Genomic DNA, 288,358 nt, shown 5'->3' on the forward strand with positions numbered 1-288,358 from the left:
GCCTCTCCTTCCTTTTTTGCCATACTTGGTTTTGGCAACCTATTTTGTTGACACACACACACATATACATGTATACACACACACATAGACATACACACACATATATACATATACATATACATATACATATACATATACACACATATATATCCACATTATATATGTGTATGTGCATGTATTTGTTTGTTTGTTTTTCACTATCTCCTCTTTCACTCCAACTGCTATTTCTACTATTCACCCTCTTGATAGTTTAGCTCTCATTGTAGATGTTAAGGGTTATGGTTTGGCCTTCTTATTAGGGCTCAATCTTTCAGTGGTTCAAGAGTAACATTCATGGTTGTCTCTATTCCGAAAGAAGCTCAACTTCTAGCCGGTCAGTTTTATAGTTAATTTTTTAGGACTATTTTGATATCTAACCTGTCTATCTTAAATGAGTGGTACTAGATATGAATAGTCAATGCTTCTTAATCTCTTGAATAAATTAGCAGGGAGTGGGTTGGTCGGATTAGTAAGGATTGATTTTTACCTTTCGATGCTTGATCTTCGATAAGAGGAGAATGATAGTATTTTCAAAGATATTTTGTGATAGAATGAGTGAGTTGATAGATCCAACCCTTTTTTTTCCTTCACATGTTCAACTTGTTCTTGTCAAGGCTTTAGATTCTGGGCATCTTTCATAATTTTTTTATTTTTAAGAACCATCTATTGTCAAGGGTAGTTATCAGATTTACCAAGAAAACTAGTTTTCACCCATTTAGTTATTAGTGTGTGTTTTTAAGTCTTTCTAGCTTGAATTTGTTCAGTCCTTTCTCCCTAAAATATTACTTTTGTTGGCCTGCTCATGGAAGCATGTGCTTTGGGGTTTTGTGTGGTATTTGTGACTTTTATATTCACTTTTAGTAGTATCTATTATTGTTCTAGCATATCCTTTTAGTCACATCCTCAATATCATTTCTTTTTTACTTGAAGCATCTATCTATCTATCTATCTATCTATCTATCTATCTATCTATCTATCTATCTATCTATCTATCTATATATATATATATATATATATATATATATATATATATACACATATACATATATATATATATATATACATATACATATATATGTATATGTGTATATATATATATACATATATATACATATATATATATATATATATATACATATATATACATATATATACATATATATATATATATATATATATACATATATATACATATATATATGTATATATATGTATATATATACATATGTATATATATGTATATATATATACACATATACATATATATGTATATGTGTATATATATATATACATATACATATATATATATGTATATATATATATATATATAGATACATATATATATATATATATATACATATATATATATAGATACATATATGTATATATATATATATAGATACATATATATATACATATATAGATACATATATATATATATATACATATATATATATATATACATATATATATATACATATATGTATCTATATATATATATATATATATATATATATATATATATATATATATATATATATATATGTATATATATATATAAGTATATTTTATTATTTTCATCTATTTTTTCTTTTATTTATTTTCCCTTATCATTATTTTTTTCATTAGTGGGCTTGCTATTTTTCTTAAGCCTCTAGCTCCCATGGGCTCTTTTTCCTCTATATTACCTCTCATAGATTCTTGATCGTGGACTCTATTCTCTTGTAGTTGTTCATCTCTACTAATTTCTGCCTACATTCCAAGTTTCACAATTTAAAAAGATGAAAGATAGATTGTACCTTACAAAGGGAATAATGCTCTTGTCGATGTCTGTCAAAATCTTTTTCATGGAAGAAGAGGTTTCTAAGTGTGATGCAAACAACTCTTGGCTAAGATCAAGGTTAGAAATCCCTATATAACATCATGAGAATGTTAATAACCAAGTCCTTAAAACTACTTATTTCAGCTACCCACAATGATTCCCTTTGTAAGGTAAAATCTATCTTTCATCTTTTTAAATTGTGAAACTTGGAATGTAGGCAGAAATTAGTAGAGATGAACAACTACAAGAGAATAGAGTCCACGATCAAGAATCTATGAGAGGTAATATAGAGGAAAAAGAGCCCATGGGAGCTAGAGGCTTAAGAAAAATAACAAGCCCACTAATGAAAAAAATAATGATAAGGGAAAATAAACAAAAGAAAAAATAGATGAAAATAATAATATAATAATATAATAATATATATATATATATATATATATATATATATATATATATATATATATATATATATATATATATATATATATATATATATATATATATATATATATATATATATATATATATATATAGATGATGCTTCAAGTAAAAAATAAATGCTATTGAGGATGTGACTAAAAGGATATGCTAGAACAATAATAGATACTACTAAAAGTGAATATAAAAGTCACAAATACCACACAAAACCCCAAAGCACATGCTTCCATGAGCAAGCCAACAAAAGTAATATTTTAGGGAGAAAGGACTGAACAAATTCAAACTAGAAAGACTTAAAAACACAAACTAATAACTAAATGGGTGAAAACTAGTTTTCTTGGTAAATCTGATAACTACCCTTGACAATAGATGGTTCTTAAAAATAAAAAAATTATGAAAGATGCCCAGAATCTAAAGCCTTGACAAGAACAAGTTGAACATGTGAAAGCAAAAAAAGGGTTGGATCTCTCAACCCACTCATTCTATCACAAAATATCTTTGAAAATACTATCATTCTCCTCCTATCGAAGATCAAGCATCGAAAGGTAAAAATCAATCCTTACTAATCCAACCAACCCACTCCCTGCTAATTTATTCAAGAGATTAAGAAGCATTGACCAGTCATATCCAATACCACTCATTTAAGATAGACAGGTATATTTAAGATACAATGATACCACTCATTTAAGATACAATGCTATATTTTGGTCTTAGGGTATATCTAGATGTTGTACTGTATGAGATATGCTCTAGCCTCAGAAGATCTCTTTATGTGACTGGGGTATTGCCATTTTTATTTATGTATATTTTATATGAACATTTGTCTCGAACAAGACTAAAGGTTTCTTCTCCATTTTTTCCTATAAGGACCTGTCTTGAACAGAGCCATTTTAAATGTTATTATAATTAATTATGCCAAAGGCATTTCCCTATATGGAATGGACAGGTTGAATTTTTCATCCAATGGTTCAAAGTTCTTATTAAGGATTAAGGCATCAATGACCATGGAATACATCCAGGGCATTTGTTTCTATTGCCGATACTTTATTCTTGTAAATGTGTTCCCCACTAGAAAGGTGTCCACCTACATCAATTTGTAGGCTTTTAGAGATTAAAAAATTGTGAGATGGAAAAAAAGACTGGACATTTTTGATGTAATGCAACACATTAATGACACATAGAATTCTTAATCAAATGTCCAAAAAAAGGACAAGGACATGATAGGTTGGATCATTTTTGTGAATGAAATGCCTAATAAATCAATGGTTTGGAGAGAAAATGGGCAGCTAGGATATGGTCTTCACTGAACTTTTCAATAACAACCAATCATTAATTTGAAACTTGCAGGTGTTAACCCTCATATAAGGATTGTAAATTGAACAGATAGAATTGTAGACCAGCTCATTAGCTCTACAACTTCAAATTGTTGATTTAGTTGTCTGGTTATGCACAGACTTCGATCATATTTGAGCTTACAAATATGAAAATATGTTTTGATGGCTTAGCCAATGCTACTTTAGGGGAAGCTAAATCTCAGATGCGGAGCATCTTAGATGATTTGACACAATTGACCAATAATTCTCTGGCAATGTTGCAAAATTATGGCAAATATGAAGATACATTTTCTTATCCTATGTTTTTTGATGGGTTTCTCCAAGGGATCAAAGGCCTCTACTAGCTAACTTTAGTTACTAGAAATGCAACGGGAGCCCTCTGTTTCACATTTTGATGGCCAAAATTGGTTTCCCATCACAAACAACCATTTTAAAGCCATCGTTTCAGTGAAATGATTGTTAGAGTTAAATTTAAATGGACATTAACCTTTCTGTAGCTTTGATAACAATACAATTATAAATGCAAACATGAATTTAATGATGATAAATTTATTAAATTGTATGAAATAATGATATTATTTAGATTTAGTTTTTTAGAGTTTGTCATTTAGTGTTTGCTTTAACATCAATTAACTTTAGTTCAATTTATAATTTTTTATAAATATTTTATCTAACTTTAAAGAAGCAATCAATTATGATATTAATTTTTAGATTACAGAGTATCATTTATTTATATATTAATTTAATTTATAAATTTTATTAAAAGTAATTAACTATAAGATTAAATTATTTTTTATATACAAAAAAATTATTACACTCCTGACATGTTATATTTTTAATAATAATAATAATTTATAATTATTTATAAATATAGATAAAAATTTAAACTATTTTTAATTCTATACACACACACACACACATGCTTGCATTTCTAGTCATGTTGTCGTTTCATTTCTCGATTCTCGTTTTTGGTAGCATAGTGGGTAACAATATAGAAGCTAATGTGATTGGTGAACTATGGTTGTAAGGATTTTACAACAACTCAAGAAGTAGTGAATGCAACCCCTCTGATTGGCGAAAGATGGTTTTGGGGACCGATACCAGATAAGTTATATGGATGAAAAAGAGGATTTGCAACGAGACCATGGAGGTGAGAAAATCAAAGATAATGCTGATGGTTGTTTGTGATGGTATGGATAAGATGATTGTTATTGAGGTTGCACAACTGATAGGCATTTTGACTCTCCAAACAACCACAAGAAGTTTTTTTTTCTTCTTTTTTAGTGATTTTAGTTGTTTAAATATTCTTCTTTGGGAAAGCTTTTACTGGACCAATGCCAACATCTCTTTCTACCCATCATATGAGGACTACAAATTACATTTTATAATGGACATTATTTTATCTCATCACCTTTTTTTTGGTAGGGAGTGGCCTCCATGTGGCTAACAATTAGTTATTGTAGAGAAAATATTCTACAGTTCGAAGGTTAGCAAACACATTCATTACATGTAATATTTATACTCTTTTGATGTCATTCTTACAAGCCTCAAAAATAGTTAATATTTATCCTCCATAGTCATTGTTTATTTATTTATCTATGTGCTCAATTTGTGCTCTATTGTTTAGGCATCCATGTAATTAATGGCATTGTACCCCCTATTTATATAATATTTAAATATTTTTTTCAGTGGAATATGGTTAGTGTGAGATTATCATATTTGAGGGAATATTGAGAAAGTTTCCAGAGTTGCAAATTTACATCAACTAGTTTTGGCACTCTAATAAATATAATATTTACTTATAATAAAAATATAATTGTATTATATATTATGTAAATATTATTCAATTGTAATTATTTTAATGATATGTATTGTGTAAAATTTGAGAAAATAAAGTGTGTCTTTATATACACACACAAGTATATAATGCTATGTTAACAATATCATATGTGTGTGTGAGATAATAGATATTATAAATAATATTTTATATATAATAAAATATTTTTATAATTTAATAAATAATACATAGATATGCATATTAAATATCTCATATTTCATTATTTTTCTTATCATACATAAAATGTTTATAATAGTTATAAACAAAGTACTCACAATCAAATTTAATGCATAATAGACATACTATATTTCACTAGATCTATTTAAGAGTTGTTAACATGGAACATGGTAAAATATAACCTATCATATTACACTACAACTCATTTTACATTCCTAAGATTTGTGAACATGGCTCACAATCAAACGTGACCTATAATTGGTGTAAAAAATGACCCCACATTGGTAAACAATAAAAAGAGGTATATATAGAGTGGGGAAGAGTGAAAGAGAATGAGGTAAGGAGATAGCAATAGAGAGGAAGATGGATATGGAGGAGAGGGGTGCATAGAGAAGTAAAAAAGTTAGATAAGGAGAGCGGAGTAGATAATGAGATAGGGATAAAGAGAGATGGCATAGTTTTGTAGATAGAGTGGGAAGAGAAAATTTAATAAGGACAAACAAACAAAAAGAAGATACATATGGATAAGGAGATGTATGTTGAGGGCAACACATAAAGAGACAAATAGAGAGGAGAGAGGGATGGTTATATATGACAGATAATTACAAAAGGAAACAATGTGAGGATAGATCAAAATGTTAGGATATATATAAATAATTTTTTATACCTGTTTGGAGTACCTATTGCACACTAAGATGCTATTGCTAGTATAATCAATATGACTAGTGCCTTTTACCATTAAAAAAATCTTTCAAGAATTGACAAAACAGTCAAAAGATTCTACAAAATAAAATAATTGGAAAACAAATAAAAAATACTATCGCGCGCCAAATCCTGAGCCATGGTTCTCTTTCACTTTTTCGTCTACGGCACAATTCAATTCCCGAAGAAACGTATGCGATGCAATCTCGGCGTTTTCCTGTACAGAAAATAAGGATGGCCGTTTTTGAAGTAGTTGATCCCAACACGCAGAATAATGTGCAACTCAATTTTGCGGGTCAGAAATGCGCGCTTAAGTAGGAGATGAGAGAACGCAAGGGAAGGGTTAGCATTGTTAAAATTGGGCTCCTTTTCGCACCATTTCCATTTCCATTTCCAATTCAACTACAATCATGGCTGCTCTTGTCGTGCCGTCTTCCATGCAAATCTCAATTACAGTTGCTGGCAATAGAAATGTGAAATGGATGAGTAGCTTTAATCGACAAATTTTGAAATCGAAATCGCGAAAGGCGTTTAAGACAAGGGCAAGCTTTGAGGATGTCAAATTTTCAACGGCCAAAGTAGTGACAATTCGATATTCTGATCTTGCGGTACGCTGATCACATTTTGCAATTGACATAGAGCTATAGCTTGGCGTCAATCTTTTTAATATGTTTGTTTATATCGGTCTTTTAAATTCTGAATTTGTAGGTTTCGTTGTAAGTGGTTTGTTGTAATTATCGTGGTCTTTAAGTACGATTAATGACGTCCTCATGCTTGCTTGATAATAACTTGAATCTTACGGCGGGTATCACTTTTCAAGTGACGATTTACGTTTCTGCTTGGTGAATTTTAGTCGAGGTTTCTTGATTTTTCTTTTATAGATTTGTTGTTTTTTAAGGTCATTTCTCTTAATTCCGGAATACAAAATTCCTCATATAGTCGCAAAAATTTACGCTTGAAATCTCCCATTAGGGAATTGATCAGCGAGTCTCCTCTGAACACTATTGTCATTAATTGCTATAATACTATCCTTGGGCAAAATCATGGCGAGTTAATGCGCCGGTATACATGCAGGATCCTATCCGCAGGTCACAAAGATTATAATATACGCAATTATCGGTATCCAACTATCTTCCACATCTCTACTAGACTCCTGGGTGGCCTTATTGCTGCGTGGGGACTTGAATTCTGCATAACATTACCATTAGGCTCTCTGTGGAGGTAATACCGGCTTACAACTTAGTGAAAGTAAAAGCTGAGGCTGCAATGAGGTGGTGGATATTTATTCCTCCTGCCGCTTCGTGTGATTCCCAAATCAAAGGGTTTGCCTTCGCTAACCAGTGCTTCCTAATGGAAGATCTCTCTGTATTTAAGCTTTAAATTTACCAGAGATTGGCGATTGTGTCATGCCACCTCTAAAGTTTTCAAATTGTGGCTCACAACACAAATATTTTCAAAAGATTCATATAATGTTTTGTAAGAATGGTAGGCAGCCGAAAACATGTACACTCCAAAGCATGAAAACTGGATTTATCATATAGCAGACAGGAACATTGGAGATCATGGCACTGCAAATCGGACAATTGTCATGATCCCTTTTATATTAGATCCAGGGAGAAGGCATCCAACCTATCTTCATTTGTCATAGTGTAAACGCTAGTACAAGGGGAGTAAAAAAGAATAATATTTTAAGTCGGCCCAATCACTTTATTATCCTTAGGGCAATTAATTATGACTGTGATCTTAATTAATATTAAAAAAAATAAATTATTACACTTCATTCAACTAGAAGTTAGAACGTTTGAATGTAATCTAAAAGTATTTTTAAATACTTGGAATAAAGAAATAAAATAATCAAGGATGCCCCGAGCTTCTCAGATGGTGGATGGGTTCTTGAGTCCCTGATTTTTCAAGCCACAAGTACAATTTTTTCAAAATGTTATTACAATTTTGAATAAATTGTAATTCAAACAAAAACTTTTGGATGTATGCAAAGTATTTTAAAATATTTAGGAAGGAAAAAATAAAATATTCAAGATTATCCTAAGCTTTTCAGATGGGGGATGTGTTTTTGTGTCCCCATTTTTCAAGGCACAACTACACTTTTTTGAAAATGTAATTACAGTTTAATCATAATGTAATTCAAACAAGCAATTTTTGATGTAATCTAAGAGTATTTTTAAATACTTGGATAGAACAAATAAAATAGTCAAGGTTACCCCAAGCTTTGGAGATGGGGGGCAGGTTTTTGTGTCCCTGGTTTTTCAAGTTAAATTCTGGGACAGTTGAGGATGCTATAGGAAAATTTTAAATTTATCTGAAAATATGAATATATACATTATAGAACCTTGTAACATTTGTGTTCAATTGAAACATTAATTCAAATTTTCAGACATTAATAGTAATACAAAATATTATATTCAAAGTGCTTTTAAAATTCGAAGTCAATATGCATGTGATATTAAAAAATAACATATGAGGTATAAACTTAGAACAAAATGTCCAAAGGCTATATTGCTGCCATATAGTTTACATACATTTACAATATGAAAGTATCAAAATCAAAATATAAACAATAATGTACACTGCTGCCCCTTATCTGTATCTCTCAAAACCACATCAAAATCAGAGTCCTCCTCTGAGTCAAAAGAATTTTAATGACAGCAATTATAAGGGAGAAAACAATGTAGACAGGCAGGTAGGACAGTCTACTATGCAAGGGAGATTGTCATAGACAAGAAGGATAGATAGGAAGATAGAAGAGCAGATAACAAGAAAAGGCACAGCAGTGCGGTGGAGGCAAGAACAGTTTGAGGGTGCTCATAAAGCAGAAGGCAGTCCTTTACGATATGCACGGTCAAGTGACAGCTGGTCAAATTTTAAGATAAACATTCCTATGAAGTAAGAAGAGTGGATAGACCTTGAGGAATGGCAATGAAAAATCAAGGTTTTTTTGTAGAATAGAATGTATGAATCCTAAATGAGAGGTAGATATGCATGACAAGGGGGATTCCATGATATACCTATAGAATTTGAAATGCTAGTTGTGAACTGATGTTTTAGTCTAACATATCAAATACTTACGCATTGAAAAATTACAACATAAACTAGAACCATTGAGCATTCAACATAGTAACTTACTCAATAGTAAAGATAAATCATAGATACAAAATATCGAATTGCCAATTACTAAAAGAATTTCAAATTATCAGCAAATAGAACATTTTGATTTCTATTAGTTCACTTCTATCGAAATTCAAAAATATCATAAAGATGATTACAATGAGTAGTATGATATGATTTATATCAAAACAAGTACAAAATTAATTTTTAAAATGTAGTGGAGGGGGGCTTCTAATCATCCCCCAAGGCAAACTCTTCATCATTGAAACTACTGGACTCAAGATCTACCAAAGGAACACCAACCAACCCTCTAGCTGCTACAGTCTTGTCCTCATCAATCTGAGATGGCTCCTCTGGCTCTGCATCCCATCGTGTTGCTGGCCTCTTCTTGTACATGTGTATCCTATGGTCCATGCTACACAAGACGTTGTGTACAACCACTAGCTTCTTTGCTCTCCTAGAGGAAAGTTTATTCCTCTGAATAGAGTGGATGAAGCTATAAGTAGACCAATTCCTCTCAGCATCCAAAGAGCTAGAAACCTGAGATAGCAGTTGAATGGCGAGTGTGGTAATCTTTGACCTCTATAATCCATGACATTTCCACCACAAAATTAGATGCTTTTGTGCCATAGTTCTAATATCAATCTTTGCCGTATCCAAGTAACTTGTAAGTGTGGCAAATTCTGTCCACTCAGAATACTTGAAAATAGCAAAATTTCAACATGAATCAGAACCATTGAACATTAAATGAAGTAACATACCCAATAGTAAAACTAAATAGTAATCGCAGAATATCAAATTACCAATTACTTGTAAGTGTGGCAAATTCCATACAACTAGATTGAATCTCGCTAGTAGTATCAATATCATACATCTCACCAATGCACTTGAAGAACCCTTCATTCATTTCATCATTCTAAAGTGGTGCAACTCTACTAGGCCTAGCCATGTATCACTTAGGATTCAATGCATAAGCAATCATGTGCAAAGGAGTGTTTCACTTGTTCCATCTACGTTGAATGTGTTCATTATAAAATGCTAAAGTGGGGTCCTTCTCTCACACAACAACCCTCATTTGGTCAAGCATAGAACCAATGCACTCATACACCTCTCAAAGGGTAGGTGAATGTTCTTCACCATATCTGATCACCTAGATAACAGAGTAATGATGGATCCTATCTATTTTGCATCACTCCAAATTCGATCACTCTTTGCTATCTCCTTTATGCTCTTCCTGTGCTCTATCTTGACCACAACCCACTGATTCCATTCTTGCATCATCATCATCAGTTGTAGTGGCTTTTGCAACTCAAACATTCTCTCTCTCTAAGAGAATGTAATACAATGCATATCTAGTCTCAACTGCTTTCAAGAGCTCCTCAGTGAAGCTCCTAAAGAATGCATATGAAGTGTGGTGGTTGCAGATAAACATCTGCACATCTCTTACATCATTGATCGCTCCTCTAATTCAGTCAATCTTCCCCACGTCCTTGAGTGCATTGTTCATGGCATGCAAACTACATGGAGTCCACCAAATATGTCTATAGGCTGCCTTAATAAGCTTCCCTACAACTTTGTACACATTTGCTACATCTATAATTACTTGGAGCACATTTTGTGGCCCAACCCCCTCAATAGCCTCCGTAGGAACCTGAAACTGGAAATCAGCATCTTTGCAATGCTTTGAACAATCAACTGCCCTAAAAAAGTATAGGTCCTTTGTGTATGTAACCATGATGTTGATAAGTGGACGATACCTAATGTCTGTCCACCGATCCATAACTATGCTGCACAGACTTTATCCAACATGCCTTCATCTTCTCTATCAAAATATTGATCTCGTTGTACTGATTATCCAAGATTGTGGTCCTCAATTTGTGCTTCCCTAGTGGTACTAATGATGCCCCCCTCGCCACCATGGACATCATCTTTTTATAATAAGGAAGTCGAGCTACATGGAATGGTATGCCATTGGGAAAGAAGAAATTACCAATGGAATCCTCTATTTGATCCTTCATGTGCACATTAAACAAATTAGCTATGAGGTTACTTGTACTTCTTGCCTTGCATTTCCCCTTGTTTCTGCCCTCCTCCGCTGAACTCTAAATGTACAAAGGTCTTGAATACAACTTTGACATCTTTCCTTCTCTCTAATGCATGACATAGGTAGAAGTATGTCATTGCGCTTGTAATTGCCGAATTGCCTGAATCAGTTGCCTAGTAGACAAAGTAGTAGGCACTAGAATTAGAGCATCACCATTAATACCCCAAAGCTTGCTTATCTCAATTTTGTATTGACATTTGTAGCTTCCATAAAAAAATTACGTGCACTCACACTATGTCTGGTCCAAAAGAGTAAGTGTACATTAACTCTAGTTGTGCTCTCAAGCCATTCTGTAACACATAAATTGATTCCATTTTCTTGTGCCACCATTTGTTGGCGTTGGGGTTGTTGCTCCCATTGCAAATTGTTTGAGAGAAGTCTTTGGATCAAAAGGACCCCTAGCAAAACTTGTCAAAAGTTGAGAGGGGAATCTATAAAAGGTGGTCCACTAGCAACATAACTAGATTGGGCTTCTAGATCAGCCCCATGGTCACTTGTCTTATGCTGAGGTCCACACTCTGATAGACTAACACTCTCAGAATGACTTCCATCTCATCTCCATTGATATAATGACTATGAGAGGCTATTTTAACTGTACATTTCACCAAATGAAAAATTTTCAGCCTAATTACTAATCTAAAAAATAATTTTTTCTTTTATAAAGATACTAGTTTCAGCCTAGGCCCTAATCTAGAAATTCAAGTAACAAAAAACAAGTTACAAAATTGAAAACACAAGATAAACAACAAAAATGAAAACACTGTCAACAAGAAACAATGAAAAAGAGACAACAATGCATTTAACATTTCAAAAGATGTAATATCCCCATTTTAGCAGTTGACCAAGTGTGTGTGTGTGTTAGCCTTGTTCTACATGGTCCCGAGGGCTAACAAAGGGTTTAATGGGATCCTGGAGTGTTTTGACCTAGTCATTTCCAGTTTGGGCCAAAACGAAGTTGATTTACTCAGTTTCAGGCATACTTACTATTTTTAGTAAGTCGGCAGGACACGGTGCAGGTCAATTTTGGTGATTGGATTCGATACTCCTCGGTGAGAGCTTTCCGATGAGCTATCACTCGCATTATTCGGAATCCGATTGCTAATACATTTTAATGCCTGAAGTTTTATTAAAGTAACGTCTAATTTAATTGTAAAATATTAAAGTGTTACTTTAATATTTATTTTTTGGTGATGTGTACCCAAGGGAGACATAAGGGGTGTTTTAATATATGTTTTATATATTACACATCTTTTATCCCACATTGCCCATATGAGTTGAGCGGACCCTTGGAAATAGAATAAAAGGAAGCATTTGTGGCTTCATTAGACAGGTTGAATATGAGAAGAAATTGGTGTGTGAGTTGCAGCTCCGTTCTTGGCATTTGAAGATGTTTATCCTCTCTTGTAACATTCTAGACGTCATTCCCTTGGGGTTTGGCCTTTGGAATTCTTTGTTATCGGTTTCATTATCAGGCAGTTTAGTTGCATTTCCGGCTACAGGCAGATTTGGTATTTTGCTCATATCTTCTTCACTACTTGCTCGACGCTTATGCCGCTTTGAGGGAATGATATTACGAAGGTAGTGGGCTGATTGAAGGACAAAGTACTATAGCAGCAAGTTCGAAAGCATGGGCTGGAGTATTATGTCAATAATGCTGAAATAATTAGTGAATTGATAAATCTGCCATGTATTTGGTTTTTATGAATTCTGAAAATAACATTTTATTGGCAGCAGTTCATTTCCACTTTGCATATTATTGTAGTTTCTTTCTTGTTTATGTTGTATGATACCAATTCCATGCACAAAACACAACAAACAAATAAACGTTTGATTTCTGGAGTTATAAGGGGTTTAAAACATTAAACGGAGAAATAAGAGGTTGAATGCAAACTGTTTGACATAATTCCTTTCAGCAATTTGGTTTAGTTTTTGGGACATTCAGGGGTGCCCATTACAGTGGTATCAGAGCTATAAGTCCTGCCATCCTGTGGAGGTCTTATAGGGAATTTGGAACAGCGGGATAGAGGAAAAGTGTTTGACGAAATGTCAAAACACTAAAATCAGAAATAAGAAAAAAAACACAGGCTAAGCATTGAGCATGCGTCAGGGGCCTTATAATTTTTGCGATACCAGAGCAAGACAAAATAGGATTTCAGACTTGCAAAGCAAACAGTCTAGTACATCTGTGCAGGGGGACATTGAATCCAGCCATACAGACACAGAGGAGATATTCTTTGATCCGGGCAACAATATGGGTGATCGAGATGACAGGAATATAGGATTAGGCGGAGGCGGGAATGCCGGTCCAGATCAGGGAGACGTAATGTTCAGACAATTACTGGATACATTAGAGCAGGGGCAGCAGGAGTAGAATAGGCGAATGGACATGATGTTGCAGCTCATGGCTAGACAGATGGGTGTCAATATTAATCTAGGTGATGCCAACAACAGAAACAATAACAATGAGGGAAACAATAACCATGGAGGCCAAGGCAACAACAATGGTCCTGAGAATAACATTAATGGTAATAATGGACATGGCAACAATGGGAATGAGGCTGATAACTTTAGACACGTTGCACGCCCAGCGCGGATTGCGAGCTCGAGACCTCTTCTACCCACTTTCCCACCCAGAGATCCGGTTCAACCAGTAAACGAACCGCAGATTACCGAGTTACAGGATCAGTTTAGGAGGGACTGGGAGGCTAGTGGACCGGAGTTTCAGGCAGATATTTCTCTTAGAGATTATATGGACTTGAGGATGAGACACATGCCTAAAGCAGGAGGGAGGAATCAAAACTTTGAGCTGAGGAAGAAAGCTGGAAAACTTTCTTTACCTTATTATGATGCTTCAGGGAAGATGACTGCACGAGCTTGGGTGCAGAAGGTAGATACATACTTGCAGCTAAATCCTATGCCTGAGGAGGAGGCTATCAAGTATGCGGCTATGCACTTGGATGGCGTTGCACATGAATGGTGGCATCATGGCATGGTGACTTTGGGGCATAATCAGATTACATCCTATGAGGAATTCACCGAAACATTGATTGAGAGATTTGACACTAAGGATCCCGAGTTACATTTCAAGGAGCTAGCACAGTTAAAACAGTCAGGTTCTGTGGATGCTTACATTGTCGAGTTTCAACGCTTGTCTGTACTTGTTACAGATATCTCTCCTAGGAGATTGGTGGTCTTATTTTGTGATGGTCTTGCTGATCCATTACGAGGTTGGGTGAAGGGACATGATCCACTCACCTTAGCTGAAGCAACTAAAAAGGCACGAGATTTAGCCCCTTCGGTATACAAAGGAAAAAACCATTCAACAGATTCTTCCTACCGCAAGGACAAAGACAAAAAACCGTTTCAGAAAGAGTATAGCAAACCCAAAGAAGGATCAAAAGGACTAGACAATGAAACCTTGAATGAACTTCAAAAGAAGAAGCTGTGCTTCCATTGTAGAGAGCCTTGGGATTTATCTCATAAATGTTCTCTCAAGGCTAAGGCAAATCAAATGGAGTATTTTTCAGCAGAAGAGTTAGAGTCAGAAGGGGAGGATCAGCACTCCGATTCAGATGAGAGTAACACTATAGAGGAGAGCAACATTCCTAAGGATGATAGATCGTTGGGGGCCCAAAAGGCAATCACATTTAAGGTCAGGGGTACTATCCAGGGGCAGAAAGTGATATCTCTTATTGACACTGGGGCTACACATAACTTCATCAACAATCTCTCTTGCCTCCATTTTGAATGTTTGATCCATGAAAGATCCCTGATGGATCTCTACTGCAAATCTGCTGTAGATTTATTTTATTTTTGTTTTTTCCTGTTTATTAATGTTTTCTTGTAGAACTAGACGGAAATGCAGAAGAGTTTGTTTGTTTTTGTGTTTTTGATGATTATTCCACATAGAAATGAGAAGTAACAAATGGCAAGAAAAGAGTCTGAAAATAAATAACAATATGCAGTAAAGTCAGAGTTGATACAAATCGTACCAGGCAGATCTCTGAATTAAAGAGCCAAATAAAAAATTCAGTACATTTCCTCTAACAATGACGCCACAACTGGCTGATGAAAACGGCTGATAAGATGCAAGATTCTGCTGCTGAGTAACCGATTTTTCTATGTATCTAAGTGTTGCAAATGACAAAGTACCGCTGCAAGAAATGGCAGTGTACAGCTGCTAGAATTCACCTCCCATACGCCAAAGAACATGCCCAACAAAACAAACTGTAGGCCCAAGCTGAAGTGGCGTCTACCTTCCTCCTGAATACTGTTGAAACTACTGACAAACCAATACCCAATGCTGCTGAGGGTTACGTCCCAGCCAACAATTACCCTGGGGTTTGCGTCCCAGAATGCAAATCGCTCAAGCAGAGCAAATCTGAAAAGAAGTGTTTGAGAAAAATATGCATAATCATGAGAAATGGCGCCCATCTCCTTATAACCCCTTGCAAAGCAATTCGAACCCTAAAGTGACCCCCAATTGGCGTTGGCTATAAAAATGAATTAAATCTTATTTTAAAGTGACCATGTCACTAGAAAATGACCTTTTCCACCATAGTAATAAATCCGCTCACCGAATTGCCCTGAGACCAAAGAGGAAGATTTAGAGAATTTCAAGACCTTTCCAACGAGCTATCATAACATGGGATACGCATTCAAATGAGGCCAAAATTCTCTTATTACTCCAAAATGGCTATTAACTTAGCCTTATTTAAATATTAAACGCCAATGAACTGCCGAACTGACATCACAAACCATAAAATCATCCTGTCACCTGTCTGTGACTGAAGTCGGAAATCAAGGATCCATTGACAGTCTCATCCCTAAAATCTAGGGATGCTCCTAAAATTTAGGAAACAAGTCCTATCCCTCTGAAACTGAACCCAAAGGGTCATCTCATGGAAACCCAGCCCTGGGCATGATCATACCTCCTAAAAGTATGAATGAACCCCATAAATGTAGGAACTGCCTCCTAAAAACAAGGAACGTCACCCAACTGATCAATATCCACCAGAAAACCAAGTCCCCAACATTGAATAACCATACTGGGTCTCTATCCAACTCTGTCAGCCTACAAGACCCCATAATAAGCTGACTCACATGTCTCTGTTAGACTGAGCTAGAGTGGGGACATGACAGTCCTCCCCTCTCGGAGATGCTTGCCCACAAGCAACTGTAATGCAGGATGCTGTAAAATGCTCTCACCCTCCCAGGTGGCATCCTCTATGGGAAGATCTCTCCATCGAACCAAATGCTTTCGAATCACCCAGCTTCTCAGCCGCCGTTCCCTCACCTCAAGAATCTCATCAGGGACCAAAATCAATTTACCTTCCTCATCCATAGGAGGTAATTCGGGTGAAACTATAATATGCTGTCCAAGGGCCTTTTTCAGGCAAGATACATGAAATACATTATGAACTTTGCTGCCATGTGGTAACTCAACCTCATATGCAACCTCTCCCACTCGCCTGAGTATCCTGTATGGACCATAAAAACGTGGTTTGAGCTTCTCAGCTCTCCCCCTTTTTAGAGTGCTCTGTCGATATGGTTGTAAACGCAGAAAGACCATATCATCCACCTCAAATGCCCTCTCAATCCTGTGCCTGCCAGCGTACATTTTTTGCTGATTTTGGGCCTGCTGCAAATTCTCCCTAAGAGATCTCATGACATCCTGGTTCTCTTGTAACCAATCCTGAGCCAAGGGAACTCTACTGTCACCAAATGCCAAATCAGTGAAAGATAATGCTTCATATCCATGGAGAGCTTTGAAAGGTGTCATGCCAACGGACATATGATGCGTAGTATTATAACAATACTCGCCCAAATGCAGCCAATGCACCCATGCTTTTTGTTGCCCTGACACATAGTTACGCAAATATCCCTCAACCCATTTGTTAACTATTTCTGTCTGCCCATCCATTTGAGGGTGGTAACTAGTACTAGGTGTTAACAAAGTACCAGCTAGTGTAAAAAGTTCCTGCCAGAAGGAACTCATGAATCTGCTGTCCCTATCAGTCACAATGGTCTTGGGAAGACCATGAAGTCTGAACACCTCCTTGAAGAACAACTCAGCCACCTGCGATGCTGTAAAATCTAATGCAATGGGAAAGAAGTGGGCATACTTCGTTAGCCTATCCACAACAACATAGATGCAATCTTTCCCCTGAACCCGAGGAAGACCTGTAATGAAATCCATGGAGATCCCTGTCCACTTCTGTTCTGGTATAGGAAAGGGCTGCAATAATCCCGCTGGGTAGGTATGCTCCGACTTGTTCTACTGACAAGTCATACACTCACGAACATGGTGTAAAACATCATCTTTGAGACCCTTCCAAGAGAATCTCTCACGTACCGCCCTGTAAGTCTTACCATATTCTGGGTGTCTGGCTGTAGGAATATCATGGAGACCATGCAAAATTTGTTCCTTCAACTGAGAACCCGGAACAAGGTAAACCCTGTCTTTATAGTAGATAATATCATCTACCACACTGTATCTGTCATCCACTATCAATCCCTCCATAATCTCACACATCCATAGAGTCCCATCCTTCTTCTTAACAAGCACTATAGAAGAAACAAAGGAGCTGGAACTAGGTCGAATGAAACCCATGTCCAATAGCTCATGAATAGCCTTTTCAATTTTATCCTTATAGGCTCTAGGATGACGGTATGGGGTAGTAATCACTGGCTTCGCTCCATCCTCCAACTCTATACCATGCTCAAACCCTCTATCTGGTGGCACTCCAGGAGGTATATCACCAAACACTCTACTGTGATGATCCATCACTGACTGAATGTCCACATGAAATACACGACCATCCTGAGATATGGGTGTTTTGGATTTAACCAAACAGTGTGTAGCCCAAAGCACATCATTATGCCTAAGGATGGTCTCCATCCTGCGAGAAGTCACCTCCTTGGGTCCACCATCTGACGCTGCCCTCAAAATCACCTTCTGCCCGCCAGAAAGAAACTCTAACTGCATACGGTGGTGATCAATAATGTAACGCCCAATACCCTGTAACCACTGCATGCCCAAAACCACATCATAATCTTCTATGGGAAGCACATAGAAGTCATCAATCAAAGTATAATCTCCCATCTGAATACTAAGCTGTGGAATCCACTTGGTACAACCCAAAATGGCACCATTAGCCACCTTCACTCCAAAACCACCAAACTCCTCGTACTGTAAGCCACGCCTCTCAACTAATTTTTGATCAATAAAGTTATGCGTAGCACCTGTGTCTACCAAACTGGTGATCCGCTTACCCTTAAGTGTACCTTTCAACCGGAAGGCATGAAACTTAGGATAACTGGACAGGGTAGCCATAGCTACTTTAGCTGATGCCACAGGCTTAGCGGTGTCTAACTCCAACTGTGTCGGAAAATGCTCAACATCCTCTGTATTATCCTCAATATCAGTATCAGGAACCTCCTCATCTCCTAACTCAGAAGTCACCTCAATCAAATGAACCTTTCCTTTACCCATGCAACGGTGTCCTGGTTCCCATGGTTCTTTGCAGGAAAAACACAACTTTTTCCTCCTCAATTCATTCCTCGTCTCTTGATTCATCCAAGGAGTTTTAGATGAGGTCCCTCCTTTGTTCTGTGTCGTATTGGCCTTCTGTGCAGGCCGTGAATCTCTAAATAGTTTCTTATTTGCCTGATAAGAAGTGGGAACAGTATCCAATCTCAATGTCACATCAATAGCCTCCTTAAGAGTAGCTGGTTGGAAAGCACGTACCAATCCTTTTAGTCTATCCTGCAAACCCTCAATGAACAACATCACACTACGTTTCTGGGGCATATCCGGTACCATAACTGCAATATGCTGGAACTCATTAATATAGGCTTCTGCATGACTAGTTTGTTTAAGGTGAGCCAACTCCCTGTAATAAAGTTCTGTAGCCTTACGGTCAAATCGTGCAATGAGTCGCTCGGTGAACTCAGCATAGGAGTGAACTAAGGCGTGATCCTGGGTGACCAATCCATGGTGCCACCAATCATAGGCAATCCCCTCTAAATGCAACACAGCAAACTGAATAGCCTCACGCTCAGGCATGGGCCTCAATGAAAGGTATATGTCCAGCTTGTGGACCCAAGCTCGTGCACTAGTGTCTTCTGAGCCATTATATGGGGCCAATGTAATCTTCCCAGTAGCTCTATTGAGGTCATAATTCTGCTGCTGTTGTGGTAGTCTATTACCACGATCTCGCTTGAACCTGGTTGTATCTCTATGCTGTGCACAATACTGGGGAAGAGGGAAGACGTCCCTAACCTCAGGAGGTAGAGCTCTCCACTCAGCTGTGGCCGTCAAAACTGACTCCTGAAACCTCACTTCTGGTGGTTCCACCTGCGCTGGCCGTTCACCTGGTATGAATTGGGGAAGTAATGGCCTATTCGTAGTAGGTGTACGATGGCGATGCCTCCTACTGGAATGAAGGGAGCTCCCAACTGAAGAATGGGATTGATGGCTGCGCTGACTACCAGCCACTGAAACTGATCTACTTTGCCTGCCTCTGTGTCCACCCATCTCCAAACGCTCCAAGGTATCCTGTAACCTGTCTAGAGCCTGAGCGATCTTGGGCTGAGTAGTGAATAGGGTCTGCACCATCTCTCTTTCTTCTGCCTCTGTAGGCATGCCGTCGCCAGCAGCACCCTGTGCCTCACCCATAGCTGGTATTTGTGCGTCTCTGGTAGCCTCTGCTTGCCACTGGTTTCTCCTGCGCTCGTAGAATCTGTGTATTTCTCCACCAGGATGCATAGATTTGTATTCAATCCACCAACTAGTGACTACCCAGATGCTCAAATGATTTATCAAAAACTTTTATCCACTACCCAGATGCCAAAATCTGTTGTGACAATTTCTCACAAACCCTACAGGCTGGCAGGATGTAAGCTCTGATACCACTGAAAGATCCCTGATGGATCTCTACTGCAAATCTGCTGTAGATTTATTTTATTTTTGTTTTTTCCTGTTTATTAATGTTTTCTTGTAGAACTAGACGGAAATGCAGAAGAGTTTGTTTGTTTTTGTGTTTTTGATGATTATTCCACATAGAAATGAGAAGTAACAAATGGCAAGAAAAGAGTCTGAAAATAAATAACAATATGCAGTAAAGTTAGAGTTGATACAAATCGTACCAGGCAGATCTCTGAATTAAAGAGCCAAATAAAAAATCCAGTACATTTCCTCTAACAATGACGCCACAACTGGCTGATGAAAATGGCTAATAAGATGCAAGATTCTGCTGCTGAGTAACCGATTTTTCTATGTATCCAAGTGCTGCAAATGACAAAGTACGGCTACAAGAAATGGTAGTGTATGGCTGCTAGAATTCACCTCCCATACGCCAAAGAACATGCCCAACAAAACAAACTGTAGGCCCAAGTTGAAGTGGCGTCTACCTTCCTCCTGAATATTGTTGAAACTACTGACAAACCAATACCCAATGCTGCTGAGGGTTACGTCCCAGCCAGCAATTACCCTGGGGTTTGCGTCCCAGAATGCAAATCACTCAAGCAGAGCAAATCTGAAAAGAAGTGTTTGAAAAATATGCATAATCATGAGAAATGGCGCCCATCTCCTTATAACCCCTTGCAAAGCAATTCGAACCCTAAAGTGACCCCCAATTGGCGTTGGCTATAAAAATGAATTAAATCTTATTTTAAAGTGACCATATCACTAGAAAATGACCTTTTCCACCATAGTAATAAATCCGCTCACCGAATTGCCCTGAGACCAAAGAGGAAGATTTAGAGAATTTCAAGACCTTTCCAACGAGCTATCATAACATGGGATACGTATCCGAATGAGGCCAAAATTCTCTTATTACTCCAAAATGGCTATTAACTTAGCCTTATTTAAATATTAAACGCTAACTTAGGAAATATTAAAAATATAACCCAAATAGCCATAAACTGCCAAACTGACATCACAAACCATAAAATCATCCTGTCACCTGTCTGTGACTGAAGTCGGAAATCAAGGATCCACTGGCAGTGTCATCCCTAAAATCTAGGGATGCTCCTAAAATTTAGGAAACAAGCCCTATCCCTCTGAAACTGAACCCAAAGGGTCATCTCATGGAAACCCAGTGCTGGGCATGATCATACCTCCTAAAAAGTAGGAATGAACCCCATAAATGTAGGAACTGCCTCCTAAAAACAAGAAATGTCACCCAACTGATCAATACCCACCAGAAAACCAAGTCCCCAACACTGAATAACCATACTGGGTCTCTATCCAACTCTGTCAGCCTACAAGACCCCATAATAAGCTAACTTACATGTCTCTATTAGACTGAGCTAGAGTGGGGACATGACAATCCAACAGACCTCCTTTGCAGGTAATAACTTCTATTTCATCATCCTCCTCTGCCACTTCCAAGAATGAATGTTTGGAGGATGCAACATGATCAATGGGCACATTCACTTTGCTCTTTGTAGATGGAGATTTGTCAAAACTTGTTTTTGATTTGCTCACTAAATGATTAGCAACCTCTTGTTCTTTTATGCATCCGGCTAATTGTGCATCGCTCAACCTTTTTCCATCTTTACTTCCCTTACACAATGCTATTCCTTTACCAAAAGGGCCCATAAAATGAGCTTTGACTAGAGAATATGAGCTGTTGAATGGTTTACTATGACATATATTGCATCTCCAAATATATGACCCACCTCCTGAAACCTGTGATAATCTTGTGGTGTGTCTCCATAATGGAGATGCCGCATCAATATTGAAGTTATCACTTCGTTCTTGCCCTGCTGTTGAACTTTGACTATTAGTAGTGGCCGTTCTTTCACAATAGAAACTATAAATCTAATAAGAAAATAGAAAAAAATAACTTAGAAATGTTTAAAAAAACTTACTCCTTTATTTCTTTACAAAAAAAAAAAAAACAAAATTTCTTGAAATAATTCTCCTAAAACTTGAAAAATTCATGAAGAACTAAAAAAATTCACTAAAAAAACTCATGAAATGGATTGAATGCTTACCTTAGATGCTTATTTGTCCTTTGTGGAAGCTCAATAGACACCCTAGGAATGATCTTCTTCAAAACTAATGACCTTGCTTTTAAAGTTTCACAATGGAGACCAAATGATAAGAGAGCCCAGCTGAAAACAAAATGGGAAGAATGGGCAATGAATGGCCTCTTTTAGGGCCATTTTAGGGTTTTAAGGCAAATAGAAGGAAAAAGAAAAAAAAAGAAACAATTTAAAACACGTTTTTTAAGTCACTTAAGTGATTGGGTGGTGGAAACATCTAGATGCTCACGGAATGCGCCTGGATGCTCTCCGGAGCACCTCGCGTGCATCCACAAGTGACACCAATGCTTCCTGGAAGCATCTGCCACGCCTCCTCCTGCATTGAAGCATCCTCCCGCATTCGCATCCACACCCCTCTCCTCAGCAGACGCATCAGTAACTAAGCTTTTACATGTCACTGCATATAAAGTTCAACTTGGTGGACCTTTTGATGTCATTACATCAAAAGGTTTTCAAAAGTGGACCTTTTTGATGTCATTGCATTAAAAGGTAAGTTTTTATGTCTTTGCATCCACAATGTGAGATGTAAATTAAAATGTGCATTCCCCTCCAAAAGGTGCGATTTTGACCACTTGCACATTTTAAAACATGTCATTGACACAAAAAGGTCTGATTTGCCTTGTTTGCACATTTTAAAACATGCTATGCACCCAAAAAGGTCTGATTTTAACTAGAAACATGTTTTAAAATGTGTATTGCCCTTCAAAAAGTCCAATTTTGAAGAAATACATGTCATTGCCTTCCAAGAACCCGATTTTGATCATTAAGGGAGATTTTCTTGATGGATTTGCATGGAATTTTCTCCATTGAAGGCATTTTTGCTTGGTAATGAGTTTTCTTGCATCAAGAATGGATTTAACATGCTGAAAATTGTTTTTGAGAGCTCAAACCTAGGACACGTTTTTGAAGAAAAGTTCAAAAAACACCATTCTTGATCAACATTTTTGCCCCAATATGAATCGATTTGGTCTTATTTGCTGATTACATTGCATGTTGGTGCATATTTTGATGTTTAAACACCAAATCGATTTGATCTTTCATCTTGGTGAAAAATGTTTTTCACCAAAAACTTGCCAAGCATGAACATTTAAAAAAACGTTGGATTTTGGAGCATTTTTAGGGCATGTTTTGGCATGTTTTAACAAGAACTCCTTGTTTGCTGCCCTCTCCCATTTGAATTTGCAAAGTTGGAAAAAGTCTTAGCATTTTTGAAGATGTTTTCAACATTGGAGCATCTTTCTCCTTCATTTTTTACACTTAATCTTCATGTAAGTGGACATCTTCTTTCTTGCTATTTAATTTGTGCTTATCTTGCTGATTTTATGCACATAATTGCTTAATGATTGCCACTTGTTGAAATCTATGCCATGGAAAGTGTATTTTTCCTTTAAAAATGAAGAATTTGTTCATTTCCATGTTTTTGGTTCTTTCCCAAGTTCCAATTTTGAATTTGTGTGTTGAAGTGCTTTGCATCTTGGCATGTTTGAGTCATTTTCCAAAGGTACGTTTTTCTTTTCTGTTTTTGTGCTTTTGTGCTTGTTTGCCGATTTTCTCCGCTTTGGATAAGTCACAAGTTCTTTCCGAAGAACTTGTTGTTTCACTTCATGCGAAAGCATCATCACGTTCCACATTCCCTTTCCATGCCACAACATCGCACATCTCATTTGACAAGTGCGATTACATGTTTTCCATCTCATTCACCATCCTTACATACATGTAATCTCATTTTCCGCTCCCATTTTCACTCATCTCACTTTTTGCATCCATTCGCACGACACAATTACACGAAATGCCTTATGTGTAGTCACATCCAAAAGGTCCGATTTTGATTAAAAATCACTTTTTGAAAAGTAAAAAGCATGTCATTTTCATCTTTCATGTATTTTGACTTTATTTTTTTTACCAAAGGTGACTATAAAGCTTGTTTTCCCTCTTCCATTTTTCATTTCCATCTCTCCATATGCATTTGTGCCTCCATGAGCAAATACATGTTTCTGTAATGAACCATTTTTGGAACATTAGAATTCATAACCTTACTGTGTATAATTTTCTCCTTTTTCTCCTAGATTACGACTGGTTTCCTTTATTTCCCTTTATATTTCTCCTTCTTATCATATATCCCTCCATATTATATTCCTCTGTATATATATAGTTTTCATTTCTAAGAGTCGCGTCTTTTTATAATATTAATTATATTATATTAATAATAATAATAATATATTGTAACATTAATTATTATTAATATATTAGTAATTGTAATATTAATATAATTATTATTAATAATAATTATATTGTAACATATATCATTTTATTAATATATCAACTGTATAAATTATATTATGATATTATAATATTTTATATTAATAGTGTTTCTATATTAAATCATATTTTAATCATTATAATATAATTATTTATTATATTGGATTATTATTTAATTAATTTCATAATTCCATATTGCTATTATAATGCAAGGATATTATTATATAATATTACATATTAAATATTATTACTTTAATATTTTTATTAATATCACTTTATGTATAATACTTATTTATTATTTAATTTATATATTAGAGTGGGGACATCACAGTCCTCCCCTCTCGAATTTGCTTGCCCTCAAGCAAAATCTTTCACACACAAACTTTGTCATAGACATAACACACATTTGCATTCAAGGACAAGAGAGATTTATAAAAAACACGAAGTAGACACAATGCAGACAGATGAAGGCACGAAGCAAACATGACGAAGACACATCATACATAACCTTGATTAGATCCTAAAATTAACAATGCGCAATGACTATACTTCTTCATTAGGCTTATGAACCTTGCAACCACAAAATAAGCATCAATACATGCATGTAAATATATATAAACTTCAAAGAAATTTGAATGATAATAAGTTAATCCAAGCCAGTTCCATACTAAGCCCAAGAGTGGAACTTTGGCCCCCTTGGCCCCGGTGGTAGGTGTTAGGCATCCACACGAGGTGGTCTACTTAGTGGATTGCTTGTTTGGCTAGAAAGGTTCTTGTGAAAAGGAGCCATTACTATCTTTCCCTTAACTAGCACTACAATAGGGTGTCCTAACCGCTCTCTCTTGATTGCAGATTCCATAGGAAAGTTGGTAGGGTGCCCTTAATATCTTCCCCTTAACTAGTACTACAATAGGGTGTTCTCCCCTGATTGCAGACTCCATAGGAAAGTGGTAGGGTTTCCTTACTATCTTCCCCTTAACTAGTACTGCAATAGGGTATCATAGCAGCTCTTTCCTAATTGTAGACTCCATAGGAAGGATAGATGCCCTTATAGTCTTTCCCTTAACTAGTACTACAATAAGGTGTCTTAACAGACCTCCCTTAATTGCAGACTCCATAGGAAAGTTAAATGTGGCCTTTCCGTTAACTAGTACTACAATAAGGTGTCTTAACAGACCTCCCTTAATTGCAGACTCCATAGGAAAGTTATATATAGTAGGGTTTCTATATAGTCTTTCCCTTAATTAGTACTACAATAAGGCGTCTTATAGACCTTCCTTGGTTGTAAAATCCATAGGAAAGCTACTTGAAATTCCTAAATCATTTCTCAAGTAATCAATTTTACACCTTTATGATTAGATTAATTAAGGAAACTTACAATTTCATATTTTAACTATGGTTGAACTTCCTCGAAGCTCCATTGGCTTCCCTCTTTGTTCATTGACTGAATGTTATTGATGTTCCCTTGATCATATCTCATCTTCTTCTAAAGACAATAGTGAAAAAAGATCTTCAATGTTTGTCTCACTCGTTTCTTGTAATGTCCCCACTTCTGAGGACAATTTTACCTTTCAAGTCGGGTTTCACAGTGCTCTAGGAAGACCCTCCGGGTCCCTTAGAATGATCCTCGATTAGTTTGCCATCATCCTTCAAAGACCTATGAGACTACATGCACTACATTTCTCTTTAATAAATTCATATTAAATATAAATCAATAATTTTTCTACATTCTAAATGATTTACATTCATTATTTCTATTCACCTCTATTGTGAATCCTAGTCATAATTCTAATGACCTTAAGAATTCTTAAATTTAAATTTATATAAAATAGATCAATAATACATTCATTATCATATTTATTCATTGCTACTACAAACCCTAATTGATATCATTAATAATTTTGACATTGTAATCTATGTAAATTATGAATCATAGAACTAATCTAAACTTCCTCTTATTATGTAATAGTCATAATACTATTACAAAATAACTAAATACAATTAAATGTTCTTACCTCTAAATATTCATGGTATAACTAATAATAACAAAATATTACTTTACATAATTAAATTTCCTGTACTATATTTTACATACTTACCTACACTATTATTCTACATACTTACCTAGCCCACTATGATATATGGTTTGTACCTTGACGTGGCCAATGTCTCTTTATGCAATTCCCATGTACTTTGATTAGGAAGCCACTCACATCTCATTGCCTTCGTCCATGTAGAATTCGTACACTATGGTGGTGTTATCCTTCTTGCATTAGGTTTGAATCCCTTCGATGTGCTTGTTTCCTCTTTAATTAATGATCTGAATTGCCAGTATTTTACGTTCAAGGCTTTGAATCTCCAAGTGTTGGATATCACTTAACTTGGTACTTTATTACTAATCTTCAATATGCATCAGGAGTCAACTATAAGGGTCTGTGGCCTATATTGGTCATTGAGGGATATGTGTTATTCTTATCCTACCCTCTTTGCCAATTGTGTCTTTTCAATGACTTTGGTGGTTTTATGGAGGTTTATTTACGCTCTCCGAACTATGCACATCTGTGCATCCATGGTGAATGACGACTATTCACGTGCTTGTCCTTGGTCTTATCTCCTCCATTTTCCTCCTTATTTGGTCCATGCTTCTTCATTGTTATTGCTACAGTAATTTGTCAGAGATGTAATCAATTCCATCTCTTCCTTATTCGCAATGAACATATAACATTTGATTGGATTTCTTTCCCGATCTCTTTTTTCAACTATAGTATGTTTTGAGCTTCCAACTTACAAAGAAAATCCTTGAGTTAGTTTGTATTGTATGCTATACCATAGTCTCCTCTTCGATTGATTTGCATAAACCATTCTTCACAGGTTGGCAGGATTTCTACTCTGATACCATTTGTAATGAACCATTTTTGGAACATTAGAATTCATAACCTTACTGTGTATAATTTTCTCCTTTTTCTCCTAGATTACGACTGGTGTCCTTTATTTCCCTTTATATTTCTCCTTCTTATCATATATCCCTCCATATTATATTCCTCTATGTATATATAGTTTTCATTTCTAAGAGTTGCGTCTTTTTATAATATTAATTATATTATATTAATAATAATAATATATTGTAACATTAATTATTATTAATATATTAGTAATTGTAATATTAATATAATTATTATTAACAATAATTATATTGTAACACATCATTTTATTAATATATCAACTGTATAAATTATATTATGATATTATAATATTTTATATTAATAGTGTTTCTATATTAAATCATATTTTAATCATTATAATATAATTATTTAATTAATTTCATAATTCCATAGTGCTATTATAATGCAAGGATATTATTATATAATATTACATATAAAATATTATTATTTTAGTATTTTTATTAATATCACTTTATGTATAATACTTATTTATTATTTAATTTATATATTAGAGTGGGGACATCACAGTTTCCGCATCTTTCCATGCTTTCCATCTCATCCTCCATTTTCACTTGCATGTAAAGTGCATCTATCATCCGCATTCGCATCTCATCTCACCTTTCATCTCCCATTACATGTTGCACTTACATGTACTCATTTTATCATGTAATAATGCCTTGAAAACCCTAAGTCACGTTTGAAAATCAACAATCTTTATTTGTATGTATGCCTATGCATTCCATCTTCACACATTCTCATTTCATTCCATCATCTATTTTCCACCTTCGTAAAACTTCATTCCGCATTCCATTCATTTCATTTTCATCCATTGCATATGCATATGATTTCTTTTTTAGATCATTTCATTGGATCTTCAAAGTCTCTAATTTGTTTTCAAATCTTTGTTGCTGATCACAAATCAACCCGTATGGTGATTCCATCTTGTAAAGTTTCTGCAAATTCTTTAACTGAATCAAACTTAGACTATACCTCCTTGTACTTGCTGTAGATAAACTTCAAAGTTCTATTTTGAATGAATTTAGAAATATAAATCTGGAAATGTCTTTTTCTTTTGCAAGTTGTATTTGGGCAGTATTGACTAAGAAGCAGACTTTATTGTTTCTTGTGTGCTCTTAGACTTCAATCATACCCTTAATAAATATAGAGATCAAGCGACATGTCCTTACAAAGGACATGTCGTTTCCAAAGTCTACTTTGACTCATCCCTTGAAGTCGACGACTTTCCATGTAACAACAAGTTTAATCCTAAACTAAAACAAAGGAGTTTAGTTAGTTCTAAACTAGTACTCAAGGATAGGCGCCAATATCCTTAAGAGAATAATGTAATGACTTTAGATCAATATATACCATGCAAGATCAGATCAGACCGATCTGTTATCGGATCAACATGATTGCAAGTTACAAAATTAACACTCCCTCTTAACTTGATAATCATACTGAGAGATATCATATCTAGCAACATCAATAAAGATGAACAAGCAAGAATTGATACTCTATATCTTTCTGAATCTTCTTAGCATTTGGTACCATTGAACACATGATACAATGTCATATTACTAAACCTGTGATAGTGATAGCAGTATTGCAAAGAATACAATATACAGGATAAATCCAGAGAATAATTAAATTCTTCATTTATCCAAGTTGTGACTCATAGATACTGGTATTCCTATATCACAACATGATCCTGAGTTAAGATCTACCAGAACACAGGATAAACTCCGGAGAATAATAAAATTCTTCCTTTATCCAAATTGTGACTTATAGACATAGCAATGTCTACATCACAATGTCTACATCACAATGTGATCTTGAACTCATCTAAATCTTACAGTAGAACTCTACTGTTTAGCACATTATCTAAGAGATCGTCATCTCTCATAATGTCTTTTATACAAGTGTTCATTATCTTGGAGACCATCACCTCTTAAATAATGAATACAAATGGTGGAGCCCATAACAGTCAATATTTTGACAATTAAATTATTTTATTAATAATTTAAATAATACAAATGAATTACAATTCAACCATACCAAGTCTTTTCCTGAATTGATTTATCTTCACTCTAGAGAGAGGTTTGGTGAGAATATCTACTATTTGATCTGCAGTGCAAATGTATTCTAATTTTACAGTATTCCTGTCTATCATCTCTTACATAATGGTAAGGAATTTCGATATGCTTGGACTTGTCATGAAAAATTGGCTTCACAGAAAGCTTGACGAAACTCTGATTATCACAATGAATAATCGTAGAATTCATGGCTTGCCCAAATAATCCCACAAGTAACTTTCTAACCCAAACTGCTTCCTGAGAGGCTATTGCTGCTACAATGTATTCGGCTTCCGTGGAACTTTGTGCTATTGAAGGTTGCTTTCTGCATATCCAAGATATTATTGCTAAGCCTAAGCTAAAACATCATCCTGAAGTACTTTTCCTGTCTTTAACATTTCCACCCTAATCTGAGTCAGTGAATCCATGTAAATCTAAGTCAACTTTCTCATATTTGAGCCCAAGATTAAGAGTGCCTTGTAAGTATCTCATAATGTGTTTGACTGCAATTAGGTGAATCTCCTTTGGCTCACACATAAACTGACTTAAGGCATTAATAGCATAGCAAATATCAGGTCTTGTATTTACCAAGTACATAAGGGACCCAATCATCTATCTGTAGAGAGTAGAATCTATGGAAGGTGATTTTGTTGCTGCTTCTTTAAGTTTATGTAGATTAGTCTCCATTGGAGAAGGCATAGACTTGCAATTCCACATTCCAAATCTCTTCAAAATATCTGATGTATATTTCCCTTGATTAAGTATAATGCTATTAGAATTCTGCCGTACTTCCTGTCCTAGGAAGTAATGAAGGAGTCCCAAGTCTTTCATCTCGAATTCTCTAATTAGATCTTTCTTGCATTGATCTATGAGATGATCATCACCGGTTATTAGTAAATATCAACATACAAAATTAGAATTACCATATTATCTTTATCCCTTTTATAATATAAATTTGGATTGGCTTCATTTTTGGAGAATCCTAAGCTGGTGAGATACTTATCAATTTTTTCATACCAAGCCCTTGGAGCCTGCTTAAGCCCATAAAGAGCTTTCTTGAGCCTGCAAACAAAAACGTTAGGATCATGAGTTTCAAATCCTTCAAGTTGCTCCAAATATACTTCTTCTGTAATCTTTCCATTTAGGAATGCTGTTTTTACATCCATCCGATGTACTTTCCATCCCTTCGATGCTGCAATGGCTAGGAATGCTCTTACAGAGGTATATCTAGCAACATGAGCAAAAATTTCTTCATAATCAATCCCTTCTTTTTGAGAGAATCCTTTGGCTACAAATCCGGCTTTATATTTTTTAATGCTATCGTTAGCAACATGCTTGATTTTAAATATCCACTTGGAAGAAACAATAGATTTTCCTTTAGGTCTTGGGACAATTTCCCAAATATCATTCTTCATAATAGATTGGTATTCTTCTGTCATAGCTTCTTTCCAATTTGTATGTTTAATAGCATCTAGAGTATTGGTTGGTTCTGATTTGGACAAATCATTCACGTTTGCTGTATAACTAGAAAATCTTTTGGGTCTTTTGCTTTCTCTGACTGTTCCTAGAAGGTGCAGTAAAGTCTTGTGCTTCCTCGACTATTTTAATCGCCCAAAGTGGTCTTTTCTTTGAATTTTGAGTTTCTCGAAGATTAAGGTTTTGGACTTCATCTTCAATTTCTTCCATGTTCTCCCTCTGAACTCAGACTCAGTATTTCTTTCAGAACTAGGTAAAGGAGAGGGTTCTTCAGAACTTAGGGCTCTTTTGAATGCTAGATCTTCTTAAAAAATTACATCCCTACTAAGTTCAATATTTTTCTGTCTAGGTATGAAAATCCTATATGCTTTAGATGTTTCACTATACTATACAAAAATACTTTTCCTCCCAGAGTGTTCTAACTTAGTTCTCTTTTCTTTTGGAACATGGATATATACAGGGCACCAAAAAATCCTAAGATGACTTATATTGGGTTTAACCTTAGTAAAGATCTCTTCAGGAGTTTTATCTCTAAGGTAGGAGTGAGGGCTTCTGTTTTGAATATAGAGAACAGTACAAAAGGCTTCTGCCTAAAGTTAATATTCTAGATTTTGATCAAATATCATAGCTCTAGCAGTTTCTATAATTGTTCTATTCTTTCTTTCTGCTACCTCATTTTGTTCTGGATTATAAGGAACAGTATACTCCCTTTTAATTCCTGTTTCTTTACAAAACTTTTTAAACAAATCTGAGGTGTATTCCCTTCCATTATTAGTTCTAAGAGTTATAATTTTATGTCCTGATAAGTTTTCAGTTAATGATTTAAATTCTTTAAATCTCTTTAGGATTTCTTCCGATTCTTTGCATTTTAAGAAGTAAATCCAAGTTTTCCTAGAGAAATCATCTATGAACATAATATAGTACTAGAATCCTCCAAGAGAAGGAACAAACATAGGTCCACATAAATCTGAATGGATTAATTCCAAAACATTGTTGGTTTTTCTAGTGCTATCATGAAATGGACTTTTGGTGTTCTTACCTAGAGCGCACCCTTTGCATATGCTTGAGTGGTCTTTATTTAGTTTAGGTAAACTAGTAACCATCTTCTCCATAGTTGATAAGGTTTTGAAATTTAGATGCCCTAACCTTCTATGCCATATTTCATTTACGTCTGCAGCTTCATGAATTAAGGTTTGAATAGGTCGACTAGGTTTTGAATTTCATTCATACAAATAACCTTTTCTTTGACCAATCAATGTTGCTTTCTCAATTGATGAGTTCTTAGCCTAGGTTATTAATTTACCGTCCATGAATGCAACATTATGTCCATCTTCAAGTGCTGTAACCGAGATTAGATTTCTTTTTATTCTTGGTACATAGAGTACTCCTTTGAGAAGAAGAGAATTTCTTGATTTTAGTTTCAAGGTGCAATTCCCAATTCCTTCGATAGAATGTGCTGAATTATCACCGATGGTGACTTTGCCATTAACTTCTTCTGATATAGAGTCTAGTCCTTCTTTGTATCCTGTAATATGTCTAGATGATCCACTAGTAATCACCCATGCTTTACTTGAGACTTATTTGATAATGACGAATACAATACACGATTCTTAGGATCGTAGTTATCTTCTTCCCTGGTAACATTTGTACAGTTCACTTGTTTAGAATTCTCAGGGCAATTAGATTTGTAGTGTCCAAACTTTTCACATCTGAAGCACTTTATTTTGGATAGATCTTTCTTAGATTTGTCATTCTTTTGATTTTCGCTTTTCTTCTTGAAATGTTTCTTCTTGCCTTTATAGGAGTTTGTATTAAGAACATGAAGTTCTTCATCTTTTGTTTTCAATTTCCCTCATTTCTTTAGTTTTCTAGGTTCTTCCCGAAGACAATCTCCCTTAAGTCTATTGAAGTCAGGAAGTTTACCTCTAGCACTTACTCCTTGTGCAAAAGTTTCCCATGAATTTGGTAATCCATCTATAGCCATCAATGTTAGTTCTGTGTCACTGATGATGGTTGCTATACTTGCAAGTTCATCTCTTAGTCTAGAAACCCTTACGAAGTAAGAATTTATCGATTCTCCCTTCTTTATTTGTATGTGATTTAGTTGCCTTTTTAGTGCGAGAACTCTAGTTGCATTGTTAACCTTATATGCATTTAGTAGTGCATTCATCATAGCAAATGCTGTTTGATGTTTTGTTAGCATAGGTACAATATCATTTTTCACTCCATCTAATATGATCTGAATAGCTTTCCTATTTCCTTTAATCCAGAAGGATTTATGAGGTTCACCTGTAGGTTGTTTGAATGCTGATTCAACAAATTGTTTTACATCATTTTCTTCAACAATTATCATGATTCTGAATTTTCAGGCATCAAAGTGTTCTTCCCCATCAAACCTGTCTTCAAGGCTGATTGTGTATGCCATTGAAGATGGGAGAATGATGTTAGATATATATAAGGTCTATTACTTAATTTGCAGAGCCTAGGTTCAATTACTAGAACTCTAATACCATGTAAAGTTTCTGCAAATTCTTTAACTGAATCAAACTTATATTATACCTCCTTGTACTTGCTATAGATAAACTTCAAAGTTCTATCTTGAATGAATTTAGAAATATAAATATGGAAATGTCTTTTTCTTCTGCAAGTTGTATTTGGGCAGTATTGACTAAGGAGCAGACTATTGTTTCTTGTGTGCTCTTAGACTTCAGTCAGACCCTTCATAAATATAGAGATCAAGGGACATGTCCTTTCCAAAGTCTACTTTGACTCATCCCTTGAAGTCATCAACTTTCCATGTAATAACAAGTTTAATCCTAAACTAAAACAAAGGAGTTTAGTTAGATCTAAACTAGTACTCAAGGATAGGCGCCGATATCCTTAAGAGAATAATGTAATGACTTTAGATCAATATATATCATGCAAGACTAGATCAAACCGATCTGTTATCAGATCAACATGATTGCAAGTTACAGAATTAACACATCTGATGATGTATTTGTGTTTTGGGATTTTTGTATTGCAATACAAGCATAAGAAATATCCTCACCATCAAAATCCAAAGGCAAAATGAAATATCAATATGATAAAGAGTTGGCTCATGCAACTCCCTCATCAGTTATATCTATTCTGGATAACATGATGGACACGAAGATTGGTCATGTGGATGTGGCTCATTTTTTGCAAAGAGTTGAAACTCCAGTTGGCCATGAAATGAAGTGTATTAAAAGAAGTAACATTCACTTGGTGTCCACATTTCCTATGGCATCCATAGAACTTGATTTCGTTCTCGAATGTGCACGACGTTTTACTCCAAAGACGAAGACTATCAAAGATGCTGACGACAATGTTATCATTAGCCTTGATCCTGAGGTCATTGAACAATTCTTCAAGGTTCCACATAAATCAGAATGTGCAGATTTAACCAAGGAATCATCTTTGGCATGCTGGAATGGGCAAAAGGGTGATTATCAGAAGTTTGTCAACCTTTACTAGTTAGACAATAAAAGGAACAACTTCTCCAGATGGCCAAAGACCGTTCATCGGTCTAACTTTAAACAAGAATATAAGAATCTCATCATCCTTCTCAGCAGAATTTGCGGTCTCAAAGATTCTATTGATTTTGAATCATGGATGTATAAGTTCATCTTTCAAATAATGGGAAACAAAAAACATATTTCTTGGGGAGAGCTCATTAGCACTACACTTTGTTAGTAGATAGGCAACGTGGGAACTTCAGTGCCCTTCTACATGAACTCTTACCTTGTTTACATTGCTGCTTGCCATGGGATTTTTCTCTGGTCTCTCAACCAAGGGAGATCGTCTTCAGGTTCCCATTTGGGATTACTATGACCAAATCACTTTGGCAAATAATAAATTTTATTATAGAAGAGTCCAAGATGCTTTCTTTGGACATTTTCGATGCTTGTTCAATAAACAATTATCTGTCAAAAGAGTATCTAATGCAATATGGGAAAGGGTTGGGAAAGGGTTAGCCAATTTGGCTGTATTTTTATTCAGTTTCCAACTTTCACATACTTAAGAGTTGGATATTTCAAAGGTGAGCCGTATACCTTACTTAGGTATGTTATAGATTGAATCATCTTGATGGAGTTAGCTAGACAACTCATGGATGTGTAGAGTGATCAGCATGCTATGCATAGGCCTGGTTTCGACATTACTTCAGCTAAACCTTTGGCTATTGACAACTATTCGATCATTTTTGTACCTAAAGCAAAGAACATGGAATTAGAGTTACAGTTGATCACCTTGAAGAAGTTCAAGGCTAGATTTGACTTTGATTACTAAGAGATGAATTTTCAAATGAAAAGAGCTTACACTCATGTTCATCGCATCGAGGACATTTGGATTGATATGAGGACAAAGCTTGACATCATGAAGATGGACTACTGCAGATTAACCCTGCAACAGATAATCGATCTTAACATGTTGGAGATACCTTCAGATTTCCAAGTTGAAGATGATGGCAACATCCTTGATCCAGAATTTCATCAAGCTGGCTTTGAGAAGAAGTGCCCTTTTCCTATTTAGTGGCAACAAAAGGAAGGTACATCTATCATGGATAGATTTCAATCCATTTTAGTGAACAACAATAAATGGTTGAAAAATAAAGGCCTTAAAAGAGTAAATCCTAAGATGGGCTTGGATTGTGGAAGTTTTGGTCCTCTCGGCAGGAAGTCACAACTGGAAATCATAGGGAAAGATGGTGCCTCATCCTCTGAAGCTAAGGGTTCTTTCAAATTCAAATTGAAGGGTGGAAAAGCAGCCAAATTATCTCAAATCTCTAAACCAATTCAAGAATAATAGGAAGAATTAGAAGAAGAGCTGGAGACAGCATTAGATAAAGAAGTTTCAGACGAAGAAGGGGAAGTCATGATCATATCTCCCCCAAATCCTGCACAAGCTTGTGCACCGCCTATACATGAAGAGTCTTATTTGCATGAAGTAGATGATGATGTGGATTCATTTTCCACTGTTTTCACTCCTATTCTAGTCTCGAAAGTCAATATAATGGCTTTTCCTATTTCTTCTGCCGCTCCTCGTATTCCTGCAAATGAACAATATGAATATCTAACAAATGTGTTTGAGGATTTTCCAACTCTTACCAGTGGTCAAGTTTCCCAACTTGATACGTCTTTGACAGATTTTGAGCTTTTTATGACAAAATCTTCTCAACATGTTCCTATGCCTTCAGCTGTGTAGACTGAATCTTGTTTTGTTACAATGGAAATACAATCAAGATCAATGCTAATGGTCTCCACCGTATTTGCTTCTATGAATGAAGGTTTGAGCTTGCCTGCATGGTTGAGCAAAATAACAAAGAAAAGGAGAAAAGTGGTTGTTCCTTTGAACAATCTCCTTGTTAAGAAGACCAAATCCAAATATTTGAAAGATAAGATTATTTCAAGGATTTTGGTTGATGCAGATAAAACCAAGTTTGTTGAAGTTGCTGAGCTCTTGTGGACAAACCTGTTGAAGAACTTACTCGTTCTGATTACAAGTTTACTAAGGTTGAAATCGGGAAGCAATCACGTTTGAGTTGTTTGCAAGATGCTCAAGATGCATTGGCTAATGTATCAAAGAGCAATCACGAGCTACGGGAGAAGAAAAATCAATTGAAACAGGAGGTCTCTCGTCTAAACGAGGTCATTCGGCAACAATCTTCTCAGAGTATTGTTGTTATGTTGCAAACATTTAAGGAGAGAAAGCTGATTGAAGCTACCAAGTCTTGGATACAGGAATCATTTCTAAAGAAGTTCGAGCCATCACAGAGACATTTGCAGTTCTTAGGCACGTCAAAGAGATGAATGAAATGGAATGAAACTTAATTTCTTCTTTGAATCAAGAAGCGGATAACTTGAAGGAAATCCGCGATGATTGGGATGAAATGGTCAAATTTGATTTGGATGCCTTAGTTTCATGTGACATTTTTCCGTCATGTGAAATGTTCTTCAGATTTCAAGGGCTCATTGGTTACAAAGAGGAAACATTGAGGAAGCTGATCACAAAGTTGCAGGTGGCCTTTGGATATTGTCAAGCAGTTGAAACAAGTGTTACTTGTGATTTGGAACAGATGGGATGCCATGTTATTGATGAATCTGGTAATCTCATTGCAGTAGAAAGAGTAAACTTAGAATATACAATCAGGATCAATGCTGATGTAGATTTTGAAGACTTTGGTTTGCACACAATGAACAAGTTTGTCTTGTATAAATCCTTGACAAAATAGTTGTTAGATACTACGACAACAAATTCCAAAGTTGTGCAATCCGTGTATGCAAATGCAATGAGAGTAAAAGTCATAACAAAGACCATGAAAATTGCTGATCTTCCCACATTGCGTGACATCATTGTCAAATTCAAGGCACTAAGAAACAATCTGTTGTTTTTGTTTTTATTTCATGTTAGTAGTTGAAAAAGGATGCATTACATGAAAAAGTGTAATTACATGTAATGCGAGTTACACGTATGTAAAAAGATGTAATGCGAGTTACACGTATGTAAAAAGATGTAATGCGAGTTGTACGTGCAGTTGCATGTAATCCAATAATTTCTCTTTTAGTTAGACTAGGTCAAAGTTGGTCGAGTTGCTCCCACTTTTTCCTCCACCTTTTTCTCAACTCCTATGCCTATATAAAGGAGTGCCCCCTCATTGTAAAAAGTATCTTTTGTTTTATGCAAGAAAGCTTTGCCACATTTGTGCAAGCATAACTTTGATTGTGCAGTACAAATTTGGGAGAAAAGTGAATAAAAGAAGTAATTGGATTTGATGCTTTGACTGAAAGCAATTGTGATGGAGCAAATTAGAAGCTTTGGTTGTAATTTGTGCCTATTTTCTTGACTCATGTTATTATTGTGTGTTCAATAAAAGAGTATAGTGATTTAAGAAGCAATCGGAACCAAAGCTTTGACTGGGAGCGGTTGTGGAAATATATAGTTAGAACCTTTGTCTGTAGCTTATACTTCTTTCTTAATTCGCAAAATAGTTAAGTTATTCTTACTTTTAGGAGTCTTTGTGCCCTAATTGTAAAGCTTTTCCATATAGAAGTACGACTGGACTTACAGCCAAACCAGTGCATTTTCAGCTAGCCTTTGAGTTAGTGAAGGTTTATCGGTATCACTATTTCCAACTCTTGATAGAAGTGTAGTTAGAGATTCACCCTGCCCATTACTCGCTCCACGAGTAAGTGGATTCTTTCTTGAAAGATAAGAAGAAAGAATTTTGGTAACACCTATTTTATAAAATCTCTCGACTTCTTGCTTACCTTGAGTTGATCCAAGGAACGGTGAGAAGGGGGAGCCTTCCCTTTAAGGTAGGAGATACTTTGTCTCACACACTGTGGCTGGTCATCCTATTTTGGGACTGGATTTTTACCCAAAATTGTCAGTTGCAAAATATCCACCCAACATGTCACAACAACTAGAGACTCGGATCCATGAGAGGCGGTTAAGCACATTTCACAAATCCATTGGTCTATGCTGAATGACACCTTCACCTAGAGGGGACGTAATTCCCAACCTGCCAAATTTTGTTTTTAAAACCCTATCTCATGCTTGATGAATATTCTCAATGAAGGTTTAAAATATTCTTCTTCTTCTTCTTCTTGCTCATCTTTCACTTGTGATCATTTCTTACACTCCTCCAATCACTCTTTGCACTCCTTGCCACTGTTCTCTCTCAGTTGTAGCGAACAAGCTGAAATCCAAATGTGAGGAAAGAATGAAGTGTGGAGGGGCTTATCAAGGCTTGGAGTGGCCAAAACGGGCCCTACCTTCCTTTTGTGTTCAAATAGAATTCTCTTATAAAATTTAAGCTTAAAAAATTCAAAACTTTGCACTTTTTTTTATGTTGATGTTGGCCGACAATCGGGGACATCTAGATATCCCCATATCCCAGCGGTTGGGCATTGCGGGATGGGGGTGGTGGGGAGACTTGGGAATGCCAAGTCCCCATCTTGGGTGCATGGGGGTTTGGTGGTTGAAAAATGGGGCCAAATGTCATGCACAACTTCATCTTGTATCTGCATCTAGAAACTACCTCTTCTGTTGTATTCCCCCATAAAAGATAGCCTTGGAGAGTATGAGTCATGTAATATTTGTAGGTGAAGTGTTATGCTGCTGCAATTGGTTCAAAGTGTTGGGTTGTTGGTTGAAGCAGTGTACTGCTATTGTATTGTAACTGTTGTTTCAGTAGTGCGAAGTACTGTTCTTTTGGAGTGTGGGTTTTCTCTCCAGAAGTTTTCCCCATGATATATTGTGTGTTATATCATATAATCTTTGTGCATGTGATTATCTCCTTGTGAATGTGTTTTTTAATTTTGTAATAGTTAAGATTTGTAAAGAAAAATTGCATATGATCTCCCCCACTTGATTAGTGTTGGGAAGTGTTTTCTGCACCTTACCTTCCTTTTAATGCCTCCCAAGTCTTATAATAAGAATCCTCATTTTACTTGACAACAATGAAAATATGAATTTTTTAGTTACAAGAGTTTTGTGCTAGTGATGTGGGTGTTCAAAAGGAGTGTAAAATAACATAACATGACAACTTTAGTTTGTTAAGCTTGAAATTGAATGTCCTTGTCTACTTGTAATTTGACTTTGGTGCACAAATTAAACATATATTAATCTGTTTTATTTCTTTAAACAGCTCTGGACTATGGACAATAGGAAATTTACTTTGTGATTAATAATCTTTTCCTGTGAAATGACTATACAGTTGTATTTAGATTATATTATTTGTGTTTCAATTGCCTAGTTTTACTGCCTAGCCATGTTTCTGAGTGTTTTGTTACTTTTCAGAACCTTAAGATTTTTTCACCCTAGCACATACCTATTATTACCGAATCTACTTTTAAGTTTGACTGCCTGCCCTTGGTTACTTGTGGACATTAATATCATTTCGATCTTCATTTTCTGTACTAAATTTCAGACATAGTCAATTATATGTGATGCTTTGGGTAATACAAATATACATAAGAATGATATAATGTATTCATCATTTATTTTGATAACAGCCTATTATATTTTCACTGATCCTTAGTCAACATTAATGTTCTCACCCATCGTCATATCCACTCATTTTTTGTCCTCTTAGATGGAGAAGTGAATTAACGATGTTTTCAACTGTTTTATACAGGAAACAAGTGCTGATTTTTCTGAAGAACTGGAGGCTGGCTTTGGACCAAATGGATTGGGCATCATCGCCATTTCCGAAGTATGAATAATCAGTTTTGATTTGTATTTCATAATTAGATTTAAAATTGAATGCTGCATCAATTGCTTTCTAAATTCAGTAGCCTTATTATAAATTCACTTGAATATTCACATACAGTATTGTAGTCTTTACAAGGTGAGATTGTGGGAAGATCAGTTTTCCCTAGGGATGCACCCTCTGGAATATTGATGCATTATCGGAAAGAGGTTCATCTGGAGATGGGAGGTTGTGTTAGGGCCTTCTGCCTTGTCCCAGACTGCCCCTGTGTGTTAATTTCTAAAAACTATTGGGAATGCCTACAGGATGCCTTCTCTAAATAGGAAATGTCTCCTGGAATGCACTCCACTGGGAAACCCCAGGGGCATGCGAGGCCATCTCAAAAGTCCCTGTGATGTCTTGGTAACATCGCTGAAATTGATGAACTGTGAGAAGGAACTGAGGAATTTCAATTGTGATGTTGTTTGGTTGAATATGCTTTTTGTATTTCTTGAAAACATTCTTTATTAATGGCAGATGCTTACACACACACTGAAATTGCCAAACTTATAATTTTTTCTGTCAAACCCAGAAGCCTTTCTCAGTGTACCTGTGCCCCACTGTCCCAGAAACTCAGAAACACTGAAACAAACTGTGTATGAGATTTATTGATTTATATTTTATGCAGCCATGTTCAGAAAACCCCTCTCATAATTTTTGAAGAGTGGAATCATTAAATCTTTAATCCTGTAGATTTTGTTTGTTAGCACATAGAATAAACTATTTATCCTGCTATGCCATATAATTGAAAAACAAATATAGGCTTCACTATTATGAAAATCTGTTCAGAGCAGAAACTAAGGGACACCAACAATGTATTGAGTAGAGTGCATATTACTTGGAACAATGCACTACCAGATTGGATCTTGTCTGTATACTGAAATTTAGTCTATAAATTCACACTTTGAAAAGACTATTCTTGGCCACTTGTAGATATTATTATTTTATTATAATAATTTCTGAATCAAAAGAGTATATTAAACTTTGCTGGAAACTAAATATTAATTAGAAAACTGAATTGAGACATTCAAAGGCCATGCGCCTGAAACTTATAATTGCCTGATAAGAAATTACCTTGATCTGTTTGCCATATCAGAATGCACCAGTATTTTGAGGAGATCAACTGCAGTCCCCCTGTCTGCATCTGCCTTATACGCAAAGACATTCTACCCATTCTACTTTTTCCTTGAAAGATCAGTTCATAGAGTTATAGAGAATTTCAATTACATATATAGTGCAAGTTTGCACTATGATGTGATGGGAAGTTTTATTGGCATGGTCATGTACCCACCATTTAAGTTTCTGTGCAGGCAGCCACTAAGAAGCTTTATCTGGCCAATCAGATCAAGGGTGTTGTAATATGGGCAATAAGGTTACTGTTTGTGTAATAGTCATTGTCAAAGTAGTTGGCTAATCATCATTCTAGTTAGTGACCTGTTTACAGCTAGCTTATGTTAAGTTAGGCTACTTTATGTTTTTGTCTCACCTGATATCATTGTCAAGAGCATTGTATATGATGAATCTTGTTATTTCTAAAGTTAGTTTAGAATTCGATAAATTAAGTTTTCCTTCTTTTAGAAAACAAGACGTAGAATATGGATGATGAAAGAGCAAACATACATGGGAGTGTAAGGAATCATTTTATCTCACTGTCTTTTTGAGAAGAGCTTATTGAAGAGTTTATTGTTGGAGTTTACTGATGTAACATTGTCATTCTGCTTTATTTTCCTTTGCATATATATATATATATATATTTATTTATAACATTCAGTAGTTTGTATGGTGATCTGCTTTGATATAATCCAAGGACTTTTTCTAAGTACATTGAGTTCCTGTTTATATAGCATGGCAGGAGAGTCCATGTATTTTCTAACAAATCTGTTGTTTGAAATATAGCAATTCCTCTCCCATTCCCTGCATAATATTAAAAAGTGGTTTTGGCTTTTGGTAAATTAGTCCAGGTATATATTGAAAGAATGTGCTATGTTATCAAGCAAACCACCTAAGTAGTCCTTTAACAAATGTTTGTAACCTTTACAAATAATTTAATTATAATACTTATAATATTTTAGCTATAAATGATGACCAGTAAAAAAAGTACATGGTATTTATAACCTTTTATGTACTCTTCTGATTACCTCATGTTGTTATTATTGTCAAACAAATTGGAATTGTTATTGAACTGTAGATTTTTGCTCTATAATGTGTGATTCTGTATGCACTGGTCAACCTATTTCCTTTTTCCAGCCAGATGTTACTTTTAAGCTCATTATGAACATGATATTTTTGTTCTTTAAAGCTCTGTATCTCTTTTGATGCATGCAGGTTCCAAAATATTCTAAACTACGGAAAAATCTACTCCAGCTTTCTCATAGGTGTGTGTCCACATGTCAAAAAAAGATTTGTTAATTCTGTTTCGTCAAAAGTAGAAGTGCAACCCCAGGAAAAAATAATGAGACCAGAAGGAGACATAGAGAGAAATTTATATCTGGAAAATTGAAGTATAAGGAAAGACAACTAGATTCTCAATTTTGTCTCTTTAGCTTGAAAATCATGATGACTTTTTCATGTATTTTAATCAGGTTAGCAACACTTCCAGATGATGCAAAAAAGAATCTTGAAGATCCAGATAGTAGGTATCATTTTTGACCACATTGTTTTGACATCAACGCAATGCATACTTTTTTGATTTTTTATATATTTGGCACATACTCAGTTGCATCCAAGGAAGTTATATAATATAATTTTGTTATTTTAGAACATTAAGGAGACAAAGGTTCCTATATTTGGTCAGGGTTGGTTGTGTATGAATTTAAAAATTATTCAATTTGAAGGAAGAGTCACATTGATGGGATTATATGTAATTAATTCTCCCGTGATTATCTCCACGTTGTAAATTCTCCCTTTTATGCTTGGCCTAGCACACTAAAAAATTCTAGTTTACATGTATAGCTCACCAACTGCATCTGAGTTGGACTGAATACTGTCTCCTTGCACATTTACAGCTCACCAGTTATACAAAAGTTAACTAATCGATGTGTCTATGCATGCTCAATTCAAGGGCAGTTCATATCAACTTAATTTGTAATGTCGCATTTTGAGGATTAGTTGGAGATGAATCATTTAGCCTATTTAATTCCCGTAGGCTAATGTTGGTTTAAATCAGCGAGAAAATTAATTATTTAAGTTGTCCAATATAGCAAATTTTATGGATAACTTCAATTATTTTTAAAAAGCGGCTTACATGAATTAAAAAGGGAAATATCGAAAATCACTTTAACAAGGGTGCTTGAATGAAATATTTTAAGCAGAAATCTGAAAAGCCCTTTGGGAACATTCTAAGGAAAGTATAAACAGAGGAATTGGGAGATTATTTGCTCACACTTGCTCATTTTCTCTATTTAGAAGCAAACCCTAGGAGGGAAACCCTAAGAGAAATCAATTTCGACAGTCAAAAATCTACCCTAGCTGGTTGCAGGTGGAGTCTTTCTGCTTTCATGCAAGGATTTAAATTGATTGAAGATTCAATCTGTGCAGTCTTGCAAGAAAGATTGTCAGGTTGTATGTGAAGATCTAAGGAGAGACTTGGATTTCATTTTAGGAAGATTGCTGACTAATAGCTGGTGTACGAATTGTTCTATGTGGATGATTGAATTCATAATATTTACCTAAATCTTGATGGATGTGGAGATTGGAGTAAATCTGGGTGTGAGGATTGAAGATTGTGAGGCGACTAGAACTTCAGACAATAGGCATTTTTCTATCCTTGTTAGCATGAGTTTCAGTGTGCTGGTCAAGTGCCTAAGTTACTTTTTTGGCATGAGTATATTCTTCAGCTACCCACATCCCAAGAAAGAATAAAATTGAGCCATTTAGGGAGTGATAGAGGTTTTAATGACAGACCTATTTAGCCGCCAAGGGGCAGAGGATCAAAGCACAGGTGTTAAGGAATGTGGTGTGAGGCTTCCATGGATGTTTGGAAGCAAAATAATATCATTTCTTGAGGTTGATTGCTTGCATTTCTTACTCAGAAATTTATGATTGTAATTCTGCACTAAAGAGGTTAGCAAACTGTCATTCTGTAACTGTTCTGGATAGCTAATGAAATCTCGCTACGATATTTGCAATTTGTGTGAACGGGCAATTGCATTAATGGTTGTATGTTGAAGCTACATATTAATTGAAGGATGCAAGTGTGGACAGACCATTATACTGTTATTGTGAACTAGTATCAAAAAAATTCTAGTGTGCATATTAATGTAGCATAGTAAATTGTAGCTCTTTACAATTTCACAATTAATTTGGAGCCACTTTGGTGGTTGTGCATAATGCTTGCTTATTTTATGTCTGATTGTGTTTAGTTTCAATAAGGTTTCAGTTAACTTGGTGGATTCCCCTATTCATGACCTTTTTCCTAGCCGAATTGCTAGTATTAGGGTGCATAAAACTTGATTGAAATTTTTGATTGAAATTTTTGACTTGGCAAAACCTGACAACTTAAAAAATACTTCAATTTAAAAAAAAAACATGTTCTGTCAAATTTCATATATTAAATGCATCAAATGAGTATTAAAAAACGCAAGGAAATGCTCTGTTAGATTTAATTCCTGAATATCTATGGATTACAAAATTGTATCAGTGTGAAGCTGGAACAATATCTAGCTATGAGGTGACAACTATTAATAATTTATGATGATTGTCTTTGGAAAACATCATCTCTAAGAAGCGATTTAATGAAGGATAAGGCAGTGACATCTCATTAAGGAGCAGCGATTTTATAACCAAGAGAAGGGCAATTTATGAGAGTTTAGAGGGAAAGACTCACTGATTTTCCTAGAATATCAGAATTAAAGAAAATAAACTTGGTATTGAACCAAAGAAAATTCATGATAAAAGTACATTTTGCCTAGATTTTGATGGGAATTCCCAATCAAGTTTGTTTTAGTAGAAGAATGTTCATTTAGATGCAACTTCATGCAACCTTTCAGATCTCCATCTCATTTTGTACTTCAATTTTGTGAGCTACTGCAATTTCTCTTTTGTTTTTGCAAGGTAGCTACGAGGGAGGGAAGGGTGAATTGAGATTCACTCATTGGAGCAATTTAGAAGATTGAAACATGGATGGTATGCGAATCCTTAATCATAATGCCAACAAAAATGGATGCTACAAGACAAAGCTCACAAACTTAAAAAGGAAGAAGTTCAAGGTCATTTTATTAGACAAAGATTCAAATATCAAATTTTGCCACCAAAGAATTGATCAAGTCTATGAGATAAGGATCCTGAGGTGGATCCCACTAGTCTTCAACCAATCAGAAGGCTCCAAATACATGTGTTTGAAACTTTGAACCATAGTATTGAGAATTGTGGCGATTCATGTGATTCAGCGGTTCGATTCAAGTTAGGCGATTTTTTGTGAATTGGTGAATCAAATTGACGATTTCTTGGCATGAATCACCATGAATCACATGAATCGGCATGAATCGCCATCAATCGGCTGGAAAAATTGGTCAACCTAATTGGGCAACTTAAAAACTGTAATGTCCCCTTTTAGGGTCTATTATTATAGATGATTATTTAATAAATAAAAAATATTCATAATGGTCATTTTACTTGTCAAATGATATTATTCATCGGATTTGGGATCAAAGGGTATAAATGTTAATGAGATTGCCTAGATACCATCTAAGGACTCCCTCAAAGTTTACAGGTCCAAGTTTGCTTCACAAAGATTTAGGGATCGGTGACCCCTACCCTCTATTGGATAGACCTTCAGAAGGATTTATACAAGCCCACCCTTAATAACATGATACACTTTTTATTACAGAATAACAATATTGGAGATATTCCCATTTAATAATTATTTATGATAATAATTTAGAAAAACCAATTTTATTCTTAATAATGATATGAACGATAATACTAATCCGCTATTAATAGATTTTTAAGAAATTATCCTATTTAATAATTTATAATATTGTGAAATACCCTTCAATAATTATTTATATCCATATTAAATAGGATTTAATTATATTTTTAATATTCACTTAAGTATACTTATATGTGTAGGTTTCCTTACATACTTAGCAATATAAATATGGAAATAAAATATAGTGGTCCCTACATTCCACTATGTGGTTCTCTTGCAAAGTAGAAGGGATAATTTGATCTCTTTTAATAATATAATTTCAGATTTTTTACTTACTCAATATGGTATTAGTTGACCCAAATGTGCTGCTCCTTTATAAAATGTGATTTTCCTATCTCGTTTTAAGGGGATATTTAATGTGTTACCCACCCTTGTGCTTTGGTAACTTTCCACGTGCAGTGTTAATGGGTGAGATTTTCCCCTTTCAATTATATAACTTTTATTTTCGTTTTACCTTTTCGGTATTTGCCTCTTGGTGGGTGCTTTATATACTATGACCGAACATTGATTTATATCTTAATATAGCATGGTTTTGTCGTTTGATATAGTAAATGGCCGACATGCCATTTTTATTAAATTTGATTAAATTATGTTTTCTAGTTTAGTTAGTATAGCTTATTTAAGTAGGATTGTTTATATAATCATTAATAATGAAATGATATAATTTTATATTCAATTTTGATAAACAAAATGTCTAATTATGACATACATATTTATATATCTATATCTATATCTATTATATTGATTTATTTATATATTATTACTGATATTAGTTAATATTCAATTAGCTAATCCACTATCGAGGGGATATTACAGTCCTACCTGCCTGAAATTGCTTGTCCTCAAGCAATTACAATTTCAATTTAATATGTTGGATCATTGACCAAATGTTAAATTCTTGTCAATGTCCTTTCAATTTTCAAGATTGATTTCAACAATATATATTTGAGTAAAAAGGTAAATTGATATGTGTATATATCAAATGATATGAGTGATTCAATTAGAGGGGTTATAGGATTTGGTGATTGTCTCATATAGAATGACATATTGTGGGTCATTAAATAGATTATATAATGTTTAGGGTGGTGAGTCACCCACAACATAATTTGATTTATGACCATGATTGAAGGGTGAATCTATGATGGATCGAAAGATATAGTATGATTGATCTTTATAGTTTCAATATATTTTCCTTGATTATTCATTTAATGAAATAGATAGGATAGCATATTGAGCTCAATTCCTTTTTGTTTCATAGATTACCTCTTTAAGAGGATGAAGATTTCAATGTCGCAGGGTGCTAGATACCTATCTACGAGTAGGCTCCCTCAAGGCATTAGGATTGCATGTTCGTACCCATCTTGGATTCTTTCCTCAAGGATTTTGGAATCATGTTCTTACCCATCTTGGACCTTTTCCTCAAGGCATTCAAAACCACGTCCTCACCCATTTTGGAATCTTTCCCCAAGGTATTGGAACCCATGTCCTTACCCATCTTGGGATCTACCTATCTCGAGTGGATTTACTTTGTCTCTCCCATCTTGACAACAAATCACTTGTATTCATGAACTTATATTCATCATTTTCCTAATCATTTTTTCAAACTTCTTTATCAGTTGTGTTCAATAGTTTGAAATGTTTATAACTGTATTAACGCTACAAGATGGCAAGATCATGCTCTGATACCACTGTAATATCCCCTTTCAGGGTCCATTATTATAGATGATTATTTAATAAATAAAAAATATTCATAATGGTCATTTTACTTGTCAAATGATATTATTCATTGGATTTGGGATTGAAGGGTATAAATGTTAATGAGGTTGCATAGGTACCTTCTAAGGACTTCCTTAAAGCTTAAATGTCCAAGTTCGCTTCACAAAGATTTACGAGTCGGTGACGCCTACCCTCTATTTGATAGACCCTTAGATTGGATTTATACAAGCTCCCCCTTGATAACATAATACACTTCTTATTATAGATTAAATAACAATATTGGAGATATTCCCATTAATAATTAATAATAATAATAATTTAGAAAAACCAATTTTATTCTTAATAATGGTATGAAAGATAATACTAATCCACTATTAATAGATTTTTAAGAAATGCTCCTATTTAATAATTTTTAATATTGTGAAATACCCTTCAATAAGTATTTATATCCATATATATTGTTAATATTCACTTAAGTATAGTTATATGTGTAGGTTTCCTTACATACTTAGCAATATAAAATGTAAATATGAAATATAGTGGTCCCTCCATTCTACTATGTTGTTCTCTTGCAAAGTAGAAGGGATAATTTGATCTCTTTTAATAATATAATTTCAGATTTTTTACTTACTCAATATGATATTGGTTGACCCAAATGCGCAGCTCCTTTTTAAAATATGATTTTCCTATCTCGTTTTATGGGGTTATTTAATGTGTTACGGACCCTTGTGCTTTGGTAACTTTCCACGTGCAATGTTAATGGGTGACATTTTCCTCTTTCAATTTATTTAACTTTTATTTTCGTTTTACCTTTTCGGTATTTGCCCTTTTGTGGGTGCTTTCTATACTATGACCGAACATTGATTTATATCTTAATATAACGTGGTTGTGACATTTGATATAGGTAATGGTCTATGTGCCATTTTTATTAAAATTTGATTAAGTTATGTTTGCTAGTTTAGTTAGTATATTATTTAAGTACGATTGTTTATATAATTATTAATAATGAAATGATATAATTTTATATTCAATATTAATAAACATAATATCTAATTAGGACACACACACACACACATATATTATATTGATTTATTTATATATTATTACTGATATTATTTAATATTCAATTAGCTAATCCACTATCAGAGGGGATATTACAGTCCCACCCTCCCAAAATTGCTTGTCCTCAAGCAATCACAATTTCAATTTAATATGTTTATTATTGACCAAATCTTAAATTCTTGTTAATTCCCTTCCAATTTTCAAGCTTGATTTCAACAATATATATTTGAGTAAAAAGGTAAATTGATCTGTGTATATATCAAATGATATGAGTGATTCAAATTAGAGGGGTTATAGGATTTGGTGATTGTATCATATAGAATGACATATTATGGGTCATTAAATAGATTTCATAATGTTTAGGGTGGTGAGTCACCCAGAAGATAATTTGATTTATGACCATGATTGAAGGGAAAATCTATGATGGATTGAAAGATATAGTATGATTGATCTTTATAGTTTCGATATATTTTCCTTGATTATTCATTTAATGAAATAGATAGGTTACCATATTGAGCTCATTTCTTTTTTGTTTCATAGATTACCTCTTTAAGGGGATGACGATTTCAATGTTGTAGGGTGCTAGATACCTATCTACGAGTAGGCTTCCTCAAGGCATTAGGACTGCATGTTCGTAACTATCGTGGACTCTTTCCTCAAGGATTTTGGATCATGTTCTTGCCCATCTTGGACCTTTTCCTCAAGGCATTCAAAACCATGTCCTCACCCATTTTGGAATCTTTCTCCTAGGTATTGGAACCCATGTCCTTACCCATCTTGGGATCTACCTGTCTTGGGTGGATTCACTTTGTCTTTCCCATCTTGACAATAAATCACTTGTATTCATGAACTTATATTCATCATTTCTTAATCATTTTTTCAAACTTCTCTATCACTTGTGTTCAATAGTTTGAAATGTTTATAATTGCATTAACCCTACAAGATGGCAAGATCATGCTCTAATACCATTTTAATGTTCCCTTTCAGGGTCCATTATTATAGATGATTATTTAATAAATAAAAAATATTCATAATGGTCATTTTACTTGTCAAATGATATTATTCATTGGATTTGGGATCGAAGGGTATAAATGTTAATGAGGTTGCCTAGATACCTTCTAAGGACCTCCTCAAAGCTTACAGGTACAAGTTCGCTTCACAAAGATTTACGGATCGGTGACCCTTACCCTTTATTGGATACTCTTAGATTGGATTTCTACAAGGTCCCCATTGATAACATAATATACTTCTTATGCAGATTAAATAACAATATTGGAGATATTCCCATTTAATAATTATTTATAATAATAATAATTTAGAAAAACAAATTTTATTGTTAATAATGGTATGAAAGATAATACTGATCCACTATTAATAGATTTTTAAGAAATGATCTTATTTATTAATTTGTAATACTGTGAAATACCCTTCAATAATTATTTATATCCATATTAAATAGGATTTAATTATATTGTTAATATTCACTTAAGTATAGTTATGTGTAGGTTTCCTTACATACTCAGCAATATAAAATGTAGATATAAAATATAGTGGTCCCTACATTCCATTATGTGATTCTCTTGCAATGTAGAAGGGATAATTTGATCTCTTTTAATAATATAATTTCAGATTTTTTACTTACTCAATATGATATTGGTTGACCCAAATGTGTTGCTCCTTTTTTAGAATACGATTTTCATATCTCCTTTTAAGGGGGTATTTAATGTGTTACCTACCCTTGTGCTTTGGTAACTTTCCACGTGCAGTGTTAATGGGTGAGATTTTCCCCTTTCAATTTATGTAACTTTTATTTTCGTTTTATGTTTTCGGTGTTCGCTCGTTGGTGGGTGCTTTCTATACTATGACCAAACATTGATTTATATATTACTATAACATGGTTGTGTCGTTTAATATGGGGAATGGTCGCTGTGCCATTTTTATTAAATTTGATTAAATTATGTTTGCTAGTTTAGTTAGTATAGCTTATTTAAGTAGAATTGTTTATATAATTATTAATAATGAAATGATACAATTTTATATTCAATATTGAGAAACATAATGTCTAATTATGACATATATATATATATATATCTATATCTATTATATTGATTTATTTATATATTATTACTGATATTATTTAATATTCAATTAGCTATTCCACTATGAGAGGGGATATTACAAAAACATAAAAAAAATACATCTTTTTTAATGATTTTTTCACATTTCTCTTTCTTATAACTCTAAAAGGTCTTATATTTGTTTAGTATGACAAAAAGAGAGAAAAAGTGAGAGGTAGACTTGAGCTAGAGCTAGAGCAGATAGACTTGTCTTTTCATTTTGTTTGCAGATGAATATATGTTTCATGGATCTTCATCTTATATACATTTATGATTTGATGTAATTGGTTTTATGGATCTTCATCTTAAATACATTTATGATTTGACGACATTTATAATTCTATATATCTATCTCGTGACTCGTTATGACCATATGATTTCTATTTACTTAAGCTAAAATTTATATTTTACATATGTGATGGATTTCTCATTTATGTTCCTTGTTTATGTATGTTAGATTCTATTTGATGATGTTATAGTGTGTTTAAGTTATATTCAATAAAGGGTGCATGAAATAAGTTTTAAATTATTAAAATCTCTAATTTTCAAGGTTCTTTTAAATTTGTCGAGTCATAGCTGTGTCAATTCCGATTCATGGCCGATTAACGATTTGATTCTGATCCAATTCTGATTCTAGTTACGTTGGTTTGAACACATTCCATCGTCTTATGCCAAGTGTATCTTTACCTTGTCTATTTTCTCATTGGGTCTCAAAAGCATTGCAATTTTCTTATCAAAGCCCACAAAGTGGTTCCTTCACCTAATTGGATGATAGTGTGACAACCCTAATTAGGGTGTGTTATGGATCAATCTTGGCCCTTGGCCCTTCAACGTGAATCTATCTTGGCCTTTCATTTTGATTGAGCAACTATTAAAGGCCAAGGCCTCCTCATTTGTGACTCATGAGATTAGTGACAAGGATAGATTAGTTTTGAAGGTAGAGTAGGAAGAGACTTGTTGAAATTGTTTCCATAATGCTATCAAAGTTATTGTTGATTCATTGTTGGCCTCCATGGTGGATTACTTGTGTTGCTTTGGAGCATTGCATGGTTTCTTGAATTCCTCATGTAGATTAGATTTCATGCTAAATGGAAGTGGAAATAGACGAATGGAAGATATTGTTGAGTAACATGATTAGTGGTAGAGCTAGTGTCCATAGCTTTTGGAACTTGCTGATTGTAAGTAATATTATAAGGTTAGTTTGGGCCTAAATTGCAAGTGTTTAACTTCTATTGGAAATGTTCATTTGTATTGTGCCTTCATAGGGTATTTGACTGAGTATTGGCAATGTGAAAATCATTCTCACATCTGTAGAAGATAGCACCCTCCTATGCCTATTTGATATATCGAATCAAGGATTGGCTAGGGGCTCAACACACCACAAACATTTTCTTACATTCTTAGAGTCAGGTGATATTTCTAAACCTTTTCTCTTTATAGTTTTCTTAGTTGGAAGTGATTATAGAAGTTGAAAGAGTTGATATCTCTTCATTGAACAACATAAGTTGCTTTGTGATAACCTACATATCACATTGTAAAACTATGTGAAAGTCCACAATAAGAAGAAACCCTGAGGTTGTCTCATTTGGTCACACTATCCATCTCTGTTGTTTATTATTTGAGAATCCTTTTTTAAGAGAGTCGGAAATTTGGTATTTAGTCTTGGAATATTAAGTCTTCGATTCTAAGTCTTCGAAAATAGAAACTACTTAATAAAGAGTCACTAAGATGACAATTAAAGAAACATTATAATATTCTAATAAAATCCTTTCTATACTTGTTGAATGAAAACTTTACAAGCCTCTCATGTGGAGCCAAATTATAGTCCAGATTTTAGAATTTCAACAAAATGTATCTAACTAGTGATGGCACTTGGAGACTTTGCTGACCAATTGAGGGAAGGCTTCTTTGCACTCATAGAGATCATGAGTACCATATGCTTACTGAAAATTGTTAACGGGGAATCCACCATGTAAAGTGATCAGGTATGATGGATCGATTCCACCTATTTGTTCTTCCAAAGGTTAAATGTGAAGGACATATGTCCACGATGGCCTGTTTTTCAGATTAACAATACAATCTATTGTCTCTAGCTTATGTAAATGAATTTTATTGTTCTAATTTATGCTAAATCCTTGCCCACTTTATTTGGCTATGCAAGAAAATTAGATATACATAGAATTGAAAATTTGTGACATAGGGCATGCTTGTGAAAGAGACATGCATTTTATTTCATCATGTTTTCATTACCAAAATTACCTATCTTTCTTGGCTAAGTTCTTTTGAAAATCTAATCTGTATATTTGTTTTCAGGTATTCTTTTGGCTGGAGTCATGGGAAAGAGAAATTGGAGTCTGGTCAACCAGGTAAGAGAAAATATTTCTAAGTCAAATACTTGTTGTATAAAGCATGTGAAAAATGAGAGAATTAATCAATTGTAAAAAATGGATATCAATAGATAAAAAGGGCTATGTTGACTTACAAGAATGCATCCTTTCTGGTTCATGATAGTGGGTATGTGACCAGGTTTAGATTTGGGCATTGGTTTAGATTGGGGATTAAAAATTTAGATGTTCAGGTTTGATGGTATGTGCTTTACAACTCTAAAAGGGAAAATAATTTACCAAACTAAACACTTATGAATCTGCAAGTTTTTGAAATTATATATGATAGCACGAAGGTCATAAATTATGTTTCCTTATATTGAATTATTTTTAGTAGAGTCAAGTAATACACTCATTGAATGTGCTGGTTCCCAAAATCGTAGATTGGAATCCTAAGAGTCTTGCCAACTCGATGCTTGGATATCCAATTGATTATGGCCAACTTGATTGGATTGATCGATGCGATCCAAATCCCCTACGTTTCTGGCTCTGCAAAACCAAGGCGGGTGTACCTAATCCTGAACAAAACACTTAAGCCCAAGATGCTTATAGCAGATTGATTAGAATGCAAATGTAGTAAACGTTTCCAAAACGACAAGAATTACAGAAAACTTTAAATTTGCAAATTACGAATTAAGAATAATGAATATATGAGTGTTTTAAATAAAAGTAATTATTATAGATGATTGCAACAAATGAATATATTAATTTTTCAAAGGAAAGATATGAAATAATTGCTAGCGTATGGATCGCAAATTATGAATAATACAAAGACCAGTGCCGAAGGGCGATAGAGTCAATATTATAAGTTTAAAATGTACAACTTTATAAAATTCTATGCACATCAATTATAAACAATTTAGTAACCAAGATGCAGCAGATCAAATATATGGATGCAATTTTAAAATAGTCTACAATGTATTTTAACTCCTATGGTAGGGAGACAAACTAGACATAGATTCAAAAACAATTAAATATTTCTCAATATCTATGATGTTCGATCTTAAAATGCTATAATTGCTCATGTTCACTTATCTATCATATAAATTATTTATAAAATTTAAAATAATAATTATAAAGGACGAAACTATATAATATTTTAACTCTAAAGCTTCATGCAAATAAAAAAAATAAATATTTCTTACTGATCATGCCGGAAATAAAATTGCATTGGAGACACTCACGGATAATCCATCCTATGCAGTTTGACTCCAGAATCGCATTTAAATTTATTCAATAATCCAGCCTCCATGAGCTTAGTTCAAAAATTCATTATCTCCACCAATAAGAAAATAATATATTAAGTGTGCAATGTTAACTTATGTAAAATTTTAGGAATTGTATATATCTGAATGGTATCGTTTATCTCCTATTTGTAAATATATAGTCACTCGGTTAGTGCCAACCGATGTGACTTTTCCAAACTAATCTCACAGCTACCATCAAACATAACTTATTTGGGCCAACAATTCCAAACTACTGCCTTAAGTAAACCATGGATTATAAATATAAATATTAATAAATCTTCAGGAAAGATAGTTTGGATAAATTTGCTTTCTCCAAATTGGCGAGTGTTAACTCCGAATGCAAACCCATTTTGATCGTTCTATTTCTCAGGTTATAGATGACGATGTGGTTCACAATTCGATTCCATATTCGAGGGCCTCCAGGCAAACCCGTATATGTCTCCAAATCCTTCATCGTGCAGATTAAATAGGCAATCGCATATTGCAGAATAGCCAACAAAGTCTCCTGATATATTTTACATGCTCCAGACATTTCGAGACCATTCTCATATATTTGCAACACCGGTATAAAAATGGGCACGCCATTGCATGGTGCAAGTAGTGTTGGGGATATATTGCTTTCGAATTTTGTCCTCTATTATAGGGATGCATAGAACGCTGATTCAATCATTCTGCCTTCAAAAAAATGATCATCACGTGCTAGCAGTATTCATACTCTAAGTCTGAACGAGGCTCTTCCAACCTGCAACAAATACGCAATAACATTAGATGCTAATAGTAAGATATTGTTTGGGGAAAGAAAACCCACGAAGTCCTGTAGTTTCTTCCAGAACATATATACGCTTTTCCAATGCTTCCGAGGCTCTCAACGTTTCATCTCTATGCATTTTTCACTGCCATTTCAATGTGATTCTGACTTATAGATTTGGCACAATTTGTATCAGCAACATACAGGTATCATCAATAATGTTACCATGGAGTCCTCTTCTATGAACCCAAACATTCAACTTCCGGTGATTGAACCTCATCAGCGGGTACCATGCCATTTGCAAAAGAAAATCTTTAATTGGACTCCTCCTTCATCTGGGTTTTGACGCATAGTTCTGAAAAACATTTAACTGATCACTATAGAAAGGTTCCAAAATAACATCTCTGTCTTATTTCAGTCTGAACATGATACGTCTGAATCAAACATGAAGGCAAGAGAATACTTATTTTCCAGGCCTCAGCACAATATACTTTTGCCCAGATAATAGGCAGTTGCTGGTGTGTGGTCTTTGACGTCATCATCAGTATGGTGTGTTGTCTCAAGTTATATTACTGAATGCTTATCAGTTGCCACATTTCAGTTCAACAACTATTTATTCTATTTTCAATTCAATAAACATCATTACCTCCCGTCAACTGGAACTTGGTATTGCTGAAAGAAGTCATCTTTGATATAGTCTCTGCATGGATGTATGTTTGAGAAGAGAGATGCACATTCAGAACTCCTCTATACAGATCCTATTGCATTAGAATGAACTATTTATTCAAATCTTTGCAGACCATTTCCATAGTGTCAACATAAAACTCTGAGTTGGGAGGGATGATTCCAATTTTGTACATCCATGTCTCCCTCCATAGCTGATGTTGTTTGTAAATTATCCTTGGCACTGTTGACTATCACTTGCGAAGTCATTGTCTTATACTTACTGATTGATCCTTATCTCTGAAACTATTATTGTTTTAAAATAAATATACAATGTATATTCCCCTCATTGTACATACATACAACTGCTGCTTCTATAATGGTCAATCTCTGTTCACTGCTCTGTTCACTCTTAAGTCTTATTACACCAGTATTATCACTTCATTTAATTTAATCATGGACTCCAATATATATACAAGTATCCCCTGGTCATAACTCTTTGAACAATCTGAACCTGCAACCCTGATACTAATTTCTCAATGGGTAAAAGTGAATGATATATATATTTACATTGCTATCTTGTTATGATCAAAACGCTTCCTTGTTCCTGAATATTATCCAGTCATAATCAGTTCATGTCTTGAATATGTTTCCAGGTTCAACAAATTTCCTGAACAATAGTTCCAATATGCACAATACAACTGAAACTGAATAATTGTAAGTATGGCACACTTGAAGATGAGGATTACACTTGGTGAATATGAAAATTCTCCCCTTGGCTTGGCATTTTGGACTCAAAATTTTGCAAAAGTTTAGAGTTCCATCAGGATGCATAGGGAGGTTACACTTTTGTCAAAAGTGACCCGAAAATGTATTACTTGACATCCATGAAGACATAAACCTCTTTGCTTGAAATAAGAGACACATTCCAATCATAGAAATATAAATAACACATGAGAGTTATATGGTAAATCTTCCAGCCTCTTTGCTTGAAATAGGAGATACATTTCCATCATAGAAATATAAATGACACATGAAAATTATGTGGCAAATCTTCCATCAAATAGTGTGCTTTCTCCTACCACAAAGCTAGTATCATTCGGTGTAAGGGGGTGGAATTTTATACACCTCGGGACAGTTGTTTTCAATAGACTAATGCTGGTTCCATCGGGGCCCACACCCATGACATAATTTGAATATCATTTTTAAAAGTACTTGACATTTAGGCGAGAGAATGCCAAGGCTTAACCCCTATCTGTTTATAACATACAAATTTTGGAATCAGAAAAACTCAGGAGCCTAACTAAAAACTAAACAAAATTGAAGGAAATAATCTACACAAACCATTTTGGTGCCAACTAAACTAATCGAACAAAAGAGTTTTATCAGTCCCCTAAGTTGCACTAATTACCCTTAAGTGCAACTTAGGGGAATGCACTTAAACTCACAATGCAAGATGGGTCCCGACTACAAGGCCATGTTAGGTACCCATGTACGATATGCAAAGCAATGCATCAAATGCAATCTCTCATAAAGCGGAAAAATAAAACCTCGTGGAAAAACCGTCACCCAAAAAGTGAGATGAAAACACACAAGATGCATGGATGAATGAAGTACTCAAGAACCCCCCCAAAGAACTACATACATCATGTATATACAAAGAATGACCCCCCATAGGAAGGATGATAGGAGACATGATATCCCCTCATAATGAAGAAGCTTCAATGTCAATGAAGTGTACCTTTAAACAAAAGAGAATCCAATGCCTACAAGCAACATGTCTCCCCTTAGGAAGAAATAAATACATCAAATAATGAAGAAGCCAATCTGTGTGAAAATGGAAGGAGGAAGGAAGTCTCCAAGTATGTAACTCTAATTGAAAAGATCTCTCCAAACACGAAGATTCCATCACACCATCAAGCTGACCTATGAGATGTGACAAACCAAGTGAAGTGGAAGAGTTAGGAAGTCCAATCTCCAAAGAAGGTGAAGAAGTATCTCCAACTATGATGCTATCATTGAAGAGTAGAGAAATCCCCTCAAGCTTGAATCTCAAATCTGCAGTATGAGATTTAACAAATAAAGCTGAAATGCCATTCAACTAGTTATCCCACATTGCAAGATTTGAAGCTCTATGATTATCTTTCTAAATATTTGAACCCATGTCTGAAGAAGCAGGTGGTGGAGGAGTAGGATTATCAACATTTGCCGTAAGATCACAATGATTCAAGTGTCCAAAGTTCTTCCCACTTACAAAATTCACTCTTGGTAAAGGAGTGAGTACATCATGAATATAATCATCATTATCAACAAAATGTGAAAAAGAATACAAGTGTAATGCATGAACAACAACGCCCATAGCTATGACATCTCTAATCTCCATGTCCCTAATGTAGACATTATCAGGAGTGAACTCAACAATTTTACCTTGTGTCCCATGAATCATTCGGTAAATGGAAAGGAGATTAGTGGTCAAGGATGGTACGCAAAGAACATCATTAAATGTCCCCTCTCCTATAGGAATCAAACCTTTCCCACAAACCTTCATGTATGTGTTTCTACTCATCAATATATGAGGAGAAGTACAAGGCTCAATAGAAGAAAACATATCCATAGAAGATGCCATATGATGTGATGCACCTGAATCAAGAAGCCATTTACCTTGCTCAAGTTGTGTGGAAGCAATGAGTGCTTGCCCTTTACCTTTATCTTTGGATGATGATGTAGATATAGAAGTAGAAGTTGCCATATTGGTAGGAGTAGACACCGACGAGGGCAACTTGATATTTTCTTTAGATGAATGTGAGTGAGCTCATCAATCTTCTTATGGAAACATTTATGCTCATCTCTTCTTAGCTTTTTACAATATGCACATTTATCTCTCTTTCTTCTAGTTGATTCCTCTCTTGAAGAGGACTTGGATTTAAGCTTATATTGTGAAGGAAAATCTTCACCTTGTCATGTTGCTTAGGATCCTTGTGTTGCTTCTTGCCTTTTCCCTTAGAAGCCTTTGGAATAAAGTCATTTGCAACCAATGCTTGATGCTTTGAAGGCTTCAGTTGACCCATGTGTGCTAACTTTATTTGTTCCCTTGTGAGTTGAGCTGCAAATTCATTAGGAGAAGGAATTTTGTATACACGACTGAGAGCATCCATAGAAGCATAGAATGTAGAAACAAAGATTGAATATTCCGGACCTAGCTTGGAAAAAATAGATAATATCAATTGTTCATCTTTAGTAATGCCTCAAATAGAAATTCCAATGTAATAGAGTTGAACTTAGAGAAAATGTGTTGAATACTGTCAAAACCATAAGGATTTAAACCTATGAGCTCATTCTCCAATCTGAATTTTTTTATTCTATTAGGTTTACCAAAGATTCCTTCCAATGTTGTCCGAGCATCATGAGGATGTGTGCAAGATGCAATGTGATATAGCAAATGATGAGAGATCAACCAAGTGCCTTATCCCTTTGATCAAACAATTTTCTCCTTTTTGCAACATTTGTAGTTGGTTCTAGATCCTGTCTAAGAATCACTCTAAGGATTCTAGTACTCAACACTTTTAGAAACAACTTCTTTCCATTCATGATAGTTATATGGATGGTGTGAGCACTGGGACCTTTGAAAAGTCCATCATGAAATCAAATGATGAATGGAAACAACTAATGACTCCTTCAAATCAATAATGCAAATCGGAAAACTAAAATCCAAGGATTAACCAAATGCAAATAGCTCAAAAATGACTGATTTATGAAAGTGACATGTCCACTCCAATTCATCGAAAATTGTTTGTAGATTTGGAAACTAGACAAAAAGTCGTGCATTTAAAAAAAAACTTGCACCTGCAAATGTTACCATATGGTGCCCAAACGGAGTTTTGGAAGTTGCCAAATGCAGGATTAGAGAGGAACAATCATGAAAATATGCAAATTGAGATTAATCTAGGCACCAAAGTCCAAAACCATTTCCACTACGAGAAGAAATTTTAGGAAATTCTACCCCAAAAAAAAAAAATTGCTTGAAAAAAGGATAAAAAATGAGCAAGATATGCGGGTTTGTTGGCTAAATATTTTGTACGTCATTGATTATGACTTACAAAATTGTGACTTGTGGCAACATTTCATGAGATTTCTCTCTCCTCTCAGTAATAGGGGAGGCTTGCAATGTCCCCACTATTAGGGTTAGTTTGAGAGAAGTAATACGTGCAAAATAATGGTTAGAATCATCACAATAACAAAACCATTTATATTAATCTACCCTCCAATTTAACCGCAATCTTATGGACGTCTTCAGATCGGGTTTCCTAGCTCATAGCTACTTTGCCGTGTTCCCAAGAGTGCACCCCTTAAGCTTCTTCTTGGACGGGACATCCTCTATCCAAGGCCAATCACATATGCATATGTTGACATCATCAGAATATTTTGGCACATGGATATTATCCATTGATTCTCGACCATGGTGGTCAGATGGAGATCTTAACTTCTTACATACCCCATGCTTGGAGTCTCATTAATCTCCATGGCGTTAATCCCATGAGCTAACACAATATTATCCACAAGTATGATTCATTAATATAAATAAATTCATAAACATAGTTAAACAAATATAATCCATAAACATACCTTTCTTACCTTATTCTTTTCTTGGTCCATGTGGCTCTATCCTTAGTCAACCCTTCAATGAATTATTCCTTCTAAATTATCTCAACTCTATATTTACTTTCTAAAATTCTTCCTTCTCTAATTATAAGGAAAGGATAAAATATACCTTTTTGTTTCTTCTTTTTCAAGAGTCACCACCTTTCATAATACAAATCCTTTGAAAAGTCACAACACTTCATAGTTTTAATCATTTCAAAAGAAGTTGCAACACTTCATAACTAAAATCCTTTGGAAAAGTCCCAATACTATATAATTACAATGTTTTTGAAGAGTCGCAACTATTCATAATTATAACCCTTTCGAAGGTTCACATCCTTTCAATATCATTGATACCCTTAAAAAAGTCACTTCCTTATTTTCTTCAAAAGACTTTCCTCTTCCATTTTTCTTTTTTGAGCTCTTATTGTCTCCTCTTCTTTTTTCCTCTCTCTAAAATAAACCCTCCTCCCTTTTATATCTTAATTTTAAAGAGTCATGTCTATTTGTTAAGCATTTGTTGAGCATCTATATTCACCTGAGGCAAAAAAAAAGACCAAAGACTATTCAGAACATAAAAAAAATAAAGAGAAGATGTGAAAGTTCACCAAAAATCGAGTATTTGTAGTGTGAGAAGAAAAACTCTTACTAACAAACAATTGGGGATAATCTTGACAGAGAACCTTCAAAAGAACACAAAGACATGACTACAAGAAGAACAATTCGGAGATAATGAATTGTTTTCATGATGCCTCATCAATGCGTTAAAACAAAGAGGATGCGCCTACGAATCCATGAGAAAATTGTGTAGGGTTGCTTGGACAACTGGGTTTGAAGTTAGATTGCAAAAGCAAAGACTCCAATGGTGAAGGGTATGCAAATTCAACTCAGTGATGATGTTAGCAACTTGCCTGATTAATTTTGATAATTGTATGGCAATCATAGCAAAAAAGCTTCCAACACTTGGATGAAAGTGCAAATGGGTGTCAATTATAGGATAGAAAACTTGCAACTATTGCAAAAAAAAGGGCAACTTAGATGGTACTATTTGGGTTGTTGATTGGACCTTCTAGTTGATGACGTGGCAGCTATGATATGTTGGGTTGGCTATACAGACTTGGCAAAGCTGACTGTGCACTTGTAAAATGATTTGTCGCTTGAACCACCCGCTTAAGGCCAAGAAAAGGCCATGGGCTACATAGCTGGATTGACTGCACAAAATTTGAGAAATTCTAGTGAGTGTCCGTGAAGGCAGATTCATTGTCATGTCACTATGGGATGATGGTTGAAGTTGAGTGGTTAGATAGACCGGTTGATCAAATGAGCCATAGAGGACAGATGTGTGCTAGAAGGGCTGCATGATGTGCAAATATCATGGGCTACATTGTAGATGTTGGATCAGACTAGAGCAGATGAATGATAGATGATGCTTGGAGTCAATGCAGTGTGGATTGGAGACAAGCCAAATTGGGGTTTTTGTAGTATTGTGTGTAGGGTAGGCTGCATAGACGGGCTAGCCGGAAGGTGTCAGTCCTTGTGGCAGAGAGGGGTGCTAATGGATGGGCCTTGTGGAGCTAGGCAGTCAGCGTTGAATGGCATTTTCTTGCTCGTGCTCGTTCAATGCGTGATTGAACTAATTGGATGGCTTGGTGGGTGAAAGGTCTGCAAGTTTAGAAATAGTAGCGCTATTGAGTGTAGGGTGGATAGGTTGCACGTTGTTGTATGAGCAGATAGGATTACACTTGGAGCAATGATGACAGTGTGTGATGATTGTCACGTTCTCTTGCTGGAGGGACTGCTTTGTTATGGCATGAGCAGATGGGTTGCGTTGGGAAGAGGGGCACTGCCATGTATGATTTGCTATGAAAGTATGATACAAGCTGAGGGATTGGCGGTTGAAATTAGAATAGATCAGGCAGATTTGTTCGCTTGAGGCAGATTGAAGAGGCGTTGGTGGGTTTTGATTGGCAAGGATCGCGATCTGCTTGAGTGTGCAGAGGAGGCAGAGAAAGGCCACTTGGGCGGCGATGTATCTAGCTGTGGGCGTAGTGAGATTAATTCCACATTTAGCGAGATATTGTAGTCTTATTTGTTTTTATAACAAAGCCTCCAATAGTCAAATAAAGCACCAAATGAATGTGTGATTTGTTGTCGCAAAGAATATTCTCCAGTGGACCTTGACCTGTGCAATTTAGATTTGATTGCAAGCTGTCGTATTTTGACAAATAAACTCGGAAATAGGGTCCAACACCGAACAATAGTTTGTCATAGAATAATATAAAATTGCAAAAATAAATTGAAAAATTGCAGAAAAATAAATTATTATTATTTTTTTGAAAAATTGTACCATAGGGGCAGATGGGATTGTATGACTTGGTTTGCCAATTGTTTTTGACTTCTGCCAAATATAGGTGTGTTTACAGCTGATTTCAACTGAAACAACATCCAAGACGCAATGGTGATGTCCAAATTGTCAAATTCTGCACCTACAATCGAATCAAGCCAAGATTACACTTCTTGAGAAGAGGTCTTCACACCTCGAGAGCTTTGATACCATGGTAAAATTGCTTTGGAACCATGTTAGAGTTTTAGGTGACTCTACAACACTCCCAAAATCAAATGAAAAACCGATATAACTTCCACAAGGTATTGACAAGACAATTGCATTAAGATGCAAGAATGATATTATTGATAATGAACATCTATGAATTACATGGACATTATTGATTGAGTCCAATAGGTTGATTAAAATGTCATAATAGGCCTTATATAGGAAAGGTGATAAGAGACAATGATAAGGAGAAGATTTAACCTATCACCTACACAAGGTGGATCATTCTCCATTATGCAATGAAGTATGTGCAATGATGAGGATGATAATGTGATATGTGCATTAAAGGTGGAATGACATGACAACTATCACCACCTAGAGTGGAATTGTCCTATACCATGTGCTTAATTGAGGTGCAAACTCGTAGGTGTCTTAATGAGAAACTACTACGCAATGCTTTATCCCAAGTAAGCTTAAGTAAAGTGTAATAAAAAATTATTTAATTACACCAACAATTCTCATAACAGCTTCTTGTAAATTGTTTAATGAAATGCCTATGCACTGAGGCTTGTTGAAGTGGCAATATTTTGGCATAAAGAATTTGGACAATAAAATATAGTGAGATCAAAGTAGAGTATCTTGCTAGCCAGTGGGAATATGGCAGCCAAAGGGTCCATGCAGGTACTATTTTAGAAGTAGGGAAAACCACATCCATCAAATGAAAGAGAAACAAGCTATAATGCATTTCCAACAGATTTAGATTTTGATCATAGTTGAAAAACTTGAATTTGATAACTACTCACCAAGGCATGAACAAAAAATTCGGTGGATAAAAGTTTTAAATTGGCAAATTTGTTATTATACTGATTCACCACCCCTCTCAATATAGTAGTGTGCTCTTTAGGTTACACCAATTGCAATTTAAGATGTTAAATTGTATCAATAATTACATCATTAATCTTCAATAGCAAATGAATACCTCCATCACTACAATCATGGCCTTCGTCATATGCAGGTTCTGTACTAGAGCTAGAAGGATGCAGTGCAATGTCGTGCACATTGTTATCGTTGTTTGCTTTATAAAACAAAAATAGTCAATTTATGTTTGAAATTAACATCAAATAGATATTTGCTCATGTATACAATTTGAAATATTTTTCATTTGGCCTTTTTACCTGCATGTGAGGTTTGGCCACGGAATTCTTGGCGTAGGTGTTCAACAATGACTTTATAGCCTTGCTTGAATTTTTTTGTCTTCTTCCGTGGGCGCTACACTAAATTCGAAGCCTTGCATTTTTGGCTTAATATCATCAATTTTGCATGTATTGTTTGATTAAACAAAATTGTTTGCAATATCATATAAGAATTCTGATTCAAAATTTCATTTACTGCTACTTACAAGTCATGTGTAAAGGTTCATATAACCACCGGAGCCAAGTTTGTGTTGGCCATGCTTTTCTAGTCTGGCCTTTGTTGCCTTTGATGTGTCCTACAGTCTATGAAAAGTTTGAAATATGTTAGATTATATAAATATAAAGATCACTAGTTATTGCATAATTACATTCTACTTAATACTATCACATACCTTTTTTTTGTATTTGGTAGTGCAATTTCTCTATCTTTTTGTGCTTTCTCATTTGCATAAACGATGATTTCCTTCCACTCCTGTGGAATCGTAGGAAGATGCTTGTACTTTGGATTGATCACTAGAGTCCTGTATTGGTCCCTCACATACTTTAGATGTTTGCAAGCTATTTCAAGAACTTTGGCAGTGTCAAAAATGTTACTTCCAAAGAGCTCCTCTAATGATTTTATGAGCTTATTTTTTATTTGTCATTTTGATAATTCCACCTTTTAAGAAAAAACAAAATTGTTAGATAAAAAAATTAATTGAAGCTACGTACCTTTTACATATGGTGGGCTCGAATAGCTTCAATGTCACATCGTAAAGAATATCATAAAAAACATCGTTTCCCGCAAAAACATCACGGGTTATTAGTCTAAAATGAGTTATGAATAAGTAAACTACAATTAGACTATAAATAATAATAATTTTAAAATACTTGGAAGCTTAGGTACTTTTGATAGAATCATATCTTCTTCTGTCAATAACAATGATGCCTGAAATGATCCCGTATTAACAACACGGCCTGATCTAGGAAATGATGGTAAATTACCACTAGTACTAGTCTTTGTTCTAGCCTCAAGAGGTGTATCTCTTATTGCACAAAATTAATCCATGACTATGAAATGCACCCAAGAAAGTACAAATCAAACCATAATTAACAAAACAAAATATAGCAAAACAAGGATTTACCAGCTCTAGTCGGTGCATACATGGATGTTTGCATGCTCCTTGTTGTCGACATTGCAGTTTGCAATATTGGTGTGTTGCTCCTTGAAAGAGGCGTTTGCACTTTATCGTGACTTGAAGAATACATTGTTAGCACAAACATTTGCAATGGATATAGATCAAATGGGGCATTAGAAGCCTCCTAAACATAAGTTGAGTCAAGAATGCTTTCAAAAGGCTAAATGAATGATTAAAGGTCAAGTGAAAGGTTTTGTGTAATCCTAGATCATAGAGCTCTTCATCTATTTGTTGCACAATTCCTTTTAATCAAACTAGAATAATTTTCATTTCATAAAATCATCAAAGTCCAATCTAGTTTGTGAATGATTCAAATTGAAAATTCCTTGTAACTTGTTAGCTTTATCAAAGTCCCTTAAGGACTATTTACCTGAATGAACTGTGCTAGTACCCTCATTGTGTCCAACAGGTTGTTGAGGTCTCAAAAATTCCTGTAGGAAGAACACATACATATTTTAGCTCATGATCCATAAAAGAGTATAAAATATAAACCTTTATTGAACTTTTGTTACAGCTAAAGATTCATTACTGCTTATTTTTGGACAGCATGCTCTTTGTTACAATTCACCTTTCCTCGCTCGTATCTCCTCATTTGGATTTGGTTTGATGAAAAGACCAAGAATTTCTGTGTTAATTTTTTTATGCTTTAATTTTTTTATGCTCTTTCTGACCATGTTTATGGGTTAGCGGTATATGCGATGTCATCATCGCATAATACTTGTCGCCTCCGTATCAACAACTAATTGCTTTGTTGTTATTTGTGCTCTTTCTTTTCACTAAACATCAATTTGTGATAGAAATATCAGTAAAACTATCTAAGTAACTCTAAAACCCTAAAGAAAAGAACATAATAATATAGCATTTTTCTTCTATCCACACTAAGGTTTATCTTCGCCAAACAAAGGGTGGGAGGAACATCCCTGTGTTTGTCATGTGATGGATCCATGTTGTCTTGTGACAAAGATTAAATATAAAAACATCAAGGAAATGAAAGCAATAGACTTAGGAAAAAAACTTATCAATAAAATGGTATATGGTATATTGGATTCATTAATTGGAGGTTGGTTTAAATTTTATATAGTACTTACGAGTTCCATGATAGTAACTTTGTTTGTATCTATGCGATTCAAATTGTAATCTATTAGCAGGTCTTCCCCTGCACTTATTGATTTTATTGCACATACAAAAACACGATTTCCCTCATGCGCCTCGAATATGCAATTGGGTTACTTATTAGGTGACTTGGGTTGCGTACTATTTATGAAACTTGCAATATTTCCTATTTCTTTTGGCCTTCTGTCATTATACATAGTGAGTCTTTTACTTTGATCATTTTCTTTCCATTTTATATAATTTGTTGACTGTGCATACCTACTCATACTTTTTTTATATCGAACAATTCACATCCAATTATTGTTATTGTAATAAGGTCTTACATACTCTACCAATTCAACAACATTGTTATAACCAACCTTCATGCCATCCATGGAAAATAGGCCCAAACAATGTAATGACCATGGAGCTATGCGATATATCCTCTCGTTAACACAAAAATTAGTGTTTATTAGAGGTAGTTCTTGGGGTACCCATCCTATCTGAAGATGTGTGTACTTTAAGGGAACCTTGATGTTACCTTTGGTCTCATCATCATAAGAACATGATCCTCCTTCAGAAAGGAAAAATTGCATGCGTTTATTGATTTTTCTTCTAATCTTTTGACCTCTAGTTGATCTCCCTAATTTAGACCTACTACATGTCTCACTTTCGTTTTCTAATCCCGCATTTCCCTCACTCATGGAAGGCATATGTGACAAATACCAATTTGGTGGTACTTGTAGTCCATCAAATGAGAGATATAGTTGGTAAGGAGCGAGATATTTTTCTAAATGAGGGTAATGTTGATGATGTCAGCCCTAAAGTTGATGTTGAGGGAAATATTGTTAAATCATGAGCAAGTTAATACCTTATTATTAAACCATGATGAGCATAAAGAGAAAGAAAACAAATAATAAATTGTTTCTATAGGGTGTATTGACTTGTACCTGTCTGTCCATGTCACTGTGGAGGATCCTCCTCAAAGGGTTTAAACTTCCGGCATATGTAAATTATATAATTTAAGTTAGCTAAAAATTACATAGTAGAGAACATGAACAATATGCATTTATCATAAGCTTTATATATTTATTAATTTGTTACCTCTATTTTATTTATGCTAGCTATGCAAGATTGTCAACAAAAGGGGTGACAATGTCTGTAGTCATTTACCTATTTCCACAAAGGATGACAACCACACAAAATATATACTACTTGTAATTAGCACCAACAATTGAGTATCATAACCAATACATTGGTAATTTGTTAAACAATAAATACATTAAATATATGAGTAATATTAGAAACATGTATATCACAAATCGCCTATGTTGTAATCATTAGAATTGAACTCAATGAATTAATTATACCATGCCATTAGAGTTTAACACATAATAAATTAATTATGAAACATAAAGTCAAACAAATCTCTATGAATAAATCAATATTAATTATATATAGATATACTAATCACATACCTCATACATTTCATTCATATCATTGATCATCTTGTTCATCCATCTCATCATCATGACTATCATCATCACGGTCATCATCATTTTCGGATATGTTTTTCCAAACCTAATTTTCTGCATTCTGACTAGAGCGATTGGAGAAATAGTGGAGTCAAAAGATATTTGATACTGAGTGCGGGTCTATATGACTGTATGAACTCTAAACTAGTGAAATTTGATTCCAAACTTATGCTTTGAACTTGTTAGCTCGAACCATTGAACTTGAACTTTGAACATGAACTTTGAACTTGAATTGCACTTTGCACTTGTACTTTTGAACCAATGAACTTGTAGTGTTGAATTTGTGAATGTTGAACCATGAACATTCAAACTTTGAACTTTGAACTTGAACTATGAGGTTTGAGGTTCAAGTTCAATTACCCTCTTTAATGCTTCTCCTTTTCAATGCTTTACAAAAATATCATTAGCCTGAAACCATTATAATGTGCTGAAAGAAATTGAGAAAATTCCTTCATGGAGCTCAGTTTTAAAAATTTAAAAGTTGGGTGCCAAGGGCAGGGTAGCAATCACCATCATCATAGCGATCATCGCCAGCATCGGCAACATCATAATTATCATCATCACCGTAATTGCAAGCATCTGCAATATCATCATCATCATCATCATCATCATCACCGTCATCACCACCACCACCATCATCATCATCTTCATCATCAACTCACTGTCGTTTGTGATCATCATCCACTTCGTCTTCTACATCTTTAGTACCTTCTTCTTCCATCACATTATACTTTACTGGACTTCCTCTTGGATCATGTCCAACAACAAATGACCAACCCGGTTTATGTGGAACGTCAAAGTAAAACACTTGCTCATATTCGCTTGGAAGAATAGAGGGCTCATCTCCAACTGGCTCAAATAACCTTGTATTAATCATTGTAAATCCATTATCATGTTTAATAATAGTTCTATCAGGATTGTTTTGATTCAGTTATAACTTCTACCATTTGATGACGAATAGACCTAATTTGAAGGAATTAAAGTCACACTCAAGTATAGCATCCAAAATGCCATAGTATTGATTTCCAGATTGTTGTAGATGCATGTCATTTCTAGATGAAATATTGGTGATCTCGAAGACTGCAGTTATCCTAGAATTACAAGTTTTCTTCGTGTTGTCCAACTTTTTTATGCGAAATTTATGGCCATGGTAGTACATAGCATTGTGGTGCTTGACCTGCAATTTTTCAAACATGTGAAAATTATTCACATCGTGAGTTGATATTAAACATATGGGTCATGATTAATAAATGTATACATATCTTTCTACCTTTGAAACCATATGCTAGATCAATTACCATTGGCGTAACATTGGAATTTCCATTCCGATGAGCTTCTTTAACCAATGAAGCAATAACTTCCCATGTTAATGAGCGACCATTTTGTTGAGGTTGTTCAATCCATATCATCATCCAATCAAGATTGTTTGCAATAAACAAATGTAGTGCATCCCACTCTCAGCCAACTGTGTAAAAAAAAAGAATACTTAGAAACAAGTTGTACTGAAAATTTGGTTTTCCCACGTGCAAGGGACATTCATCCTGATGCAAAGGTCTCTACACTGGAGCTCAACTCAAGGAAATAGACATTTAAGGAGACTCAACATTGGATAAGCGCTACAAAGATAGATTAGACACAATATACTACTCTGTCATGACCCCACATTTGTATATTCAAATATGAATAATCCAAAATGTAAATATTTAATCTACTTAAATAATTCTCCTACCCAACAATATTAATCAACATAATACAACGATCAATAAACAATAATTAGCATACCACTCATAATAATAGAAGAACAATATTTAATAAATAACATAAAATAAAATCATTATCTAAAATTGGAATTTGGTCACCATATCCTAAGAAGACCAATTACCATATTAACTAATCCATGCTAACAAATATGAACCACTAAGATTAGAGTGAACATATCATAGGTGACATTGATTGGTGGGCCCAATATTTGATATTTAGTAAGAAAAATTGGGGGTGGTTAAAAGGGCATTGCATATGTTTTATGAAGAGAAGAAACATGTTGCACATTACGAAGTCTATTGTACACTCCGCGAATGTGATGAGAGAATCACTTTTTGAAGACACTGGAGCATGAGACCACACCCTATACACCGCTGATAGTTCCCTAAGCATCAACGTGACAAGAAGACAAGGATGGTCAAACCTCATGGAAAATGAAGCCCATGTGCATACTTAAAATAGGAAGCACAACTGAAAGGAAGAACCCTATAAAGTTTTAAGTATCGGGTCCCACACACACCCAATAAAGGTAGGTAAGAATATTTCAAGTTATTAATAATCTAACCAAATATTGGTAGATGTTGGCCTAATAATTATGTAATAAATATTTATCGTAAGTTTCTTTATTCTAATGGGATAATGAACATAGATATACGTTATATTTATATTATAACATAATGAGTTATATATATATATATATATATATATATATATATATCAATGACCAAAAGGAATGAGAGAAATAATGAATGTAATATTAAGATCCATGCGTGTCTTGGTGGAGGACATTCGTTATGAATGTCATATTATGATCCAAGTGCACTTGGTGGAGAATGATCCAATTAGGTGGAGGGCATTTATTTTGAATATCATGGAGTGATCCGAGTACGACTTGGTGGAGGGCATTCGTTGTGAATGACATGAAATGATCCAAGTATGACTTGGTGGAGAACATTCGTTATGAATGCTAATTACTTAAATTTAGTCAACTTATTAAGGATATGAAATATTTGATTAGATTTTTTATGAAATTACCAATTTCTTTGCAGCCATTATGGACCCAAACTAACCCTAACAGCGGGGACATTACATACTCCCTATTATGACAAGAAACCATACTGAACCAATCTCTAAATCCAAACACATAAATATGAAACATGCACTTAAGGATGGTTGTGAGGATCTAATGGCTCACTAGTGTTCAAATGACCTCTGGCTTGCATGAGACTTAAGAAGCTTACAAATGGTGTTAATTGGACCCATATAACATGAACCGAACGTCTCTTCAACTTTCTTAAGCCATGTAGGCATGTTAGCTTCTTAGAGACCTGGTGTAGGAGCACCCAAGCACATGAAGAATAGGCGATTCATTGTCAAGAATTCAAATTTGTTTACAATGTTATGTGGTTTATTAATTCATATGTAATAGTATTCCTTTGGATCAAGTTGTAAGACTTTGTAAGCCAAAGTTGTCAAATGTCTCTCTCATGTCCTATTTGGTCTAATTGTTTAAAAGTTGCAAAATAACTCTCAAAAGGGTGACAAGCATGTAAATTGTATTAAATAATCCTTTTGGATGTGTTATAGGTCTTAGGATGTGGTCATAAAGCCTAAAAATGCAAAAAGGCTAGAAAAGATGAAAAGTTGTTATTTTTGAAACAATAGATTGTAACATGACTACTCTTAGTTGTTTATTATACTTACTCTTATCTTTGTTTTTCTATTTCTTAATAAAAACATATCTAAATTTTTAAGTATGCTTAAATCTCTGCTCTTTCTTGAGGAGTTTGGTCTTTCATTAAACTATGAAATGTTCTTCTACCTTATATTGTAATTGTAAATTGAAACTATTGGAATTTAGAATAATGATGTTAGAGAAGCATGAAGCTTGCAAGCGAGTAAGGGCAGCTAGTAAGAGTTTAAAAGTCATTAACAGAAAATAGTTTTTGTAGTCAGAACTTGAAAATGAAGAGTTAAAGGATGGTTTACTAATGAAGCTTTTCCAAGTAAAATATGTATTCATCATCTGAAAAATTCACAAAGAATGTCATTTTCCCATTTTGAATGTGATTGAAATTATGCTCGTCTCCTGATATGCTTCATTTTACCCTCAATAATGTCATCAGTAATGTAGAGAAACTAAAGAAATTGAAATAAGGTTAGAACAACTAATTAAGCACTTCTATATTACCCAATATAACAATCAATGGAAACAAATGAGCAAGAGATATATACTAATATAGTGGTAATGGTGCGAAAATAAAATGTGGTTCGCTTCTACATATTTGGGACCCTCCTACGCAAAACACATAGAAAGTAATCCCTCAACCAAAAGCCATGGATATGGTCCCTAAAATTTAGCTGAATAAGAATGGTTACAAACAATAATGAGACAAATTCTACCCTCTTTCTTTCACATAAGTATATTTCATAGGAGATTGGGAGCTTAAGAAGAAAACAAGATATTAAATTTAAATAAAACCAGAATCAAGAAGACTCAAAAAAATTACATTAAATAATAGTAAGTTGTGTTGTGTGTGATATTGCAAGTCTAGATTCTGATAAAAGACTAGTGAGCAAACACTTACCAAACCATACCCCATTTGATGTTTCATACACATCTCATTTGGAGACAAAAAAATTGCAGAGTCGACCACATATTGCATTAGTATGGCATTAACTTCGTTGATATTATTCCAGTGACACTGGAAGGATAAACAAGAAATGCATAATACCAACCAGCTACAATATTCCATGAAACATCTTGAAATTCAATCTGTTTGAAATTAACGAACTTTGTAACCTAGGTAACACTAGAAATGCAGATAAGGGATTCCATATAAGGACAAGAAATAATGCCTATAAAGATTTACAAATGGTTACATCTGGCTTATCAGTAGAAAATTTTAATTTCCAGCAATCCAGCAGCCTATGTTTTCTCTACAGCTGCATGAATGAAATTTTGCTTTTGTAAAGTCCTAATTTTGCATGACATATTGCAAATACAGCATTTTAAAAGTATACCAAGGACAATGATAAAAGACAGTTTGCAATGCTAGCAGTTACATAAGAAACTTTCTCAATGTCAAAATTCCCTTACAAAAGTACATCATGAATGTTTTGCTTAGCAGCGGAAGCAACATTGAAAATAGATATAGTTCTCAAGGTCTTAGCAGTTTCATTGCTTACCGGATTCATTAAAAGTCATTAAATTTTGATTGAGTGTGTTATAACTTATTCCTCCACCAATTTTTTGCATTCAATCATTCATTTAGGATTCAAGAGTGAATATATATTTTGTCTATTGTTGTGCCCTTATGATCTATGTCTCTGCAGTGATCTTTTTTAGTGGAGAAGGAAGAAAGGGAAAAGGAAAAGGAAAAGGAAAAGGAAGGGTCTTGTATACATGCCCATCATACGATCATGCAATACAAATAATCCTTTACCGATCGTAGCTACAACCTGACAAACTCCTTTCTGCTCCCCTGTGACCTAATTTTGCATTCACTTATGCCGCCCATTTTTTCCCATTCAATCATTCATTTAGGATTCAAGAGTGAATATGTATATTCTCTTGTTGTGCCATTATTATGTATGTCTTTGCAGCGATCTTTTTTAGCGGAGGAGGAAGAAAGGGAAAAGGAAAAGGAAGGGTCTTGTATACAGGCATCATATATACGATCATGCAACAGACAATTCGAATAATCCTTTACTGATCTTGGCTACAACCACACAAATGCTGTTCTGTTCACCTGTGACCTAATTTTGCATTCACTTACTTTCTACAATTAATAACAACACACACACACACACACACACACACACACATTCTGTATAAAATTTCTACCATTACTAACACACATTCATGCACACACACATTCTTTCAGAATATAAAGTGATAAAGATTTGATTTTTAATTTTTCTTTTTTTTTTTGTTTATATCTCAACAACATCAAAATTGCCACTAATAACTTAAGTGACGTTGCAATTTCGACATTGTCGGGATATAAACAAAAAAAAAGTGAAAATCATAAGCAAATGTATCAAGTGTCGGAAATGAATGTCGGAAAGTAACACCAAATGTATTAGTGCAACTTTGGAACCAATATCATAGTGCTTCAGTTTTTCAACAACTAAACCAATTGGTGATATTCATTAATTTGACACAGTTTCTATCTCAGTGCTTATTTTTTCAGTTTTTATTTGCTTAGTGTGCTTTGACATCTTATATGTAATTTGTTTTAGCATTTGTTGGGGATCACAAGTCATGTATTGTCGATAATGTATGTATTGAATCCTATATAAAAATAGAGTTGACATAGATAACTCTTTTGATTATAATCAAGTTTATGGCTAAATAGAAAATATATTTTTTCAATCTAGATGATTTTTGTTATTATTCAAATTTTTTATTTTTTTAATTGTTTACAAAGTTGACTCTCTTTAATGCAGATAAGTTCAAAGGATCTTTTTATGCAAATCCAATTGTAGATGTACCTACAAATGTTGAAGCTCTTATACAAAGGTGTTCTTTAAGCTTCCTCTTATGGCTATGGAATACTTTTTGAAAAACTCAATATTTTTGCTGAATTCACGAGTCTTCATGGATGGAAATAATTAAATCAGTGTAGTTCATAATGATGTATAGATGTTTCAACAATGTCCATTTTCATTTATGTTAGTGGTAAGGAGTTTTTACATATGATGTCGTTTCCTACTGCAATAATTTGTAGATGTATGAATAGATAATTCAAACTCCACGTTTATGTTAAAGCTCCTAAAGTGTGCACTGATATCATACCATCCATAATCTTGATTAGGCTATGTCTTCCACTATTATGTAAGAATACCTTCAATACATGGTCTTGTCATATGCACTTAATGACCTATTTATGAGTGCTCTAGACCAGTTGAAGCATTAACATTTAACTTAACCAATATAATTTATAATGTCAATCTAAACAAATGAAATTGATGCACCTATTTTTCCTACTATGGTTCAAATCTCTAAAGTTGTCCTAATGTTTTCCTCCATTTATGATAATATGATATACTTGTTGAGCATCCTTATTAAACATGAGCATTTTAATTCACTTCTTTTAGTTTGACACAAAGCGAATCAGATGTGCAGTAAAATTGCTATTCAAAATAGGAGGTGAAACTCCATATGAACAAAATGTCAAAATATAATGTAATTTGAACAATACGTAGTTGCTATTGAGAATTCTTGAAGTGTTTTCAGGGTGCTACTAACTTCTTATCTAGTAATAATGATAGGAACACAACTTCTTAGATGTTGATTTCATCTCATTCTTCTCAAAGACAATATGACACACTTGGGTCATGTTAGGTTGTTCCTTTTGTTAAGTTTTGAGCCCAAAAATCAAAGAATAACAGTAAAGAGAAGGAGCCAAACATATACAAGAGACACACAGAAATATCCTGGGAAAACCCTTCTAAAATGAAGGGAAAAATCCAACCACACAAGAAAAGATCACTTTATTGATAATAAAAATATTCGAGTACAAGGCTTTCCACATGATAGATTTACAATTACAATATACAAAGCAATCATATAAATAGATAGCTTAAGTGTCTCCATCTTACACACGGAGGTCTTTTAAGTCCCAAAAATTAGACCCTTCATATTTCCACATATTCAACAGTTCATATTTCCATACGCATGCCTCTTTGCCTAACATATATCACATGTCCTTTTACATAATATTAAGTTATTGTAATCACAAATATCTCTTTCAGCTGAAGATGACCATAATGGATAACAAACATATTTCTATCTCATAAAATCAGAGGTAAAAATCTCTATCGCAGCTACAAACTTCAACACTCCCTCTTAGCAAGAGAGATCTTTAGTCAGGCATGCACACATAGCTGCTACCAGAGCTGATAAATTCACATAACATATGTTATCACAACATAACATATGTTATCACAACATAACATAATCCACAATAGTTACTTCATAAGCACATAGAATGGAATCTCACACGACTTTCACCACGCCTACTTGTAGAGGGTGGTCCATCATACCTACTCATAGAAGGTGGAACGAGGGCTTTCACCTCAAACTTCTCCCAGAGAAGAGTGCATTTCTACCATGCCTACTTGCAGAGGGTGGTCCACCATACCTACTTAAAGAGGGTGGAACGAGGGATTTCACCTCAAATTTCTCCCAGAGAAGAATCCATTTCCACCATGCCTACTCACAGAGGGTGGTCCACCATACCTACTTGCAGAGGGTGGAATGAGGGCTTTCTTACTCGTAGAGGGTGGTCCACCATACCTACTTGTTTCACCTCAAACTTCTCCTAGAGAAGAATGCATTCGTAACCGAGATTTTTTCTTCTCTCTTAGCAGGGATATCTTTTAATCACCACAATAAGATGACTGACTATTGCATAAAATTTCAAAAGGTTTGGACATCTCCCTCTGTTATGTAATCTCCCTCTGAAGCTAAATAGTCTTCCTTTGAATATGTGTCACCGCGACAATATTCATCTCAATGCTTATTTGTTACACCCTACAACCCTAAGAGGAGATATTCATAACTTGCAATAAATGCAATCTCAACTAAGATTCGTTCCCATTAAGAGTCTCAAAAGAATTACCATACTAAAATATTAGCAATATATGAACATTGGCAAGGATTCCATAAATACTCCCTCTTGAATATCAAATGAAGATAGCTGATGATGCCTCCCCTTGAAGCTGAAACATCCTCATATTCATAAATCTCTCATCATTTCATTGATGCATCATAGGTTGCACAAATAGCAGTGATCTCATGAACCCTTACAAATAATCGTCACAATATGATGACATTGATGATTCCTACATGAGACTAGAGAAAAATGGATAATCCAAGGCAGAATTTTCTGCAAAGTAGGAAGAGGAGGCTCGTATGCATTGACAATAGCAATGGTGAGACACGTAGCAAAGACGATCTGCAAATAGCAGATTTGATCAGCCAATGCTTCACACAGGGGCTGAGTCGAGAATTGCTAGAGACTGTTTTAAAAAGATGTTTCTTCACAGAATATAATGATTTCTTACATCCCCTGATAGGAGCTGAGCCGTGAACAACAACCATGTTTTGAGAGGTACTTCAAGTGTTATCTCCAAACACAATTAACACATATGTTTGTCGATAACTGACGACAAAGGCTTTTTACCCTTCATAAATGTCACAATGACAAGAAGCTAAGGAATTATGGCTTGAAATCATGTCAAAACCATATTGGTACCATGTCATTCACTCTTAGAAGATGAAGGAGGTGGAGCACATAGAGTCACATATAGGCTGCCCATTCCGACGACGCACAACACAAGCAACTCGACAGTAAAAAACAAAAAAATTGATAATAAGATATAAATAATTTGCATGCCCTTGCAAATATTTTCACTTCACACAGTAATCGATGGGGCAAATTGGCAGCCAGTTCTAACAAAATGGATTTGGAGAAATCTTATAAGCTGACAAATCCAACACGTCTTGAAGTGACATCGTGTCCTCGAAGAGACGTTATAAAAGAAACATAAGTCTCGTGGAGGTTTTTTAGAAACAATGATGGCTTTAGAATGAGATGTTGCCAATGATAAGTCATAGCTTATGGTATAGATGACTCAACAAAATCCACAATGCTTTTATCAAAATCTTAGAGAGGCACGATGAACCAGAAGCCATATACAGAATGTGAATAGCATCCCGAACATGCATTGAACTTGCCAATTACGATGGCCTCCCTCACCACACACAACTATATTCATAACATCTTCTTGACGGTTAGAAAATGAATGCATTAATTTTCCTGTGAAGATCTTTCTTGGAGGGAATCGATAGAGGGAGACATGCCAAAATTGTAGCAGCGGTGAAGACTTATGCATCTTCTATATTGCTCACTTCTAACGATAAGAGCACTGAGAACACTTTGGTCTTCCGCAACATGTAGATAGCTAGACATATATGAGAGGTCCCTCTCCAACCATCGGAAGTCCTCTTGGAAGTTGAGTACTAGCGATGTAGGTCATGTTTTCACCTGCAATAATGCCATTCACAAATGCACAGTTCTCAGGTAATAAAATGTTAGTCCAAATATGACACCTTCCAGATTGATCCTCTTTAAGAAAAAATGGTATAACACTAGAACTTGTGATGCTAGTAGCATTGGAAACTAATGCATATAACCTCACCATTTCTATTCCATGAAAAGAAAAAATATAGTCATATGAGGCATCAATGTAAACAAAGGACAAAGACTGGCATCACGCCTATAAACATACACATGATGCTGAGAAATAAAAGTTTCACAAACATGAAGAACAAAAACAACCAAAAACAATTGCATACCTTGATCTCAAATTCCGTGGGCAAATGTGCAAACGAAAGTTTGATTTTGAATAAGTTTCAATGTTCGTATTAAAATCAAACAATATGAAAATTAACTTGAATCACAGGCGCATTTCCTAAACCCATTATAATCGATTGAGACATAAAATTGTAACTACAAAATTCCATGAAATAATTAGAATCTCAGAATAAGAATCCAACACCAAGAATCATACAAAAACCATTATGAGAACTGAATGATGTAGACAAGCATTAAAAAAACTGAATATGCAGATAAAAATAATTTCTTTATAAACTGTTATCCACCTAGCTCTCATACCATGTTAAATTTTGGGCCAAGAAATCAAAGAATAATAGTATAGAGAAGGAGCCAAACAAATACAAGAGACACACAGAAATATCTTGGGAAAACCCTTCTAAAATGAAGGGAAAAAACCTAGCCACACAAGAAAAGATCACTTTATTGATAATAAAAATATTCGAGTACAAGGCTTTCCACTTGATAGATTTACAGTATACAAAACAATCATATAAATAGATAGCATAAGTGTCTTCATCTTACACACGGAGGTCTTTTAAGTCCCAAAAATTAGACCCTTCATATTTCTACATATTCAACAGTTCATATTTTCATACACATGCCTCTTTGCATGATGTATGACAGATGTACTTTTACATAATATTAAGTTATTACAATCACAAATATCTCTTTCAGTTGAAGATTACCATAACGGAAAAGAAACATATTTCTATCTCATAAAATCAGAGGTAAAGACCTCTATCGCAGCTACAAACTTCAACACCTTCAACAACCCTTCTTCATCCTTGAAGAATCAAACAAGCTAGTTACAATTTTTGCTTTTTGTTGATGTTATATTTGTAGTTCCTGATTATGTGGAGCACGCATAATCAGTTGATGTATGGGTATACAAATGTTTCCTTACCTTAGTCCAATGTTGTATTTCCACATGAGGATATTGTCTCAAATCTGATTTGGGATATCAAATTTAGATGTTTGACATTTTGTCAAACACTTTACATCCATGCTTTGATACCATTATAAATTATAACAACCCTCTCCAGGGGTATTCTTGTGAATACAAATTTTCTGCCTTGTTAGTGTTTGTTTTGATGAATGAATGTGGTATATTTGCAATCTTTGATATGACAATATAATACAGAAAGTAAAAGATAGTGCAATAATAATTTATCCAACTCCAAACTGAAATTGCATTGAAAATACACAGTTGAAAATTCCAGATCTTTATACCAAATTGAATACTTATAATTTTCATGATACAATGATGACCCAGTTCATTAAAATATACACTATTATCTATGACAACAATACAACAAAAATATAGGAGTTACAATTAATGAACTCATAGGTAATACATGCCTTGGAACCATTTGAAAGGATGAATAACAAGAGCAAATGAATTCTTTATCAAGAAAATGCTTGTAATTTGATTTATAATTGCATCGATAATATTTGGGATTTGCAGCTGATAAACCTTCAAACAAATGCTCAAACCCTTGTCCAAAATCTTCAAAACTTCACCAATTAAGCTCATATATGAATGTATGTAGCCAACCTTTTAAGCAATCTTTAGTTGATTTTTCACAATATGATAGTGGGGATCAATGAGATTTTTCGTTCCCAATGATTGAATATGGCGGAAACCTAGTTGGTTCCTTCTCCAAGCAAGAACTCGAAAAAGCATAAGTCAAAATATCATCAATAATGAATCTATTTTCTTGTTGAGACCTTTTTATAATCCAATCTTTTTAATAACGTTTAAAACCACTTTCAAATCTACTTTTGGGTTTTCAATAAAAACTTTATATCATCTCCTCCTCTTAGTTACTCACTTTAAGCAATTAATAATGTACTTTAAGTGCCAATTGAGGGTCATTATCTCATTGCACATAAAGCAAATTTTAATCCCTTATTATGATTACAGTTTATTAATTAACCATTTTATTGATAATTACATAACTCCATAAGTAATCATAGTTTCTTAGTCTCGTCTGAACCTGGGAGTCAACCATTGTGTCCATTCCACATTCAACTGTGTTACTAAAAATAATAGGGTCCCTCTCTAACATTCACAGTTACAATAAACAATAAATCCATTAAACTCAGCCCAAAAACCACTAACAAGGCAAAATCTAGAAGCTAGCAAAGCACTAGAGTGGAGTAATTTCATCAAATGCCCAAGTAATTGCCTTTAAAGACCCTCTATCGATAACAATTAGCCTACAAGGGTCAAGGTAATAACCTAATAAAATCATAAACCGTATAATCTCAAAAAGAGGACATTGCAGTCTTCCCTCCCTGAAGTTGCTTAACCCCAAGCAATCTCAAAAGCAAATAACACATTTGTACACCTGGATCTCAAGGGAAGAGCTGTGTAATGTCCCTACTGAGACCAACTAACCCTTGTAACACCAATACTAGAATAGTTGACAGTACCTTCTAAATCAAATCAATACTGACAATAGGTGTTGTAGGTGGAAACAACTCAAAGGGAAGCAACTTGGAAGGTTGACAAGTTCAAACATTGCACAAGGTGAGTTGTCATGCATGCTATCTAACACATGCACAATTGAACTATGCATATGAGGATGAAAAGTAAAACTATAGATACTCACTATATAATCTTTGGAAAACTCCTTAGTAAGCTTTGTTTGAAATCTTGAAATCCCGATACATAGGAAGGATCCAAGCTCTGTATTGAAGCCTGCCAAGAAGAATATCCTCTGACTTCTATTGCTCAACTTTGATCTCAACTTCACCATTCCAAAAGTGGCGAAGCCAACCAATGGGACCCACCCAATTGTAGTGCTAACTCTGTCATCATTCGGGTCCTAAAGAAAATTGAACTCATTTCCATTTGCTACGTAGAGATACAAATCATGTAGGTGTCTACAACATCATAACTATCTCTAACCTTTGCTAGACTCTCATGGACGTGCTTACTTTGCAAGTGATTCCCCACCAAATATGGAGTCAAATACTTGCAGCTACTGCTTCTATGTAATGAAGATGGTGAGTACCCATCCCACAAAGGATGTTACATCCTCAGAGCCAATCCACACCAATGCATCATCAAATCCTTCATGTGTGGATGAGAGAAGTGATGATTATGCCTCTTTATACAATCATGATAAAAAGCTTCCATCGTAGTCAATGGCTGATTGTCAGAGTTCTAAATATAACCCTTGTCATTTGACTCATTACTAACAACACTTGTGATGGAAGTAACTACATGAGAACCTGATGTAACATGTGGTTCTCATCAGCTCGCAACATATGCATTCATCCTATTTGTATCAATTGCACCTATAATTGTGATTGGTGTAGCCACATCCTTAGCGTGCTCAAAACCATTTAGCTCATTGGTTAGCTCATTTACCTCCTCCTCCTTTACCGTCAAGGCATCATAGCAAGTGCAATCCCACTTGAGAAGATATTCCCTATCAACCAATAATTGTAAATAGTTATTTTCATTATTCCAATGGCTTTTCGAAGTGCATTGAACTCTACCAGGGAAAGACCACTATATCCGTGCTCATCTGACATAGGAGTACCCCAACCAAATGTAGTGAACATTGGACAAGCAACATCAAAGTGCTTTATGGTTGTGGCAATTATGTTGTCATTAGCCTTAAGTTGCCCAACCAAATGATGAGAACTCTAAAACCAATGACTCCCATGAAAGTGTTTTGACCCAAAATTTGCACAGTGGTATGAGGCTCTATCTATGTCACTCATCCCATGATAGGAAATCTTGTGTGTAATCATCAATGCTCACATGAATGACTAAGGTACTGCTGCTAAGTACCTTTCCATCCAAGTCACTATCTTGGGATTAATGCCACTAAATGCACTTTATAACTTAAATTGCCAAATTTGTCGGTTGAGACCTGGAGATGGAAGTGGGTTCACTAGACATTCGAATTTGATTTGAAATTGCCCAAAAGTTGATTGCAGACTGAGACATTCATTGCAAAAATATCAACTAGGACCCTAGTCGACTTTAGAAGAATTTTGAGTGACTTTTTTTTCCACTCGTACAAACCTGGATAGGATTTCAACTAGCTAGGTGACGAATTTGGGTGATTATCTAGTACACGCCAATCTGGTCATTTGTCTCGCGCAAAATGATGGTGAGTTGTAATGTGGAGGTGAGCAGGTCATTGCTTGTAAGGTTCAACTAGCAAATAACAACTTCCTACATATAAAATTGTGGCTTTTGCAGATGGAAAGCTAAGTATTTGACTATGATAAAAAACAACATGATTGCGATGAAAATTAAGAGGGCTATGCATATCCAACGACAAAACTTGTTCGTAGGAAAGCATACACGAATTCTCATGAACTTAGTGTGATGCTTGCGGCAACTGCTATGCATTTCGTATCTTCTGTGCTTTTCTTGAGACTAAATCTGTGTTGAAGGATGAGAGAAAGAATATGAATTCTTTTTGCCTTAAGTAGGCTTGATAGAGTTATTAGAAGTATTTGTTGATAAAGGTGAAGCTTTTAGTTATGATAAAATTGTCATTGTTTATTTTAGTAATTGGACTTTTACATGAAATACAAACCTAGTGATTAAACTATATTGTAGTTTATAGATGACAAGAGTCCACTGTTCAACATAATTGCATGATGAGAGCCTATGTGTTGTACTATCTATCGTCATTCAAACTAAATTGCTAATATGTGTTATATTTTGCTAATTTTCTTTAATATCAGCATAGTGGTGTATGAACTTATTTGCTGGAACATATTTTTACATATGTAGATATTTTGAAACAAAGAAGATCTTGTACAAATGAACCCAAAATGAACCCGAACCTAGGTCAAATTTTTTTTGGACAAATTTAGAACCCAAATCTCAAAATTGCATCCGTACTAGAATCTGAACTGACAACTTAGCTTATGACCTATTTTCCAAGGTCTTATTTGAGAAACCAGACTCATTTTGATATGAATCCTCAACATAGAATGCATCATTAGTATCTGATCCTTAAGCACCTTCATGTGACAACTCATTGGTACCGCCTTGGTTTCTTCACTCTTGTGATGTAAATCAGAACTATTAGAGCTTGTATCCCCTGCATATTCCTCATCTTTGACATTTCCAACTTGCGTGCCAACACTAATAGATCCTTCCACAACATTTTTGTCATTTACTAACACATCTACATCATGATTGAGCTCAATAGTTTGGCTTCAATATAAATCAGCATGTGTATAAGTCTCAATCTCAATGGCTTCATCATCGGATCCTCTTTGTCCTTCAAAATAATGTGACTAATGAATCCCATTGTCTTCATGCAACATGTGCATCTCTGAATCTGCCTCCATCTTGGACTCCTCTTCAATACATCTAAGGCTTCCCCAATCTCCTTTACCTCATTTTCTGTGCATTGGTGGTTAGGTTGCCAAAAACCTTGGCAAGTGAAGCATAAACTTTGTCTTCTCATTTCATTCTCGCTCATTATGGGAGTTTCTCTAACCTGATCATTGAATTTGGAAGTATAAACTTTGTCTTCTCATTTCATTCTCGCTCATTATGGGAGTTTCTCTAACCTGATCATTGAATTTGGAAGTAGAACCACCTCCATAATCTGATTTAGTAGCTCTACCATATCTTCTCACATTGCATTAATGGCTTAATGCATTCTCTTTAGATGAAATTGCCTCCTTAAACACCCTGCTAACGTACTTTACCATCCCAATCTTGTCAAGCCTTAAGATAACCACACAGTTCAAAAAATTACTGAGAGAGTATTGCACTTTAAAAACACCTGACATATTTTGATAGGCCTTAAGGAGTAGAGGAGCTTTCTGTTCACATCTTTCCTGATGGGATCCTGTTCAATTTGTTCCTTGGATTTCCTACAATATTATAGTAACTCATAACTTATGAGTGCTATTTACTTAAAAATAAAAAACGTGAGCTCTATGAATTTTTAAGTCAAACTATAACAAGGTGGTAAGAAACTGCTCTGATACCACTGTAATATCCCCACTTTAGGATATTGTCTTAAAACTGATTTGGGTTATTAATTTTGGATGTTTGACATTTTGTCAAGCACTTTACATGCAAGATTTGTGCCATGTCCCCCAACCTGACTTGAATGTCAACAACTGCTCCTAGCTTAATATGCTTCCCGATAGGCAAGTACAAAACAAAATTAGGGATTATGTGGAGGCCTCAATTGAACTTTGGATAACACTCTTTACACAGGCCCTAGGTAGATGAGTGCGTAGGGGTTGACCAAGTCACAATGGTGACTAGATTGTTCTTAGAATAGCATGATGGGAAGTTACCTTTTGGCTTCACCTAGTTGTAAATTCCTTGTCAATCTCTACAGAGATTCCTTATGGCTATTGTGCATGCATTTCCTTTGGTAATTGGTGCTCTCCCTCCCACCAATGATGAATATAATGGATGCAAGAAGGCTGTAGATGGCATTATAATCTGAGTTAATTACAAAAGGTAATCTCTATATTTGAGCTTTTGGCTTGAAATTATTGAATGGAACCCTTTGTATTGTGATTTGAATTCCCATCCTAGTCACAACTGTGTGTGAGGATCGTGAGTTTTAATGTGAAACAACACTGCTGGTATATCTTTTGGGGAAAGATAGTTCATGTCGGCTCTGTCTAGAATAGGATAGTTGGCATCATTTATCAAGTCGATGAAGGGAACATTTTGTCCTTGTCATTCACGGTGGGACAAAATATTGTTGTTGTGGTTGTGCTAGGATGAGCATCAAACATAGTCTAATTGGGAGGTGTATTGCCTTACACTCTGCTATAGGATGACATCGTGGTGATTGCCAATATTGGGGTATATGGCTGGTGTAGCATTGACACGAGCAGTTGCGAATACTACATGAGCCTCTTTCTAATAGTATCAAAATGTTTCCATTTAAGTATCATCCAGAGTGGTCAATTGAATCAAGTAATGTAATGCCTACTGTAGTTATAAGTCTATGAGACATAGCAGTGGGATTAAGGCTCGATGTGTCTAAGATTGCAGAAACTTATATTATATGAACCTTACACATTTTGAAGAACACTACACTTATTTATAATCAAATAGATTTTTCAGTTTGGCTCTTTAGAAATAAATATCTTTTACCCAAATGTTTGTTTAAATGCATTAATTCTATTTATCCAAATGGATTAGAGAAAACATATCACAATTTTATATCTACTTCAGAACTTTGTTGCTCATTAACTACATGAACATTTCAGTGGTATCAAAGTGACAAACCTGCTACCTAGTTGGTGACCATTTTGAATGCATCAATATAACAAGGAACCACAAAGAGTTTGGAAACTCCTACCAAATCTGGAAGGTAGGACAATATCTGAGATTGTAGGAGTCCATTCAATGTGGGAGGGCTGCAAATCAGGCTGAGGAAGTGGATAGAGAAGCAAGAGAAACATTGAGAGTCCCTAGAGAAGGACAAGATCATGTTACTAATGTATTGCAGCAGCTTACAAAAGCAATACAACAGATGAATACCGGCCCAAGAAGACCCCAAAGTCATCACTGTGAGGGTGGTAGTGCCGTCAGACACAAGGAGGTGTGAGAGAATCCACTCATACCATAGACAAACCCTTGATGCCCATGTTTTCTGAACATAATGAGGAAGCTGAGATTGTAATACAGGAGAAATACTGGCTATTCTTGAAGACATCATGGCCACGCACATTGAATGGGATTTATTTTAGGTAATTTTAAGGCAATTTGAGCTTTATTCAGTATATGGGACAGTGAAGGGAAATAGTTAGAGTTAGATAGGATAGAAGGCCAAGGGGCCGAAATAGGGATTTGAAGCATGCCATGAACAAACTTACCTTGCCAGTATTTGATGGAAGTGGTAAATTTACGGCCAGGGCATGGATACATAAGTTGGATAACAGTATAAGATAAGTTTCACATTACGTGTTATCCTAATACTAGAGATTGTAGAGGGTTTACGAGGAAGTGCAAAAGGCAAATGTTGGGATTGCAATGACGATGACTAGGGTTTACCAAAGACTGTCGGGTCCACAGGGAACACAAGGAGCACAAATTTCAACATGGACCCATCTCAATATTCTACCAGGTCCACAAGGAAAACAAGGAGCATAAATCTACATTCCCAATGGGTGTATCTGATATTTTACCTATTGCTTTTTTATTTTTCACTTATTGTATTTACATGCACTGTTATTGCAAAAATAATATTAAACATAGTGAATGCAAATATAACAAAATTGGATAATGCACAAACCACATTTGTCCATAACTCAAAAACATTTCAAGCTTAAACTATGCCTGGCATGTTATAGCATGGGGCTCTGTCAAAGTGAGTCAAAGATAAAGTTAGTAATGGTCTTCCATGAACCCACCACAAAAGATTCTCAACTGGCAGCAGGGAATAAGCTTTTGCTTCAATCAAGCATAATGGGCAGTATAGTTTCAACAACAATTTTCAACTGTTGAGTCCAATGCTAAACACCCTATATCAGGAGGGATGTAACTAATTTATGAGAGAGAAAATAGATAGGCTCACAACATCACTACATATGGGTAACACAAGAAGGTTTAGCAGAAGTTTGGGAGGCTGTCATTCTAGATTTTTTCTTCAAAAAAAAAGGCAGGTAATACAGACAAATGGTTGATATTGGTAAATGCAAAACAATACAAAGGAATTTTAAGATGTTGAGATCCAAAAGTTTTAACAATTGCATAAGAAACATCTTGCAATGATTTTTCCGTGTGTGATTGGTGTCTCAAACAGTATTGGCCAATCCAGTGTGGAACAAACAAAGATGGAGGAGAAGGGGACTGAGGGGACTCAAAAACAGGTAGAAGCAAGCAAGAACTCCGGTTCATTTACACATTAAGAAGAAACAGGCACAATGGCTAAAGCAGACAACACTAAAAAGTCACAAGATGATAAAATTATGACAACCTAACTAAAACACCACTACTGTGATCCTCAAAACTATACGTAGAGGAGCTCATGGACTTAAAAGGGAGGCTCGAATCTATAGAAGCGAGGTATTGGGAAGAAGAGAACAATGTATACGAAGCAATAGAGTACACATGTAAGATAGAGCAGGAAAACAAAATCTTTTAAGGAGCAAATATCAAGCATGCATGTGAAAATGGAGATAGGACAGCAAGACCTAGAAACCATAAAACAAGAACTGGAGCAATGGAGATCAGTTAGAAGTAAGGGGTCAAATCCAAAAAATGTAGTGGCCATAACACATAAAAAAAATTCAAGAAGGCATGAAAGATATGGAAGTTAAAGTCTCAACTAAAAGCCCAAATAGAAGAAGCGAGATCTTTGTCTCAGGTAGTTAACGGATCAATAGACAAACAAAAGGAGATTATTGAACGACAAGTGAAAATACAAATAAAAGAAGAGCAGGACAAGCAGGGCGAAGCAAAAAATATCATAGTCAAAGAAGTGAAAGATTTCAAAGAAAATGAGTAAACAAACACCATAATGAGAGATTTTCTTAGAGATCAATTGAAGTGTATGGGTGGTATTCAACAGGAAAACATGATTGGTGAATGGTTAGATAGAGGGGGAGATAGGTGCATACGATTTACCTTGAAAAATTAGAGGATAAGAACATCATTCTTACAAAATAGAGGGGTGCTTGGAGGCACATATTTTTATTTGGATGAAGATCTAACTTTGTCCCTGCAAGAAGAACAAAGAAAGGAGCGGGAAAAGGTGAAAACAACAAGAAATCAAGGGAAATTGGCTTGGTTGGGAAAGCCCAAATCAATGAATGTTTCTCGAAGGAGAAGTAGTAATTAGGGATTCCATGGGATTGCTTAAGTATTGTAAGTTGGAATTATACAGGTTATCTATGGAGAAGATGTCCTAGGGTGGGGCCTATGGCAGAAGATAGGGATGTTATCATCCTTGTAGAAACCTAAGTTATTGATTCGGCCTCTTGGAGGCTAGATGTGGAAGCAAATGCAGACGGGTGCTATAGGTGGATGGGTGTGCTGTGGGTGCCACCCGAAAGCCACTCATAGGCACTCGGATGTGGATAGATGTCTGTCTCAGGCACCCAGACGCATTCAAATGGCACCCACAGGGCACCTGAGAGCATCCACAGGCTTCCTCGCCCAGAAATGAACGACAAACATTTTTTTAATATTTTTTTTAACACGTGGCGTGGTTCTATTAGGCTTAAATCATGAGTAAAATGATGAAAATAATTAAATAAATGTAATGAAAGATAAGAGCAATACGATCGATTTGAACAACAATGAGACATTGATGCCTTAGAGAAACTCTTTGTGGGTGAAAACTTCAACCAAATATACTATATGTTGAGTGCTTAAAAATGGCTTACAAAACTGATTCCACAACTCCTTTCGAATTGTAATAGGTTTCTTTGCAAGGGTTTCTTTTGGGCTGCTGTCTAGTTGAGCTTATATGACAATGCATTTTGCAAACCTTTTCAAGTTTGAGAGCATTTTATGTTGCCATTTTTGTGACAAATAGTGAGAGGAAATTCTCTCTTCAAATTATAGGGCAAGATTTAAAAAAAAAATTAATCTATGCCTAAAATTTGAAACAAGTAAATAGATTGCAGATTATGTACCTTGTACAAATAACTTTCTAGGGGTTTTGTATCTAAACAACACCCTTTGCTCCCCCCAACACCCTACCCCCCTATTGTCCCCCAACCATCTCCTTGCCATCTTGGCATCTCGTTTCGATGTACCCTAGTACAAGTGTTACATTGATAATTATACTTATTTTATTATAATTATAGTTATATTTTATTTATTATTTATTATTTATGAAATAGTATTATTATTGTTAAATGTCATACCATTTTAATTATTTAATTATTATATTTATCATTTTAATGATATATTATAATATTATTATTACTAATATAGTTAATTAAATAATAATATTTATTATAATTTATTTATTCATTAATTTATTATTAAATCTATATTCATAAAAGGGGACATTACATTAGATGAGCATGGTGATAGTAGCCTCGACAGAGTTCCATGCACTTCAAGAAACCTTCAGAATAATGAAATACAACTATCTACAATTACTTGCTAATAGGGATTACCTTCTCAAGTAAGATTGCACTTGCTATGATGCACTAAGGGGAAAGGAGGATCAATTAGAGGAGCTCACTCATGAGCTAGATGTGACTATGGACTCCTTGGAGAGCATGTAGTTGGCCCTTTGTGAGTCTCAGTCACAGATTGAGGAGCTTACCGTGGAGTTGTGTTTGTTATGATCTTCACCAACTCAAATATAATACAGCCTTTCACAAGGGAATCACAAAGTGTCATCTAGTTGGGCATATGATTCTCATGTTGATTTGTTTCTGTCCGCTAGAAGCAAAGTTGTCACTTCATCACATGCAATTGAGTTTGGACACCAACTTGTTGCTGCAATCGCAGTGATTAGATGAGGGTTGTAGAAGGACAAGTTCATATTGGCTCATATTGCTTTTACCATACCAACTTGTTTATTGAGTACTTGCTTGAGAGTCTGGAGTTTCTGTTTGGATCATTTATAGTCATTGAGGCTATGCTCATCTGAGATTCTTGTGACATTAAGCATTTGGTGGCAGCGATTGTTGATACTTGGACTAATTTGCTTCCTCATAGAGATTTTGTGGTTGGGTTTTTAGAGATGGTTACCAGAGTCCTTGCGTAATCAATTGTTCGGGGTTATAGAGTGGAGCCATTCCTTGATTTCAAAGTTGTTGGTGATGAGCCTTTGACAAAGGTTGGAGCTTTCAATGGTAACTGCAAAGTGAGGAGTGCTCATCATATTTCTTTTCATTTACGTAGAGGATTTGGTGACACATCAATACCCTTTGAAATGCCAAGATGGAGAAAAACTCCGTTGAGAGAAAAAGCACTAACAAAATGACATGTTTTTAGGTTGAATGGCCTCACCAAGCGCAATTTTAGGCTTTTGACCAAAAAAATAAATAAATGAAACACTTCTTTATGAGTTCCCAAGTCACTTTTAGTGGTTTGTGCGTGGACGTGCCTTGGTGTGCACTATTGATGTGCAGGTTAGGCATTTGTCGCACATCCATAGTGTGGAATGGCCATCCCGTGCACATTTGGAGCATGCATCTGGACTGGAGCACATCCGATAACTTAGATTTAGGGTAATCCAAAAAGGGGATATTAAAGGGAAGAGAGGAGATTAAAGGGGACAAGACAAAATATATATGTCTTTGCATGCTGGAGATGTGCCTTGGCGACCACATTTTTGTATGGGGTCATCAATGGTCATAAATCTTTGGTGCTTGGGTGTATGCCTGTGAGAGATGTGCCTCAAGGCTTCTTGACACCTATGGGTGCCGCCCCCATTACCAAGCCGTTCTTTTGGTGTATGCCTGCAAGAGATGTGCCTCAAGGCTCCTTGACATGTATGGGTGCCGCCCCCATTACCAAGCCATTCTTTTGGTGTAATATGAAGCCTTGTTTGCTTTTCTTTTGTAATACGAAAATTTAGTGGAAGTCGAAGCAAGGAGACAAATAGAGTAAAATAAATCTACTTGAGATGCATCATTCAAACCCACTCCAATTTAACAAACCTCCATGGTTGAAGAAGAATCAATTTCACAAAATTAAGTCTCTCTCTCAGCCCTTTAAACTCTCACACACAACTCTCTCAAAAAGGAAATAAACTTACAATTCCTTAAAGAATTATACTCATAATCTCTCCCTCACATATCATTAATTTTTCTCCATGAAAAATATTAATAAAAAGTACAACCAATCTCTTTTCTACCTTTCAGCCTTCCCCTCCCTTCACGTTTACATTTTACACCACATATATATGTTCTTGAATAGCTTTCATACCCCTTTAAGGAAAAAAGACCATCATTTTAAATAAAAATAATTTCAAAATCCGAAATTACCTTAGTTTATGTAATTAACTACCATTTTACAAGTTGTTTAGGTATATAGGGGTAAATTAAGGCTATTTTAGGGGTATATAATGAATAAATGGTCTCATTTATTCCATTTATTCATTAGGTATATAATGAATAAATAAGGGGTAAATTAAGGCTACCTTTGGTGCTTTGTAATCCATTTTTTATGCCCATTATTGTGTTTATGTTTTGATCTCATATTCTTCCGCATGGTTAACACATTGTTTTTTTCTCTTGAATGCATCTTATAACTCTATTAAATACTTATGCTTTTTATTTTATCCCTTTTAATTTCTTTATTTTTATATTCTAATATATTTCTCTTTATATCTAAGTGTATAGATAAATCACTCACAAATAATTTATAACATACACAAATATTAAATACTTTAACTATGTAATGATGTATATTTATATAGGTATATATGTGTGGACCCATATATGTTTATGTAAATATACCAAACAAATATCATAGACAATTTATATGAAAACACAAATATTCCAATCATGAACACATAATTTTAAACACTAGAATCCATTGATCAAACCATCAAAAGAAATGACAAAAACACAATCCCCAGATTAGGTGACTAACTTCCTATTATATTTCCAAGGATATAAGGATGCCTATATGGATCATGGTTCCATCTCTTTTTACAAATTGGTTCAAGGATTTTGAGGCGTGCTCAAACCTGTGTGGCGAGGTGGAGTCGATGCTTGGTACCTGTACACACTTGCATCACCAACTGACAATATACGATACATATGCATATATATATACATATATATATATATATATATATATATATATATACATACATGTATATATATATATATATATACATACATGTATATATATATATATATACATACATGTATATATATATATATATACATACATGTATATATATATATATATATACATACATGTATATATACATATATACACAAATAGTGATAGGCAAGGAAGGAGGAGTGCGACATTGTATATATCTCCTGAAGAAATGACTATGACTGCCTCCCCTCATCTAGAAGACACACCAATTAAAGTACACACACATATATAAGGCATCATGTGTTAGCTGGGTTAGCTTAAGAACAAATAATAATCAAAACATTACAAACAAGGCGTTGAAAGTGAAAATAATGAATTTAGAACAACATATAAAGCATGATACAATTCAACCATATACCCAATCTCCTAAAGACACTATATAGAACATGATTAAGTATCTAATGCCAAGCCATATCTAACATCATAAGAAAGAAAGAACGTGTATGATAAGTATAAACATATTATAGCATAAGAAACTAGTTTATTACCGGTTTTAGAGTAGATAGGTACCATTCTTTTGTGTTAAGAATGTGAGATGTTATCTTATAATTTTACCTATGCATGAATTTGTAAAATTGTGAAATCAAGGAGTACCAGAAGTAACCTTATCTCCAAACCCAGTCCAAGTGTACTTATACTATCTTCTAAACCCCACTTAATACTTGTTAAGATAAGAAGGGTGGGAGTTGGCTTGGGACACCCTTATCTAGCCACTGAGCATCCCGGTGTTAGAGTGTCGACTAGTCAGCTGTAGAGATTGTGGACACTTTCCAATCAGCCTATGTTACAACTGCTAGCACCTTGACCTCTGGTAATCATGGTGGCAAACATGCCATTAACTACCTTGGCCAAGGATTTCGGATGGGCAACTTATATACACGATCACCCACCGCTCAACATGACAAGAAGATTTAATACAAAGGATTTCCATGAGCTATCTTTTAGTTGTATTTGAATGTTTTTACTGATTATATTTTTCTTTCATTGCAAGATTCTTCCCACTCTCTCCCTTCATCTTGACCATGCTGGTCTAGATGGATGATCGTTTGGGAGGTTCATTACATGATAACTATTTAAAATAAGGTGCTTATACATTTGCCATCTTCATGCCAATTCTGGCCTGTGGCATCATAAGAAGGTTAAGTCTTTATTCTGAAATATTATTCCTTACATGTATAGAGCAGCTTTCCCATCTCAAGGATATATAAAATATATCCCTATATGGTTCGGTACTCATGACAAAGGTAACATAAGTGCAATTGAACTCCAAACATATCACATGTACAGCCCTTCAGCAATCACATATATACTTCTGTGAGAAAAATATAAATGGAAGGAAAATACATCTAGCAGCTCCATTTGATCATGGCTTTTAGTAATAGCAAGCAAGGCTGACTCTGTAGCAAACGACAGTTCAGAATACATGAAATAAACATGGTTAGTTATGTTTGAATATAAGACATGACCTGATTCGACAGTAATGACATGCTGGATATAGTCGGAATTGATGTAGAATGATGCCACCGCTTTTATTAGCAGCAATTGAATTAGATTGAGCACAATACACTGGTTTCTTGACAAGATTGACAATGTTTAACATACTTCAATCACAATATCACCGTATTGGTTACGGGATTGAGAAGAACTTAGCACGAGCAAAGATAGTTCTATAAAAAACAATAACGTATACAGAGAGCGCCCAAGAGGAAATAGGAGCAATATATATAAAAACATCCTCAAAGAGGTGAGCCAAGAAATCAAGAAGTCACCAGCGCATGCTTAGTTATGAAATAAAGATTGAGGTGACAAGAAATATCGCACAGGTCTCCAATTCAGTTTGAAATAATGATCAACATAAAGGCGGATGCCTAAGAAGGGTCATGGCAAAAAAAAGGTGGCCACCCAACAATTAAATAAATATATAAATGACCATGGTCAAGATCGAAAATATAAAAGTAAAGGTGGCAGCATCCTCCACACCCACGCCTTAGTATATTAATGTTGTTCTTATATATTCATGCTTCCCTGAACGACTTTAATATATATACACACACACACACACATACATACATGTATATGTATATGCTAAAAATGAAATTCACATACACGCACATATATATGCATATATGTATACATTCGTACATATTTTATACCCACATAAGTATGAGTATAGACACAATATTACTATACTAAGACATGATAGCATTTGCAAGATATACTGAGGTCTTCCACATAATGAAGGTAATTTTTCTTATATGAGTTTTATAGTGTTTTAGTTTAATTGGATAGCTCATGGTCACCCTTGTACTTTGTTGCTTGTCTAGCTGTTTAGTCCTTGGTTGAGGTGGTTAGGTTCATACTTGAAGGTGGATTTGGGTGTCCCATTCCTCATTCTCATTTTTGCAACACTTCCCCTCATCATCATGCTCCTGCAAAATGGAAATGATTCCGGTAAACATATTTCCAATAATTTGAAATAATAATAAAATATCACAGTCATTTTCAATATCTAAGATATTCATTTTCCAATTTCATCATAACGACTAACAAACATGTCACATAAAACATTAACTAATAACCGAATTTCCATTTGACAAGAATCAAAGTATTGCAACAACTTTATCGATAGATCAATTTCACATGAATCATTATTCTCATTAAATTTATTGAACAACTAACTTCACATGAATTTTTCCAACAGCTAGAAGATTATTTAATGTAGCAAAATTCGGGACGTAACATACCCTCCCCCTTGTGTTTCATTGTCCCCGATGAACTTTGCAACTTAAAAAAAATACTATAGCTAAAACAAAAATCTAAACACATAATTTAGAGTTCTTTCATTGTTCAAGCTCTTGGAAACAAATGACGAAACTTTTGGAAGATCTCATCACAATCTATCCATGTGGCATTTTCCTTAGAATACTGGTCCCACTGAACCTTGCATTGATTTATGTCTTGATTTTGCAAGTGAAGCTTATGCACCTCAAGTATTTTGAGTGGTTCTATTTCCACCACCCCTAGGTCTCGCACCTGCAATAGATTCCAATCATTGACATGCTCATGATGGGTTATATATTTCTTAAGGTATGATACATAAAACACATCATGCATTCTGGCAAGGGTTGGAGGTAGAGCAATTCTATAGGCTACTGGGTTAATGACTTCCAAGATTTCAAATGGTCCTACATATCTTGGGTCTAGTTTTGACCTCTTGCCTAACTTGATGGTGCTCTTCTGTGGCTTACCCTTTAGGAGAACCTTTTCTCCTATTGAGAACTCTCTAGGGATCCTTTTCGCATCTGTGTAGCTCTTTAGTTGGTCATTTTCTTTCTTTAACCTTTGACGGATTTGAACTACTTGTTCCTCCATCTCTAGAAGCATCTTAGGCCCGACAATGATTCGGTCCTCGATCCTATTCCAGCTCACAGGGGTTTTGCACTTACGCCTATATAGAGCCTCGAAGGGCGCCATCTTAATTGCAGATTGGTAAGAATTGTTATATGCGAATTCCACTAATGGAAGAGACGTTTCCCATTGGTACTACTGGTCCATGCAGTATATCCTTTTGAGTTCCTCTAGCACTTGGTTCATTCACCCTTTCTGTTTGACCATCTGTTTCAGAGTGATATGTGGAGATGATATTCAATTTGGTTCCCAAAACCGAGAATAAGGTTTGGCAAAATTTGGATGTTATCCTGGCATCTCTGTTAGATATGATCTCTTTTGGAATTTCGTGAAGTCTATAAATTTCTCTTACAAAATTATGAGCAATGTCTGATGCTCCATGTGTTAGATTGCCTAGTATGAAATGAGCCACCTTAGTCAACCTATCTAGGACCCATAGGATGGTATTATGTTTGTTCTGAGTCACAGGTAACCCTTGAATAAAATCCATGACAATTATCTGCCATTTCCATTCGGGAACTTCATTTGGATGCAATAGCCCTGTTGGATACCGGTGCTTTGCCTTGACCCTCTGACACTCTAGGCATCCTGCTACATTTTTTGCGATTTCTTTCTTTATCCCTTCCTAAATGTACAAAGGTTTTGATATCTGCTAACATTTTGGTCACCTTAGGGTGTCTGGAATAAGGAGTAGTATGAATTTCTCCTAAGACCATGCTTCTAATTTTTGGATTCTTGGGTATGTACATCCTACCCTTATATCTCAAAAGTCCATCCTCCTCTTGGTGGTGTCCTTCATATCTGGGATCTTGAGGATCCCTATGAAGTGCTTGATGGACCTCGCTAAATTTATCACCGGTAGACACTATAGCACTTGCTCCTTGAGCCCAAATGTTTATTGCTACCATAGCTGATATATGCCTCCGTTGGCTTAGAGCGTCTGCTACTTTATTTTATTTACCCATGATATAACAGATCTCGAAATCATAATCTCCTAGAAATTCTAACCATCTTTGTTGTGCATTGAGGTTAGATTGGGTAAATATATATTTGAGTCCATGATGATCTAACCGAAGTTCAAAAGGCTTTCCAATTAGATAGTGCCTCCACATTTGTAGAGTGTGCACAATGGCTGCTAGTTCTAAGTCAAGCAGTACATAATTTTGTTTGTAATTTTTCAATTCCCTAGTCTCATAGGCAATAACTTGGTCTTCTTGCATCAATTTGCCTCCTAATCCTTCCCCTTATGCATCTGTTATAACCACAAACAAACCTTCTAGATCAGACCCTCTACGTATGGGGGCGGTAGTTAACTTTTCCTTTAGGTAATCAAAGGTTGTTTGGCATTTTTCAGTCCAAATGAACTTCTTCCCTTTTCTTTGGAGTGAGGTGATAGGATATGCAATTCTGGAAAAAGCTCTGACAAACTTCCTATAAAATCTGAGTAAGCCCATGAAGCTCCTGACTTCTGACACATTCTTAGGTACTAGTCAATTTCTGATTGCCTTAATCTTGGTAGGATCTACAACTATTCTATTAGCTGATATAATGTTGCCTAGATAATGAATTTATTTTTGGTAAAAAGAACACTTGGAGAGTTTTGCATACAACTTATGTACTCGCAGCCTTTGAAGGACTACCTCTAGGTGTCTTTGGTGTTCCTCTTCATTTCGGGAATAGATAAGAATATCATCAATAAAAACTAACACAAATTTATCCAAACAATCCTAAAATATACTATTTATGAGGTTCATGAAGGTTGTTGAAGCGTTGATTAGCCCTAAAGGTAATACAGTGAACTCATCATGCCCATAGCGGGTTCTGAAAGTAGTCTTGTGAGTTTCATGTTCCTTGATTCGAAGCTGATGATAGCTTGATCTTAAGTCAGTCTTGGAAAACACTGTTGGTACCATCATCTGTTCAAATAGATTGTCAATCCTGGGAAGTGGGTACCTATTTTTGATGGTGACCTTATTAAGCATCCTGTAATCTATGTACAATCCCATAGTTCCATCCTTCTTCTTGACAAACAATTTAGGAGCTCCCTAAAGAGAAACTTTCATTTGAATGAGTTTCATATCCAATAGGTCTTGCAACTACATTTGTAATTCCATCAATTCGATAATCGTCGTTCGATAGGGCGCTCTTGATATGGGTTTAGCCTCGGGCACCAAATCTATAGTGAAATCAAATACTCTGGATGGAGGTAAACCGGGAAGTTCTTCTGGAAATACATCCCAGAAGTGTTTAAGGTATGAATGCTTTTCTTCAAAAGATTCCCTTAGTTTTCTTTGATTTCCTCGTCTTCAAAGAGGTAGTCATCTTGATAAGCATTTTCTAGGGGTTCTCTCAAGTCTTCTATGTTTATAATGAAGATTTAATACCCCTTCCTCTTGCATCTTTTAAGCTGCATAGTTGAGATTTGGCAAGGTCTTACCTTGTGCATTATCTCTTGAATGCTTACAACATTTCCCCGATTGTCCAAACACTCTATTGTCTTGGTAAGACAATCTACTTTGGCCTTGTGCTCATTGAGCCAATTCATTTCCATGATGATATCATAAGACCCTAAAGGTGCTACATACAAATTTACCTCAGTAGAAAAGTTCGGAAAATCTACCCAGGCCTCAAATAGACTTTGCTCTACCCTAGCCCTTGTCTTGTTTGCATACTCAACAGTCCATTGTTTTGCCATAAATCTAATTCTCTGAGGAAACCTACTCAACAATTTTGGGGAGATAAGACATTTTGTCGCTCCTGTATCAATCAATATAGAGATAGGATTGTAATAAATCTTACCCAGAGTTTCTATAGGACCCAATTGATGTTCAACTTGTCGATTGTTTACTGGTGCATGGATCCTTTGTTGTTAGACAACTTGCAAAGGAGGTAGTGGGGGTCAAGGCTACTGGTTAGTGTTCAATTTGTTGGAGCATTGATTGGCGTAGTGGTCCCCGCAGCATGCAAAGCATCCTTTGGGTGGCCCCTTCGTTTCATTCCCTTTATTGCTGCCATTGTTACTAGGGTTACCTTTAACCTCCTTTCCATTGTTTCCCTTGAATTTTGGTTTGTTGGGCCGGAAGTTCTTAAAACTTCTTTTATGGGTTTTTGAATCCGAACCATCAGTGTTCCAACTAGTCTTACTCTTATTATCTTGGATAGAATCATCCCTTTTGATTTTGTGCACTTGCTGAATGGCTCTCTCAAGAGCTTCCTCCATGGTTCGTGGAGTGAGGACATCGACAACTCCTCCAATTCTATTGTTTAGGCCCATAATAAACTTTCTTAGTTTCAAATTTTTGTCTTGTTGGTAAGGGGGAACATATTTTAATAAATGGGTGAACTTCTCCCAATACTTATGCATAATCAAATTTCCGTGCTTAAGATTTTGGAAGTCTAACAGTTTCTGGTCATAGAAGGTTTAGGGAAGCCATCAGTTTTTGAAGATGGAGACAAACCTGTCCCATGTGATCTCGATGGTCTTAATATTGAGTTCTATTTTGGTGTTTTTGCACCAAGTAGCTGGTTCTTCAGAGAGATGGTATATTCCTCATATTGCTTTAGATGTTTCTGAAAAGCTCCTAATTTCGAAGTATTGCTCCATCTCAGTTAGCCATGCCTTGGCATCTTCTCCAGACTCGGAGCTTGAGAACCTAGGAGGTTTTATCTTCTTAATATCAGTGGATAGATCACTGACTATTTCCATTTTCTTTTGTTTTTTTTAGGATGTTAATGAAGCTTGTTTTTCCTTTTCGCTATGGCCAGAGTTCTTATGTTCTGACCTAGGGGGAGTAAGGAGTGGGTCTCCTCTTGACCTTGCCTAATCTAGGCTCCCATTTCATTCATTCTCTTTTCCATATTCTCTAGTTTTGTTTGCATATCTTGGAAAGTTTGGATCAATAGATCTGATGATATCTGGGGATTAGCCCCTCTGGTCACCTCGTTCTCAATAGTGTTTCCATTGTTGGCCATCCGATGATATCTGGGGATTAGCCCCCCTGGTTACCTCGTTCTCAATAGAGTTTCCATTGCTGGCCATGTTTTAAGGTTGAGCCTTCTTGAGATACACAATTGCTTCTTTAAACAATCTCATGCTAGCATTTGTCTACAACAATATATTTGATTGGTTTAAGAAATTATGCTCAACAAGAGAGAAGAATTGCTAATTGATTATGGGTTTTATTGCTTTGCTTGTTGCAACTGCAACTACATTATTTACAAAAAATTCCTCTCCTGAGGACACATCAAAAAGAATAAATTAACAATAAATTAGACACCCTATTCCTGGGTATTCTGTCCATTTTCATCTTTGGGCTTGTCTTGCCCCTTACATGGTTTATGATAAATCATAAGAGGATTAGTTTGCCTAGCATTACATGGCTTAATAAGTTTTTTTTTCTCATTTTTGCCTTCTTGGCCGAAGTCCACATGACTCTCTTTCTTGATTCGCCGTAATGCTTGCGTTAAGGTCTCATTGTCGTTGGGTGTGGAGCAACAGGAATAGTCATGTTTTGGCATGTTCTTAATTAGATAGAAAAATATGGGATGTCGGGGTTTCTTGTGAGTTGTTATGCGAGTATACATCCTATTTAACATCGAAATCTACATTTTCAATTTTCTTGATTTGTCTGTGAGGTGTGATGAGCATAGAGTGCAGAGTTGAACTTGGCTCTAATACCATACATAACAAGATGAAATTCTAAAACTAGTTAACCTTTAAATAAAAGAGATAACATCACAATGTTAACCAAAAGAAAAGAGATACAGTTAAATAAGTTATTCTACTCCTTCCCATGAAATGGAAATACGAGCTAACTATAATTTACATTTCCAAATAAATAGAAACTAACAACCATTTACCTACTAGATTCACATGACATTCAGTTATTAACTACCATTTCACTAGCATTTCCTAATCTAACCTCTTGACTTTAGGAAATATTCAAATACATGGAAGCGACATGTTTATCAAATGAAATGCAAAAAACATAAAATTGGTACTAGAGAATAAGCGGATGATGACACTAAGTTGTACAAACCTTGGTGTCTAGGAGAGAGGAGAATCATTGCCATGGGCTTAACCTCCTAACTGTAGACCCTTAGTATCTCTACACAATCTCCATTGAGAAAGGCCCTCCCTACCCTGGGAGTTGGCTTGAGACACCCTTATCCAGCCATTGAGCATCTTAGTGTTAGAGTATCGACTAGTCACCTGTCGAGACTGTGGACACTTTCCATTGAGCCTATCTTACAACTGCTAGCAGCTTGACCTCTGGTGACCATGGTGGCAAACATGCCATTAACTACCTTGGCAAACATGCCTTGGTGAGCACCATGCGCTATGGATGCGCCTGGATGTGGGGTTGGGCATCCGATGCACATCCATAGTTTGGAATGCCCATCCCGTGCGCATTTGGAGCATGCACTTGGACTGGAGCACATCCAGATCTGATGTGTACTAGTAGGGTGCACATCCGATAACTTAGATTTAGGATAATCCAAAAAAGGGATATTCTAGGGAAGAGAGGAGGTTGAATGGGACAAGACAAAATATTTATGTCTTTGCATGCTGGAGATGTGCCTTGGCGGCCACATATTTGTATGGGATCATCAATGCTCATGAATCTTTGGTTCTTGGGTGTATGCCTGCGAGAGATGTGCCTTAAGGCTCCTTGACACCTATGGGTGCTGCCCTCACCACCAAGTCATTCTTTTGGTGTAATATGTAGCCTTGTTTGCCTTTCTTTTTTTGTTTTTGGGTGTTTTTGAAATGTTTTTTGTGATGCCAAATAAAGTGCAGATAATAAGGTACTTTACAGCTTGCAGCAAATAAATAACTCAAAAAACTAATGAAATTCCAAAATATAAGAGGCTGAAAATTTTAGGATTTACTTCTTATCTGTTTTCACAAGTTTTTTGAAATGTAAAAGCAACTTAGACCATTAAGTGAAATTACATATCTAAATCAAACATACCACAAAATTGAGCCATGAAATAGGTGGAGTTGCTCAGATAATATGCATTTCAGTGTTGTCAAAATTGTCCCAAAATGGAAGGCTAGGTGCAATATATCTGAGCAACAATCAAGGACTCCTTAATATGCAGAAATAGCTCTCAAAAATTCCAAGTTGGATGTACTAGCTGCCTTGCACCCAACCCGAAAAGAGTATGACTTGGATAGATTGGTACAACCAGCCTAGAAGAGAGTATGACCATCAAAGTCAAACAAATAAGCAATGACAAATCTCCTTGATTTCATCAGATCAGTCACCGTCAATCAGATTTACAATGATCTTTACTAAAATGTAACTATGAACTCCACAATATGGCCAACTGTAATCTAAGTCCGAGATCAAATATTAGTTAATTCCATCAAGTTACTGAGATCAAAAGTTATCAGTCTTGTAAAGAGGGCAGTCATTAAATAGCTGTCCAAGTCTGAGATCAAATATTAGCTAAGCCTTTGAGTACGAAGTAGAAGAGATGAAAACAATTTCAACATTCAAAGAGGGCAGTCACTAAATAGTTGTCTAATTCTGAGATCAAATATTAGCTGAGTCTATGAGTATGAAGTAACTGAGATCAAAGTTATCAGACTTTAAAAATGGTTAGTCACCAAATAATTGTGTAAGTCTGAGATCTAATGTGAGATAAATCCTATGAAATAATAGAAATCAAAAGTTAAAACTTATCCAACATTTAAAGAGGGCAGTCGCCAAATAGCTTAGTCTGGTTTTATATGATGAGATTATTTTGCTATTAGCTTTCATGCCTTTAAAAGGATTGAGTTAGGCATTAAAGGACCTCATAAAAATTTCACAGCTCAACCTTACAATGGGATATTTGTTTGTTAGTGCCCGTTGTATGGGATAATGGTTTAATTTTTTTAATAATTGTTTTTGGAAAACTTGTGTAAATGGAATGTAAAGAAAATTAGTTAATAATGATTAATCATCAAATATTATAATATCTATGTCTATGAAGTAACTGAGAATTTGAGTTCAAAATTAATCAGATTTTTAGATATGTGTAGTATATTTACCCTTAAATAATAAATGTATTTAAGTTTTATATGCAAATATTTATTCTATATTTATATTTATATGTAAATATATTTTAATACAAAGAAGAATTTGGGAACATATCTAATTTAGTTTTTACATGTATATATTTAGATCCTGTCAAGGAATACTTACGCATTCATGTCATACTAATATCACATTAACACTAACCAATCAAATCAAAGAATTTAAAAGATTATATGAAATTTCAAATGTTTATATCTTTTTTCCAATTTTTCATTATTTTATAAATTACATTTTACATTCATTCTATTGGTCCATACTATTTTTGGTGGGGGAGAAAATTAATTTTCTTCAACAAAAATACAAATATTTTCTTACAACTTCATCTTGCATTATTGAATGCATTAATTACAACTTTATCTTTGTGACAAGTTGATAAGATTTTATTTTTTTTCAATCATTTTATCTTCCACCTCACATAACATGTCTAATCAATATTAATTCTCAATAGCAATATAATTTCAATATGTTATATCTTTGTATTTGAATTTATAATTTTTTTAAAACTTTGATTTTTTAATAAAAGTAGTTAAATTATTATTATTATTTTACTTTTGTAAAAATAAATTAAACAATATTATTTTTAAATTATATTTTATAATAGTGTTTGTAATATGTATAATTGATAAGTGTTACAATTTGTAAATTATATTGGGGAAGCGAGATCGGAAGGAAGAAACTATATTATATAAATGAGTTCAACCCCACTTGTGATCGACTCCAAAAAGCGTACATAGGAGCCAACATTTCTTGGAGGGCTAAAATTCTTATTGCTCAGTTGAGAACCAACTCTCACCAACTTCGTTGTGAGACCGGGCGTTGGAAGAGGCCAAAGGAGGCTTGGGAAGAGAGAATTTGTAGATTTGGCAATTCTAGGAAAGTGGAAACTGAACAGCACTTTATTTTAGAATGTGCGGCCTACAAGGATAGCAGAGATAAATTTGTGGATATTATATGTGACAGTTCTTGGCATAACCTATTCAACGAAGAGTACATTGAGCAATTGGGTGGACTCATCATCATCGTACACAAGAAGCGAACAGTGCTACTTAAGTCTGCTTGAGTTGTCTTGCTGTCCCATAGGCTATTTTTAGCCTCGTGGATGTTAAAATTTTATCTATCTATCTATCATTTATTATTATTAATATTTTATATTTAAATAGTTTATCATTTAGTTTAAATATATTTTTAATATTAAATTAATAATTATATTTTATAATTAAAAAACATACTAAAGGAAATAACCACAAAAAAGAAATAATTCAATTATAAAATATATGTAAATTATTATTAAATTTTTATAAACTATATATTAAAATTAAATAGTTATATTATATTTCTTATTTATTACATCATATTTATTCATCAACATCAAATTTATATGTATTACATCTATTTATTATTTACAAATGTACATATTAAATTATATAGATATTATTTCATAATTAAAAATTACTTAATTTTATGAAAAAAATAGAAATACAAAACATTAAATAGTAAACCTTCTCTAACTGTGTAAAATTAAACAATATATTTTTGTTTATGTTTTGTGGTTAATGATTGCATTTGTGGGAATGACATATATTTTATTTTTATTTTTATTTAAAAAAAAAAGGTTGTTAAAGTGCTTATTAGTTCCTGCCTACTATAGTAACTTCTGGGACGTTTAGGCCCAATATAATCATTTGACCAAGTCAATAACCAGTAAGAATTGAGTTTTTAATTTCATTCTACCAAAACATTAAAGTTTCTTATTAACATTTATTTATTATAATCACAAAATACGATTTCTCTAGTTTCTCATTGGTTTGAGCAATGAGAAAAATCAAATTTTCTTATGAAAAATATAAAATTAATTTATAACATTATAGCCATTAAAGCTTTATCTCAAAGCTTGGCAGGAAGAATGGGAAGAAATCCGCTTCAAGATTCTTGTCTCGATTGCCTTTGCTATCAAATGGAAGCCCCAATATTGTTTTTCTCAGAGTGCTAAAAACATAGTGTACAATTGTCAGTGCTGCTACTAGATAGCTTTTCGTCTACTTCTTCCCCAGTGGCCCTTGGTGCTGTGTAACAAGCACTACAGTGACACTAAGATATTGGGATTATTGTCCATCATGAGCTTTGTCACTATCTTCTTCATTGATGCGATATCTATTGTAATTTCGGCAACTATAGTAGATTGGCTACTAAATGCAGAGTAGCTAAGTTATGCAAAATAATTGTTTCTTTTGGCTTGGATTCCACCGTCTAAGAGGCAAGATGTACAGGGAGCCAAATGTAAGAATTGGGAACTCAGCGGCACATACAGAAATAGTCACATAAAAACACATGAAGAACGACAATGACAGGTGGGGGCATCCATGCACACACTAAATACAAAAATAAAAGCAAAAAATTTGATAGGGAGGTTTATGTGCTATATGCAACAAGGAATCACAAAAAAAATAGAAATTTGTAAGCAAAGACCCAAGACCTGCAAATGTGAGCTGGCAGTATTTGTTTACATATGTAAACTGAATAAAGAAAAATTGGGAATATTTGAAAGAGTTTATTCAAATTGATAGCAATCAATAAAAAAAAATTTGAGAAAATGTTTATGTTTCACGCTCGGTTGCTCATGACCCCAACGATCAAATGAGTAAGTAAACGGCAAATTGGCATAAAATGAAAAAATGATGATTGATTGTGTTTGTCCATACTTATTATATAAGTATAGAATCTATTGAGCATATCATTATGATAGAATTTGTGTCATTATGGTACAATTTGTACCATTAATTGACTTACCGACCGAAGAATTATTAAGAATAATTATAGGAAATTATTCTATAATAATTATAGAATCTATAAATAGATTTGGCTTAATTTCACAATTGGATCGGGCAATAAAAACTCTAATATTCGAAAAGAATAATATTAGATTGATGAAAGAAAATAATATCTTGAAATAAGAAGAAAAGCAACTTTGGTAAAATACTCTTTCATCCGTCTGTCTTTATTCAAAAATACTTGAGTTATGCAAAAGTCAGTTATCTCATTTTTGGGCATGAATTAGAAAAAAACTTGTTGTTTTCATTTTGTCAACAAATAAAGGTGTAGGAAAGATGGCTGAGCGGTTCAAGGCGTAGCATTGGAACTGTTATGTAGGCTTCTGTTTACCGGGGTTTCGAATCCCTCTCTTTCCGTATATTTGTATTCTTTTTTTGCATTGTTTTATCATTAATCTAAACCCGATAGGATGGTTTCATTTTTCCACAGTCTCCTTCCATTTCGGGGTAGAGAAAAAGATATTGAAAAAAAAAAAAAATTTAATTGAATAACAATGACATTGTTATGTAACATACAAAGGAACAGATGTCCAGAAATCCTTTCTTTTCATTCCCTTTAAACTGGGAATAATTTAAACTCGACGGGAATAGTATTCTACGACCAATAATTCATTAATCTTCAAACCGATGCACTCATTTGAAATACAATGTATTTTATATTTGCATTGTAAATATATTTTATAAATATTTACATATAAATCTTTACAATGTATAAACTTTGAAGTAATATATATGATGTACATATAAACATTTACAATGCAATAATGTATGACTATGAAGCTATCATGAACCAATCAAATGTTTTTGCAAATAAATATTAACAAAAATAAAAATCTGAAATGGAAGAGTCAAAGATGTCAAGCATTTTTCCAACAAGTGAAAGATGATCACAATCATCTTTGCTAGTCGATTTGTGCTTGCACAATCATTTTTCCAGTTGTGGCATGAAGATAAGAAACTCTAGTTGTGTTGCATATGAGATAAAAGTGAAAACTCAAATTTAATATATTATTTTAATATAGCCTAGTTGCAAGCCAAGGTTCACTAACCATAAGTCATTAGCCTATAAGAAGCAATACGATAGGGATCATAGAACCAAAAATTGCGGCAATTTATGTGATTTTGGTGATTCGGCGATTTGAGCAAGCCCAAGTGATTTTTTTGACTCGGTAACTTGTCTCGGCAATTTTTTCTCAGAATTCGCCTAACTCAGGGATTTTGTCAATAATTGCCAAAAATTGGCAAAATCGGCACCCAAAATCATCAAGTTGGTAAAAAATCACCAATTTTTTTACATATGTGATGAATTTTTTGTTTATATATATGTTAGGCTTTAGCTTATATTTGATGATGTTATAGTGTGTTTAAATTATATTCAATAAAGGGTGCTTGAAATAAGTTTTAAATTGTTAAAATCTTTAAATTTCAAAGGTTTTTTCACTTTGCCGATTCGTAGGCGATTCACGATTCGAGTAGGCCTTGCTAATTCCGATCCGATTCCGAGTTTTGGTTCTTTGGATAGGATATAAGTCACCAATCAATAGGTTAGGAATTTTTTAGTGTTGATGCGAGTTTTGTATCACTTACATAACATATTAGCAATTGAACATTTGATGCGGAGTATCAAACATACAATTCCTCTCTTGAAAAGTTATTGCTCATGGGATATGAGAATAACTCCAATGTTCCTTACTCTTGTGGATACTCGCTCAGTTTTATCGATGTGATTTGCTAGTAATCACGTAGGCAGCCTTACGCTATTCATTCGAGGATGACTTGGATTTTGATGGAATGATGGAGATGATGATGGGTTTGTGAAATATGTGGGTGGCAGATAATGTTGATGGTGGTGATGATGGGGAATGTGTCTGCCAAGGATGATGTTGATGGGAAAGTGGTGGTGGTGGAAGGTGAATGGATGTGTTTTGATATTCGACTAACTTCCCTAACTTCCTTCTCTAAACTTCGACTACCCAGCTACTCACTATTCTACTCCTGCTCCTATGAATGGAAGGTTAGCAAATGGACGGGGATCAAACCTTATGAGAGCTGACCAGCGGCCTCACTTCCACAGGTGCAATGGTTCGAAGGAATAATAAACTAGTTTACCACACAAGGCTTCCCAACCAGCCGCTAGGATGCTAGTGGTCTAGTATTGATCCCTATCAAACATCTACCAATGCAACCATACAACTATCCATCTACTTTAACCTCACTTAAACAATTTGAAATGAAATCTGCTTCAACAACTTGAAAGGAAATCTAACTAAGTGGAAGTAGAAAACATGCAATAATACCCAATGTTCTTAATCAGCATGCAAATCGCAACAATGATCAAGAGAACAATTTTGGTATTATCTTCGCAACAATTTCTTTGACACTTTCCAAATGAGAGCAAATGGCCTTTTATAGGGGCCAAAAATACAACGGACGGTGGAGATCAAAACAAGATCAACGATCCAGATTGGATCCTCAAAACCGTAATTAGGGTTGCCACCGCATCGGCCAATGAGAATCTGCCACCTCATCAATGGACCAATGAAAAAAGTGCAAAAAGTGGCAACCAATGAGAAGGCACCAAAATGGTGGCCAATCAGAAATAGACACTTGTCCTATTCTAGAAGAAAGAGAAATTTGCCACTTGGGCTTACATCAAATGATCTTCTAATATAACTCTCCCCTTTTCTTTCATTTTCTTAGCTAAGGCAATGAACTTAGCTAGCCTTTCATTAACTTCTTCCATAGGAGGACAAGGTGCGTGCTTTGCCTTGAGTTCCGCTGACTTCGCCACGCTACTTGCTGCTTGTAGTATCCTTTCGTGATCCTTCTCATATTCCTTTGCAAATCCGATAAAAGCATTGAGAGAGGAACGGGTGCCCAAATACTTCTTCCTGATGGCAACCTTTCCCAACTCATCCATCCTCGATCCAAAATCTGTCTCGTTGACATCCTCTTCTCTAATATCCTCAAAATCAAGTGCCACCCCAACGTCGCTCATTATGTTTGAAATAGAAGTGTCGACGCTTGGGCTCTGCTGTGCAATCTCATTATGTATTTCTTCAAGTGTTCTAAATTTGGTAGTCAATGCAACAAACCAAGATTCAACTATACTCAATCCTCTCTCATCAACCAACCTGGCCCTCTGCAAATATGCCTCTGGTAGCCCAATGAATGCCTGTAGCCTAGGAATAGCCAAACCTCTGATGGGAAGAAAACCTTTCCACTCTTCTTCGAATAATCTAAACTTGTCTCTAACGGCCACTAATGATTGGAACGTCATGATGAAGGAAGGCAAGAAATTTCGCCCATCTTGGATTGTATCATGGATCTAATCCCTGAGTTCGTGTAGCTAAGCTGATATCTCTTCTGAATTGCTCCCACTGTCTTGAGGAAGGGCTGTTTGGTGTAGCTTTTGGATGGGCTGGCAATCTCTCCAATATTTGTTCTCGGCCTCCAACTTTACTATTCTTTCATTTGCCTTCCTCAACCTTTCTCTGATTGATGCTATACCTTCCTGGACCTCCTCACACTCCATATCATCTGTATTCCTTCCCAAGTTATGTTCCACTATCTCATATTCCTAGGCCGCGATCTCATCCACTGCCTTATTGACTATTAGAATAACAATTTGAACCTTTTGGTGACCATCACTATTGTTCTTGATTACCCTTGCCACCGTTTTTTCCATTTGTTTTTGGTTCTCACTATCACCTTTTTCCATTAACCCTTGGATGTCCTCAACTGTATGGGCAGTTACCACCTCGCCTCTTGGCATAAGCATTTGCCTTAACTATAATGGTGTAGTGCATCTCCCCAAATTTGGATTCGGTTCGACTAACACAACATCACCAACGACCTCGGGTGCCTGACTTATTGCCTCAATGTTGATTGACCCATCTTCTTCTCTACTAGTTTCTGCCATATCATTTCGTTGTTGGTTCTCCGAGAGAGGGGAGTACTCGGTGCTTTCACTATAGCCACTTGATTCCGAATCAAAGCTCACCTCCACCGCGAGCCCTTTATCACTTGAATTGACCTCTTGGCTTTTAGCCTCAATTATACTCTCTCTTGATGGCGCTGCGTACTGTCTCTTGGTTGGAGGTTCAGGATGTTCTTTGCCCTTCTCTACCTCCAAAACTTTCTTCTTGCCGTTTCTAACCATCTCCTGTTGCCAGCCACTTCCTTCATTCCTCTGTCCGACTGATTCTGTTTGTCTCTCCTTTGGCATCATCATCTCATAGGTAAGGGGAATCCTTTGCCTTTGTAGCTTCCTTAGTCTTTCATTATACCACGACTCAGTATGTAAATCTACGGCCCTTGTAACTGCCTCCAAGGAAGGATCCTGATGGTCATCCCAATCCATTGGATTCAACTCTGTTCCTTCTACTGTATCATAGTCTTCTCTCAACACATTTCTATCATCCTCCAGTTGATTCGGAATATCAAGGCCTCTCCATCTGATAGGCCTCATCATGTTCACTGATAGCCTTGAGAAAGCTAGCTTTCTCACATGAAAGTCATCCTTGGTGTTGGCCCAAAAGTCTTCTATGGTGGGAACATGCTTGCATTCATTTCCATGAGATACCTTGATAAGACCCTTAGGATCAAATCCATACCTTGCTCTGTACCATCCTAGATGATACCATTCCAATTCCTTTTCCGCAGCCTCAAAGGAGGCCCAATTTGGGCAACTATTATTGCCAATTATGATTGAGAATGTAATGCCTGTTTTCCCTTCATTTCTCATCATTCTATCATAGTGCTCAAGTTGCCTAGCCAATTCCATTAAAACTACCTTGTCGGGTGGGTATCTTGGAAGCCTCTTGGGACAAACTGTACTTCCTGCCACTCTAATGTATGTAAACTATGGAAATTGGATGAACCAACTCCCATACTTCTTAATTCTTGCTTCTGCTTCTAGTGAAAGTCTCTTAGTAGGTGTCCCTTGTAATACCCTTACTCTCTTCATGGCGAAGGCATCACAAAATATCTTGTAATCCTTGTTGTTGTGCAAATGGAGTTGTAGATAGCATTCATGTACCAAATATTGCCCCGGTCCATTACCAACTTCTCCTAAGGCCTTAAGTCCCGGATTCTTGTACAATCTAGTAATTAGGTAGAACAGATAGGAGCCCATGTAGAATTGCCTTTGGTTTTGTATGGTTCTGAGTTGCAATTCTAAGTTCTCGCTTATGATCTTGGCCCAATCAAATCTTCTTTTCCCCTTTTCAATCTCATCAATGAAGAAGTACATCTAGTTTTCAAATTGCATCCCTTGAGCTAGGCCCATCATTCGGCTAAGAAGAACAACGAGATCACCATATTCTGGTTTGAAATCTGCCATTGTGAACCTTGTTGATCTGCTAACACCTTTCTTTCCCCCGTGAATCCAATTTTGCTTTAGGTGTGTGAAATAGGCCTCTTGGTTATCTTGAAATGATTTGGTTGCCTGATCCATCATCACAACTGTCATACCTTTGTATTGGGGAATGTTGAATGTTTCTTCGATTTCTTGTTGGCTAATGTTGGCCAACACTCTCTTCCCTTCACCAAAAATGATGGATTTACTGTTTAGATCAAATCTGGATGCACACTCTATGATCAACTCTGGACACGACAATGTAGGAGGAAAAGCTGCCGCATGTACAATTCCACTTTTGTATATCCTCTTTGCTAAAGGGGATTGTCCTTCCTTCAGTCTTTCCTTCATCCGTATCATGTCCACTGTACCGATATTGGTGTCGGTTATTCTCTTCATTTTTGAGAAGAAGGGCGTTTTGGGCATCATATCCTCTTTGTCTTTCTTAGTATTTGTCCGCTTGGGATTCTTACTTGCACTAACATCCTCCATGCTCGTCGCCCTATTACGGGATGGTAGAGTGGTGGACCAGAAGGCAAGTAGAACCAAGGGAAGCAATCCTAAGACTAGAACGAAAGAGGGATGTCAGCTTAAGGACCCCTTGCAACTCTAGATGATGAAAATTCACCTTAACCAATAATCTTACAACGACTTTTCGGAATTAGGACTTGACCTTAAGAACTTCAAATCCCTTGCATATTAGAAATTTATCATGCAATTCACCTCCAAATAAAATTACCCAACCTAGGGCAAAAATTGCAGCCTCTTGCAAAAATCAGAATTTTATCTCCCACAAATTTCGGCTCCCACAAATTTCGCCCTCCACAAATTCGGCTCCCACAAAATTCGGCTCCCACAAATTTCGGCCTCCACAAATTTCTTCAAGCAAGAAGAGTGCAAATTTGCGCTTGCAAAATCACCAACGCTTTGAGAAGGAGAAGTGAGAAGTGAGGAAGAAAAGGAAGAGAGGCCTCCTCTTATACCCAACTTTCTTACTCCTCCCAAGCTAGCCGACTTGGACCCTGGGAGCAAGAAAAACAATAATTAATGCAAAATTATGGCCCACAATTAAATACTTAGCTAAATATTAATTTTGCTAAAATGAAAATTGCCTTCTAAAATTGCCAATTAGTTCTAAATTGCAAAAGGAAATTAAATGGTGCCTTGGAGATGTTAAATATTTCCATTTAATGAGGATTTAGTAATTAATACGTCATTAAAATTGGATTTTGGCTAACCAAAAGCCATTTTTCAATATTAAATTACCAATTTCATTAAAGGCAAAAAGTTTTCAAGGCAATTTTAATCTATTAAAGCCAATTTTTTGCAATTTTTACCCAAATCGATTTTGCTATGCCAATAATTTTTTTTGACAAAAATAAAATAAAATTGCTCCTTGAGCAAAAAATCGATTTTTGCAATTTAGCCCAATTTCTACAAAATTAAAATTTTCACCAAAGAAAAATTTGAGATTTTCCAAAACTCAAGTCTGGCAAATTTTTCTTTTTGAAAGATTATTCAAATTTACATAGTTATATTTGGATTTTCAAAAGAAAACGTCTAAGTACAAATTTACAATTTTATCCTGCCAAATATTGCTCTTTAAAATTTTGTCTGGCCTAAGGATGAAATAAGGATGAAATTGGTGGCTCTGGAAAATCAAGCAAAGCCGGGTGAAAATAAGCTAAGTCTCCGCACATTTGTCTTGAAGGTGTCCAAGGCTTGAAATTTTCAAAACTCAAAAATTTTGGACAACCCAAAAATTTGTTGAGGCGATCAAAAAAAGGGGTCCCCAAAGAATTTGGGGCGATGGTGTGAGAACCTCACAACAGTTAGTTCCTCAAGTATTGATCTATGGTGAATTCTCTACCCAAGGAAAAGAAAATCAGTTATGAAGTTAGAAGTGAGAAGAGCATTAAAGGAGGAAAATTGAAGGGCCAATAATGTTTTACCTAGCTATAGTAGAGGTCCATATCCTAGGTGATTTCTGTCTTATTTATGTATTCTTCTTTAGATTGCAAATCTTATGTGATGCAAAGCTTATCAGTTAGTCAAAGGATGCTATAGATGGCCTTAACTTTATCTAGGGTGTAGAGCACATTTAGAATATCTCCCAAGTTTCTTAAGGGGGATGTCCCCTACTAGAAATCATACTAGAAACAATTTGAGGAAGGTGGATGTGGGTAAAAGTTTGGGGGAGGAGGTGGGAGGTGGTAGGACATCCTCATGTAACCTTAGTTTTTAAAAAATGCAAGTTTAGTGGTTGATTCTAGCATTTTCTTGTTGTGTTTTTGAATTCGACTGCACCTTGTTCTTTGGTCAGTCATCTCGATTCTCAATCATTCTTTCCTCTAGATAATTTTTAAACCTATTTATGGAGCAGGTTGATTGCCAACTTTGTATAAAGAAGTATTGTAATAAATATATGATTGCATAATTTTAAAGTTTGAAGCAAGTTTTCTATGATATATTAGTGCAATCTCTTGAATATTTCTGCATGTTTATAAGCTGGTTATGCTTGCTTCATGTGATGGAACACTACAAGTTTTTTTAATTGTTATGATATAGGTATCCATCATATTGCCGAGAAAATGTATGGCCCAAGAGTACATTGCCTGAGCTTGAACTTGGTAAGTAGAGCATTTTCGTTGTCAGCTTTTGGCTGTCATTTCTATTAGTTTCCTTAACTATGTAAGATGTAATTGATTGATTGATTTCCACACCATGTTTAAGGAGTGTCTCAAATGAAAATTCAGTTTTTAAATTCTTATTTTATGTTAAACCATGAACGTCAATTTCTTTATTGGAAAACCCTTTTAAAGAGGGAGATGGTTGTTGGAATACTTATGTTTTATTCCATGGTTGCATATACTCCATAACTGCAGCATTCAAGGATCTTGGAAAATTGATATTCGATGTGGGATTGCTTTTGGCAGATCATTGTGATAAATATGGTATGCATGGCATATTTGCAGATCCATTCTTTTTCTCTGTCTCTCTTTCTTTCTCTCTCATTATTGCATTTCAATGATAGTTTAGAGTGATTTCAGCAGCTTGATAAGATAAATTAAGGTTTTGATTTCATAATGGTGGAAGGGACAGCCAAATTTTCTTACACCAACAACTGCCTTTTTTGAATTCAAATTCTCACAATGGCTCGCTTTAGCTTCAGCATATGAGCTTTCATGAAATTTTGTTTGGCAGACAATTGCCCTTTACTTTAACTTTCTACGACAAAAGAGAAGGGGGACTGGATGTACTGGAAACGTTATCAAATACAACATATTTTGGGTCATTGCCAATTATGATGCAAATTTGGTGTATATGATGCACCTTGTGGAAGCCTACAAGGAGTTTGTCTTTTTACAGTTACCTTATATGTTGTTCAATGAGCTGGTCTACATACAGTTTCCTTTCCTAACCTACTCCCTCTTTGCAACCTGGTTCTCCTCTGTGTAATACACAACCCGTCTTCCCCATCAGACCCAATCAGGCTGTGTCTTTTATGTGTACTATATTTCAGTGTTTTTGTGGGGCAATATTGAGAGCTAAGCTTTCTAGATTCAGATAAGTAGCTAATTGGGTACTACATTTAATATGTACAGAACAGAACTTTAGGAAACTGTGGATACGATACAACAGTCATATGTCATCTAAACAATATGTAAGTCAGACATTCAAACTGGGAAACTATAGAACAGAGAACATTTAAAAATACTTCAAAATTGCATGCAAAAGATCAATGCTATGTATGAAAAGGAGGGTTTCTACCATATGTAGAGAGAATTGCTTTTTCATTTTCTACGTTTTGGTTTGTCTTTTTAAAATATGATTATTGTGACTTATTTTAATTTAAAACTCTTGTAAGAAATAGCTTATATTTTGTGTCTGTCCCATCAGTTATGCCTCCGAGACATACATTGGATATGTATTTAAGCTGGACCTAGGGCATAACGAATAAACATAATACCATATCCATGCTTGATATGGTATGTTCTATCTGTGAGGAGGGATGCCATATCAATGTCCTATCGGATAATTTGAGTGTAATCCTTGGCTTGCTGCAGTTTAAATTAATTTTAAATTTCATGAAATAGTCAATGCTGAATTTGGATTAGATTATTACATGTGTAATTTGGCTCTTTGTTTTAATTACTGTATGTTTGGCACAAAATATGTGATGTGTAATGTACCCATTTTTAGCAGGTTTCTGCAGTTGGCCAAGTCAGTTCACCATTGCGACCCTCATGAGTTAACAATAGGATTTGAGGGTCTCAGTTGTGTGGTTATAGAAATTTCCAACAGCCTAGGTGTGTTTTGGCTCCATTTGAGGGACTTACTATTTATAGTAAGTCAATCTGTTGGTTCTGATGAGCTCAGTTGAGTCAAAGGAGTTGGAGGATGCTCTCTAGTTTTATTTCGGGCTTCCAGTTTTGGCTCCAAGAATCTTGGAGGGAGCATCTCTTTATGGTAAGTCACTCCGTTAGGTTCATTCATCGCCTTTCATCATCAGGATCACTTTGGTGTTGTCAGATTTCGATTCTGATGCTTCTTAAGTTGTTTTCGCAAGACAGACGAATTATTATTATTATTCATCTAAATACGCTGAGTTTGCTTTTGGTTGGTGTTGTTGGTTGGTCACCTTAGTATCATAGCTCATTGGAACCGAGAAGAAAAAAATTAAATCATGGGAACAAGAAACAGTGGCCTTACATGTCAAAATTTGAAGTTATGGTAGAAAAGGTCATTTTTGGAGCCAAAAGTAATTAATAAATTAGTTTATAATGACACTTTATTATGTTTTGATGTTGTGTGTGGGAAGCTTCTTAATTGAAGTTCATTTGGGAAACTTTGTGCCATTTGGAGATTATAAATATGAGCCCATTTGATGAGTAAAGCATTTGATTGATTATTTTCTTTTGTTGCCTGCAAAGAGTTTGTGAGTCTGAAGTTTGTACCCTTGCTGAAGTATAAGGGTTTGGGATCTACAACTGAAGTATTGTAGGTTTAATTTTGAGAATCCACAGCTGAGGTATTGTGGACTTTTGAGTTTTATTATCGTCTCCACTTTCTATATAAACTGTGGCTGAGGAGCATTTATAAAATTGAATATTATAATTTCTTTGTTGCTGGACGAGGGTTTAATCTGTAGATTGGAGTTTGGTAATTCTGGATATCCTAGTTTGTTTGATTTGCATCAGATTAGTGTGTTGGATTTACAGCTTGAATGCCAAGGGTTCTTGTATTTGGTGTGATTTCTAGACCAGTTTTGGGTAGCATTTGTAAGGGTAGACTGTGAATGCCAGATTGAAATTGGATCAGGTGGCTTTCAGTTTGACTTTGCAATTACATTCTACAACAAAGACCAGGTTCTTAATTTGTAAAATTCAATTTATATTACATAGTTTGAAAGTAAACAGGTTGGCTTCAATTTCTGATTTATAGCAATCGGCCAACAATTAAATTCCCTTTTCATTATATTGCTATATGGTTTGTTGATGAATGAATTTAGAGGTTGGTGTAAATCATTTCATGATTGTTTACTGGTGTTTGGTATTTATTTATGCAAAACTTATAAGGCCAAAATCAAATAAATTTTTAATCAGTTTGTTGTACATCCTGATATTGTGTTTGAAAATTTAAGACATCATATATTCAGTGATAATTGGGTTGCTTGCCAAGTGTTTGACAAAATGTCAAACCATTGAAATGTGAAAGAAATTGATGCTTGATTTAGCTATAACCAAACAGGGTTATTACATGATGCTAGATAACACATTTAATGCTTTTTGTGTGTACACTTGGAAAAAAGTGAAGTGTTTAAGATGAACTGTTACTTGAAAACATGGGATACAACATTTGGTATTTTTGTGGAAGAAATTAAAAGAACCCCATTAAAAACTTTCTTTGACTCAGTTTATTCAAGCTATATTTCTCTATTATATGAAGGTACCCGTGCCAATTTTTTTTTTCAAGACTAAGTTATTCAACCATTTTTCCTTTTCTATCATAATAGCCATTTGTTATTCTTTAATGATTTGATGTTGTAGGTTTAGATCTTGGATGTAATTTTAAGGCTTTGTTTTTCTCCTTTCAAGAGCCTACCCAATCAATGTTATGTGACTTATTTCTAGGATTTTTTCACACATTAATCACTTTTTCACTTAGTAAACCTATGTTATATCCTGTTCTATTGTTAATAATCCTTCTAATTCTTCTTTCCATTGAATAGAATTCCCTCAAGTCACCAAGTACCAAATTCTAATTTGATCAAACAAATGTTAAAAATTACAAGAACCAAGAGTATAACTATTGTTCTACTTGCTTAGTTACAAAACAAAATGTGATAAGGCCAAAATATTGTAATATCCCAGATTTCAATTCTTTTGTCGTGGAGTTGGCGTTGGCTTTTTGGGTTGGTGTCATCCATAGAAACAAAACTTAGACTTGACAAGGGTGACTCGACATGGGATATGGGACTCAAAAATATTTGACAAGGCTCAGAAAAGTGAAATACTTAGGAAATTTAGAGATTTTTAAGGATCTCAAACTTGTCTTGTGCACCCTTTATTAAATAAATCTTAAAGACACAATAACATCATCAAATAGACATACACAAGTATGCAACAACCACATAAGTATAAACACAAATTGTACCCGAAGGAAATAGAAAACTTAGATAAATAAATATTGTCAAATGTATACAAAACTAATGGAATTTGAAATCATAACATCAAATGTTCCAAACCTATATCAAAACAAAAACTATAAGTCTATGCTTGGAGTAGGCTACATCCCTCCTAAAAAGGTGTCTAAGGCAGGTCCTAGATGATTCGACAACCATAGTCTCTTCTCATGACTCTATGCCATGCTCACTAGCATTAGTCACATTTGTGTTTTCTTGTGCTCTATCTTTATCTTCTGCCTTGGTTACTATCTTAACCTTTCTATTTGCCTGGTCAATCCGATCAAGGTTCTTGTCACTAAAGACAAGTTCCATAGCCCTAGTGATCCACTCAGATTGTGGAGCATGATCAAGGTGGAGTCATGGTCCAAAATCTATCTCTGTCTAAGATAAAGGTCGTAATGAACAAAGACTAGATCATTCAACCTCTCCACAGATAGTCTATCACACCTCTTGGAGTTTATGTGCTCAAACGTACTCCAGTCACACTCACAATTGAAAGAATTGCATGGTTGGCTTAAATTGTGAATGGCTCTCCTATAAAGATTTGGTTGTTTTAGGACCAAACAATTGCCACAATCTATTTGAGATAAGAAAAAAAAGGCAGCCTCATTCCCATCTTTAAGAAATTAAGTTAGAAAAAATCAAATTTTGCTCTTAAAATATATTTTGACTTGGCTGAAGGTGTCAACTATCTTTGCAAATTTGATGCCCCTTGTGCACTAGAAAAGGCCTCTATCGTGGATGATAGTGCTGGTATCACCACTAGAAGACAACATCTTCTCTACTATTGAGTAGTTCCCATCAAGAACGCCCTTGTCCCTTTGAGATCAATGAAGATTTGCTATCAATTATCTCCCAAATGGGAGAATACTTATTCTCATCTCATTCGTGGATGGATCTAATGGCGTCCATGGTCCTATCCATGCCGTAACCAATTGTAGGCTTCTCCCCATCAGCAACTCATAAGAGAACTAAAATGGGCTCAATGAACTACACAATTGTGAAACATTATGTGTGAATGAATAAGAAAAAATGCGAATATAAAAAAAACGTGAACAAAAAATAATTAAAATTTTATAAAGATTTACCTCCATAATCTTTTTTGCAAAAAGGTCCCAAAAGCTGGCCTTGTAAAAATTGCAATTTGCCACATTGATCCTTGTAGTGGTCATAGCATAGGATGAGGAAACCCACTCCCCACCAACAATTGTGTGCCTCAAAGCTGCCTTTGACCAAATCAAGGATTGTAATGTGATGAAATTGGTGGCATTCTAGTGGTTCGAGAACAATCCAACTCCTTATGTCCCGTATATTGCTTCATTGGGCTGACGACCCATGCATGGTTGTACACAAATCTGCAAACTCTATTAAATTATAAAAATAATATTGCCCTTATAACTCACCTTTGAGGGATAATATTAAATAAATAAATTAGCTGGTTCCATTGATCTTGACTATAGCTTAGAATTATACTGGCTAAGAAGCTCTTGAGGAGTGACTATGGAGAGGGGGACTACACCATTTAACAAACCATATGTTTCTTCTCATGAGTGGTAGATTGTGTGAGGTGCAATTATGACTTTTGTGGTTATGAACAATCCTGCCCCATTGGGAGCAAGTAAACTACCGTATATTAACAATGGGGGAAGTGTATATTAGAGACCAAAGTTAGCTTGTGCTTCAGCTTTGTTATCAATTATACATTCCACTACATTGTATAAGGCATAAATTTGCTAGGAAATAAAATTACTTTATTTGTTCATGATAAGCATGTTGAGTAAAAAAGGTAGAGTATGAATCTAGTAAGCGTAAAACATTGTGACGAATTCTCGCCACTTCACAATCTATATTGTAGTAATTATTAGCATAGTGCCTCCCTCAATCCAAAATGAAGAGATTCGATTCTGCTTGCATAATGAGATTCCAAGAAGTAAGCTTAGGCCACACAATCAAACCTCCTCCTTTTGTCTCAACAAAATATGCGATACTTGGTGGACTTGGATTCTTTCTTGTTTCTTTGTTGAAACCCAACTTGATCTACTTGCTAGTAAAGATGGACACTTGATTCCAATTCATAGACTGATAGCTGCAGCAACAACATATCATATAGAATCTGCACATAAATATGGAGAACCATTATTGAAAGTTTGAAATTCCCATTTCCTATAAATCTGATTAGAATTGACATGGTATCAGAGCAGCACAATCTTTGGGACAGCGAAGATATATTAGGCCAGAGCAGAGATGGTGATAAAATCACCGAGGCTGGGACTGAATGCAGATGGTTGCAACACAAGGATGGACTGTTAACGATAATTACATCTTTGCAGTGTACTTCAGTTGATGATAACAATATGAATTTGCTGATCGGCAATATTCAATTGGTCATTATAAAGTTTCATGGGAATGTCACATACGCTATCCCATAGTTCAAAATCTCATTCTCTGCCACTTATCGGCGAGGCACAAAAAGGATTTCTCAGCAAATATCGGAGATAAATCAGTAACTTCTCGGAAAAATATTGGGAATTTTAAAAATGACTTAAATTTAATTTAAAACTTTTTTTTTATGAAATTCAATAAGGAGATGCATCTAATGAGTCAATAAATGAGTAAATAAACTGAACAAGCCGATCTAGATATCATATAAATGCAATATGCAACAAAATTTCATCCTTATGTGGAATGTCAATGGTTGGCAGCCATAGTTAGAGACTCTGAACTCTGAAGCAAACTAAAAATAGACAATTGTCATTGCAAAAAGATAAACAAATACAAATGTCAAGCACAATATAAAATTAGTCTACATCTTCCTTTTCCCCTTCCCAGCAGCTCTAGGAAAAACTATGGGATTGGGAGGGGGTCTAGTCCTAGCAGTCCACTGTGGCTATGGTTGTAGTTTTGTCTTGACATGCATCCTAGATGTAGCTGGTGCTGGTGCTTGCAATGACTCCTCATCGTCTATATCCTCACTCTTAGTGTCCTAAGTGTTCTCACTCTCATTGGCCTCCTCCTAAATGTCATCCAATCTTGGTGCAAAACCACCCTCTTTCAAATCAGAATTTTCTTGAAAAATCTCTTCGAATCCACTTCAAATCCACTTGCAATCAATCTACAAGGCTTCCAATGACTATTTCTCTCCATCGTACCCTTCTCCTCTCCTCCAAAGGCTGCAAATTTTAAAATGGGCCACTGAGTGGTGTCTCATTGGGCTGGCCGTGAGATATTTTCAACTTCTAGGGAGAAGTATGCCACTTCTTAGCGAGGAGTTTCAAACTTTTCGGCCAAGATTTTGGCGGGAGAACCTTGTATTTCTCGCCACTCCAAACTTCTCACAAAAAACTGATATATCGACCACTTATCGATGCTAGTTTGAACTATGTGCCATCCAATTGCTTAAATGATATATTATTTGTGATTGGTATCCTTCATTTTGGAGATCATAAACTAAAGCTATTTCAGAGCTGAGTTGGGCATTTAATTTGAAGTATGGTTCCCAATGTTGTTTGAATCCACCGCTCAATGCTTTGATGTTAAATTTCATATCTTCCGTGCAAAACTCAATTGTGTAGGCGCTTGAAAGAATGGGAAATGAATATTGTTCCAGCTACTTGAATATTGATGGGAGACATTTGAGTGTTTGGCAAATATTATCGTGTATGGTGAAATGAAAAATATTCATGTCGTATTTGGCTACACAATCGTGCCAAGTTCAAGAAATATACTTTGGAATGCATGGATTGACAGTCTGTTGGTAAGGGCTGTGTAGTCATTCTCAGACAGTGGTGATTTTGACACTTTAGTTTCCAGCCTTCTTCGGAAGATTCAAGGATTTATATTGTCGTGGAGATTAGCATGAGGATTTGGGTGTTTTGTTAAGATTCTAATTGATCATGCACATAAACATTGGATGGCATTTCACATTGCATTCTGCTGCTTTGTGAATCTGGAGGTTGCCAACATTTATTCTGCTGTATGTGTTTGTAGCGGTACATCCGAGAGAACATGGGCTGTTAATGGATTACTTCAGTGCTATTGTTGAAAGTTTTGCAGTCTACAGCAATAAGGAGGATCTGACTGCTTTGAAAAATGTGAAGCTTGGACAGATGACTGAATATAAGTTTTGTGGATATTTCTGAGTGTATGTTGATCAGAGAGCTCTGAGTTCTGCTCATGCTATTGCTGGAAGATTCAAGATGGTTTCAGTTCTTTGAGAGAAGTTGTATCGAATCACTTAGTTGGATTAGTTATCAGTTATACCAGTGAATGCATACATCTCAGATTAATTCTCTGGACATAGATCTTGAATTTAATTTTCATCAGAACTCAGCTTAGAAGAGGTTTTCATCAGATGCAAAACTGCATCCCCAAATCACAAACATAAATATCTCAAATTATACAACAATGTTCAATCTGATTGACAAAATGTCTCAATGATATCAAGGTCTAATTGTGAAAGTCATTATTGGTCAAATGTTTGATAAAATGCGTCTGAAAAGTTCGTGATAGAAATTGTGAAGTATAGATACTTTGAAAGTTTAACATACACCAAAAGAACTGCCATAAATCACTACCTCTTCTATTGTGGCTTCTTGACTTCCTTCGTGCATCGTTGAAAGACAATGATAAAGTAGCCAATAGCCATGGAACATATAAGAGTGATGAGCTAGAAGAAAGCAATAGACTACACCTGTGATATGGAGATAGTCAACATCGAACTGGGAATCATCAACAATCATTTGGCACCATGTTGTGTTGTCAACAATTGCAATAAGGGGATTTTGTTACTCAAATCATTAAACTCAAATAGATGTCTGCTAAGTGTATATGGCTATCAATATATGTGACTACAGTAAAGATTTTGGTTTTCAAAGGTAACATATGAAATGAGTGCACAATTGTGTAGATTTGTCTGGATCCTATTTTTGGTAATATAAATATTGAACTGGAATGTTAATAATGTCTCACATCCAAATCACTACAAATGTTTTGAACTTTGATGTCGTGTAGATGCAAATTTTCACTGGTCTTTGCGTGGTGTGTCTAAATCTCCACCTAAGATTTATGTTCACAATCTCTCCAATGTAAAAATATGATAACTGAGGGCATGTCCTTAGGGAAGATCCAGATCGTGCTTAAAGACTGTCTTAACTAAATATCCACTATCTTCGATCCATAGACATATGTGTTGAATAAAATAATTTCTGATGTTAAAGCTAAAGCCGATAATTATATCCCCATCTTTAGATCTGTAGTAGTGGCTCTCACTGATGCTGGTATCCGAACTAACTGGAGATGGACCTTGGCATGTTATGTATATTAGAGCCTGTGTTGGAACTTGCATGTTAGGTAGATTGTTGGACCCATGCTAGTGGGATCAAAGTCAGCAACATTAAAAAAGGGAGGTTACCACACAATGTCGATTTTGATTGAGATGAAAGGGGTGTTGAACCTGCAGTAGACGATGCCAAAATATAAAAAATGGGTGAGGTTGTTGAGCCATGTTATCTTTGGCAAAAAAATGAGGATGGACCCTAGTATTTCCACTTGAAAATCAGAAATTTAAAGTGATACCTAAATCTTTGAAATGAATTGTGGAAGATGTATCAATGAAAGACATAGAGAATAGGTGGAATAAATAAAGTGTGATATCATTGGTACCCAAATTGAGGAATTACACCTGATGCTCTATGTGAGAAATTCAATAAGTTATTTTAGAGGGCATCTTATTCCATTGGGTATCAGAAAGTTTGATATCAAATAATTTATTAAGTTGGGTGATTTGAAGTTTATTAAAAGCACAAATAATAACAGATGGGATCTATTTTTGGTGTATGTTTGAATATCTTCAACATTGATTGTGGGACCCATCCTTATAAAGCATGCCCAAATAATTAATTTCAGTTGTGATGAAGATATGGTTAGAATTATATCATCTTCATGTAAAGGCTTGTATCAAGAGAAGCAAGCTTGTGTGTAAAAGGTTCTATTATTTTCTAGAACTTGGAACCAATACTTAATCAGAGTCGCCTATGGCATGCACACTATATTTTGGAATATAACTAGTTTGTGTTGGATAAGAAACTGCCACCTTGAGATCTGCTTGTGCAAGGACTGTGCATAGGGATCCACCAAGGGAGAACTGCATTGGATTTAGTTTTTACCTACTATGGGTGAAATGTATTTTTCGTGGCTTAAACTCCATCAATGGTCCTTGTTCGTGTATTATCTAGAGGACATTATCCTTTGACTATGAGAGATAAGAATTTTTATGATTATACCTTTTTATGTAGTAAATTCATGCTATAACATTGGAATCATTAATCTTGATAGTTTAGGTCTGAACTATTTGTAATCTTTCTCTGAAATCCTTTTAGGATGGATCAAGAAGCATAAGTGACTGTATTTGAGGAAGGAAGAACTTGATAATTGCTGTCATGAGACTAAGTTGGTGGCTGAAACATTTCTTCAAAGACAAGGAAATAATATTCATAGGGAGTGACATTTCATTAGAGGTAACCTTGGACGAAGAGATCAGGAAGTTGATGCATGTACTTGAAGCTTCAAAAGGGAATCACATTATCTTTATATTTGATGTTGCTATTAAGATAATATCTTATATTTTCTATAATGGTCAACTACTTGTCTGAAGTCCGTCTTTCAGTCTAGATGGGAATGTTTCCTATCCAATCTCTTTTGTCTTCAGTTTAGATAGGAATGTTTCCTATCTTGTCTTCAGTTTTGTTTCTAATTCCGTCTTCAGTCTATGTTGTTTCTTTTAGATACAACGTCCTTGTAATTCTTTATAAGGAACACATTTGTTTCTTTGTTAATCAATCAATCATCTGGAAATCCATTAATCTGCCAATTCTTGAATCTTGTAACTGTTGCCAAGCCTAAGGATAAGTCCATAGTTTAGTACATTCACTCATGTTATTATGAATCAAGGTATGCTTCCGTGATAGAGGGAGGAAATAAAGGATATGCTTCTATTGATGTTTGAGGATCGTGGTCATATTGATTTAGAGGTAGTAGACCATGTCAAGATGGATTCTCTAGTGATTAAGAAACTGTAGTAGTCAAAGGGCTATGATTCATGAGATGAATTTCCATATGTGTAGATTGAAAGGCCTTTATTCAAATGCCTAAAACGTAGATGAATACCTGTAAAGTTATTCATTTAGAGTGCATTATCAATGAAGATCCGACAACCACTATTTTCTCTAACATCTTCAGCCAAAGTGATATTTTTGCATAATGGAAAACAAACTTGGAGTTATGGATTAGAGCCCTTACTGAGAGGGAGACTCAATGCTAGTGATTTCCTGAGATGTACCTTAATGCATCCTTCTCTGTAAGAGAGAAGTTTGAAGTGAAAACAGTTGTTCCACTCTTTGGGAATAATCATGGTGGACCCACCCTCTAATATAGTTCATGGTGGATGTCATGTGAGATTACATGATCTTGTGAAAACCTCTTGAGAGGTGACGATCTTTCAATAAAGTATACTTGTGGTTACTATTGTAAGTTGACAATCTCAACAATAGTTTAACCTTCTATCATGATGGATGTTGTATCATGATGATGCATATCTCTTATGTAACTAACTATGAGACGTAGCACCTGTGGAGACACCATGTGCATTTATCTTCTTTGGTAGACATCATGCAACATGATGTCAGTGCACATGCCAATAAAAGACACGAGTATGGTGAATATCATATAGTTGATATTCTTGGGCATACCATACTCATGATGTTACTGTGAGGTAACAATAGTACAATGTGTTTATTTGGATAGAAATCATCCTCCCTAGCTAATAGGGAGTTTTAATGATTGTAGCTTTGATCATATGATTCCAATCAATGAACACAAATGTTTGAATGGCCTATTGGCCTCAAACATTTTATATCTATCCTTTTCTATTATTATCATGGAGCATTATTATTATTGATAGTAAATTATTAAGAATATATATATCTATATATATATGTGTGTGTGTGTGTGTGTGTGTGTATTATAATCATATATTATAACCATGAAATACATTGAACAAATATCATTTGTGAAATATGTTAAAGCGATAACTAATATGAGTTAAGATATTTGTTGGGTAGATATTTTGCAACCAACAGTTTTGGGTAAAAAACCACTCGCAAAATAGGATAACCAGCCACAGTATGTGAGACAGAGTCTCTCTTAGCTTAAAGGGAGGGCTCCCCCTTCTCACCGTTCCTTGGATCAACTCAAGATAAGCAAGAAGTCGAGAGATTAAAAAGGGTGTTACTAATATTCTTTCTTCTTATCTTTCAAGAAAGAATCCACTTACTCGTGGAGCGAGTAATGGGTAGAGTGACTATCTAACTAAACTTCTATCTAAAGCTGGAAACAAAGATACCAATAAACTAACACTAACTCAAAGGCTAGCTGAAAGCGTACTAGTTTGGCTTAGAGTCCAGTCGTACTTTATGAAAAAGCTTTACAAATGGGGCACAAAGACTTCCAAAAGTAAAGATATCTTAACTATTTTGTGAATTAAGAAAGAAATATAGGCTACAAGCAAAACTTCTAGCTATATATATCCACAATTGCTCCTAGTCAAAGCTCCGGCTCCAATTGCTTCATAACTGTTACATTCAATTACCAAGGACACAAATAATCACGAATCAAAGATAATGTATGTGAATTACAGAAAAAACTAATAATCTAACTCAATCAAAGTTAAGTCTAAATTGCTCCTTTGTATTCACTTTTCTCTCAAAATAGTGCTACACAAACAAAGTTCTACTAGCACAATTTCTCCAGAGCTCTCTTGCATACAATAAAAGATGATTTTTACAACGAGGAGGTACTCCTTTATATAGGCATAGGAGTTGAGAAAAAGATGGAGGAAAAAGTGGGAACAACTCAACCAACTTTGACCTAGTCTAACTAAAAGAGCAATTATAAGGTTATATGCAACTGCACATGCAACTCGCATTACATCTTTTCGTGCACATGTAATTCACATTACATGTAATTACATTTTTTATGTAATGCATCCTCTTAGACATACAAACATAATTAAAAACAAAAACAACAATCTTAAAGATTGTTTCTTAGTGCCTTGAACTTGACGATGACATCACGCACTGCAGGAAGATCAACAATCTCCATTGTCTTTGATATGGCTTCAATTCTCACTGCATCTATATACGCTGATTGTAGAACCTTGAAATTTGTTGCCAGAGAATCCAACAAGTGCTTTGCCGAGGATTTATACAAGACAAACTTGTTCATTGTGTGCGAACCAAAGTCTTTAGAATCCACATCAGCATTGATCTTGATTGTATATTCTGAACTTACACTTTCAACTACAATGAGATTACCATGATCATCAAGAACTTGGAATCCCATTTGTTCTAAATCACAAGTGACACCTGTTTCAACTGCTTGACAATCTCCAAGGACTGCCTGCAACTTTGTAATCAACTTCCTCAATGTTTCTTCTTTGTAGCCAATAAGTCGTTGAAATTTGAAGAACATTTCACATGACGAAAGATGTCACATGAGACCAAGGCATCTAGATCAAATTTTGCAATTTATCCCAATCATTGAGGATTTCTTTCAAATCATCTGCTTCTCGAGTCAAAGAAGAGATCATTTTTTGCTCCATTTCATTCATCTCTTTGACACGCCTAAGATCTGCAAATGTCTTCGTGATGGCTCGAACTCCTTCAGAGATGATTTCTCCTATCCAAGACTTGGCGGCTTCAATCAGCTTCCTTTCCTTGAATGTCTAAGACATAACGACAACACTTTGAGAAGATTGTTGACGAATGACCTAGTTCAGACGAAAAACCTCCTGTTTGAGTTGATTTTTCTTCTCCCATAGCTCATATTTTTTTTTGATACATTAGCTGATGCATCTTGAGCATCTTGTAAACAACTCAGACGTGATTGTTTCCCAATTTTAACCTTAGTGAACTTGTAATTAGGACGAGTAAGTTCTTCAACAGGTTTGTCCACCAAGAGCTCAACAACTTCTACAAATTTGGTTTTATCCGAATCAACCAAAATCCTTGAAACAATCTTATCTTTCAAAGATTTGGATTTGGTTCTCTTGACAAGGAGATTATCTGGAGGTACAACCACTTCTCTTCTCTTTCTTGTTATTTTGCTCAACCATGCAGGCAAGATGAAACTTTCATCTGTGCAAGTAGGTACAGTGGAGACTATTGGCATTGATCTAGATTGTATCTCTATCGCGATTGAACAAGATTCAGTCTGTACAACTGAATTCATCAATGCATGATGAGAGGACTCCGTCATAAAAAGCTCAAAACTTGTCAAAGATGTATCAAGTTGGGAAACTTGACCACTTGTAAGAGTTGGAAAATCCTCAAAGACATTTGCCAAATGCTCATATTGTTCATTTGCCAAGATGGGAGGAGCAACAAAAGAAATAGGAAGAGCCATTGTATTGACTTCCGAGACTGGAATAGAAGGTGTGGAAACAGTGGAGAATGAATCCACATCATTATCTACTTCATCCAAAAAAAGGTGCTTCATGCATGGATGGTGCACGAGTTTGTGTAGGCCTTGTGGGAGATACGATCATGACTTCCACTTCTTCCTCCACTTCTTCATCTAATTCTGTCTCCAATTCCTACTCTGATTTTTCCGACTTTTCTTCATTTGATTTTGGAATCTGGGATGACTTAGATCCTTTTCCGCCCTTTAATTTGAATTTGAGGGAATTTTTCATATGAGAAGAGGAGGCACCATCTTTCCTTGTAATCTCCAGCTGTGACTTCCTTCTGGGAGGGCCAAAGCTTCCACAATCCAAACCCAACTTAGGATCTACTCTTTTTAGGCCTTTAATCTTCAACCACTTGTTGGTGTTTTCCAAAATGGATTGAAATCTATCTAAGAGAGATGTACCTTCTTTCTGCTGCCAGTGAATAGGAAAAGGGCACCTTTTATCAAAACCGGCCTAATGAAACTCCGAATCAAGGATGTTGACATCATCTTCAACTTGGAAATCTGAAGGAATCCCCAGTATGTTAAGATCGATTATCTGTTGCAAGGTTAATCTGTAGTAGTCCATCTCCATTATATCCAGCTCTGTTCTCATATCAATCCAGGCATCCTCAATGTGATGAATATGTGTGAATGCCCTTTTCATTTGAGAAGAATCGGGCTTTGAACTTCTTCAAAGTAATCAACTGCAACTTTGCTTCCATATTCTTCATTTTGTGCATAGAATTGATTGAGTAGTTGCCCATTGCTAAGGGTTTGGCTGAAGTAATATCGAAACCAGGTCTCTACATAGTATGCTGATCACTCTGTACCTCCATGAGTTGTCTAGCTAACTCCGTTAGGATGATTCGATCAGTAGCATACCTAGGTAAGGTATACGATTCTCCCTTAAAGTATCCAACTCTCAAGTATGTAAAAGTTGGAAACTAAATGAAAATACAACCATATTGATTCAACTTTTCCCATGCTGCATTAGATACCCTCTTAATGGATAATTATTTGTGATATTGTCATTAGATACTGTTTGTGATGGTTAACTGTTTATCGAATAAACAACGGAAATGTCCAAAGAAAGCATCATGGACTCTTTAATGAAACTTACTATTAGCCAGAGTGATTTGGTCATAGTAATCCCAAGCTGGAATCTGAAGACGATCTCCATTGGTTGAGAGACCAGAGAAAGATCCCATAGCAGCATCACTGTAGACAAGGTAGGAGTTTGTGTAAAAGGGCGCTGAAGTTCCTATGTTGAACAACTATTGGCAAAGTGCAGTGCTAATCAATTCTCCCCAAGAGATGTGTTCTCTGTTTTCCATGATTTGGAAGATGAACTTGTACATCCATGGCTCAAAATCAGTAGAATCTTTGAGACCGCAAACTCTACTGAGTAGAATGATGAGATCTTTGTATTCTTGTTTGAAATTAGACTGATGAACTATCTTTGGCCATCTTGAGAAGTTATTCCTTTTATTGTCTAACCGGTATTGGTTAACATATTTTTGATAATGACCTTTCATCTCATTCTAGCTTGCCAAAGATGATTCTTTGGTTAGATCTGCACACTTTGCATTATGTGGTACCTTGAAGATCTGCTCAACGACCTCTGGATCAAGACTAATGACAACCTTACTGTCAACATCCTTGATTGTCTTTGATTTTGGGCTGAAACGTCTCGCACATCCAAGAACGAAATCAGGTTCCATGGTAGCCATAGGAAATGTAGACACTAAGTGAATGTGACTTCTTTTGATGCGCTTCATCTCGTGGCCAATAGGAGTTTCTACTCTCCACATAAAATCAGCCACGTCCACATGACCGATCTTTGTGTCCATCACATTATCAAGAACAAATGCAATTGATGATGGAGTTGCATGAGCCAACTCTTTATCGAATTGATATTTCATCTTGCCTTTGGATTTTCATTTTGATGGTGAGGGCATCTCTTGTGCTTGCGCTACAACACAAAAATCCCAAAACATAAACACATCATTAGAGGAAATTGCCATACAAGTTGATTCTCGGTCAGCAACAATGGTCGAATACGGATTGGAGACTTTGTAAATTTAATGAAATGATCTTAAAAAGAAACCATATACGTTTGCAGTGAATGGAGATGACATGTAAATGGAAATGGAATGCGGAATGAAGTATTATGAAGGTGGAAAATGGAAGATGGAATGTAACGAAATGAAAAGAAAATGTGTGAAGGTGGAACACATGAGAATGCGTGCAAATGAAGATTGTTGATTTTCAAATGTAACTAGGGTTTTCAAGACGTTATTGCATAAAAAATGATTACATGTAAGTGCAACATGCAAAGGGGGATGGAAAGTGAGATGCGATGTGAATGCGGATAGAGAATGAGCTTTACATGTAAGTGCGAATGACGGATGAGATGTGAAGCATAGCAAGACGCAAAAAATGGAAAACATGTATTTTCTCATGAAGGCGTGAGTGAATATGGAGAAATGGAAATGGAAAATGAAAGAGGGACAATGAACCTTATAGTCATCTTTGGTGAAAAGGTGAAGTCAAAGTACATGAAAATGACTTTTTTTGACTTTTCAAAAGTGAGTTTAAGTCAAAAAATGGGGTTTTGAGATGTAATTACATTTAGGGCTTTTCGTGTAATCATGTCATGCGAGTGAATACAGAAAGTGAGATGAGTGAAAATGGAAGCAGAAAATGAGATTACATGCATGTGTGGATGGTGAATGAGATGGAAAATATGTAATCGCATTTGTCGGATGAGATGCAAAGTGTTGTGACATGGAAGATGGAAGTGGAATTTGATGATGCTTTCGAATGAAGTGAAACAAGAAAAAGTTCTTGGGAAAGAACTTGTAACTTCTCCAAAGAGGAGAAAACCGGAAAGCAAGCACACAAAACACAAAAACTCAAATGAAAGATGACTCAAAAATATCAATATGCAAAGCACTTCAACACACAATTTCGAATTTGGAGTTTGGGGAAAAACCAAAAACATGAAAATGAACAATTTCATCATTTTTAAAAGAAAAATGCACTTTTCATTGTATAAATTTCAACAAGTGGCAATCTTCAAGCAATAATGTGCATAAAATCAGCAAGATAAGCGCAAATTAAATAGCAAGAAAGAAAAAGTCCACTTACATGAAGATTAGATGCGAAAAATGGAGGAAAATGCTCTAGTATTGAAAACTTCTTCAACAACACTTTGAATCTTTCCAAATTTGCAAATTTGAAATGAAGGTGGCAACAAATAAGGCGTTTTAAATGGTAGATGCCAAAACATGCCCTACTCTTGCTCTAAAATCCAACGTTTTTGGTTGCAAATGCATGGGACGTTTTTTTGGCAAAAAAAATCTTTCTCAAGATGTGAGATGAAAACATTTTTGGTTTTCAAAAGCCAAAACGTGTATCAATATGCAATGCAAACACCAAAAAAGACCAAAACAATTCCTCTTGGAGGAAAAACGTGAGCTAAAAATGATGTATTTTGAATTTTTTTCCAAAAACGTGCTCTTGGAGGGAGTTTTGGAAAAACGTTTTTTAACTAGATAAATTGATTTCCATTGCTTGAAAACCCATGGCTAAGCAAAAACAACCCTAGTAGAGAAGATTTCGTGAAAAACCATGAAGTAAGTCTTCCACAATCTTCAAAATTGGGTTCTTGGAGGCTCTTTGCATGTGTTCTTCCAAAAACGGGTTTCTTGAGGGCAAGAATATGGACTTTAGTTCAAATCACACCTTTTGGTGTCCATAGCATGTTTTAAAATATGCCCAGGATGCATATTGGACCTTTTGGGATGGATTGCATGTTTTAAAAACTCCTCATAATGCAAATCACACCTTTTAGGAGGCATTGCATATTTTAAGTAAAAGCTCACATTTTGGGTGCAATAGTACATTTAAGTTATAAAACTCACCTTTTTGGTCTCATTGCATATTTTAAGTGAAAACTCACATTTTAGATGCAATGGCACTAGAAAAGTCCACTTTTGATGACCTTATGCTTCTGAGTTGAACTTTATATGCAATGAAATGCAAAATGTCCACTTTTGATGGATTTTACATGTAATGGCATATAAAATGTCCACTTTTGATAATTTAAAGTGATTTAATAAGCACATGTCAATTTAATTTCATTAAAATGTTATGGGACATAAACCATATTTACATATCATATTAAAAATATAACATATAAATATCATTTAAAAATTAACATTTAAAATGAGCATTTGATTTAAATGTCAAAAATTAAATTGAACTATATAGTTAATATAGTCACTTTAAATGAAAAATAAAAAAGTAACTCAACTTAAAATTATAATATAAAGTGGACTATAGTTACTTTAAGTGAAAATTTATATGATAAAGTAACTTATAAACATAACATAAAGGGAATTTAAGTTATATTTTCAAAAGTGAATGTCAAATAAAAAATATAACATGATATTTTTAATTCTTGCTGTTGCATCAAAAAGGTCCACTTTTTGGGCACTAAAACGGCCATATCTTTTGACGGACAATTCCGATTGAGCTCTAGATTAGATCAAATCAAAGGGGAAACTGAAAGTGATGACTTAAGCAAATCCAAAGGATTAAAAGTTAACAAACACAAACTCAAAAGCAAAGTAAAGGACGGTGAAGGCCTCAAAAATCAAGCATAGGCTAAACAGAAAGAAAAACGAAAAAGACTTGATGAAAGCCTTCAGTAAAACAATTTGATATACGAATTGAATTTGATTGATTGACCAACATGAATCAATTGAATATCAAATTCAACTTACAGAGATGCGAAACTAGTTTGAAAAGGTTTCGTATTGTTACTTACATTTTGTGGTGACAAAATACAAGACAACAATATTAACGAGAGACATCTCTCTATGGGAGACATACCTCTTCATATCATATACATATTCATTGAAAGAATGACTTGAAACACACAGAAAGCAATAAGTGCTATTACAAGTTACAACAACAACATATCATATAGAATATGCACGTGCATTTGGAGAACAGCGATTAAAATTTTGAAATTTCTATTTTCTATAAATCTGATTAAAAACACTACATACATACAAAAACCACACACAAAAATATAAAATATAAGAGCAAACTTCAAGGAATACTTACTACATTGCTTGTTTGATACTTACAATGCTTGATGGTAAGAAATATATTAGAATAAAATTTTCATATACGTTTTTTCACTTTAATCACATTTTATATGTTAGGTTGGACTTATAAATATCTTTTGCAGTTGCAAAACAGAATTGGGATGCTCCAAGCTTGAAAGATATTCTTGGTCGCTCTTTGTGCCACAAGGGTCGTTTGCTACATTATTTTCCAATTGTTCAAAGGTTGGAAACACATTGAATTGGGTAGTTTTTTACATGTAATTTAAATATTGGTATTTTTGAAAGATGTCTTAATTTTTTTATGCAACCGATGACTGAATGTTGTAGCTTGTGTTCCTAAAAAGCCTTGCTTGTTCCATCAATTTATTTAATTTTTGGCACAGGGTTTCGAATGATTAATAAAGAATACATAGGAACATCCTTTATTAATTTTCCTTCTCTTCCACAAAGTATATGATTCATGCATTAAGTTTTAGAGTGAACAAGCTTCTGTATTCTATTCAAAGATGAAATTTTCGGTGCACTGTAAATACACTCTTTAAGTTTTGTGTTCTAATTTGAATTATAATGAGTATTGAATCTTTATCTCAAATAAATATGTGAAACCATCGAATTTTGAAACAATAAATTACTCGTAGCATCATCAAAGTCCAAAAATATTATTTCCCTTTGAATGGAATCATTCAATTCTCCTTCTGGCCTTTATTTTTATAACAACTAATTTATACTTTTGTATAAAAAAAATCTCCTGATGATATTTTCTTATTATATCTTGTGAGGTTCGTAACATAGTTCTCCTCATGTCACATTGGTGAATCTGAAAAATAAAAGGAAATAAGTTTCAATATTCTATAGATAACACTATAACTTATTGGATAATATAAAGTGGTAGATAAATTAAATTTAATATACAAGTATTCATTGCCTATGATCATAATGTAGTAAATCACATCAGCAATTTCTAATACGGTAACCTACACAATGTATGTTACTACAACCACTAATGTAACTTGTACACTAATAAATACAATGTACAAACACTGGCATGTGTGCCCCACAATCCTTTCAATCTCCGTGCTTGCATTCTTCCAGCATTTGGTATCAAAGTAAGGAGTCCCCAGCTGGGGTTTTCTGAACCAATTATTTTTTAGAGAAGAAACTCCATAGTTGTAATTTCAATAAGGGCAGATTCTGTATATTGACAAAAGAGCTGACTGTCATCATTGTGGAGAGATTGATCAATTGTGAAAGGGCTGATTGAGGGTAGACAATTTTGTAAATGGGACGACTGAGGGTTGTAAAATGGCCATAAATGGTCATAAACTAACCAATTGATGGCTGTAAAAAGGGCTGACTCAGGGCAGGAAAGAGTATCTATATTTCTTTGTTCAAGGGTTAATTGTGGCAGAAATTTGTAGGAAACAAGAGGTGCAGATAAGACAGAACTCATGAATTAATGGCCATGAGTACGGAAGAAAGTCACACAGAAAAACCCCAAAAACAAGTACTAGGTAGCAAGGGCAGAAATGATTCCTGGATATGGTATATTTAGAACATATTTTTATACCCTTTTACATCCCCGTTTGAGTTCTTTAATCAATTTCACTGTCATGAAAATAGACGATGTAAATTCCCTGTTCAAGACCTAAAGATATATGATTAAACAAATTTTTATTAACGATTGAAGCTTATTTATTTGAGCTTTCACTGTGAGTTGGCAGCATAAGGAAGAAAAACATTTGCAAAAATGGACTCACTAATCAGCTTATGGATATCAACAAAACATAAGAGTAAGATTGAAAAATTAATACATAAAAAAAGATGATACACTAATTTATATAGATCGATGGATAAACATAATAAATGATGGATTGGTTAGAAGGCATTGCATCAGAAGATATTGTATCCACCCTCAAAGTGGATATTGATCATATGTGAGAAGTTGATAGCTCACAAACACTGTCTATGGAAGAATGTAAGTGCCGAGGCTAGAGAGGAGAATCTGTAACACAGTAATAAGATTCTGGGATCTGTTCCTGTAATGAACCCAAAACGATAAAAATACATTAAGCACACTCACCAGAAAATGAGTTCTCGACTATTAATTGTCGATAGTGAAAAGTCAATGCCATCAACTGCAAATTGAATAGGGACCATCATATGGAAAGGATTACTGCTGTTTGAAGGCAGCAATGATATAATTAGCAGCCGTCTGTTTAAAAATGGTTGATTTTGAAGATGGGAGATGAAAAATCAGCGAAATGAAAATTCAAGAGTCATAAGATGGTTGACTTAAATTATAATCCAAAATAGCAATAACACAAACCAGTGATTTCATCAAAGTATTAAGCATGGTTAAGGTACGATGATGGTCAACGTTCATAAACAGCAATAAAGAAGAAATTCAATTATCAGAGCGATTACTTTTTCCTTATTCATGGCAAGTCAGCAAGGAGTAAGGACTGACAAAAAGGTGCCATGTGAGACATAGAACATAGAGTTACAAGAAGAATACAATATCCTTTAGCAGTTCGAATTCTCAGTACCAGAGAGAGATAGCAATAATAAGCTTTGAACCTAGTGGTAATATTGTTCTATGTTTGGTAATGTATAAGTAAGGAGTAATTTATCGAGGTGAATCTTATAATGCATTATGTTCTGTTAGTAAACATTTAGGACATGAACTTGACAATTGTCTGACACATGGAATTGGAGAAAGTCTTCAATTAAGGGAGAACCGCCAAGGGTGATGCAGAGCCACACCTTGGAAAACTCAAGAGGAATCAGTCACTCAACTGAGTTGCTTCAAGGGGCATCTACAACCTTCAGGATCACACACTAAAATCAGATTCAATAAACAAAATTTTGAAAATAAAATCCTCCAAAATATCTTCTTGCTGCCTTCGGATAGACCCGCACTCAGACATGAATAACTTTCGAACCAGAAAAGATTTACTCAATCCAACCGTTGATATTTGGCGTAACTAGGTTTCAAACAACATATAAAAATTTGAGAGAAATCCAACGGTTCAAACCCGAGATATTGACCCCGCATCAGAGTACATTTTTCTGCAATTGTTATTCCCTAAACTGATTGCCATGAGAAATATATGAAGCATAACAGTAGAACCATAATCTTGAAAAAAAAACGCAGGAGACCAAAGGAGACATAAAAATTTCCATTGCTCCCCAAGTTCAAATCCTCTTTTACATAAAAGATTGGCGTTTTAATAACCAAAGTCTGACTGGCTTTGCTGTCCAGTAGTAATAAAAACGTTTTCTTTTCCATCTAAGAATAGGAATCTGAAAGACGTTTTACCATCAATACCATGCAGCAATCATGGATATTCTTGTAACTGCTAAGAATAGGAATCATCAATACCATGCAACAATCATGGATATTCTTGTAACTACTAAGAATAGGATTGGCTTTTTAAAGAAAACCGACTTTCCTCCAAATAGAAGGAATATGAAACGGTTTCTTTTATTCCATAGCCATTTTTTTGTCATTATGAACACTCTTAAAATTGCCACCAACTTTCTGATGAGATTCTTTTAATTATTGACCACATGGCATTTTTATTACTAATTTTATCCTTTCTAAAACTGACACTAACATCATTAACCCTTTCCTCTAACTCTCTAACATATCCGACTAAAAACTATAACATTTATTTAATAAAACACCTAATTCTATCCACTAAGACATAATCCTAAATTATTAAAATTGACCATTTACAATATATGGAGAATCTTGGACCTTTGAAATGATTTAGTAATGAGATGTGCCTGCATCATACTCCCGGGGACAGAAAAATTCAAGTCCCATTGAATTGCTGCAATCTTTTTCCGGAGTTTCCAATTGTATGTAAGCAATAATGTCACCATAAGAATGATGGAATTGATGCCGCTTGCCAGAACATTCTGATTCCAAACTGTAGAATGAATACCTTCCATGGTACCTGTGTCGAATCTTGGAACAAATATATTTAACAGCCTCGTATCACCTGCATAAAAATACCAAATTATCATACCAACATCTGCTTCTCGTTTGTATATCTCTAGAGCATCATAATGATCAACAAATACTTCATTCTTGTCATCAATAGTCTTCTCTTCAGCATCTGATCTTTGCACTACATCTTTTCCTTTTTGATCATTTGTGTCAACGTCTCCATCATCTGGGCAAATATTGTCTGCAACCACACCTGTCACCAACTCTTCTTCATCTGCAAGAACCTTTTCCTCAAAAGGTTCAACAACAACCTCCTGTTGTTCACTCTTAGTCTCTACACCAACATTCACCTGCTGTCTATGCCCTTCTAATGGATTGTTTTCCTCTTCTTGATCTAACTCTTCATCCTCTACTTGTGTGCTTTGAATCACTTCTTCCTTCTTATCCTCAGCCTCCAAAATCTTTTTCATAGGAGTACCTTCCAGCATTGTACTCTTCTCTATTTTCAAAGGACATGTTACTGTTCCAACCATAGATTGTTTGCATTCAAATCCAATAGGGCTTGTCTTGTTACTGCTCTCGTCAAGAGATACTTGCTGCACTTCTTGTTGCTGCACTTTGTGTTCTTGCTGCACTTCTTTCAACTTAGCTTTATTCTCTTTCAACTTAGCGTCATTCTCCTCAAGTCTCCTTTTCAAATTGTTTATCTCCTCTTCTATCTTGCTTAACTCTTCTCTTTGTTTTCTCCTTTCTTCTTTTCCTTTATCTCCTTCTGTTTAGAATCCTTTCTCTGCCGATACCTTCTAAAAAGATACAATAAAGCTGCTTCTTCTTGTCCCATCATTCCTCAGCTAGGTTATTTTCTTCTTATCTAGTCTCCTGGACTTCTTCTCAGACTATTTCTCTCAATCTTTCACAATCACACAAACATATACACAACTACTTTTTCCCAAACCTTTTGCTGAGCTCTGATACCAAAAATGATGCAGAGCCACACCTTGGAAAACTCAGGAGGAATCAGTCACTCAACTGAGTTGCTTCAAGGGGCATCTACAACCTTCAGGATCACACACTAAAATCAGATTCAATAAACAAAACTTTGAAAATAAAATCCCCCAAAATATCTTCTTGCTGCCTTCGAATAGACCCGCACTCAGACATGAATAACTTTCGAACCAGAAAAGATTTACTCAATCCAACCGTTGATATTTGGCGTAACTAGGTTTCAAACAACATATAAAAATTTGAGAGAAATCCAACGGTTCAAACCCGAGATATTGACCCCGCATCAGAGTACATTTTTCTGCAATTGTTATTCCCTAAACTGATTGCCATGAGAAATATATGAAGCATAACAGTAGAACCATAATCTTGAAAAAAAAACGCAGGAGACCAAAGGAGACATAAAAATTCCCATTCCTCCCCAAGTTCAAATCTTTTTTTACATAAAAGATTGGCTTTTTAATAACCAAAGTCTGACTGGCTTTGCTATCCAGTAGTAATAAAAATGTTTTCTTTTCCATCTAAGAATAGGAATCTGAAAGACGTTTTACCATCAATACCATGCAGCAATCATGGATATTCTTGTAATTGCTAAGAATAGGAATCATCAATACCATGCAACAATCATGGATATTCTTGTAACTGCTAAGAATAGGATTGGCTTTTTAAAGAAAACTGACTTTCCTCCAAATAGAAGGAATATGAAACGGTTTCTTTTATTCCATAGCCATTTTTTTGTCATTATGAACACTCTTAAAATTGCCACCAACTTTCTGATGAGATTCTTTTAATTATTGACCACATGGCATTTCTATTACTAATTTTATCCTTTCTAAAACCGACACTAACATCATTAACCCTTTCCTTTAACTCTCTAACATATCCGACTAAAAACTATAACATTTATTTAATAAAACACCTAATTCTATCCACTAAGACATAATCCTAAATTATTAAAATTGACCATTTAAAATATATGGAGAATCTTGGACCTTTGAAATGATTTAGTAATGAGATGTGCCTGCATCAAAGGGCACCCTATTGTAGTGGCAATTAAAAGAGAACAGCAGGAGGGCACCCTATGGCATTTTGATTGAGAGAGAACTGCTAGGGCACCTTATTGTAGTGGCAGTTAAAGGATAACCACCACGAGGGCACCCTATTACACTATGCTTGGGAGAGAACAACTAAGGGCACCCTATTGTAGTGGTAGTTTAGGGAGAACAGCTATGAGGGCACCCTAGTGTATTGTGATTGAGGGAGAATTGCTAAGGGCGCCCTATTGCAAGTATCTTCCCAACCCTTATGTTGGGGGACTAGAGAAACATAATTGGTGGAGGATGTATAGAGGGATAACTATGATCTTAAAGCACCCTGCTATGCTTCCTCACTGCACATATTCTATAATTGGAATTCAATTATAATTTAAGCAATGCATGATTAGAATAATACATTCTTTTTACTCTAATCCTAGATCAATTTATGAATAATGTTTGCATCATTGAATATATGTATATATACATATTCTTTTGTATGTTAGTACTGTGTTTATGTGGTGAATGCATGATTTCAAGTTATGGATCATGCAATTTAATAAATCTTTACTTGGGTAAACCCTTACCCTAATATATTTTAGTTATGATTTAGGGGACTTCTAGGAAAATTAGAATAGGGACATTGCATTCACCTCAAAAGAGTCAGTTGCCATGTTACACTATCTTAATTCTAACCATTTGTAATGTCCCTCCAAAACGGACAAAAGGAATTAGTCATGTTAATTAAGGGACCATTAAATTAAATTACTAATTACTTGGGACAATATTCATTGTTTTCCCATGTTAAGGGCTCAATTCAAACTTAAACATTTTGGAGTGAAAGGTACTATTGAGGTAGTATAACACGTGAACTTGTGAAAGGGATCAAGCATTAGAGTTTTGAGTTCATTTTCGCTTTTCTACCAGCAAGATTTGATCAACCCCACCCTAGTCTCCAAATTTGCAAAGTCTCCTTCTGAAACAAATTCACAAATCCAAGAGATTGCTGAAAGGTAGTAGAATTGATTTTTTCTTGCCAAGAGAAGAGTTCAAGATCACAACGATGTGGCACTCAATATCTATAATTTTATGCCACTGCTAGTGACCATGAGCTCAACTGTAATCTTCTTCTGATAATGATTTAATCATCTACCATTACTTTGTGAACCATCTAGGAGACTACATTGCCCAAATTGGGAAAAGAAACATATGTTAACTTCATTATTGATCACTACAGACTGTCTTAGGCACATAGAATCGAGTAGCCAGCACATTGGGCTTCTTGCTGTATCACCTCAAGCCTGTATAATGTTCCCAACTAGTACTGTTGATTTACCCTAACATTCCCAACTATGGTTTGGATTGCGCTTGGGAATGCCAATTCTATAATTTTCTTTAGTAGGAGGCTGTGAATTCCCGAAGATTAACATACATCACTATGCGTTTAGATCAGATTAATTGAGAAATAATTATTGATTTATAATATACACTTAACTTGAAGACTGATGGGGATTTACTTGTCGTTAGGGCGTTTGGATAGATATCTGCAAGTAGACTCACTCAAGGTTCCTGAAACACATATGCCCATCTCGAGATTGCTCCTTCAAGTTTTCCTTGATACATGCCCTTACCTCATCTTGGCATTCCCTTACCTTGTGAGGTTTTACTTCAGCCCTCCTTGACAAAACCATCCTATCCTGGTATTGGTATTAGTGAGTGATTAAGGAATAGGCCATGTATATGTATGTTTGTGTGTGCATAAAATAATTGATATATAATTCTGATATCATTATTATTAATGCACCCACACATATATATTAGATCATATAATGGTTCTTTATCCCTACTAGAATTTAAATATAATATCTTTTAAATTAATATTTACATCATAGATATGTTGTTTAGAGAAAATATCCTATTTTTTAGGAGACCGGCAGATGGCTTGCTATGTTGTATGAGCCATTTCGTATGATTAGAGTCAATTTGTCTAATTTTTAAGAGGGTTCCTATTTTTTAAGAGGATATTGGCAGTTGATTTGCTATTTTTAGACATCACTTGGAGATTAGGTGCATCATCAGTTTTTTGTTGGAGTGGTTAGGTGATGGTTTTAGAATTTAAAGAAAAATATTAAAGACTTTACTTTAATGTTATAATCAAATCAAATAAAGTATTTTGTTTATAAGTTTTTTATAATATTAAAAAATGTTTCTTAATAAAGGGGCCACCAAGGGGTATGCCCATCCTTGGAAGAATAAGTTGTTTTAAAAGATTAAAATTTAAATAAAAGGGCTCCTAACGTGGATTTCATTTTGGAGGGAGAATGATTAAATAATAAAGCGGGAATATTTTATTGATAAAATAAAATGCTTGTAACTATAAAAGTGGCTTGGCTTTTTGGGGAGGAACAAAGTCTTTGGAGTTTTTTGATTTTTCATTCTTGAGCATGGAAATTGGGATTTTTGACTTTGTTATAACCCCAGCTGGCTATACACTCAACAAAGACCAAATTCCTTTATAGTTCAGTTGTTTGACATTACGTCAAATAGTTTGCAAGCAAGCCCTAAACTGAATGATGATAATGTTTCTTTAAGTTTGTTATTCTCTCTCTTTGTTTCAATTTTTTGAAAAGGTATATACACAAGGAAAAAAACACTGATATAGAATTTTGAAACAACAATAGCAACTTACACCAACTCAGAATTTCTGCAATTTTTATTTAATACCAATTATGCTGCAATATTACAAATGTACTTACAAATTAAATGGAACCTGGTAATCTCCTTAGCACATGAAATGATTGCAGCACACAAGATATTTCTCACTCTAATAACGTTGGCAGGCAGAATTCTGAAATGCCTGACAAGTGCATATCCTATACATCAGCAAATGCTCCAGATTCTGGACGATATTCTGCTGGAAACGAATGTTCACTAGCAACCATGATCACATCCCTCAAACTCCAAATTGTAGACTAAACCCTTGCCAAACAATAGATAAAATTCGGCACAAAACTAATATTAAATTCTTCAGCAAGAAAACAATTCTCAACCACAGAAAAACACTGTATGAGAAGATTGCAAATTCTCCAATAGATAATTGCTCCTCAGCCACAGTTGATACATAAGAGGAAGCTCCAAATTCTTAGATCAAAACCATTATACTTCACCAATGGAATTGATTTTACCAAAACCAAAAACCCTCACAAGAGTGAAATAAAAAACAAATAGATAATTGGATGATCAATTCTCATAATGGAGCCATATTTATAATCTCCATTGTGCAACTTAGCTTCAACAACACACCTTTCACTCAAAATCCTTTTTGCTTTATATTAGGCACACATTATAATTTATTAATTTCCTTTTGGCTCCCAAAAATGACCTTTTCAACCATATCATGATATTCTGACAAGTGAGGTCATTGTTTCTTGGGCCCAAGATTTAAAACTTTAAATCTGGTTCCAACGAGCTATGACACTAAAGTGGCCAACATATAATACTAGCAAAATAACAACTTCAGCATACTTGAATAATAATAATAACAATAATTCACCTGTCTTGTGAAAATGACTGAAGAAGCATCAAAATCGAAATCTGACGAACATGAGTGATCTTGATGAAGAAAAATGATGAATGAACCTGATTGGGTAATGAGAGACAAACCAGAAGCTAGAAAAAAAACCGAGAGCATCGCTCAATTCCTCTAACTCAACTAAGCTCATTAGAATCAACTATTGACTTACTAAAAATAGTAAGTCCCTCAAAACGAAGCCAGAACTCACCATAGGCCATTGGAAAACCTAATAACTTCACAATTGAGACCCTCAAATCCCACTATCAGCTCATGAGGGTCGCGATGATGAACTTACCAAGCCAACTATAGGAACTTGCTAAAAAGGGGACATTATAGTCCTCCCACCCTATGATGGTTTGTCCCCAAGAAATCTAGGAGCAAAACAAACAAAACAGTCTGCCTAGATCCCAAGGGTAAAACTGTGTGATATCCCTATTGCACACAATCGACTCCTGAAGCAACAACACCCAAATAACTAACATCAATAACAAATTCATCTGAAACCAACCCTAGGTGCTGATGGAGTAAACAATTCATTGGAACTCAACCCAACTGAAATACCAATTCTGTCAACACCCAAGTCCCTATCAAACTAACACTCACACCCAACTGCACTATGGAGATGGTAACAACCATAGGTACCTGAAACACTTACCACTAAATACAACCTCTACCAAACTGTCCTGGGTGTGGGGGTACTGCAAGTGATTTAACTTGCAACTATTGATCCCATCTAAAAAAGATGGTACTAACCCATCCCATAATGGATGGTATGAAACTGGAGCCAACCCACACCAACTTGAAACCAATTCCTCTACCAGTGGTCAAAAGTGAAATAATGAATGCTCCTTACTATGTAATGTTGGTAAAAAGCTTCAATGTCTGTCCTAGGCTCATCAAAACCAAACCTAGAATCAGGAGATGAATCCAATCTCTTACTCCAAACTATTGGTCTACCAGAATCTTGGGAAATCCTCTCAGCAAAATCGACCACAAAATCCATTTGGGGAAGCATTGTATGTAAAGTCCCCGTTTTTGGCAAGTCTATGCAGCTGATGGAATTAGCTCATCATAGCGACCCTCATGAGCTGACAGGGTGTTTTGGGGGTCCCAGTTGTGGACTTACTATTTTTGGTAGTTGGTCGTCACCTGCAGCAAATAAGGTTAATAATTGCATGAGCTCTTATTTATTCATTAATTATTAAGTTGCATTATTATAATAATATTTATGTTATTATAATAATGACATTAAAAGATATTTCTAAAAAGTGTGTTGGAAACTTTCAAGTGTTGAGTTCTTTTGGGAAACTTCTACAATTTCTGAAGTAGAGTTTTTTAGGAAACTTTGGCCAACAAAGGATTATAAATATGAGCTCATTTCATTGGGAAAGTCATGCTTGAATATTTATTTTTTTTTGTTGCCTTTGTGGCTTTTTCTGAGGTTGTTCTTGTGCCCTTGTTGAAGTAAAAGGGTTTGAAGTTGATCGATCTTCCACAGCTGAGGTATTGTGGATTTTTGAGAATTTGCTTTGTCTTCCTACTGTTCTTACTGTTGTTGGAAGGCTCTGTTTATTTATTATTATTTCAATTTGGCTGATGGTTGAAGTCTGAAAATTACTTGGAACATTGATTTGCAAATTATTGCTGAAGTATAATAATTTGGCTTCTCTTCCTCTACTGTCTCATTCAATATTTGAGGAGAGATATTTGTGAAAGGTACAACCATTGATTGCAAGGAAGTTGTGAATTGCTGAAGTAATAATTATCTGTGTTTGGATCTGGAATTTGATTGTTCATTGAAAGAGGGCAGATTTCGCATCTGGTGGCTGCATTAGACTTTATCTTTGCACCTGCAAATCATAATTGGAGGTGTTCTGTAATTCTAAACAACCTGCGATCAGGAAATAAAGTTTCGACTGAGTGGATACTGGGCTGCATGTATTAATTTCAGGCCTGCAATTTCAATTTGTGGAGGCCACACACTTATCAAAGGCAGCAGTATATTCATTTGGAAGCTGCAATTTGTTAATCAGCAGCGACTGGGAGTGCAAAGGTACATTGACAGTGAAAGGGATGATTAGGGAGCTGCCCAGCTTCAATGTGGCTTTGAGTGTATTGCATGAGGGTCTACGTACAGTCATTCCCATCAAGGGCTGTGTGCTAAATCAGGTTTTCCATATAGTTAATAATTCTTGTTATATTAATTGTTGTGATTTACATCAAATTAAAAATTGCTCTTTATAGATCATTTGTTGTGTATTGCACTTCAATTATTTTTTTCCATCACCATTTCAGTTAGAGAAAATAAATTCTGGAGAACTCTGAGAGTGTCATCTTGCAATAACATCCCTTGTCATTCATATATTTCTGAAAATAATTTTAAAAGTATTTTTTCAAAAAATACGAAGAACGGAAAAAAATAAATTTTAAAATACAAAAAGGAATCAGTTTGTGCAACAACATTATAGTCTGGGACTGGTTGGGGTTTTTACATTATAGTCAAGTATTCTATAATCTTTCCAACCAAATGTCACGTAGCATAAGAGCCCCGTATTAGAGTACCCTCAGACGTTCTGTATGATCCCTCTGGAAAATCCGTACTCTCAAGTAGATACTCCATGAAAGACTGTGGAATAGAAATTCTATGTGGAAGTGTCAACCTACTACCTTGCAATCCACAATTAATCCCTTTGAAATCGTGGGACTGCGAATTGTCTCATGCTATTAGCTATATGAGATGAAACGACATATTTGTTCCCAATAGAAGGAAGCAAATCTCCATTAGAGCACATCCCCATATCAAGGAACTGGCACACTTCCCTCTGAAGAGCCCCCACTACCATGCTAACTACTGGAGAACCTGAAATCACTCCACTGTCCTCCATTGATGCTCTCACCTCCTCAGTACCTACTGCTCCCATATCCAAAATGAATGTCACTGCCACATCATTATGTCCCTCATCTCCAACCGTGGAAGCAAACTCATCACTAACCACCACAATATGTAGCTGAATTGGATCTGGGGCTGGTGTTGACTGTACTCGCTCCAACTCCATGATAACGTCATCCAAACATGATTGTGACTCCTAGAGAGCCAACTGAGTATACCGAGAAGAGTCTATAGTCACCTCAAGCTCATGGGTGAGCTCAACCACCTCCTCCTCTTTCCTTAATAGTATCTCATAATAGGTGCTACCCCGCTCCAGAAGGTAATCCCTATCAGCAACTAACTATGAATAATTATGCTTTAAGATTCTGATAACCTCTCGAAGCACATGAACCTTTGCTAGGGAAAGACTACAATCACTGTGCTCATCTATCATAAGGGCACCCCAACCAGATGCAATTAACATCTGATGGGTAGCATCATAATGCTTAAGAGCTGAAGAGATGCCACTATCACTCACCTTTAGTTGACTAGTCACATGATGCCTCTGTAACCCTCAACTCCTATGCAAGTTCTCATCCTCACTAACTGCGTTGTGATAAGAGATTGAATCTAAATCGCTCACCCCATGATTACTAACATCATGTGCGCTCTTGTCCTCACACACATCAATAACTGAGGTACGGCTACTTGGTACCTTTACCAATTCCTCATCCGAAGAAGTGGAAGCTTTAGCTATATCAATCTCCTCACATGTCTGTGCTTCCCCTTTAGTAGAAAATCTCTATAAACATCAATCTTGGGAACCATTCAAAACCTCTTTAGAGTCATCACTAAACCATTGGCAAGGAATATCATACCTACAACAACTCATAGCATCCTCAAACGAATCATTAAGGGTATCCATACTATCCATATCCCTAACTCCTGATTGAACATCCACTGCTATCACTTGACCCTACATACATGACTCAATATCATAATCAATAATGGTAGAGCCCAAACCAACATTTGCTAACTCTGTAGTAACACCCAGATTACTAATATCACAATTGGGTAACTCCATAAATTCATCAGTCCAACTGGGGAAGCCACTGCCTCTTGCATTGAATCACAAGGACAACCTCATAAACATCAGTGCTCACGCTCATTGCACAGTCTCTAATAACAATCCCCTTGAGAGTTTGAACAATCATTTGTAACAACTGCCTCTATAGCCTTTTCACTACCCGTAGCAACTCTAGAATCCTCAACCTTCTGAAGCTTAGTCCTACTAATCATCAATGGCATTGACACATCCACACGTCTTTGTGCGGAAAGTTCATCATCAAGCCTATGACTAGGACTAGTTGGTGTTGTACAAAACACAGGTTCATCTGCATTATGAACAACTACTGGGGAAAACTCAAGCCTCCTTCCCTACATCCTCAATGCTGACCTGCTAAGAACAAAAACCTTGTACTGGGCTGCCATATCAACTGTCATCGGATCCGACAGTGTCGCCTCCAATCTCTTCTTATGAAGCTTAAGTCTTTCTATACTCTCCCTCAAAGCATTTATTTTCTCACTATTTTCCACACTACTCAGCCGGCTCCCAAAACTACTAGTCCTCATTGTCTGTCCATAGCTAGAAAATGCCCGAGTGCTGGTGACTCCAATCATAACAGAAGATGTGAAATAACAATGAATTTGCTACCCTACAGAATGGTAGGAAACCACTCTAATACCATTGTAACAACCCCAGCCGGTTATACCCTCAACAAACACCAAATTCCTTTATAGTTTAGTTGTTTGACATTTTTCCATACACTTTGTAATTAAGCTTTAAATTGAATGATGATAATGTTTCTTGATCTTTTTAATTCTCTCTCTTTGTTTCAATTTTCTGAAAAGATGAACACATGAGGAAAAAAAGACGGTGATATAGAATTTTGAAAGAACAATAGCAATTTACACCAACTCATAATTTCTGCAATTTTATTTAATCCCAACTATGCTGCAATATTACAAATGTTTTTAACAAATTAAATGGAACCTGGTAATCTCCTTAGCTCATGAAATGATTGCAGCACACAAGATATTTCTCACTCTAATAATGATGGTAGGCAGAATTCTGAAATGCCAGATAAGGGTAGATCCCATACATCAGCAAATGCTCCAGATTCAGAAAAATAATCTGCTGGAAATGAATGTTCAGTACCAGCCACGATCACAAGCCTCAAACTCCAAATTGCAGACTAAACCCTTGCCCAACAATAGATAAAACTGAGCACAAAATCAATGTTAAATTCTTCAGCAAGTAAACAATTCTCAGCCACAGAAAAACACAGTATGAGAAGATGCAAAATTCTCCAATAGATAATTGCTCCTGAGCAGTTGATACATAAGACGAAGCTCAAAATTCTCAGATCAAAACCATTATACTTCAGCAATGGAATTGATTTTACCCAAACCAGAAACCCTCACAAGAGTCAAATAAAAATAAAATAGATAATTGGATGATCAATTCTTATAATGGGAGCCATATTTATAATCTCCATTGTGCAACTTAGCTTCAACAACACACCTTTTACTTAAAAACCTTTTTGCTTTATACATAGGCACATAATATCAATTTATAAATGTCCTTCTGGCTCCCAAAAAGAACCTTTTCAACCATATTATGATATTTTGACATGCAAGGTCATTGTTTCTTGTGCTTAAGATTTAAAACTTCTCAATCCGGTTCTAATGAGCTATGATGCTAAGGTGGCCAACATATAATACCAACCTCAACATTTTTAGTTGAATAATAATAATTCACCCTTCTTGTGAAAATGTTTGAAGAAGCATCTTTTTCGAAATTTGAGAGTGATCCTGTTGAAGAAAAACGATGAATGAACCTGGTGGGGTGACTTACTAAAAATAGACACTCCCTTCAGGATTCTTGGAGCCCAAACTAGAAGCCAGAAATGAAAACTGAGAGCATCACTCAACTCCTCTGACTCAATTGAGATCATCGCAACCAAATGTTGACTCACTAAAAATAGCAAGTCCCTCCTAATGGAGCCAAAACTCACCATAGGCTATAGTTGTGATGATGAATTGACCAAGCCAACTGTAGGAAATTGTTAGAAATGGTGATATTATAGACTTATTGTGGAGAGCAACTGTGTCAATAGTATATTCAGACTTCGGAAATGAAAACTCTTAGAGCTTGGAGGGGTTGCAGGTTTGAGAGATTAACCAAGGGCATTTATTTTCAGATTGGAACATGAAGATTTAGTAGGTTTCACTCTAATTTTCAGGATAAGGGCATATTTGAATGGTTTTGACACTCTTAGCAGTTCCATGTGCATCTATAGGCAACCGCATCAATTATCTACAACTATAAATATTTTAGGAGGTGACATTGAGGTTTGCAAAACATGTACAGATCAGAATTGCTTTTGTCACTTATAACCGTATTGATTTATCAGAATCATCCTGTTCAGCAAATTATTTTTTCATCCAGATAGGCATTGGAGATGGAATTTTTTGCTAACCCCATGGTTTGAAAGAATCAGATTTATGACTGTAATTTCAAGAATTATAATGCATTGATTTGCTGCAGTTAGATTATGTATTGAGTGAATAGATTTGGCTTTCCGGTTTTCTGTTTCTAGAAGAAAGTTTAATTTGATTTGATCTAGTTTTTTTATTTATAAATACCTGAGTAGTTGATTTCATTGATATTAATTGCCACTTGTTAATACTCAGCTGCAAGCTAATTCCTGAATAGTGTATGTGTGCATTGGCTCTCCTTCCACATTTACAACTATCTACTTCACGTTAACACAGAGATGCTGAATAAAACAAGGTTAAGATTATCTATACTGGTAATAGGAGAATTCATGTTGGAGTATCGCTTCAGTCCGTAGTAATGCCAATGCTCTATGATACCATATTGTTATAATATGGCAATGGCTACAATGATTCGATTGTAGGATACAAGAGTCAACAATGTTTTGATCACTCTTATAATCTTCGTTGTCTTTGTCGGCAATTTATTCATGCCACTATTCAATCTCTCACCAATGCAAGGAGCTCGATTATGCAAACAAAGAATTCGTCCACCAGAGCCACTTCAAACCACTTCTAATAGTTATTGTGTATTTCAATACATATGATATATTCACCATAGACATAATAATATTATTCTTTGCCCCAAACAAAAGGTTTCATAAGTCCAATTACAAATATCTCAATTTAGGTATCCTTTTATGTTTATTCTTTTGCAATTTTGTCTCTCAAGGACTTCACAAAATTGAAATATTTTGTGAACACATCCCTTGGTCTTTCATTAAACTAAAATGTATGATATATTATATTTTATTGTTATTTGTTTATTTATTTCTTTTTATAGTTTAATTTTATTATTATTAATTATCAAGCCTTATTTCAGAAATAAAACATCACTGTTTGAGAACAAACGTTCATGATGAATTCATCATGTCAACTTTAGAGCTAGCTACACTGTGAAATTAATGGTGATTCCACTCATATTTCTAAAGTAGTGGTAATCGTTGAATGTTGTTGCAGTGTCACACCTAGTTCAATCACCGTAAGCTACTGGAGTTAGGCTTGGACAATATTATAGCTCCAACATTGGAGAATTACAACTATTGATAGAGTGAATTCATTAGAGTTGTTGTGTACTTTTTCAAGGAATCACAAAAGATCGATCATCTTTTCTATAATTAATTGACATTCTTCTTGGAGCAAGTACATACCACTATTAACTTGACTGATGCACGAGCCATCATTGCGACATGAGGACGGGAACCTTTGGTTTGAAAAACTTAAGGTGTTAGAGCAATTGCCAAGCATTTTGTAAGCCAATAATAGCGCTTGAGATTTATCCTTTTGGAAGTTGTACTAAATGGATTAGATCATAAAATAGCTTTCAAACTAGATACAAGGTAGATTGATCTAACTGAGATTGAAATTATAGGGAGGGATAGTAGCTTGTAGAGACTGCTAAGATAGCACAATCCTTATAGAGTTCGAGAGGATTGCTAGTTAGAATCATCTAGGATGTAGTAGGAGATAGCTTCATGGTATAAGAGTGGTCATACATCTGATTGCTGAAAAAAATGACCTTTCGTAGTGGTTTACAATGTGTATTAGAGAATAAGTGTAATGTCTCGGTTGAGTGATTTAGACTAACAAGGCATCGATTGTCCATTGCCCTCATTCGCACGCCAGCATTGTCAACGATTCTAGAGCACTATGGAATATAAGAAAGCCATATAGAATCAGTTGGCCGTACAATGTAGGGGATGAGGTTTATGTATGGTGTGGGAGAGGCTAATTGTATGGGGTAGAGGATGGTGCACAGGTCCATATGGTGGTAGACATGTATGATAGGTGAGGATGGAGACCATATGGGTGGTTGGAGGAATGAGACATACGGTTGATTGGGCAATGTACAAGAGTTCTGACTTTCATAAGGTAGCAATCCATATAGATGAAAGAATGTGCTTAGCGGAGGTATTTTGTATGATGAAGGATGTTGGGCTGTCGTATGATGACTGGAAGTCTTTGTGTGGCTAGATTGGCTGTGATATGTTGAGACCATACAATTTAAGGCTGTTGGTTGTACAAATGGCAAGATTGTTTAAGGTGTTTACCAAATGCCATAACAATGAGTTCATTTGTACAATCACTTATACTATATAGATACCAACAAATGAACACCATGTAGTAAAGATATCAATGAACACCATAGATAGTTAAATGGAATGTATTTGCCATAATATAGATTTATAGTCACAAACAAAGATAGTGCTCTAGATGTGCCAGATCAGGAACAAGTATACTAATAAGTAGAATAGAGTAGGCCTGAAACCCACAGAAACTGCACAAACCAAGTGGGGAAGATCTTTCACTTCCGAAATGGCGAATAGAGCAGAATTCCAACTAGAACTTGCAATTACAATAAACAAATCAAGCCGCATACCTAAACAATCCAACTTGACGGACTATATACCCCGTCGGAGAAGAATTCTTGGTGTAGAAACTAAGTGTTGACACATGACATGACAAACACCTATGGATAAATTAATAGAAATGGACCCTAAGATATACTAAAGTAATCGGTCCCCCATACAAAGTTTTAATATTTTATTTTATTTATGACACAGACATTACAATAAGGCAACTCAGACAAGAAACAATGCTATAAGCCACTCGAGTTTCCTTCAATCAAAATATATCACAAATATTCCTCCATGATTCAAACATTGAAATTTCATAAAAAGGGAAGATGCAATATTGATATTATTGTCGTAATTGAATCTTTAGAAGTTATGTGTATTCAAATTCCTACTTGAGATATATTTGTATTGTGCAAATTATTCTCAGCTGGTTTTCTTGTTAATTGTTATTATTCGTGTTGAGATGCTTTAGTGGTATTAGAGCTGGTGATCTTGCGAACTTGTTTGGGAGATTCAAGGTTCGGATTTTAACATTGAAGCAAGGCAACAAAAGATAGATGGTGGTTGACTAAGGTTCTGCATGAAGCATGTAGTAAGCATAACAATCAACATCAACCTAGGGATGATATTTTACACACTTTGAATGAATTGGGTGGATGCTTCAGCATAGTAGAGTAGTCACCGTTAGATGTGTTGCGGCTAGCACTTGTTCCTATAGCGACTTCTTTAAGTCAATACAAGTTGTTGAGGCATTCAAATAAGGAGGTTAATTGATGGTTACTTTGTGCTTAAGTCGGATTATGGGAATATGTCATGTCCCCTTTCTGAAAGGAAATAAATAAATAAATAATAAGTCTAAATACAAAATAGATAAAGAAAATAATGGTAAATGAAACTGAAATAAATTTAATAATCATAAAAGAAATTGAAATAAATTTTGTAATAATAAATATAAATATAAATAAATAAATTATTCAATATAATATAATTAAAATTTAAATGAGTAATCATAATAACTAATTAAATGTAAATAAAAGATAAATAATATAAATACATAGGAAAGTTTGGCTTATAATGGGAAGTCTGTATTACGACGAAACATGAAGTTGACATATATATCCTTACGTGGCACAAGAACAGTCTTTGTAAGAGAATTAATCAAAAGATAACTACTAATCAATTATCCCTCAAGATACAATCTCTTGGAATGGAGTAGACATGTTCTTTGGCACTAAAAATAGACATGTTCGATAATGAAAGGTATATATAGGAATTAGCATGGATCCATGAAAGGGGTAAGGAACATGAATAATATTGGTAATTTCATCAGCAAAGAAGATAGTACATATCAAACAAGAAAAGAAAAGACAAAATAACTAAAAAACAAGACAAGATTTCAGAAAGAAAGCAACTGTATACCCATGAATTATGTGCGGTACTGAACGTATAATAAGTAGTAGCAGCATAAAATGCAACAGTTCATTCTTAAACAGGCAGCAATTAATATATCAAAGGTAGTGCTTGAATAAGTGGGGATTAACAAGTGCGGCAATTCATATGATGCATTCAGCAATGATTTTAATAAGCAACGATAAAATCACACGGATTTTTATTATATAGCGTCCAAGAAGAACAAACAAACAAAAAATTAATAAACAGCAATTTTTACATGTTATTAATGAAAGCAATCATATGGAAAAGTATTCATCTAGATTATAAAGAGCAATAAGGAATATATACAAGCCAAAATATCTTGGCTTGTAGCCACACTGACTTGACAACGATTAAGGAAAGTGCAGTTCAAGATGAGGTGGTTATGTTCGAAGAATTAACAGCAACATTGCAAGCTACAGAAATTCAATGCATCTGAAGATATAAAATTGCTTAACATGAAAGTAGAGATTAGAAGGGAATATCAAAGATGGGAAGATCAACATCTATAAGAGTTAGATCATTTTAGGGAAGGAGACTTGAGAATCATATCAGCAAGTAGAGGTATGGAGAGACATTAAAGAAATTATTGTATCAAATGGTGCAATTGTTTCAGAGTAATAAAAGTTATTATCATGTGATTAGCTTAAACGAAATAATTTCTCTTAATGGTGCAATTGGTTTCTAATTAGTACTGATTCCAAGAGCTGCAACTAAATAAGAAAAGATGTGATCCTTTGATATCGTATATTTAAAGAGAAAGATATCAGAAATAGCACGGGGAGTAACACAAGAAGCATGTACAATAAAAGCCATGGACTATGATAAAGTGTAGATTCATTGTATGGACATATTTTTTAGGATGTGAAGAAGAGAATCAAGTATATAGTATATACAGGAGACTGAGAATTATAGATCTGTGGAAACCTTCTATCAGATTTGTGGGAGACACATCATGATCATGATACTTACAGAAACAAAAGATTGATCAATCAATCAGATAAGCACCCCAAACAAATAAGAACAAAGATCATTAATGGAACAATAAGCAAATCCATTGATCAGGACCATGAGCAGAGAACATCTTCGTTGCCTTCATTTGTAGTGGATATAATAAGATCTTTGTATAGAAACAAGCAAATTCTTAGCGAGTGTCAAGAATCAAGGATTTTCTTAGTGAGTGTCAAGATAGATGGCATTCTTAGTGAGTGTTGAGACATGATCCAAGATATTCTTGGTGGAGGGCATTCGTGATGAATGTTAAGATTCCGAAAGAGAATCTAGAGATTCAAGATATTCTTGGTGGAAGGCATTCGTGATGAATGCTGAGATTCCTAAATGGAATCCAAAGATCCAAGATATTCTTGGTGGTGGGCATTTGTGATGAATGTCGTGATTCCAAATTGGAATCTAGAGAGATATTTTAATTATCTCCTAGAGATAGTATATATTAGTAGTGGTAAAATACATATGCATATGTAAAGAGGGATGAGCCTTGATGGTGTCTATAAGATAAGATAAGATAATGATATTAATGTCCAATGGAAGACCACAAAAAGGTCTATGGGACTGAAGGATTACAACAAGAAAGCTGATAACAACAGGAGCGCCAAACGGTCTCCGAAAGAAAAGCGCAAAACAAAGAAAGAAGAGCAAAAGGAACCAAGAGAGGCCAAGACAAAGACTAAGAGTCCTTTCTAGGTAGAAAGAAATCAGCCACAAAAGGATACACCTGCCGATGGATAGAAGCTTTGTTCTGTCTCTGTAAAGTCCTAGATGAGTGTCGTTGATGCAAGAGGCCAGTATGGGGTCTGACAGATTTGGAGTGCCTGGAAGAACTGGTAGAACTAGATGACCTTTTCACACCCCGTAGAGGAGACAAGGGTGTGAAAAAGGCAGTAATGACCCGAGTAGAAGTATGCCGGTGAGGAAGTAGTGATTGTAACCAAAGAAACGTGAATCGGAATCGGATCGGAATTGGCAAGGCCGAATCGAATCGTGAATCGGCAATGAATCGGCAATGAATCGGCGATGAATCGGCAAATTTGAAAAAACCCTTTAAATTTAAAGATTTTAACAATTTAAAACTTATTTCATGCACCCTTTATTGAATATAACTTAAGCACACTATAACATCATCAAATAGAAGTTAAAACTTAACATACATAAACATGAAACATAAAATCCATCACATACGTAACTATGTTATCTAAGATTCTAAAATGTAAATTGTAGGCTAGCTGAAGTAAATAGAAATCAAATGATCATAATGATTTAAATCATAGAATGTATGTAAGATGATCCATAAGACATCAAATCATAAATTTATGTAAGAATCTAAGATGAAGATCCATGAAAGTTTGAAACTTTGAAACATATGTCTATCAATGATTCAGTATCAATATCTGTAAACAAAATATAAAAACAAGGCTCCAGCTCAAGCCTCAGGCTCATAGTCATCATCATCCTCAACATCATCCTCAAGCTCGGCTACAGCCTCAGCCTCAGCCTCTGAGTATCCAGTCTGCCTAGTAGCAAGGCGTCTAATGTAGGTCCTAGAGGACTGTCGAGCCATATCTCCCGCATATAAGATGGGCTCACGAATGTCGCTAGGGCCTGTCTCTGTGCGTGCACGTGTGCGTCTACCAATGCCTGAAGAACGTGCTCTAGCTGCCTCAGCCTCTATATCCACCTGGTCAATCCACGCACGGTCTTCCTCAGTGAAGACTGGATCTACAACCTCTGTGAGCCACTCTGATTCTGGATCAATCTCCTCCAGAATGATCGGAGAGGAGTCAGTGCCCAAAATCTGTCTGATCCTAAGACGGAGGTTGTAATGAACGAAGACAAGATCATTCAACCTCTGCACTGTCAACCTGTTTCTCCTCTTCGAGTGGATGTGCTCGAACATGGACCAATTGCGCTCACATCCAGAAGCGCTGCTTGGCTGACTCAGAATACGAATGGCAATTTTTTGAAGTTTTGGGGTTGTGGCCCCAAACATTTGCCACCATCTATCTGAAATAAGGGAAAATAAAAATAATTAGTCTCATTTACAAATTACAAATTACAAGTTAACTCTAAAATTACATAATCAACTTTAAGTTTAGAATCTAGATTCATGAACATTGAATATATTATTTAATTTTTACCTGGCTGTATTGTTTCCCGAGCATCTATGGCTACCCTGCTAGAGAAAAGTGGCCCTTCTTTATTATTGAACTTATCAAGCTCAATAATTGCAGCACTGCTATCCTCATCAGTACTCAACCTCTGGATCACTGTATATAATCCGGTGAGAACCTCCTCATCCGCCTTGAAGTCAGGACGGAAATGAAATGTCGAATTCAAAAAGTAAGCTGCTGCATGGATGGGTCTGTGGAGCTGATTCTGCCATCTCCTATCAATGATGTCCCAAATAGGGGCATACTTCTCCTGCACTCCTGCATACTGAGCTTTAATGGCCTCCTTGGCCCTATCCATGCCCTCATATATGTAGCCCATAGAGGGCTTCTCCCCATCAGCAGTTCGTAGGAGAGATACAAGAGGCTTAGTGGCCTACATATAAAGTAAAACAAAAATTTGAGTCAAAACTTAAACATAGAATAATTCAATAATATAAGGTAAAACTAAATCATTAAACAATTAGCATAGTAAACTGTAAAATATTAAATGTTAAATTGCAATAAAATTACCTTAAGTATTTCTCTAGCAGGTTTCCAAAAACCATCATCATCAAATATGCAATCCACCACATCTATCCCTGCAGTGGTCGTAGCATAGGAAGATGAAATCCACTCCCGCCCAACAAACATGCTCCTCAAATCATCCCTTGATGTCAACAAGGACTGCAAGGTGATGAAATTCGAGGCAAACCTCGTGATCCCTGGACGAGCTAACTCTTTGTCTCCTGTGTAATTCCTCATTGTGCTAAGGACAAATGAATGATTATAAATAAACTTACATATGTTTTTTGCCCTTTCCACACATGACTTGACCCACTCAAGTTTGCCAATTTCCTCCAACATGAGGTCAAGGCAGTGTGCTGCACAAGGGGACCAAAATATGGTGGGGTGCCTCTCCATCAAAAGTTTGCCTACAACAATTTTAAGATAATTAGAAATTCAAATTTCAAACATGTTAGAACTTAGAACTTAGGAAACTTAGAAATTCTAAGTTAGAATTAGAAAAAGTTCAAAATTCAAATAAATTTATTTTCAAAACTTAAAAAGTTAAAAGTTTACCTGCAGCAACATAACTTGCTGCATTATCCGTCACCACTTGCACCACATGTTGTTCCCCCACCTTTGCTATAACTTCCTCAATAACCTCACATAAGTATGTGGCGTTTTTTACATGAGCAGAAGCATCAATGGATTTGAGGAACATGGTATATCCTACAAGTAACAAAACAACGAATTATAATTACTATTAGCAATCAACAAATCAAAATTTGAAATAGTCAATCACGATTCAAAATTATGTATGTAGGAAAGTAGAATGATCAATCACCTCCACAGGATACAAGAAAATTGAGGAGTGTTCTTCCCCTCCTATCTGTCCAACCATCAGTCATGATGGTGCAACCCTTTTCGATCCACTCCTTTCGGTTGTCCTCAAGCTCATGCCTCATATCCTCAACCATTTCCTCCAGGAGGTATCCACTCAACTCAGCCTCAGTTGGGGCTTTAAACCCCGGACCACAAATGGCAACTGCATCTATCATGTTCTGCCAATAAGGAGTCCTGTCACAAATAGATAATGATATTGATTAGAAATTTAGATGTCAAAAACTAAAATCATAAAACAAGTAGATATAATTAAAGTTTTACTTTTACTTTTAACTTTAACTTTGAAGATAACAAAGAATAAAGAATCAATTACCTGGCTGCAATAAATGGAATGTTGCAAAAGTACCAGAATTTGCAAATCTCTTTTCTGGCAGCATCATGAATCTCCTTGTTCAAACCCATGCCCTCAAGCGTGGGTTGGGAGCCAGGAGTAGTGCGGGGCACAAAGTAACTATCCATTCTGCTTTTTCGCACTCTAGGCCGCAATAGGTTGGTGTTGGACTCTGTCTCAGTATGAGACCGACTACCACTAACACTCACATGAGCACTAGCACTAGGATGAAAAGGAGGCCTAGAAGAACCCTCCCCAACACAACCTACGGATGTGGAAGCTGATGCAGATGCACTTGCAGATGTAGATGCGGTTGCGGATGTGGGAGCACGGGAGCCAATACCTCTTAAACCTTCAAGTTGCATTTTCTTAGTCAACTTGTCTTGTTCAATTTTTTCTAATGCCACTAAACAAGAGCGTTTTGCCTCAGCGGTTTGTTGAGTGCAAACTGTGACATCATGGCCAGGTATGCCAGCAATGTGGTATTTCAATCTATAGATACCTCCCGAATTTATTTTTTCTTTGCAAAATATACATTTTGTTTGATATTTGGTTCTCCCAGGAAACTCTTCATTATATTTCCAGCATTCATCTTTTTTACCCATTGTGGAAATTGGAAAATGAAAGCAAAGGGCTGCTGCAATAAAAAAATTCATGTAAAAAATCAAAGTTTGCAACTAATAAACAAAAACTGCAAAACAACAAACCCTAGTTTGCAATTTAGTAAAAGTTAAAACTAAAAATAAAAAACATTCAAGATTTGCAAATGAACACTAAAAAAATTTAACAAAAAATGCATACTACACTAACATGCAAAAAAAAAACCAACACTTACCTCTTGCAAATGAGTTGAGGAGTGTTGATATTGACTCCTTAATGCTCCCAATGCAATTTATGGCCTCCCCAAATGGACTTCTGATCTCTTTGGTGCTCTTCCTTCTTGCCGGTTGGAAACCTATGGATTCTCTTTTCTCTTCTTCTCTCTCACTCTTCCTCTCTTCTACTCATACTAAGCAAATAGAAGGCTCTTTAGGGTTATAACAAAGAGGAAAGTCAACTTAGAAAGCAAATAAAACATGTGTTTTTTTTTAAAAATTGAACTTTCTATCCTTGCTGCCGCGGCCGATTTCTGGCGATACCCGATGGCGATTCTGGCGATTTTTTCCATGAATCGCCGATTTTGGCGATTCAGGCGATTCATGCGAAAAAATCGCCACCAGCGATTTCCGATTCCAAAAAAATCGGGAGCCATGAATCTTATCGCGATTTCGGCGATTTCATGGCGATTTTTGGAACTATGATTGTAACTGACTATCACAGAGAATAGTGGCCTCTTGAAGATAAAGTGCAAGGCATCGCTGGTCATAGTAATTGAAAAACCCAGAAAGAGAAACAATCTCGAAACAGGAAGAAAAACCTCCCTTTGATCTCATAATAGATAAGGCACCGGAAAATAAAGCGAGTCTTTGTCTCAATCTCATCTAAAGTACACAACTTCCAAATCTGTTCCCCGCTGTCAATATGATGGTCGGTCTGAGCTTGAAGATGGTGAGAACCAACTCTGAAGGACCCCAAAGAGATACACAGGGTGTGAGACCACTACTGAGAGAGGTAGCTAGGATGAACAATAATCCCATCAGAGATCTCTATAGATCTACTGAAGGCTGAATTGCTTGTCTGATTGTGGCAAAAAGAATTGTAGCAAGGGATTTGACTGTACTTCAATGGAACTGATCAAGGCACAGAGAGATGCTATTATACAACCACTTATGTATCAGATTGTAGTCTGAATTGTGATTGTAAGTAGTGTGACTTCCTTAGGGTGGGTGCCCAAGGCTATTTGAGTAGTGAAATCTAGGCCATGTGGTTTCATGAATGTGCATTCCCCATATTGTAATAATCTATACTTTTAACAAGGCATTAGTCTTATTGTGGATATCAGCCCCACTTTGACATTCACCCTATTTGGGTTTCCACAATGAAAGGACTTTGTGTCATGATGTGCTAATGTTTAATGATTTATGTTTACATGCTTTACATTCTACAAATCAATAAGAAGGATTATTTGAATAAGGATTTACTATATTAAGGGTTTCAAGGGTTTGAGAGTTTAAGTGTTTTTGAAAGCAACTTATTCACCCCCTTCCCCTTAGTTGCTTGCTGCCTATTCCAACATGTTAATTTTAATTTAAGTGGGAATTGATATAGAAAGAGTGAAAATGCCATTAGAGAGAATGGTCGTTTGATCAGTAAGAACATAAAGAAATGTGTCATCATAATCACTTTAAAATATCTACAAATGTTTAAATATTCATTTGGAAAACTTGCCAAGCAAAATTAAATGGGAATATTAGAGCTCGTCTAATCTCATTAAATGCATGGAGTGTGGAATGGAAGAAAATCGTAATTGCTAATTATGGGATTCGATTGTTAGAAATGACCACAATATCAACTAAAATGGAAGAAAGCTAGTGAACGATATCAAAAGAGATAGAGATAACTAGTAAGTGTGTAAAGGGAAATTCAAAAGATATTTTGAGTGATTGGGTTGTGATTGATTGTTATTTCAAGATCATAATTAAAAGAACCAATTCACAAGGAATCTTAGTTACTAGAGAGACCTAGGATTCAACAAGCATGGACACGTTGATCAGGTTGATTACGAAGAAATGGAAAATTGCATTTTCACACTTTATCACCAGGCAAAGGTTCAAGGAAGTGTTAAAATATAAGCATAAACTCATTCTTAATGCAGCAAGTATTTTAGAAATGAATTTTATACATGTTGGCTGTGAACTAGAGAAAATACAAACATACCATTGAGTTTTTGGTAACTCTCTTAGTAGTAGGAGAAAAAAAAATAACATCTAGTGAAATATGCAATAAGACTTTTAGTAAGGAGTTTTTGGGAGATCTAGATAGAGTTTTGTTAAACATAGATAGTAAAATAACCATTCCTCACCTACATTATTTTGCTATGACAATGAAAGATGGAAGTGAATTTCATGGATTTCCAAAAAGAATTAGGTGGAGCTTAGGTAACAGGAATGCTCCTAGGTGTCCTCTGCTCATAGATGGGGAAGATCGAGACCAAGAAATTCAAAAGTTTTCCATTAAGAGGAATTTTGATTTGCTTAAAAGGTGTTGGGGATTTCAGATGTGTTGGGAGAAGTTATAGGGGACTGATTGGATGAATTTGAGGATTGGGTCTATCAATATATGTATGAAGAGGGCATAGATGGTTTGGGGAGCGAGTTCTTCTAGATTAAAGAATGAAGAAGAATAAGAAGGAAGAAAGGAGTACTTAGTTGAGATTATCAGCCAACCACATGAGGCAATTTGGAAGCAGGTTAGTCTTCGTCAGTTGCTAGTGATGTTCTCTGGTGCCAGATCCATTAGAAGAATCCAATTCTTGTTAGGATCTCGGGTGTATGGTCTCTTTTGTGGCTCCATAGGGAGACAAATACTCTCCTACCTTTCTGCTTGGTTCTACATGCCTTTTGGTTGTTCTAGTATATACCGTTTTGTTGAGCATTTTATAGTTATAGTATTTTGAAGTATCCACTTCAAGCAAGAATGTGATTTGTTTTTAGCAAAAGACTTGGGTGGATTAAGTTAAAAGTTTTGAGGGGGTTTGTGATGCTCTATCTCTCAGGCTTGTAGCCTATATATGCATAAACAACTTTATATTAGTGATTAGTTTTATCAGTGGGCATTTTAGCTTGAGGACAATCTTTCATATGAAGCCTCTTTTTATTTTATTAGGTTATAGCTAGAATTATTTTGTTTCAGTAATCTGTGTTTTAGACAATTTATTTGTATTATGTAACTTTCTTTATCATATATTTTAATATAATCTTTAATTGCTACAACCTTTCCTTGATAAAAAAATGAAACAAAACAATATAAATATATTATTAAAATACATCAAATAAATGATAAAATCGTATGATAAATTAATGTCTACAATAAATATACATTTTAATAATTACATAAATTTAAAGATCTTATATTTAATTTTTGAAACGAAGGCTGTGATGGCCAAACGTAGATGTTACACAATTGAAGAATAGGAACATTGTCATTGTTTTTATATAGTTTATTTTCTTATGATAGAATTATGAGTGGTATGTCTCAAGTAATGCTTGACAACAAATCCCAATTCATCATTTGCCCATCAATCCTCATCCCACCCACACAACCTTAGCAAGTAGGTGAACCGATTTATGATCTTCGTAGCTTATTGAACAACCTATGTTCCATATTTTTATTTTCCTTTTCCTATAAAATAATTAAGAAAATTTATATAGCTTCAAGCCATCTTAATTATCTTTTCAATTGCACTATTTTTATTCGCATAATTCACTTGGGTAAACTTAGGTATGTGCGTTGGGAATACCAAGGCTTGACCCAACTTAGGATCTAAATTTGAGCAGGTTTAATTCAGGTACATCTAGCATTGTAAGCATGCCTAGAAATACAATTATAGAAGTTGGAGAAATTCAGCTGCAATATTGTCCAACCTTGGACTAGATTTTGGACTTTCTCATCAAGTCCCTTAGCTTGGATAAATCTATAAAATTTAAAGACAAGCTTGACATGTATTCAATAATGACCATAATGAGAGGATTAGGGGGCATCTCTCTCTAATAGTTGGGTAAAAAAGAGATCGCGGCGCCCCGAACCGGAAGAAGCTAGATCAACTGGATGGAGGATTAACTCTCTAGAATATAAAATTATAGTGATCATGCTAGTATTGTTCATACACTTAGTTAGAAAGTCACTTTACAACTTTATTTTACTCAAATTATTTAAACACAACTTAATATTTACATTAGTCATTTTAGGTTTAGGGTTCACACCACACTTATGTTAGGGTTTCTTAAATTTCTTTGCTGTAAAATGACCATTGCTCTTTCAGACTTTCAGTAATAGAGTAAAGAAATATTCTCTCCTTCAAGTTCTCCCTTTTGTTCTTTCTTGGTTTCTTCTTTTGCATTGCTTTTGTGATAAGTAACCATATCAAATGTTGATATTTTCAGTGACAATGATAGCACACCTTGGTGTGGGTGGCATACAGACCATGGCTCTTTGACAGGTACTGCTTGGTTTTATTTGATCTTATTTATTTTAAACATGTGTATTGATAGTATGTAGCTTACTTAAACATTACTAATAGTCTATTAATTTTCCTATTACTTTGAAAATTACATTGAAGTATGCGTTATCTGAGACCATGCGAGAAGCTTGTACAGTAAATTGATACAATTTTGTAGGACTGGATCACTCAAAATTAATGAAACTTTACGAATAAAATTAGTTATTACTTGATCAAACTCATGTATACCCAATAGTTTTAAAACATTCCATCAAATAGGCTATTTGTAATTATAAAGTTGATCTCAATTTTTTTAAACGAGTATGTTTACATCTTAGCATGTATCTTCGATTGGTTTAATTGCCATTTCATTTTTATTTCACAATATTTGAGACATTATGTGCTCCCATTGTGTTATTAGAGATATGTACATCTCTGCATTCCCATATGTCAATTATTATCACTAGTGCAATTCAATATTAAGTTAAACTAAATGGAATATAGTCTTATATTTGAATTCAGCGACTAGAGTTATAAAAATGCTTCAGAATATAGGATAAATGTAAAACTAAGGTATTTTGGTTTGATCAAATTTATGTCATAGTACTAATCTAGTTAACTACAACTTTTTTGTTTGCCATACTTAGGTCTTACTTCTGCAATGTATATGAAAGGCAACTCAGAAGTAACTTGTCCTGATAATACTGCTGGGCTTTATATCAAAACTCGTACAAATGATGTTGTCAAAGTAAGAATTTTTGGGCTTTATAAAAGATTTCATTTTTGAATTCTTTCTAACCTGGAACCAATATTGTTTCTTGTAATATGACTAATTTGTTCCATTGCATATAAAATTTTATTTTTAAAATGAATTGTGTTCAATATCCGGTATGTTATGTGGCTTTAGTTGTTTAAGACTGGACAGTTGTGAATTCCTGTTTCTTTATTGGGCGGCCACACAATTTTGTCAAAGTAAAACTTAAACAAATATCCTAAACAGTCAATGTTCTGCTGGGTCATTTTGGTGTAAAATTACAAGACAAAAAGAATGAAATTAATTGCTACAAGCATAGGGAAAATAAATGTTTGAAATGATCATGCATAAATATTTGTTTCTCTTGACATCTACAGACCACCAAGGTTGAGTGCTTCCACTCCTCTGTAGTAAGATATGAAAAATATCTCTGGCATGCTCTAACTTCATACAACATGGATATGTTTTCTTATTGTCCCTATCCTGCAAGATCAGCATTTAGAACATTTACATTGAGATTAAGGTTGTGCAGTTCTTTTGAAATCAGCATGCAAATATGTTTGATTTCACTCATCGACAGTGCTTATTTTAATTCAGTTTATAGTTAAGCCTTGGATTTATTCTTATTTGCATAAAATATTGCATTATAGGAAGTCAGCATAGATATATAAGAAATCCATTTCAGGAATAATATGGCTTTCAAAGGAAGTGCATAACAGAGGATTTGTTAACGTAAAAGAGTCAAACAAGTTGTGTTGACTATTATCAGCCCTTTCATGAATTTACCTGTAGTCAAGAAAAGGAAATGTCATGTTGTAAGACTATCCATTAAATGCACACATTTTAGTCATTTATATAACTACATGCAGTAAAGACCAAGGGGTTCCCTTATAGTTTAGTCATTTAAATAACTACATGCTGTGGCCTTATAGTTTGTATCTCATACTTTAGGAAAGTGTGAGAACTCTATGGCTGTTGTAGTGGGATGATACTATTTCTGTTTGGTTGGTTTTATTCATTCTACATGCTCAATGATCAAATGCGCAGGATATGACTTTGAAATGAACTACCCAAGACATCTGATTTTCAATGATTTTTTGGTACATTTTAATGTGGCCAATTGGAATGGTGACAGATTTTAAAGCCATTAGTTTAAACTTTGATATGAAAAAAGGATTAATAGCATTGCAAAACGTGTGAATCATAGTCTTGAGACTTGAAATGAATATAAACTTGGCAACCTGAATTTGGCCCAGTCTTGGGCTTGGTGAATAAACTTGGCCATAATTCAACTATATATATATATATATCTATATATATAATTTATTCAGAAAGTAAGTGATAAATACTTACTTTATTTTATTCAATATAAAATCAGCTCCTGTTATGCACAAACTCTAATCAATTAAATTTTGCACACTTTTGAATACACAAAGAAGTAAGAAATGTGAATTTGAAAGTTAAAATTTGAAAGTGGATATGATAGAAATTTTTCTTTGATATTCTTAAAAATTGTTTTCGTGTTCACAAAAGTATATAGATGCATCAAAAGAAAAGAGCATAGAAAGATTAACATGATGTTGAGAGGTGCCACTTTTCTTGAGATATACAATGTTGGACTATGACATTTTGTGTATATCAAGTAACTATAGCCATTCTATTCATACAAGAGGTAGCAACAAGTTGGTGTCCTCAATGGCCTTGTCACCTCTTTTTGTATGGGTTCGTTGTGTTGTCCTGCATTTTGTCACCACAAAATGTAGGTAATAGTATGAAACTTTTTCAACTTAGCTTCACATTTCTCCAAGTTTGGTTCTCTATTTAATTGGTCAGTATTGATCAACCAATCAACTCCAATTAATATAACGAATTCTTTTATTGAAGGCTTTCGTCAAGTCCTCTTTGTTTTTCTATTTGTCGAGCCTATGCTTGATTTTTGAGGCCTTCTGAATCATTTTTTCTCGTTTTTCAGTATATGTTTGTTGGTTTTTAGTCCTTTGGTTTTGTTCAAGTAATTGCATTCGGTTTTCCCTTCGATTTGATCTATCTTAGGGCTTAATCAGAGTTGGCAATCAAAAGATATGACCAATTTAGTACCCAAAAAGAGGACCTTTTAGGTGCAATTGCATGAATTAAAAATATCATGTTATATTTTTAAGTTGACATTTTCTTTTTGAAAAATATAACATGAATTCATTTAATGTTATGTTTTTAAGTTACTTTATCATTTTGATTTTTCACTTAAAGTAAATATAGTGCACTTTATGTTATATTTTTAAGTTGAGTTGCTTTTTGATTTTTCATTTAAGTGACTATATTTATTATATTGTTTGATTAATTTTTGATTTTTAAATCAAATGTTCTAGTAAATATTAATTTTAAAATGATATTTGCACATTATATTTTGAATATGATAATGTAAATGTTATATATGACCCATTTAAGTAATATTTCATCAAAAATTAAATTGATGTGTGCTTAATTCATCACTTAAGTTGTGTAAAAACATGTCTACAAGTATATTTCATAAAAAAAATGCAATTGCACTTAAAAGGGTGCAATTTTGAAAGAAAATGCATGTAACTGCATAAAAAAAATTGCAAATGCATATTGCTCAAACATACAATCACACCTAAAAAGTGATATATGCATATTGCAAAAATATGCAAAGATACCAAAAAGGTGCATTTTGTTTTAAAAAATGGATATGCATTTTGGAAACCCGTTTTTGACCAAAATGCATATTTTTAAAACCTGTCAATGCACCCAAAAGGTGTGTTTGGTTAAAAAGAAGCTCAAGACATGTTTTTAAAACATGTATATGCATCTTTAACGTGCTTTTTTCTCATAACACATGCATTTGCATCCCAAAAATCCGTTTTTGAAGAGTCAAGGGCAAAAAACTTGATGTTTTCTTCCTCCAAGAACATGTTTTTCATCAAAAATGCTTAGATCTGCCCATATAATGGCTTGAGATTCATCACAAGAGGGGTATTTTTGAGTTTTAATGGATATGTATGCATTTAAGGGTCATGATTTTGCATATTTAAGATAAAAATGACTCATACATGCATTTTGAGCCACGTTTTTGCAAGAATAGCCCAGATTTGGGGCAGTTTTGATCACTTTTTGGCTCAAATATAAGTCGTTTTGAGGTTTTAATTCACATATATGCTATTGAAGAACATGTTGCCTTTAGATGTCAAAAAAGATATATTTCATGCCTTTTATGAATCGCATTTTTGTTAAAAAATGCCCAGAAAATTGGGTTTTTAATCCCCAGTTATGCATTTTGAAAGCCATGTTTTTGCATTTGGATCCATACATTAGAATTTGGGGAACTCGTTTGTGCATTCACAAGTCAAAAGTGATCAATTTATATACATTTGCGAGCCACGTTTTTGCAAAAAAAGCCGAGATTTTTGCATGAAAAGGGCACATCTTTGTTCAAAAAACTCAAAATTGGCATTTCCAGCCCATACCTTTGGATCAATAGGCGTTGTTTTTGAGTTTTAATGCATGCCATTGCCTTTGGAGACCATGTTTTTGGCATTCTCATGTCAAATTCGACCCTTCATTGCTCACTAATATTTATTGAATGCAAGTACGGAAGAAGTCAAAAAGTTGTTTGAAAATTCGGACTTGAGGAAGAATTGGTCTTCAGAATCTATAAATCTTGCTATTTTTGGCTCATAGCCTCCAAGTAAGTGGACATTTTCAAACTTGCTCATCAATTCATGCTTATCTTGCTATTTCCATGCATATTATGGCTTGTTATTGCACATTTGTCCATATATATGCCATGAATGGTGCATTTTTCCTTTGAAAATGATGAAAATTCTCATTTTCATACTTTCAGATTTTTCCCAAACTCCAAATTCGAATTTGCACTTTAAAGTAACTTGCCTCCTGGCATGTTTGAGTTTAAAACCAAAGGTACGTGTTTCTTTTGTATTTGTTTTCGTTGTTTGTTTGCTTGCTTTCTCGTTTTTCTTCATTTGGAAGAAATTGCAAACGTGCTTCAAATCAAAGAAGCAGTAATTCATTTGGTCTCCATTTTCCCAATGGTTGTTTGAGAACCTAGGTTCGTGATGGAATGTGCCAAGCACTTTGCTTCAAAGAATAAAAATATTTAAAGATGTTGGTGGAAAGTTGTTCTGAGTTTACATCCGGACACCATCGAGAAGGTCTTCAAAGTGTTAGAGACTCTAGAATGCACCAATCTACAAAGGAGAATTCACAACAACTTGAACGAGAAAAAGTGTGATAACATCAAGTTTTCAAATGACTAAGGACAATTCATCAAAGAGAATCAGAGGCTATCAAAAGATGAAACAACATGGTTATCAAAGTAAATGCAATGACACAAAATGCAGGAACTCCCGATACCAAGGTTTTCAAAGTGTCAGAGACTCTAGAATGCGCCAATCTACAAAGGAGAATTCATGACAACTTAAACGAGAAAGAGCTTGATCACATCAAGTTTTCAAATGACTAAGGACAATTCATCAAAGAGAATCAGAGGCTATCAAAAGACACAACATCATGGTTATTAAGGTAAATGCACTGATACAAAATATAGGAACTCCTGATCGTGTGATCATTCGGGATAGCATCACCAAGTACAAGGCCCTTTAGAACAATCCCTAGGATTGTTTCAATTCTCTTCCGTCTTACTTCTTCTTTCATGTTTGTTATTGAAGACAATGTATTACATCAAAATGTGTAATTACATGTAATGCGATTTACATGTGCAATGACATATAATCTAATAATTTCTCTTGTTAGTTAGACCGGGTCAAAGTTGGTTGAGTTGCTCCCACTTTTTTCTCTATTTTTTTCTCAACTCCTTTGCCTATATGAGGAGTGCCCCCTCATTGTAGAAATCATCTTTTGTTGTATGCAAGAAAGCTTTGCCATACTTGTGCAAGCATAACTTTGATTGTTTAGTACGAATTTGGGAGAAAATTGAATAAAAGAAGCAATTGGATTCAAAGCTTTGACTGGAAGCAATTGCGATGGAGAAAATTAGAAGCTTTGAGTGTAATTTGTGCCTATTGTCTTTGATTCATGTTATTATTGTGTGTTCAATAATAAAGCATAGTGATTTAAGAAGTAATCGGAGCCGAAGCTTTGACTGGGAGTTGTTATGGCAATACATAGATTAGGAGCTTTGACTGTAGCTTGTATTACCATCTCAAATTCACGAAAAATATTTAGAATTCCCTACTTCTGGAAGTCTTTGTGCCCCAATTGTAGAGCTTATTCTTATAGAATAGGTTAAAACACGACTTAAAGCCAAACCGGTGCACTTTTAGCTAGCCTTTGAGTTAGTGTTAGTTTATTTGTTTCACCATTTACAACTTTAGATAGAAGTGTAGTTTGAGGTTTCATCTTGCCCATTACTCGCTCCGCAGGTGAGTGGATTCTTTTCTGAAAGATAAGAGGAAAGAATATTGGTAACGCCCTTTACCAAATCTCTCAACTTCTTGCTTACCTTGAGTTGTTCCAAAGAACGGTGAGAAGGGTGAGCCTTCCCTTTAATGTAGGAAAGACTTTGTCTCACACGCTATGGCTGGTCTACCTATTTTGTGATTGGATTTACCCAAAACTATTAGTTGCAAAACATCCACCCAACACATTGCAGCTCCACCCCATTGCTTTAAGCCCCACCTCATGATTGGTTTTCCTTTATAATAATGGGATCATCATACTTGGAAATCTACTTAGACTTGGGTTCATACTTCTTTAACACAATAGGAGGAAACATTCATCTAATTTTTTTAGGTTTTTGTCATGGCTTCACAAGTCGTAATGCACAAATACAAGTTCATTCAATATTTTGCATTGCAAACCTATTGCATGATTTTGATTGTATGCTCTTTATTTAAGTATTTGCACAAGTTGAAGATGCTCAACAGCTGAAAATATTGAGAGAGATTTGGCACCTTAGCACAATTTTTTTCCAATTGTAAGTATTGAATGAATTTCACCTAGATTTACAAATTCTAAAAATTCATTATTTATTACGTAATAAGAAAAAAAAGGGAAGATAGAAACTAATATTTGAAAAAATGCAAATTTTGCTTGGTCTTGTACTTGTTCTTGGATGAGTTAGAAATGGTTGAACTTTGGATGAAAGAGATATTAATTGGGCTTGATCTTCTTTTAAGTTGTAGATTTGGTTGCGTAGAGTCTATGGTTGTGAAGAGGGCTACAATGACCCTCCTTTCAAGCTAAGTCACAAGGTTCAAATTCGAATTCAAGTTCATTGATCGTAAAATTCGAATGAAATTCAACAAGGGCAATTTAAGAAAAATAAAATTGATTATTAATTTATATAAATATCTCATTTTTAATTATAAGTAATATATCCACAAGATTGTCAAAATAGTTTGACATTGTTAAATAATTAAACTAAACAATTCAATATTATTTTAAAATAAAATAATATTATATTAAATAATAAATAGTACATTAAATATCAGACTGTTTGGATGAAGTTCCGGAAGGGTAAAAACTCACTGAAATTCAAACATCAACAATGAAATTTGACATATCTTGTGACTTAGCTTTCAAGCTTGAAGCTCTCAAACTATTGGAAGGTTTGGTTGTGAAAGCATCTACAAGCATGGAGTGGCTAATGATGTTGTTTTATCTAGTTCAATGATATAATGAATAGGCCTATACTTCATAGTGCCATGGGAAAATATATTATGCTCTTAGCTTAATCCATGCTCTTAGAGTCTCACATACATAAAACCATTGTTAGTTTTTGCGCTTCAACCTAATAAATGAGATAAACTAGTGGCAGAAGGACCCTTTTCAAACTACTTCTACACATAAGTCTTGAATGAAGAAAAACATTGAGAAAGGAAAGAGAAAAACTTAAGAAAAACACTCACATCAATGATCTTTGTTTTAGATTCCGAAATTGGGCTTCATCAAATACTTAATCTACAATGTCAACCCAACATTTGTTTTCAAGTAGTAATATTCACTCCACTAGTTACTAAAACACAATAATTACAAAGAAACTTTACTTGTAGAGAAGACTTGAAGGTGATGAATAAATTACAAAGCCAATTGCCCCATTTCATATCGGGTCTTTGTTATTGTCATGTACTCTTTCTTGATGATCCAAGGGTAGAAGGAAACACCCATTTCCTAACTCCATCATTGTTGTTCATCCCATTTTCTACATATGTTCTTCATCTCTATCACCTGTGCCTCTAGTAAGGTTTGTGACGTTCCTAAGCCTAAGACCATGTCAAAAATTCTCTTACCCGTTTTGAAGTCATTGGAGTTGTTGAGCTTCCCTTCTTGACATTTTTTCTTTCTATTTCTTACTGGAGTATCAAAGTTTCCCATACTCCTTTGCCTCCCAACTTGCCCTTTCTTTGACTCCTTATCACATCAAGATTCTAAGGTTTCTCTTACAATCGTACCTTTACACTAATGGAAATCCCCCACACACTCTTTTAATGAAGGTGGACTTCACTTTGGCTTAGCTCATCTTTGAACCCATAACCTTGACAAAAGGCTAGAGCCTTGAGGTATCCTGGACATCAAAAATTTGACACTCCAGTCTCTATTGATTATTCATTTCCATGTACAAACCTTCACAGGAAGTGTACCATCAATGTGCCTAGTGATAATGTGATTCTCCAAGGGATTCCACTTGGTTTAGAGAAAACCTAAGTTTTCAAGAATAGGTCCATGTGAGCCTCCATATGATACACCACAAGGAAATTTTTGATTGTCCTTAATGTGATACTTAGGTTTTCAAACCCAAAGGGATTCCTTGAATTTGTAAGTTGGACATGATCTTGACATGAAACTTTACTTGCATGCTTATAAATCCAAAATGAATCTCTAGGGAAGTAATTGGAACAATCTATGTTCAAATGAACACTCTGCTGCAAATAGTGAACTTGCCAAAACTAGTCACCCTGTCCAAAATAGCCCTTATTGAAAAACTAGACAGTATTTTTGGGTGATGCAAGATTTCTCCTACACCTTGGATGCTTCTACATCACAAATATATTAGCAAGTGTTGTTCCCTTGAAGTATAATTGAGTCAGCTTACTCCATTTTGTTAATATTATCTAGCATTAAATCAATGTAATATGTTAAACCATGTGTCCAAACAATGGTAGGATGTTTCTTTATTATTTTCTATCTTTGTCAAAATAACTTGTTTCATTGCTGGTGTCTACCCGTACCATAATTTCTTCAACCATCTCCATTCAAAATTATAAAACACCATCCAAATGACTGACCTTTGTCATTCCTTGTATCATCAATTGACTTAAAAGAAGGTATGCCATCTAAAGAAGAAATAGCAAAATTCAGAAATAATATATTTCCTTATTAGTCCATCCATTGGACACTATATTGCAGCCCTTCTTCCTTTTGTTAACCCATTGATCCTTGATTACAAATTGTATGTAATGTCCTGAATTAATATAATTGTAATTTTTCACTCTTACAAAAACAAGTATAACCTTAACATTCTTTGATCACTAAGCTCCCAAGGTATGCAAGGCAAGAGCATCAACAAAAGGTTTATAACAATATTGTATAAAAAATCATGTTGGTAGCCAATCACACAACTCAATATTTCAAACTATTGCAAATTCTAAAACTATGAATTGATTAATTTGGTAGTAAGCCTTCCATATGACTTAGAAAATGAGATTGAATAGTGTTTGATGACAAGCCTTCAAGAACAATTGCAAATTCTTAAGTTGGTGAAGGATTGCACAAATTATCATTTCAAATGATAATCATGGAAGTCAAAGATGTTTCTCTAGCTTTGTAACAATTTAGCTTTCTAGCCTTGCATTATTGAATTCAACTTCAAATTTTAAATAATTTTTGGTAGTAAATTGCACATAAATTTACAATGAAAATATTATTCAAATGAACTGTATCACTAATTGTTTATTGTGGAAGGATCTTTAAAAAATTATTACTAAACAATAGAATTATATCCATTCCTAGATACTTCTATCATTTGTTGAATGGTTTGAGTGCCTTCGAAGAATTTATGGTTACCTTAAGAGTTGTGAAATAGACACTTCTAAGCTCAAATTATGCCCAAAGATTAGCACATATTTCATAGTTACATTCTCTTATATATTTCAATCTCCAACTTGAAACATATAGCGTGTGATGCAAGAGCATTTGAGTCCACAAGAAATCCAACATCAACAATACAATTTGTTATGGATAGTTTGAAAAATCTTCTAAGTCGCCTTGGAGTGAGACATCCAATGATGAGCCAATTCGACTTAGGACTTATTTTGTAGAGACTCAGACGTGTCCACCCTTGAGACTCGTGAGTCTAGGAGAAAGACTCTTGTTGTTGAGTAAAGATGTCCAATTGCATTTTAATTTTTAAAGTCCTTTTTAAACTTTTGACAAAGGGGAGATGTTGACAAAGTTTTCTATTTCCCTTTTCAACTTATTTCCTTGCATTTGTATCTTGTTTTTTAAAACTAATTTCATCAAATGATTTGTTGTCTTTTTTTGGCTTTTTTCCCATAAAACCCTATAAATATATATTTTTTCTTCTTTTTTTCATGTTATAACAACAATGTCAACATCAACTAGAAAGGAAGCCCCAAAATTAGGAAGAAAACAAGATGAGACATGGAAGTATGGAATAAAGGGAAATAAAAAGAAAGGTGACTTACATGGAATGTGGCAAATGGATGACAATTGGATTGAATAAATTAAAATACCACCTTGCTAGAATGCCTAGACAACATGTGGAAGGTTTCCCCAAAACAACTCTTGAGATTATTAGACAAATGAAGGCCTTCTTTCTGAATATGAATTGCAAAAAGAAGAAAGTGAAAAAAGAAGTCATGATAGCTGCAATGAATCTGAATGCATCCGCTTCTTCTTCCCTTGGTCGCATTCGCATAAGTGCAAGCTTCTATCAACTAAATTCATCTATTGTTGACAATAAGGTTGTGGTTACTAAGACTCAGAATTCTCTTTCATTGTACCCAATTTTGTTATATTCCTCGCAATGTTCCGAAAGCACAACCTTTACTTGAAGGTACATGATGGAATGAACAAAGACATGAGCAAGCAATGATAGAAGTAGGAAATATTTTATACAACAATTTTCCTTTCAATGTGATGAAAAATCCATATTGGGAAGGTTTGGTTACCATATGTAGAGTTGTAGATAGGGGATTTAAGGTCCTAACAACTAAAAACTTCAATGAGCCATTGCTAGAGAATGTCGTAAAAAAATACAGGTTGTGGCAGATGAAAAGATTTTTATTTTTTTTAGAAAAGCATACATCTTATCGGATGGATGGACATATGGAAGAAATATGAGTCCCCTCGACTTATCGGTGGCTTTTAATGGTGCAATGGTATTCCTCAATTCTATAGATGCCTCAAATGTAATAAAAAATGTCAAGACTTAGTGCAAGATGGGTGATCTAGGAAATTTGGGTTGAGAATGTTGTCCAAGTTATCAAGGATGAGATGACTGCATATGTGCTTCAAGTAGAATGCTTATGGAGAGGCATCTTGAAATTACATGGATTCCTTGTCCTGCACACTTCTTGGACTTGTTGTTAGAAGAGATTGGAAAGATTAGTTGGGTGAAAAGAGTGGTTGAAGATGCTAGAAGTTTCACAAAATTCATCTAAAACTATACTTGGGTCCTCCCTTTGATAAGAAAACACACAAACAGAAAGGATATTGTGCAACTAGGAGTAACACGAATTGTTAGCCATTTCCTCACATTGCAAAGCATTCTTAGTGCCATTCCTTATCTTAAGAAATGTTTGTGTTTGATACTTGGTTGTTATTTACGAGTAGAGAAAATAGTGGGTGTTAGTTTCGATGATAGATTCAACAAAAGTGTAGACAAGTTGATCAAGGTAAGTAACAAACCCAAATATAAAATTTATACAGGATAATCTACTTTTTTTTTGAAGGGGTTAATTTTGTAATTATTTTTTTTTATTTTTTTATTTTCCTAGGTGATAGAATCTTTGATAAGGGTTCTTCATATGGTGGATGGAGAGTAAATGCCTATAGATTTCATTTACAAGGCCATGAATAGGATTGAAGAGGCCATTACACATTACTATGATGGAAAATTAAAAAAATATGAAATCCTTTGGCGCATCACTAATTGTAGGTGGACAAACAAATTCTATCAATTGACACATATGTTGGCATAATTCTTGAATCTGAAATTCTACTTCTTTGGTTCATCTAGGGATGATGAGGAGGTCATGGTAGGTTTTATTTGATGCATTGATAAGATGGCTCTTGTCCATGACTTGAGAGACAGGTTCTTGATGAGTTAGAGGTGAGATTTAACATTTTCTATATTTTATTTATGATTCATGACCAAAAACATGACCTTGGAAGGAGTTTGAAAAAATGTTTTTAAGCAAGATAAATCTAATTTTGATGTTAGAATATCCATTGCCAAGCAAAAATGACCCTATTGGAGAAGATCTCATGAAAAACAATCAAGTAAATCTCTCACAATCTCCAAAATTGGGCTCTTGGAGGCCCATTATATGTGTTCTTCCAAAATTGGACCTTTTAGGAGGCATTACACATTTTGAAATATGCACTTGGTTAAAATCGGACCTTTTGGGGTGGATTGCATATTTTAAGTGAAATCTCATGTTTTGGATGTAATAGCACATTTTAAGTCATAAAACTCACCTTTAGATGCAATGGCATAAAAAGGTCCACTTTTGATGACTTTATGCTTTTAAGTTGAACTTTATATGTAATGACATGTAAAAGGTTCACTTTTAATAGATTTTACATATAATGGCATATAAAATGTCCACTTTTGATGACTTAAATATGTGAAGAGATGGTAAAAGTCCACTTTTGATTGGTTTTACGTGTAATGACACATAAAATGTCCACTTTTGATGACTTTAAGTGATTTAATAAGCACTTGTCAATTTAAGTTCATTAAAATATTACGTAAGTGGGACATAAATTATATTTACATATCATGTCAATAATATAACATGTAAATATCATTTAAAAGGTAATATTTATTAGAGCATTTGATTTAAATGCTAAAAATTAAATTGAACTATATAGTTAATATAGTCACTTAAGTGAAAAATCAAAAAGTAACTCAACTTAAAAATATAATATAAAGTGCACTATAGTTACTTTAAGTGAAAATTTATATGATAAAGTAACTTATAAACATAACATAAAGGGAATTTAAGTTATTATTTTCAAAAAGTGAATGTCAAATAAAAAATATAACATGATATTTTTAATTCTTGCTGTTGCATCAAAAAGGTCATGGCCATATCTCTTGACTGACAACTCTGATTGAGCTCTAGGTTAGATCAAATCGAAGGGGAAACCGAAAGCGATGACATAAGCAAATCCAAAGGACTAAAAGTTAACAAACACAAACTCAAAAGCAAAGCAAAGGACGGTGAAGGCCTCAAAAATCAAGCATAGGCTCGACATAAGTAAAAACGAAAAAGACTTCACGAAAGCCTTCAGTAAAACAATTTGATATATGAATCGAATTCAATTGATCGATCAACATTAAGCAATTGAATATCAAATTCAACTTATAGAGATGCGAAACTAGTTTGAAAAAGTTTCGTGCTGTTACCAACATTTTGTGCTGATAAAATGCAGGACAGATTATATCACGGGTCTACTTGAGGTTTAAGGTAGGAATTGCATCTACATGGTGGTGGACCAGCTAATTCAATTTGCATAGATCTTTGCCATTGCATCTACATATACAAGGGTACAAGTAGTAGAATTGTTTTTTAGGGAGGTATTCAAGTTGCATGAGTTGCTTTGATAGTGATATCAATAGTAGTTTCATGAATCTCTTCTAGTAGGGGCTCCTTAGATTGTGTGGGACAAAACTGACCTCAAGCGCTAACTACCACCCTAAAATTGGTGGTTTGACTAAAATAGTTAATAAATCGGTTGAGTGTTATCTTTGTAATTATATGGTAGGAGAACATAAGACATGGGTGAAGTGGTTGCACCTTGGCAAATACTGCTACAATACTACATATTACATGTCCATTCAGATGATTCCATTTTATGGCCCAAAAGGGTATCATGTTCCTAGTTTCTTGGATTTATTGTTCTTAGATACTAGGATGTCTAGGGCTAGAGACATGTTGTAGAATAATCAAGATATCATGAGATCTTTGAAGGAAAATATGCAGAAGGCTCAAACCAATAGAACAATATTTAGATCAGCATAGAGTCGAATGATTATATGAGGTGGGTGATATGGTTTATCTCATGTTGCAACCATATAAACATTCTTCTTTTGAGAGGACTAGTGCTAAATAGTTGAAGACATGATACTCTAGGCCTTTCAAAGGGATTAGGAGAGTAGGGAAAGTTGCCTATGAGTTGGAGATGCTAGCAGACTGTAAAATACATAATATATTCCATGTGTCACACCTCAAAAAGGCATTGGGACACAATGTGGTTCCTCTAGCATAGTTACCTCCTCTCGATGATGAGGTGGAACTAGTTTTAGTTCCTAAGGCTATTTTGACACCAGAGAGCATACGCTTCAAAGAACTATTAGACTGTACATGGTGTGGTGGAAGAATCTGCCAATTGAGGATGCTACATGGGAGAGTGAGGACATCTTGTAGCATCCAGAGATGAGATTTCTTGAGGACAAGCAATTTCAAGGAGGGTGGACAATATTGTCCCCTTTCTAGCTAGTCATGACATGACTTGTTGTTAGCCTGTTTCATCTTGGCCCCGAGGGCTAACCAAGACATTAGAGGGATCCTGAGATTATTTGGTGTAGTCAAATTTAGTTTTGGGCCAAATGGAGTTTATTTGATGGAGTTATGAAGGACCTTACTATGTTTAGTAAGTTACTAGGGCCTTGGAGCTTTCACTTTTTCAGTGTTGGGACATGGCATGCTTCATTGAACCCTTTCCAATGAGCTATTACACTGCCATTCTGAATTTGATTGATAAATTATTTTAATGCCTGAAGTTAATATATGATTTAAAAAATTGATTTTAATATATAATTGTGTTCCCTAGGCATGTATGTACACATGAGAAAATGTGGACCTCTTTAATAATAAAATAATGTAGACATGTTTATCCCACATTATGTGTGCTGGGAGGTTGGCTTCATGGGGACGAATAAAAAAAACACGAAGAAATCAATTTGGGTATGCTTGGATGAAGAAACTAAGTCATTTTGCTGGAGTTGATGTTTGGTTTCTGAGGATGTTCATTCTTGGGGATTTCATCTTCCTCACTGTAGAGACTATACAGGCAGGAAGATTTGGATTGGAATTTAAGGTAAAAGTCTGAATTTATGATTCAATTTTGAGCATTATTATGCAGTATCAAAAGGGTTCAAACCTGAAGTTTGGGTGTTGGGATTGGAAAGAAATAGTTGGGAATTGTTTTTAATAAACCAGCCAATTTTCTGGAAATCCATATCTGCATATTGATTATGATACATGATTCTGGGATTGCCATACAAGTTGGAATCATCATCAAGATGCTGTGCATGTCTTAGAAGCACTACAGAAGTGACATACTAGTCAAGAAAAATTGATGTTGAGGGAGTCGTTTCTGGGTTTTACATCAGCCACAGGGGCAGCATTTGATCTGCAGACTGTTTGGGAGAAATTGATAGTCACACTGCTGCTAACAGGTCGTACTAGGGCCGGGAGTAAAGGACAGTCCCAGTCAATCCCTGGAGAAGCTGCGGCTAGATTTGGAGACCCAATCACACGCTGTTGGAAAAAATCTGAAGCCTTTCTAGTGTGGGCAACGGCAGACACAGGTATGGTATGAGCACTAGCATTTGAAAGGTTTTACCATGACTGTCAAACTTGAAATATATACTACTGTAATTGCAGTTCACCAGTTTATAAAATACAGTGAAATTCTATGATTTTATATAAAATGCCATCTCTACATTGGTACAAATATTGTTATATGTTGTTTCCTCATTCTTCTTGAACTAAACTACGTAGCAACACCAACATCATCATACACATCTATGTTAACATACATAACCAAACCATAGCTAAGTATTCAGATTGCATGCATACTGTTTGAAAAGGTTCCCAAGTGCTGAAAGATAAGCTTTAAGAGCAAGAAAGGGGCGGGACTTTACAATCTACTATCCTTATTTGTAGAAGTTCTTTACTATAATATAAAAAATTTGACAAGGAAAAACAAATTGGATATAGGCTTTCTGGTTTTATAATATGTGATGTTTGAACTCCTTGTAATTACAATCTCCATACGTTCTCTTACTAACTGTCTCTGATTCTCAATAGATTCTTTTCTTATAATATCACACAATTCTTTTAGATGAGGCCATGCAAGGCGCTTTGAACAATTGTTATCCCTCTTCATTTATTCTTCCTTGGATTCATCTCCTGCATTCTTTATCCTGATTAGAAGAATGATAGCATCTTTCTTGTTTCACTGAGACTGCAAGAATTATTTTTCTATTTTGTATCAAGGTTGATGTGCATCAAAAGGTCTAGGGGAAAGAAAATAATGTGATTAATAAGTAGTAAGTTATTCTTTGTTGTTGACTTTAAAAAACCTCCTTTTTCAGGTATCTTATGGAGAAAATAACATAGCCTATCAAGTTGGCGAAGCTACAGAAATACTATCCAATGGCTTGTTTCATGCTACTCCACATTGTGTTAAGGTATTGATTAAAATATATTTAACTTGTGATGTCATCAGTTTTACCACAAAGAGAAACAGCATACTCTGAATGTGGTGGATGAAATCTTTGTATGGATGATCTTTAGTTGACATATCCTATGTTTTTAGTAACTAACCTTTTTTAATCTTAAAAACAATGTTCTCTTTAGCAAAAGAATGTCTGTTGTTTTGTGTTAAAGTTGTTTGCAAATGTTACCATAGACTGAAGAAGAAGACACTTCTCTCAGAAGTCAGAGTCCTTGGCTTTAATAATTTCATATTACATTGATTGATGAAATGAGAGAGAATGTTTTGATGATGTTGAGGTAGGTTTCCTGTAAAGTGCTAACCAAATTTCAGTCTAGTTAATTTTACTGCAAGTGTGAACAAATTGATGTTTCTCTAAAACAGTTGCAGACAATGTTAAATTGAGTTATTAACATTCAGCTGTACGATCCTTGAAAACTTTGTTAGTATACCCTTAAGAGACATAGCCCCACAAACTAAGCTGATATTGTCCCACATAATGTAGAAAACAATTCAGAAAGATGTCCAGCATTTGTATCCAGTTATGCTATTCAAGCCTTTGGAGAAAACATGGACTATAGAAACATCTAATCAAGTATCAGAAACTACAAAGAGAAGAAACTTCTCAGGAAGATCAATTGATAATGGATATGCGACATTCTCTCAATTTTCTTGAAAGCACCTCAAATTGTATTTACTTGCTATCAACATAACTGTAATATTAATTAACTGTTTTATTCATGTGTCCCTTGACACACGCCCTTACAGCATCTATACATGTGAGCTAGTATTCTCCAATTAACAAATCTTCTCCAAACTATTGTTCAGCACAATAAATATATTTTAATATACTCTCCAGATTTTTTGAACACTGGGATGCTGTAATGTCCTTAGCTGATTTTGCAGTGATACAATGAAATACTTCCAAGGAATTAAACAATAATGCTTGCACCAAACTGAATTTCTATTTTTAACTGGAATCTGAATACAAGCAACTGTAATATATTTATTTAAACCAGTTACATCAAATGTTTGCACTTATTCTACAAGTGATGCATCCATGGAGTTACGGACGATGATGTCTTTGTCGCAAATTTGATGAAGGGAGTTCTTGATGATTGGATGCTGATGAAGTTATTTTTCCTCTTAGTTCTCACTGACCATATAATTTCTCTAGTTTACCACCATGGCAATTCCTCAACTAAGAGGCCAGTGTATCTGGACTGAGAATAATTCACAGGGATCTGATATTAGTGGGCTTGTTATGACTTTGTCATCTCAACATATGAATTTTTCTTTTTGTTATGATGTTCTCAAGTGGTGTGGACCCAATTTTGATCATTTCCTGGTGGCTCTCACTGCTCTTTAGATTACATCTTAGAGATTTGTCAAGATTCTATGTATTGATTCTTGATGCACGATGATGTGCAATATTGGTGCACTGAGTTCAGAAATTAACTGCATTCCCTTGTGACTGTGAATTTTGTAAATTGGGAATTTTGCAGCGGAGCAGTGAATAATTTTACTTTTTCTCTGATGTATGCTTTCTGTACATTCTTGCCTTGCCCTTACATAGTCATACAAGTCAACTTTTCAATAACTGTTCTCTGAATTCCATCTCAGTGCTGCTTCAGTATCTGTAGACCAAACTTCTACAGTTCTGACCTACTGTTACTAATCATATGCCAATTGATTTAAAGACTCACATATATGTTGAACACTTTTATCAGTCTCCACTGTTCTTCTCTAATGATTGCATTTTATATATATGATTCTGCCCTGAAGTAGTTGTTAGTTCACAAGGACATGTTTAAACAACTCCCGTCCCAGCCAGTCAACAAAACTATTCCACTTACAAATGCAAGGGTTGATAGATGCTGCATGTCTATTATTAGCTTAGGATGAGATCTTGGTAAGACTATCTTGATCTATAAATCACGTTTCATTCCTTTTGTGGGAAGCCACTATTAGCTGCATAATATCAATGACAGGTTCCATAGTATATTGTCCCCAGATGATGAAGATAGGATCTGCGATTATATGATTGATTCTATCGATATCTTCAACTTAGGTACAGATTGTTGTCTGCATTAGCCTTTTTGAATCCAAAATTTAGCATGTGTTTATTTAACCTCACATACCAAGCTCTAGGTGCTTGCTTCAATCCATAAAGGGTTTTCTTAAATTTACATACCATATCTTATTGTTCGTTAATGGAAATCCATCAAGCCACTCAATGTATACTTATTTGAATTCTCCATTCAAGGAAGCTGATTTGACATCCATTTGATACATTTTGAAATTTTTGTTAGTTGTATATGCCAAAAACAATCTAACTGTTTGTAATCTTGTTGCAGGAGCAAAATTTCTTCAAAATCAATACCTTCTTATTATGAATAACCTTTGCATTATAATGTCCCCACTTTAGTAGTCGATGAAGTGTGTGCGCGTTAGCCTAGTTTTACATGGTCTTGAGGGCCAACGAAGGGCTTAAAGGGATCTTAGAGTATTTTGGTGTAGCCATCTCCAATTTGGGCCAAAACGGAGTTGATTTACTCAGTTTCAGGCATACTTACTATTATAAGTAAGTCAACAGGACACTGGGGAGGCTAATTTTGGTGATTGAATTTGATACTCCGCGGCGAGAGCTTTCCGACGAGCTATCACTTGTGCTATTCGGAGTCTGATAGCTAATATATTTTTATGCCTGAAGTATTATTAAAGTAACAATTAATTTAGTTGTAAAATATTAAAGTGTTACTTTAATATCAAATTTTATGGGGATGTGTGCAAATCAAAAGGGGTGCCTAAGGGAGACATAAGGGATTATTTTAATATGTTTTATATCACTTATCTTTTATCCCACATTGCTCATAAGAATAAAAGGGAGCGTTAGTGGCTTCATTTGGCAGGTGGAATATGAGAAGAAAATTGATGTGTGACTTGCAGATTCGCCGTTCTTGGCATTAGAGAACGTCTATCCTCTCTTGTGACATTCTAGACGTCATTCCCTTGGGGTTTGGCCTTTGGAATTCATTGCTATCAGCTCCATTAATAGGCAGATTGGGCGCATTTCCAGCTATAGGCAGATTGGGTGTTTGCTCATTTCATTCTCGCTTCTTGTCCAATGCTTATGCCATTGTGAAGGAATGATTTTATGAGGGTCTTGGACTGATTGAAGGAAGATTTTACTGTAGCAGCACTTTAGCGTGGCATTATTTATATTACTATAGCAGTAAGATGGGAAGTCATTACTGAAAAATTATGTTATAATGCTGGAGTAATAAGTGAGTTGAAAAGTCTGCTATGTATTTGATTTTATTAGGTGAGAATTAATATTATTTCAGTAGTAGTTCAATCTTTAGTTTGTTCATGTTATGTGGTTTCAAATCTATGCAAAGACATAAAAACAAACAAACGTTTTATATTTGGAGGTATAAAAGGGTTTAAACATTTAATGGATAAATTAAGTGTTGGATGCTAATTATTTAACTAATTTTCTATTAGCAGTTGGTTCAGTTTTGGGCAATTCTAGAGTGTCCATATAGTGGTATCAGAGCTTTAAGTCCTGCCATCCTATGGAAGCCTTATAGGGAATTTGGAACAACCAAATAAAGGGAAAAGTGTTTGATGAAATGTCAAAACACTAAAGTCAGAAATAAAATAGGTTTAGAATGTATGTTTGAGCATGCAACAGAGGCCATTAACTTCTGCAATACCAGAGCAAGACAACAAAGATTCAGACTCACAGAGTGAGCTTTCTAGTTCATCTGTGCAGGTGGACATAGAATCCAGTCATACAGACATAGAGGAGATATTCTTTGAACAAGACAGTAGTATGGGTGACTGAGATGACAGGAATACAGGACTAGGCGGAGGCAGGAATGCTGGTCCAGATTAGGAGGAGGTAATGTTTAGACAGTTACTGAGTATGTTAGAGGAGGGACAGCGTATGCAATAGTTGTTGAATATGCGAATGGATATTATGTTGTTGCTTATGGATAGACAAATGGGCATCAATATTAATCCAGGTGATGCAAACAATGGAAATGGGGGCAATGATAATAATAGAGGCCGAGGCAACAACAATGGTCCTGATTAATGGTAATAATAATGGACATGGCAACAATGGGTTTGGGGCTGATAACTTTAGACATGTTGCACGCCCAGCTCGGACAAGCAGCTCGAGACCTCTTCTACCCACCTTCCCACCTAGAGATTGTTAGTTGACTGGATGGTCCCGACGGTGTTTTTGTAGCCGACGGAATGATTGTCGCCGGTGTTTTTTATTTTGTAGCCGACGGGTAAATAGTTTGTAGCGGACATAATGTTTGTGGTCGACGGACTCCTCTGGGAAGGTTCGGCGGATAGTATTTATATCCCATCTGGGATCATTGTAAATCATCTTCTATGACTCATCTTATGAAGCATAATGTATGTATGGCATGTGCGAATATAATTCGGCTATTCTGTTCCATTGTCTGTATGCGTTGATTTTTTTACCAGTATGGTAAACATTTGGCGCCGTTGCCTTATGAATCTGGAAGGTGGGAGGAATGAAGATTAATGCCAAATTAGCTTAACAAGGATCGGAATAAGGTCAAGGGAAAAGATGGAATTCGTATTGTGCAAGAGAATTTAATTCTGGCACAGCAAGCCGAACGTCGACGGAGATTTCAGAAGATTGCCAACGAAAATCGGAGCGCCGAAGAATTGTTGGAGACTTGGCAGCAGGTGGAATTGGAGGAAGAAGCATAGGCGGAGTTCTTGAAGTTGTGTTCGTCGAGGGAAGAGAATTCAGATGAAAGAGCATCGACTCGCACGGCTCGGAGTGCCGAGGGAGCATGAGCGTGGAGTGACCTCTTCGTCCGGGATACACTTCCATGGGAGACAACTTCAAAAGATCCTTCTTCTTCACCAAGGTTCGCAACAGTTGAGACCTCCAGTGTGGGAGTTGAGACCTCCGGTGTGGGAGTTCAGACCACTGGTGTGGGAGTGCAGACCTCCGGTGTAGGAGTTCAGACCATCGGTGTGGGAGTGCAGACCTCCGGTGTGGGAGTGCAGACCTCCGGTGTTGGAGTAAATAGCGCCAGTGTTGCAAGACCTAGTAACGCCTCTCTACCAAATTCAGTTGTGATGGCAGGACCAAAAGAGAAATTGCCGAAGTTCAATGGCGATGGTACGGCCGATCCCATTCGACATTGCAAAACATGTGAAACGATCTGGAAGGCAAATGGGATAACTGATGAAGACGACTGGATGAGGCAATTTCCGGCCACCCTACGAGGCAAAGCAATTGATTGGTTCATTGATACAGATCCACAAAAGCTAAACAGTTGGGATAACATTAAAAAGGAGTTTTTGGCAGAATTTAAACTATTGTAGGATGATAATGAAATTGTAGCAGAGATCTTCAATACTAAGTAGGAGAAGAACGAAACCGTCCGCGTTTACGCCAAGAAATTAAAAGACTTGATAAACAAAATGGAAAGTAAGCCGGCAAACGGACTTCAGAAAAGATGGTTCGTGGAAGGCCTACGCTCGAAGTTGCGGAGGAAAATGAAAATTGTGCCACTGTCATCATACACGGAAGCTTATAACAAAGCATTGGACCTCGAAAGTGAGCAGAAAACAAAGAAGAACACTAGCTCATTTGATTTTGATGATGACGAGCCTGCCGGAGATGATAGCAACGATGACGAAGGCAACAGCAAGAAGGTTCGTGCCCTACAGAAGGATATGGTTCACATGATGGAGTTAAAAAACATGCACAAGGAGCCAAAAGGCAGTGAATTGTGGTGCATGGAGTGTAAGACCGACGGTCATACTAAAGGATCGTGTCCAAAGAACCAATTCTGCGACATTTGTCAAATCATGGGCCATTCGACAAAAGAGTGCCCCTTTAACATGAAGACAAGAGGATCTCCGCAGGTGTTTCTTACACAGGAGGCTTCCTCGTCGGGCAGTAGCGGAAATACGAATAGTGCAGATGCCACATTCAGAGGATACAGGAATAATAGCAGAGGGCAAAATAACAACAATACAAATAATAACAATAATAATGGGAGCTGAAGTCGAACTCAGTATGATGCAAACGGACGGCCGATTGTTCAATGTCGAGCATGTAATTTGTGGGGTCATTTTGCGCAGGATTGTACAACGGCAAACACACCAAAATTATTATGTAGATGGTGCGGACCCGGCGATTACAAAGATTCCAAGTGTCCAAAGTCTGGAGTAAACTTGATCACTGTCGGCACAGATGTAGAGGAGGTTCTGGCAATTACACGGAGGCAAGCGGAGGAAAAGAGAAAATTGGGGGAAGCGCAGGCGGAAATTGCAAAGGCATCGTCGGCGGGGACATCTCAGTTGAAGGACATCACCGACACCTTGGCAAGGAACTTCGCAGAACAAAACATTGTACGACAGATCTTACAAACGGAGATACTGGTCAAGATAAGTGACCTCCTCACAATGCCCCAGTTACGGACAGCCATTCTGAATCATACACCGTTTTCGAAAGCAACGGAGGACACAGGAAGGGACAATAGGGAAGTGATGACAACAGACCCAATGTTGCTGGCACTCACCTCCGGACGGCATCCGGCGGTCGTCGAGATGGGGATTTTGGAAAATGTTTTGATAGACACAATTGTTGACGGAGGTTCCAACGTGAATGTGTTGCCGGAGGATACTTGGAAGAAGCTGGGAAAGCCGACATTGTGGCCACCTGCATTTCAGTTGCTCACGGCAGACCAACACGGAATCAAACCGTTGGGAATCTTGAAAGCGCAACAGGTAACCATTGGTATGCAACCATTTTTATTGGATTTCGTAGTCATTCCATTGAAAAGAAAAGGATATGATGCTATTCTGGGACGGGATTGGTTGGTGCAAGCAAAAGTAAAACATGATTGGAAACGAAATACCCTATCAATGGAGCACGGAGGCAAAAGATTAATTATTGACCTGCACATAAACGATAGGTGAGGAGGCAGCATCGTCAGACTCAGAAGGTGAAGGCGACAGTGATGACGAAAGAAATGACGATGAAGGAAAGAGGAGAATGGAACCGGATGAAGAAGGAATATTGAGACTAGATGGAGGATCGAATGACGACGACCTAGGCTCGGTGAATGGCCTTTACCATTGGCAAATAGAAGACTACGAACTCTTTCCAAGTTGTAATATGCTAAGGGTTGACGAAGGTGAGAAAAAGGAGGAAAATGAGTGTTCGGAGGAATACAGAGAAGCAGATGATGCAAAGGAGGTTACGGCTGAAGAAGGGAAGGACATATAATACAGACCCAAAAAAAAGAAAAATTCCATTGTTCGGTACACGGTGAACGAACCGCACAAGAAGAAAAGAATGCATCGCACCATAAAATTGGTGGAAGGGTGCCGATAGCAAGGAAATAAGTTAGATGTGCGACGACCGCAAGCATAGTGGGCAACGAAGGTGACACAGAATAGACGTAAGGCCTGGCATGACAAACATCTCAAACTCAACAAGTTCCCGCCGGGGTAGTTGGTACTCAAGTACGACGGTCGGGATGAAATCAAACAGGAAAGGTTTAAGGCAAGATGGGTTGGACCATATCAGACTCGGGAGGTCGGCGACAATTGGGTGATAAAATTGGAGACATTGGACGAGCAAGAGGTGCCTCCGGTAGTCAACGGATTTAAATTGCAAATATATGGTGCTAGGAAGACTCCATCGCTATCACAGAATGGTCAGCTGACTCCGTCGTCGTTGTAGAATGGCGACGCCTGGAGACAAAATTGAGGTGTTGTCTTTCTATTTTATTTTATTTTTGTCAAAAAAAAAGAAGAAAAAATTTGGAGAGGGAAAAAAAAAAAAAAGGGGCCTCCGCGAGAGGTGCCCCACGAGCACCTAGCCGCGGGAGGTGCCCAGCGGGAGGTGTTCCGTGGACCTCTTTCGTGGGAGGTGCTCCGCAGGCACCTGTCCGCGGCAGCTTGTCTGGAGGTCCCCTTTCCGCAGGTTATTCACGCCGTTTTCAGGCTTGGAAGTTCGTGTTCGATTCCTTCCTTTAACTCACTGCCGCACTCTGAGTTCCATGTAGGTTGTCTCTCCTTGTTTGATCTGCCGTGGAATAATTTTTTGCCTTATTTGCGGAGGTCGGATTCAAGATTCCTCTTGTGGTTATCTACTTGTCGGAGGTCGGTGGGAAAAGTGTGCTTGGTTACAACATAATTTTGTTGGCCTCTTCCACGGGGTAACGGGTGGAGGAAACTCAAAATAATAACTACAAAAAAAAAAAAAAAAAAAAAAAAAAAAAAAGACGACGATAGATTCAAATTGTTCAAAATGAGTTACAAATGATGCCAAAGGAAAGGGGACACATCCGTAGTTGCCAGAAAGAGTGTAGAATCAGCAAAAAATGACAAAGATGGTGTGCTCCGTGCATTTCTATGTGGGTTGCGAAGTGCTAATTTGCTCTTGACGACGAGGGGCGTTGTCGCTCGACCCCGCCCTGTACTGCGACAGGGAGCGCACTTGGGGCGCTGCCCCTCAACCCCGTCAGGGGCATTGCCCCTTGGACCCCCAGTCGTTGCGGATATCAGTCGTGGGAGTCTAACCAGTTGAGAAGAGTTGAAGTTGCTGTAGGCATGGACTTTCTGTGTACCAGAGGCACTGGGAGTAGGTGTTGGCCGGGAGGCTGTCTTGGTGGATGCGTAGAGAGCTCGGGAGGAGCTAATCATCTAGTTGGAGGCAGTGCAATGACACTTAGCTCAGTGGACCCAGTGTTGGAAGCAGAGTAAGCAGCACGGGTGGCTATCAAGGTCAGCTTGAGGAGACAGTATTGTGTTAGCAGAGGCTACAGATGTAACGGGATGAATGTGGAAGTGATGTGACAGAAGCAGATTTTTTGTTGTAGTCACTCTGTTAATGTATTTTGTTTGTTAATTTGTTTTAGATATTTTGTAATTGTCGTCCGTAGACAACTTTTCTTTTTGGGGGGGATGGTATCAGCCGACTGGATGGTCTCGGCGGTGTTTCTGTAGCCGATGGAATGATTGTCGTCGGTGTTTTGTATTTTGTAGCCGACGGGTAAATAGTTTGTAGCTGACATAATGTTTGTGGCCGACGGACTCCTCCGGGAAAGTTCAGTGGATAGTATTTATATCCCGTCTGGGATCATTGTAAATCATCTTCTATGACTCATGAAGCATAATGTATGTCTGGCATGTGCGAATATAACTTGGCTATTTTGTTCCATTGTCTGTATTCGTTGATTTCTTTACCAGTACAGTAAACAGAGATCCAGTTCAACTAGTAAATGAACCACAGATTACCGAGTTACAGGATCAGTTCAGGAGGGATTGGGAGGCTAGTGGACCAGAGTTTCAGGCAGATATTTCCCTTAGAGATTATATGGACTTGAGGATGAGACACATGCCTAGAGCAGGAGGGAGAAATCAAAATTTTGAGCTGAGAAAGAAAGTTAGGAAACTTTCTTTACCTTATTATGATGTCTCAGGGAAGATGATTGCACGAGCTTGGGTGCAGAAGGTAGACACATACTTCCAGCTGAATTTGATGCCTGAGGAGGAGGCTATCAAGTATGTGACTATTCATTTGGATGACCCAGTGCATGAGTGGTGGCACCATGGCATGGTAACCTTGGGGCATAATCAGATCACGTCTTACGAGGAGTTCATTGATAGACTCATAGAGAGATTTGATACCAAAGATCCTGAGTTACAGTTTAAAGAGTTGGCACAACTCAAGCAGTGGGGATCAGTTGAGACATACACTAGTGAATTTCAGAGGTTAGCTGTGTTGGTTACATATATTTTAGAGAGGAGATTAGTAGTGCTATTTATGGATGGACTCTCAGATCTCTTGAGGGGTTGGGTCAAGGGGCATGACCCGGCTATATTATAGGAGGCCGCTTAAGAGTAGATTTGAGCCTAGGGATTCACATACGAAGAAGGATAATGATAAGGTCAAAAAACCTTTTTACCAGGATGCACAACCAAAAGGGGATAATAGGAAGTTGGATAATGACACCCTGAATGAGTTGATGAGGAAGTTGTGTTTTCATTATAGAGAGCCTTGGGACTTATCTCATAAGTGCCCTCTCAAGGCTAAGGCAAACCAAATGGAGTATTTTTCAGCAGAGGCGTCACAGTCAGATGGGGAGGATCAACACTCTGATTTGGATGAGAGTAGCACTCTAGAGGAGAACATCATTCCTAAGGATGATAGGTCATTGGCACGACTGACAAGGGCTCAAAAGGCGATCAGATTTAGGGTCAGGGGTACTATCTAGGAGCAAAAAGTGATCTCTCTCATTGACACTGGGGCTACACATAACTTCATAGATGCACAATTAGTAGCCACGAGAGCTTTATAGAAGAGCATGTTGGGTTTAGAGTCATGGTAGCTAATGGCAACAAATTATTATGCACTCGGAAGATATCTAATCTTCACATTAGGTTTGGAGATGGCTATGAGTTGGAGGATGAGTTCTATGTAGTAGACATGGGAGACTATGATGTCATCCTCAACATGACATGGATGGCCTTGCTAGTTGAGTTCACACTCAACCTAGAAAAACTAGAGATGAGATTCTAGCATGAGGGAAGAACTGTTGTACTCAAAGGACTTTCAGATGAGAGTTGCAGAGTAGTCTCCCTAAGGAGAATGCAGAGAATTTTTCGGCATAATGGCATAGAGTGGGCAACAGAGTGTTTCATCATGCCAGCCCTACAGGAGCTATAGGTAAAGAGTCATCCACCAGATATCTAGGAGATACTTGACAAGTATGCCAAAGTATTTGGCGATATTCCACACAGGGTTCATCTTGACAAGGGAATAGAGCATGTTATTGAGCTTGAGGAGGGAGCCAAACTGGTCATGATTACCCCCTATCGTCATTCTAAGAAACACAAGGATGAGATAGAGAAGGCAATTAAGGAGCTATTGGAGATGGGGCACATTAGGTCTAGCAAAAGTCCTTTTGCTTTAGTAGTAGTTTTTAGTGAAGAAGGATGGGACGATGCACATGTGCATCGATTACAGGGCATTAAATAAAAAAACAATAAAAAACAGGTATCCCATTCCTAGGATTGATGAGTTGCATAGTGCACGCTTCACCAAAATCGATTTACAATCCCAATACCACCAGATCAGGATGAGAGCAAAGGACATTGAGAAGACAACCTTTCGATGTCACTATGGTCACTTTGAGTTTATGGTTATGACATTTGGACTAACCAGTGCACCTGCCACATTTCAAAGTTGTATGAACCAGGTGTTCAGGGGGCAATTGAGGAGATTCGTCTTGGTCTTCTTTGATGACATCTTGGTCTTTAGTAAGACCTAGGAGGAGCACTTGTAGCATTTGGAGGAGATGTTATCTATTTTGGATAGAGAGACATTGTATGCCAAGGAATCAAAATGCGAGTTTGGCATGATCGAGCTCCTTTACCTTGGGTATATTATTAGTGCCGATGGTGTTCAGGTTGATCTTGAAAAGATTAGAGCTATTGTGGATTGGCCTACTCCCACAACCTCACACAGCTTAAGGGGTTCTTTGGTTTATGTGGTTTTTATAGGAGGTTCGTTAGTTGATTCTCATAGATTGCCGCACCTTTGACAAATCTTACCAAAAAAGGAGCCTTCACATGGACAGAGGCAGCGCAAAGATGTTTTGACCACTTCAAACAGGTGATGTCATCTTGTCCAGTTCTATCTCTACCTGATTTCACGAAGCCATTTGAGCTTCAACGTGATGCTTAAGAAGACAGGATAGGAGCAGTATTGATACAGGAGAGACACCACATTGCATTCGAGAGTAGGAAGGTTCGAGGAGTTGAGAGGAGTTTTTATATCTATGACAGGGAAATTTGGCCATAATGCATGCACTGGCCAAATTTCGATCATATTTGGTAGGTGGGCATTTTGTGATCAAAACTGATCACAATAGTATTAAATACTTCATGAGCCAGCATGATCTTAATGATCGACAATGGAAATGGGTTACTAAATTGCAGGCTTATGACTTTGATATAGAGTTTGTCAAAGGCAAGAAAAATGTGGTGGCTTGTGCTTTATCTCGGAGACCTCACTTATGTGCTCTGGCAGAGGTTTCAGGAGATTGGAGAGATCGAATTGCAGTGGAGTATGCAAGAGATGATTGGGCTTCTGGGATAGTTACGGGCACCATTCAGGATGACAGGTATGCGGTGTTGGATGGGTTGATCAGATTTTAGGACATGGTTTATTTGATCCCTACATAACAGTTTAGAGATGAGATTCTAAGGGCATATCATGATGCACCTATAGCTAGGCATCCAGGGGTCTTCAAGACCTATAGGCGGATCCGAGAGCGGTTCTCATGGAGAGGGCTCAAGGATGATGTTCAGAAGTATGTTAGGGAGTGTGCAGTTTGTCAGCAGTTTAAGGGAGAGCACACATTTCCTGCAGGTTTACTACAGCCCTTGCCCATTCCGGAAATGGGAAAGTATTTCTATGGACTTCATCACTGGTTTACCACGAGTGCAAGGAAGAGATTGTATTTATGTGGTGTAGACAGATTAACAAAGCTTGCTCACTTCTTTGTTATTCCTTCTACTTATACCGCAGTATAGGTTGTAGATTTATTCTTCAGAGAGGTCTTTAGGTTGCATGGGATACCAAGATTTATTTTTAGTGACAGGGATAACAAGTTCATGAGTGCCTTTTGGCAGGAGTTGTTTAGGCTGTGCGGTACGGATCTTACACCTAGTACAAGTTACCACCCTCAAATAGATGGGCAGACGGAAATAGTAAATAAATGGGTGGAAGGCTATTTGCGGAACTATGTGATTGTGCAACAGAGAGCGTGGGTCAAGTGGTTATACATGGGGGAGTATTGTTACAATATCACATATCACATGACCATCAAGATGACTCCATTTATGGCATTGTATGGGTATGAAGCACCCAGCTTCATGGATTTAGTTTTGGGGAACAACTGAGTGCCCAAAGCCAAAGACTTATTGCAGTATAGTCAAAATATCTTGAGAGCACTCAAGGAGAACTTACAACAAACTTAAAATCAGCAGAAGTATGCTGATCAGCATAGGGTAGAGCGCCGTTTCGAGGTAGGGGATATGGTGTATTTGAGGCTACAACCATATAAGTAGTCATCCCTCAAGAGGAGTGGAGTACAGACGCTGAAACCTAGATTTTATGGTCCCTACAGAGTGATTCGCAGGGTGGGAGAAGTCGCCTATGAGCTTGAGCTTCTAGAGGGTAGTCAGGTGCACAATGTATTTCATGTGTTGAGGCTTAAGAAAGCCATTGGTCAGATTGTCATTGCTTCTACAGATTTACCTCCTTTGGATGAGGAGGGGAAGCTCGTGTTAGTACTCGAGGCTATTCTGGACACCCAAGAGAGGAAATCCAGAACCCGGATAGTGAAGGAGTATTTGGTCAGATGGAAAGACCTGCTAGAGGAGGATGCTACATGGGAGAGTGAGCAGGTTATTCAACAGGATGGATTGAGATTGCTTGAGGACAAGCAATTTCAAGGGGGGCGGACTGTAATGTCCCCACTTTAGCAGTCGACCAAGTGTGTGTGCATTAGCCTAGTTCTACATGGTCTTGAGGGCTAACGTAGGGTTTAAAGGGATCTTAGAGTGTTTTGGCTTAGTCATCTCCAGTTTGGGCCAAAACGGAGTTGATTTACTCAGTTTCAGGCATACTTACTATTTTTAGTAAGTCAGCAAGACACAGGGGAGGCTAGTTTTGGTGATTGAATTTGATACTCTGTGGCAAGAGCTTTCCGATGAGCTATCACTCGTGCTATTCAGAGGCCGATAGCTAATATATTCTTATGCTTGAAGTATTATTAAAGTAACAATTAATTTAGTTGTAAATTATTAAAGTGTTACTTTAATATCAAATTTTATGGGGATGTGTGCAAATCAAAAGGGGTGCCTAAGGGAGACATATGTGATTATTTTAATATGTTTTGTATCGCATATCTTTTGTCCCACATTGCTCATGTGAGTGGAATGGACCCTTGGAGAAAGAATAAAAGGGAGCATTAGTGGCTTCATTTGGCAATTGGAATATGAGAAGAAAATTGATGTATGAGTTGCAAATCCCTTGGCATTAGAAGACGTCTATCCTCTCTTGTGACATTCTAGATGTCATTCCCTTGGGGTTTGGCCTTTGGAATTCATTGCTATTAGCTCCATTAACAGGCAGATTGGGCGCATTTCCAGCTACAGGCGGATTGGGTGTTTGCTGATATCATTCTCGCTTCTTGTCCGATGCTTATGCCATTGTGAAGGGATGATTTTATGAGGGTCTTGAACTGATTGAAGGCAGATTTTATTGTAGCAGCACTGTAGTGCAGCACTATTCATATTACTGTAGCAGCAAGATGGGAAATCATTACTGGAAAATTATGTTATAATGCTGGAGTAGTGAGTTGAAAAGTCTGCTATGTATTTGATTTTATTAGTTGAAAATTAATATTATTTCAGCAGTAGTTCAATCTTTAGTTTGCATATAATTATAAATTCCTTCTTGTTCATGTTATGTGGTTTCAAATCTATGCAAAGACATAAAAACAAACAAATTTTTTATTTCCGGAGCCATAAAAGGGTTTAAACATTTAATGGATAAATTAAGAGTTGGATGCAAATTATTTGACTAATTTCCTATCAGTAGTTGGTTTAGTTTTTGGGCAATTCTAGAGTGTCCATTGCATACATACCAGTCTTTCTTTGTTTCTTACTAGTTCTCCTTGCTCATTCATTTTGTTTTTCAATATACTCTTTGTTCCAATAACATTCTTTTCTTTAGACCTAGGGACTAGTTCCCATATGTTATTTCTTACCACTTCTCCTTGCTCATTCAAGCTCTTCCTTCAAAGCATTTAACCATGATTCATGTTGCATGCTTCATCAGTATTCTTAGGTTTAAGTTGTGAAATTAAACAAATCTCATTTCTCATTCTTCCTCTTGTCGTTACTCCCTGCTTACATTACCAATAATCTGATCATCAGAATGATTTAAAGAAACATACCTTGGTGTTCTTTGTTCTTCTCCAGGCTCATCAAGTTGAACATGAATTCCATCATCAATCTCAAAGTATAGCTCCTATTTTGCATTTTGATTTGGTATTGATCTTTGATTTGTGCTTACTTGATTTGTATCATCATCTAAATCATACTCAAAAGTTATCTCATGTACCTAAAATCTTTCATTAATTCTTATATTTGCACTTTCAACAATCTTCTTTAGCCTTAAGTTATAGCATCTGTAATCCTTGCTTTTAGTAGAATATGCAAGAAATATACCTTCATCACTTCTAGGATTAAACTTCTCCATTTCATCATATCTTTTGATATAACATTTTCTTCCAAAGTTTTTCAAATACTTAACAGTAGGTGTATGACCAAACCAAAATTCATAATGTGTTTTACTTGTTCCTTGTCTAATCTGAGCTCTATTCATGGTATATGCTGATGTATTTACTTTTTCTCTCCAATGCACATGTGCCACTTTAACTTCAAGTACCGTCACTCTCTCTACCTCACAAACTATTATATTTCTTCTTTCTATTACTCCATTTTGCTGTAGTGTTTTAAGGGTTGAAGTTTTATTTGCAAATTCCATTATCCTCACAATATGCATTGAACTGATTAGATGTAAATTCTTCACCTCTGTCAGGACCTTAAACATTTTATCTTTAATCTAGATTTATTCTCAACTTTTTCCTTAAAGATCTTGAACTTATCAAATGCTTCAGATTTCCCTCTCAAGAAAGCAACCCACATCATCCTAGTGAAATCATCAATGAAAAGAATAAAATATCTAGATCATAGAATGTTCTTATCTTGGTAGGTCCACATAAATTTGTGCTTACAATCTCCAACTTCTTTGAAGTAGTAAATGCTTTTCTTTGAAAGGTTCTCCTTTTCTAGTTTTCCATCACACATTCCTTGCACATCATGTTAGAAGGTTTTAGAATCTTAGGCAGATCTCTGACTGCATGGGAATTACTGACTTTCACTATGTTGTCAAAGTTTATATGGAAAAATATCCTATGTCATAAATAATTGTCATCAACTTTTGCAATAAAACAACTTATCTTAGAGGGGTTCAATTGAAATTTATTACCTCTGGTCGTAGTACCAGCTACAAACTTATTTCCTTTCTTATCCTTGATTGAACACTTCTTATCAATGAATTGTAAATGATAACATTTGTCAATAAGCTGACCAACACTCAGCAAATTCTATTTTAGTCCATTAACAAATAAAGCATCATGAGTATTAGCCTTACCATCGAGTGATATAGAACATTTTCCATTTATCAAGTAGAGTGCATTGTTACCATCTTTGACACCACCTCCATCATAGCTTTTCAATTCCACATACCTGTCTTTTTCACCTGTCATGTGATGTGAACATCCACTGTCTATAATCCAATCTGTTCTCTTTTCCTCAACAGATAAGTGTTTTTTCTTCTTTAATAGGACTTACATCTTTGAAAGCAACAAAGCCTATTTCATCCTCATTATCATTATCCTTTAAGTTTATCTCCCTAATCTCAATCTCATCATCACTAACATAGAGAAATTCTTTAGGAAATCTTGACATGTAAAATCTAGGTTTAACCTTAGGCTCTCTTGTAGGACATCTTGATGCAAAATGATCAATTTTGTTGTAGTTATAACAGTGTATAGGTAACTTACCTTTAAACATTACTCTACCTCTTTGTTCTCTTTTTACAATGAAGGCTTCAAGTTCATCCATCTTTCTTTCTTATTCTTGAATTTTTGCCCATTAACTTGTATATTCTCCAAGATTTTTGCTATTGGTGCTAGTAGTCTTTTATCCTTATGTGCAGTAGTTCTAAATGCGGTCTCAATTCTAGGTAAAGAATGTTTTAATTGTCTAATTACAAGAGCTTGTAACTTACCAATTAACATTTCCCTGCTGAATTTGTCAATGAGAGGAATGGCTTCTTCAATTGCATTTACCTTGTTTTCGTAGGCTAGTCTTAAGGATCAGAGAATTTTTTGAACAACCTCATCCTCTGTAATAGTTCCTTCTTTTCTCTCTATCCCTGTTGCAATTTCAGTAAATCCTTTGCACATATGCTCTAATGACCTTTCATCTTCTTGCATTCTAGCATTTTCTAATCTAGTTTTCCAATTCTTCAATTTTTCTTTGTATATTCATCCCCCTCATATAAATTTTCTAATTCAGCGCAAATATCATTTGCTAAGTCAAGTTCCTTTACCTCAATGAATGCTGATTTAGATAGGGCATTTATCAGTGCTTCCCTTGCAATCATTTTGTACTGGAATACCTTCTTACCCTCATCAGGGCATGAAGACAGATCTCAATTCTCATACAGATCAGATGTATTCACATCTTGTTCTTCTAGTTGTCATAGTTGCCACCACTAAATTTACTACTGTCCTTGTAAGCCATAGTTGTTTACCGTCTGGGTAAATAGATTAAAGCACACAGACAATGAACAAGAACAACAGTACTCCTTTTATTATTCGCATATGCCAAAGACATTACATTATGGCTTTTTTTTAAATGATCATTACAATGATCCTGAAGGGTGTATTTATACTTCTCGAAGGGGTTTGTCGGTCACATACAACATGTCTCTACACATACAACATGTCGCTACATAACAAGAACCTTCCCAAAGGGGCATTTACCGACGACATATGCCTTGTCGGCTACACAATGTTTACCGACAACATCATCCCCCCCAAAAAGAAAAGTCGTCTCCGGACGACGACAAAACAAAACTCAAAACAACTAATTACATTTATTCATAAAAACAACATAAACATCATGAACTAGAAGGCTGTGTCTTAGACTGTGTAGACCGGTTGCGTCGAAGCTGATACACTTGTTCCATTTGGACCTTCAAATCAGCTTTAATTTGAGAGTTATCCTCCACTACTACTTTCAGCATCAATGTGACCTCTTGGCACTAAACTTCTTTTTGATCATGAGCCTTCTTCGCTGAGTCCTCCTGTAGTGCTGCTGCCAAACGCTGTTCTGCTGCTGCTAGTTGCTGTTCTGCCTGCTGCTTCCCTCGTGCACTTTCCTCGAGTTGTGCTAACAGGGCTGTCCGCTGTGCTTCCCATGCAATCTGCTGGGTGGCAAGTTGGTCGGCCATCTCCTCCCGAGCCTTCTCTGCCATCTCCCGAGCTTCTTGCCCAGCCTCTGCCTGTCTTCTTTCTGTGTGCACCAACTCTGCCGGGGACTTGCTTCACTCTGTGATGTCAACAAGGCATGAACAAACATCCTTATCCTTCTCCTCCGCTAGTGGTAGAGGGTTTGTCACCTACATCCCTTCATCTACTTTCTCTGCTGCTACTGCACTTTGATCCTCCACCCTTGGTGATGTAGGTACCTTGACTACCTCACTGTTCGACCAAATGGCCTCCAACTGCAGGTTCTCTCTCATGGGAGACTAGATGGAAGGACCTCTGGCAACATGGGCAAGTAGTCGTCGCCTTAGGTACTCACTAGCCCGACTCGCTGAGCTCATTGGTTCCACTGTTGGCACTTGGGGTTCTGCTTCTGGCATGCTCAAATCAGCATCCTGATCCATCGCCTCATCCAACAGAGTGTCAGCTATCATGACTACTGCATCCATCCCAATCAGCTCTAGACGAACCTGCTCCTGCGCGCCTCCCTGACTGACTCCTCCCTTCGTGGCTGCCGACTGTGCTACAGGAGATGGCTGTGGCAAACTTACTGCTATTGACTGAAGTGATCCCCGCTCCGGAGGTACGGGGGTCGGTAACTGAACCGCTGGCTGAGGTTGTGCTACCGTAGGTTGCATACCCGTAGGCATGCCTACTGGTGATGCTGCCCTCCGGCTTACTGAAGTTTGGACAGGTGCTGAATGTGGAACTGATTCTGCTACCGTTGTTTGTGATTTGGGATTTAGAGTGATTGGGGTCATCACCATTGGATGCCGAAACTGTTCGAAACTTGGGATGTGACCATCTGCCATGGTGTGTATATGCGGAGCTGAAAATGATGGAACTGATGGCCCAGTAGTCATTGGCGCAGCTGTCAACTATTGCGAAAAGCGAAGTGGGGTTGCTGAAATCACCCCAACTTTCTCATCATCTTCCTCCTCATCCTGCTCCACCTCCATATCCTTTGAGTCGTCCTCCTCGCAAGATGTATCCTAATGGCCACTATCCGTGTTGCCTAATTCCTCCATCTCCTGCCGTACCCTCTTCTATCCAACGCCCTTCTGCCGTCCAGGTGAGTCTAAATGCCTCCATTGCATTATTGGAGGCTCGCTAGGTACTGCCGGACTTGGCTGAATTTTCAACTTTTCTTAGGGTATCGTCCTTACAGTTGCCTCCAAAAAGAGTCCGATGGTAGTGGCATGTAAAATGTTTATGCTACAATGTCATGAACTCATCATGCGCGTGGCTAAGAGAGAAGCCTAGTCATACATCTTCCCATTCATGAGTCCGCTCATCATACTCACCAACGGAAAGGAAATGTCTGACGCTCTATTTGATCTTGTAAGTCTACTCTTTACCACGTCCATGAGGCACTTCCAATGGCCTTCTCTGATGTCAGATTTTCACGACCCTCTTCCCCTCAAAGTGCTGACAAGGGCATCTTTCTGCTGTTGTACTTGGTTGTTGTATACTAACTCTACTAGCTACAACTTCCTCTCCTTGTCCATCTTTTTGGGCTTATTGTCAATTTTATTTCCTCCTTGTGCTGTTCCTGGTATGCCGAATACTCTGGTAAAGTCAACTGGCCGAAATGATACCACCACGTTGTATCCCAAATATGGAACTGAACTCTTACGGGAGTGCCTGTCATATGCCTCAATCATGGGACGTAATACACCTTCGAAGTCTCGGATATAGAAAACTGGCATCCGGATTGCCCACTCCACCTGTGCCTTTCGAATGCTTGCTTTGATGAGGTGGGTATCTAGGTTTTCATTCCACCATTTCCTACAGTCCAACCCATTCAACCCTTCAAATGCTACATTCTGCGGCGTTATCTGTACATTTGACTGGTTTTGCACTTTGGCCCTTTGTTTGCCCTTGTCCTTTTCGCGTGGCCTTGCTTCGGAAGGCCCTGCTTGTGCAGCTTGACTCATAGCTGAATCGTGATCAAGTTGCTTCCTCCAAGCCCTCTTTCCAGCTGATTGCATACCTATTACTCCTATATCAGTTTGCTGAATATATTGCCGTTAGGTCAGTTACTTATTCAATACAGTTGCAAAAATTCCCCTCCTAACCTTTGCACGGACGTTGGCCACTTATATTTTTATTATCTTTTCTCCTATATGTTGTACGGCCATATGGCTTCCCCTTCTTCTTGCTGTAGAGAGCACCTAACGTACAACCTTCCGCACGTACTAACAGAAATCTTCCTGTGCGTACGTACTCAAACCTTCTTCCAAATTTCTCTTCGTAGAAAAAAAACACATAGATGAATGCCTTAGAAAGGGATTAAATCAGTTCAACCCAAAGTTCAGCAATTACTAGAAGCCCTTGAGCTTATAAACTCGCCAAACCCTACCAAGATCTCAGTGTACCATTACCATCAAATTTACCCTGTATCATGAGCTTAGCAACCTAAGTGAAATCGACTTATTGCAAGGAATGTATAGTTGCCCTGTGATTGCTCTAAGAAAGGTCGGATTCTCATCAGCTTGGTGTCACTTTAACAATGCCCTTGACGTGCATATCTTCTACTGCACAACGATTATGCCTTTGCCGCCGTACATTATGCCTTAAAAAGCCTCTATCACCGTACGTTGGCGAGTCACAATATGAAGTCGTACGGTACTAGGAGTTAGAATGTTTTTGCTGTATGGTGCCTCTAGGAATGATGCCTCCAGGAACGATGCCTCCAGGAATTACTTGTGTCATACGTAGCCTTTTTATATTCCCTTATGCCTCTGTATGGTGTTGTCTTGTGCCGTACAATGTCTCTGGATGTTCGTATGGTGCTGAAGCTTATAATGCTTTTGTACGGCTGATTTCTGGCTCCCTTTATGCCGTACAGTGTTACACAAGGCCGTATGGTGAAGGCATACTATGGTCACCGTATGGTACTTTTCCTTTTCCTTTTTTTCTTGTTTTGTTTTTTCAAATTTTTTTTTCAATTAACTTTTTTAAAATTTTAAAATTTTTTTTGTTTCACTGCTGCTCCTTCATATTCACTGATGGTGACTTAGGTGGCACATGATATATTTTTAACTTACACGTTCACTGTTTTTGGAACTTCCTGTCCATCCAGCGTCCATAACTTGATTACTCCATTATCGCCTACTTCCTGAATCTGATATGGCTCGACCCACTTAACTTTAAACTTGTCTGGTTTGATCTCATTCCGGCCGTCGTACTTCAACACTCATTGTCCGGGTTGGAACTTGTTTAGTTTCAAATGTTTATTGTGCCATGCTTTGCGCCTATTCTGTGTCACCTCGGTGGCCCACTGCTCCAATAACCGCTTCTCCTCGAGCTTTTTCAGATTATGCAGCCGCTCTCTTAAGCTTTCCATGGTGCCTAACTTATTTTCCAGCGCTATCCTCAAGCTGTGTATCATGAATTCCGCTGGTACCATTGCCTCCTGTCCGAACATTAATTGGAACGATGTGTGCCCCATTGTCACCTTGTATGTCGTGCAGTAAGCCCAAAGGGCAGAGGGCAATTTTTTCTCCCGGTCTTCACCTTCCACTGCACAGGACTTGTAGATCATTGCTACTAGGACCTTGTTCGTAGCCTTAGCCTGTCTGTTTGCTCTCGGATAGTACGGGCTCGACAATGAATGATAGATCTTAAATTCAGTGGTGAGCAGTCGGATAACATGGTTAACAAATTGTCCTCCTCTATCACTTGTCAACTGTAGTGGAATCCCATACCTGGTAATGATTTGCTCATAAATAAATCTTGCCGTGCTTACCACCGAGTTATTTGGTAGCGCACGTGCCTCCACCCACTTGGTCAGATACTCCGTCGCTACAACAATGTATCGGCACCTTCTGGTTTTGCTTGCCTTCAGAGGTCTGATGAAATCAATCCCCATCTTTCAAAGAGTTCTTGAGAGTGCAAGGGATTCAGGGGCATGAAATCCCTTTTTAATGGTTTCCCGGCTCGCTGACGTTTTGCATGCAACAACCCATTCCTCGGCATTGTTGTGTACGGTTGGCCACCATAGTCCTGCCAGGAGTATCTTCAGTGCAGTTATGTCTGTCTCCATGTCTCCTCCTACCGGTCCTTCATGTGCTTCCTTCAGTACCCTTGAAATTTCTTCCTCTAGGACGCATCGCCCTAGGATTTGGTCGGGTCCCATTTAGTATAACAGCCCATTGATCAATTGAAATGTTTAGCTCTTCAATACCAACTTCCGTCTTTCATTTGGTGGCATGTTACTTGGGAACTGTCTCGTCGAAAGGTACTCTCCAATGCTCGTGTACCATTTTGACAGTATTGCAATCTAGAACAATTGTGCATCCGAAAAATCGTCGTTCACTCCATCCGCTAGTTCCCCTGTTTTGAGATGCGACAGATGGTCTGCGCTGACATGTTTCTTTCCAGGCCGAACAATGATCTTGAAGGTGAACTCTTGCAACAAAAGTAACCACCGGCTGATTCTTCCTTGAATAACAGGTTTATTGACCATATATAACAGAGCCTGATGTTCGACATAGAACACGAACGGTGTCGCCAACAAGTAATGATGGAACTTCTGTACGATGTAGACCATTCCCAAGGCTTCCCGTTCTGTTGTACTGTAATTCTATTCAGCTTTTGATAGCAGTTGGCTAGCAAAGTATATGGGGTATGGCTACTTGTCTGCGCCAAGGTTGTTCCAATTGCATAGTTGGACGCGTCAACATGAACATGAAACTCTTTGTTCCAATCCAGGTACGCCAAGATGGTGCTGTAGCTAATCGTACCTTGAGCCCTTCAAATGCCTCATCCTGTTCTTTCTCCCATTTGAATGATTCTCCTTTGCATGTTAACCGATCCAGCAGGTATGATACTTTGGCAAAAATTTTGATGAACCTTCTGTAATAGCCTGTGTCCGAGGAAGGACTTTACCTCTGTTACATTGGTGGATGACCGCATTTCCAATATGACTCTGACTTTGTCCGGATCTGTCTTCAATCCCTCCTTACAGACTATGTTTCCGAGCAATCTTCCCTGCGGAACCATGAATCTGCATTTCTTCGGATTCAGGGCTAGTCGCGCCTGTCGAGATCTCTCCATACATTTTCCCAATGCTGCCAGATGTTTGTCCTCGGCGCTAAATACAAACCAATCATCCAGGAACGCCTTGAAGTTTCCGACAAATATTTTGTCAATTATGTGCAGTATGATTTGTTGGAATGTAGTAGGTGCATTGCACAGGCCAAATGGCATCCGGTTATATGCGCACACCCCATCTTCTACAACAAATGTCATCTTTAGTTTGTCCTCCTTAGCTATGGAAATTTGATTGTATCCTGAAAACCCATCTATGAATGAGTAAATCTCATGTCCGGCTAGCTCCAATATGTTGTCTATGAATGGTATTGGGAAGGGGTCCTTGATCATTACTGCATTAAGGCATCTGAAATTGACACATATTCGGATCTGGGTGGTATCCTTCTTTAGTGAGATTACTATGGGTGACACCCATTCACTTGTTTGAACCTTGAAAATAATACCGGCCTCTAGCATCCGGTTGATTTCTTCTGTAACCCATGCTGCGTAGTTCTTGTTCATCCTGAAAGGTCGCTTCTGTACGAAAACTGCACCTTCGACCAACGGGATGCGGTGCACACACAACTCCGGTGGTACTCCTTTCAGATCCTTGTATGTCCATGCGAATACATCTTTGTATTCCAAAAATATCTTGAATTCGGCTGCTTTCAGTATTGGATCCTAGTTATCTCCCATCAGTATGTTTCTTGGTTCGGCCTCATCTCCCAATTTCATAGTTTGTAGTGTGGCTTCGTTGTATTTGATTGGCTCTCCCTCATTGAATGCATGGGCAGGGGTTTCATCCAGCAGTGCATCCCCCTCTTTTACTTTTGTGAATTCTGTTGGAAATCCATCATTGTTGTGCCCTTCCTCTACCGTCAGTACGTTGCAACTCTGGAACAACTCATAGTCCTCCATCTGCTAGTGGAGAAGACCGTTCACCGAATCCAAATTGTTGTCCGTTGATCCTCCATCCAACCGTAGCACTCCTTCCTGATCTGATTCCATACATTGCCTCCCTTCATCCTCTTCTTTAGAATCTAATGATAGAGCTTCTTCCCCCACCATTTGGGTGTGTAAATCAATGATGAATTTTCGCCCTTTGCTTTCAAGTGATAGAGTATTTTTCTTCCAATCATGTTTAACTTTGGCTTGTATGAGCCACCCTCGGCCCAGAATGGCATCGTATCCTTTCCTCTTTAGCAGGATCACGATGAAGTCCAGCAAGAATGGCTGTGTTCCAATCATCACCGATTGTTCCGTGAGGACTCCCAACGGGTTGATCTCGTGTTGGTCTGCCGTGAGCAACTAGAATGTTGGTGGCCATAGCGTAGGTTGTCCTAACTTTTTCTAGGTGTCCTCTGATAACACATTGACACCGGACCCTCCGTCCACAATCATGTTTGTCAGAACAATCCCTAGAATTCCCATTTCGACAACTATTGGATGTCGTCCAGATGAGAGGGTTAGTAGCATTGGATCCTCTGCACTTCTGCCACTTTCCTTTTCTCTTCCTTGCTCTGCTGGCAATTTAGTAGACGGGGTGATGTTTGTGAGTGCCGATCAGAGTTAAGGCATTGTGAGCAGCAGATCGTTGATTTTGACTGGTACCTCGGTTTGTAATATCTGTCGTATGATGTTCTGTTCTACGCCGTTCCTTGCGGAGGTACCAGTAGTGTCCTTCAGGTGTGCTTTCTCCGCTTGCGTTGCTTTCTGGATTTCTTCCCGCGCTTCCTCCAGTCTCTTCTTTTCTTCCGTCGGGTCAGGGTACAGTTTTGCTTGCTTCCTTGTGATTGCCAGAACCTCCTCTTTGCCTGTCCCGATGGTGGTCAAATTTACTTTGGATTTTGGGCACTTAGCATCTTCATGATCACCGGGTCTGCACCATCTGTATAATAATTTTGGGGTGTTTGTTGTTGTATAGTCTCAGGCAAAGTGGCCCCGCAAATTACATGCTCGGCATTGAACCATCGGTTGGCTGCTCACATTGTACTGAATTCGACTTCTGCTACCATTATTATTGTTGCTATTGTTGTTTTGACCTCGTCGATTATTTTTGTACCCTCCCGACGTGGCACCCTTCGTACTGGTGTTCTCGCTCCCTCCTGACACAGAAGCCTCTGTGTCAAGAACACTTGCTAAGGTCCTCTTGTTTTCATATTGAAGGGGCATTCTTTTGTGGAATGTCCTATGATTTGGCAGATCTCGCAAAATTGGTCCTTCGGATAGGATCCCTTCGTATTGCCTTCTTTCTTGCAGTCAGTGCACCATAGCTCATTTCCCTTGGTCTCCTTCTGCATGTTCTTAAATTCTTTCATCATCCGGATCATATCCTTTTGGAGAGCTCGGACCCTCTTGCTGCTGTTTTCATCATCGCTACTATCTTCTCCCCAAGACGCGTCATCATTTGAATTAGATGAACTATTCTTTTTTTTTTTTTTTTTTTTCTGCTCACTTTCTAAGTTCATTGCTCGATTGTATGCTTCAATGTATGACGATGGTGGCACAATCTTCATCTTCTTCCGTAATTTCAGGTGTAGGCCTTCAATGAACCATCTTTTTTGTAGCCCGTCAGCCAGCTTATTTTCCATTTTATTTATCAAATCTTTCAATTTCCTGGTGTAGACTTGGACTGTTTCATTTTTCCCCTGTTTGGTGTTGTATATCTCCGCTACGATTTTGTTGTCATCATGCAATAGTTGAAATTCCGTAATAAACTCCTTTTTAATGTTGTCCCAATTGTTTAACTTTTAGGGATTTGTATCGACAAACCAATTAGTTGCGACACCCCGTAGGGTGGCCGGAAACTGTTGAACCCATTCGTTTGTATCTGTTATGCCATTCGCCCTCCAAATTGTTTTGCATGTTATACAATGTTGGATTGGATCGGCTGCTCCATCACCATCAAATTTAGACAACTTCTCCTTTGGTCCTGCCATTATTACTGGATATTGTAGGGGCACTGTTTGGTACTACAGCACCAACGTTCTGTACTCCGACACCAACGCTTTGTATTCTGACACCAATGCTTTGTATTCCGACGCCAATGCTCTGCACTCTAGCACCAACGCGTTGTATCCTGACACCAACGCTTTGTATTTCGGTAGCTGTGTTTTTTGGTGAAGAAGGGTTTCCGTTAAGCGAATTTGTCTGTTCTGGAAGTATATCGCGGACGAAGAGTTCACTCCATGCTCGTGTTTCCTTGGCACTTCGAGCCGTGCGAGTTAATTCTCTTCCGTTTGGATTCTCTTCCCTCGGCGAATACAGATTCAAAAATTCCTCCCTTGCTTCTTCCACCAACTCCACCCGCTTTCGAGTCTCCTCCAACAATTCCTCAACGCTTCTGTGTCCATCGGCAATCTTCAGGAACCTCCTTTTGCATTCGGCTTGTTGTGCCAAAATTAGATTTCCTTGTGCTGTGCGTAATTCATCCTTTTCTTTCAGCTTATTCTTATTCTTGTTCAGCTGATTCGGCATTAGTCTTCATTCTTTGTTCCAAGTCCATCGGGCAATGGTGCCAAATGTTTACTCTCTGGGTAAATAGATTAATGCACACAGACAATGAACAAGAACAATAGTACTCCTTTTATTATTTGCATATGCCAAAGACATTACATTATACTTTTTTTTTTAATGATCATCACAATGATCCCGGAGGGTGTATTTATACTTCCGGAAGGGGTTTTCGTCGGCCACAAACAACATATCGCTACATAACAAGAACCTTCCTGAAGGGGTCCGTCGGCCACATACAACATGTCACTACATAACAAGAACCTTCCTGATGGGGCATTTACTGATGACCTACACCCTGTCAGCGACACAATGTTTACCGACAACAACCGTAGATCTCCCCAAGCTGCTAAGCCTCCTTCTCGAAGAGGACCTGATGCTCTAATACCAATTGTTAAGAATTAAAGTTCACACACAACTAAGCGGGAGGGTGGGGAGGATGCCGAGGGGGTGAATCAGCTATGAACAAATATAATTAAATCCAAACTTATAAATCTAATCTCCAACAATGAAAACAATGATGTACAACAATAAGAAACCATACATCATAACACAATGATTTGTTGACTAGGGAAACTCTTGATCAATGAGAAAACCCTGGTGGGGATGCAACCCACAAGATATACTAATATATAAGTTACATGTGAAAGGATGTGACCTAGTTAGGAATCAAATACAATTCATTTAGTACAACGGTCCCTGTTAAAGGCTGAGAAGAAAAAGTAGACCCATTGTCTAAATGCTCAAACAAATGTGAAAGACAATACTTCCAGGATAGTATAAGCGATAAATATGAACTAACTGATCTGTGTCTTACTTGCCAAAACAGTTCCTTGGAAGTCCACTCAATCAACCAACATCATCACTACACTTCTCTGATAATCCAGCATCAAGGATCGAATTATACAACTCTTATACATACCAAAGCATACCATCCATGTATTTCCCAAACAAGGAAAACATCTTTTCTTTATAGCCTTTACAACTGATTAATTAGGTCGACTTGTTAGAGCTTCCCTAATGTACATTCAATTACATAGGACCATGCTAAGGCATACAAGCCTTCATAAGCATCAATACAACCATTACACTAAGTTTCCTACATGTTACAATAGTAATATTACATCTTCCAATGATAAGCCATATGCTTGAATATCACAGTCAGCTGCCAGTAAAATATGCAACATGCTACACACTCGCGGCCTTTCCAGAATATGTCAAATGCTTCTCACTTCCGAACATATGCACACGAATAAGGCTTTTACCTCCTTCCTTGCTTGCTAGAGTTGATTCTTATTCGCCAATAAGATATAGCCAAAATATTTGCAACTATCTTTGTCATGATTTCCTGTACATTGGTTTTCAACCAGTCATTACCAAACAATCTGTAACTTAACCAAATCATCACATAAAACATAGAAAACATAGATATGATATCTATACTCATTCTTTTGCACGCATGTAAGCTTGCATGTCTAATTCTTGTCGATTACTGTCCTTGCTGATCTGATATATTAATTTGCAATATACAAAATCTGAGTCAGTCATGAAAAACATAAGAACATATGTTGTTATCAATTGACAAAGTTGCCATCAATAAAACATCTCTGCAACTCATCCAAGTGCCAACAAAGTTCTCAATTCCTAACACTAGCCATATTCAAGATGTCTGACAAGAAACTGTAAGTGTAGTCGACTCTTAAGAGTGTTGTCATTATCAGATATGATTATGAAACCAAACATCACAATTTGGATATAGAAGCTATATCTCAATCTTAGAATATTTCCTTGTGTCATTAATGCTAATTATTAACCTTAATCGACCCCCTTAATTGATTAATTTGTATATCTTGTGTAGTTAGATTATTGATTTATATAAACGGTTAATGTAAGTAGTATCAGTTTATTTAATTAATATCGACTTCCCTTGGATAATGTCAATGACGGATCTTGGTCTCCTTTGTCGACCCTTATTAGTTAGCCTTTGCTTTCTTAGGCGGTACTCATAATAATCTCCTGCTTGATTAATATACTAAAGTATTGATATTGAAATATTTTGTTATTTATATTTTATTATTTATTTAGTTTATTTTTCAATTCTGTTGTGATTTATTATTTAATTTTATTACTAGAGGGGGATATTACAAAATGACATCTCCTTTGTACATGGTAGAGTGTTTCTTTCACGAGAGGACTACAAATATTTTAATTCCAACTTCAATAGTTCATTGAAATGAAATATTAAACCCCCAAACATTAGAATTATGTATTTTAATTAACATATTTCATCCTTCTCTTGTCGATCAAACATGGCATTTCCCCTCATGACCAAATATTAGTTCAAGCTTTAAAAAAAAAAATTTCACACCATGATATAAGCTTAACTCAACCTTAATATATCGAGCCTTCAAATAATCATTTCCTTTTTTTCCAATGAAGTTTGGGACTTGCAAGACTTAGATCAATACCTTCTTATGTTTTTCCAAGATTCCTCTTTAAATGTGAATTATTCATAAAAACTATCACAATAAATATTAAGACCCGTTAAAATGAATCACAGTTCTTGTCCTTTTATATTCAGGAATTTAGATGTTCTGAATACAAATCTCTGTCTTTCTTGTGAGAAATTTTAAAACCAATAATTTATTTCCTTATTGAAGCAATCTTAGAGCCCAAGCCTAACCAAGCAGCAGTTTTGGCACTCATATGATACCTCACAGGATGGCAGAAAAAACCAGCTCTACCACCAAAGTAGTACCCCCCTAGGATATTATTTCCAGATTTTCCCAAACATTTCCTAGAAATTTTAAATAATCAATCTGCATCAAATTGACTTCAATTTAAGAAACAATTTGTTTAATTAATATAAACGGCTAAAGCAACTACTACTAGTTTATTTAATTAATATCAACTTCCCTTGGATAATGTCAATGATGGATGCAGGTCTCCTTGGTCGACCCTTATTAGTTAGCCTTTTCTTTCTTAGGCGGAGCTGATAATAATCCCCTGCTTGATAAATATACTAAATTTTTGATATTGAAATGTTTTGTTATTTATATTTTATTATTTATTTATTTTATTTTTCAAATCTATTGTGATCTATCATTAAATATTATTACTAGAGGGGGATATTACAAAATGACATCTTCTTTGTGCGTGACAGTATTTTTTTCATGACAAGACTACAAATATTTTAATTCCAGTTTGAATATTTCATTTGATTGAAATATTTAATCCCCAAACATTAGACTTGTGTATTTTTATTAACATGTTTCCTCCTTCTCATGCCAACCAAACATGGTATTTCCTCTCACGACTTAATATTAGTTCAAGCTTTTTAAAATATATTTCACACCATGATATAAGCTTAGAATCAATCTTAGTAAATCAAACCTTCAAATAATTGTTTCTTTTTTTCCAACAAAGTTCAGGACCTACAACACTTATATCAAGGCCTTCTTATGTTTTTCCAATGTTCCTCTAGAAACATGAATTATTCATAAAAACTGTCATAACAAATATTAAGGCCCATTAAAATAATTTGCAGTTCTTGTCCTTTTATATTTAGAAACTTAGATGTTCTGAATACAAATCTCTTTCTTTTTTCTGAGGAATTATAGAACCAATAATTTGTTTCCTTATTGAAACAATCTTAGAGTCCGAGCCTAACCAAGTAGCACTTCTGGCACTCTTATGATACCTCACAGAATGACAGGGAAAACCAACTCTGATACCAAAGTAGTATCTTGCTAGGATATTATTTTCAGATTTTCCCAAATATTTCCCAGAAATTTTAAATAATCAATCTGCATCAAACTGACTTCTATTTAAGAATTAATTTATGCTGAAATCCTTAGAGGCTTGATATTTAATATGAAGAGAAAATATCACAATCTTATTTTCAGTGTAGACATGAAATACCTCAAACACTACATACTATCTTCAGATTATAACTTAACAAATTTTGCCCAGCTGTGAACTCGGTTGCAAATCCACCCTCTAGAAGCAAATTGGGTGTTTGCCCAATCTGCTGAAAGAATCCCAAGGGTTTCCATCCTCAGGGAACTAGAACTGAAACAAAAAGCTGTTGGAGCTCTGCCAAAAGAAATGAAAAAGCCCAGTCTGCTGAAATGAATCTGATATTCTTCTTTCAAATCCCAATCTAGTGACTCTTCATTTGTCCTTTGCTTGACACTTCGTCTTCTTTCTTTTGTCCATTTTAAATTGTCTTAAAAAAAATAAAAAATACACTATTTAATTTTCTTTAGTCTCCAAATAAGTCAGTTGAATACTTCATAAAGTTGTCATTTAATTTCTAATGTCCCCCAAAAAAGGGGCATTACATGTGAGGAAGACGAACATGATCTTGGTCATTCGGCAAAGGTTTCTTTTGATGCACATCTTCAGGCACTTGTTGAGGATGCTGCAACTACTTAAACACCACCTACCCAGCGGTAGCAACTTTTTTTGAGCTTTAGTCATAGACGCAATCTATGATTTCTACTTCTAGTTTTCATTGATACTAAAACTTGAACTTAATATGTATTCAGAAGTTGTAGTTTCTTGGAGTTTGAGTTTGATATGTATTGAACTTAAGTTTATTTTGCTGCTACACTTGTTTTTTGGTATATGTTTCTATGTTAATTTGCTAAGGCTAGGCTATGCATTTAAGTCAAAACTTTGATTAATAAATGATGCAAATCTCAAATCAGTATATGTTATACAAATTTAGTGTATGTGTTTAAAAATAGTTTAAGAAATTATATGTTTTCAAATGTTCGATAAAAGTCCAATTTATTGCTGCTACACTTGTTTTTTGGTATATGTTTCTATCTTAATTTGCTAAGTCTAGGCTATGCATTTAACTCAAAACATTGATTAATAAATGATGCAAGTCTCAAATCAGTATATGTTATACAAATTTAGTGTATGTGTGTTTAAAAATATTTTAAGAAATTATGTTTTCAAATGTTCGATGAAAGTCCAATTTATTGCCTTTTTTCACCTATTTTTTGGCGATCCCGAATTTTTCAAAAGTTTTGTGCTGGCTTCAAAACATTGCCTAGTCCAAGGTTTACAACTATGCCACAAACTATATCCCGTTTGAAACTCCAACATATGCCACTAAAAATCAAGTACCTTTATGACATCACCTTCATACGTCATATCTAAGTCACAAGATACGCCGAATTTCAGCAAATTTTTTCCCTTTGTGAACTTCTGAATTTAATGATATTTAACATAAAATTGTTAGCAATAATAATAATAATGTTTTTTAAAAATATTGAGTTATTTAGTAGCTTATGAATTTTTTTTTGAGTAATTTAGTTTAATTATTTAGCAATGTCAAACTTTTTTGACAATCTTGTAGTTATATTACTTATATTAAAAAATAAATAAATGTATATAAGTTAAACTTAATGTCATTTTTTTTTCGAATTGCATCCGAATTTTATGATCGACGAACTCGAATTCGAATCTTGTGACTTAGTTTTGTAACATAGACCAGCTATAACTTCACACTTCAATGTACATATCAGTCACCATGAAATACCTCCATGACATGTGTCACAAGTACCCAAATTGGGGTGTCGCCATACCGGCTAGAGAAACTTCTTTATGACGGGGTTGTCTCAACACATGTAGACTCCCCAAACTTCTCAAAGATGGCTCTATGTCCAACCAAATCTGAATCATTTATGTCTCCCTTTACATGTGTAGATATAATACTAGAGGCTTATCCACTGAGAGTGTGCTCGACTATCTTATCATCACCTATAATTTGGGCCTTAAATGGGCTCTCAAAAAGACGAAATTCATGAACCTTATGATGTATGCTAACTACCCCAATAGAATTTTCCTAATCATACCTTGTTTCGCGTCAATCAATATGATCTTCTTTCCTTATTTGAATAGGTTCACCCCTTGTGTGCTCCATCTCCATGTCTTCTTCCTAATCCTTGTCAACATATAGAATCATCCAAGTATTGTCAATGCAAGAACCTTCATTTGATCCTTTGGAACAATGGTCAAAATCATGTCTTTTAAATGCTGTCAAATTCCTTGATATCCTCAATCCTTGCTTTGTTCTCCTACTTCCTGAAATGATTAATGCCATCAATTTAATTTTCTGCTTCTTGTAGGGTCACTTGTGTAGTCTTAAAAGTATCTTTAGTATTTATGAGCTTGAAGGTAAGATTGTCAACTTCTTCTTTCCCATACAATGTTTTTGATTTAATTTCTGCAAGATTGAGGAGGTGGTCTTCATCCAAGAGATATGTAAATAATTGTCTCATTGTTTTGGTAGCTTTCTTGATCTCTTGAAAATGAAAAGATTTTTCTTCAAATTCTTCTTGTCCTTTCTAAGTTGAACCTTTTAAAGGTTATCTTCAATCATCTTATGAATACTATCAAAGTGTGTTAATGCTCCAACAATCTTATCTCATTGACCTTCAATTCGCTCTCCAATTTATGTGACTTACCAATTTTATAAAAAACATATGCTTCAAGTGATGAATTATTTGAGTGGTCTTGAAGAACTTGAGTCTCACAATGAACCACCTCTATGATATCTTGTGTGTACATTTTCTGATTTAGCACTAGAGAAGCATTAGGATCACACATAGATTAATTGAGGGAAACCATCATTTTACCAGTTTTATTGACCATAATCTCCAAGTAACCAAAAATGAAACTTGTACAATCTTTACCTGAAGCAGTAATTGATTCTCTCTCCTTAAATCCCATTCAGTCAATCTGCTATAGCCTATCTTCATTGTTGTTGGTACCTTCTTTCTTAATGGTCTCATCTTTACTCAAGTAAGCCTCCAATTTTCCCACACTATTTGAACTTTGACTACACTATTGACCAATCCATATGTAGAAGGAATTCATTCTTATTAAGATACAAATTTTGGTTCTGATTGTGTGCCATATTATTGCATCAACATTTTGAATCACACTCAATGATCCATCATCAGGATGAAAAAAGCTAGAGGAGAAAGATGATCCCTCATTTTTCTCTTCTAGCTTTTCTCATCCTGATGATGGATCACTGAGTGTGATTCAAAACGTTAATGCAAAAATATGGCACAGAATCAAAACCAGAAGCTGCATCTTAATAGTATGAATGCTTGTGGAAATCTCTTTATATGAATTCATTCTTGTTTGAAAACAATTAGAATCATAGATCAAATAGATTAGGAGACAATATGACTCTCATTGACAGTTATAGCCATAATATTCTTTATTGCTAAAATGACCTTTATCTATTGAGATCCCATGATTATGATCCAAAAATGATGAAACATGTCATAGATCTGATCTTGCAACTGCCAAGTTCAACAAAGGGTTGCTCTGATTTCTGTAAAGATTTTCAGTATAGTAAGCTTTCTTGAATAATGAACAATAGTATTGTCGTCAAGATCTTGAAAACCATCTCCAATCAGGTGCAATAATTCCTTTGTGGTGTCATCATCATAGGGAAATAGAGGCTTTAACGTCCCCATTTTTGCCATTATCAGAGTTTGAGAGATTAGCCTATTATTGTGATCCTTTGAGGTTAATTATTGTGGATAGAGGGTCTTCTGAGGCAGTGGCTTGGCTTTGGATGGTCTTATCTTCTCCACAACTCAATAAGTTACAGGTTGGTCTTCGTTTGGCTCAGATTGAACTTCATTTGGGCTTAGTTTTGTGTACTTACTTTTTGTGGTAAGTTGGGTGTTGACTGAGATAGACCCTTTCTATTTTTGGAAAGTGCATTTGGTCACATGGAGAAAAATTAGGAGTGACTCCTATTTCAGATGACATAGTTAAATGATGAGTATTTTTGGGAGTTATAATATTTTTAGTGGCCAAATTATTATTAAATCATTAAATGACTTATTATAAAGTTATAATTTAACTTTATGATATCACTTAAGTTGAGGGTGAGTCATCATTGGAAGGGGCCATTTATTTCATTAATACTATGCCTAAGTCAAGTATTAAATGTTGCCAAAAGAGTTAAGTTGGAAAGTTTCAAGAGTTGAGTTCTTTTGGGAAACTTTCACAATTTCAGAAGTTGGCTTTTTCTGAGGTTCTGAAGTTTGTGCCCTTGTTGAAGTATAAGGGTCTATTCTGAGGATTTGTTATTCACTGCTGAAGTATAGTGGAAGATTTTTTGAAATTGGTAGTGCAAATTGCTGTTGAAGTATAGCAATTTGATTTGTCTTCTCAACTATATTAACTGTGCAAGAGAAACTGATATTTGTGAGTGAATTGGTCTGATTCGAAAGGGTTCGGAGATAGAAATTATAAGTTGCAGACCTACGTTTCCTTTAGAGTTTGATGTTTTCTTTATTGGAACAGCATCTATTACATGCTAACTGTGATCTCCCTTAAGTTGGAGGGAGCATACTGTTGTACGTTTTTATTTATACAAATCTGCTGCAATTTGATATCTACAGCAGTCACTTACAGGTTCTTCCTTTAATTGCAAATTTCATGAGAGTTGTAGTTATGTGTTTCAGTCATTAGATTGCATGCCAAGTGTTTGTAAAAATGTCTATTGGCTGTAGATGCACATTTCACAGGCTGAAATCATATGTATGTATTTGAATTGTCAAAAAAGATTGCATTTGTACTTAAGCTTCTTTGTTTGGACAGCTAATAACCATTTGCATGCGTCTAAACTAAATTTGAACCATTACAAGCAAGCGGAAGTAACCTAAAGATGAAAGACAGCGAGATAGAGATTTCATGCAAAGTGTTTGATGAAATGTCAAACCATTAATCTTGTGAAGGAAAATTGATGTTTAATTAAGCTATCACCTGTTGAGGGTTATTGCAGTACCAAAATTCTATTGACCTTGCTTAAGCATGAAATTACCATCAGCTTGATCTCATTATCAGGATACCCCAACAATACTGCTGTCTTAAAGAGTTCAGTACTGGGACAAGAGCTGGCTGCAATGGGTTTGAGGCAAATCCTCTACTAAGCATAAGTATCCTTCTAGTTCATTAAGGGATTTGAAAACAACATCCTTTGGTTGATGTCAAATTCTGAGCTTGTTGCCTGCTTCTTGTAGTACTTTCACCAACCATTGTCTATCTTTTGATGAAATGCTTAGAACTAAAAGGCAACGCTGTGATTTTTCCCAACAGGTTAGCAAGATCACCAGTTCTGTTACCACTGTAATGTCTCTATCTGACTTTACCATGAAATTTAATGAAATACTTCCAAAGAATTGAACAATAATGCTTGCACCAAACTGAATATCTATTTCAAGATGGAATCTAAATCCAAACAGCTATAATATACTTATTCAAACCAGTTGTATCAAATGCTTGCACTTGTTCTACAATCATCATGTCTACATTATGAGACATAGATGACGATGTCTCTGCTATTGGATTGAAGGAGTTCCTGACAATAGGATGTTGAAATTATTCTTTAGTTGTCATTGACCTTGTAATTTCTCTAGTTCACGACCGCAAGGATGCCCTAAGCCTGAGAAGCCATTGTATTCAAACTGAGAATAATTTATTGTGATTTAATATTATATTATTATCGGATCTGTTATGAGTTTGTCATTTGAATGTATGAATTGCTTCTTCTGCTGCAATCTTCTCAGGTGGCACAGCCCCAATTTGGATCACTTGTAGTGGTCTTTGATACTCCTTAGATTACTTCTCAGAGTTTTATCAAGCTTCTAAATTTTGATTCCCGGTGTGACATTGTGCAATATTGGTCCACCAAGTTCAGAAATTAATAGTGTCCCCTTGAGGCAGAGAATTCTGTAGAAGACCAGTGAATATTTTCTTTTTTCTCTGATCTATGTTTGCAGTACAATCTTGCCTCAACCTCACAGTCCTAAAAGTCAACTCCACTATTATAGTTCTTTTGCCTCCATCTTGGTGCTGCTTCACTATCCGTAGACCAAGCTCCCATGGCTGTGACACACTGCTCCTAATGCTGTGCTGATCAATCCAAAGATTCACATATATGTTGAACACTTTGATCCTTCTACATTGATCTTCGTAATGGTCGCTCCTTATGTATACAATTCTGTCATGAAGTTTTCTTTCTCACAAGTGGTCCAATTTGCATGTCTTATGTGGATCGTAGTAGGTTTTAAATTTCAATACAAAAGGATATGTTCAAACAACTCCAGTCCTGATCAATCAACAAAAATGTGCTACTCAAGGTAAGGGTTGATAGATGTCGCAAGTCTATTCTTAAATCATAATGAGATGCTGGTAACAGTAGCTTGGTCTAGCAATTGTGTTTCATGCCTTTCGGGAAAATATCAATGATGAATTCCAAAGTGTAATTTTCCTTGAATGATGAAGATAGGATCTGCTATTAGATGATTGATCGAGTTGATATCTTAAACTCGGGTAATGAATCATTTATCCTGGGAATGTTGCTGATTCCTTTGACATCTGGATCTCTCTGCAATAGTGTGGGAATCTTATAAGTGTGCAAATTTGTTTCGGTATTGAGACTCCTTGAATTTGGAGACTAGAGTGGAGTTGTCACCAAAACTCCTGGACCAATCAGATTGCCAAGCTCATTAGCAGGAAATAAAACCAAATCTAAAACTTCCATGATAGATTGCTTGCACAAGCTCTCCTTTTTATGCTACCTTAATATAGCCTTTCCCTCCAAATTCTTTGAATTTCAATTGAGCACCTTAGAGGGGAATATAAATCAAGTGGATCCAAATATTATTTAATTTCAATTTATCAGGTCTTAATTAATTCACTCTTGTTAACGAAGGGGACAGTACAGATGTTCAGTTGACAGATAAAACCTGATAAACGGGGATCCTATTGTGCATTAAGTGAAAGTTCATATTAGACATCATCTTTTGTATGGCTAATGAATTTAATTATTAAGAAAAATGTAATCTGTAGTAGGGAATCTTGTGACCCATGTTAAGATTTTGAGGAAAATACTAAGAGCATTTTAAGGCCTATTGGTTGATGCATGTTGGTTAGACATTCTTATTTTTTAATATTGCTTGTTGAAACTTTATCAAGTTTTCCCTCGCTTTATCTTCTACACTGTTTTGATTAAATGATAATTGGTTCAGACAGCCAAAGGAGACAAAGCAAGTGGTGTAGAGCGCAATACATTTGCATTGTTTATGCAGCCTAATTGGTATGTGGGTTCTTTCATATATTATATAATAATAGAAATTCTTCTTCAAAGTTTGTATAGTCTTCTATTTTAGTAATTGTCATTGTAGTTTTGTGAATGTTTTCAGGGTAAAAATATTTAAAATTGTTATCTTATTCAGGGTTACATTTCTCATTAATGTGATCTCTCAATTATAACCTCACTAGCATTATACTACAGATGTAATTCCTTTTGTGACTCAGCACATTTTTTATTAATGGCTTCTTTAACTTCAATGTGAATGACATAATGGACAACTAGCTTACGTTGTAATGGGAATCAAACAATTCAATTTATGACATTTGGATTGTTGTGCAAGACATTTATGAATTCAAGTGCAGCTACATTCATTGTCTAGAACATGATATAGAACCAGTAGATGTGTATAGAAAGAAGTCCATGCAAGCACAATCAGAGTTTTGAGACTCGCCACAAGTTAGGTGAGTTGCTTGAGTCAGCAAGTTGGGTAGCCTCAACTAGGTCAAAATGGCCCATGAACTTGACTCGACGGCACCCTGGGTGACTCAACTGACTCTCTTGACCCGGCTAACTCGCCTTCTGACATGGCTGACTCATCTGACTTGCCTGATTTTTAATTTTCAGTTTTTAGTTTTTCAGAATACATAAAAAATTTACCATTGTACTTATGTAATTGATATATGTTTATGTATGTGATCAAATTACCTTCTATTTCAAGATGTTATTGTGTCTTTAGGCTTTGTTCAATAATGGGTGCATGAAATGTTCTTTAAATCCTAAAAAATCTCTACATTTCAAGGGTTTTGTCACTTTTCCGAGTCACTGCCGAGTTTGAGCTGATTCACGAGTCAAGTTACCCTTGTTGAGTCAACACCCGGTCTGAGTCTCGATTTTATGAGCATAAGTATATAATACTATATTCAATTTTAAACTATATTTGTTTCTATAGAGAAATTCTTTGTTAACTCAAAAGTTAATATTACCATGCCCATTTGTGATCTCCACTGCTAGAACTTTAACTAAATCGTGTACCTCTATTAATAAATATTATTCCAAGACTGATTTTAAACATCAAATCATAAGAAAATGAATAAGTTAACTAATTTCAATAAAATCATACCACGTTGAAGTGATACTAGATTTTGAAGTGGAGAAGCTATTTGGCAAAAGCTAACCCCAAGTGCATTAACGAAGATGGCACCTTGAAATCTTACAATGCTTAACAATCTCTCAGAGAAAAAAGAGGGAATTAAATACAACCTTAAAGAAAATTAATGGAGAATGTCTATTTTCTAAAGGCGAATTGAATAGTTATGTATATAATTCCAAGTGTTCATATTTGTTAATTTGTATAGGTTTGTGCCCATGTGGCCTATTCCTCAAAGCAAGAGTTGTGCACATATTATTAGACTATTTTTGGTATCTTAGGATCTTGCTATTTTTAGCTCATTATTTTAGAATGTTAGTTAATCGCCATTTAGGTTCTATTTGTCAGTTGTCCTAATTAGTTTATTTTTAGTTCTCTATATTTAGATGACTTTGTTTTTTGCATTTTTGTTAAAATCAGTATATTTGTATATTTGATTTATACAATTATTCAATTTTTTACAGTTTTATGGTAGTATCAAAACGGGAGTCGATTTGGGTATGATTCCCTCATGTGAGGGCCCAGGATCATGAAGAAATTTTGTGGGTTATTATTTTGTAAACTACATTCGCAAAATTGAGGGGAAATTTGATAGTTTTTCACATCTGCAATTTCTTGGCCTTTTTTTCCATACACAAATTAAAAGGGTCTTGTGAAGGCAAATTGTCGGTTGACCTTCTTGGGTTTGTTTGGAATTTTAGTGTACATTTTGTTGGAAGATTCTTCAAATAATTGGTGTGTTCTACTTGTAGAAACATGGAGTTTTATTTGTGATATTATTTGCTCACACTTTCTACGTCCTTGCTTGTGTTTTTTTGCATCGTCTTTGTGCTCACAACCTCAATTCTACATTTTCCACTCACATGAGGTTTTTTTGAATTCCATTCACATGTTTTTTGGAGTCTACTCACTATCTTGTAGCTTGCTCAAGCACTTGGACATGTTTACGGGTACACTTGGACATGTTTACAGTCCTTACCTGACCTCGCACAAAAACGTATGGCTTTTCTCTTGCATTTTCTTTGTTTCCCACGAATTTCATTCTTAGATTTTATTTTTTCTATTTAGGGCGGAATGCATGCCATTTGGACTCTTGCCATGTATGCCAACCCTAGGGCTTGGAATGGAGATGCCACTTGTGGTTTGCTTCTTTAGATTTTTTTCTTCAAGTTGCGATGGCTGTTGTAATTTCCCCTTTTTGGAACATTAGTTGTCAATTAAACAATTAAAATTGAAATTGTCAATTAATATCAATTTTAACAACCATTTAATTTAGTTATTTGAGTAATGATGTGACTTATGTCAATATGAAATTTTAAAAGTAAAAGTTACTTCATAATTTTCCCACCAAGTTCAGTTTAAATTTTGGGAAAGGGGAATAAAGAGACAAAGAAATGGTATGTCAAGGGATGAGCCAATGGAGGGCCAAGAGTTTCCTAGAGAATGCTATAAGAGTTGAAGGAGAGAATTATTCAATAATGTTAATATCTTATTGAATTTGTTATGAATTGATGCTTTGGCTTCAATAAAACGTTTGTGGGGATGAAAACTTGGCTCTTCAATAAGGTAGATTCATGGTAGAGTCTACATTTGGGGAGAAATTGTAAGTCTTCTTGAATAGAAAATTTGTAAGGTTTTGAATTGTTTTACAGATAATCAGAGCTTCTTGCATATCTTGAGAAGGATATGGTGGATTTATTTTGAATATTATATCTCATTGGTATGAGAAGAGAAAACATTTAAATATGATTCCTAATTATATAAAAGTCTGCGAATGCTTTGCATTAGCGGCTACTAGAAAACTATGAATTGCTTTATATTTGCAAATGTATTATTATGTTCTTGGATATAATGTTATTGTGGGGACTGCTACTTAATATTATGAAACTTCAACTTGAAATACATAGTTTTATAACTATTTGGCTTTGCTTGTATTATTAAACATAAGAGTTTTATAGGATATATTTACCATGGCATTTGAGAAACATTAGCGGCTGAATTCATATTGAAAGAATTAAATAGCATTTAATCGAGCCATTACATTGCCATAAGAAGCATTGAATCACAGGGCAATCATATTTGATGTTGAACGTTTAATTTTCATTGTTGACATTACAATAAGTCAATTGCAAGGGTCTTTGCCTTTAGATAACGCTTTGCATCCTACCTTTGGTATTAGCTCATGGGAATAGCATTGATGAAAGCTTGAGGATAGCCTTGTTCTAGAGATTGCTTGTACATACTAAAGCGGAGGTATTTATACCTGGTGCCGTTAACGTCAAAATATGCTCTCCCTTGTTAGGTATTGACTTTGAGTAATGATTGGTGTTATCCTTTGATTGGGTACTAAGTACCACTCATTGCTTAGATTGATTTGGAGATTGTGGAATATTTATCAAAGCTTGTAGCATTGATGAAAGCTTGAGGATAGCCCTGTTCTAGAGATTGCTTGTACATACTAAAGCGGAGGTATTTATACTTGGTGCCGTTAATGTCAAAATATGCTCTCCCATGTTAGGTATTGACTCTGATTAATGATTGGTCTTATCTTTTGATTGGGTACTAAGTACCACTCATTGCTTAGATTGATTTGGAGATTGTGAAATATTTATCGGTGTTGTAATTTGTTGTGCTGTGGTCGGGTACGTTGGAGTTAATCCATTTTTCCAAAGACTGTGTTTTGTTGTGTGTTGCTTGGACTTGATAGAATGTAATATGTGAATGGAAGAACAAGTGTATTGTCACAAAGTTTGAATATTGAAGTAGCCAAAACCTCACTTTCACAATAATTTATGAAACTCTATGGAAGACAAGGAGTTGTTCTGTTACAACAATATCACACAAATAGTACTTGTGCGATGGGCGTATGAGAAGCTAAGCTCTTATGTTGAGAACAAATCTTTGATGACCATTTTGACTCTTTCTTGAAGCTGGAATATTTCCTTTTTGCAGGTGGAAGTTTGAGGTCCTGTTCAATTGATTAAAGAAAAGGTTAGACAATATGCATTTGTTGTTTATGTAGGAGAATTGATGTATTCTCTATCATTTGAATGAGTTTGAATTATGTCTTAGGTTGAGAATATATTAATTACTATGAGATTAAGTACTTAAGATGTTTCTATTTGACCATACTATGGCTCATTTGATAATTTTTGACTCTTGTTAAGAACCATTTTACAAATTTTGAAAATCTGAAAGCTAGAACATTCATTGCAATAAAATTGTTTGACAAAAATGTCTCAAACTTATGTTAGGGGCCATTTGCAATACCATATACATAGATCCATATACAAAATGTGGCTCATCATGCCATCAAAATGTGTATAATAGCAATGTTTCTGTATACAATGTGGGATATGCCATCTCAAAATGTCTCATGACGCATCCTATGACAACTATACTATCCTATGTCGAAGGTGGGTCATCAAAATGCAGCCTCTTCGCTGAACTAGGTGGATCAGATGCCTCCTATATAAACAAAAAAGGAAAAGCCAAAGTTAGACTACTAAATTTATATGATTCTATGTATCTAACATTGAATTACTCAAACGCATAATGATCCTTTTTTTTAATGAAGATTTATAGTTTTAAACTTTCATCATAAATACCTCTCTTGTTGACCTCTTGCAACTTAGTTAGGAGTCCTCTCATGTGTCCTTGGCAATGCTTGAACCTCATTGATTGTGGCCTATATATGTTCAAGTATGGTTGTCATATGGATCTACAACTTAAACTATAACATTATAATTCATAGTATACTAAATTTATAACATATAATCAAGAATTCAGACTAAAACTTACCTCTGTCGACTCCTTTGGATATAATGATTGCCTAAGAAAAGATACAAAAGTCTTATATCTAGCCTCCTGCACACTAGGTGTTTCCTATGAGATACAAAAGCCTAGTTGTTAATATCATGGAAATCAGTTTTAAATTTGTTTATGAAAATAAGGAAATAACAAATAAATGATACTTATACAAACGATGAGGCTCTCGGTGTGAATGGAAATGCCAGTGGGTTTGTGATGCCGAATCTGCCTGAACTCATCACCAGTAGCCATGCCCAGTATGTTAAAGAATGTAATTAAATTTCATTAGCACAAACATTTTACAAGATTGCATCAATATCTAATCACTTTAAAAGTACCTAATTACCTTTCTCTTGTCAATGGGTTGTGCCTCACCCCCCACACTCTGCCCCCCACTTACAGGTGATACCTGCAAGAGAAAAGAAAGATTAGAAACCATATATGTTCTAATACCAAATAGAAAAATAACGAGAACACAACATAATGTACCATAGATGTCTCAAGGCCAAATGAAATAGCCGAGAGTGTGACATCATCAACCTATCGGAGCTCCTCTTCAATTATCAATTAAAAATGAATGAAGATCACATACATGTATAAGTCAATATGGGTTAAAACTATTCTATTATAAAGATTAACTTTAAATCACATATGTTGTAACAAAAAAATGTATACACGTATCAACACAGAAGGATCCCATGGCTCTGCATGCCCCTCCTCTCTCACGTCAGGGTGTGTAGTCTCTGTAGGTGCATTTTCTTTATCATTCTCTTCAAATAGAAACTGATACTCAGAAAGATCACCAATGGGACCCAGACAAATATTCTTTCACGTTATGCAAGTATGGGGCACACAAGCATGTGATGAGCTCACTGATGATGAACTTGCGCCAACATTATCAACATGAGGAGGTAACACTAACCTAGCTTGGGATATCAATAGGCTACTCAATCTACGGATGGCTCTAATAGTTTGAGAGCTAGCCTCTACAATGATATTAGGATGTTGCATTGGAGAAGGGGGGAGACATCGGTAGGGGGGACAAAAGTGTCAGCTTTCTTTTGCTGGGCAAAGGGTCTATCCTGAGGAGCTCCTCCTACACCCATGCTAGGCCTCATGCTCCAGTAGTTCACTTTGAGGTCCAACACAGATTCAACATACAATTTTTCTAATGAAATAGAATGACACCTCTAAATTGTTTTGTGGAGGTTTGTCAAAAACCATCCACCATTGATCCCAAAAGTTCACACGCATAGCCTCATTTGTGCACCCTTCAATTGATAATTTGGGCTTTGTGCGGTCTACTTTTTTACCGGTTTTTGGGTTCACAAAAAGGTAAACTATATCATCTTTACATATGTTTAGGGCCACAACCTCATCATAGTCCAACTCATCATCAAACATGGCATGTATTTTCTCACGCCAGTGAAGAGAAGCATTTTGTTCATTGGTAAGTGTTTGAACATTATCCACTATGGTGTTTAACGTGGATAACATGGGAGCCAGTGCAAGTGTTATATGTGGTTTTGCAAACCCCTCAGTTCGGTAAGATTTTCTTGTATCAAATCTTCAATTTAAGGACGGTTTTGAGGGGGTAGGGGATCGTTTGGTGGATGGTTTTGAGGGGGTACTGGATTGTTTGGTGGAGGGTTTTGAGGAACATTATTTCGTGGCTCAGCATTATCAATATCATTCGGGCCAGCCATACCTATTAAATTGCAAAACCACATTTTAAGTTTTTCTTGTATCAAATTTTTAATTAATAATCAATATTAAAATTGACAAAAAATCTTAAATGTTTAGTGATTGGGTATTTGGATTTTTAGTAAGCAATTAGATTTGTGGGCAATGGTTTTTTGACTACACAGTTTGACACAATTTAATGATAGCAACAATCTTTTATGATATGCTAATTTAACAAAGTTTTGAATTGGGTACACCATGTTTTCCAGTGTTGAGTAAAGGTGTATCAACTTGTTATTCAGAAATCAAATTTTTGAATGGACATATGGTTGACATTCATATGTGTGGAATTATTGCAGTAAACAAGAGTTTATGCTTTATAGCCAATGCTTTAACACAACCATTATAATGGCAAACATTTATCATTTGTTTGGGCATAGAAAATTGTTTTAGAAGCATAAAATTTATGTGCCCCACATTCTTCATATGCCAATAATTTAAATAGATTTTAGGACTATATGAACAATTACTGTCTCCTAAAACTTTTATCTAATGTTTTAATAAAACTTCCTTGATATCATATCAAAGATGGTAGAGCATACGAAACTCATCTAATTAATAAAACTTATTTAATATCATATTTAAGATGGTAGAACATACGAAACTCATGTATAGGCTATTATTTTAGAAATGAACACATATAATATCATAATATTGTTACTTGTTGGAATTATTATACATTGATATACATTGATTTATAAAAAGCTTGGTTTCTCATTAAAAATTGTCCATCCAACTATGGTACTACTACATTACTAACATTTCTGTACTAACAATTATTCAAGATGCTTATGCATGAAACTTATAATCAAACTTATATTTTTTATGCTAAGATATGATATTCTAATAACTTCCTAAGAGTAAATTTTTTTTAATAGACTAGAATGTTGTTTCTAGTCATTCACAATTTTGAGAATTCAAGATTTCTCAAATGTTTTACTAAATAATTCTTTGAGACCTGTAGAGGATCATAACTTCCTCAACTACAAATTTGTATTTTAGAATGGTGTTATTCAATGATGCTTTTAAGTGGACTTTCAATATTTTGTATTTTACAAATTATATTGAATATTGTAATCATTGAATTATAAAATGTCACAAACTATTTGAGAGGAAGTAGTTGATTAAGCCCTGTAATTTTACATATTTTACAAACAAACACCATTAAAACCTATGATTAATTAATCTCAATGTTGGCAATCACAGATTGTGGGCTTCATCACGTAGTGCCTTTCTTTTCACACTCGAGACTAAATCTTTGGGAGATATGCGAGAATCCATACCCCAAAAATCGTTCTGTGAACGTACATCTCACCTTGGGTGATTATGAGAATCCGGCAGACGACACTGATACAAATGAGGAGCCTGTTTATTGGAAACGCCTCGAGTGTTATGATGCCAAAGAGACCTCTCCTATTGCTTTTTCTTCTCTTAAATTTGTAGCACTAGCATCTTTTCTATCAACTCCACTTGCTATATCAATAGAGACTTTGATTTCTCTACATCCTAGTACAGATTCTTTCAAGCGGCTCACACGGCTTCTTTTATTTTCTAAATATCTACATACTTGGCATACACCATTTGTTGTAAAATCCCTTTTTCTCTGTCTTGGAAATAGCACTGAGGCCATATGCCTTTATTTAGTGACAACTCACGCTGAGTTGTATCTCTATTTTGGATCTTCTTGTTCTATCATCCTAATTCACAGCAATTCAGGTCTCAGACCTATATGGTCTCTGTTCCCGACTCTTGTTTCGTACATATCTCATAGACAAGTTGTGATAAACTCAGCATTGCAATTTAGACATGACTACCTCTGCATCGGTATCCAGAGGGCACTGTAGCAGTAGGGCGAGAGGTAGAGGAAAACAAGGAAGCCCTTCAATCGTTCAAAATTTGATTTTTTAACAATTTGAAAGTTCTTGAAATTAGAGTAATTCAGGTACTTTTTATTAAATACTTTGAAGAACTTCCCCAATATCGACCATTCCTTCTCATGATCGACTGATTGTATTCAACACCACAAAATGCTAACAAAACTCATTATCACCGGTAATGACACAAGAATATTACGAAGAGTTTCATTTCCCGATTAAAACACATCATTAATCAGAACAAATATCATCAAGTTAAGCCTGAGTGAAACCAAAGGAACCTCAGTTTTATGTTAATCGGACAGCTACACATTCCAAGTAATAGGCATTTTCAGCTTTAGGTCTTCGAACTCTCCCCTAGCTGAAATATATATGTTACTGAAAACAACTCGCAATGTTTTTTAATGTTAATCTTTGAAACTGTTGGTTAAGCTGCTTTCTACGAGAAGATTAGCATTGTTACCATAAAAAGACTTTCAAACGGGTAGGGTATAAAACCTTTAATATCCATTTGCTTTACCGTGCATGGACTCTAAGATTTAACCAATTTTGTTACATCATTATTTTACTTCAATGGAAAAACTTCTAAGACTTTTGATTTTACTCTCCTAGGGACGAGCCTATGTACAACCTTAATTCAGTTGCTTATCTGCATAAAGAGGTATGTGATTTTACTAGCCAACAAATAATTTTTATTGAGCTTTTTACCTTTTTTCTTCTAAGATGGTTTTTTAATGATTATTTTATTTATTTTATGTGTATTGAGATTGCAGTTGATGAGATCAAATGAAAGTATGGCATTTGGAGATTATTCTGAACAACTCTTGAACAAATACTATGGATTGCATTCTCGATAGTTTAATGAAGCAAAATATTTGATTTCTAAATTTTTTAGTCTTGCAAAAGCTATACAAGAATTCAAATTATCTTCCATTCTTATATATTAAGATTTTATTTGTTAAATTTTTAGCTAAGAAATGTTTTGTTATAATGGCTATTATTGTTCAAGAAATGTAAAATTTTAAAAATGGGATCACTTGTCATTATTGTATGATTTAATTAGTGTTGATTTAGGATAAATTTTTTATATCTATATTATTAATACATATTTAATGCAAAAAAAAATCTTTTTCAAATTAATAAATGTTAAAATTTAATAGATACAAGATGATTTTCTTGTATATGTACCTTAACATTATTTACAAGTGTTGTGCCCATAAAAATATATGTAAAAATCACAAGAAACAGCTAACACCTCCCTCAAATACATGAATGCAAAATGAAGAGAAAGAGTATAACTCTCCCTTAGAATGACCAAACTTCTTTCATATACAAACTTCTTCACATTCGTAACTCTCATACTCTATGAAGGTACTCATACCCTAACCAAAATGGGCACTCTTGTTCTACAATGCCAATGGGTAGTAATATCTTAGTCACTCACCGTCTCCAAGAGGGACCTACTACGCTCTCCTTTTGCACAAGGTTGCTCTTCCTTCTGATGGGTGTAAGCTGTTTGTTTCATATGAGTGAGCTTGACCCAATAAGGCCACTCTTCCCTATTTAAGTGAGCATGGTCACATAATGTTTCCTTACAAACAAACGTGTAACAATCAAACATAAAGAACCGTACTACATTTCCACATTAATAGTTTACAAATACTACAGACATTGTGAGATTAGATAAAGACACCTACCTTAAGACCTTCAAGGACAAAGCTCTTTCTTCCAAGTAAAAAATGTCTGTCCTTCCAATTATCTCTGAGAATCCCCAAAATGATCGGTCGATAGAATTAGCCAAGATGAATGTGATATTTCATTTTTTTCAAAATAGAATTTAGTAATAAATAAAAATAAAAATAAAAATAAATAATAAATTAATATATAATAATAAATATATTATTAAAACTATATAATATTTCTATTGACAATATAAAATATGATTAATGTTATTACCATATGCATTATTATTATTAACATATATATTCGAGTGAAAAAATAGAGTTTTCTTACTGTTATTTCCTTATGGAACTCTTGAACGAGCTTTTATAATAAATATATACTTTCGAAAAGGAAAAAAAAACCTATATTCGAGGACCCTTGAATTATACCAGCGGTGGATACTATTTGAGAGAGATGATATCTAAGTGAAACATAATTTAGATCGAATGGTAAGTTAGAGGCCAACCGGCCAATAGTCGTATCATTCCATATGATGACACAGCAATGATATGCATTAGAGCAGTGACAATTCGTTATGAGGGGAGAAACTACGACATATTCGGCAATCACAGAAAACAACTACCTAAGCCACATTCTATAATGAAGTTTAGTGATGTTAATAAGAGAACGCCAAGTCAGAAAATTCAGGAGTCTCTCATTAGTTAGATGTACAGTTTAAAGACATTGGACAGTTCTTGAAGTGATGCGATCAATTGCGGTGGCAGGATAATTGAGGTGGGATTGAAATATGAAATACAGTTTGATCAAAGACAAAACCTTGATGAATGAGAGGTTGTGAATTCAGTAGTTCGTTAAAGATTACTGTGTGATAAGTGACACAAGTAAGATAGTCACTTTTAAACTTTACATAAGAAAGAAATTTAGTTTAGAAAAATAAAAACTTTAATTATTTAACATTTTTTTTCTAAATGTCAAGTCTTTGGATGCAACCTCCCATCCTTAAGGTCTATTAAAATGGAAACGAGAATCATTTCGAGGGGATTCGAATACCTCTAGTTCGAATGATTTTGGAACGCATGTTTACATATGAGAGAAATCTGATACAGCGCAATCTTGATTTGCTGCAACTAAATTAGATGCACCAGCTAAGCATTCCATTCTAGTGGAAGCGATCGTACTTATTCCAAAGTTTGTCATACAAGCAAAAGAAGCTAATATCAGAAACAGCGAAATCATCAAATCTTTTATTATATATATATTTCGGATTGCTATATTGAGCAATTGGCCTAGCGTCAAACCAGTTGCTGATAAAACGTGTTTGGTACCAGAAAAAGCACCATCTTTGCGAGTACCTAAAGACAAATCAGAAACACCACCATATTGCTATAAGCGATACCATTGCAGTATTATACACATTTGTATATTCATAAAGGTGTATCAGCGGCACCAGGTTATCCATCGCTAAATAAGAGATAGATAGGAATACATTTATTGTAGTATTCTTCATATCGTGGTAGCAGAGACAGCTACCGATCAATACATATTATAGCAAGCTTTCCAACGTTACATCAGAGAAGGCTAATATTATTTAGCCGAAACGCCTATCAGTCATTCCTAATATTCTATCACTCAAGAAACAGCAGACATGTTAGACTTGGACACCTACATCGAGTATATATATATATATATATATATATATATATATATATAAACATAATTCTGAACTGTGTATGACACCAGGATTGTCATGCTCGCCTTATCATCCTTCCTTGCACATCAACTTCAATGCATATTCAATTATATATATATATATATATTCCATACTGCACCATTAAGATTTATACGACTGGTTGAATGTAGAGATCATCATTAAACAAGTATGATTGACAATTCAGTCATTGTAAATCATGTCAATTGCACTTTGCCACTCTCTTCATTCAATTTTGGAGTGTGTGTTACTAGAATTCTCTTTGTAATTGAAGTTATAAGAAAATAGTCCAAAATTCTAAGAGAGTAAATAGGGGGGCTTTACAATAAAGCTAACTCCTACTATTCTATCTTAGAAAATAAATATAGAATCCAATTTGAATATCATTTAATCAAGAGATGACACTTTGTCAATTCCCATTTCACCCTTATTACACACCTCCTTATATGACTCACACCGATGAGACCATTATGGGGAGTAAGGAGATTGTACTTGTACAATCTTCCCAAACTCCATACAAGCTCCATTTTTTAGGTCATAGGTTCTCTGAAATAAGATGTAGGATATTGCATTTAGGGTTTTGTGTTCAAGTTTTAGGATATAGGTATAGGTTTAGGGTAAAATATTTATAGTGTGAAGCTCAGAGTACATAAGGTTGACAATATTTATCGTGTGTATACTCTTCCCTTCCTCCCCCACTCAAAAGAAAAAGACTTAAACCTTAAATCCTATTCTCAAAACCAAGAACCTATAACCACAAGCTCTAAACCCCATAACCCTAAGTCCTAAAATCTAACTAATTTCTCCCTTTATACCTCTCTCTTTCTCACTCTCTCCATCTTGACCGCCTCTCTTTTCTTAAACTTGAAATCTCTCTCTCTCTCTCTCTCTCACACACACACACACACACACACACACACACACAAAAGGCCAAAAGACCCTTATCAACTCATAATATTATACTTAACAAAATAGAGATAAAGAGAAGACAAAATGTTTTACAAAGCATATATTAATACTTGAAATTCCTTACAAATTCTCCAAAATGAGAGAACTCCAACTTCTTACAATATGAGAGAGCTTCCAAACTAAAAGATTCAACAATATGAGCTTCTACAAAGAGCTTAAACTTCAAGATCTTTATTACAAATGCTCACAAGCCTTTCTTATATAGTCACTTACCACCAAAGATATTGCGAACACAAGCAATTTGGGGTAAAAGGTAAATGAAACTACCTTGATACAAATATTACATTTCCACTCAATTACACCTAAGCAACACTATGTGATCCAGTTAGAAAATTGCATTGCCTTTGTGGGCTATAATAAATATCGAATGTATGATTTAAGAAACTTTCCAGAAACTTCTAAAATGCCGCCTAGATACCTCGATAAATGAAATGGCAACTATTTTTATTTTCTTTTTCTTTTTATTCCACCTATGCACCTTAGGAAATGAAACGAATTTTATCGAGATTTGTTATTCTTATATTTATTTATTTTTATTTTTCCTTCTATTTTCATCACTTTCTCTCTCCTCAATTTGTTTTTATCATAACCCCTTTTATTTTTTGATGCAAGATGCTCTTGTACCAAACACCCAAGGTAGGAAAATATTTGTGAATATAGATTCACAAAAACAAGTAGCCATTGCTGATATATTTCCTTTTTCTTCTCTTTCAACACGTAGCTAGAACAAGTATCTACTACTAATAATACTCCTTCACAATTAACTTCATCCAAGTGTAAATCTTGTTCTCTTCAAATCTTGTAGGATTTAATGAACCTATAATAAACTCTATAATACCATACAAATCCCCTTTTTCATACCAAATATCACTTGGAAGGCCCTCATATAAACCATCACCACATCTTTCAAATTCATCTCAAACATACGATCTTACAATTCACAAGAATTTACCTCTTCTACACCTTCATCTTTGTTTGTTTTTTGCATGTTGTCACCAAGGCATGTAACTGCTTCACTTCTTTGATCTCCAACCAAGGCATTGTACTCTTCCTCTACTACTGCAGTCATCATTAACAAATCATCTTCATCTACTTTATGCTCACAAATATTTTCATCTTCATGAGCTTCCTCTTCTTTTGTATCGCATGCTGTAATACCACTTGATGAAGGGTGCTCCCCTTGATACGAAAACACACAATATAAAATAGATAAATAATAACAATTTGCATTAACAAAAGATGAGCTTCTTATTATCTTGACAAGTGTAGAATTATATTATTCATAGATACAATGTGTAAATCCACATGGGCGCCTTTTTTACAATATTCAACAAAACAAAGATGCAAACCACCGCCCAGAGCTACCCTAGATAACCTATGGGCCTTCCTGATATAGGCATTTTCCATTGTCTGGGAAGGTTCTAGACACTTAGCTCTAACTCTTGAGGTCGACCACTCTCAAATTATATTATTTTATTATACTTTATTACATATGATCAGCTCAAGACAATAAATTACATTTTTGGATGACCCAACTTCTAGAGATCATAACTTACAAATCGTTGACTCAATTGGCTATCATAACCCCTTTTCAGAAACAATAACTTCTATTCCATAGAGGTTGGTTTTACAAGTGTCTACCAATCAAGGTTTGGCTCATTCCAGAGCTATGTAGGCCTTCAAAACTAAGACTGAATTTTTGACACCAAAAACTTAGACCAAAAATTTGTAATAACATTACTAATGCATATGATGTGGCAATTACACTTGTTTGACGAGCTGATATATCTAAGATGAACCTCCACCTATGAAATTAACATATTATGAGCTCACATGAACAACTTAATAGAAATAGCTAGCCTTCACCTACAACAACTGTGTGCACTAAAATAGCCTTGATTGAAAATACAAACAAAAATAGAAATATTTTTTGGCAATGCAAGATTGCCCTTATACCGAAGATGCTCCTACAATAGACACCTAGAGTAATTTGAGAAGTGACATTGTTACATCTTAGTTGTTCAAAGGAAAACCAAAGTGGTTAACCTTCTCCACTATCATCCATGATGAATCTTTTTTTGGTTGTCATTTCCATTTGACTAGATATTCTTCATATGTCATATTCCTTGTCTTCTACCAAAATGATTTTCCACTATCTACTCAATCTCCTTTGTAGTTGAAGTATTTGCCAACATACTTTATTGTGCTTCTGTGACCTTATTTGTAATACCTCCTTCATGATAATCTGTTAGATCTTAAATACTGGTGAAATATTTAGTTTAGTAGGCAACTCAACATCATAGGAATTTCTTGAATCATGTTTCTTATCTATTTTACATGGTCAAAGCTTCTTTATTTTTAGCTTATTGTGTGTCCCAATAGGAAAATACTCATTCCTCAAATGAACTATGACTTCGTCCCCAACAAAAAATTCTTTATATCTCATTCTCTCATATGTCTTAGCCTTATATTGTGTGCTCATATTTTTGATGTGCTTCCTCGCCTCATTAATGTTTTTCAAATATTGTACAAAATCCTTAACTTCAACACTACGTATCTCTCCTTATTCAACTTCCTTAATTCAAAAGTGTTTTTAAGACTGCTCCCATATATAATCTACAATGGTGATTTATCAATACACTTATGACTAGAGTTATATGATTTTTTTTTCCTATGGTAAAATCAAATCCTATCCTTTTTGCTTATCTCCAACCAAGCATCTTAGCAAGCTCCCCAAACTCATATTCACAACCTCTTTCTATCCATCAATCTATCCATGATGTGATGAGATGAACTTTAAATCTGTCTTCAACTTCTTCCACAGTGTGCACCAAAAATACCCAACAAACTTGGTATCTTGATACATAACTATGCTCTTTGGTAGACCATGTAGTCTCACAACTTCTCTGAAAAAGATTTTTGCCACACGAACAACATCAATAGTCTTCTTGTAGGGAATGAGATGTGTCATCTTTGAAAACTTGTCAACCACTAAAAAAAATGAATCATGACCTTGCTCAGTTCTTGGTAAACCAAGAACGAAATCCATGCTAACATCCTTTTTCTAGTATAGGTAATGACTGATCTAACCTTATATTTTTCGTCGCTCCTTTTTCCATCTAGCATACTCTTTAACTCTATATAAACATCTTAAGATCTTTTTGCAACTATGGACACCAATAATTCTCATTAACCAAATAAATTGTTTGTCTCTACCTAAATGTTCGACAAATCCTTGACTATGCTTCTCCTTGATGAAATTATCCCTCATTGATCTTCTTGGAATACTCAACTATCTTCCTTTAAATAGCATACCATCTTGGATTATAAAATTCAACCACTTTGTCTTGTCAAGTGTAAAAGGTTATATACAAGCTTTCCAAGATTCACCAAAATTAGGGTCCTCTAGATGTGAACTCACGAGTTCCCTAAACTCAACCAAATCAATTTGCATCTCCCTCAGCAAAAGTTTTCTCTTTTTAAGAGCGTCTACAACCCTATTAGGCTTTTCACTCCTATATTTGAAAACAAATGTGTAACTCTACAAATACTCAACCCATTTCAAATGTCTTTGATTGAACTTTTCTTGACTATTCAAATATTGCAAAGTTTGATGACCAATATACAAAACAAACTTCATATGAAGAAGAAAATGTCTCCACTTCTTTAGTGCTTGAAGTATAGCATAAAATTATTTATCATAAACATAATATATTTTTTTCCATCATTCAAATTCTTGCTAAAATAAGAAACGGGTCTACCTTCTTGGATCAAAATAACTCCTATTGTTGTACAACTAGCATCACAGTTTACTTGAAACACCCTATTAAAATCATGAAGTGCTAAAATAGGCTACTCTATAACTTTCCATTTCAACAAATTAAAAATCTTATCTACTCTCATAGTCACTTAAACTCTTTCCTATCCTGTCTCATTATTTCAATCAAGGGCCCACAACTACTATTAAAACTCTTGATAAACTTTTTGTAAAAACTAGTCAATTCATGAAAATATATTGCCTTAGTACAATTCCTTGGAGTAGACCATTTGATGATAGCCTTCAATTTCTCGAGGTCCATTTTTTGACTTTTTGGCGAAACTAAAAATCTTAGGTACACTAATTATTTCTTTACAAAACTACATTTCTTCAAATTAATCAACAACTTTTCTTCCCTTAACTTCTCAAATACTCTACAAATATGCATGATATGCTCCTCCAATGTCTTAATGAAGATCAAAGTATCATTTAGGTAAAAAATGAAAACTTAACTTGAAATTCCTTCAGTACCTCATTCATGAGCCGCATGAAAGCGCTTGGTGTGTAACACCCCACTCAAGAACCTAAGAGAAATTAACCTAATATGTTATAAAATTTATTGAACTATTTTTTTAAAAGTTTAACAAAGTAATAATGCAGAAGCAATATGCACAAGTAGAAAATTTACACAAATGAAATTACAATATTGATTTCATTCCTCAAGGGTTCCTTCACATTGAGTCATGTTTAAGAAGTTGAATTAATAGTTTAAGTCTTAAGTACAATGTCCATAATATTATACATGAATGAAAGATACACAATATCATAAGAACATACATAAGAACATCTGATATGATAAAGTGCATCCATATAAAATCACCCACTACATATGTTGCAGGGTATGTGTCAATAAATATAAGTACATAAATATAAAATATAACATCCCGTAGGATCTCAAGATACATGATACATAGATACATCAAATGAATAGAAGTCTCTAAGACAAGAACAAGGATGATAAAGGTACAATTGCATCATTGAATATTCAATAACTGGCAATATGTGGGGGAACCCAATGGTAAGAAGTGACTACCTCTTGACCTCCTAGGCACCTAATTAGATACCATTCTCACCATGCAGGGAAGATAGTGGATGATCCACACATAGATAATCAAATCATAAATCAATCATAGGCAAGGAATCCTCATAGCCAAATCTACCTCAAGGGTACACAAACTACTAATATAGAAAGATAACCAAAGTTGAAAAGACACTCAACCAATACCAAAATTACCACATACCAAAGTCAACAATAAGATACCAAGCCTAAATCAAATATCAAAAACCAAAGAGATACTATATTGAAAGAATGTCCATTTCCAAACCAAGTGCCAAATGTCAAAAGCACAATAACTAGCTGATAGTAACTGTCATCAAAGAGAGTAAATCACCAATCAATAACCCCAACAATAAAATACCTCTAGAGACAAATACCAAAAATCTATAGAGGAGACTCAAGCTAAACGATAAGGAGTTTCATCACATGGTCAAACTACTTGAGTTACCTTAGATTGGTCTCTCAGTAGAACTTGGACCCTTAAGCATTGATTTAACCTAGACTGGTCACTCTTGACCTTAGACCTTCAATGTGACATATGCAGAACTAGAATACCCTTTCAAGAGAATGAGAAAATTTTTCATACCTCTCATTAGGTATCATTTCATTTCCATCTTTAGCCTATACAAGCACTCAAGGCATGGGCAAGGCAACATCTCTAACTTATCTTTTATATTTAATCTCAAGGCATTGGTGAGTCAATATTTTAATTACTATGCTATCAATTGTTACATAACTTACGATAGGTTATCCTAGTATTGACCACTTCAAATCTTAGATCCTTATTGTAAGCCACTCCCATAGTCATGCTCCTAGACAACCTCTCTTAAGTTTACAAACCACAATTGTGTCTCATACCGCAAGCACAACAAAAATAGAGTTTAGTGCCATAGTAGGCAATGCAAAAAAGCATTGGTTCTCAAACCCAAGTCAAATGTTCAACAACAAAAAACTCATAAAACATAAATTTTGATTCAAATCATAAAGTACATAATGAGATCCAATCAATAAATCATGATAAAAGAAATCTCAAAAGCCTCTGGTGCACATCCTAGTTTGGCCAACTGCACAAGTCACATAAAACTGTCGTGAAATAAATATTACAATACTTTTAAAAAAATAAATAAATATATCATTTTAGCCATATCGTTTAATTTCATCGTTTTCTATGTTTAAACTGGGCCATAAGGGTGTGTTTAGCAATAAAATAAGAATTTGTATGTTTATTAAAATTGTTAGCCTTATATACTTATTTAAATGAATAAATGTTTAAATGTCGAATCTCTTTGTGCGTATAAATTATCATTCAATATTATTATTTTATTAATTTTAAATAATCTTAAATTTTGAATAACTTAATTAATAACATAAATGTATATTGTCAGATTAAATATTAATATCAATTAATTTCTTTAATACTAATTTGACTTCTATTTAAGTCCAATATTAATATTTACTTTTCTTTTAATTCATAATGCAGCTACAAATAACTCAAACTTGAAATTATAATTATAATTAAATTATTTATAATTTTACTCATAATATCAATTAATTATAACTACATAGCTATATAGTGAGCTCCACTACAACTCTTAAAATATAACAAGATCATAATTATATTTAACCATTAGAACTAAACTTGCATAAATAAAAATATTATTATTTTTGAATTCACTTATAAAAATATTATTTATTTATTTAATTTTTTATTTTTTATTAAAAAAATATTTATTAATAAATTTTTTAATATACATGAAAATGAAATTATATTTTTTGAATAACAATAAACATGCAGTTATTATTTTCACGTGTCTATGATTTCTTAAAACATGCAAGCATTATATACTTAGCTTTCTTTTTTTAATATATTTGTTTCCAAATGCCTGTATATGTTTAGTTACAACATGCTTTTCTCAATTATTCTTTTTTTTTTTCTAATAAGTTTGTAGCCAAATTAATCTTAAATATAAAAAAAATATTTATCTTTAACTAGAAAATTCAAGATAATTATATAGTTGTATGACAAAACTTAAAGTTGAAATCCTAGTTGCTTTAATTTGTTGCCTTTCTCCAATATTCTATTGTTAAATTTTCCAATATATATATTTTAAGAATACAATACTAATATTTAAAAAAACAAATTACAATTTTTCTCAATCAAGTTATCCTGGTCAACAAGTTTTCTTTTCCCAAATCCACAATATAATTCTTCATCCAACAATCAATTCAATAAATCAATAATCATTTTGCAAGCACCTAGGAAGACACAAAGTACTCAAATCTTTCAAATGAAATTCTACAATGGGTTTTCAAACCCTGCATCCAACAATAACCAAAATCAGAGACAATTCTCAATAATTCTTTTGCGCCAATTCTAAATTTGCTTTCTAAAAATATGTGTGAGAAAATAAACTACAAGTCATCTAATAAAGAGTCATGACCCTAACTAGTGTTGCTATTCTCAAATTTCTAAAAAGCTACTAACTTTTTTTTTTATCGGTAAGAGGTTGAAGTGAAAATTAATTATTATCATGTGTTGAGGCTCACAATTTACCATTGTGTTGTAGGCTCTTGCCTCAAAAGCTACTAACTTTTTAAAATATAAATATTTTAATTTTTTACTTATTTCATGCGCACTTAAAGCCCCTTTTAATTAAAATATTCTTTCATTTTCTTTTCCTCAACTTTATTAATTAGTGCAAGTATTATTTAAAACATAATTTATTATTTAAATTAATAATAATAATTAAAACTCATTATTTAAATGCAACTCTATTTTATTAAATTTTTCTCTTAGTAAAAGGTCAAAGACTCATAATATTATTGCTTAACTAACAAAATATTACATTCAATATAATCTTCAAATCAAACCTTAAAGCCATATACAATTTCTTTACATTTAACCAAATAAAAAACCCTCTCCCTTCCACCCTTTGTTTAAAATGCTAAAGACAACCTCACTATCCATGATAGAGACTATACAAACAACAACCTCAAAAGCATTGGTTGTGGATAGTTTTGTAAGTCCCCATACTACATCACATAGAAGACAAATGGTAGTTGTTGTACAAAGGAAGGAAGCAACACTTCAATCACCAAGAGCACCTTGGTAGTTGTAGAAGAGGACAACACACAACTAGATAACATTAAAACGATCATATTCAAATGATCCCATATAGCAGTTTGTAACAAATACAAACCCCCTGAAAATACATTTCACCCTTATCCATAATAATATTATAAATCAATCTCCTCTATCAAAGACATTGGACAACCCTAATTACTAACTTATTGAAATATTCCCATCCAGCACAACAGAGCCATGATCTAATAGGGTCCCAAGATTGGACATCCAAGTTGCCACCATATTTGCCTCTCTAAAACAATGTGTGAACATAAATTCTTGAAATCTTGGGAGTAATCCTCAAACCTCCCCAAGAACATATGGTAATTCCTAATGGACTATCTTATTATAGATTAAAGTTGATGTAATGAGTCACGAATCTCCCTCAATGACAATCTTTGAAAAGCCCAAAAATAGTGCCAACCTAACACCTTCAAACAGTGCTCTTGCCTCTTCCACATTACATGAGCCATCTGGAATTCTCGAATAAGATGCTCTTAAAATTCTTCCCTTGTGATATTTGATTATCAAATCCTTACTGAATTTGTGCAGGGTTCCCTTTGAATCATTGTCAAAATTTAATTTGACAAGAGAAGGTCTTAGCTTCACCCATTTATCTAGCTTCCTAGATTGTTTCGTTGATTGATTCCCCACCACCCCTTTGAAAGGAATTTTTATTAATTTCCATTGATTGAGAATGAAATTAGCACTTGAAGAAGTAGGATAGAGATTTATTTCTAAGTATAAAAGCATTAATGGATTTAGATATAGATTTTTCAATAATATCAATACATTATCCACTTCCATATCCTCTTTCCTAAAGATCCTTTTATTCCTTCCCCACTAGATGCTTCACACCGTAGCTGAAGGCACTATCTTCCAAATCTTAGCAAAAGAGGACACTTTCTGCATCAAAGAGCAACTTGCCACATTATGAGTTGATGAGGAAGGAAAAGGGCTTATCCAACTTTAGGGTGTATTTTAGTGGCAAATATTCGCCTTTTAGCGAATTCCTTAGGGATTTCCGGAGGTTGAAATTGGAGAACACAAAGCCATGCCATGGTAGCCAAATCACCCATAATTATGGTGATGACCAGGTTTTATGGAAAATACATCACCAAACATTTCTTTTCTTTTCACGTCATTACTCATTGTATTTGCCTTGAATTTGGCTAACTTGGTTAATGTAACTACCCCCAATTTTGCCAACTGGTATTACATTTGATTTCGCACGACTTTGTCCATTTTTCCCACTTTCATTACGTTTTGATTGCCTATTTTCGCCCATTTCTCCTACGTTTATTAATTCCAAATTGGTGGAGTGGGAACATTTTTCCAAAATTAAAAAAATGGAAATGCAAAATGTTAACGCTCAACACATGACAAAATTTTAGGAATTTGTGGGTTCACATGGTCTACTTAGTCATTCTTCTCATGAAATGAATATGGACCATTGATCATAAATGTGATCAAAGCACCCAACATGTCAAGTTAGTCATGCACATAAAGTTTACTCGCGAGAGGTTGAAGCATGGATTATTTATTTTGACTTAGGGAAGCTTTGAAACATGTGGTAGTATTTTGAGAATCTGAGGGATCACAAGACCTGCTTTCTCATATTTCTCCCAAGATGAATATGGCCTAGTGATCATAAATGTGATCAACATACCCAATGTGTCGAGTTAGTCATGTGCATTGTAATTCACCTAAGCTTTAACATTACATGATGATAATTGGCATAAGACTCATACCAAAGTATCTTTGCATTATACAACTTAGTATCATGATTGCACTAGTACCATAACTCAGATTATTTCCAAAGAAGGGGGATGAAAATATTATATAATCGATGGAATTATTATTATTATTATAACATTATAAAGTTATAGTTGAGTTTATTATAGGTTAAACAAAAAAATTATAAATTTGCAATAATTAGATTTTTTTCCAATTTTATGAAAATTTTTAACTTTGTTCAATTTAATTGAATTTAGATTTTTTTGTGGTGAAAAATTTGTCAATGCAATTAATATTTAGTATTAGTTTTTCCAATGGATATATTTTTAGTCTAACACAATGAATTAATTCGACCAAAAAGTTAATGTTTAACTTTGAAAATAAAATTATTCACCAATGTATATATTTTTTGTCAAGTACAAGGAAATAATTTGCCAACAAAAAATTATATTCACTATGAAAATTATCTTATTCACCAATAATATTTTTTGTGGTTTGTAAAAAAACACAGTTCGCCCCAAGTTTTGACATTGATTCACCAATGGAGATTATTATGTTTTCTTTGTAATCCAAAATTGTTTGCCATACAATTATTGTTTTTGTTGGGATTTTTACACCTTTCGCCTAAATTTTACACCTTTTCGAAAGGAAGTGTTTCTTAAAATATACCATGCCCAACTTAGTTCATCTGTAAACCATGTCTAATATCCTTGAGAAAACTCATTATCTAATAATGAATGATTAGTTTGTTCAAGACTCTTTCCATTGCAAACACAACATAAATTATTTTCTATACCCAGCCTTTGAATTCTATCTCCTGCAAGAATTCTATTTTTTAAAGCCAACCAAAGAAATACCCCTAGTTTGGGAAGCACTGCATCATGCCAACAGAAAGTAGATTACCTCTTACCATCATCTCCTTCCCATTAGTGATCTATACCCATTTTGTCTTTGTATATTCCATTGTTTGTTTCAACCCATACTAAATTATCACTCCTCACATTAAAATTTAGTAGTTGTTGATTGATTTAATCTAGCTAACATTTAAATTTCATCATTTGGAATAGGAACTAGGGACAAGTGCTTCCAATTTTCTTGTGCTATACCATCTACCGCTTCCACCTTAAAGTAATCCCTTACCTTTGAACACCATATATCTTTCAAGATATCTCTAGTCCTCTCCAACTTACAAGTTGAATTCAATGAGGGCGGAGCATTCCATGAATCAAAGTAGAATAAAGCTTTTCACATGAGTTAACTACCTAAGAAAGATGGGGAAGGAGAACATCCCTTCAACCGATCATGAAATTACACATTACTGATCCTATAGGAGTATTTCTCATTGTGAAAATCCTTTCCGGGTCATCTACATCTAGATACTTTTCCCTGATAATCCTTGCCCATAATGTTGATGGATTCTCATAAAATTTCTAAGCTTTCACACCTAAACTAATATTTCTTATGTAGAGGTTATGAATCCTACGCGTCCCACATCCCCCCCCACCCCCTCCCCTTTCCACCTTTGGGTTTACACATACTCTCCCATGAAACTAGATGCGTTCTTTACTTGTCATCCAAATTACCTTTCCAAATAAAACTTGACAACAACTTCTTCATAGATTCCATAACAACTCTAAGTACCAACAAGACAAAAAAACGTAATTTGGGATTGTGCTAAGAACTGATTTCATAGGAAGTATATTCTCTACTAAGAATAAGCACCTTTCCTTCCAATTCACTATCCTATCTATTATTGTTTGAATTAACCACTTGCGCAATGACTAGATTTTGAGCCACTAGGGAAGAAATGAATACCAAGGTACTTACTCAGGGTTTTTGTCTCAACAAAGCCTAGAGCCCTTTGAATTTTCCTCTTTTTACCACTTATATTAAAGAAAAAACTCTGGATTTGGATGGATTCAATTTCTGCCCAAACACCTTACAATATCCATCTAAGGTGGACTTAATTGTTTTTCTTCTTGTAAACAACCTTTACTAAACATCAAGGAGTCATCTATAAAAGGTTGTGATTGAGAGATAACTTTGAGTGATGAAGGTTAATACCTTGAGTTAGGCCCAACTGCCTCTTATGTTGGATTAATCTACTAAGACCTTCTACCAAAATGATAAACAAGAAAGGAGATAGTGAGACCCCTAATCACCTTGTGTGGAGGAGAAGAAACCACTTGGCAATCCATTTATCAGAATTGAAAATTTGGCACTTGATATGCATGACATAACCCATTTAGTCCATTAATGATCAAAATCAAATCTTCCCAATACTTGTCTTAAGAAGAACTAGGTGACTCGACCATAAGCATTCATCATATCTAATTTTAGTATCATCTTTGGAGTCCCTTCTATTTTAATAGAGTGTAGGACCTCATGTGCTATTAAGGTCCCTTCCATGGTTTCCCTACTTAGAACAAAGCCTCCCTACTATTTGGAGATAATATTAATCTTTGCTAACCTTTAGGCTATTGCTTTGGTAAAAATATTATAAATTGTATTACACAAGGATATAGGTAGAAAATTGAAGAGGTGGTTGGTTGGGGGCATTTAGGAATTAAGGTAATAAAAGTAGTATTAAATTGCTTCAACATTGAGCCATGAATTCTAGATTCTTCAAAAACCCTCCAAATGTCTACATGCATAAAATCCAAACACTTCTGAAAGAAAAGAGAGGTGAATCCATTGAGATCTGGAGCCTTATCAAGTGTCATTGAAAATACTACTTGTTTAGCTCTAATTTAATTATTATTAATTAAATAATTATAATTAAACAATATTAAATATTAAATATTTTAATTCTCTCTATCCATTGTAAAATTAAATCTTTTAAATTGAAGCACATACTTAATTAATTAAATATCCTCATATTCAATTAACTTTTACTTAATTAAACATCCTCATATTTTAATATTTTTAAAATTAAATAATATTAATTAATTTGAATATCATAAGATTAATCCAAGCATCACAATTAAACAATTTACTAGATGAATTACATAGAAAAAACTACATAAAAGCCACATGATCAAAATTGACTAAAATCAAAATCAAACAACACAAGAAAAGATCACTCAATGGTTTTAAAAAGAGTAGATAGTCAGATATAAGTCCTTCTCAAGCAAATTAATTAGGCCATGGTTGGGATTGGACTTGATAATTATCTTCTCATTCTTATCACTGGGTTCTTTCTATAGGGTACATTCATCTTGGAAATTCAAGGAAGTCAATGCCTAATACCTATAACCCACATAAAAGATGAGCATGTACATGTGCATATATGTATGAGCTAAATAGGCAATGGAAGGAAATGTTTCATTGTGTAAATCACGAATAATAGGTGACTATAACTCCCTTCCTTAACCATATTAGGAACACACAAAAAAATTACAAACCAAACACACACCATACACATGCAAGTATGGGATAAGAACATAATAAATCATGAGTATATATATCATTAGAATCCAATATAACAACTCATCTCATGAAAGGAACTCCATTTAAATCATCATCACATAAAACATGAAATGAATCAACTATGTAATCAATCTCGACATATAATCAAGTCATTAAATAATGTCATATAACTATAAATCAAATATCTTTGAAACTAACAAATCCATGCATAGGCCTAAAAGAGTTTGGCAATTAGGAAACAAAATAAAACTATGGGTGGGCACTATATGGTGCATTGATTAACCCAAAAGGCATGACTAAGGTCACTTATACAATACTTCTCTTGTCTTGAAGGAAGTAATCCATTCATCTCCTTCTCTAATCCAAATATAATGGTTCCAACTCTTCATAACTATCTTTGTGAAATACATATCTCTTCTCAAACAATGCATAATATCATCAATCCTTGGCAATGTAAGTCTATACTTGATTGTGATCTTATTGATAGCCCAAGAATCTATATACATGCCCCATTCTTCTTTGATGCTAATACTGCTGGTAAAATACATGTACTCGAACTTTATCGAATCAATCACAAACAAATCTCCACTTTTTGTTGGTGTCATTTTTTGCACTTCCTTATTTGGAAAACTACCTCCTTGAATCAAGTCCATCTATTGATTGATCTTCCTTACTACTGGTAATCCATTAGGAATATTACCAGATACAGTATATGAAAACTCATCCAACAAATCTGCAACTTCTAATAGGTACCCCTTCTACTTCTTCTTTACCATCTTTTGGAATTATAAAAAAGATGCATGCTCATGCCTCATACTATCTATAATATTTATTCCATCATTAAAACTTGTTCTAGCATTACTAGATACCTTTTCTTCATGTCCTTCATTGACTTTATCTTATGTTTCACTCCATCCTTTGTCAGAGAATAAGTATTCACATGACCTTCATGTACAATACACCTATTAAACTACCACAACCTAACCAAAAACATACAACATGCATCCATAGGTATGATATCACATAATATAATATCATTTGATATCACATAATATAGCATCATGGTATCCCACAATTTTGAATTTTACTAGGCACTATTTATTGACCATAAACTTTTGGTCATCCTGCACCCATGCAATGCAATATGGATGTGGGTTTTTTTTTCCTCTTGAGATTTAACTTTGTGACCATCTCTTTTGAAACTGAATTGCCAATCCTTCTACCATTGATAATTGCATCAAAAAACTTATCGTTATACTTGCACCTAGTACAAAACAAGGTCCTCCTTTGATTTGATTCTTTCTCACAACTTAGTAGGACTCTTATGTTAACTAGGACTTTGCCTCTTTCAACGTCTTGAGAATTTGATAGTTTGGCATCTTCATCCACATTTGAAACTTTGGCCTAGCCTTTAATTCTCCTATTTTTCCTTCCTTGGTGTTGGGACATTTAAATTCCCTATGCCTTGCTTATCCATAGTCAAAACATGTTCCACAAAACCTCTTCTTCTAGATCCTTTCCCTCTTGCTCTTCCTCCTTGATCTCTATTATTCTAATCATGGACATGATTGAGATTGTTTCCCCTCTGGTTCCTACTACTACTATTTTCCTCATTCTTATTTTAATCTTCATTTCGGCCTCGATAACTCTTTCTATCATGTCTTCCACCACAACTTCTTTTTCTTTTCTTGTTCTCAAACTTCTTTTTTGACTTTTCCTCTCCTATTAGGGAAAATTGGTATACTTCTTCAACACTATTCATTTGGACCAAACTCAATTCCTCTGAATGCTTGGCCTCAACCCATTAAGATAATGGGTGAATTTTTCCTTGTCATCTTTGGGATGGCATATTCTTATGATCACTCAGTAGAACTCCTAAACACGTATTCCCGCTTGCGTTAACCCTTTCATTTTTTCACCAGATCAAGCTCATAATAAGTAAGAGTAAATTGTAATTTTTGTTTAGCTTTTATCCAGTCCCATTTTGTGATTTTATCCTTCCCTCTTCTATTTTTCTCCAATTGTATGTCTTGCAATGAAATCTTTGCATGACCCTTTAGTTTGGCCTTTACAAACTTGACCCTATAAGGATTCTCAATATCTTCTTTCTCAAAATATTCTTCTAATTCATTTATCTAGTTGATCAATTCCTTTGAGTTAGGATTTCCCAAAGATGTGGGAACCTCAAACTTAGGTCTTTTCCCAATCTTTGAAATGGACCTAAAATTCATTTCTTCCTTTGGGTTCAAAACTTCCTCTTCATCTTTCTGATCAACTTCTCCTCCTCTTTCATCCTTAATTTTATCTCTTATGACAAGATTCAAGCCTCTATGCATTTTCTTGCAATTCTTGTATTTGTTACTAGAAGGCTCTAAAACTCTCAAGTGTCACACCTCTAACTCTTATACCATGTTCCCTTTAAGGAGGCATTTTTGCACTTATCACTCAAGCCTTTATAGAAAATAGCTCACAATAGGTGACCTATCTACATTCTTAGCCCAAGCTAAGGTATTGGTGCAAAATGCCTCACAATCATCAATCTATCTAGACACTTAGGAACTATTTCTTGATGATGACTCAATAGAACTCTTGAATAGATATTCTTTCTTTCTTTAACCCTTTCATTTTTTTAGTAGATCTAGCTCATAATAAATAAGAATGAATTGTAACTTTTGTTTAGCTTTCATCCAATCTCATATTGTGATTTTATCCTTCCCTCTTCTATCTTTCTCCAATTGTATGTCATGCAATGAAATCTTTGCATGACCCTTTAGTTTGGCCTTTACAAACTTGACCCTATAAGGATTCTCAATATCTTCATTCTCAAAATATTCTTCTAATTCATTGACCCAGTCGATCAATTCCTTTGATTTAAGATTTCCCTAAAATTTGGGAACCTCAAATTTAGGTCTTTTCCCAATCTTTGAAATGGACCTAAAATGCATTTCTTCCTTTGGGTTTAGAACTTCCTCTTCATCTTCCTAATCAACTTATTCTTCTCTTTCATCCATAGTTTGATCTCTTATGACAAGATTCATCCCTCTATGCATTTTTTCTTGCAATGCTTTCATTTTTTACTAGAGGGCTCTAAAACCTTCTAGTGTCCCACCTCTGACTCTTACACCATGTTCCCTTTGAGGAGACATTTTTGCATTTATCGCTCAAGCCCTTGTGCAAAATAGCTCACAATAGGTGATCTGTCTACATGTTGAGCCAAGCCAAGGTCTTAATGCAAATTGCCTCACAATCATTGATCTATCTACACACTCAGGAACTATTTCTCTAATGACACTTGATGGAGATTGTTCCCCTTAATATCACCACAAACACACAACATAAAATAGAGAAACAAAATTCATTTTCAAGAAAAAATATGGGCTTCTTATTATCTCCACAAGAGTAAAATTATATAATTTAGAAATACAATATGCAAATGCACATGGGTGCCTTCCTAACAATATTCAACAAGTTAAAGTTGCAAACCATCACGCATAATTGCTCTAGACAACTTACTAGCCTTCCTAATTATATTGGCATATTCCACTACCCAAATTATAATATTTTACTACTCTTTATTACATAGAATCAATTCGATACAATTTACAAATTATTATTTAGGATGGCTCAACTTCAGGACACAATAACTTACAAATTGTTGACTCAATTAGTATTATGACCCCTTTTCAGAAATGACAACTCATATTATATAAAGGTTGATTGTGCAAGCATCCATAATTCAAGGCTTGACATCATTTTAGAGCCATTTAGGCCTTCAAAACTGAACCTAAAATTTTGATACCAAAAATTGATTCTTAAAATCGACAATAACTTCACTAATACATATGATATGAAAATGAAACTCATCTAGTAGTTTAATATATCTAAGATGAACCTCCACTTATGAAATTAAAACATTTTGAGCTCACATGACTAACTTTGTAAAAATAGAAATCCTTCACCTACAAAAATTCTATACTAAAATAGCTCTTATTCTAAAGACAACTAGAAATAGAAATATTTTTTTGTAATGTGAGATTGCCCTTACACCCAGGATGCTCCTGTATCACTCTTTTCCTTATCTCTATCTTTCCCATATCTCTTCCCTTTCTCTCCCTTAAACCCTCAACCCTTTAACCATAAGCATAAGCCCTAAATCATAAACTCTAAACTAAGCCCTTTAGTCATAATTCCTAAACTCTAATCCCCCCCCCCCTCTCTCTCTCTCTCACACACACAAACACACACACACACACACACACACACACACACACACACACACACACATCCTCTCATCTAGGATGCTCTTGTGTCAGACACATGAGGTAATTTGAGAAGTGTCCCTATGATGTCTTAGTTTTTCAAAGAAAAAGTAAGATGGTTAACCTCCTCTCTTTTCAGCCATGATAAATCTTCTATTGGTCACCCTTTCCATTTGACCAAATAATCTTCATATGTTTTGTTCATTGTACTTATTCTAACATGATTTTCATGTATCTACTTAATCTCCTTTGTAGCTGAAGTAGTTGCCAGAATACTCAACTATGCTTTTGTGACCTCATCTACAATACCTTGTTCATGATACTTTGTCAAATCTAAAATGTTAAATACTGGTGAAATATTCATTTCACTAAAAAGAAATAATTTCATATTCAATTTCTTTAATCATGCTTCTTCACTATCTTACATGGTCCAAACTTCTTCATTTTCATCTTGTTGTATGTCCCGACTAGAAAATTTTCCTTCCTTAAATGAACCATGACTTCATGCCCAACCAAAATTCCATATAGCTTATTTTTTCATCTTCCTTACTCGTGTACTATGTGTTCATATTTTTGATGTTCTCCCTTACCTCCTCATAGATGTTCTTTGAAATCCTTAGTGTAGTGCCCCTCCCATTTGATTTATGCAAGTCATTCTGATGGATGCAACCTTGATGTTATTTCTTTTTGAGTAATCTTGTTAGAACCAGTAAGTAGTTTGCACCCTTGGGGTGATTTGATTATGTTATTTGATCGATGGGATTGATTATGCTTGTGCCTAATTTTTGAGATTATGATATATTTGATGGTTTCACTATGGTTTGTGCTAGTGTCTACTTGGATTGATATTGTATTATGATTTTGTTTTGTGATTACCCTGAGATGTGAATAGTGGTTTCGTTGTGTATTATTTGTCCTACTGCATTTGACTAGGTTCCTCCAGCAGTGTTTCTCATGTGTTTGACCTTGTTGACTTATATGTTTATTGTACCTATTTATAGTTGAGTAACTACTTATTATTTCTATTATTAAATACTTAGAATAATTGGAAATGAGCTATCTAGAATAGATTCATGGAATTATGTGCTACAGATAGTTACCTAGTTTATTTTAGTAATATATGCAAAATGGTATATTTAAATGAAACTAATTAGATGCTTTAATTATGTGATTTTCACATAGTTTTTGTTTTTGCTATCATTTATTTTGCATCTACACTTAATTGTGTCCTTTATTTATGCAAGACTTATATCTCTAGTACATGCACATGGAGTTAGTGATCAAACCTTTCATGTTGAGCCAATATCATCCATGTATGGGTGTTGTATTTTTATTGTTATTTTAACCCACTGGTAGTTAGTAAATCTAGATTCATAATGCATTACATGGCTAAACCCATGAGTATCCTATGCATTTAGGAATCTGCAGTCGTCTTAGAACAAATTAAATTTTATGATGTTTAATGGTTTAGTAGGATTTTTTTTTTTGTGAGATACTTTTCCCTAGTTCAATTCCAATTTAATTGAAAATGCTTGATTTTATTTGGTTTAATGGAGCTAATTAGGTTATTTTATTTTTATAATCTAATTTATATGTCACTATGTAAAACTACATATATTGGCTAAAAAGTGAGTTTAATCTCACTTCTCACCTTCCTATTTCATGATTTTGGAGGAAATTCCTAAAAACCCTCTTGTGAGAATTTAGAGTTTTTCTTGTTTCGAGAGTTTGGCTTGGTAGATCATCACGAGATCGGTCTTGCTAGATTTATATCAAAAAATTTTTGCTATGGCAAAGGTTTCATATGATTCAATATCCCTATTATTTTATGATAGTATTTCTCATTCTACCCTTACGAATGCGACGTAGGGATTTTTGGTTTTATTATTTACTTCATTTTAGATTTTGATTCTTGTTGCTAAACGTTAGAGAGTGGAGAACTAGTGATCTTGTCCATTTTCATACAAATTCACCACCTGGTTGGATGAGAGCATAGGGGTTTGTAAGTTTTCCTACTATTATGTTTTTGGATTTTAGTGAAGTATCTAGGTCCAATATTTTATTTGAAAAGTGTGATGTTAGGTAGATTTAGACCAAAAAAAATTTTATTGTATCAATTTATTTGATGCTTGAATTTGGGTTGTTTTTGCATACCATCAAGTTTTCACCCATTTTTTTGTTTGGCCTAACTAGAGGTTGGATTTTGTAGTCCTTTCATCAATGACTAGGATCATGAAATTAGAATGGTTATAGGACATTCCAAAGTATTTCATTTCCCAATTTGAAGTCATATCCTTATATTGGATTTTTTGTACTTGTGTCTTTTGGCAAATTCATCTGTTTGTGAAACTGAACTCATTTGGTGAATTTTATTGGACCCTTGGTCTTGTGACCTTGTTCTTGAGTTGGGGTTTCACTTTTGTGGTTATCTAAGAAGTTTGAATTTTGGGTTTTTATTATTGCCTCATTTTGTGTGCCACCTATATTTGGTTGGAGTTTTGGTAGGATCTTCTAGGATTATGAAAATGGATTGGATTCTATGTTTCCTTTCATGCTATTTTTTTATTTCATGGACATTGGGATTTGTGTCAAATATATATTCTCAATTTTAGGCTAGTATAGTGCATTTTTTATACTTTTACCTTTTGTTGCATTTCTCATATCCAACTCTTGCATTCGTATTATGTGATTACATTCATGAAGTTGGTTGTGCCCATACATGAGCACATGTGTGAATATTTGGTAGGATCTTCCAAGACCCAAAATATCAGATATAGGTTGATTGAGGGATTATTTATCTGGGGGTTGGTTGGAAACTTGCATTGCCTATGGGCACTATCAGGCGATGAGCATGCATATGTAAGGTAGATATGTGGAGTGGCTTCTCTCATGTACCCCATCCTAGAAGTTGTCAACAAAGTAACGTGCAAAGGTTTAAACAATTGATAACCAAAATTAACAATTAGGATAATCAAACTTAATGATTAGATAAGTGAACACCTGTATATCTCTAATGCGTTGGTGTGAGGTTGTATGTATGCAACTGTCTATAGAAGTTGTGAGGGAACAATGTAATGTCCTCTTGTGGGGAGTTGAGTTCCAAACCATATATAGCTTGGGATTTTTTATTCCAAGTGATTTACACTCCACTAGAGTCCCTACATAGTTTTCCTATAGTCGATTTGACTAATGACCTGATGTACTGTATAATCTTCATGAGTATATATATGTTGCTATTGTACTTGATTAGTGTGTGTATGTTAGCCATGGATGGTTGTCCTATGTGATTGTGGTTGAATCATTATATCCACCAGCATGGTGGGAGAGGGCCTATAGGTACCATGTGGTTGGGAGGCATAGCTACCTATACCACTACTAGGGATCAGTGTACAAAGATGTTCTACTTCCTATTTGAGGTTGATGCTGGATGTTCATTTGGTACTTTGGTGTATCGAGAGTATGTTTACCTGTGAGTTATGTTTTACTTCGTATGTATTTGATATCATGTTTAGATGATTCTTAGTATGTTACTTGATGCATTTCTTTATCGAGTTGTTAGATATTATTGCTTAGATGATGTTTCTTACCATTGTTATGGATTAGTGATGCTATTGGTATATTAGCACGTTATATGTACTTGTTTATGTGATATTTATTGATGGCTATTGGTAAGTTAGAACTCATAAGGTAATACCACATCTTGTTGGCATGTGGAGATTTCATGCTCAGGGGTATGGTTAGGATCCTTGAGATCTTATGATGCCACTATGGTAGGGAGGAAACATGCAGAATAGATTTAGTTTGGTTGCATCTTATGCTTTCTTTTTTCCTTCGTTACAATGTTTCTTATGTACATGGTATATTATGAGGATGTTGTTTTATATGGTTAGATGTTTTTGAGATCTATAAATTGGCATGTTAAGGATGTTATATTTATTTATGCTCTTGAGTGTTCACTCCTTGATTTACATGGATGCGATACTCCTTGGTGTGGAGGTTTTCCCTTCTTTCTTACTTTTTTTTTTGAATTTGAGAAAGTTTCATACATGACAAGAAATCACTTGTATAGGAATGCAAAGGCCAATATGAACCTTTTTTACCTAGTATGAACTTGGAAGGTCACTCGTACAAATCGTGAAGAAAGCTTATACTAGAGCAAGTCTTGAGTCATACAAGAATGAAAAGATATTTGGTTGTATATAAAATAGTGAGTGGTTTCATGCACTTTGATAAAATTTATCTTATACTTTTGGATACTCTTTTAGGTCTTGCATCTTCCTATATCATAATAGATCTAGCATCGAGTGTTTGGGAAACTTGGTCTTTGGTTTTCTACTATGTTAATTAGAATGAACTTGTATGCTTTAGTTATTTAGGAATTGTGCTTTGGGTTTTAAAATGAATGTGTTGCAAGTGATGAATGCTTGGGCATCTTTGTTGGCTTGTTACTTAAGTCTTTTATTGCAATCTCTTTTATTTTTTTGTTGCATGTATCTATGCTTTATCTTTAATTTTTTTTTTGTCTTTGTTTATCCTTGTTTTCTATGGATCTTTAGGCAAGGCATTACATTGGTATTAGAGCCCATGTTCAAATATTGGGATCTTTGTGTATTTTGCTCGTATGGTTGTTTATTACCATCTTGTGTGAGTGTGAGTGCCTCTTTGTTAGATTGGAATGTGTTGTTGCTTGGGTACCTACTTGGGATGGACACATTGACACATTAGATGTGATTGAAGTAATGTGAGGTGAAGGAAGTGAATCTTTTTGTGGTATGTACCTTTTAGGGATGGATGATACTCCTTGATGAGAAAACCATTCAAGTATACTAGACCATGTTGTGGGATGTTTCTCATGGATTTGAGTAGATGGTAACCCTTGTGTGGTATATGTTTTGGCCTTGAGTGTCTCTTGTGTTTCTCCTTATGGAGTCTGGTGCATTGTGTTTCTTGTGTTCTCCTTTTGAAAGTAAAGGATTGAAATATAGTTCCAATTTAGTGTTATGTCATTATAGTAATGAAATGTTTCCTTTCATTAAGAAGTGAATCCTTAAATCATTGTAAAAGAAGTAATTGTTGCTTTTGATCTTTTGGGTCAATGAATAATGTCCCCAATTTTCTTTTCTTTTTTTACCGTAGAAAATTTTTAATTGATAAATCACACTCTTGCATTAATAAGTATATTGTAGTATGCAAATCCATAAGGTCATTGATGTTATGTTTCTTGATATGTGTGATTGTGTTCTCTAATGCTATAAGGAAGATGTATTCATTAGCATTATGTGGTGATTTATTCCTCTTGTGTGACTATTCTCAGTCATCACATGTTATGAGAATTAATTAATTCCTTATTCTATTTGAATGGTGGATCTTTGTACATGTTGTTTGTGTAGGCATTGGTTTTGGTATTTTTCCTTTCTTGGACTAGTCATCGAATTTCTCTATCTCTCTTTGTGATAGTTGTCGCACTTGACTTATTGCTGAAAATATATTTTTTGGTGATTTATTGTTAGAGTTGAAAATTCCCTCATTTGGGCTTTTCTTTTGTTTCATGATAACTATTCTACATGTTTTTTGTTGTTGGCTAGTCTTGTGTGTGACTCTATCATGTTCATTTTGAACCTATGGTAGTATGTACAAGGAATAAAATCATAGAGGACATCCTAGTGTGTTTGTGAATAGATGTAGAGTTTTTAATGAAAAAGGACTTGTTTAAGTGATGTTTGAGATAATGTTATTCTTGAAAGGAATTCAAAAAGATATGTACCTTTTTAATGGTAATTGACTCTTGAACCCTTTTTTCAAAAACCTTCCAATTTCATTGTTCATAGATACTTGTGATATGGTTGAATTAATGAAAATATGTAAGTGAAGTAATATTGGTTTATAATGTTCAAATTTTGTTTTGTTTCATATCTTATTTTGAATTGGGCATGTCTCCTCTATGGTTGTTTAGGACTATTCATTTGTTACTTGCTTTGGTAACTAGGACTGCCTACTTTTTCCTAGGTTTTATTATTTTAAGTGGTGAATCAAAATATCAAGTCTTAAGACTATCTAAGATCTATCATGTCATATTCATTATTTATATATTTATGATACATTTTGAATGAAGTCAATTGGAGTCTGGATGTGAAAGTTATGGCCTTCAGAGTGAAGGATATTTTTGTGTAGTCCTTGAAATCTCATACAAGAAACCATTTTTGATGTGAAATCTGATATGGGATCAACTTTTAGTCATATGGGATATTGGAAATCCTCTTACAAGACCCTTCTAGTGTGAAGTCTCATATGAGAAAGAGTGGGCACTTCCCTGCACTTCCCAAAGGTGGAATTTGGTATTCTGGATACCCTTTATCGAGTATAGGGAAATTCAATCATGACAAATCAAAATTATGGAAATTAGAGAATTTTAGCCTTCATTTTATGTTTTAAAGGATTCTTTCCTATTCCTCCAATATCTATTTGATCTTTAGTTGGGATATGTGCTTGGGGTTACATATTTGTTTGGCTCTAGTCTACTTCCAAGATGTAAAGTGTGGATTATGAGTGTTTCCTTCTTGGGGTAGATGTTGCCTTGGTCATTTTGGAGTGACTCAAACATCTTATGAGACTAGATCCTTATTATGGAGCTTGTTGTTAGAACACCTCCTTTTTCATTAAATTTTTGAGAGTGAGTAGGTTGGTGTGGTTACACCACTAGTTTTGTTAGGGAGGTGTGAGTGTCAGATGATTGGTAATATTTTGAGTTTCCCCAAATCATCTTGAACTAAATTAGTATGAAGGTTGAGAAAGACCCCCTTCCAAGTCTTGAAACTCTCTAGTGGTATCTCCCTTTTCTTGTATCTTATGATTCTACCTTGACTCAAGTTTTTCCTTCTTGGTTGGCTCAAGTTTGGAGATTGAGTTTTAGAGGTAGGATAAGTGTGGTATCCCTAGCATATAGCTGGAAGGTCATGGCAAATGTTGACACATATTTGTGTCTTGTGAGTTGGTATGAAGATAAATATAATATTTTATCCACTAATGAAATTCATTTTAACCTTGTAGAAAGGTGATGCCTTGTTTAGTTGGGTTTAGTGACCCTGGTTCGCAATGATAGTTGAGACTTTGTACCATGGAAACTACATTTCTTCTATGCTTGGAGGTTAGTTGTTGTTAGTATCCCTTCATTTGGAACAAGACCCTTCATTTGGAACAAGAACACTATTGAGCCTCTTGGATGTGATTATGCAACTTGGTATGTTTGTACCTATTCTTTTTCCCTCACTTAGATGTACTATCTCTTAGAAGAGTACAATTTTGGTAGGAAACCATCATCCTTTGTGTTTTGATGGCGAGCTTTCTTAGTTTTAAGAATGCTCATCTATTGCATGGTAGCATTCTTGGGTGTTTTGGGATTTTATTCCCCATAATTCTAATTTTAGTGTTTTGACCTTGGTTAATGGTCACTTGGTAGGTGCATGTTGGAGTTGGGAACCTATTGATGAGGTAGAGTAGCTCGTTCCTTGCCTTGCAATGTCAAGTTCATGGCTAGTTGGAGGACTTGGCATTAATGTGACACCATTTCTCTCATGGTTGACCTATTTGGGGGTTTTGAGAGTTTCTTTTCAAGTGTTGGAGTGATTTGGTTTGACTTGTGGAGAAGTCAATGAGGCCCTTTTTTTTAGTGTTTGTTGTTTTTTATTTTGCACTTGCTGTTCTTGGTTATATTCTTTGGTCATAGGCTTGTAGGAGTAAGCCTAGTCTTCAAGGGGTGATAATGTAATGCCTCTCCCATTTGATTTAGGTAAGTCATCTTGATGCATACAACCTTGATGTTCTTTCTTTCTAAGTGATCTTGTTAGAACTAGTGAGTGGTCTACACCATTGGGGTGATTTGATTATGTTATTTGATCAACAAGATTAATTATTCTTATGCTTGATTTTTAAGATTATGATATATTTTATGGTTTCACCAAGGTTTGTGCCAGTGGTTACTTGGATTGATGTGGTATTATGACATTGTTCCATGATTACCCTAAGATGTGAACATTGGTTTCACTGTGTATTATTTTTCTTGCTGCACTTGACTAGGTTTCTGCAGTAGTGTTTTCTCATGTGCTTGACCCTATTGACTTATGTGTTTATTGTGCCTTAACTTTTTTTGAGTAACTAATTATTAGTTCCATTATTAAATTATTAGAATAATTGGAAATGAGTTATCTACACTAGATTCATGGTAGACAATTACCTTATTCATTACACTAATTTATGCAAAATGAGCTACTTAAATGAAATTAATTAGATTCTTTAATTAAATGGTTTTGTATAATTGTTTCTTCGACTATTATTTATTGTGCATCTAGACTAGATTTTATTTATTTATTGTGCAAGATGTATATCCCTGGTAGTGACATATGGAGCTAGTAATCAAACCTTTCATGTTGAGCCAATATCATCCCTGTATGGGTGATGCATCTTTGTTGTTATTTTAACTCAATAGTAGTTGGTAAATGTAGATTCATAATGCAATACGTGACTAGACCCATGAGCATGTCTATGCATTTAGGATTCCAGAATTGTCTCAAAAAATATTAAATTTTATGATGTTTAATGGGTTAGAAGGATTTTATTTAATTGTTTAATTTATTTTATTTTTGGCTAATTTGTCATAGTTGAATTCCAATTTATTTAGAAATGCCTAAATTTATTTGGGTTAAGGGAGATAATTAGATTATTTTATATTAATAATCTAATTTACATGTCACTTTGTAAAAGTACATATATTGGCAAAAATGTGACTTTAATTTCACTTCTCAAATTCCTATTTCATGGTTTTGGAGGAAATTCCCCAAAACCCACTTGTGAGAATTTAGAGTTTTGCTCATTGTGGGAGTTTGGCTTGGTAGATTGTCGCAAGATGAATCTCATTGGACTCATATTGGGATTTCTCCTCTATGCCGATGGTTTCACCTAATTCCACACCCCTATTATTTTATTATGGTATTTCTCATTTTTCCCTTTTATCTGCAAGGTAGGGATTTCTAATTTTGTTAGTTTTACTATTATTTTATCTTTCAATTCTTGTTGCTAAATGTTAGGGAGTCAAGAACTAATGTTCCCATCTATTTTCATGTTATTCCACCACCTGGTTGGACGGGTGTGAGTGTTTTAAGTTTTTAGTATAGGGGTTTGTAAGTTTTCTTACTGTTATCCTATTGGGTTTTTGTAAAGTGTATGGGTCCAAGATTCTATTTGAAAGTATAATTTTGGGTAGATTTGGACCAATGGGTTTTAATTTCATCAATTTATTTGATGTTTAAATTTTGGGTATTTTTGGAATTGGCTCACTTTGCATACCTTTGGGTTTTTTCCCATTTCTTTATTTGGCCTAATTAGAGGTTGGATCTTGTAGACATTTCCTCAATGATTAGGATCATGGAGTTAGAATGGTTATAGGACATGCTGAAGTATTTAATTTCCTGATCTGAAGTCATGTCCTAATATTGGATTTTGTGTACTTGTGTCTTTTGTCAGATTTTCTAGTTTGTGAAATTGAACCTATTTGGTGAATTTCATTGGACACTTTGTCTTTTGACCCTATCCTTGAGTTGGGGTTTTAGTTTCATGGTCATCCAAGAAGTTTGAATTTTGTATATTTATTGTTTCCCTGTTTTGCATCCCATCCGTATTTGGTTGGGGTTTTGGTAAGGTCTTCTTGGATTATGGAAATGGATTGTATTCCATGTTTCCTTTCATGTAATGTTGTTATATCATGCACATTTGGATTCATATCAAATCCATACTTCTAGATTTAGGTTGGTTGAGTGAGTTTTTTTTTATTTGATTAAGTAAAAATAGGTTTTAAAGGACCCAAAACCTTTTACATAAGAACATAACAACAAGAGCAGAGAAGCTCAGAAGAACTATACGAACATAACTATATAAGACAAGAAGCCTTAAAACAACCAACATGAAAAGAAAACAAAAAGAAAGCAAAAAGACATCACAAAGATAACTATAAGGTCTTCAATTAATCAGTTCCTTGGTTTGCAAGGATGTTCATATTATCCATAAAGACCTTCAGATATTCCATTTCTTTGGCTTCCACGACCTCAACTTTTTTTGAGTTGGCCCTAGTATGCTTGCTAGGTCCATGGTTATCTTTCATGTCCTTGGAGCCTTGACCTTTCACCTATTCAAATTTGTTCATCAGAGTATTGATGTTGTCCACTGTAGTCTTCAGAATAGAACAATTCTGGTCAATAAGTTTCTTAATCATCTTCTCCATATTGATCACCCTATTATCCATAGCATCCAACCTTTTTTGGAAATCTTTAATTAGTTGATTCAAATATTTACTCTTGGCTTCTAGGTTAACCTCTTCAATATTACCGATCACCTCAGAAAGTCTATCAATATGCCAACCTAGAGTTCTCTCCCTGCTAGTAGTCTAGTTGAGTTGATCAAACTCTCTCAAAATGTCCTGCATCAGCTGCTTCAAACTAGTAATGTCCTTCTTCATTATCCCAGGATTACCAAATATCCCTATCAAATAACCTTGGTCATCATTGTCCTTGTTATAAACCAGGTAATCCTCATCCCTATCCAAATTGTCTCTTTCATTATCCGCCTCCTTAGGCCCTTTGTCCCCTTAAGAAAGCACATTCTTCCCTTTTTGCTCCATCCTCTTAATTAGAGATTCATCATCAAAAGGTATGTTTGAAACCCTATCCATATTCTTACCCTTATTTCTTGTAACAATACCATAAATACCTTTTTTCCCATTAACCTCCTCTAGTTCCTCTTTAGACTCTGTATCCATTTCAAAATTGACCTACTTAATCTTCCTTTTCTCCCTAGACGAGCACCTAGGAATGAGATTTTTCCTCTTCTAATCCTCTATCTTAGTGACCTCATCCTCTATATCCTCAACAAAGCCCTCATCCTGCTCACTCCCATCAGTCTCACACTCTAGAGTTTTTTTAATATAATGGGGTCTACCAATTTTTTTGGATTTTAGAAGGTTCATAACTAGAACCATTAAGTCCTCATGATAAGCATGGTCACCCTTAGGATAATTCTGAATAGATAAAATTATATTACCCAATAATTTCGTAAGGTACAAGGGGAGATTAAGCCTAACCCTATGCCTAAAGTAGCTAACCAACATATAATAATACCCAAATATCTTAGTAAAACAATCATCTAGAGTTAGATATTCAATCACCACGAACACTACAAACCTCCAAGGATAAGATATGGAACTAGGGATAAAATAAGAATTACCAAATTTTACCAACCTTTTATGCTCTTTATCCGTATCTATAAATTCTCCCACAACCCTATTAGAAAGCTTCATATCCCTGTAGAAATTTATTCCCTATGTATCAAGACTTGTAGCTTTTGCAATAATGTCCTCTATAACCTCCATTATTTGATTAACCACCAAAATACTACCATCCTTCTAGGTCTTAATAAATTAGTAGGTAATGGAAGGGTTGCTATCCTTTAACTTCTCCATGAAGCTCGTGAAATTCCCCTATTCTAGAATTTCCCAAATATTCATCTTCTTCTTCCAATTCTTGCAGCTAGCTAGCTTGACCCTCTTTCTCCTGCCTCCCATCTTCTTTAAGATGTAGCAAAATCTCACCATCTTAGAATAAATAGGAAGAATGAAAAACCCAGTGTTGATATCACAATGAAGGTTTTTATTAAATAAACAAGCCCACAATCTGTGTGGCAATGAATGATTTGTCTCTTCAAAACTAATCATAATCCACCAATCCCCAATCCTACCCAAATCATAATTAATCCTTATTGCCATGTTCATCATTAATACAATTTTTTTGCAAACTTCTAATCTTTTCGTACTCAAGTAAGGATAACCATTAGTAGGGATATTATCACCATGACTCCAAATCAACTTGTCATGACTTTTTCATGCCAAATTTGTAGCCTAGTCAACAACATGGTTTGTTTCTCTAAAGTTATGCATGATAACATAATTCTCAAACAAGTTAATTAAACAAATAGCCTTGCATATAATATTATGAATTTTCTAAGAGGGATTATTAATTTTATTAAGATTATTGATAATATTAGGGGAGTCTCCCTCAAGCCAAATCTTTTTCAAATTCATACTTTTGGCATAACTAAGACCATAGAGAGCTGCACTAGCTTCTGCCACATGATTCATTTGTTCCCCAATAGGGATGACCATCACCCCCAAACTATCCCCATTCATATTTCTGATGATGAAACTTCAACCCCCATCCCTGTGTTTCCCCTTGACGCCCCATCAAAACTAATCTTACACCAGGCTTGTGGAGGACAATCCCACCTAGCCAAATTCCTAAGGTTATTACCATTTTAGATAAAACTTAACCCTTCCATGTTCTAATTCTGAATCACTTTTCCTTCCTATTCGTTTTGAGGTTGGTGACCTTTCCCAATAGTCCTGATATTCTTTATCACCAAATGCTTAATCTTATAGAATAATTGGACATAGTCAATCTCTCTACCCCTAAACACTCAATCATTTCATTCCTTCCGCACACCCCAACAAAAAAACAAAAGGATGAAAATCCCATAACTTCATAATCAAGGTATTATGAGAGAGAGACTTCCTTTCTATAGATAACTCTTGGATACTGAAGGGGAAAACCAATTCCATATCCAACATGCCATAGATTATTTCCCATAACCTTCTAGTATAAGAACATTGAATAGGCAGATGGTTTATTGACTTTTCTGCTTCCTTGTAAAGATAACACCTATTAAGAAGACTCATACCTCTCTTCATCAAATTCTCAGTGATAAGAATTTTATTCTACAAAAGAATCCAAAAAAATATGTTAACCTTGGGGATCATCCTTTTAAACAAAGATTTAGCCCAACAAAGTTCTTGAAAGTCTTCAAAAGCATTTCCATACAAAGAAGAAACAGATAATAACCCATTGGGGTTATATTTCCACATTAAAACATCATCCTCTTAAACTAAAAGGATAAAATTATTAATTTTGTTGAGATCATTTAGATTATCATCCACTCTATTGAGGTTAACCCAATTATCCTCTTCCCAATAATCAACAACATAATTTCCAAAAAGGTTTTTGCATTGATCCATAAAGTCATTCCGTCTCTGATTAGAACTGAGGGAATGATCAAGATTCCAAATATCATCCCGAAAAAGAATAGTCCTACCATGTCCAACCTTCCATCAAACCCCTTTATTAACAATCTTCTTTTTTTTTGAGCTTGCTTCGAGATCACAAAAGCCCCTTGAGGAGCCTCATTACTAAAGAAGAGATTAAACCCTTGATTCTCCCTATTATATTTATTATTCCACATGTCTCTCCATTCTCCCTCCTCTTGATGCCATTTCCATATAATATTTGCAAGTAAAGAATCATTCATAGTTATAACCCTTCTTAGGCCAAGTCTTCCTTTGTTGATTGGCATGCAAACTTTATCCCAAGAAATCAAAGCCATTATTTTCTTCTTTTCCATACCCATCCATAAAAATTGTTTCTCAATTTTCTCAATGGCCAAAGAAAAATTCCTAGGAGTCTTAAATACACTTGAAGCATACAAAGGCATATTCTATAAAGTGGATTTAAAAACAATAACCTTACCAACCTAGCTAAGGAGGGATCCTTTCCAGCCTCCTAACTTTGAGTGGATTTTGACAATTAAAGAACTCCAAAAGGCCTTAGGAGGGTCAAGAAAAAGGGGTAATCCAAGATAAGAACCTAGAAGGGTACTGACCTCACAATCAATGATTCTTTTGATATTATTTTGTCTATTCTCATTAACATTGATAAAATAAATCACACTTTATTTCAGTTGATAATCTAACCAGTATCCTGCCCATACTCCTTAAGAGCTTTCTTAATATTTCTCACATTCCTAATAAAAGCTTCTCCCATAAGTATAGAGTCATCCATAAATTTTTGATGAGAGCATGTAAGATTCTTAGAAGAAGGTCTAAGTCCAAAAAATTCCCCCAAAGTAACCATTTTTTTTGCATATCTACCTAAGCATTTAACCATGAGAATGAATAGGATTGGAGAAAGCAGGTCCCCTTGCCTTAACCCACAAGAAGTCTAGAAGAAAGGTGTTGGAGAACCATTAACAAGAACAAAGAAGGTGGCAGAGGAAACCAACATAAGGACCAACTCCAAAAATCTTTTATTAAACCCAAAAGCTTCCAACCCACATTTTAAAAACTTCCAATCCACCCTATCATAAGCTTTAGATAAGTCAAGCTTTAGAAGGAACCTACCTTTATTGGATTTAGTAAGGGAATGAATATTTTTATGCACCATAATGATAGAATCCAAAATCTTCCTACTAGTGACAAACCCATTATGTTTTCTCGAAATCAAATTAGGTATAAAAGATAAGATTCTAAGAGTAAGAACTTTGGATATAACCTTGTAAAAAAAGTTACAAAGATTGATTGGTCTAAAATGATCCATATAGTCAGCCCATGGATTTTTTGGAATCAAAGATAGAAAGGTACCATTCAACTCCTTCAAAAATTTTTGAGACCCAAAGAACTCTTTAACACCATTAAAAAAATCCTCATGAATGATATGTGAGTACTTATGAAAAAAGAGGAAGGGGAACTCATTCAGTCTAGGAGCTTTGTCTCTCTCAAAAGAAAAAAACTGCCTTAGTAATTTCTTGAGTGATTTTATTATACTTAAGTCTTTTGTTGGATTTCTCATATCCAACCCTTGTATTCATATTATGTGATTGTATTTTTCATGCTGGTCCTTCCCACACATGAGCACATGTGTGTGCATTTTATAGGATCTTTTGAGACCCAAACTCCTAGATATAGATTAATTGAGGGATTGTTTATTTTGGGGTTGGGCTATGAACTTGCATTGCCTACAAGAACTCATCATGTGATGAGCATGGGTATGTAGGGTTGATGTGTGGAGTGGCTTCTCTCATGTAACCTAGCCCACAAGTGGTGAACATGGTAACATGTAGACATGTAAATAAGTGATAACCAAAATTAATAATTGGGATAATAAAAAACAATGATCAAATAAGTGAACACCTATATGTCTTTGATGCACTAGTGTGAGGGTATAGTGTATGTACATCTATAGTCTTCTATCGAAGATGTTACAAGGGCTATTGAGGGAGTTGAGTTTTGCATTAGGTGTGATGTTTTGGGGGGAATTGAGTTCCACACCATATATAGCTTGGGCTTTCTAAAGCTAAGAAGTTTATACTCCACTAAAGTCCCTGCATAGTTATCCTATAGTGAGTCTGACTAGTGACTTGATGTTTTGCATTATCTTCATGAGCATATAGATGTTGGTATTATACTTGATTAGTGTGTATGTGTGTATTAGCCATGGATGGTTGTCCATTGTGATTGTGGTCGGGTCATTATCTCCATCAACATGATAGGAGTGAACCTTTGGGTAATACGTGGTTGAGAGCGTAGCTACTTATACCATTGTTGGGGACCAGTGTACAAAGATGGTTTAATTCATGCTTGAGGCTGAATCTAGATGTTCACTTGGTACTTTGGTGTATCTAGAGCAGCTTTACTTGTGATTTATGCTTTACTTTGGATGCATTTGATATCATGTTTATATGATGCTTAGTATGTGACTTGATGCATTCCTTTATCATTATATTAGATATTATTTCTTAGATGGTGTTTCTTACCAATACAATTAATTAGAGATGCTATTGGTAGATTAACATGTTAGATGTACTTGTGATATTTATTAATGGTTGTTGGTAAGGTAAAACTCAAAAATTAACACCACCAATCTTGTTGGTGTGTTGATATTTATTCTTGGGGGTATGGTTAGGATCCTTGAGATCTCATGATGCCTTTATGTATGGAGGAAACAAGCACATATTATTTAGTTTGGTTACATCTTATGCTTTCTTTTTCTCTTCATTACGATATAGTCATGTATATACATGTTATATTATGAGCATGTTGTTTTAGATGGCTAGATGTTGTTTGTGATCCACAAATTTTTGTATTAGGGATGTTATATTTCTTTATGATCTTGACCATTTACTCCTAAATTTACATGGATCTGGTACTTCTTGTGGTCTAGGTTTTCTATTATTTGTTACTTTTGTTTTGACTTTAGGCATTGTTGTTGTCCTAAGGTCACATGGGACTGAAAAGTCTTGTACAAGGAAATAAATCACTTGTATGAGGATATAGAGGCTTGTATGAACCTATGTTAACTCGTAAAAACTTGGGAGATCACTTGTATGACTTGTGAGAAAAGCTCATACTAGAGCTAGTCTTGACTCATACAAGATTGACAAGCTATTTGGTCATATAGAAAATAGTGAGCATTTTCACACAATTTGAGAAGATGTAACTTATACTTTTGGATACCCTTTTGGGTCCCGCATCTTCCTATATCATAACAAATATATTATCAAGTGTTTTTTGGAAAACTTGGTCTCTAGTTTTCCATCATGTTAATTGGAATGAACTTTTATGCTTTAATTATTGAGGAATTGTTCTTTGGGTTTAAAAATGAATGTGTTGTAAGAGATGACCACTTGGAGATATTTGGTTATCTGGTTATTAAGTCTTTCATTGCAATCTCTTTTATATTGTTGTTGCATGTATTTATGCTTTATCTAAAAAAAAATGTTTGTCCTTTATCCAACTTCCTCAATTCAAAAATATTTTTTGGACTGCTTCCATATATAATGTATAATGGTGATTTACTAGTACTCATATTGATAGAGTTATTGTAAGGAAACTTGAAACCAAAAATATTACCATTTCCACATAACCCATAATATATTTGAAATAAATCAATACTTAGAATCTATATGCAAGAGGATAAAAAATATAGACACAAAAATGAGACAAGATATAACCTAGGAAACCATCAAAAAGGGCAAAAATCTAGCCTTCAAACATATCCATCACCATGTATTATTAAAAAAAAATGCCATTGCAATAAAACCATGGAAGCCTTCAAATCTATAGCCACAACCAAAAAATCCATGTACACAAGAATGAATCCACACATCCCATGCCACGCTTCCAACCTCCACAAATGCTCCGTTGACTATTATGTCTAACTTTTTCTACTCTTTCTCACATCAACAACTACCCTTTTTATATTAGAAAACTCTTACAAAACCACCAAGTGGTATTACATAAACCATGTTCTACCTAACCCATTTGCCCCACATTTCATATTTGATATTTAATTTTTTTCTCCAATATTAAATAATTACATCAAATATGATCATAGTGTTACAATACAAGTCATAAACAATACTCCATGGGAATCTCTTTTTTTTGCATGCCCATCTAGGTTCTCCTTGGTGTAACATTACATAGTAAAATAAAATAATACAATATAAATAATGTTATGCAATATATGTGCAACACATATTATCTCAACAACACATATAATCTCAACAATCTCCCACTTGTTGTATACATTGTATTGGTTCTATATGTAACCACATAAATGAACAAGGAAATAATCCCTCCTTATACATCCACCTTCATGGATCAATATACATCATGTGCTCCATCTAGGCACCTATAACAAAATCAAAGTATCCATCATCTATAACATGAATGATCCCACCTCATTTTATGTCACTGTTACTAAACATACATAGAATTTATCCAAAGAGAAATTCACCCAACCTATCACATGAGAATCATAACATCTTGTATCAACTAAAATTCCAAGCACAAACACATGATCCAATGGTATTCACATGTATCCATACCTGAAATAGCACCCATATTAAGTGCCAACCCATCCAACTAAAGGTATACTAAGTAAATCTCACAACATCAATGTAACCAATATATAACCTATTTCACAAGTTTGAAGATAAATACGTACCATATATACATCAAGAAGCTCCCACTACAAAATATGATGTCAAAAATGTCACCGTTCCACTCATAACTATTGGAGCTAAAAAAATTGTGAGCCTAATTGGAATAATTTTTATATTGTCATTAATGTCAAACCTACTAGAGATACATTTACTAATAGTGTAGGATGCCATATCATTTGATTGATGAAGATGATTTGAAAAGAGGAGATCATGAGATGACCTAGTGAAAGATTGAGTTGAGATGTGTAAGTGAGATGAAATAACAATAGGCACTTGAAAAGTTATTATTTGATAAGATAATGTGTTGTTCAATCAATACATGAAGTGTAGAAGATAGTTGGATGAAGATATGAGTTGAAACACGTCAAAATGATAAGATTGACTAAGTATTAGTGTTGCACAACCAATGAAGGCATTTGAAATAGAAGATTAAGGAACTTAAGCATTGCCAAGAAAATAGTGTTGGTCGAGTAGCTGTATTAGTTGAGTGACAAAGATTGTTGAGTGATAGTATTGACCAAGTTGAATAGTGATGACTAAATGATACACTGAAGATTGAGCAGAAGAACGTAATGATGAGTGAGTGACAACAAAAGATATTTGTCGTCAACATAATTGAAATCTTGGATTAGGTTAAATGTGTTGATGATAAAGATTGATGAGCTGTATTATTTAATGCAAGGAAAGGATTATTTGAGTGATCAAAAGCTAAGATTTGAGAAGATGTTTCTAGAAGTGTTGAGAAGAGAAGAAGAGAAAGAAGGTGGGTAGATTCATTGAATGTTTTAGATATGATCATAAAATCTAAGATCTAGGATTGTGATTAAGAAACAAAAGATAAAAGCTACCTAATTAAGGAGGTATTTGGTATGTTTTAGAGGGTGGTTGGACTAGAAATTTGCAAAGATAAGTGGTGAATAGAGTTGTAAGGAGAAGTGCATAGTTTGTAAGGTGAAGGATTGCTTGAAGAGTTGTCAAGCAGATCCAAGGTGATGAGAATAATGAAGTCCAATCAATGAACTAGAGTAGGGCTAAATATAGATTTGAATTTGGAAAGTGAGTTGTATGTTATTAGATCAAAAATTTGTTGCTACTTTCTAACCATTGCAGTAGTAGTAAAAATTATTTTGATAAGATTGATGTTACAATCATTTCTAAATTCTTTAATCAAGGTGACATTCTAATGGAATGTTCTTATGTCCTCTAACAAGGCCACTCTTAATAGGGTAATAAATCCTTTAACAGGGTGACAACTAATAGTATGTTTTGTAACCCTTAATATGGTTGTCTCCTAGTGGATTTAATTTTAGAAGAGTGAAAATTGGTAGCATGTTACTAGTGGTTTATTCAAAATAGGGTTTCCAGATTAAATCTTGGTGTTAAATAGTGTGTGGATATTTTTTTATGTGTTTATGCCACTTACTATTTTCAAGTTTAATTTTCTATTGACTATGGTAAGTTTCTATAAGTTTCTATAAGTGATACTATTAGCTAAATTTTTTAGGGATGATATCATATTTGGAGGAAAAGATTAATTGTGTAAATCATTTTATGATGAAATGAAGACAGGGTGTAAAATGTCTTTTTTTGGAGAGATCAAATTCTTTGTTGGATTGCAAGTATATCAGATGAAGAAAGGTATCTACATTACATATTCAAAATATATCAAGGAGACACTGGAACTTTTTGGTATGGAAGACTCAAGACCATTTGGAACTGCTATGGCTACTAGACATAAACTTTCAAAGAATGATGATTCTAAAGAAGTAAACCAAACATTGTATAGGTCAATGATTGGAAAATTGTAGCATGTAGTCCATAGTAGACTTGACATGGCATTAGAAGTTCAAATAGTTGTAAGATTTTATGCTAATCCTAAAGAGAATCACATGATATATGTAAAAAAGATTCATAGATATATGAAAGGAACATAAGAATATGGCCTATGGTATAAGAAAAATGATAAATTTGAGTTGAATGATGATAGAAAAAGCACTAGTGGAGGCACTTTCTTTCTTGGAAAGATATTGATTTCTTAGATAAGAAAGAAGCAAAAATACATTTCTCAATTCACAGTAGAAGCCATGTATGTTATTGTAGCTATAATTTATTCTAACATTATTTGGATCAAGCAATTGTTGAAAAGTATGAAGGAAGATATTACTGATCATGTAGTTATCTATTGTGATAATACAAGTGCTATACACATTTTAAAGAATCATGTGATGCATTCTAAGACAAAACATATTGCAATAAAGTATCATTACTTGAGAGAGTTGGTTTGAAAAGCAAAGAAGTGAGACTTGAATATGTTAACAAAAAAGGAACATATAGCTGACATATTTACTAAAGCATTACCCAAGGAAGCACATGAGTACTTGCAATAGAAGTTAGGGTTCAGTTCCCTCTATTAATCTAACTAAGGAGAAATCTGGCATTGCAACAACTATTATTACCAAAATATCATTCACATTGATGTATAAGATCACACTTTAGGATCTTCCTAAAGGTGTACAATGATACGAAGAGATGATCTTTAAGATGAACCTAATGATAGAGGGAGAAAATTTACAAGTGTGACTAATGATATCTACATGAAGAAGATATATGACAATGTACTTGATGTTGCTATGGTGATTGAGACATCTTTGGCATTGTTGTCAAAGAGGGAGATGAATATTATTGTTAATGAAGAAATAAAGAAAGAGGGAGATAATGAAGACTGCAGATAGTTACCATAGAGGGAGATGAAGATGGAAGATCATATTTCATAAAGAATGTTGAAGACTGATTTTATCACTAAAGTTGACTAGATAGAATCAAAACGAAATGAAGAATATCTACCTATTGAAGATAGAGGGAGAAATGCAATGTAATGTAACACTTAAGGTGTTGTGTTACTTTTTGGATTGCATGGTAACTTGGAGATATTGCATATCTTGTGAAATGACTGCTAAAGAGGGAGATTGTTGCAACTACAATTGTTATGAGCCTAATTGGAATAATTTTTATATTCTCATTGATGTCAAACCTACTAGAGAGACATTTACTAATAATGTAGGCTGCTATATCATTTGATTGATGAAGAGGATTTGAAAAGAGGAGATCATGAGATGACCTAGTGAAAGGTTGAGTTGAGATGTGTAAGTGAGGTGGCATTACAATAGGCACTTGATAAGTTAGTTTTTGAAAAGATAATGTGTTGTTCAATTAATACTTGAAGTGTAGAAGATAGTTAGATGAAGCTAAGAGTTGAAGCAAGTTAAAAGGATAAGATTGACTAAGTATCAATGTTGCACTATAAATGAAGGAGTTGAAGTACAAGATTAAGGAACTTAAGCATTGTTGAGGAGAACAATGTTGGTCAAGTATATGTATTGGTTGAGTGATAAAGATTAGCTAATAGACAAATATTATCGAGTGATAGAGATTACTGAGTGATAGTATAGACCAAGTTGAATAGTAATGACCAAGCAAAATAATTTAGTGATGACCGAGTGATATAGTGAAGAGTGAGTAGAAGAACATAGTGTGACTGAGTGGTAACAAAATAATAGTTTATGAAATAATCAAGATTTTTGGCCGACATAGTTGAAATCTTGAATTAAGAGAAATGTCTTGATGATAAGGATTGATGAGATGTATTATTTAATGAAAGAAAAGGATTATTTGAATGATCAAAGGCTAAGATTTGAGAAGATGCTTCTAGAAGTTTTGAGAAGAGAGCAAGAACAAGAAGGTGGGAAGATTCATTAAATATTTTGGATTTGATCACAAACCCTATGATCTATGATTGTGATTAAGTGGAAAAATATCAAAGCTACCTATTTAAGGAGGTATTTGGTATGTTTAGGGTTATTAGACTATAAATTTGTAAAGATAAGTGTTGAATAGAATTGCAAGGAAAAGTAGAAAGTTTTTAAGGTGAAGGATTGCTTGATGAGTTGCCAAGTAGATCTAAGGTGATGAGAATGATGGTGTCTAATCAATGAACTAGAGTTGAGATAAATAGAGATCTAAATTTGCAAAGTGAGTTGTATGTTACTTTCTAACCATTGTAGAAATAGTAAAAATCATTTTGATAAGGTTGACCTAATAGTAATTTGTAAATCCTTTAATCAAGGTGTAATGCCTCCCTAGCAACCTAATTTAAGATGTATTTTGGAATTTTGGGTTCTTGTGCATTTTGAGTATGGTAGGAGGTTAGATGATACTTTATGCCACATATTTTACACTTCCTATGATACCTTTCATATTTTTTTAAAATATGGATTAGGAATTATAGATTATTATGGACATCTAACCCCACTAACCCATCTAACATCTATATTATTATTGATATGATTCTATATTATTATAATATTATTTTTAGATATGTGTGGTTGTTGGTTAGTGATGCAAGTGTGTGCAAGAATAGATACTAAAGCCTCTATAATATCTATGGATTCAAAGATGAAACCATGGTCCAAATAGGCACCTCGAACCTAGAAGTCCTATTAGGGGAGTCAACTATCCAAATTGGGAACTTGGGGATTTTTTAATTCTTGTTTGGTTTAATGATATTTTAATTATGTCTTTATTATGATTTTAGCCTTATGATTTGGAAATACCAATATATTTATCTAAGTATAAATGGGTTCACACATATATACCTGAATAAATATATGTGTGTGTGTGTGTGTGGGTGTGTGTGTGTGTATGATAGTGGTTGGATGCAATTTCTTGCATAATTATATTTTAATATTTTATAACAAAAATGATAAATGAAATAAACAAAATGATTAAAAGAGAGATTTAAATGTTTTAGGGTTTGGATCCTAGAACCTTCCACCCTTCAATCTCACCCTCTACCAACTCACCCACATAGCTCTTCATGAAACATAAAATGAAAATGGATTCTAGATATAGAAAAAGGTCTCAATAATTGAACCCTTGACCTCTAGAGAAGGATCATAGAGACTTGACCACTATGCAATGAGAACCCTTTAAACAAGGACCTATTTACAATCTAGATAACCTAATAAAGATTAGGGATTTAAATTAAATAAATTTATTAATTAAATGTTTGATTTATTTAATTAAACCTTAGCGAGATGACTAAAATGGATGCAATCATCCATAAATTTCAAATTGCTCTATATAAATAAGGAGCTTCCCAACAAATAGAAATAGGGAACAATGAAGGAAGAAACTATAGTAAAATATTCATTTTTAAATATTTACCTGTACAAACTTAGAAGAAACCAAGACTAAGAATGGGAAGGATTCAAACAATAGGATAATGGTTTCAAGCTTTCATCTTTCAGAATCTCAAGCCCAATTCCATACTAGCTCAAGAAAACAAGTAGGTCTTGATACTCCATTTTATTTTATGCAATAGTTTAGGATGAAAAAGATCAAGTTAAATGTGTGTGTGTGTGCGTGCGCGCTATGATTTAAATTTCTATGATTGTATCCCATGTTTGTCTATGATGGAGTTTAAGTGTGGTAGTTATGCTTAATGGGATGCTAGGAATTGAATTCCTTAAATATGAATGGATGTGATGGTTTTAGTTTGGGATCTTAGCACAAGGTCTATTGGAAAACCTACCTCCATCCCAATAGTTTTCAGAACTCAATTTATAGCCTTCTTTATATATATATTTTAGTTTTTTGGAATGAATGTGAAGGCAGAATGCACATATGCATAGTTATACTAAGAATGTGAGAAACCCTGCATTTTATCCCTTTTGTCTAGTTTGTACCAATGTGTCTCTCTACCTTAGTAAATGTGCAATTATATTAAACATAGGCACAATTATATTAAACATAGGCACAATTATATTAAACAAATGTGTAGTTATCTTAAACATATGCATGGTTATATTAAACAAATGCATAGTTATATTGAACAATTGCACATCAACATTGAACAAATGTGCATCATCATTGAACAAATGCACATCAGCATTGAAAAAATGCACGTCAACATTGAATGAATGAGTGCCAAAATTGAAAAAAATGTGGTTATATGAAATCGATGCACAATTTTACTATTTTCTTAGTTTTCAGTTCACTAAGTGATATCCTATAGTTAGTTTCTTTATTACTTGATTCTAATTGGCCTTGTTTCTATTATGCGACTTCTCTAAGATTCCTTGACTTGTGTAACTCTGCATGGCTTGTGTATTGGATCTAGAGTAGGGTAGGAAACCTTAGGTGAGTGGCTCACCATAGGTGTTAGGGCCCAGAAGTGATTACCAAGCATCCTATGTTTGGAAGCCAGAGCTCTATGCAGGCTAATTCCATTTGTGAGTTGGCTAATAAATGATAATATAATAATAAATGAACATATGGGTTTGGATTTGGGACTAACATGATAAATAAGATAGTTGTAGGGTACTATTGGAGTACTCAAGGAAGGAACATTCTACATAACTTATAGATGATTACCCTAGGAGATTGATCCCAACATTACTTGGTTGTGCTTGTTGTTGTTGGAGTACTCAAGGAAAAGGTATTTTGTGCTGCTAGAAAATATTAAGCCCGAGAGGTGGATCCCAACACCTTAGGAAGGTATGATGACACTCACCTAGATATGGAATCCATTACTCTTCTTATGCCTCTATTTTTCCATTTCATGTGATATCATTTTGAGCCTTATCATTTTTTTTGGCCTTATGTTACCCTCGTGCTTGATTTTGGGTATAGTCTACCTTAGAGTCTAGGTGGGTCATTGTTTTGTCTCCTATCTTGGGGGAGTAGTTCCTTATGGTTTCATGTGGTTGGATGGGAAAAAAAGAGGCTTATTCATGGCTTGCATTGGAGTTCTTTCTTGGAGATATGATTGGACGATTCTTACAAATGCTTAAGGATGTTCATGTTACTTGCATTAATATAAATGATGGAACTTGATGTAAGTTGATGAATCATTGAAGGGGGGGATTTAGTTGATACATTTTAAGGAAATGACATGTACAAGGGTTGGGTAAATAAGAAAGAGGATTTTTTCTTGAAAGGTAAATGTATGAAAACTATTAGTTTAGTCAATTATGATGATGTAATGGCATCTTGCATTTTCTATTTAAGAACAATATAATCTTCATGACAATAAACAAAAATGCATGGAATAACTTAAGTAGTAAAGAATGATTTTTAAGGGAACCATAATAGAACTTTACATCTATGATTAATGAGTTTAACAGGAAAAAGGATGTTAAAAAATAATTTACTCATCAAACTTATCAACTTTGGTCTATTATTTAGGGTTCCCTTTGGAGGGGTATTACACAAGGTGACATTCTAATGGAATGTCCTTAAGTATTCTAACAAGACCACTCTTAATAGGGTGATTAAATCCTTTAATAGGGTCACATGTAATAGCGTGCTTTATAACTTTTAACACTATTGGTTCCTAATAGAGCTCACTTCAGAAGACTAAAAATTGGTAATATGCTACTGGTGATTTTTCCCAAACTAGGTTTCCATGTTAAATCTTGGTGTCAAACATTATGTAGATGTTTTTTATGTGTTTATTCTACTTACTATTTTTAAGTTTAATTTTATTATTGACTGTAATAAGTTTATGCAAGTTGACACATATAAAATAAAGAGCTAAATGAAATGAATAAGTTGGATTACAATGAATAGTTTTAGTTAGTAAGTAATTGTGTTAAGTTTGTTGAACTTTAAAGTGTTTGATGTGTATATATGGACCTAGGGATAACTAATTCACCCCCTATTAGTTTTTCCAAATATTAGATAATAAGAATATCTCATAGAAGTGAATTCATTTAGTGTCAAGAACATTTACAACACATAAATTAATAGTTCCTACAAGATCAACTCCCACGACAAGTCTCCAAAACTCTCTTAAGTTATCCACAACCAAAAAAGAAAAGAGATAGATGAATAAAAATTCCATCTCTCACCTAACATACATGAAAACAAACTAGTGATCACATTTTCTAACCAATCCCAAATCTAATATAAGAGAAATTGAACATCTAGGAAGATAATTGAGACCAAAGAGAAACCATAAAAATCATAACCTGTATCATGTCCTTCTACATACATCTCTAGATGTAAATTTACCAAGTAATATCTCCATAATACCACAACCGAGATCCACAAAAACACCCAAATTATACCATATAACTAATAATGGATGTATGCCTCTGATAAGAAGATCAAACTCATAAACCATTACCAAATCTAAGGAATAACCATTCCTAATTCACATACTATGCCTAATATAAACCATCTCCCAAATTCAACCAACATAAAACAATATGAAAAAGGAGATAATTAATGCTAAACCATCTCTCAAATGAACTCTCCAGAACTAAATCATGCACCATAGCTCAAGATCCATATGAAAGACAAGAATCAACATAATCCACCTGAGAGAAATAATGGATCTACCTCTCAAGTAGAAAATTGCTAAGTAGACCAAGAGTTGGAATGAGAATTTTCATCAAGATATCCAAGTCTCCAACCAAGACTAATCTAAGAAAAATCCGCTCTCAAGTCAATATCAGGTGAATTCCCCTTAGACATCCTACTAAAACTATCAACCATCCCAATAATCACATCTCTAATCCAAGAGAAATTATTATCACCATCATATATAAGTATCTATGAGAACCTATAAGTGATCAATCCATGGTAACTCCAAGCGCAACAGAGAAATATCATGAAGTATCCAAAAAATGATCAATTTACTCTATACGACTAAACTAAACCAAGATCAATATCAAATTTCCAACCATGGCCTTAGGAACATAAATATTACAACGCGATCTAAACATATCAACCAAAGATACAACATGCTCTATATGAGAATACCAAAACATGTCAAAATTGTAAATGTTTATGAAGAGTATACCATGACATAATAATGAAATAATCCTAACACCAAGAATATCATGTCAAATAAAAGCATAAACCATACCTCTACCAAGAACCCAATGAGTCATCAATATGTAACCATATTCACACATGATGAAGATAACCACTACAACAAGTGTACCATGTAAATCTTAGTGGCGCTTCTATATTAACAAGATCTAAGACATCCTCTAACATATGCAAATACTCAATAAATATATCAACACCAAAAAATTACACTCAACTATGGTATCAAGTTACCTATGACATCATAACATCCATATCCTACATGAATATCCTCTAGATCTACACATACAACTAAAGTTCTAGTGCTAAGTGAAACCAAAATCTCCAAACAAAGAAGATACAAACCAAACCAAGAAACAATCATGTATTGCCACATCATCATTATCACAAGCCTCCACTAAACTATGTATCCAATCTATCTATGACATCATGATAAAAATAATAATCTAACCATGAATATCAACCAATGCATCAAACCATCAAAGAACTAAAAGTGCACATCATGAGCTCCTTAAATGAAACTAAATAACCATGATAATCAATCAAGAAGATAAACTACCATAACCAAATCAGATATCCAAACTAATGAACATTAATGAAGTAATTGTACATGCAATCATTGTATACCAAAACATATGCACCATGTTCACGTCCATGAATGTAACATCTAACTCTCAAAGTGTCCAACTTGTCAACATTAAGTAGTCAACCAAAATCCTTCACCATGATTGTACCTGGTAATAAAATCTCATCTCTTCTACATGAAGACAAATAAAAAAATCATGTGACTAAGGTAACATACAACCCAAATCATGGTGCATGAAGTGATTCACTCTATGGAAGCTGGTAAGAGAGAAGGGATGTTACTCAAACTTGACATGTTTAAAGCTTATGATCGGGTGGATTGGTCCTTTTTGGAGTTGGTGTTGAAGGCTTTTGGCTTTGATGTCAAATCTTGCAAGCTAATTTCCCAGCTGGTCACCACCCCCTCGCTAGCTGTTTTAGTGAATGGATCCCCCTCTGATTTCTTCAAACCTACTAGAGGCTTTCGTCAGGGGGATCCTCTATCACCGATTCTCTTCATCATCTTGGCAAAATGTATTGGCAGAATCATGGAGAAGAAAAAGAAAGAAGGGAGGGTCAAAGGCTTTAAACCTTCTTCCAATTGCACCCCCTTTACGCATCAACAATTTGTTGATGATACCATTATGGGAGGAGAGGCTTCGATCAGGGAGGCCAAGGCTTTGAAAGACACTTTGGACACTTATTCCAGAGGGTCGAGGTAGCTCATCAATTAGGAAAAAAGCTCTTTTTTCTTTATCAACACTCTGGAGGGAAGACAATAGAGAATCTCCAGAATCTTGGGATGTTAGGTGGGGAAGCTTCCTTCTACCTACCTTGGTCTCCCCTTGGGCATGTCCCCCTTTGATTCCTTCTGGAATGACATCTTGGATAGGTTTAGTAAGAAGCTGGCTAGCTGGAAAGGAGCGTTTCTCAGCCAAGCTAGAAAATGTCAACTAGTTAAATCCATCCTTCAAAACTTGCCAATATATGCCTTGAGCCTTTTCACCATACTCGGAAAATACACTGAGAAGATGGAGAAAATCCAAAGGGATTTTTTATGGATGGGAACTGAAAGGAATAAAAGGTACCCCCTTGTTGCTTGGGACAAAGTTTGTCTCCCTAAAAAGAATGGTGGTTTGGGAATCAGGAAGCTCACTCATATCAACAAGGCCCTCCTGGCAAAGAAAATCTGGCACATCTCTAGTAGCATGGGGGAATGGAGAGACACTATGGTGAACAAATATATAAAAAGGCCCCCTTTTCAGTTCACTCTTTTTAGTGAGGATATTCCCAGAGGCTAAGTTGTTTGGAATGGCTTCATAAAAGCCAGGGATTTGGCTAACTCTAAGGTCTCCTGAAAGTTGGGAAATGGGGAGAACATTCTATTTTGGTTAGACAAATGGCTTTCTCAGGGCCCCCTCATTAATAACCCTAGCTATGGTGTTTGGGCTAATGATTGCATCGACCTTTTTGGGCACAAAGTCAACAACTACAGGATTGAATAGGGATGGAAGGACCTTTCTATTATCTCAGAGGACCTTAAACCAATTATGATCATGCTTAATTCTTTATCCCTTAGCACCAAAAAGGATGAACTAGTTTGGAGGGATAATGCCAATGGGCTCTATTCGGTTGCCTCTGGGTACTCTACTTTATGGAGTACAAAAGTGTCCCCCCTTGGTCGAGGGCCTGGCTCTCGGGCCTAACATTAAAAGTCAACATGTTTTTTTGGTTGGCACTTTAGGACAAAAATCTCATTAAAAGAGGTCACATCATGCCCATCAGATGTGTTTTATGCAAAGATGAGTTAGAGATAGGCAATCATTTGTTCATTCTTTGCTCTTACTCTAGGACAGTCTAGGACTTCCTCACCCAGGACCTTGACCATAGCTAGTGCATTCCTTCCAACCTCTTGGAATTTTTTGCTAATGGCAAGGTATGTTCAACGGGTCTACCTTGAAGGAAATCAGCTCCTGGATCCTGCCCCATTTTTGTTGGAGCATATGGAAGGAGAGAAATAACCAGATTTTCAGAGACAAGGAGGAGCCAACTTTGGTTGTTGGAAGGAAGATCTTCAGTAACATAAAGCAAAAATTTTTTGCGAGGAAGGGGGGAGCTTTTGAGATAGGAGGCAGGAAAAAGGAGAAGGTAAAAGACGAAATGAGAAAAAGACAGGAAGCCAAGTGGATCCTCCCCCCTGAAGGTTTCCACAAAGCTAACTTTGACGGAGCCTCCAAGGGCAACCCTGGATCCTTGGGTAGTGGAGGTGTGGTTAGAAATGAAAATGGAGATAGTATTGAAGCTTTTGCTCTCCTGTTGGGTTTCCAAACAAATCATTTTGCGGAAGCCAATGCCGCGTGCAATGTTGTTAAACTAGCTTTTGAAATTGAGGTCACCAATTTATGGCTGGAAGGGGACTTGAATAACATTATTAGGTGCATCAATGGAAATTCATATCCATCTTGGACGATTGCAAATCTTATCAATGAGACTAGAGAGACCCTTGCCAAATTCAAAAAATTCCATGTCACCCATACTTTTTGGGAAGAAAACCTGGTTGCCAACAGGTCAGAAAATATAGGGGTCAGCATAGACCAAAAAATGACTTGGCTTCCCAAAACTTCTTTTTCGGCAAACATCAAGTGTCAAATCGACTTGGATAAAATCCAAAGAAGTACGAAGGATATCAAGTTGTAATTATGAATATGAAAGGGTTAAGATATATGGGTACTTTTCATAATAGAAGATTGGGAATTCGTAAATGCAAATATCCTTTATTGATTAATTGCCACGCTTTGTGGATTATTTATTGCAATTGTTTCAGGGGAAACAATAGAGTAATTTTTCTCTGCTCTTTGCTTAATCTTGGTGGTCCATTCCAGTCTCACATTGAAGAGCTTATGAGTAAAGTGGGTGTGCAGTGTGCGGAGATGGTGGGTGAGAGATGCAGAAAGGAGCCGATGGGGGACTTTGAGAAATGGAGAAGCAAGCGAAAAGTTTGGGAAAAGCTAGATGAGGGTGGGGTAACCAAGTATCTCATGAAGTTGCACGATTTTGATCAAGAGGTGACCAACAGTATGGTGGGGTCTTAGAAAGATGGCAGGGTTAAGGTGAATGACATCAACTTCTAGATAACAGAGGAGGTGATCACGGTTGTTATTGAGATCCCTATAGAGGGTTTCAAATTCTTTAGGGATAAGAAGCTCTCAACCAATGTGGTCAAGGATTTTGTGGAGAGTGAGAAGGAATTGAAGGCGTTGAAAAAAATTGACACCTATTATGTCCCCAACTCCATGAAGAAGTGGTGGAGGTATGTTTTGAAAGCTGTTATTGAGTATATCACTTTGGACCCAAGGTTTGATAGAGCCCGAACCCACCACTTTGTTATTTTAAATCATTTTCAAAAGAAGCCAAAATTTCTTTCCCTTTTTATCTGTTAACCTCTATGAGTAAGGTGATGGACAGCTTCAAAAAGAAGCCCATTGCAAACCTGGCTCTACATGAGGGGCTGCTGCTACTTATCCATGAGCACTTCAAAGCTCAAACTATTAGCAATGCCCCCCTTCCCCCCCCCCCCTAGATAGAGATTGTGGAGTCTAGAAGCTCCAGTTACTCCTCTGACTCGGATGATATTCAAAGCCTCAGTTTTGAGAAAGGCGAGATCTCCTCTTCAGGGAAAGTAGCGACTTACCATGTTAAAAAATCCCCCTCCCCTATAACCCCAAGCAAAAAAAGCCCTAGGGATCTTGGGCAGAAGTAGGCTGAGAAGGATGAGGAGGGAAGTAGCGACGATGAGGAGGGTCCAAAGTCTGAGGAGGTGGTGAAGGAGACGCAGGAGGAAACAAAGGAGGATAGTGGAAGGAAGAAGCACAAGAGGGAGAGTTTGGAGGATGTGCGCTCTCAATATGAGGAGGCGTCTATGCTGCCCCTTTCTCCTATCCATCTCCACCCTGAGGAGCAGAAAGAGGAGAAAGCTAGGTATGGGAAAGGGGAAGTGCATACCAATGACAGGAGGAAAGCATGGATCAACTTCAATGTCAAAACCACCAAAATGGGAATCTTTAGGGAGGCCATGAATCCCCAAATCCTCGTGGATAATCAAGAAGAGCAGTGGTTGGAAGAATTAATTGATCCGACGATTGTGGCTATTTCGGACAGAGCCAGGGAGACAGGGATGAACCTTTTAAATAATGCTCACAACAACATGATTGATAATTTTAGATCAATCAAATGGATTTTCCACGAGCTTGAGGAGGTTAAAGACTAGGTGAAACACATTGAGGCAACAAGGAAAGGAATGGATGTCAACAAGAGGATGGATTCGACTGATAGGATCACTCTCACGGAACAAAGGATACAAAATCTAGAAAACTACAATCACAACCTTGCGAATCAGATATTTTCCTTGTTAAGCTCCAAAAACAACAACATCATCTCTCTCATGGGCTGGATCAAAGATAGAGAAATGCACGATGATGAGGATGGAAATGATAGGGACGAGGCTAGAATGAAGGACGACCCTACAAAGGACAACTCCACTCCTACTTAGGACCAAGGGAATCAAAGGGCGCAACAGATGGAAATGGAGGAGAATCAATAGGCCTTTGAGGCTACTCAGGTGATGCATGATCTGGAGCGAAAGAACGAGGAATAACTCTTGCCTGTTCTTTTGTTTATTGCTGTCTTTTGGATTTTTGTTCTGGCTTTTGGCTATGGCTTTGATTGGTTCCTTTTCCTGGTCTTTTCTTAGTACTCTTTCCTTTGGCTGGGCTTAATGCTTATTTTCAGCCTTTGAACTTATATTTTTTTGGCTGGGTTGTCACGCTTATTATCAGCCTTCTTATGTACTAACTTTTGGGTTTCAGGTTCCCTGTAAAACCTATTTATCTAATAAAAAACATACAACCCAAATCAAAGTGACCAATATGAATATGCATCAATAATGAAATATTAATAGGTAAAGACAATCAATATCCAAGTAATAATTTCTATCTAAATACTACTTACAATATTGTATAACTTGTAGACCCAACAAGTCATCATACATATCCAAATCAAACACTCCTACCATATCATCACAAGACCAATCTGAAATATAAGTTGAGCATTCAACAATATCAAATCTCAAATCTCAAAATTATACACCACATTATAAACTCACAATGTTACCATTATCAATATATATCCATATTTCACTTATATATATATATATATATATATATATATATATACACACACACACATATATATACATACATACATATATATACATACATATATATACATGTACACACACACACACACACACACACACACACACACACACACACACACACACACACACATATATATGTATATATATATATACACACACATCATAAAATAAACCACACCAAACCTATACCAAATTTGAATAGATGTGTAGAGATCTCCAAGAGCTAACCATTAACTATTTGAAGTCCAAAATCCAACTATGTCCATCCAAGTTATTCCTAAAACTATGCTAAAAACGAGCAACTGACTTTTTGTCTCATAACATATGAAAAAATGTCAAAATCATAGAACCAAACCTATACCAAACTATAATCCTTTGAATTAGATTTCCAATTAAAGTTCAAAATTTGATATCATAAGTGAAAGTTATGGCCATTTTACTAAGACAACCTTTTTACCACTTTCAAAGTTTTTTTTTTTTTGGTGAAAAAATTTCTGATAATATTAAATTTAATAACCATCACACCTTGCAACTGTAAAAAAATTCATCTTCTCTCAACTTGACCAATCTAGGAAAAATTATATGTCAAAATTATACATAAAAATTATAGAAAGAACAACTTGAATCCTATGTTGAGGTATATTTTTTCCCAAGAGGTCATTACTGCAAGCTCCTCCTAAAACCCTCATTTAAATCAAACATCCAAAAAACTCTTGTGACCAATAGTTTCACATGCTAAAATTCTACCAACACCCCATTATAACAAAAATCTAAAACCCTCAAATCTGCAATAAATAACCTACAAAACTCATACATCTTTCCCTTTCTTTTATTCTTTTATGCATTCCCAAGGATTAAATCAAGGGTTACAACAAAAAAACTATAGCTTTGATGCCACTTGTAAGGAGATTTTCAACCAAAATAACTATTGTTTCTACATAACCCATACTAGATTGGAAATAAATGAAAACTTAGAATCCACATACAAGAGAATAGATAACATACCCATAAAAATGCAACACAAGATATACCTTGGGAAACCCCCTTTGAAGGAAAAAAATCTAGCCTCCTAAAGAATTTAACATCATGTATTATTGAGCAAAAACACCATTGCAATACAACCATGAAAGTCTTCAAATCCATACCAACAACCAAGAAATCTATGTGAACAAGCATGAATCCACACATACCATGCTATGCTTCTAACCTCCACAAATTCTCCCTTGGCTAACCTGTCTCAGCTTGTATTACTCTTTCTCACATCAACAACTACCCTCACGGTTGGTTTTATAGTAGCAAGATTTCACAAAATCACCAAGTGGTATCACATAAACCATGTTCTACCTAACTCATTGACCTCATATTTAATATTGATAATTCAATTCTTTTCCCTAATATTAAATAATTACATGAAATATTACAATAATATTTTAGATTAAGGTAAAAATAGGTTTTGAAGGGTACCCAAAACCCTTAATAGAAAAGAAAAAGATAAACCAGTAAGCACAACTAGGTTTTACAAGGACCTGAAACCTACAGTTTAAAATTTACACAATTAGGTTTTACGCAGACCTGAAACTACAAAATAGGACCATAAAAGAACCAGATTTTACAAGGACCTGGAACCTAGTTTTTAAAACACTAGAACAATAACTAGTTAAAATACCTAGAGCAGCGACCAGTTACCAGGACCACTACCAAAATAGAGACCAGATGCCAAGGACACCACTAGCTACTACTGCAGCTCTTTGATCATTTTCACCATCTCTTTGCCTACCTTCGCAGTGCTTTGGATGGTATCAACAACAGATCCCCTAGTTATCTCGACTGCTTTTTTTCTTGAGCTCTGCCTGGTTCTTTTACTTGGACCACCTGGAGACATGATTTCTTCATTAGTTCTCTTCCCTAAGCTTACTTCAGCTACACAAATGCTATAAGTAACCTGCTCCATCTTATTGCCACTCTCTCTGATCAATAGACAAAAATTATGTGTTCATTTTCCTTTAATTTATCTAGTATATTACTAACTTGAACTTCCATCTAACTGATCTTTACATGATCAACTTCCTGATCTTGCTGCATCTTTCCCACTTTTTTTTTTTCAAATTCATTAACTCATTATACATCGAGGAGTCAGCTTGAAGAGAGGAATCAGCCTTAAGCTTTGTAGTATGTAGGAAAGAAAGCATAGTATCCTTACTAGTAGATTCATCTTCTCCTTCCCCATTTCTTCCTTACCCATAGACTCCTCCTTCTCTTTTCTTGTATCTTCCTCTACATTCACAACATCCTTGCTAGTGAGGTCCTCCTTTTCCTTCACCATTACTTCTTTTTCATCCCTCACTCCTGGGGTATGCTTTCTTTGATTAATTTCCTCTTCTCCAACATTATCTGACCCTGTGTTTTATCATTTCTTTTGTCCGCCTCATCCTTACCATTCTCACCCTTACTACCAGGGTAACCTTCCACGTTAGAACTAAAATCACCCACATCCATATTCTCCTCCTCCATATTTTTTTCATCATTATTACTTGAGTTCTCAGACTAAGTGATATCCTTTGCATTTTTCTTAGGGGTTTCTTGCTTCAGACTCCTCCTTATCCCACTAACCACTTCATCACCCTTACTCTTCCTAGAGTAGGTTTTGCTAATAGAGCCCTTCTTTTTCTCAGAGGGAGGGGAAGACACAATGGCTTTGTTCGTACAATAATTCTCAATTAGTAAAATTAACCCTTCATGTAAAATTGAATGAGACTCTTTTTACCTATGGGCTTGAAGACTTTGGAGTAAAGAAACTCTTAGATAAAAAGGAAATGAGATCCTATCCTTGTGCCTAAAGTGATTCAAGAACACAAAATGAAATTTATGAACATTCTTAGCTCTATCATCTAAAATAAAATACTCATGGATGCAAGAGAGCACGTCTTGCCATATAACCTTAATTTGACTCAACTCATAAAAGTCACCTTTCTTCTCCAGGTTCTGTTTGTCCTCATCCATTTTCAGAAATTTCTTAAATGTAGCATTTGAAATACTTGTTTCCTTACTAAATTTTATGCCTTCCTTAGGAAAACTTGTCACCTTAGCTATAAAATCTTTAGACAAAAGCACCGTCACCCCATGCATAGAAAACCTATCCTCAATCCAATTTTTGAAGAATGCCTCTATGACATGTGGTTTATATCCATGAAGACACTCCAAATAAGTAGTGACATTACTCTTCTATAGGATCTTCCAAATACAGGCTTTGGCCTTCCATGCTTTACAACTTTTAGGTTCCTATTTTCTTGGTTCCCTGCCCATTTCCAAAGACTTCATTTCACTATGAAATGCCAAAGTTGAGTGGATAGGTAGACATAAAGTATTAATTGAAGCCAAGGTATTCATTAAAACAACTAAAGCGCTCATAAAAACACATAAATGTGAAGCCAAGATAAAAATCACATTAATGTACTTTCTCAAGAAAATAACATTGACTTCTATAACCCCACTTCCATTTATCATTAAATTGCTAATTTTAGCAAATCTTTCCCTCCGTCATGTGAGTTCTGTCATAATTAATAAGAGCTTTTAAATCCACACTCCTTCTTAAGTAATCATTCCATGTCAATAATGTTACAATAAAATTAACCAAGAATATTCTATGGGAAGCTGATGTAGGAGCATCTTGGGTGTAAATCTTGCATCACCCAAAAATATTTTATTTTCAATCTTTTCTATTTTAATAAGGGCTAGTCGATAGGGTGGTTATTATTTATGGAAAATTACTACTTTTAGTAAGTTTTTAATATGAGCTCAAAATGCTTTCATTTTCTGCAATAAGGTTCATTTTAGAGATATAAGCCTACCATAAAAATCTCATTGCTCTAGCTTAAGTATTAGAGAAGATATTGCAGACTTTTGGTGGAAAAATTTGTAGAAAAATCTTCAGACTCACTGTTGAAGGCCTTAGAGTGCCCATATGAGGTCCAAATAATTGATAGAAGGGCACTAGTGATGTTTTGATCATGTAGATTAGGAGCTGGCATTTCTAAAAAGTGGTTATAATAGCCAATCAGAGCAATGGTTTGTGAGTTATGGCCTTTGAATGTTGGGCTACCAAAATTTCTAAAATAATTCATCAAAGATGTATTTGGCCAACTCTATGTGTATTGTTAGGATCTGTCGGCCCTAGGTATTAAGTTTGAGCATCTAGAACCTTTCCAGGTGACATAAAACTGCCTATTTAAGAAAGGCCCAAACATTGTCTAGGAGAGCTCTAGGTGATAGTTCACAACCTATCTCGCAAATTATTGTACTGAAGGCACCCATGTGCGTTAGCATATTATACTTATGAATTCTATAATTTTGCATTTGTAGTGTAAATAAGAAGTCCATATTTTGTTCTAACATTTTCTATTTTTGATAAGAAAAATACGTTTTGAAGGGAGTCTGAAACCCTTTAAAAATCATGAAATTTTCAAAGAAGCCCAAACCAAACAAAACTATAGTCCAAAGGTGAAATAAGTCACCCAACATGACACAATGACCAAGGTGGCATCACAGATAACACAATACTCATCAGCCACACAAATAGGTTTTGAACAGGCACCTGAAACCCCTAAGAAGTTTGTAAGAGTGCCTATAACCCTATACAAAACAACAACTCAAGGTGGAACAGGTCACCAAAAAAAAGGTGACGAAGGTGGCAACACATATAAAATAGAACACTACAGCCAAAAAAAAAGTTTTTGGCTAGGGTCCTAAAACCCTAAAGAACTATAGGCCAAAAGAGCTAGGGGACACTATAGAAAAGTACAAGCCAAAAGCCAGAAGAGCCAAAAAAAGATAACCACATCAGACTTTCCCTTTTGAACCCTTCTTTTTAGATCGTAATACCATATCAAAAGAAGGAATGGATGGCTTGACCTTTTTTCCTTTTACTGTAGTCCATCCATCTGCCACCAAACTAGTAGCCTTCTGCCACTAAAAATCAGCACCATCACAACTAGTTCTAGAAACCCCAAGCTAGGGAAAATGCTGCAGAAGAGGAAGTGATAGTAGAAGTATGAGACAGAACAAAAGCACCCAAAAAAGGAACCACAGGAGAAACCGTGTTGGAGATACCAGAAGATGGGATGATAGAATCTAGAGATGCACTAGCTACCACCATAGAAGGAACCAACGGTGGATCCACCATCAAGAAGCCAGGAGTGGACAAACAACTAGAGACAACATAATCCATACTAGAAACCAAGAAATCTAGAGATGGACTAGCTTCCACCACAGAAGGAGTCAAAGGAGGGGACAAACTAATAGAGACAACAACAAACACTAGGAGATCAGAATCCAAAGATAGACCAACTTCCACCATAGAAGGAGCCATAGGAGGATTCTTGATCAAAATGCTAGGAGAAGATGGTCTATCAGAGATAGTAGTTGAATCCACCACCAAAGTATCTTGTGGAGAGTTACCATTCCCCATAGTAGGGACCTTTTGGAATGTGTAGTGGTCATCTAAGACCCCTTTCCACCAAGAAGGGGACTTTTTTGGTCTAGATTTACCTTAAGAGCAGCCAGTGGATAGGTGACTAGTCAAGTGGCATTTTCTACAATGGAAGGGGATGCCCTCATAGTCAAGGAGAATATTCCAATAAACAAGAGGAGAATCCAATGAAATCATTTTCAAGAGTCCCTTAGTGATGTCAAACTTAACCATAATGTGAGAATATGTTGTTCGCAACACATTGGATGTAATCATATCAGTTAAGATGAATCCACCAAGGGCATTCCCCACCTCCTCCAAGACCGAATCTTCCCAAAGATGAAGGGGGAGATTCAACAGCCTAACCCAGAGAGGGAACCTATTAAAAGATTCCATCAATGGGTTGAAATCCTTATGCCAGGGGTTAAACATTAAGGGATACTTCTCTTCCCAAGTGAAACCAAATTCAAAAATGGCATTTCTATCTTCAATAGAATCAAATTTCACAATGAAAAAACCATTAACCAAAGGGTAAATTTGGGCAGTCCAAAAAATGATGGGCTCCCAAACACTGGAAATCCATGCATGCAGATCCAATAGAGAAGGCCATAAACCCTTAAAATGAAAGATAGTAGCAGCGGTCGAGAAATCAACCATATTGATGGAAATCTTATCAACTAGAGAAGATTTTAAATTAAACCTAAAAAATTTACATACCACAATTGGCACAAAATCTTGAAGCCCTAAACACACTCAAAACCCTACACACACAATCTAACCACCAATCTTGACCTCATAGGTAGCCACATCAACATAAGAAATGGCCGAACCACCCACATCACGTAGTGAACGAGAATGCCCTCTAGGATTAAACAAAGCCATAGCCTAAGAAGGAGAAGCCAAAATAGCTACCATAAAGCCAATTGTAGGAGCCAAAGCCACATTGTTCTTATGAAATTTTCTATTGTTTCTATGCTTCTATTAAGTTTATGTGATATCAAAGCTAGAGTTCTTGAGTGTGTGGACAGATCATCGACTGTGAGGCAATTCACACTTGGACCATGGTTTGGGTTGAGTGTGTAGACAGATCATCGATTGTGGGGTAGTTTGCACTAGGGTTTTAGTAGAAGCACAAAAATGCCTCCATGAAGAGAGTGTGGTGGAAGAGCTATAGGTGTTACACCTAAGAGTTTTCGAGCCCTCCAAAGACAAATGCAAGCATTGGAAGAAAAAATGCATAGAGGAATGAATCTTCCCATAAGATATGAAAGCACGGATGAGGATGAAGTAGAAAAAATGCCAAAGCAAATGCAGTTCTAAATCTAGAGGAAGAGAGGCTTTTTAGGGACATCTCCAAGATTAAAAAAAGACTTAAGTTTGAGGTTCCCACATTTTTTAGGAAATCTTAACCTCGAGGAGCTGATCGATTGGATCAATGAACTAGAGGAGTACTTTGAGTATACAGATATTAATGATTCTAATAGGGTCAAGTTTGCAAAAGCAAAACTAAAGGGACATGCAAAAATTTGGTGGTAGGAAATTCAGTTGGAGTGAAATAGAAAGGGAAAGGACAAAATCACCAGATGAGATTGAATGAAAGATAAACTGAAGTGACAATTCATTCTCATAGATTATGAGCTTGATCTATTGAAGAAGATGCAAGGGTTGAAGCAAGCAGGAATTTTTTTTCAAGAGTATACTGAAGAGTTCTATTGAGTTCTCATTAGAATTGGCCATACAGAAGCTGATAAGGAGAAAGTTTCCTATTATCTTAATGGGTTAAGGCCAAGCATTCAAGATGAGCTAAGTCTAGTTCAAATGAGTACTATTGAGGAGGCATACCAATTTTCCCTAAGAGTTGAGGAGAAACTGAGCAAGAATTCTAACAATAAGAACACTAGAAGAGGTCGCGATGGAAGATCTGGTGGACAATCTTATGGTGGTCATAATGATGATCAAAAGAACAAGGACAAGGCTGGAAGTAGTAGTCAGAACTAGAGGGGAAACAATTTAAATTGTTTCCATGATAATAAAAAAAAGAGATTAGAGAGGAAGAGGCAGAGGACAAGGATGTG

At 35.3% G+C, this 288,358-nt stretch overlaps 2 protein-coding genes across 3 annotated transcripts; one reads left to right on the forward strand and one right to left on the reverse strand.

The window, feature by feature from the left end:
* The first annotated feature begins 6,267 nt into the window (after positions 1-6,267).
* Positions 6,268-227,522, forward strand: LOC149551819 (2-oxoglutarate (2OG) and Fe(II)-dependent oxygenase superfamily protein). 2 transcript variants are annotated; one of them, XM_089787321.1, is made up of 15 exons: positions 6,268-6,957; positions 40,538-40,615; positions 42,977-43,026; positions 43,234-43,287; positions 53,789-53,841; positions 74,918-74,990; positions 113,902-113,963; positions 114,219-114,287; positions 133,788-133,887; positions 163,450-163,505; positions 164,153-164,253; positions 179,888-179,983; positions 217,856-217,923; positions 227,107-227,155; positions 227,268-227,522. In XM_089787321.1, exons 1-15 carry the CDS (start codon positions 6,760-6,762, stop codon positions 227,349-227,351), a joined length of 1,191 nt encoding a protein of 396 aa, XP_089643447.1. In that variant the 5' UTR covers positions 6,268-6,759; the 3' UTR covers positions 227,352-227,522. The 2 variants fall into 2 exon arrangements, with proteins under 2 accessions (XP_089643447.1, XP_089643449.1); XM_089787323.1 differs by lacking the exons at positions 227,107-227,155; positions 227,268-227,522 and adding an exon at positions 222,020-222,062 and having other exon boundaries at positions 6,467-6,957.
* On the reverse strand, positions 155,752-159,056 carry LOC149551820 (uncharacterized). Its single transcript, XM_089787320.1, has 6 exons — positions 158,390-159,056; positions 158,018-158,250; positions 157,750-157,902; positions 157,201-157,601; positions 156,658-157,063; positions 155,752-156,523 (listed from the first exon to the last, which is right to left on the reverse strand). The coding sequence occupies exons 1-6, from the start codon at positions 159,010-159,012 to the stop codon at positions 155,943-155,945; spliced, it is 2,397 nt and encodes a 798-aa protein (XP_089643446.1). The 5' UTR covers positions 159,013-159,056; the 3' UTR covers positions 155,752-155,942.
* Positions 227,523-288,358: the final 60,836 nt, after the last annotated feature.

This window comes from Cupressus sempervirens, chromosome 6, assembly GCF_028749045.1.
Source record: "Cupressus sempervirens isolate cs-2001-9-10 chromosome 6, ASM2874904v1, whole genome shotgun sequence".
In the NCBI taxonomy this organism is placed as follows: Eukaryota; Viridiplantae; Streptophyta; class Pinopsida; order Cupressales; family Cupressaceae; genus Cupressus; species Cupressus sempervirens.

Bases quoted from the DNA above. Each gene is read 5' to 3' on its own strand.
- LOC149551819 (XM_089787321.1), top strand. From the start codon at position 6,760: ATGGCTGCTCTTGTCGTGCCGTCTTCCATGCAAATCTCAATTACAGTT. The intron at 74,991-113,901 runs GTGTTCTTTAAG...GTTATGATATAG, and splicing joins GTTGAAGCTCTTATACAAAG to GTATCCATCATATTGCCGAG. The intron at 163,506-164,152 runs GTACTGCTTGGT...TGCCATACTTAG, and splicing joins AGACCATGGCTCTTTGACAG to GTCTTACTTCTGCAATGTAT.
- LOC149551820 (XM_089787320.1), bottom strand. From the start codon at position 159,012: ATGGGTAAAAAAGATGAATGCTGGAAATATAATGAAGAGTTTCCTGGG. The intron at 158,251-158,389 runs GTAATTGATTCT...TATTTGTGACAG, and splicing joins ATTCCATTTATTGCAGCCAG to GACTCCTTATTGGCAGAACA. The intron at 157,064-157,200 runs GTAATTTTATTG...CTTTATATGTAG, and splicing joins CTGCTAGAGAAATACTTAAG to GCCACTAAGCCTCTTGTATC.